The sequence below is a fragment of the Meriones unguiculatus genome, chromosome 16 (genome assembly GCF_030254825.1).
Source record: "Meriones unguiculatus strain TT.TT164.6M chromosome 16, Bangor_MerUng_6.1, whole genome shotgun sequence".
Lineage (NCBI taxonomy): Eukaryota > Metazoa > Chordata > Mammalia > Rodentia > Muridae > Meriones > Meriones unguiculatus.
Genome location: NC_083363.1, coordinates 932981 through 1201499, shown reverse-complemented (window position 1 = coordinate 1201499; position 268519 = coordinate 932981). Strand labels below are relative to the sequence as shown.

The 268519-nt window shown below is 53.0% G+C and overlaps 21 protein-coding genes and 4 long non-coding RNA genes across 57 annotated transcripts in view; 11 read left to right on the top strand and 14 right to left on the bottom strand.

The window, feature by feature from the left end:
• Positions 1 to 9061: 9061 nt before the first annotated feature.
• Positions 9062 to 10263, top strand: Ier3 (immediate early response 3). Its single transcript, XM_021651350.2, has 2 exons — positions 9062 to 9307; positions 9424 to 10263. The coding sequence occupies exons 1-2, from the start codon at positions 9104 to 9106 to the stop codon at positions 9685 to 9687; spliced, it is 468 nt and encodes a 155-aa protein (XP_021507025.1). The 5' UTR covers positions 9062 to 9103; the 3' UTR covers positions 9688 to 10263.
• Positions 10264 to 10583: 320 nt separating this feature from the next.
• On the top strand, positions 10584 to 17899 carry Flot1 (flotillin 1). 3 transcript variants are annotated; one of them, XM_021651347.2, is made up of 13 exons: positions 10584 to 10760; positions 11049 to 11105; positions 11364 to 11439; positions 11528 to 11618; positions 11757 to 11900; positions 12013 to 12132; positions 12448 to 12543; positions 12707 to 12859; positions 15713 to 15894; positions 15982 to 16027; positions 16277 to 16414; positions 16547 to 16711; positions 17646 to 17899. In XM_021651347.2, the coding sequence occupies exons 2-13, from the start codon at positions 11063 to 11065 to the stop codon at positions 17676 to 17678; spliced, it is 1287 nt and encodes a 428-aa protein (XP_021507022.1). In that variant the 5' UTR covers positions 10584 to 10760; positions 11049 to 11062; the 3' UTR covers positions 17679 to 17899. The 3 variants fall into 3 exon arrangements, with proteins under 3 accessions (XP_021507022.1, XP_060224972.1, XP_060224973.1); XM_060368989.1 differs by lacking the exon at positions 11049 to 11105; XM_060368990.1 differs by lacking the exon at positions 10584 to 10760 and having other exon boundaries at positions 11085 to 11105; positions 11364 to 11443.
• Positions 17900 to 19505: 1606 nt separating this feature from the next.
• On the bottom strand, positions 19506 to 22806 carry Tubb (tubulin beta class I). The gene is made up of 4 exons (XM_060368988.1): positions 22495 to 22806; positions 21282 to 21390; positions 20859 to 20969; positions 19506 to 20740 (listed from the first exon to the last, which is right to left on the bottom strand). Exons 1-4 carry the CDS (start codon positions 22549 to 22551, stop codon positions 19683 to 19685), a joined length of 1335 nt encoding a protein of 444 aa, XP_060224971.1. The 5' UTR covers positions 22552 to 22806; the 3' UTR covers positions 19506 to 19682.
• A 2382-nt stretch (positions 22807 to 25188) lies between these two features.
• Mdc1 (mediator of DNA damage checkpoint 1) lies at positions 25189 to 40193 on the top strand. Of its 4 annotated transcripts, none has more exons than XM_021651323.2 (15): positions 25189 to 25290; positions 27421 to 27562; positions 28844 to 29224; positions 29307 to 29382; positions 29873 to 31176; positions 31304 to 31369; positions 31517 to 31609; positions 32876 to 33073; positions 33683 to 33726; positions 34525 to 36087; positions 36164 to 36286; positions 36364 to 36546; positions 36685 to 36810; positions 36905 to 37015; positions 38327 to 40193. In XM_021651323.2, exons 2-15 carry the CDS (start codon positions 27424 to 27426, stop codon positions 38492 to 38494), a joined length of 4575 nt encoding a protein of 1524 aa, XP_021506998.1. In that variant the 5' UTR covers positions 25189 to 25290; positions 27421 to 27423; the 3' UTR covers positions 38495 to 40193. The 4 variants fall into 4 exon arrangements, with proteins under 4 accessions (XP_021506998.1, XP_060224969.1, XP_021506997.1 ...); XM_060368986.1 differs by having other exon boundaries at positions 25225 to 25375; positions 36905 to 36980; XM_021651322.2 differs by having other exon boundaries at positions 25226 to 25375.
• A 1193-nt stretch (positions 40194 to 41386) lies between these two features.
• Nrm (nurim) lies at positions 41387 to 44942 on the top strand. Of its 2 annotated transcripts, XM_021651345.2 has the most exons (4): positions 41617 to 41809; positions 43005 to 43201; positions 43689 to 43865; positions 44148 to 44942. In XM_021651345.2, exons 1-4 carry the CDS (start codon positions 41677 to 41679, stop codon positions 44427 to 44429), a joined length of 789 nt encoding a protein of 262 aa, XP_021507020.1. In that variant the 5' UTR covers positions 41617 to 41676; the 3' UTR covers positions 44430 to 44942. The 2 variants fall into 2 exon arrangements, with proteins under 2 accessions (XP_021507021.1, XP_021507020.1); XM_021651346.2 differs by lacking the exons at positions 43005 to 43201; positions 43689 to 43865 and having other exon boundaries at positions 41387 to 41809; positions 44148 to 44344.
• A 604-nt stretch (positions 44943 to 45546) lies between these two features.
• Positions 45547 to 53998, top strand: Ppp1r18 (protein phosphatase 1 regulatory subunit 18). 3 transcript variants are annotated; one of them, XM_021651360.2, is made up of 4 exons: positions 45547 to 45678; positions 46575 to 48166; positions 52240 to 52456; positions 53251 to 53998. In XM_021651360.2, the coding sequence occupies exons 2-4, from the start codon at positions 46580 to 46582 to the stop codon at positions 53268 to 53270; spliced, it is 1824 nt and encodes a 607-aa protein (XP_021507035.1). In that variant the 5' UTR covers positions 45547 to 45678; positions 46575 to 46579; the 3' UTR covers positions 53271 to 53998. The 3 variants fall into 3 exon arrangements, with proteins under 3 accessions (XP_021507035.1, XP_021507034.1, XP_021507033.1); XM_021651359.2 differs by having other exon boundaries at positions 52192 to 52456; XM_021651358.2 differs by having other exon boundaries at positions 45551 to 45678; positions 46553 to 48166; positions 52192 to 52456.
• A 2646-nt stretch (positions 53999 to 56644) lies between these two features.
• Positions 56645 to 68612, top strand: Dhx16 (DEAH-box helicase 16). Of its 2 annotated transcripts, XM_021651288.2 has the most exons (20): positions 56648 to 56973; positions 58274 to 58521; positions 58620 to 58785; positions 59016 to 59072; positions 59435 to 59689; positions 59797 to 60000; positions 60123 to 60314; positions 60775 to 60885; positions 60971 to 61086; positions 61797 to 62007; positions 62140 to 62238; positions 62317 to 62469; positions 64304 to 64444; positions 64552 to 64714; positions 64798 to 64916; positions 65034 to 65101; positions 65783 to 65945; positions 66022 to 66183; positions 67210 to 67383; positions 68396 to 68612. In XM_021651288.2, exons 1-20 carry the CDS (start codon positions 56767 to 56769, stop codon positions 68522 to 68524), a joined length of 3138 nt encoding a protein of 1045 aa, XP_021506963.1. In that variant the 5' UTR covers positions 56648 to 56766; the 3' UTR covers positions 68525 to 68612. The 2 variants fall into 2 exon arrangements, with proteins under 2 accessions (XP_060224959.1, XP_021506963.1); XM_060368976.1 differs by lacking the exon at positions 68396 to 68612 and having other exon boundaries at positions 56645 to 56973; positions 66994 to 67239.
• A 53-nt stretch (positions 68613 to 68665) lies between these two features.
• C16H6orf136 (chromosome 16 C6orf136 homolog) lies at positions 68666 to 72682 on the bottom strand. Of its 4 annotated transcripts, none has more exons than XM_021651290.2 (6): positions 72498 to 72682; positions 71024 to 71428; positions 70588 to 70676; positions 70220 to 70420; positions 69042 to 69111; positions 68666 to 68988 (listed from the first exon to the last, which is right to left on the bottom strand). In XM_021651290.2, exons 1-6 carry the CDS (start codon positions 72567 to 72569, stop codon positions 68962 to 68964), a joined length of 864 nt encoding a protein of 287 aa, XP_021506965.1. In that variant the 5' UTR covers positions 72570 to 72682; the 3' UTR covers positions 68666 to 68961. The 4 variants fall into 4 exon arrangements, with proteins under 4 accessions (XP_021506965.1, XP_021506964.1, XP_060224967.1 ...); XM_021651289.2 differs by having other exon boundaries at positions 68666 to 68965; positions 72498 to 72677; XM_060368984.1 differs by having other exon boundaries at positions 68666 to 68965; positions 71024 to 71079; positions 72498 to 72624.
• Positions 72683 to 72861: 179 nt separating this feature from the next.
• Positions 72862 to 85482, bottom strand: Atat1 (alpha tubulin acetyltransferase 1). 13 transcript variants are annotated; one of them, XM_021651311.2, is made up of 13 exons: positions 85325 to 85482; positions 84867 to 84927; positions 84699 to 84790; positions 84524 to 84584; positions 84285 to 84398; positions 83995 to 84096; positions 78777 to 78822; positions 78595 to 78663; positions 76464 to 76535; positions 76055 to 76298; positions 73637 to 73716; positions 73508 to 73550; positions 72862 to 73199 (listed from the first exon to the last, which is right to left on the bottom strand). In XM_021651311.2, exons 1-13 carry the CDS (start codon positions 85429 to 85431, stop codon positions 73040 to 73042), a joined length of 1251 nt encoding a protein of 416 aa, XP_021506986.1. In that variant the 5' UTR covers positions 85432 to 85482; the 3' UTR covers positions 72862 to 73039. The 13 variants fall into 13 exon arrangements, with proteins under 13 accessions (XP_021506986.1, XP_060224961.1, XP_021506985.1 ...); XM_060368978.1 differs by lacking the exon at positions 85325 to 85482 and adding an exon at positions 85158 to 85318; XM_021651310.2 differs by having other exon boundaries at positions 73508 to 73716.
• Positions 85483 to 85744: 262 nt separating this feature from the next.
• Mrps18b (mitochondrial ribosomal protein S18B) lies at positions 85745 to 91564 on the bottom strand. The gene is made up of 7 exons (XM_021651356.2): positions 91435 to 91564; positions 90161 to 90269; positions 89972 to 90069; positions 89810 to 89878; positions 87753 to 87819; positions 86673 to 86732; positions 85745 to 86279 (listed from the first exon to the last, which is right to left on the bottom strand). Exons 1-7 carry the CDS (start codon positions 91504 to 91506, stop codon positions 85990 to 85992), a joined length of 765 nt encoding a protein of 254 aa, XP_021507031.1. The 5' UTR covers positions 91507 to 91564; the 3' UTR covers positions 85745 to 85989.
• Positions 91565 to 91700: 136 nt separating this feature from the next.
• Positions 91701 to 107626, top strand: Ppp1r10 (protein phosphatase 1 regulatory subunit 10). 2 transcript variants are annotated; one of them, XM_021651353.2, is made up of 20 exons: positions 91701 to 91836; positions 92335 to 92860; positions 98398 to 98515; positions 99175 to 99261; positions 99384 to 99519; positions 100224 to 100275; positions 102061 to 102138; positions 102236 to 102409; positions 102596 to 102701; positions 102807 to 102919; positions 103361 to 103461; positions 103641 to 103788; positions 103889 to 104047; positions 104142 to 104388; positions 104657 to 104720; positions 104826 to 105020; positions 105258 to 105333; positions 105574 to 105687; positions 105777 to 106376; positions 106614 to 107626. In XM_021651353.2, exons 3-20 carry the CDS (start codon positions 98409 to 98411, stop codon positions 106721 to 106723), a joined length of 2667 nt encoding a protein of 888 aa, XP_021507028.1. In that variant the 5' UTR covers positions 91701 to 91836; positions 92335 to 92860; positions 98398 to 98408; the 3' UTR covers positions 106724 to 107626. The 2 variants fall into 2 exon arrangements, with proteins under 2 accessions (XP_021507028.1, XP_021507026.1); XM_021651351.2 differs by lacking the exon at positions 91701 to 91836 and adding an exon at positions 91932 to 92139.
• A 5758-nt stretch (positions 107627 to 113384) lies between these two features.
• Abcf1 (ATP binding cassette subfamily F member 1) lies at positions 113385 to 126741 on the bottom strand. Of its 2 annotated transcripts, none has more exons than XM_060368977.1 (25): positions 126585 to 126741; positions 120984 to 121030; positions 120263 to 120364; positions 120045 to 120177; positions 119868 to 119905; positions 119682 to 119789; positions 119201 to 119272; positions 119007 to 119123; positions 118148 to 118246; positions 117871 to 117993; positions 117470 to 117570; positions 117307 to 117392; positions 117094 to 117233; positions 116865 to 117013; positions 116558 to 116641; positions 116302 to 116426; positions 116087 to 116199; positions 115826 to 115997; positions 115643 to 115717; positions 115496 to 115566; positions 114743 to 114775; positions 114489 to 114657; positions 114285 to 114349; positions 114123 to 114195; positions 113385 to 114038 (listed from the first exon to the last, which is right to left on the bottom strand). In XM_060368977.1, exons 1-25 carry the CDS (start codon positions 126739 to 126741, stop codon positions 113872 to 113874), a joined length of 2619 nt encoding a protein of 872 aa, XP_060224960.1. In that variant the 3' UTR covers positions 113385 to 113871. The 2 variants fall into 2 exon arrangements, with proteins under 2 accessions (XP_060224960.1, XP_021507024.2); XM_021651349.2 differs by having other exon boundaries at positions 120045 to 120174.
• A 2136-nt stretch (positions 126742 to 128877) lies between these two features.
• On the bottom strand, positions 128878 to 133600 carry Prr3 (proline rich 3). 3 transcript variants are annotated; one of them, XM_021651363.2, is made up of 4 exons: positions 133191 to 133600; positions 132539 to 132601; positions 130505 to 130795; positions 128878 to 130062 (listed from the first exon to the last, which is right to left on the bottom strand). In XM_021651363.2, the coding sequence occupies exons 1-4, from the start codon at positions 133447 to 133449 to the stop codon at positions 129956 to 129958; spliced, it is 720 nt and encodes a 239-aa protein (XP_021507038.1). In that variant the 5' UTR covers positions 133450 to 133600; the 3' UTR covers positions 128878 to 129955. The 3 variants fall into 3 exon arrangements, with proteins under 3 accessions (XP_021507038.1, XP_060225008.1, XP_021507037.1); XM_060369025.1 differs by lacking the exon at positions 133191 to 133600 and adding an exon at positions 132871 to 133021; XM_021651362.2 differs by lacking the exon at positions 132539 to 132601.
• A 186-nt stretch (positions 133601 to 133786) lies between these two features.
• On the top strand, positions 133787 to 142993 carry Gnl1 (G protein nucleolar 1 (putative)). Its single transcript, XM_021651321.2, has 12 exons — positions 133787 to 134255; positions 134605 to 134770; positions 135019 to 135155; positions 135297 to 135448; positions 135542 to 135613; positions 136659 to 136866; positions 136983 to 137078; positions 137347 to 137541; positions 141690 to 141868; positions 141944 to 142106; positions 142269 to 142409; positions 142640 to 142993. Exons 1-12 carry the CDS (start codon positions 134183 to 134185, stop codon positions 142876 to 142878), a joined length of 1821 nt encoding a protein of 606 aa, XP_021506996.1. The 5' UTR covers positions 133787 to 134182; the 3' UTR covers positions 142879 to 142993.
• Positions 142994 to 148055: 5062 nt separating this feature from the next.
• On the top strand, positions 148056 to 167876 carry LOC132648280 (uncharacterized). The gene is made up of 2 exons (XR_009586647.1): positions 148056 to 148129; positions 163203 to 167876. It is a non-coding gene; the product is annotated as an uncharacterized LOC132648280 (long non-coding RNA).
• On the bottom strand, positions 151041 to 161911 carry LOC110544743 (H-2 class I histocompatibility antigen, alpha chain-like). 2 transcript variants are annotated; one of them, XM_060369023.1, is made up of 6 exons: positions 161458 to 161905; positions 158140 to 158436; positions 155978 to 156253; positions 155402 to 155677; positions 155162 to 155278; positions 151041 to 154611 (listed from the first exon to the last, which is right to left on the bottom strand). In XM_060369023.1, exons 1-6 carry the CDS (start codon positions 161507 to 161509, stop codon positions 154499 to 154501), a joined length of 1131 nt encoding a protein of 376 aa, XP_060225006.1. In that variant the 5' UTR covers positions 161510 to 161905; the 3' UTR covers positions 151041 to 154498. The 2 variants fall into 2 exon arrangements, with proteins under 2 accessions (XP_060225006.1, XP_060225007.1); XM_060369024.1 differs by lacking the exon at positions 151041 to 154611 and adding an exon at positions 154682 to 155045 and having other exon boundaries at positions 161458 to 161911.
• Positions 167877 to 168384: 508 nt separating the features above from the next.
• Positions 168385 to 171844, bottom strand: LOC110557144 (H-2 class I histocompatibility antigen, D-37 alpha chain-like). The gene is made up of 7 exons (XM_021651330.2): positions 171692 to 171844; positions 171229 to 171498; positions 170792 to 171067; positions 170022 to 170297; positions 169790 to 169906; positions 169298 to 169330; positions 168385 to 169165 (listed from the first exon to the last, which is right to left on the bottom strand). Exons 1-7 carry the CDS (start codon positions 171765 to 171767, stop codon positions 169122 to 169124), a joined length of 1092 nt encoding a protein of 363 aa, XP_021507005.1. The 5' UTR covers positions 171768 to 171844; the 3' UTR covers positions 168385 to 169121.
• On the top strand, positions 171777 to 172710 carry LOC132648281 (uncharacterized). The gene is made up of 2 exons (XR_009586648.1): positions 171777 to 171918; positions 172116 to 172710. It is a non-coding gene; the product is annotated as an uncharacterized LOC132648281 (long non-coding RNA).
• Positions 172711 to 180626: 7916 nt separating this feature from the next.
• On the bottom strand, positions 180627 to 182589 carry LOC132648282 (uncharacterized). The gene is made up of 4 exons (XR_009586649.1): positions 182518 to 182589; positions 181964 to 181994; positions 181800 to 181841; positions 180627 to 181663 (listed from the first exon to the last, which is right to left on the bottom strand). It is a non-coding gene; the product is annotated as an uncharacterized LOC132648282 (long non-coding RNA).
• Positions 182590 to 182873: 284 nt separating this feature from the next.
• Positions 182874 to 189552, bottom strand: LOC110557149 (H-2 class I histocompatibility antigen, D-D alpha chain-like). Its single transcript, XM_060369979.1, has 2 exons — positions 189546 to 189552; positions 182874 to 184374 (listed from the first exon to the last, which is right to left on the bottom strand). Exons 1-2 carry the CDS (start codon positions 189550 to 189552, stop codon positions 183812 to 183814), a joined length of 570 nt encoding a protein of 189 aa, XP_060225962.1. The 3' UTR covers positions 182874 to 183811.
• A 911-nt stretch (positions 189553 to 190463) lies between these two features.
• On the bottom strand, positions 190464 to 195055 carry LOC110557146 (RT1 class I histocompatibility antigen, AA alpha chain-like). 2 transcript variants are annotated; one of them, XM_060369017.1, is made up of 8 exons: positions 194901 to 195055; positions 194437 to 194706; positions 193958 to 194233; positions 191572 to 191847; positions 191330 to 191446; positions 191124 to 191156; positions 190917 to 190964; positions 190464 to 190777 (listed from the first exon to the last, which is right to left on the bottom strand). In XM_060369017.1, exons 1-8 carry the CDS (start codon positions 194971 to 194973, stop codon positions 190773 to 190775), a joined length of 1098 nt encoding a protein of 365 aa, XP_060225000.1. In that variant the 5' UTR covers positions 194974 to 195055; the 3' UTR covers positions 190464 to 190772. The 2 variants fall into 2 exon arrangements, with proteins under 2 accessions (XP_060225000.1, XP_060225001.1); XM_060369018.1 differs by having other exon boundaries at positions 190926 to 190964.
• Positions 195056 to 195174: 119 nt separating this feature from the next.
• Positions 195175 to 198736, top strand: LOC132648279 (uncharacterized). The gene is made up of 2 exons (XR_009586646.1): positions 195175 to 195555; positions 198288 to 198736. It is a non-coding gene; the product is annotated as an uncharacterized LOC132648279 (long non-coding RNA).
• On the bottom strand, positions 198142 to 208420 carry LOC110557147 (H-2 class I histocompatibility antigen, Q10 alpha chain-like). The gene is made up of 3 exons (XM_060369022.1): positions 208288 to 208420; positions 207797 to 208072; positions 198142 to 198445 (listed from the first exon to the last, which is right to left on the bottom strand). Exons 1-3 carry the CDS (start codon positions 208403 to 208405, stop codon positions 198279 to 198281), a joined length of 561 nt encoding a protein of 186 aa, XP_060225005.1. The 5' UTR covers positions 208406 to 208420; the 3' UTR covers positions 198142 to 198278.
• Positions 208421 to 230126: 21706 nt separating this feature from the next.
• LOC110557143 (E3 ubiquitin-protein ligase TRIM39) lies at positions 230127 to 246826 on the bottom strand. Of its 3 annotated transcripts, XM_021651329.2 has the most exons (11): positions 246340 to 246493; positions 243737 to 244196; positions 242184 to 242279; positions 237563 to 237793; positions 236118 to 236140; positions 235486 to 235601; positions 234777 to 234961; positions 231813 to 231913; positions 231621 to 231703; positions 230392 to 230517; positions 230127 to 230252 (listed from the first exon to the last, which is right to left on the bottom strand). In XM_021651329.2, exons 2-11 carry the CDS (start codon positions 244187 to 244189, stop codon positions 230179 to 230181), a joined length of 1488 nt encoding a protein of 495 aa, XP_021507004.2. In that variant the 5' UTR covers positions 244190 to 244196; positions 246340 to 246493; the 3' UTR covers positions 230127 to 230178. The 3 variants fall into 3 exon arrangements, with proteins under 3 accessions (XP_021507004.2, XP_021507018.1, XP_060225003.1); XM_060369020.1 differs by lacking the exons at positions 230127 to 230252; positions 230392 to 230517; positions 231621 to 231703; positions 231813 to 231913 and having other exon boundaries at positions 234819 to 234987; positions 246340 to 246826; XM_021651343.2 differs by lacking the exons at positions 234777 to 234961; positions 235486 to 235601; positions 236118 to 236140; ... (2 more) ...; positions 243737 to 244196; positions 246340 to 246493 and adding an exon at positions 231999 to 232145.
• Positions 246827 to 267362: 20536 nt separating this feature from the next.
• The window catches only part of LOC132648276 (patr class I histocompatibility antigen, A-2 alpha chain-like), a 2126-nt gene continuing 969 nt past the window's right edge, over positions 267363 to 268519 (bottom strand). The window contains exons 3-5 of the mRNA XM_060368975.1: positions 268401 to 268519; positions 267574 to 267849; positions 267363 to 267466 (exon numbers count right to left, since the gene is read on the bottom strand). The exon at positions 268401 to 268519 is cut by the window's right edge and continues 154 nt beyond it. Coding sequence (XP_060224958.1) covers positions 267363 to 267466; positions 267574 to 267849; positions 268401 to 268519 — 499 coding nt within the window. The remainder of the gene's footprint in view (positions 267467 to 267573; positions 267850 to 268400) is intronic.

Sequence of the window (268519 nt, the reverse complement as noted above, 5' to 3'; positions counted from 1 at the left end):
ACGTCACCGCCTGGGCCAGCCCCAGCGTGGCTGGCAGAACTGAAGCCACCGGTCCGCACGGGTATCTTCCGGCGTCCCCTGCTGCCTGTCCTTCCCGCCTGGCATCAGTACCACATCTTTCTGTGAGGGCGGGAACGTTGAGTCTCTGCCCTTTCCTGTCTGGTCACCAGGAGCCACATAAGCCTCCTGACCTTCACTGGCTCTGATCTTTCTGTCTTTAGACTAATTGGTTTGTTTGTTTGCTTGTTTGTTTTTAAGGCGGGGTTTTCTGTAGCCCAGGGTGGCCTCGAACCCTTGGTCCTTCTGCCTTCACCTTTCCTGAGTGATACCCTCACATCTGACTGCAAATAACGGTTCTCTGAGATGACCCCAAGACCTCCAAGGGCCTCTCATGCTCAGCTCTGGAGAAAAGCCGCTGGAGCAGAGACTTTAGGGCCAGCCCACATACTGCCCGCCTCACCTCCTGCCAGGACCCGGAGCCGGGGGAGCTGGCCTCTTCCCCAGGGCTGCAATGTCCAGCCAGGTAACTGCAGCCCAGGGGGTTAAACTCAACCTTTGGAGTTTCAGCCTTCAGAGTAGCATAAACCACCAAACCCAAGACTGAGGCCGCGAGCCCGTGCTGCAGACACCGAGCTCGGAGAGGCGGGAAAGCATAAGCCTCGTGAGCGTCCTTCCTGAAGCCAAACAGCTCGCCTCAGCCCGGCTAGGCGGAGCCTCCAGGCCCTTTCCCAACCAGCCTCACCTTCTCAGAGGCTCACTGGAAGAGTAAGTGGGTGAAAAGGAGGAAGGAGAATGGATTCCTGTAAAGCTGTCCTCCCTCCCCTGCCCCTCCCTCTCCTTCCCTCTCCCTCTCTCCCTCCCTCTCCTTCCCTCTCCCTCTCTCATGCACATTAAATAATAAATAAATACAACCCGCACAGGGGAAGGAGAGAACTGACTCCCGAAAGTTGAATCACTAGACCTTTTCTTTTTTCCTTTTCTCTTTCGTGCTGTTTTTGTCTTAAAAACTTCTTAACCTTTTTATTGATTCTATGTTTTTGCGTCTGTTTTGCCAGGTACGCATACACGGGTGCCTGGTGCCCACAGAGGTCAAAAGGGTGCGTCAGATCCTCTGGAGTCATAGATAGTTGTGGGCCACCATGAGGGTGCCTGGTTCTCCCGAAGACCAGCAGGACCTCTTAATTGCTGAGCCATCTCTCCAGTCCTTTTTTTTTTTCTTTTAGATTTATTTTTTCTGTGTGTGAAATGTGTTGCCTACAGGCGTGATCCATAGGCCTCACACATACATGCCCATGTGTGCTAGAAGAGGGTGTTGAGCTCCTGGAACTGGAGCTCCGGATGGTTAGGAACCACCGCGTGGCTGCTGGGGATTGCATTTGGGTCCTCTGCAAGAGCAGCCAGAGCTCCCAACCACGGAGCGGTCTGTCCAGTCCCTATTCTGTTATTATTTACTTTTGTCTTCTGTGTACACCTGAGCGTCTGCATGTATGCGCCCCGAGCGCCTGTCACAGAGTTCAGAAGAGAGCATTAGATTCCGCGGAAGGAAGAAACCGGCGGCTGTGAGCAGAGCTGCGGGTGCTGGGAGCCCAAGTCCGGTTCCCCCACAGGGGCAGCAAGAGCCCTTAACCTCCGACCCTCTCTGCAGCCCCTCTGTTTATCCTTCCGTTTGTTTTGGTGCTGGTGTGGGATGCAGAACCTCATGCTTGCCATGGAGGACCGATGGAGGCTCCAACCCAGCACATTGGGTGTGTTTCTAACTCCAGAAGAATTGCCAACTCTTTTTCCAGCATGGTTTGGTTCTTGACAGGAGCCTTGCTCTGTGCGGAATGGACCCTGCTGCAGCGTTATAGGCCCTGCTGCAGCGTTAGCCTGATGACAGGCGAGGCTGCAGTTGCCATGCCTACCTAGCTTCGAAAGACTGGAGGAGCTGGCGGGGAAATGTCCCTATGGTAAAGTCTGGCTTCAAGTCTACAGTCAAAGCACTTTCTTTGTCAAGGAACAGGTTCCCACCGGGTTACCTCAGCGGACAGCTGTGGGCTGGCCCATGGCCAGATGTTTCTTCAGACCTGCACATCCAGAGAGGCCACGGTGGCATCGGCACCAGGCCCCAGCCTCTCCCCACGGGAGTCCTTGTCTCCCAGGTGGGCTCTCCAAACCCTTGATTATCCTAGGCAGGATGAAGTCATAGCGGGCCAGAGCTGTTCAGGAGCCAGGATGACATGACAGCAGCCTCAGGCCCAGACACTCCAGGGAACCTGTGAGACAGTCAGAGAAAACCTGAGGGAAAGCAGAGCCCCAGTCTGCCAGGCCCAGCTTCCTCCTTCGTGAGGTCATGGTCGAAGCCACACTGGGGCGGCTGGGTGCCAGGGATCGACTGAGGCTGTTTTTTCCCTAACTTGGTTCTGAGTCACATGGCATCCACTCTTCCCAGAATACCACGGCCGGGCTCACCCTTGGCAGAGGATCAAGCTGCTCTGTCCTCACACGCGATACTGAGTGGCACCTGGCCAGCTGTCTATTGGGCCCAGAGGCCTGGGAGGGGGCATTCCTGCCAAGCCTTTAGAGAAAAGGGCCGGTGGCAGCTGCTGCGGACGGGGCGGAAGGCACGCCTGGCTTTCACGGTCCTGTGAGACATGCTGCTGAATCACGGGGCTTTGGAAGTGGAAGTCCAGTGGAGGGCCTTTAATCTAAGGCCTTGGCTTCGAGGAGCAGGCATCTGAAAATACAGGGTACCAGAAAAGGCAGCACAAAGACAGCTTCATCCGGCGTGCCTTCCCCCTGTGGTTATGTTTTGATCTTGTGTGTGGGGGGTGTCAGTTGGAAGAGGGCTTGCCTAGAATACACGAGGCCCTGGGTTCGCTCTTACTCTCCAGTTGCTGGCCCTGAAGTAATGAGCGGAGCTGCAGGCCGACTCCCATGTGATCCAGTCTGTACCAACACAAAGAACCCGAGTCTCTACCCTCTCCAGTTGGCCTCTCTTTATGGAGACACAGTGAGGGAGTATCACCGAACTGGAAGTCAGCCTGAGCTACAGAGCGAGAGCTGTGTCAGAAGGTGTACGGGGCTTTGTAGCTCAGTTGGTAGAGTGCCTAGCATGCACAGGCCCTGAGTTCAAAGCCCAGCACTGGGCACCGGGGTGCATACCTGCAGTCCCAGCACTCAAAAGAAGGAGGTAGTTCAAAGTCATCCTCAGCTACATAGAGGGTTCAAGGCCAACCTGGGCTACGTGAGCCCCTGTCCTTTTGCTTGTTTTTGTTTCTCTCTCTCTCTCTCTCTGTGTGTGTGTGTGTGTGTGTGTGTGTGTGTGTGTGTGTGTGTGTGTGCAGGCATTAGTGCCATGGTGTGTGAGTGAAGATCAGAGGACAAGCTGTGGGGCTGCTCCTCTCCTTTCATCTTCTGCCCGGGGCAGAACTGAGGTCATCAGGCTGTTTAAGCTGGATGGCAGGTGCTTTTGCCGCGTGAGCCATCTCATCGCAGAAATGTCACCTGGCGAGAAGGAAGGCTCAAAGCGGCTCTGACTGCTGGGTCCTGAGAGCTGGGGAAGAAGGCCAGCACTGGGGAAATGGGAGCACGCGCCCTCCCCAGCTCCCGGTCTCTGCAGACTCCAGCTCACCTCTGGGGCAGCTGGTCAGAGCTGGGCTGGGCCAGCCTGGGCCGCCTCAGAGGGCAGGTGACCCCTGGCACTTCTGCAACTTGCCTGGGTGCTCCAGGCACATTTTGCCTCGCTCCTGCGTCATAGGGAATTGTCAGGGCCTGATCGGAGCTAAACAGTAACTTCAGGGTCATTTATTAACTGCCCGAGACATGACCACTACCCTCTGCAGCCATGAGTGGATGCCACTGACCAGAACTGTTCTGGCTAAACAATGTGCGTGGGCCCGCCAAGGGCAAGGGTGCTGGGTGAGATCACTTGCAGTGGCTGAGCCTCAGGAGGAACGCAGAAGTCTCTCCTTTCCCTGTGAGAAGCAAAGAACCACAAGTGACGGGCAAGGGGATGGAGAAAGAACTCTGCTTCCCTGCAATCCCATAAAAAAAAAAAAAAAAAAAAAAAAAAAGGAACTCCTGCCCCCAGGCTCACAGCAGTGGCTGCTACCCAGGTAGCAGGGACTGCCCGCCGGGAACCTGCCTTATAAATGTTATTTGTATATTTATTATTTTGGCTCCTCTTTTGGAGGGTGGGGGTAAGGATGGGGGTCGTGATCCTTCCTCCTCTGTTCTTTTTGTTTTATTTTACTGTTTTGCTTTTGGAGTCAGGGATCTCTCCGTGAAGCCTCAGCTGTGCAGAACTTTGCTCTGTCAACCGGGCTGGTTCCGGCTCCTCTGTGACCCCAGCGCTGGCATTAAAGGCATGTGTCGCCGCAGTCTGTCTGTTTTTTCTACGGTTTAGTTTATTTTCAGCTGTGTGTCTGCATTGTGGGGATGGGGGTGTGGTGCACATAGGTGTAGGTGCCCTCCAAGGCCGGGAGAGGCCACTGAGTCCCTGGCGCTGGCGCGCTGGTGAGGTACCCGTATGTGGGTGCTAGAGTCCTCTGGGGGCCGAGCAAGTGCTGGAGGAGCCAGCCCCTCAGTCATTTGTAAGTTGGTGTGCATTTGTTGTATAAATGGAGGGGTTGGCTTTACTAATAGCGTGGTCTGTGTCGCTGCCTCGCTAAGGTTCGCTCTCCTCCCACCAGCTGTCTCTCTCTCACCGCCTTTGCATGTTTGTGAGCCAGATTGCATATGTGAGGGAAGCATGCGGTGAGTCCTGGAACTGTGACGCCTGTGTACTTAGTCTTTGCATAACCCACAGGCCGGTCTGCCCGAGGGACCCAGCACTCTCTTCAGGCCTCGGCAGCACGCAACACGCAGGCAAAACACTCGTGCACACAAAACAAGTTGACGATGTTTTTTAAAGCTAAAACTTTGTTTTAAACCCCAGCCAGGCCCCTGGCCACCTTCTGAGGAGGCCACGCAGGGGTAGAGGTCCGGTGGAGCGAGCCTGCACACCTGAGTCCGATGAGACCCAGCCTCGGGTGTAGTTCAGGCACATGGGAAGCATTCAGGAGCACTGAGAAATTATTTAGAAGGTAAACAAATACATAGAACGATGGTTTTCCAGCGTCTACGAAGTCAGCAAACAAGAGGCTGAGAAAGAGGGAGGCAAGACGCCAGGTCGAGGGGGGGAAGTGAAAGGGGGGTTGAGCAGCCTGGGCTGGCCTGCGTCTCTGTGAAGTGGGGGTTTGAGCAGCCTGGGCTGGCCTGCTTCTCTGGGGTGAGAACTGGCACTGACCCAGCTGATGGCCTCAGCCCCTGCTACTTCCTGCTTTGTCTCATCCCGGCCCACTCCCACACCCCCTCTCGGGCTAAATGATTCACTCTCCATCTCTCCCCGGCTTCCTGGGTGGCAGATCCCGGAGCCCCGGGAGACAGCGGGAAGCGGGACGGGGCTGGTGAGAGAGAATGGCAACAAGCTGGGTTCTCCGCTGAGTTCTCTGGCCCCGGGATGAGGGGAGAGCGAGGCTAAGTGGACCCAGCTGGAGCCCAGGACTCCAGATGTAGGAGTTAAGAGTTGAAACCCGAACCTGAGGCCTCCTTTCTCCCTCCTTGACCCCAGCCCTGAGGAAATTTTCCAACACAAACAAGTGTGTGTTCCTAACCGCGGGGGCCTCCTCCCGTCCCCTTCATGAAGTTTCCCTTCATCCTCAGCCTCTCCCTCCCAACCCTCACCTCATGTCTGCACATGAGTGTGGGTGCACAGGCAGGAGCGGCTGTGTTTCCCGTCGGTCACCGTGTGGTGTGTGAGAGGCCTTGGAAGGAGTGTGAGCAGGTGTAGAAAAGCTCACAGGCAAACATGAGAATGCTGGCGAGTGTGCAAGGCAGATGTGAGAAAGGATATTTGTGCCTACAGAAAGAAGTGTGCGTATGTGAGGAGCAGGCTGTCTCCGTGTCTCTCCACGTGGGGATCATCAGCCCAGGAAGCGGTCTTACCCACAGCAGTGAAACACCTAAGCCCAGGTGTGAGGCTCACTTGCTTTCCTAACATCCTTCACTGAAAAAAAAAAATGCCCTTCAAGCCAGTGTGGGGGCACAGGTCCGTAATCCCAGCACCCAGGAGGCAGAGGCAGGCGGACCTCTGTGATTTCGAGGCCAGCCTGGTCTACAAAGAGAGTGGAGGGCAGCCAGGGCTACACAGAGAGATCCTGTCTCAAAAACAAACAGTAAATAAATAAATTTCAGGTTGAGTATGGCTCAGTGGTGAGAGCAATAGCCCAGCACACAGGTTTCTATTTTCAGTTCCCAGTTTAAACATAATTTAAAAGGCCAAGCTTTTTCTTGATTTCTGGTTGAATTTGTTCATTTAATTTCATGTGTGCGCATTTTGCCTGCGCGCACGTCTGTGTACACACGTGTGTATCTGGCTCCAGAGGTAACGAGGAGGAGCCGTTAGATCCACAACTGGAGTTGGGGCGATTGTGAGCTGCCATGGGGATACCAGGCGTCAAAGCCAGGTCCTCTGCAAGAGCAGAGGCTCTCAGCCTGTGAGCCACCTCAGCTCCCAGCCCTTCTTAGCACGCTCTTCTGGGAAGCTGAGAGGAAGGCGTTCCCAGTCCAGAACCACGGGGGCCGCAGCCGGTGCGAGAATCCGTGTGCACTCAGCTCTGTATGCCTTCTCCCGATGAGAGTTCTGAGGGGCTAGAGAGGCGTTTGGGGGTGAGCGCACTTGCTGCTCTTGCAGACCATCCTGTTCTTAGCACCCAAACCATAGGCTTATAACCGCCTACAGCTCCAGTTCTAGGGGTTTTGGTGCCACCTTCCGGCTCCTGTGGCCCTTGCATGGGTGTCCTCTATACAGCCAGGCACACACGCATGCACACACACGCATGTGCAAACACACACACACATTTTTAAGGATTAGTGAGCAAGTACTGCCTGCAAAGTGCTGGTCTGGGTTCTGGGAAGGACGAGGTGTGTGGACCGACCATAGCTTTGGGCTGAATGGTGAGAGGCACCACATATACTCACCGGGCTCAGGTAAAGCTTAGCCAGGTTCACCTCAGACCCCTGGAGCAAGTTACAGCCTAAGGCCCCCAGAGCATCCTTTCGCCAGGGATACCTGACCTATTCCCTAACCTGGCCATCTCGCGCTAGGAATGCCTCTTCCCGGCTATTTCTAGGTGGCTGTCGCTTTCCGCCTAAGCCTCTTCCGGAGCTCAGGACCGTCCTATTCTCCTGTCTGGGAGCTTAGACTGCTCTTATTCCTGGACTGTGCCCCACGACCTGGGGTCAGAGCCTGGTCTCTGCCTGGTGAGCGCTCCTGTCTGCCCAGCTCCTCATTCCCGGCACTTCCCAGGCCTCCACAGGAAACTTACCCAACACTGCTTTCCTTGGGGCCCCCAGAGGAATCCTGTACTTTTCCAGGCTGAGCTGGGTGGTGAGTCTGTCCCTTTGCTTCACATATGCGTGTGTCATAGCCCACACAACGGGTCGCCTCAAATGTCACTTGTGACTGAAGCCTCCCCGAGGCTTAGTCAGATGTGAGGACTAGCTCCCAGGGTCCCCTCTGATAGACTTCTTAGGACCATCAGAAGAGACCGGTCCCTCCGGAGCCCAGGGGAGGAAATCTTCCAGGCCAAAGTGGCAGCTCTGTCTGGCCGGCTTTCCGCCCGTGGACCTGACCTGAGCGCTCCCAGCAGCACGCCTGTATTCGCACAGGACTTGACTGCTTCCTTGGGCGTGTGAATGTCTGGGCATGTGTAGACCACCCAGAGGGTGACTTTCTAAGAATCAGGTCTCCTCCTCTATCCCGTGGGCCCAGGAATCGGACTCGGTCCTAGGCTTTCCCTGGGCCACCTCACCTGGATTCGTCTGTGTTGTGTTAAGCTGTATTGCATTTTAACCTATGCATATGAGTATCCTGTCTGCATTACGTATGTGCAGCACTGTGTGCCTGCCGCCTGCAGAGAGCAGAAAGGGCTGTTCCGGGTTGGTTGTGAGCAGACGTCTGTGTTCTGGAAGCCCAGATCCTCTGGTCCCAGGTCCTCTGCAAAAGCAGCAAGGGCCCCACAGCGGAGCCAGCCCTCCTCTTCGGATCTTGCTGTGTTCCCCAGACTGGCCCCAAACTCAAGATATCCTCCTGCCTCAGCTTCGCAGGCGGTGGGGGAGAGGGCTGCAGCTTCACGCTGGGCTGGGCGCTTCCAAAACACTTTTTACTCAGATTGTGCACAAAGAATGTTGACTTTCCTCTCCCGAAAGAGCGGTCTCCAGAGCAGTGGAGGGACCCGGAGGGACCGGGAGGGATCTGGACGGTGCTGCGGGCAGCGGCCGGCTCAGTGCCTCAGCGGTTCAGAAAGTTCCTCACGCTACACCTTACCATGTGACCCATCCAACAGGGGCAAAGGCAGGGGCTACTGGCTTCCGGTCTCTGCCTGTCCCGCTTTGAATGGCTTCCGTGTGTGTGTGTGTGTGTGTGTGTGTGTGTGTTCCTGGTAGTCACCGCACCTTTGTTTTGGGTGTGTATTTTGGGGGAGGGAGTTTAAGTTTTTGGTTTTTCGACACAGGGTTTCTCTTCTGTGTAGCCTTGGCTCTGTCGATGTGTAGACCAGGTTAGCCCCGAACTCCCAGAGATCCGCCTGCCTCTGCCTCCCGAGTGCTGGGACTACAGCCTAGGCCACCGTGCCCGGCCGTGCGTGTGCTTTTGAGGCGCAAGTGATGCGCGGGTTGCGTTTTCCTGCGTGCTGAGCGGGCAGACTGGGTCTGTGGGTTCTAGCGTGTCAGTGGAAGTTTGCAGCGACTTCCCCTGGGGCGTTTTCCGCGCCCTTCCAAGGATTCGGGTGTTTTCTGTGGCCCCGGGTCTTCCTGGGCCTCTCGGAGGACGGTGGCCGGGCCGGCCCCTCTCCAGCGGCCACATGTGGGGACATGTGCTCGTCCCCACCCGCGCGCACCGCTCTCGGGCAGGAACGTGCGCCGGGGCACCTGGACGGCGGCCGCCGGGCTCCGCCTCCGCGCGGCTTCCTCCTCGGAATTTCCAGCGCTCGGGCCCCCGGGCCCGCCCCGGCCCGCCCCCTCCCGCCGCTATAACCGGCGCCGGCGCGCGGGGCCGCCACACTCCGCCGGAGCGCGCAGGATGTGCCACGCGCGCAGCCATCTCCACGCCATGACCGGCCCCGGGGCCCCCGCTCCCTCCACCGGCTCCGGCCTCCGGCGGGCCTCCGGCCCCGAGATCTTCACCTTCGAGCCCCTGCCGGAGCCGGCGGGAGCGTCCCCCGCGCGCCTCGGCCCTTCCCGCGCCCACCGAAAGCGCAGCCGCAGGGTGCTCTATCCTCGAGTGGTGAGTGTCGCCGAGGGGCGGCGGGGGCGGCGGGGGTCGCGGAAGCCGGTCGCCGCGGGGCAGCGCGGCGCGCGGACCCGGACCCCGACCTGACTTCTTTCTCCCTGTCTCCGCAGGTCCGGCGCCAGCGGCCGAGCGAGGAGCCCAGCGTCGCCAAGAGGGCCCTCTTCCTCCTGCTCGCCGTGGTCTTCTGCCAGATCCTGATGGCCGAAGAGGGCGTGTCGCAGCCCCTGGCCCCGGAGGACGCCCCGGGCGCCGCCTCCCCCGAGCCCACCTCCGCGCCCCCGGCCCTCGCGCCCCTGAACCTGACCTCGGAGTCCTCCTCGGACTACGCTCTGGACCTTAAAGCCTTCCTTCAGCAACACCCAGCGGCCTTCTGAGGGCCACGGGTCGCAGCCCGAAACCAGAACCGAGAGGCACCAGGCGTACGGGTGCGCGAGTATCCCACACTGGGACTTCAAGGCAGCGCAGACTCCACACTACCCAGACTCTGGGGCCGGCGGGTGGCCCGGCCCGGCGGGAGGACAGGCTTCCCGGGCCCTGACCCTTATTTATGTATTTATGTGTGTCCTCCCAGGCGAAGGAGGGCCGTGTGTAATATTTATTTTAACTTATGCGGGGGTGCGTGCTATGCCCCTTGCCGTCCTTGGGATTATTTATTAGGATTTCTGGGGTCGGGAGACAGCGGTGGGGGCGGGCCTGGACCGGCGCTAGGACCCCCAGCGTGCGGACCGCTCTTGGTGGTGGGGCGCCGGCTTGGGGGGACGCTGTCTGCCAGCTCCTCGACTCTGTAGCCTGTGGCAAGGCTTCGGCGGGCCCCTGGGAATCCGGCCCGAGGGCCCGGTTCCGCTCAGGGGCGGCCGCGGGAGCCTGGGTCCATGGATTGCCGGAGGGCGGCTCTCGGGGGCCGCCAGTATGTTCTGTGAACACGAATAAACTTGATTGCCTTGTCATTACGACCAGCAGTTCTCGAGGCGTTTTTTTCCAAGCGGCAAAAATAAATAAAAATAAAGGGATGGCGGCGCGGGAGGTCGCCTGTCCCCGCACCCCGTGGGTCCCGAACTTCTTTCCCGGAGTTGCGGACCTACATCCGGTCACCGGAAGCTGTCATCCTGGCCGGGTCTGCGGTTTCCCCAGTTAGCCGCTGCCGTGCCGACCTGCTTACTCACGGCGGGCGGCGGGGAGCCGGCCCGGGGGAGGGCGGGGCTCGGCGGAGCGCGGCGGCGCGCGGCAGCGCGCGGCGGGCTGGGAGGCGGCGGCCCGAGCGGGGCCTGCCGGGAAGGGGCGGGCCGAGCGTCGGGCGGGGCGGGGTCGCGCTGCCGCAGCAACAGGGCGCGGCCGGGCCGGGGGCCGGAGCGCAGCTTCGGGGACGGGGTGCTGGGGCGCCCCGCTCAGGTCTCTACGCGTGCCCGCGCTTCCCGGCACCAGTGGGGTTGCCTCCGGGCTCCGGAAGGTGAGTGGGGCGGGGTTCGGAGCCTCGGGCGACCCGGAGCCGCGAGGGGGCGGAACTGTAGCGGATCCTGGGCGCGGGAGAGCTTTGTGCGATGGGGGGCCTGGGGGGCGGGAAAGGAAGACCCTGAGGATCAGCCTGCGCACAGGAACGAGGCCCCAGGGACCTTAGACTGTCGCGGGGCGCCCGAGGGACTGGGCGGTGGCAGGGGCAGGCGCTCCCGACCGGAGGGGGAGGCGGTGGCCCAGGGCCCCTTCCCCTCTGCCAAGGCTTCCTCTCCGTCCCCTCCAGCTGCAGCCTCAACCATGTTTTTCACTTGTGGCCCGAATGAGGCCATGGTGGTCTCCGGTGAGTCTCGTCCCAGGCGCGAACACCCACCCTCCAACCCCCCCCACGCCCCTCCCCTGCTTCTTTAAACCTCCGCCCCTCTCCCCGCAGCAGCCTCCCAGCCCCAACCTTCTGCCCACGATGGCCACAAGACACCTGTGATTCCCGGCCTTAGTTTCCAAGGCCTGGAAGGCTCGCCCTCAGCTCCCAGGTCCCCGTGAGCGCTCCACCCTGTACCCCATAGTCTCTGGTCTGGCACATTATGTCCGCCCCTTCCAGGGTTCTGCAGGAGCCCCCCAGTCATGGTGGCCGGAGGCCGCGTTTTTGTCCTGCCCTGCATCCAACAAATTCAGAGGTAGGCAGCAGCAGGCCCCCCCGGGGGGGTGTTGGGGGGCCTTGTCCCCTCTGCCCCTTCCCTTACTGTCTGCTCCTTCTCGCCCTAGGATCTCTCTCAACACACTGACGCTCAATGTCAAGAGTGAGAAGGTTTATACCCGCCACGGCGTCCCCATCTCAGTGACGGGCATTGCCCAGGTGGGGCCCAGAGCCTCCTCCCAAAGCCCGCTCCCACCCTTTTTCCCTGGCCCCTGGCGCTCTGGCCGTGGCCTTCTCAGCTCTGTCTCTCTGCCGGCCTCCCCCATCACACCCGCCCTGTCTCCCCTGTGGCTGCAGGTGAAGATCCAGGGCCAGAACAAGGAGATGCTGGCAGCCGCCTGCCAGATGTTCCTGGGGAAGACGGAGGCGGAGATTGCCCACATTGCCCTGGAGACTCTGGAGGGCCACCAGAGGGCTATCATGGCCCACATGACAGTGGAGGTGGGCCTGGGAGGGGAGATGTGGGTGGGACGGCAGGATGTGGCACCCGGGGCCCAGCTCACCGGGACAGGGGACGACTCCCGCTTCTCTCGCTGCTGTTCTGTCTGTCCAGGAGATCTACAAGGACAGACAAAAGTTCTCAGAGCAGGTTTTCAAAGTGGCCTCCTCAGACCTGGTCAACATGGGCATCAGTGTGGTCAGCTACACTTTGAAGGACATCCACGATGACCAGGTAAAAACAGGTAGCTGAGGCAGGCTCGGTGGCTGGGTCCCATCACTGGGGCCTGGTGGGGGCAGGGCCTGCCTAAAGCAGGAGGGATCCTATCCATAGGTCATGCAGGCTACATAGTGAGTTCCGGGCCAGCCCCGGCTACAGAGTGAGAGTCTGTCTCAAACAAAGAACAAGGTTAGCGGCAGAGCACTGACCTAGCCTAGTGTGCCGGGGCCCTGGTTGCACCATGCAGCACAGAAAGCGAAGGTGGTTGGTCCTTCCGCTTCCTGCTCCCTCGGGTGGGGCCCTCCTGAGCCTGGCCTCTCTCTCCCGCAGGACTACTTGCACTCTTTGGGGAAGGCTCGCACGGCGCAAGTCCAGAAGGATGCTCGCATCGGGGAAGCAGAGGCCAAGCGAGACGCCGGGATTCGGGTGAGGGCGACGGGGCTGCTGGCTTGCTAGACGCCCAGCGGCTGAGGGCACAGGGGTGTCCGGCTGAGTGTGGTGGGCTGAGCTGGGTCAGCAGGGGCGACGAGAGAGGAGCCTGGCACAGGGCGGGCCCTTACCCTCTGGCCTTCCTTGCTGACCTGAGCAGGAGGCTAAGGCCAAGCAGGAGAAGGTGTCCGCACAGTGCCTGAGCGAGATAGAGATGGCCAAGGCACAGAGGGACTATGAGCTGAAGAAGGCGACCTACGACATCGAGGTGAACACGCGCCGTGCGCAGGCGGACCTGGCCTACCAGCTGCAGGTGAGAACAGCCATGCCGGGCCGGCCGCCCTTCCTCTCCCTCACCCGGGCCGCCCGGCCGCCCTTTCCCGAGTCCCGCTTTTGACCCGTCTCCTCCAGACAATAAAAGACATACACGTCTCGGGCAGGGACCGGAGAGATAGCTCAGCTGATAAAGCGCTCAGTGGCACACGCTCTTGTAGCCCCCAAACTGGGGAGGCAGAGCCGGTGCCTCTTGGGGGATCCTGGCCAGCCGGGCTGGCCTAGTCATTGCCCGAGGGGACACCACTAAGCCACTCTCTACCCCCACAAAAGCACGCACCCACCCCTGTACACGCCTGTGTGTCTGCACACGGATGCAGACTGGAGCGCTCAGCTGAAGACCGGGAGAGAGCAAGGCCACGAATGTGGCCAATGACGAGGTAGGCCTGTCGGGTCAGGGCACCTGCAGACTGAGCGTTCAGCTGAAGACAGAGAGAGAGAGAGAGAGAGAAAGGCCATGAAAGTGGCCGATGACGAGGTAGGCCTGTCTGGGTCAGGGCACCTGCAGATTGGAGCGTTCAGCTGAAGACAGAGAGAGAGAGAGAGAGAGAGAGAGAGAGAGAGAAAGAGAGAGAGAGAGAGAGGCCACGAATGTGGCCAATGTAGAGGTAGGCCTATCTGGGTCAGGGCACCAGCTTGCAGGCGGGAACCGGAGTGGAAGGCTTCCCTGCTGAGTTCCGGGTGTGGCTCTGCACCTGCTCAGAAGAGAAGCCTCTTCTCACTTGCATAGGGTACCCTGAAACCTTGGTGATCAAAAGAGAGGGTGAGGAAGGAAACGGACATGGGCCTTGGGCGGTGGAACGTGATCTATGGCAGCCGCTTCCATCACGAGAAGGGTGCGCGGCCCCTGCCATTCGTGGCTTGCACATCTGAGTCCGCCTGCTCACCGGGGTGTACGGGAACCCCAGGGCAGGGCTTGCAGCCTTTGTGCTGCGTGTGAAGCACGGGCGTAGAATGCCGAGAAATTCCAGTTGCCCGCTGCAGGCTCCAGATGAGCGCAGCTAAGGAAATGCCGCCGGGTTCCGGCGCCCAGGCTGCAGAGTTTACCACATTGCCACCATCATTTCTTCACTTTTGTGGAGTTTTGTTAGTGATTTCGCTGTTTAAAATGATTGTCAGGACTGAGGGTGTAACACACACACACACACATTCAGTAAAATGAATGGAGAAACGGGGCACAGTGGAGCACGCCTGTAACCCCAGCCCTGAGACAGGGTCTCGCACTGTAGCCCAGGCTGGCCTCAAACATGCAGCAGTCCTCCTGTTTCAGCCTCTTTCCTGCTGGGATTGCACACGCGCACTACCACGCCTAGCTTAGAGGGTACCTCAGCAAAAACAGGTCAACAAAACGATGCACTCATCGGCTGGTAAAGAGGTGGACCAGGTTGCGCCTTGAGCTCAGAGACCCTCCTGCCTCTGCCCCCAGCGCTGGGGTCGAGGGCGGTCACCGTGGCAATGCATACCTTTAATCCTAGGCAGATCTCTGTGAGCTCAGGCCAGCCTGGTCTGCAGAACAAGTCCGGGACAGCCAGGGCTACAAAGAGAAACCCTGTCCTGAAAAAAATCTGTATTTTACATGTTTATTTCATGTGACGAGTCTTGTGCCTGCGTGTCTGTGTGTGCAGCTGGTGCGTGTGTTCTTGCTTGGTGACTGAGGAGCCAGAAGAGGGCGTCAGACCCCTGCAGCTGCGGCTGCAAGATGGTAGCAGGGCTGGTGGCGAGCACAGGTCCTGCAAGAGCAGCCGGAGCCCTCCGGAGCCCTCAGCTGCTGAGCTGTCTCTCCAGCCCCCATTATCTTTAATCACACTCACATGGCTCCCCCAGGATCACACCCAGGTCCTCAGGCATAGAGGCAGACGCCTTTACGCCCCAGGCCAACTTGCTAGGCCAAGGTCACACCAACCAGCTTGGACCTTTAAGATAGCCTGGATTGCAGAGTGACCACACCCCTACCTTAAAAAAAAGGGCTGGAGAGATCGCTCGGTGGTTAAGGGTGCTGCTGCTCTTCCAGAGGTCATGAGTTCGATTCCCAGAACCCACGTGGTGGCTCACATACCTGCAGTCCCATGAGATCCAGTGTCCTCTTCTAGAATGCAGATGTAGAGGCAGACAGGACATTCAGGTCCGTAAAATACATACGTATTTAGAGATAGGTGGGGGACACATGCCTTCAATCTCAGCACTACAGAGGCAGTTGGCCCCTGCGTTTGAGGCCAACCTGACCTACAGATCGAGTTCCGGGACAGTCAGGGCTACACAGAGAGACCCTGTCTTGAAAAATAAGGACAAAAGAAATTTGAGCACTCGAAGACACCTCTGGAAGCTGGTTGTAGCAGCTGCTCCTAGGGAGGGAGCCGCGCATTTGGAGGCCAGAGGTGGGAGGGCGCTGCTTTCTCCGTGTCCACTTTTTTTTTTTTTCCAATTTATTTTGTATGCACAAGGTAAAAATTTAAAAGCCAAAGATGTGCGCTGGCAGGGTGGGAAAGGCAGGTTCCGTCCGTTGAGCTGCCGGGGCTGGAGTCTGGTGGCAGGAAAAGGAAATGGAGACATGAACAGGATTGCAGAGATCATCCGGGACTCAGCCCTGAGGGCCCGCGCACTAGAGAGCGTTCCCCAAGTGGAGAGCCCTGTGGGAGGGGCGCTGTGCCCCACCCGAGGATCCCCACCAGCTCTAGGGGATCTTACATTAGGGGAGCCGACCACAAGGCTGCTCCGAGAGCTCGTGAGGTGGCCGCCCCCAGGCCCGGCTGAGCGGGAAGCGCGCTCGCGGGGCTCCCGTGCCCCGAGGGGGCGTCTGGCTCCGCTCCCTGACCTGGGCCGCCCTGCTCCCCAGGTGGCCAAGACCAAGCAGCAGATCGAGGAGCAGCGGGTGCAGGTGCAGGTGGTGGAGCGCGCCCAGCAGGTGGCGCTGCAGGAGCAGGAGATCGCCCGGCGGGAGCACGAGCTGGAGGCCCGCGTGCGCAGGCCCGCCGAGGCCGAGCGCTACCGGCTGGAGCGCCTGGCGGAGGCAGAGAAGTAGCGCCCCCTCCCCGCGCCCCCTCCTGCCCGCGGGACGCCCGGAAGGGCGCCCGGGCCGCGAACCCGCTTCCCTTTCGTCCCCAGGGCCCAGCTGATCATGCAGGCAGAGGCCGAAGCCGAGTCTGTGCGGGTGAGTCGGGGCGTGCGCGGCTCCCAATCGGCACAGGAAGGGCTTCTTTTTTTGCACTTTTTCGCACTGCGTCACCCTGGCTGACCTGGAACTCACCACGTAAGACAGGCTGGCCTCGAACTCACAGAGATCCGTCGGCCCCTTCCTCCCCGAGCAAGCGCGGGGACTGCAGTCGTGCGCCCCGGTGCCCGCCGAATCCTGCATCCTTAACGGGTGCCGTCGGTTCTAACGCCCTGCCTCCCTCCACAGATGCGCGGCGAAGCGGAGGCCTTTGCCATCGGGGCCCGAGCTCGTGCTGAGGCCGAGCAGATGGCTAAGAAGGCGGAAGCCTTCCAGATGTACCAGGAGGCCGCCCAGCTGGACATGCTGCTGGAGAAACTGCCCCAGGTCTGGGGGCTGCTGGGGCCCTGGGAGAGGGCGCGCCGGGATCGTAAATTAGGGGGCCGGCTGCCGAGTGAGGGACGCCGGGCAGGTGTGGGGTGAGTTTAATGGGTGGTCAGCGCGATCTTCACCGAGCAGGTGGCGGAGGAGATCAGCCGCCCGCTGACCTCGGCCAACAAGATCACGCTGGTGTCCAGCGGAGGCGGAACCATGGGGGCAGCCAAAGTGACCGGGGAGGTACTGGACATCCTAGGCCGCCTGCCGGAGAGCGTGGAGCGGCTCACAGGCGTCAGCATCTCCCAGGTGAGCGTGGCTGTGTGTGTGTGGGGGGGGGTCCCTAACTCACGTGATGTGGAAGGCCGGGTGCTTGGTAAGCGTCCAGAAGCCCAGGAAGTCACGTGACCTTCCTGGTGCCCCAGCCACCTTGCTGAGGAACCCACGTCGGGCCCCTTGGCCACTTCCGGGCCAGTGAGCACAGTAACGGCAGCTGGAGCTACCCTTCGCCTTTCACACTCGCGTGCACACGCAAGAGCCACCTCCTACGTGTTAAATGACGTAGCCACCATGGCTAAGCCGCCGCCAGGGTGGCCAAGAATTAGCTGCCATCTGCTGGTAGTTAGTTCCTACCGTGGCTTGCTGCCTTCCTGGAGTTTCCTCACCTGTGGGTTATGGCAAAGGCCAGGATGGCATAAAGCGCAGCCCCCTTGTCGCTGAGCTGACACCTTCGGCGGGTTGCCAGCCCATGCCTGTTTTCTTCTTGCCTTAAAACTGGCTCCTGAGCCGGTTGCGGCTGCGCTCACCTTCGGTCCCGGAGCTCGGGAGGCAGAGGCAGGCAGTTCTCCTTGAGTTTGAGGCCAGCCTGGTAAACAGCAGGTTCCAGGACAGCCAGGGCTACGCAGAAAGATCCTCCCTGCCGACTGCCATTCCTGCTGGGCACTGGGAGTGTTTACAGGTGCAGTGGTGAAAGCCTTCAATCTCAGCACTCAGGTGGTCGCAGGCTGATCTCTGCAGCTGAGGCCAGCCGAGCAGCATAGCGAGACCCTGACTTTTGGGGGTTGTTTTGAGACAGGGTTTCTTTGTGTAGACCAGGCTGGCCTCAAACTCTGCAGAGAGCTGCCTGCCTCTGCCATCTCGCCCAGCCCGGAAGACCGTTGGCCTCTCAGTGTCTTCCTGACCCACCCTTCCAATAGAGCAGGCAGATGTCTGGTTCCCCTCATCACTTCTTTTTCTTCTGTAGGTGAATCACAACAAGCCTCTGAGGACAGCCTGAGCTCCCCGGAACCTGGACATGGGGCTAGCATGCATGCAGCCCACCCCGAGCATGGGCCCTGAGAGGGGGGCTTACCGTATCTCCTTGCCAAATAGTCTGTGCCTTGCCTTGGAGGGGTTTGCGTCCCTTCTCAGCCCGCTGCCAGTGTCCTGCACCTCTGGTGATCCTCCTTCAGCCCATCCCAACTATTTAACTTCCTGAATAAACTAGACTGCTTGTGAGCCTGTCATCTAGACCTTTTCCTCACCAAGACCAAGAGGGCCCTCCAGATCTTGCAAAATAGATCAGGTAGTTAAAAAACCATTTTGCAGCATCCTGGAAGCAGAATTAGAAGTTGCAGGCCAGCCTGGACTACCCGGCAAGAACCTGAGACCCAATTTTGCCCCCAGAATTTGGCTGTGGTCTGAAAAGCACAGTAGGGAATGCGAAGGCATGAAATCCTGCGGCCAGGTTGGCGCTGAATACGCCCTCCCTAGGCTTACGGTAACTGGCTAGAAGCCAGCCTGGCTGCAAAACTCCCTTACGGGAAAGGTTCATGTGACCTTCAAATACCCTAATACCTGATGCCAGCCACTGACGGCAGCTTCAGTTCCTGCTGAAGAGCAGCTCACGATCTGGTCTCAAAAGACCGCTGATACTTTGAACAACCTTTGACTACAGTAAGACACTGTTCTAGACGGGTCTGGGATGGGCTAGAAGTTTGAAAATGGGGTGAGGGGCTGTTTTCAGGATGGGCATTATGTAGCATTAAAACCAAAACGCTCCACTGAACACGCATTAAATAGAGGTCCGATTAGACCTTTTTACTGATTTTTTCCCCCTGGAGAGCTCGGGGTCACTTGGTTTCCCAGCACTAAAAAAGAAAACTGCTAGACACGCCAGAGTGAGGTCTCAGATCCTGGAGAGGCAGGCGCAGGACAAACCCAGTTAGGCTGAGCAAACAACTGCAAAGACCTGGGGGCAGAGGACAGTGCTCAAACCCCAGCCATACAGAGCAGATTTGCCCGGCACTGGGAGGATGGAGCAGCTTGCTTGCCAGAGTACAGGAGGATTAAGTTTGTGACATCTCGTGAGCTTCGGAACACCAGCAGCTCTCCCTACCCTGAAAGAGCACAGCCTCACGCCTTTTTTAGAATTCCCATTTATTTTTTTGGCTCTTGGGGCAATGTCATCTTTTCAATATGAAAAACGCAGCAAGTTCAACACAAAATAGAAAGGTAGAAAGAAAGGCATGACCAAACCAAGGGCAGGAGGAAGACGGCAGAGGCAAAGATGTCACCTCCCCTCTGGGGAGTCTCCCGAACACCAGGGGGCAGCACCTTCCCAGTTGGAGATTAAGTGGACAGGGCAGTTTCTGGACATTCAGAGACCAAGGCTCTGCCCACCACCACCCACTTGGTGAGATTTCCTGGAGAAGCAACAATGGGAGGAAGACAGCCCCAAAGGCAGCTTTGGCTCAGGACAGCTGGAAGGCTATAAATGGAGATAATACTGTTAAGTCCTCTCCTGAGGCTGAGAGATGAAGCAAAAAAAAAAAAAAAAAAAAAAAAAGCTCAGTGACTCTCTTGTCTAAATGGCCTTGACTGGAAAACCCCACCCCTCTCTCCCCAGTGACCTCTATTAACCCTCCCCCCTCCTTTCCCTATCCCCTACCTAGCTTTTTATGGTGTCAGCTTCGTGCTGGAACAGAACTCAGGTTCTTAAGAGACTATGTTGAAAGAGTGCCCAACTGGACAGTTATGAAAAACGGGTACCAGGAGGAAATACGGGGCAAAGCCCAGAATGGCAGAAATCTAGGTTTGTCAGAGTGGAAAGAGAAAGGAGACATTCCACAAACAAATATTTATTGAGCGCCTACTATGAGCCAGGCACTATTAAACCCCCAATGAAAAAAACAAAAACAAAACAGGACAGAGGCGGAAGAGAGAAACTGAAGGAGGAAAACGGGCAGGGGGAGGAGGCGGAGGGAACGGAGCAGCCTGAGGTGACATGGGGCTATCTGCCTTAGGCCTCTTCTTCTGCTTCCTCCCCGAAATCTTCCTCCTCCTCCGCGGTGGCATCCTGGTACTGCTGATACTCGGAGACCAGGTCGTTCATGTTGCTCTCGGCTTCGGTGAACTCCATCTCGTCCATGCCCTCGCCCGTGTACCAGTGGAGGAAAGCCTTGCGCCGGAACATGGCGGTGAACTGCTCGGAGATGCGCTTGAACAGCTCCTGGATGGCCGTGCTGTTGCCGATGAAGGTGACCGCCATCTTGAGGCCGCGCGGCGGGATGTCACAGACGGCTGTCTTGACGTTGTTGGGGATCCACTCCACGAAGTAGCTGCTGTTCTTGTTCTGCACATTGAGCATCTGCTCGTCCACCTCCTTCATGGACATCCGTCCCCGGAAGACGGCGGCCACGGTGAGGTAGCGGCCGTGGCGCGGGTCGCAGGCGGCCATCATGTTCTTGGCGTCGAAGACCTGCTGGGTGAGTTCAGGCACGGTGAGGGCCCGGTACTGCTGGCTGCCGCGGCTGGTGAGGGGCGCGAAGCCGGGCATGAAGAAGTGCAGGCGGGGGAAGGGCACCATGTTGACGGCCAGCTTGCGCAGGTCGGCGTTGAGCTGGCCCGGGAAGCGCAGGCAGGTGGTGACGCCGCTCATGGTGGCGGACACCAGGTGGTTGAGGTCCCCGTAGGTGGGCGTGGTCAGCTTGAGCGTGCGGAAGCAGATGTCGTACAGGGCCTCGTTGTCGATGCAGTAGGTCTCGTCCGTGTTCTCCACCAGCTGGTGCACGGAGAGGGTGGCGTTGTAGGGCTCCACCACCGTGTCCGAGACCTTGGGCGACGGCACCACGCTGAACGTGTTCATGATGCGGTCGGGGTACTCCTCCCGGATCTTGCTGATGAGCAGCGTGCCCATGCCTGAGCCCGTGCCGCCGCCCAGCGAGTGCGTCAGCTGGAAGCCCTGCAGGCAGTCGCAGCTCTCCGCCTCCTTCCGCACCACGTCCAGCACCGAGTCCACCAGCTCGGCGCCCTCGGTGTAGTGGCCCTTGGCCCAGTTGTTGCCTGCCCCAGACTGGCCTGGAATGCGAGAGGGAGAAACAAAGCTTTCTCAGGAGCCTGGTCACGAAGGCAGGAGACGCGGTCTTCCCAGCCTTTCAACCTCTGGGCGCGTGGGAACTCGGTTCATGCAACTCACCAAAGACAAAGTTGTCCGGTCTGAAGATCTGGCCGAAAGGACCTGACCGAACGGAGTCCATGGTCCCGGGTTCTAGATCCACCAAGATAGCTCGAGGGACATACTTGCCACCTACAGGGAGTTGAAGGAGACGTTTGAGAGCAGTGAACTAGCTCAAACTCGCGGGCCACCAGCGCACAGCACTCAGCCTGTCGTTCCGGGCCCCGCCACCAGGTGGCAGCAGAGACAGCGCCCGGCCCCTTATGGTGGGCGTCTGAAGGGGAAGGTCCACGCAAAGGGGAACAGGTATTTAAAAGGGGACACAGGGCGTGGTGATGCCGCCTGTAAGCGCAGCATTTGCGTCCCGTGGCGGCCAGAGCCGCACCGTCTCCACAGAGGGGCAGTGTTCTTAAGACCAGAGCAGAACCGGGACTTCACCCTCACCTGTGGCTTCATTGTAGTACACGGAGATCCGGTCCAGCTGCAGGTCGCTGTCCCCGTGGTAGGTTCCGGTGGGGTCGATGCCATGCTCATCGCTGATGACCTCCCAGAACTGCAAGGGAACAGCAGTGAGCCCTCACCCGCCCAGGCCCTCGGGGAAGGCTCCGGGCCGCACTTCCATCCTAGACATGCCCAACCGAGGCCGAGACGCTGCGATTCCGCTATCTGCCCGCTGGGCCTCCCCGGAGGGCCAGGGCCGCCCTGGCGCGACGCATGGCCGCGGGCGCCCAGGCCGGGCCCCGCCCTCCCGGCCGGCACAAAAGCGGGCCGGGGGAGCAAGGTGCGGCCACTGCAGCCGCCCACCCCCGCTCCCACGTGACTGCGGCGGCGGGCCGCTCCTCCGGGAGCCACAAAGGCGGGCGCAGCGGGGGCGGGGCCAGCGCGAGGGCGGGGCCGGGCCCCTGGCGCGCAGGGACAATGCGGCCGGGCCTGCGGGGCGCCGGCCCCGCCCCCGAGGGTCCCACCCTCCGGCGGCGAGGTAGCGGCCACACTTCCTCCGCGCCCCTCCCCCGCTACAGCGTAACTGCGCGCAGGGGAGGTAAAAAAGAGAAACTGGGGCCGCCGAGCTCTCCTCCCTCCCAGCTTCCCCCGGGTCGCCCCCGACGGCGCCTCTGGACTGCTAAACCTGGCACTCCCCGCCAGCTCGCACCCCACGACCTCGAGGGCCCCTTCCCTGAGCCGTCACCCGCCCGAGCCGGCGGGCCCAGCCTTTGTTGGGAGGGAGCGCCTCTGCAGCGGCCCGCCAAACCTCGCTCGCCCCTTCCGCCTCCGGGCCTGCTCCACTCGGCCGTCCGGGCGGGTGGGGGCGCCGCAAGGGGAAACCCTCGCCCCGGCTTTGTCTCGGTCCTTCCCGCGTGAGTCCTCTCCCAGGGCTCGAACCGTTAGCAGAGCCCTCCTTAAACGAGCTCCCTGCAGTCCCCCAGCGCCTACGGCCCCTAAACCCAAAAGGCTCCCTTAATAGCTTTCCGAAAATGTGCCGAGAAAACCCTCTCCCCGTTTCTCGAGATCAGAACGCTGGCTACAAATGTGGGTTTTCCTACGTGCAGAACTTGGAGGAAGCTGACGGATGCAGGATGCAGACGCCCGTTAACACTGCTCCTGACTGGACTGGGCTTTCCACACGCACATGCCCCAGCCAAAATCTTTACATCCTTACCTTAGCACCGATCTGGTTGCCACACTGTCCGGCCTGGATGTGCACGATTTCCCTCATGGCTACGGTTTACTGTAATAAATGTTTGCTGGTTCCCAGGTAGAGACCGAGCAAGACAAGGTAACTAACGTTTGGGTTTTTGCTTTTTTCTTCCTCCCGGGCTGGTCTCAGACCGACGGGATGGAACGTGGCCCTGGAGGCTGCCGCAGGAAGATGCGAGCACGACCGCAGGAAGGTTCTAAGAGGCAGAAGAGGCAGGCGAGCGCAGGAGAGAAGGCGCGCAGGGCGGGGCGCGCGTTCGCGCGGCCGGGGGCGGGAGATGGGCGGGCGCCCGCGGGCGCAGACAAAGCCTCTCCAGCCTGGCGCTCATTCGACCCGCCGATCACGTGCCCGGCCTCCATTGGTCTCTGAGCCAGCGGCGAGCGCAGTGCTTTCTGGGAGCTGTAGTTCTCTATTGTTGTCCACGCTGCAAAATGAAGTTAGTAATGGGTGGGTACTATGGGAGGATCAGGGGCTATATTGTGTGTGTGATTTTGTCTTTCTTTTTTTTTTTTTTTTTCATGGAAAATGACCCCACAAGAGATTCCTATCCTCTATTCCTGAGGAAGGTTTTTGTACTAACTAAAAGAGGTTTGGGGAAATACAGTAATTAGGAAGTCTGAGGTGCCCTGCGTTGGGCGGTGGGATAGGCACGCCCAGCAGGCTCCCCTCTGCAGTATCTCTGGTCAGCTCAGACTGCAGAGCTCAGCGGAAAGTCCGGGCAACTGTGGCCTCCTACCGTGATACATAGTATCTAGTTCTTTGTGATTTCAAGACAGGAGTATCAGTGAGACGCTGCTCCCTCACTTCTTCCCACAAGAAAGGCTTGCCCTCCTGTTTCCGAGGGAGTTGTCTCAAGGATGTTTCCAAAGAGAAACAAAAACTGCAAGGACTTTTCAAAATAGAAACATTGCGTGGAGCAGATGTCCCAAAAGAGTGAAGGCGTCCTTCTCTGCGGGGATTTGGGGCTTTGGGACTACGCTGAAGACATTGGGGGGACGGGGCCGCCTAAGAGAACGTCAGCGTCTTTCAGCGTCTCTCAGACACATGGGTGAAGCAAATGGTTTTTTTGTTTCAGTTGGTTGATTTTATTAACTAGGTGACTGTGGCCCAGTCCTGTACCGGAAAGAGGGAAGATGGAAATAGAATGTGCTCAAGGCAGAGAGCCCTTCAGCTTCTCTTCCCAGGATTTCATAGATACTAAGTATCCTCAGAAGTGTAAAGGAGTAACAAATGGTTAACTAGAAACAAAGCAGGGCTGGTTCACATTGTTAATCCCCGAATTCTGACTCAAAGGCAGGAGGCCCTCAGAAGTTCAAGGTCAACCTGGGTTACTTAGAGGCTACCTGGACAGCCTGAAGTGCGACTTTAAGCCAGTCTCTAAATAAATAAATAGGAAAGATTAGATTGTGCCCAACCTCCCAAGCAGTAGGGAGTTTGAGGCGGGAGGCTCCGTGCACGTTGAAGGCTAACCTGGTCTACAAAATGAGAGCCTGTCTTGGAAAGAAAACATTTTTGTTGTTGTTATGTTGGAGAGAGATTTTTTTTTTTTATGGTATGCTGGAGAGATGGCTCAGCAATTAATACATTTGTTTTTCTGGAAAGACCAGGTTCAAGTCCCATCACCCACATTAGAGGCTTTCACCTTTCCGTAACTCCGGTTCCAGGGACCCAACACCCTCCCCTGTACTCTGCAGGCTTGTGGCACACAAGTAGTACATCCAGGAAAAGCACTAATACTTATAAGTAAATAAATACCTCTTTAAAAAAGAGAAAAAGCAAAGGGAAGGGTGTGGTAGGCAGTATCCGGGATATGATCATCCAGGCCAGGTGTGTGGCCCAGACAGCGGAAGGAGGATCCCTGTGAGCTCTAGGCTAGCCTGGTCAATTAACTCGGTTCCCGTGAACCTACGGAGACAACCACCGGGAAAGAACCCTAAATTATGCAAGCCAATTTCTTACTATACTTTCATGCTTTATTATAAGGAAACAAATTGTTTTTGTCATATCTTTCTCCTCTTTTGAAAGACGAGGGAGTTGTCTCAAGGTTTTAGCAAAACAGTTTGCCTACCCACGTTTGCTTTATTTAGGATCTTATATTTAGGAAGTGACCTCAAAATGTCCGTCATCTTATCCACACACACGCATATATAGAAGAAAGGACAAGACCTCCACTAAGCAGTCCAGATCAAAAGGAGAAGAAACTCCCCTGCCATGGGGAGTGCTAAGGCGCCCCGCCTACGGGCTGTTTTCCAATCCGCAGCTTCCAGCCACGACTGCAGCCTGCAAGCCCTCATTTCTCGTGAGTCAGCTAGCGCCATTTCTGGGATGACCGAGACGGGCGCTCTGGCCTTGGAACCACTTCTATGGTGGGGCCCTTCTAGCCGCCGGCGGCAGCTGGCGCCAGACTCTGTGGTAAGGCCTTCGGAAATCTGCGCGGGAAGCGTTCGGAAGACGACGTCAGGGCGGTGGGTTGGCCCAGGGCGTCGACCAATGGCGACGCGGAATTTTCCGGGCCCCGCCCTCTGCTGTCATCCGCGTTTCCTTCGGCTGGTTTCCCGCCCGCGGCCACGCGTTTGAGCTGTGAGGGGGCGGGGCGGGGGCGGGGCTTCCGTATGAGGACGTGAGCCAATCGTCACGCTTCGAGTGGTAAGAGACAGCCGCGGGAGTCAATCGGAGGCTCGGCGGGCTTCCGGGCTTCGCACTCCCGCCACCCAGGTCGCGGCCGTTACTGGCGGCGCGCGCGCGCGGGTTTCGTAGGTGAGTTCGGCCGCCCGCGCTCTCCCCGGCCTCCTGACTCCTCCTGAGGGCCGGAGGGGCGTGCCTGCGTAGTCACTGGGCGGAGGTAATTTGGGTTGCGGCTTTGGGTTTTTATGCTAATGCTTGCCCGGCGCGCGGGCCGGGCGGTGGGTGTGTTGACACGGAAATGTTAGGCCCGGAGGGAACAAACTCATGTGTCATAGATGGTTGCCCTCGCGTGGGAGCGGAGGGCCGCGGGCAGGGCTGGCAGGACGGAGTTTGCTACAAGGGCACCCTGCTTTCCCTGTGTGCGGCATCTTCCTAGGTAAAACCCGCCCGCGCGATTTCCAAGCTCTGCCTTTAATTCGCTCCTCGAGCAGCAACCCCGGGTGTAGCCGCCATGAGGGCAGGCTTCATTTTGTTTGGTTGGGGATGTATTCCAAATACCTGAGGGGTACCGGGTGCTCCTAATTACCTAGGGGCAATCACACGGACCCCGGGGCTGGGGCGGTGTGTGGGTACGGTCCCGCCGGTTCCGGTAGGGAGAGACTGTGGACGACGTGAGGTTCGGGCCACGAAGGGTCTTGCCAAGGACTTTATTTAATTCTTCGAACTTAGCAGCCACGAGAAGTCGTCAGGAGTGGTTTGGGCACGTTCCTTAACCTGTATGTATTGTTTTCTCATTTGAAAAAAAAAAAAAAAAAGAATATTAGACGTAGCCTAAAGGGTTCTTTAGACGAATAAATGAGCCAGTCAACGTGAAGTACTAAAACAGCGCTTAACAGAGAAAAGTCTCAGCTTCTTTGGTTCTTTGCATTTGAAGCTGAGGTATGCTGGTGAGAGTGTATGAAATATGGACTTGGTGACTCATTTGTCTCTACATGCTGTTATTCTGAGCAAATAAATTTTTGGAGGCATTGCTTTCCTGTCTCATTTGGCTATTGTTCCTGATAGAACTCAGTAGTGGATGGTGAAATCAGATAGAGAATGGTAAATGGGCATGGGAAGGCTAGAGCGGGTACAAGACCCTGAGTTTGATCCTCAGTAGTTCTGTGTGTGTATGTGTCCGTCTGTTGGTCTGTTAAGAGATTAGAAAAAAAAAATGATAGAAAACAGTATATTCACGAAGCATTATTTCTCCAAACCCACACTACCACGTAGGTGAGTGCCTGGTTCCAAGGAGGATGGCAGTCAAATACCCTGGAATTTGAGTTATGAACTGTTATGAGCTGCTATGTGGGTCCTGAGAACTGAACCCAGGTCCTCTGGAAGAACATGCAGTGTTTCGGTGTGTGAGGGCCTCGCTTCCATCTCCAGTACCTAAAAACAAACATCCCATTCTAGATAATGGTATACTTTGTGTCATGGCCAAAAGTATAAATATCTACATATAATTTGTTTTATTTTGGAGGGCAAGGTCTCACTATAGTCAAGGCTGGTCTCCATACATTTTTTTATTTTTTTAGCCAGACTGACCTTTAACTCACAAGAGATCTTCCTTCCCACATGCTGTAATCAAAGGCATGCCTGGCCAGGTCTCCGGGTCTTAATTTTCCTGCCTTGGGTGCAGGGATTACAGATATATATCAACATGTTTGTTTGTTTGTGTTGGTTGGTTGGGTTTTTGAGACAGGGTTTCTCTGGGTAGCCCGAGCTGTTCTAGACTTCCTTTATAGACCAGACTGGCTTCAAACTCAGAGATCCACTTACGTTTGCCTCCTGCATGCTGGGATCAAGGTGTGCACCACCATAAAGTGATGTTTTTCTATCAGTCTTTCTGAAACATCTGAAAATTTTGGGGGTGGGAGAATGTTTGGCTAGCCTGTGTTGAGGCCATGTGCTCAACACTTAGAACTATCAATGGGTGGGGGAAAAAAAAACCTTTGTGATCCAAACATGTTAACAGCTGGGCAATAGTGGTGCGCGCCTTTAATCCCAGCAGAGGCAGACAGATCTCTGAGTTCGAGGCTAACCTGGTCTAAAAAGTGAGTTCCAGGACAGCTGGGGCTATAGAGAAAAATCCTGTCTCAGGAAAAACAAAGAAAGGAAAGTATTGCCTCCACATTTACCCAGGTATATCTCCAGTTGCTTTTTTCTCTGCAAGTGTGTACAAACCAATGGCAGGAGCAATGATGATGTGTTTCCTTACAGATCATGGAGAGCACCCAGGTGATTGACTGGGATGCTGAAGAGGAGGAGGAGGAGACAGAAATAGCCAGTGGATCCTTGGGGTATAGCGTGGAGCCTGTAGGGCGGCTACGTCTCTTCAGTGGTACTCACGGACCAGAAAGAGGTCAGGGCATATTGGAAGTATGGATGTGGGTCTTTTCTTCTCCTTAGAGGTAGTCGGAGGGTTGGTAGAACCTTGTGTATGTTTCAAAGGGGATATTGAATAATTGTGCAGGGGATGGCAAAGAGGCCACCTAGGGTGATTGTTCCAGGCTGGTACCATGTATTTTCTAGGACTGATTTTTCTTTTGTTAGGAGAAAATGAAGAACTTCAGATAAAAATGCAGTGTTGGGCTGCAGAGATGGCTCAGTGATTAAGAGTGCTTCCTGCTCTTGCAGAGGGCCTGGTGTAGGTTCTCAACTCACAACTACCTATAGCTGTAGTTTCAGGGGACCTGCACACATGTGGTGGACCTGACCTCACGCAGGCGCACACATACACATGAATAATAAGTACAAACCTAAAGTTAAAACACTTTGTGCCTGGAAATGGTGCTGCTGATTGTGGAGAAGCATGGGCGCGTACACAAGTGAACAGTGTGCTCACGATGATTGCAATGGTTGGATTTGTAGTGTGTGTTTTCTTTTTGTTTTTCCTGTGAGACAGGGTCTCTCTGTAAAGCCCTTGCTGTCCTGGAACTCCCTGTGGTGACCAAGCCTCACACTTAACTGAGGTCCGCCTGCCTCAGTCTCCCAAGTGCTGGAATTAGAGGTGTGAGCCACCACAGCCAGCCTGTATTGTGTGTATTTATTATGCCCGTTGGACATGGTGGTGCATGTCTGTGGCTTGAGTTTGAGAGTGACCACAGTAAATATGAAAATAATCTGGGCTAAGTAGTCAGACCATGACTCCAAAACAAAGAGTTGGGGTGGGTGGAGAGATGGCTCAGAGGTTAAGAGCACTGGCTGCTCTTCCAGAGCTCCTGAGTTCAATTCCCAGCACCCACGTGGTGGCTCACAACCATCTATAGTGAGATCTGGTGCCCTCTTCTGGTGTGCAGGCACACATGCAGGTGGAACACTGTATACATAATAAAAACAAATAAGTCTTTAAAAAAAAAAGAAGAAGAAGCAAGAGCTGTAGGTCAGGGAGAGCGTGCTTAGCTAGTGTGCATGAAGCTCTGTTTTCAACTTTGAGCAATAGGGGGAAAAGATCCAGTGTGAGAATTGTAGGTGAGTAATGTATTATAAATGCTCTCCATGCTGGCATATCCTCAGGGTTTTGAGGTTGGTTGTTTTTAATCCCTGTAAGAGCTTTGAGTGAACAACAGTAGGATACCTAATTAGAACATCTTGAGGCCTGGACCCTGGCCTCATTCTCTTCTCTCTCTTCTCTGACCCTTAGATTTCCCACTCTACATTGGCAAGAATGTAGTTGGCCGAAGCCCTGACTGCTCTGTGGCCCTGCCTTTTCCATCCATCTCCAAACAGCATGCAGTGATTGAAATCTCAGCTTTGAACAAAGCCCCCGTACTCCAGGATTGTGGGAGCCTCAATGGCACTCAAATCGTAAAGCCTCCTAGGGCCCTGAGCCCTGGGGTGAGCCATCGTCTGAGGCACCAGGAATTGATTCTGTTTGCAGACTTCCCCTGCCAGTACCTTCACCTGGATGTCCCACCCCCCTTGGTCCCTCGGAGACTGCTGACTGTAGAGAAGACCCCAGGAATACAGGGAGGGTCCCAAACATCCAGAGCTTTGTTGGCTGAGGATTCAGAGGAGGAAGCAGGTAAGTTTGTGCCTTGGGTGTGTGTAGAGAGACAGGGACTGTGGGTGTAAACTGTCTGTTTATTCTTTCCTGATCTTGCCAGATTTTCCCTCTAGAAGGTGTGTGGCGAATGGATTTAGGAATACAACATCCCCTTCGGCAACAGTAGTTCCAGAAAGGTGAGTATCAAAATACCAGATGCCTGAATCTTTCTGGTTTTTTTTTTCAGTCTCTGTAGCCCAGGCTGGTCTCAAACTCATGAAAATGCCCTGCGTTCAGTCTCTGTGTATTGGGATTACAGGCTTGAACCACCATGCCTGGTTTAGACACCTGAGCCTTTGAGCAAAGAGTTAAAGTGTCGATTTGAAGAGATGACTGGGTTTCTCTTTGTAGTTCTGGCTGTTCTGAAATTGGGCTCAAACTCAGATCCGCCTGCCTCTGCCTCTTGAGTGCTGGGAATAAAGGCGTGCGCCACCACTGCCCAGCGATGGTTGTCCTGAGAGGTGGAGCTGGGGCCTGTGCACCGTCTGTACATAATCCTCCAGCTGAATGAGGTCGTGATGGGCACTTCTGATATTCTCAGTGGAGTGGGGCCTGCTTCCAAGGCACTCATAGCTGGGTGGGTGTCCTTATCCAGGAAACACATTTTTTGGATTCTTCTCTTTGCAGTGATGACGAGGACTCTTTTCCAGCCCCAAGTGTCCCTGAGCACTCTTTGCCCTTTGAATTGGGCAGTGATACGGACGAAGAACAGCAGCCAGCGGTGGGGGAGTCCTCTTTAGCTCCCAGGAATGGTGCTGCTGGGGAGGCTGAGCAGCCTGACGCTAATGGAGTGCCAGCTGGCATCCAGCTGGTGCAGGCTCAGCCTACTGAGCAACAGTTCAAGGACACAAAAGTCAAGAGTAAGGCAGGCAGTGGCGTGGTTCTGGCTGGGTCGATTTTAGAGAGAAGCCCCACTCTTGGGGAGGACAGTGACACAGACGTGGATGAAGAACATCAGCCGTCTGGCTTTGTGGACAATGCTGCAGGTGTGGAAGAAGATACCCCACCTGTACTTCCTTGGAAGCAGCAGCAAGTCCTTGGAGTTGTTACAAGGGACCCTGGAGCACCTGGTGTGGCACATCTGCAGGACACACCAGCTGGTGGTGACACAGGTGTGGAGCAGGGCAAGCCTGCACTGGCTACCTCTTCAGAGGGAGGCCACACCTCCATGGTGATCAACAGTGACACAGATGAGGAGGGGGATGTTGCAGCATCACTCGCCTTGGCCCATCTGAAAGAAAGAGGGGTGGATTTGTGGAGCAGAAACCCAGGTGTGGAGGAGGTCAAGTCCCAACCACAGGTCCTTGTAGAACGAAGCCAGAGTGCCTCTGGGAGAGATAGCGACACAGACATGGAGGATGGGCTCTCCGGGGAAAACAGAGGGTTTGTCCCTGACAGCCCCATGGACATAGATGAGGCTCTTGTTGTCACACATCCAGAGAGCCAGCCCTCCCAGAGGCCCAGTGATGTCGGTGAGGCTGTGAGTATGAGCTCCCCTGGCAGCCATCTAGAGGGAAATCAGGCCTCATCGGCCACTGTGGACAAGAAAGGAGCAAAAGTGGAAGAGGAAGTCCCCCCGGGGCCCTCTGTTACCCTAGAGGAGAAGCGTCAGGTGCCTGTAGAGGAAGCCCAGGCTCCTGACGAGGCCTGGGAAACAGCTGTGGAGGAAGGCTCGTCTTCAGCAGTGGCAGATGTAAGAAAGATCCCAGGTGCTGGGACAGAGCAGGCTGCAGCTTTGTCTGAGCAGGAAAGCTCTCTTGAGGTGGGGGCCCCCAGCAGGTCACCTGCCACACCCGTGGAGCAGGCAGTAGTGTGCACAGATACTTCAGGGGACCCTGCCCTGCCACAGAGGGAAGGAGCCCTCACTGCCACAGGAAGCGGGAGAGAAGCACGTGTTGGCGGGACCCAGAATGCTAAAGACTGCTGTGATGGTAAGTGTTGCCCGCTGCTTTGCCCTCGACCCTAGAAATAACTGGCTGTTAGGGTTAGGAGAGAACTGTAGAGGTCTTTATGATAAGAGTTGATTTTTTAATCTGTCTCATATCTCTTCCCTCTTAGAGCCTGAAGATCTATGCCTTCCAGCTACCCAGTGCTTTGTGGAGAGTGAGAGCCAGAATCCAGAAGGTGAGGCCCTTGTGTTGTTTGGATCTGAGTGCCAGTAAGAGCTGGGGGATTAGACTAGTGGTTCTCGAAAGGTGGTGTAGCCAAGATGGGGCATGGGACCCTGGAATTCTGGGACAAGATGTGTTCTGTCCATCTTTTCTTCTGCAGCTGTCCAGAGTTTGGAAGATGAGCCTACCCAAGTCTTCACATGTACTCTTCCCCAGGAGCCTGGGCCTTCCCATCTCAGCCTTCAGACTCCAGGTACAAGAGAGTCTCTCTGAGCCCAACTCTCTGTCTTCTACATCTTTCACATTCTGACTCAATGTTAGATTTATCTATCTTGTGTCTGTGAGTGTTTTGCCTGTGTATAAATGTTCACCGTGTGCACGCCTGGGGCCCACAGAGGTCAGAGGAGGGTGTCTTATGCCCTGGAACTGGAATGAGGGACTGTTGTGAGCTGCCATGTGGGTTCTCAGAACTGAACCCAGATCCTCTGGTAGAGCAACCTGCGCTGTTAACTGTTGGGGCTGACCTTGACCTTCTGGTCATCCAAATGCTGGGATTACAGGTGTGTGCCCTCCAGCTAGCAAACCGGGGCTTCATGAGTGCTAGCTGTGCTCTCTGCCACGTGAGCTGTATCCCCAGGCCCACCTTTCTATAGTCTTTTACTATTTTATTGATGTTCTCCATTTCCTCAGGAAAAGAAATCTGTACCAGACATGGAGAGACACACTTGTAATCTCAGAACTGGGGAGGCAGAGGCAGAGGCAGGAGCTCAGGGACATATATAGAAAGTTTGAGACCTGGACTACATTTGTCTCAGAAAAACCAAAATGGGTGGAAGAGAGGGCGTGTGGTTAAGAGTGGCAGCTGCTCTTCTAGAGGACCAGGGCTCCGTTCCAGCACCCATGTCGGGCAACCGGGAGACCCAAGACTCTGGTACCCTGGGTACCCACAAACACAGTGTACACACGTACATATGAATAAAGTTTTAAAAAATACATCTTAAAAAAAAACAAAACAGAAAACAATGGGCTGGAGAGATGGCTCAGAGGTTAAGAGCACTGGTTGTTCTTCCAGAGGTCCTGAGTTTATTTCCCAGCAACCACTGGTGGCTCACAACCATCTATAGTGAGATCTGGTGCTCTCTCTGGCATGCAGGCAGAACACTATCTGTAATAAATAATGTTCAAAAAATAATAAAACAGCAAATAAAAAGCAAATCGTTGGGCCTTACTCAGATTCTAGTTCAGGAGACTGAGAATTGGCTCTGAAACTCAAATGGGTTTTTCTCTGAAGAGTGAACCCAGGGCCTTGTGTCTCCCAGGGGAGTGCTCTTCTGAGCTACATCCCCAGTCCTTGTTTGTCAGATGAGGGCCTTGAGGGGGCCGTGTGTGAGATTATCATCTTCTGGATAGCACTCAGTGTTACAGCCACACTCTCGTTCCCATCTTCCCTTTTGTAACCCAGTTAGCCATTTCAGAGTCTGGCCTAGCTCTTAGCCTTACAGCCTTGTTTGCCCTCTAGGTCCAGGCGCCTTGGACGCGCCCTGGGAAGTCTTGGCTACACAACCGTTCTGTCTGGGAGAGCAGACAGAGGCCTCTGAGCCCCAGCTCACTGCCACCCACCTGGAAGCTGGGGGATCTCATCCATCTCTACCTAGGGCCCCACCAGGACACCAGCATGTTGAAGGCAGAGAAATACAGACTGTGGAGAAAGCCATGGGTATACCAATGGAACCAGCAGTCAGGGTGGCCCCTGAGGGTGCACCATTGGAGAGGAAGACCAGGGGAAGAACCCCAAACAGTGAGAGAGAAGATGTGATGAGGAAGAACTAACTCAGGGGAGAGAGGAGAGTGGCAAAAAAAGTGGTAGCTGGACACAGGCAGAGACAAGAGTCCAAGAAAGTGAAGGGTGGGAATCCTGAGGGGACTAGGGAGAGTTCGAAGGAAGGAATAGAGACACCCAAAAACTCGCAGAAGAAAGAGGAAGAAGTAGAAAAACCAGAACCAGAGAGAGCATGGGAGCCAGCTGGTTTAGAAGTAGCCCTAGCTAGAGGGGGACAGAGGAAGGGAACCAGGGTCAGAAAGCGCAGGTTGCCAGTCTAACGCTGAAGCCTAGAGCTTGCTTGAGGGACCTTGAGGGAAGTGCACCAGCCCTAGCACTGTCTGGGAGCCAGGGAGTTGGAGGAAGGAGGGCCCCTTTGAGTCCCGGGAGGCATCAGAGGTGAGTAAGGCAGAGGGAGCCAAGGTGGCATGCAGTCCTCGTAGCAGTTAGTCCCCCAGCTATAGTCTGCGCAGCACTCAGCCATTCTTATTTCATTCTCTCTTCTAGGCCTCTTGAGTTGCCAGGTGACACCTGCTGGGAAGGCTTCCGGGGTGAGCTGCTTTCTTATCCTGCCCCTGCTTCACAGGTCACTCCATCCCTGGCGACCCCTTTGCCTAGCTGTAATTTATTTCTTTGTATTTCCTGTTTTTTTTCACTGCGTGTACATTTGTGCATGTTTGGGAGAGGTGCTTGAGGAAGCCAAGTGACAACCTAGTGTGTTCTTCAGGAAGCACCCCACGTTTTGGAAGGATAGGGTCAGGATCAAGCTGCCATAGAAGTTGCTACAGTAGACAAGGCCGCCCCTGCTCGAGCGCTGGGATCATAAGCTTGCACCACTGGACCTGGCCTCTCTGCATGGCTTCCGTAGACCACATTCAGGTCCTGGCACTTGACTTCGGAGCTGTCTCCCTAACCCTTGTTCCAGGGTTCTCCTTCATTTCTCAGTAGTTGGCCTCTGTTCCTGTGTCCTGTCTCCCATTGTTCCCGTCGGTGGTTCCCTTGGGAACTGACTGAGACGTCTCCTTGTGCTTCTCCCTCTTTGCCCAGCCGTGTGTTAGTTACCAGACCCACCTGTGCACACAGAGATCCCTTATGGTGTCCAAAAGATTACTTCCTCCCCCAGGAGTGCCTAGTGTAAAGAGCAGTGCCAGTGAGCATGCTGTGACCATAAACAGATCAAAGCCAGACATGCTAATACTTAGCCTTTTGTCCCAGCATTGGAAGCGAAGGTAGAATCCGTGCGAACACAGCAATCACTTGAGGCCCTTCTTCAGAGACACTGGAAAAGTCAAGATTTGTGCCAGCCTCTTCCTTACTGCCTTTTGTCAGTTGCCTCTCCTCCTCCTCAGGGTGACCCAGAGCCTCCGTCCCATCGCCTGTCCTCTCCAGTGCCTCCTCCTCAGGGTGACCCAGAGCCTCCGTCCCATCGCCTGTCCTCTCCAGTGCCCGGATCTTCAGCTCCACCTCAGAGTCTTCTCACCTCGAAGAGACAAAAGCATTCTACACCTCAGCCTCCATTTTCAACTTCTTCCCCTTCTGTCGGGCCACGGAGGTCCTCCAGGATGACCCCTTCCTCACATTCCTCTGCTGCCTCAGGACCAACATCTCAGGCTGTTCGGGGCAGGGCAAATAAGTCCTCCACCATGACCCCAGAACTGATTGTTCCTACAGACCCTGAGCTCCAGCCTCCCACCTCCACAGAACAGCCTGTTACCCCAAACCCCACACCTCGGGCCACGCGGGGCAGGCTAAGTAGGTCTTCCAAGACCCCAGAACCACTTATCTCTACTGTCCCTGACCTTCAACCTTCCATCTCCACAGAACAACCTGTCATACCTAAACCCACATCTCGGGGCAGGTCACGTAAGTCTTCTCTCAGGACCCCTGAAGCAGTTGTCCCTGCCTGTCCTGAACTCCAACCTCTCACCTCCGTAGAACAGCCTGTTATCCCTAAAACCAGAGCCACTCGGGGCAGGCCGAGTAAGTCTTCTCTCAGGACCCCAGAACCAGGTGTCCCCACAGGCCCTGAACTCCAGCCCCTCACCTCCACAGAACAGCCTGCTGCCCTTAATCTCACATCTCGGACCTCTAGGGGCAGGTCCAGTAAGTCTGTCAGGACCCTGGAACCAGGTGTTCCCACTGGCCCTGAACTCCAGCCCCTCACCTCCACAGAGCAGCCTGCTGCTCCTGAGCCCTCTTCTCAGGGCAGGACACTTAGGTCTTCTGTCAGGACTCCTGAAGCCAGTATCCCCATAACCCCTAAGAGCCAGCCTTCTGCTGGTCCAGACCAGCCTGTCCCTAAGGCCCCAGCTCTGGGCACTCGGCGAAGGGCATGTAAGTCCTCCACTGATGGCCCTGAATCAGCTGGACTAGCAGCCCCAGATTTTGAGCCTCTCACCTCTACAGAACGTCTTGTCATCCCTGGGGTGACAGGTGAGAGGGTGAGACGACAGTCTTCACCCCTAAGCGCGTCCTCAATTCCCAGTGCCCCTGAACTCCAGCCACCTGTCCCCACAGCCCAATCTGTTCCGCTGGAGCCCATTCCTCAAGCCAGTCAGCAAAGGAGGCGGAGGGCTGCGAGGAGGCAGGCCTCCCACACAGTTGCTGTGGGCCACAAGCCTAACTCTGCATCTGAACCTGAGCCCCAGTCTTCTGTCAGCCAAAGCTCAGGGCCGTCAGAAGCATCTGAGTCGGATACAGCCACTCCAGAGCCTGCTATGGCCCTCATCCAGAGTGAAGCAGCTAGAGGATCAGGTCTCATTCCCAAGCCTGAGCCTGGGGTTCCTCAAGTCTGCAGGAAGCCTTCCACTACCACAGGCTCACCCCTTCAGAAACGTCCCCGAAGGCAGGTACCGCAGAAAACTGTAGTCATCAAGGAAGAGGATCCTGCAGAAGCACCAGTGAGGGAAGAGGTGAGAGGGCAGCTGGGGGCTCCCTTGCTAGGAACAAGAGCTGCAGGGTCAGGGTGCTCACCGAGATGTTTTTCAGCCTCAGGAGAGAGCAGTTCCCACACCAGGTAAGAGAAAGAGGAACCGTGCAGAGAATGAGACCCAGGGTAACCCAAATCGAAGCCAGCGAACTAAACCTAACCAAGAAGCAACAGCCCCCAAGGTAGAGAACGGGGCTGGGGATTGAGAGGTGGGTAGGTGGTGCCGGCAGGTTGTGACCATCCTCGCCCCGCTCCCTAGGTGCTGTTCACGGGAGTCGTGGATTCTCGTGGAGAGCGTGCAGTGCTGGCTCTGGGAGGCAGTCTGGCCAGCTCAGTGAATGAGGCCTCCCACTTGGTCACTGATCGTATCCGAAGGACCGTCAAGTTCTTGTGTGCCCTGGGGAAGGGGATTCCCATCCTCTCCCTGAACTGGCTGTATCAGGTGAGAAGCCAGGAAGTGATGGGTGCCTGGAGGACTGCTCACCAGCCTCCCAAGGAGCAGTGGGAGGAATGGAGATGGAGACCCGAGGGTTACTGAGGCAGAGGGGTACTATGATGCACTCTGCTGCTCTTCCCCTAGTCCCGAAAAGCTGGCTGCTTTTTGCCTCCTGATGACTACTTGGTGACTGACCCTGAGCAAGAGAAGAATTTTAGCTTCAGTCTTCGGGATTCACTGAGGCGGGCTCAGGGACGAAGACTGCTGGAGGTGAGAGGCTGCCTTCTGCACCCTGCTTCAGTCCCGTCCCTGTGACCCACAAGAGGGTTCCCAGTGCAGACCTGTCTCTACACTCCCTTCTTAGGGCTATGAGATTCATGTGACCCCTGCAGTGCAGCCGCCCCCATCTCAGATGGGCGAGATCATCAGCTGCTGCGGAGGTACCGTCCTGCCTCGCATGCCCCATTCCTATAAGGTATGATGAGTGTGGCCGAGCCTGAGGAGGGAGCAGCTGGGAAGGTAGTGGGAGTGAGGAAGGTTGGAGGAATGAAGGAGGGGAAAGGGAAGAACAAGGGAGAAGAGGTGCTGGCACCAAATAGACTTAGTTTTGTTTTGAGGTTTAAATATTTTGAAATAGTCAGATGTGGGGCCACATGTTGGCAGTACAGCACTTGGGACGTGGAGCAGGAGGAGCAGAAGTTCCAGGTTTATATTCACCTAAAATAGGAAGCTCTAAGTCAGCCTGACTGCCTGTGACTCCTCCCACCCCATCCACTCAAGAGGCACCGGCTGGCGGCCCACGCCTTTAATCCCAGCACTCAGGAGGCTGGACAGGTGGATCTCTGCGAGTTCGAGGCCAGCCTGGTCTACAAAGCCGAATCCAGGACAGCCAAAGCTACACAGAAAAACCCTGTCTTTAAAAAAGAAAAGAAGAAGAAAAGTGAAGCAAGAGGGTCACTTGAACCTAAGAGTTCAAAGTCAGACTGAGTAACAGTGAGAACCCCCATTTCTTTTTTTCTTTTCTTTTTTTTTTTTTTTCAAGACAGGATTTCTCTGAGCAGCCCTGGCTGTCCTGGAACTCCCTTTTAGACCAAACTGACCTGGAACTAAGATCCACCTGCCTGTGCCTCCTACAGTCGTGTGCCTCTGCTGCACAGCAAGAAACTCCACTTCCTAACAACAAAAAGCTAAAGTTCCTGTAAAGCCATGTGCTTGTTGTATTTCCCGATCCTCTTACTGTGTCGGGCCCCGTAGCCTTGGTAGGGACTGATTTCCCACAGTGGTGAGGCCAGCTGTCCTTGAGGGTGCTGCCAGTCGGGGCCTTCCCTTGTTTGTATCGTTTTTATCTTCTCCCACTATCTTCTGTGTGTCATGCCAATTATAACTGTAAGCTGCAGTGGGACTGGGAATGGAGTTCAGATGGCAGCCTGCTTGCCCAGCGTGTACAAACCTCCTGGTTTGATACTTAACACACGATACACACCTGTAATTCCAGCACTCCAGAGATGGAGGCAAGAGGATCAGAAATTCAAGATTATCTTTAACTACGTAGCAAATTTCAGGCCAGCGAGTTATATGAAACCCCTTTTCAAAAAAGAAAGGGGAGGGTGGGCTGAGCTTTTGAGTTCATCTTTCTGGCAGGAGCACTTGACAGTGTGCATGTGTGCGTGATTATGTACTGTTACTATTGTATATAAATATATATAGTATTGGTTCTGAGACTGCGAAGTGGGTCCTGCTGTTTAGGGTTCCCCCCTCGTCACTGTCTTTGCTGTCCCCTCCGCAGCCTCAGCGAGTTGTCATAACCTGCACTGAAGACCTCCCTCTCTGCACTGTCCCATCTCATCTGGGGCTGCCCCTGCTCTCTCCTGAGTTCCTCCTGACTGGAGTGCTGAAGCAGGAAGTCACCCCAGAGGCCTTTGTCCTCTCCAAACTGGAAACGTCATCTACCTGAAAGAAATCTGCCTCTGCCCTCCCAGACCAGCAGACAGTCCTAGAAACCAAAGAGGAACCCTCACAGCCGCATTTAACCAGGCAAGGTGGCCCACACCTGTAACATCAGCACTTGGGAAGCCTGCATAATGAGGCCCATCTCACCAAACCAAACCTCAGGGTCTAACAAAGGCCTGCAGTATATCGTGTTGACAGGACTGCTTTGGGTATGTGGAGAAGACCAAAGGGGTTTGGGGAAAAAGAGAAAAGGAAGCTTTTTCCTCAGTTCCAGTGTTTAGTTGGTCCACCCAAGCTGGGATGCAGTTCTGTGGCAGAGCACTTGCCAGGTCGGCGGTCAAGGCTGTGTGCAGCTGCACGGCCGACGCCACTGCTGCAGACAGCCAGCTCACAGGGATGCCTGGCTGAGAAGCTGAGGGTGGCTCACAGGGTGGGTTTTCTGACTCTGACCCACCGCTTAGGGCTTTTGGTTTTGCTACACTTGTTGGCCAGCTTTTCAGTGTTTGCAGTTAGCTCTGGTCATCCTTAGCTCTGGTCATCCCTGTGATAGGTCAGTGCCCACTCTGCTTGCCTGATGGCGAGTATCTGTTGTGGAGACACAGATGGTTTTGAACTTGCACTTTATCGTTAGAGTGAATTGGATACTTTTCCAGGATGTGGGGAAAGTAGAACTCTTGGATATGGCTGGTGTTTGGTTTTACCTCTGCAATAAACAATTTAAAGTTAAGTGCAGTGCTAGGCATGGGTCATTCTCTGGAGTCCCAGTACTTAGGAGGCTGGAGCAGGGAGGTCACGAGCTCCAGTTCAGCCTGGGCTACAAACCCTGTCTTGAAAAGAAAGTCCAGCGTGGTGGCACACAACTTTAATCCCAGCACTCAGAGGTAGGCGGGTCTCTGAGAGTTTGAGGACAGCCAGGGCTGTTCACAGAGTAAACCCTGTCTCAAGAAAAAAAAGTAAAATAAGGTTTTTTGTTTTTTTTTTTTTTTTTTTTTGTAATTTTTGTTTTTTGTTGTTAGTTCTGGTCATCTCTATGGTCAGTACTGATTACCACATGACCCAGCCATACTGCTCTGCCTCCTGGCAGGAAGTTCCCTATGCAAAGAAAACAGGCATGCACTTGTTCTCTAACCCCAGCGTTCCAGGGAGGGGCACATGGGATCAGAAGTTCAAGGTTAGCTTTGGCTACATAGCAAATTGGAGGCCAGTCCAAACTACAAGAGACTCAAAAATGAGAAGCAAGCACTTGGTCAGTGTCCATGTCTTTTGAGAGCTGAGGATTGCCTTATGCAGTCTAGGCAAGCTCTGCCACTAAGCCTGACCTCAGCACTTCAGAAGAGCCAAATAGAAAGACTGTAGAGGCTCCAGAGTGAGTGTGCAAATACGCTGTGCACACAGAGGAATGTTCAGACATTGAAAACTGTAATCGAGGAGGAGTTTTGTCATGAGCCAGACACAAAGGACACATTTGGTCCCACCTCGTAACACACCCAGGATGGTAACACACTCGTAACACACTCAGACTGATGCTTGCCAGACTGAGTACAGGGAGCTGTGCAAGGGGGTCTCGAGTGTCACTGTGCGGAGGTGAGTGTCTGGGAGCCAGAGAGAGGTGATTGTACACAATGCAGAATATCAGATACTATATTGAAGGGCTTTTTGCATTGTGAATTTCACATCAATAAAAGCTCGTTGCTTCCTTTGTATGCTCTCCTGTGGTGTGTTGTGAACTTAGAAAACTGCTTCCGTGTATGTAGAGCCTGCTTCCTGTCTAGGTTGTGGGCATCACACTAGGCCCTGCTCACAGCAGGCGACTGCTTCACAGCACACGCACCCCCCGGCTATATGCTTGATCTTTATGGGTTTTGTTTGGAGGTGCTGGGGTCTGAATCTGAGGCTCCCTGAATGCTACCCAAATGCTTCACCACTGAACAGGGGCCCCAGCCCTTCGTTAATCTGGGGCCTGTGGAGGCCAGAGGCCAGCCCTGGGTTGTCCGTCATTCCTCAGGCCACTTTGTTTTTCTTTGAGACAAGCTGCTCCCTGATTAGCCTAGGCTGGATGGCCAGTGAGCCCTAGGCATCTGCCTCCCTAGGGCTTGGATTATGGCTGTGCCTGAGGATGACGCAGGTTAGAAAGGCCAAGTTTAGTGCAGGTCCTTGTTTCCCACCCGCAGGCCCTAGCTCCTAACAGATGAGTGGGGCCAGGCTGCCTGCTGGGCTGCAATCCCAGCACTTGGAGGCTCAGAATTGCACTTGAAGACTGTTCTCAGCTACATAATAGCAAATTCAAAGCCAGCTTGGGCTACATGGAGATTCTACCACTGAAAAAAAGTAGAGAGAACAGTGGAGAGAGAGCTTCTTGAGAAACAGGTCTTCACCACCACGGCCCACTCCTACAAATTCCCCAAGCAAAGAAGCCTGGGGAGGAAAGGTGCTGTACAGCACGTGACAGCTTGGTCCAGAGGTGGTGGGAGCAGCCAGCCAGGGTTCTGCCGGTTTAGTCCCGCACGCTTCAGCACGCAGGACTTCGCCTTGGATATTTTTATCTCCCTGACCTTGCTCATAGACGGAGGGAGTTTATGTCTTCTGAGGACCCTGCATGGGATAGCTACAGTGCTGACTGAGCCTTTTGCTCCGCAATCTTTTCTTGTTTTGAGAAACAGGATTTCTCTTGTAGCCTTGGCTGGCCTAGAACTCACTCTGTAGACCACGCTGGCCTTGAACTCAAGAGATCCACCTGCCCCGCCTCGCAGGTGCCAGGACTACCTGGCCTTTTTTTTTTTTTTTTCCTCCCATTTTTGATGGCTCTTTCAGACCTGGTCTCCACAGGCAGCCCAAGGTAACTTCAGATCCTGCCTCCTGCCTCCAGAGCGAGCACTGGAGCTACAGGCATGAGCCACCACGCCCAGCTCCTAATGACCACTAGATAAAAGTCCACGCTGGGCGTGGCGGCACCGCAAGTAACGCAGCACGCCGGGGTCGGAGGCTGGACAGCGGGGATGGCTGTCCTCAAGAGCGCTCCCCGCGGAGGCTCTGCCCGGCCTCGCAGGCTCCCGCCCGCCGCCGCCCTGACGACGCCCGGGTTCCAGGCTCGGCGCTGTGACGCGCCCGCCCCGGGGCGGGGCCTGGGCGGGGCCGGCAGCCGCGGGAAGCCCGAGCCCGCCTCCCCGGCCAGCGCCGCCGCTCGCCATGGCCCCCGCGCTGCTGCTGGTCCCCGCGGCCCTCGCTTCCTTCGTCCTGGCCTTCGGCACCGGAGTGGAGTTCGTGCGCTTCACCTCCCTGCGGCCGCTGCTCGGAGGCGTCCCGGAGCCCGGCGGTCCCGGTGAGCCGCGGGGAGCCAGAGCAGAAGCCGAGAGGAGCGGCCGGCCGGCCGGCGTGTGGAGGGCGGGGCGCCGCTGGGAGGGGAACCAGCGGTCAGCCTGGGCGGGAGGCTGGGGAGTGAGAGGAGTGCGGGCTGGCCGGGCTTTGTGGGGAGAACTAAAGGGGAAACACTAGAAAACCCCCGCGTGAGCCGAGCTAGCCCAAACTTTTTGCAATCTGTTATTCGAGAGGCAGAGGCAAGTGCATCTTTGAGTTCAGGGTTTCTTGCTGGACTACCACTGGTTGCAAGGCCTGGTCCACTGCGTGAGGGCCGAGTATGTAGAGATCCTTGCGTGTGTGTGTGTGTGTGTGTGTGTGTGTGTGTGTGATGTATGCTTGTGCTTCTGTGTGGCCAGGTGCAGCTGACAACAACCTTGAGTGTCTTCTTCTCAGGAGCCACTCCCCCCTCCCACCCCATTCCCCCGTCAGGGTTTCTCTGTATAGCCCTGGCTGTCGTAAACTCACTTTGTAGACCAGGCTGGCCTCGAACTCACAGAGATCCACCTGCCTGTCTCCCTGAATGCTGGGATTAAAGCCATTTGCTGTGAGGCCCCGGCGCTAGCCACCTGTTTTGGGGCAGGGTCTTATTATGTATTCCCAGATGGCTTGAAACTCAGAGGGCCACCTGCCTCTGCCTCTGCCGAATTCTGGGAACAGAGCTTCTCACTGGGGCCTACCAGCTGGGTTAGGCAGACCCCCTCGACCGGGTCGTAGTAGATGGGCATGAGCTGCCATGTGGACACAGAACCAAGCCGGGTCCTCTGGAAGAGCAGCAAGTGTGCCTAATGGCCACGCCGGGCACCAGCCCCCCCGGGGGCTCTCTGTCTCTGCCTCCCAAGCACTGGGGTTGCACACACACAGCACACACCGCCGTGCTGCGGTGCTGGGCATGGAATTCAGACCCTTGTGGGCCGTGCCATCTCCCCAGCCCTCCAGCCTGGTCTTAACCCTGACCCTACCTGCATTCTTCCAAGGCCCTTCTTCCCCACAGGGAGGCGTGGGCAGATGGAAGGAACAGGAAAGTGAACTGGGTATGGTCTTGACGAGCTCTCAGAAGCGTCCGGGACGGGCATGGAGCCCCAGAAGATGAGGGCATGCGTGGGGAACGTTCTGGCCGTCTTAACTGAGCTCTTGCCCCTCTCTTCCGGCTCCCTCAGAGGCCCGCCAGGGGTGGCTGGCTGCCCTGCAGGACAGAAGCGTTCTTGCCCCCCTGGCTTGGGACCTGGCTCTCCTGCTTCTGTTTGTGGTGCAGCACAGCCTCATGGCCACCGAGACGGTGAAGGCGTGGGCATCCCGCCACTTCGGAGTCCTTCAGAGGTCACTGTATGTGGCATGCACCGCCCTGGCCTTGCAGGTATGAAGCTTGGCCAAGGCAGGCAGGGCACATGGGTGTGCTTCCACTGGAGGGACAAGACAAGTGTGAACACGAGGTGCCGATCTCAGCCTGTTACTCTGGGCAAATGCTCTGCTCTATCAGCAGAGGTGACTGTCTGACCTCCCCAGCACAGCCTGAGCCCTCACCCTTGCAACTTAGTTACCTTGTCCTGCTTCATTTCTCCTTAATCCCTCCCGGGCTCTTGTCTCACCAGCCACCTCCCTGGGTCTCAAGGGAGGACCGGCCTTCCAAGTTAGAGTTCTCACTGGGTGTGTGGCATAGGCCAGTGCGGTGGGTCCCCACCAGCCCCCGCCCTACCCACTCTGCAAATCCCGTGTAGAAATGGGTCGTCTCCGCGTTCTCTGTACCCAGACCTACCCATCCACACGGTAACTTAATTCCTCTTTACCCCTGGGGCTGGGGGCAAAGGAGGCCACTGGGCTGCCCGACCCTCATCTTTCCCCAGCTGGTGATGCGGTACTGGGAGGCGGTCCCCAGAGGCCCGGTGCTGTGGGAGGCCCGGGCGGAGCCGTGGGCCACCTGGGTGCCCCTCCTCTGCTTCATGCTCCACGTGGTCTCCTGGCTGCTCATCTTCAGCATCCTGCTGGTCTTTGACTATGCTGAGCTCATGGGCCTCAAACAGGTGAGCACCCCCAGCCGGCACGGGGCCTGTGGCTGCCCTTCTCGCCCTCCCGTGCCCTTCCGGCCTCGCTGGGCTTTCTAACCCCCGGCCTCCTTTCCTGATGGCTTTCTTTCAGCTTGCCTTCAAGGGACAGGCATTAACTGACGGTCCCCTGGGCTTGAGGACGATGCCTGGGTCAGAGACTTGGGTTGGGGTGGACTCTCAGAAGGGTGTCAGGAAGAACACAGGGGTAGCTGAGAGGCGGGGCTCGCCTCGACTTCCCTTCTGTGCTCCCTCTCCTAGGTCTATTACCATGTGCTGGGGCTGGGCGAGCCCCTGGCTCTGAAGTCTCCTCGGGCCCTGAGGCTCTTCTCCCACCTTCGGCACCCGGTGTGCGTGGAGCTGCTGACGGTGCTGTGGGTGGTGCCCACGCTGGGCGCCGACCGCCTCCTCCTGGCGCTTCTCCTCACCCTCTACCTCGGCTTGGCGCACGGGCTTGACCAGCAGGATCTCCGATACCTCCGGTCCCAACTACAAAGAAAACTGCAGCTCCTCTCCAGACCCCAGGATGGGGAAGCAGAGTGAGGAGTAGCTCCGGCCCTCAGCCCTACACTTCCACCTCAAAGCCAACCCCCTCGGCATCCAGGCCCGGCTCGCCGCACACAGGCTGGAAGCAATGCTCTGGGGGCGGGGGAGACGACTGCCCCTTCCCCTGCACCGGACCTCGGGTCCCGGTCCAGACTCTAGATTCAGAGTTCCGGCCACCTGCGTCCAGGGTCCGATTCTCAGCCATCAAGGATGGGTACAGAGCTGCTTTTCTCTGAGCGCGTGACCTCGGTACCCACAGGGCCTGCCTCGGGCGCTCACTCCCCTGGCCCCGGTACACTGCCGGGAGCTGTGTCAGGGCCTGTCTGCAGGTGGCGCTGTCCGTGCCCCCACCCCTGCCTTATTCTCTCCACCTCCCCAGGTCCCACCCTACTGCCCCGAGGTGCGTCTCCTACAGCGGTGTCTCTCGGTTTTAACTGGGGTTGACTCGGGGCTCCCTGCTCTCCCCGAGGATATGCGCTGCAGGAAAATTAAAATGTTCTACACATGGTTTCCAGTTGTCTGTTCTTGCCTCTCTCTAGCCGCAGGCAGGACCAAGGGTGGGGAGGAAGATGAGACCGAGTTGTCGGGGCGGCAGCCGAGCATCGCTGTGGCCACACCCCGCGGGCCCGCCCAGTCCTGCCCCCTCCAAATACGGCCGTTCCTCCAGCTGTGGACCAGGGAGCCCGCGGGAGACAGGGGCGCCAACTCCCAAAGCCACCTGCCCCGCACCCCGGGGCCTGGCAGCCGCTTCCCCGCCACAGTAACAAAGGCGTGGGGAGGAGCGGCCGGGGATGGGAAGGGCGGGCCCGACCCCGAGCAGCTGCCGCTTCCTCCCCGTGTCCCTCAGGGGGCCTGAGTCACGGGCTGCCGCCCCGGCGCGCCCGGCTGGAACCGTGGGTCCCGGCGCCCCGCTTCTCGGGGCGGCCGGGCAGGAAGCGGGCGCGGGTCCCCGGGGGACACACGGCCGGGGGCTGCCGCGGCGGGAGAGCGCTCCCCGCACGGCCCCACGCGGGAAGGAGGGCCGCGAGGCCCCGCCCCGCCCGGCTCCGCCCCGCGCCCCCTTCCCTCGCCCCATTGTCCGCAGACAAAGCGGCCGCCGCCCCCGCCTGGCCCCCCGGCCGCGCCGCGGCCCTCCTCCCGGCTCCCTCCTCCCGCCCTCCGGATCTCCCTGCGCCTCTCTCCTCCTCTTCCTCTCTCCGGACTCCCGGCTCCGCCGCACCTCCTCCTCCCGGGGACCCCAAGGCGTGTGAGTTGACTGTGGGGCTCCCACTTTGGGGGAAGTGCCTCCTGGCCCGGGTCGCCCTGGACCGCCTCTCCTTTGTGCAGGGACCGGCCGTCCGCGCAGCGTCCCTGGGCGCACGGCCCTCGGGGACAGGGTCCGCGGTCGGGGGCCATCGCGGGCTTGATGCGGCTCTTCGCCGGCCGTGCCCCGGGCCTCCGCTGGTGGGGAGGCCGGGCCTGGGCGCGGCCGGACGCCAGGCTGCCGGGACGCGCGGCCAGCACGCCCGCTCGGGTACCGAAAGTCCCCGAGGAGGGTATTTCCCCTGCGCGCCGGGGGCGGGACGCGCGCTGGGGTGGGGGCCGGGCCGAGGGGCGGGGCCGAGCGGCGGGAGGCGGCCGGACCGGCGGGCCCGCGCCCCGGTCTCCCCTTCGCCCTCGGCCCGCAGCCCTCTCCATCCCCTCCGACCGCGCCGGCCGGCCCCCTGGACTTCCTTCGCACTCTTCTCCCCTGGGTGCCCGGGAGCCAGCCCCGACTGAGCCGCTCCCCTCTCGGCCCCAGCGCCCCAGTCTCTTCTGCTCTCTCCTGCTTTTCCTTCTCTCCCTTCTCGTGTCTTAGGCACTGTCTGGTGCGCACAAACCCCAGCCTGCCTCTGCCCGGAATCTCAACTCTTCCTCTCCCATTATCCCCACCCCCAACTTGGCACCCAGCTTCTCTCTTCACGTCTTCAGTTCCTGCCTCTCGCCCTCCCTCCTCTCCCGGTTTCCCTGCATCTTCTCCCTTAGTTCCGCCGTCCTCCGTCCCTTCTGAGTCCCTTCGCGAACCCTTTCCTTCTTCCCCACCCCCGTTCTCAGTCCCCGGGCCCCTCTGAGCCTGCTCTTCCTGTTCCTGTCCCCCCCAGTTAGCTCTCCCTCCGCTTCCAGTGACCATGACCGCTATCCCGGACTGGAAGCTACAGTTGCTCGCCCGGAGGCGGCAGGAGGAGGCAGCGGTTCGCGGCCGGGAGAAGGCAGAGCGCGACCGCCTGTCCCAGATGCCGGCCTGGAAGCGGGGAATCCTGGAGCGCCGCAGAGCCAAGCTGGGCCTGCCTCCTGGAGAGGCGAGCCCTGTGCCTGGGAATGCAGAGGCCGGACCTCCCGACCCAGATGAATCTGCTGTCCTCCTTGAGGCCATAGGACCCGTACATCAGAACAGATTCATCCAACAGGAGCGGCAGCGGCAGCAGCAGCAGCGAACTGAGGCGCTTGGTGACAGGAAGCCTGGGCCTCTGGAGGCTCTAGAACGGAGATCCAGTCCCGGTAATTTAAGAGATGAGAGCCCCAAGGGGAGAGAGTCAAGAGAAGAGAGACTGAGCCCCAGAGAGCCCAGAGACAGGAGGCTGGTGATAGGGGGAGCCCAAGAGTCAAGTTCTAGGACTTTGGAGACTCGAGACTGGAGGCAGAGCCCAGCAGAGGCCAGAGACCCGAGTTCAAGACCAGGAGAAGCTCAGAAATGGAGGCTGAGCCCCGGAGACGCTCCAGAGGAGAGCCTCAGATCAGCGAGTCCTGGAGACCACAGTCCCAAGAGGACAGAGGTACTGGAAAGCAGGCTGAGCCCTGGGGAGGCTGGCGACCTGAAGGTCAGCCTGACGGAGGCCCACAGATGGAGTCTTGACTCGAGAGACCCCCGGAAGCAGAGTGAGATACAGCTGGAGGCCACAGCGTGGAGGCTGAACTCAGGAGAGGAGCGGAGCGGCTGCTCGGAGGAGTGCGGGAGGCGGGAAGAGAGCCCGACTTCGGGGAGTGCCTGGGACCAGTCTCCGGCGACAGAGGCGGTTCAGGGCACCACCGCTGGAGAGGTGGAGAGCGCCGAGCAGAGGCCCAGCCCTGAGGCGGGTGGAGACAGGATCTCGAAGCCCGCTGAAGGCTGGAAATGGACCCTGAACTCTGGGAAGGCTCGAGAACGGATACCTTGGGACTTAGAGACGCAAACTCAGAAGCCAGGGCCTCCGGCGTCTTCAGAGACGCACCCGGGGCCTTCTGGTGCGGAGGCTGGAGGGGAGGCTGAGGAGGAGAAGGCGGGGGCTCAGAGCAGGCCTCTGAGAGCCCAGCACAACCTCGGCGCTGGGCCCTCCCTCCTCCCACCAGAGCACTCTAGGGCGGAAGGCTCCAGACAGCAGGAAGAGGAAGGCGCGGAACCCCGGCCCCCAACGCCAGCCCCTCTGTCTCCCCCACCCCCAGCCGCCCCCCAGCCCGCTGGGGATCCCCTCATGAGCCGACTGTTCTATGGGGTGAAGGCAGGACCGGGGGTGGGGGCGCCCCGCCGCAGCGGACACACCTTCACTGTCACCCCGCGGAGGTGCGCGCCCCCGGCCAGCGCGGCCCCTCCGGTCCCCCCCGCCCCGGCCGATGCTGCGGGGCCTGGGGCCGGGAAGAAGCGGTACCCGACTGCTGAGGAGATCCTGGTACTGGGAGGCTACCTCCGCCTCAGCCGCAGCTGCCTTGTCAAGGGGTCCCCCGAGAGACATCACAAACAGGTAAGAGCTGCGGCGCCCGGCTGGGTGCAAGTCCCGCTCTGGTTCTGCCCTTGTGGCTTTTTTATGTCTTCCACTCCTTTTACCCCTGCCTCCTCCCTTCCTCCCGCTGCACGCACACCCTCGGGTAGCCTTCCTCTGCCATTCATTTGGGAGCCCTGAGGATTTTGCTCAGCTGTGTCGGGGTGTGTCTTTCTCAGGGTGTGTCCAGTCTCCTTCCTTCTCTTTCCCTCCTGCTCTCAGTCCCCTCTCCTCTCCTTTTTTTTTTTTTTTGCTCTTTCTCCCTTTGAGTTTTTGACCCAGCCTAGCCCTTCTGGTAGGAGAGAAGAGATAAGCGCCCTGCGGCCATGAAAACACCCGGGAGGGCAGAGAATGTGGAGGCAAGAAGTTCAGGGAAGTTGGAATAAAGGTCTCAGCCCCAAGACAGAGGGGACAGAGCTAGATGAGGACATGCCAGGACCGAGGGCTGGGTGAGAAGGAACAGAGCTGGCTGAAAAGCAGAGAAGGCTTTTGGACCCCAAGTCGCCCCCCCCCCAGGAGAGAGACACAGAGGCCATTTGAAGTGGGTGACCTCGGGGTTGCCTCGCTCCCCTCACCCCCCAGGCTGAGCAAATGTTAGACAGTGCTTCCTTCTCTCTGGGGACAAGAAAAGCCTTCTCTCTTCCAAAATATCCCAGTCCCTTCCCCCATCTTTCCTCCCTGGGCCCCACCCCCCAAAACTGGCTCAGCCTCTGTTCCTGCTACCCTGGCCTCTCCCTCCCCTTGGGGTAGAGAAAGAGAGAAGTTCATTTGCAGTGAACTGAGCAGACTGGCCCAGGCGCTTGTGGGAGCTGGGGCAGGGGTGGGGCCCGTGGAGGGTCAGAGGTTAGCCTGGAATGCAGACAAGCAAGGAAGCACTGGACAGGATAACTGTCCCCTCCGGCCCTGGCCCTGGGCCTTCCTCGTGTGCACCAATAGACAGGGTTTCTCAGTGTAAGCCCAGGCTGGCCTGGAACTTATTCCATAGACCAACAGAGATCTGCCTGCCTCTGCCTCCCCGGTGCTGGCATTAAGGTCATACGCCACCAGGCCCGGCTGACCCCAGTAGTCTTCCTGAGAAATCTGTGTGGAGAGACACACTCAGGTGCCTCGGAGCAGAAGGTCCTCCACGCCACACTCGTCTTCCCAGGGCCAGGGAAGGCTGGCCCACCCTGGTCCTCACGTGTTTGTGTGTGCGCCCAGTGCCAGTAGGAGACCATCAGGACCAGAGATTAGGACTAAGCCTAGGCATCACTGGAGTCCTCCCAACTCCTCGTTTTCGCTGTTTTTAACTCCTGTACAGAGCATTCGTTTTCATGGTAGTGTGTCTGAACATGACTTCTGTCCTCCCACCTCTGCCCCAGCTAGTGTTGATCCTCTCTTCTTAGGCCTGGGTTAGATAGAAAGGGCTGAGGACAGGAAATTCTCCCTGGGTGAGGTGTTCGGAAAAGCCACTTCCTAAGGAGGCTGCCTGCGAGTGAGCAGAGGAGGGGCTTCGGGCCCGGCCTAGGAACCATCTGGGGGAAGCCGAGGAGCCCAGCGCAGAGCCGGGCCTGTGAGGGTGACCATACGTAGGCCATCAAGTGGGAGGGGCGGAAGCAGACCTTCCGAACAGGAAGCCTGGGGTGGGGGCGGAAGGCTGGTGGCACGGAGCGGGAACACGGCCTGAGAGACCTGTGCTCAGGATGTGGTGAGAGAATCAGGAAGCAGCTACACTGGGGTGGGGGTGGGGAGGAGGCCGCACGGTTCCCCAACCTGACCATTTACCTCCCCCACCACACACACACACACACCGCTGCCTCTGTGCAGCCTCAGCGGGGATTACCGGTCTCACCATCCCTCACCGGCTCTAAACTGTTCCTTCTCCAACTATTTCCGTCAAGCTGCTCCCTGCCGTCCTGAGAGGCAGCCTGCCCGAGTCGCGGGTGCAGCGGCTCTGGCTGCAGACCCGCCCCTCCTTCCAGGGCCCCCTTGTGACCTTATATAGCTGATGAGAGAGGATTCAGTGAATCACTTGCCCCCCCTTCGGGTTGTGCATTCCTGAGCAGCCCAGTCAGAAGCTGTGGGGAAGGGAAGCAAGGGAGGGACGCTGAAGGAGATGGAGTGAATGAAATGAATCCATTACAGAACTGATGATGCAGTGTAGGGAGGGGAGCTGAGGACGCAGAGGACGGGCTTCTGGGAACTGGGTACCGCTGTCCACAACAGAATCAGTGTGGGTCCCCTTTCCAGACTCGGGTCTGGGCCACCTGGTAGCTGGCCCTGTCTTCCGCCTGGACTTGGTCCTCTGACGGGACCTTACCTGATGCCTTAGACACCCAAGGAAGCGCAGCAGCTTCCAAACTCCTTCCATGGCAGCTGTGTGTATAAAGTAGTCTGTACACCCAGCCTTCTGCACCAGGGATTTACCCACGATTTCAACCAAGCACAGACAAAAAAGAAAATTCAACCCTTCAGCTAGTGGCTCAGATTTGTAATTCCATCTGTGGGTGTCAGGTGAGGGCCATCCTGGGCTACTGAGTGAGCTCCAGTCTCAGAACTAAAAACGGAATGGAGAGGTAGAGCAGCCGTTAAGAGCACCTGCTGCTCTGCTGGGGTATCTGGGCTCAGTTCCTAGCACCGTGCCTGTAACCTCCCCTCCCCCCCCAGATCTGGGGGATCTGGCGCGCTCTTCTGACCTAGTGGGGCACTGAGTCACACCCTGCACTTAATGCAGGCGAAACACCAAAGAGTTTCCATCTGGAGAGATGGGTCCGCAGTTAAGAGCCCTGTCTGACCTTCCAGGGGTCCTGAGTTCAATTCCCAGCAACCATATACTATATCCTACCTATAGTGGGATCTGATGCCCTCTTCTGGCGGACAGGTGTACATGCAGATAGAGCACTCATACACGTTCAATCAATAAATCCTAAAAAAACAAAACCATTGCAGGGGGCGGGGTGGGGGTGGCGCAGGCCATTAATCCCAGTAGGCAGAGCTAGCCTGGTCTACTGAGTCCAGGAAGCCAGGGCTACACAAGAAACCCTGTCCTGGAAAACAAACCGAAGAAGCCCTTGCAGGGTGTGGACCAGGGAGTGACACGGTCTTGGGTGCCCTGCTTTCCTTGGGGACCCTGCAGCCGCACTCTAGGTCACACGGAAGCTCTGGGATCCTGGGCCGCAGATGCCCTGCACAGGTCACCTGGAACCCCTCCTGCTTGTCTCCCTAAGCCCTCTGGCTGGCGGAGTTAATCCCATTGTGTGTCGCAGATCTCCTTAGGAGGGCAAAGGGGAAGGACAGAGGGACGCTGCCACAGCCAGTTCTGGGCATCCTTCTGGCCTCTGTTTCTGTGGGTACCCTCTGGCCCACTCTCCATCCTTGTCAGCTCACTAGTTACAGGTTCCAGGCGCTCTTCTGTACGTTCAGCGTCATCTAGACCTCTGTGTGGTCCTATCCGTTCCCCAGCCTGGACCCATTGTCAGGGGAGAGGTTGGGGGGTTCTCTGGAGCCTGGTTCCTCCAGGGAACATGAAAGGCTGAGGCTATGGAAAGTAGGGCCCTTCAGGGACTCCTCTCTAACCAGCCTGCCTTCCTGCCTGGGCAGCTTAGACCCCAGCTCCCCCACTCTGTAGACCAGGCTGGCCTGGAAACTCATATTCACCTGCCTCTGCCTCCCAGGTGTGCACCAGCTGACTTTTTGGTTTCCGTGGAAGGTTGGCCTGGGCCTTGCTGTAATCCTCCTGGCTGTTTGGCTTGTTTGCTTGTTCTTTTGATCGTTTGTTTCTAGTCTTGTTTGACTGTTGGGTTGTTTTTTTGGTTTGGTTTTTTGCATTAATCTGGGGGGAGACACACCGACCGAATCCAGGTCCTCTGCGAGAGCAGGGAGTCCTCATAACCACTGAGCCATCTTTCCAGCCTCCAAAGTATTTTGAACGCTGACATTTGAAGGGAGAATCAGGATGCAAAAAAAAAAAAAAAAAAAAAAAAAAAAAGCCAAATCCCCACGTGTGTGTGTGTGGGGGGGCTTTTCAGGGTGCCCAAGGCCAGGCCCAGCGTGTGCATCTGCCCTCTTGCCTGCAGCTGAAGATCACCTTCAGTGAGACGGCCCTGGAAACCACCTACCAGTACCCTTCCGAGAGCTCGGTACTGGAGGATCTGGGCCCGGAGCCTGAGGTCCCCAGCGCTGCCCACCCCTCCGCGACCCAGCCGGACGAGGACGAGGACGACGAGGAGGAGGAGGAGCTGCTGCTGCCCCAGGGGCTCCGGAGCGGGCTGCGCACCAAGGCCCTGATAGTGGGTAAGCGGCTGGTGCAGGGCGCCCCCTGGTGCCCATGGCGCGGTGGCGCTTTGAAGGGCCCAACTCGCTCACCCGCCAAGCCTTCCTTTATATCAGTATTTATTTGTTTGTTTGCTTTTTTTTTCAGGACAGAGTTTCTCTCTGTAGCCCTGGCTGTCCTGGACTCGCTCTGTAGACCAGGCTGGCCTCGAACTCACAGCGATCCACCAGCCTGCGCCTCCACCGCCCGGCTTTAACGTTCTTAAAAATATAGTTAACTACTGGGCTGCGGAGAGCAGTAGCTCAGTGATAAGATTGATCGCACCTGTAATTCCCCCATCCCGAGTACAGGAACAGCCTGGTCTACACTGTGATTTCCGGGGCAGCCTGGTCTACAAAGCAAACAAACAAACACTGATAAGATGGAGGCTGGGGGTCAAGGCCTGAAGTAAACAGACGAGGTTGTGCTTTAACCCCAGCACCACACAAAGAGCGTAGTGACCACCCTGTGCAGTTGGAAGAACTGAGGGTGTCCTGGGAAGCACCTAGGCGGGACACAGCTAGTTTAGCTTAACAAGGGGCCTAGCATGGAACCCAGCTGGTTGTGGCAGCTGGCGTTCCTGGTGACCTCTACACCAGCCCTCTTCAATCCTGGGACTCGTGGGAGGTGGGGGCCTTGCTCAGGTCCCTGTCTCCATCACCTCTTCCCCTGCTGGGGGTGGGGCCTTGCTCAGGTCCCTGTATCGATCACCTCTTCCCCTGCTGGGGGTGGGGCCTTGCTCACGTCCCTGTCTCCATCACCTCTTCCCCTGCAGATGAGTCCTGCCGGCGGTGACCATCTTCCAATCTGGGCACGTACCTCCCTCTACCCGTCCCTGCAGATTCTGGATGATTCAGAGCCGACAGACCCTGGCAGTGAGCCTGGTAGGGGAGGGCAATGGGCATATCCTGTTTGTGGGCAGAGCCAGGAGCCTAAATTTACCCCTACCCCGAGGTCCCCCTGGGGCAAGCATCAAGCCCCGGGGTGAGACGCAGGCTCTGCCTGGACCTCCAGCGCCGTGGCAGGGCACACCGCCCACAGCCTTGCCTGGCTCCCCGCCACCCCTGGGGTCCCACCCCATCCGCAAGCACCCTGGTTTCTAGGTCACTGCCCCTTGGTTTACAGCTTCCTTCGCCTCTCTCGCTCACGGCCTGGTTTACATGCCCACCAGTTCCCAGCCCCACCTGCCAAAGTCCCAGGTTTACAATGGCGTCTCCCCAGAGCCCCTGAGTCCTCCGCCTTCCATGTGTTTCCTTGACAGTGACCTGGGGAGGTGTGTGGCTTTCTTCAACTTTGCTCAGTATTACTGTGCCTCAGTTTCCCCCAGGAGGGAAGGCTGGGGGTCCTAACCTTGAACCCCATCAAAGTTATTTAATTCTGTTCTTCCACCTTGGTTCGGGTGGAATTGAGTCGCAGTGGGGGAGCACTAAGGAGGCGCTTGGCCTCTTTCCCATCGCTCCTGTGTCAGCTGCCTGACTTGTTTCCTTTTGTAACTTTCTGTAATAAAATGGAGCTCTTTTCAACTCTGTTGCTGCCTCTCTGTTTCTTTGTAAGTTTTCATTGTTCCTGTATTGTCTTTTTATTGTGTTTTGCCTGGATGGATGTCTGTGTGTCACCTGGTGACTGGAGTTTCAGAGAGCTGTGAGTTACCAGCTGGGTGCTGGGAATCAAACTTGGGTCCTCTAGATGAACAACCAGTGCTCTTAACTGCTGAGCCTCCATCTATCCAGCCCCTTCTCTAATTGTTTTCCTTGCCTCCAGCTCCCCATCACCCACCACCTTTTTTTTTTTTTTTTTTTTTAAGCATAGGTCTTAATGTGTGGCTCTGGCTCACTTGGAACTTACTGTGTGGAACAGAATGTCCTGGAAATCACAGTGATCTTTCTACCTCTACTGTTGGAATTCAAGGTTTACTACCACTACACCTGGCTTTATGGGGGGAAAAGTCTTTTTAAAAAGACAGGACAGGGGCTGGAGAGACCGCTCAGCAGTTAAGAGCACTTGTTCTCACTGAGGCTCGGATTTCCTTCCCAGCACCCACATGGTGGCTTACAACCATCTGTAACTCCTGTTCCTGGGAAACAAAGATCTTTTGGACCTCCGTGAGCACCCGGCACACATATGATGCATAGACATGTGAACAAAACATCATTAACAAATCATTTTGATCCCAGTACCAAGGAAGCAGAGACAGGCTGAGCACTGAGTTAATGGCCAGCCTGGTCTCTAGAGTGAGTTCCAGGACAGCCAGGGCTACACAGAGGAATATTATATATATAATATATATATATTATATTTATATATATTTGCTAATATAAAATATATTCTATATTATTATATTAGCAAAACAAGCTAATACTGCCGAAAACAACAGCAAAGACAGAGCTTTCCTCATGTTCTTTGAGAAATTGTCTGGCCTCGATTCCCCAAACAGGAACAGCAAGCATGCACCGTCCTGTTCACTTGGGTTCCTGGACCTGACCCAGCGTACCTTGTGCTGTCAGCAATGGAAACGCCAATAGACTGCTCAAGTTGTGGTATTCAGGGAGCCTGCATCTGACGAGGCGTCGACAGGCAGAAACAGATGAACAAACAAAGGCCGCCTCCCATCCCCTCTCCAGCCACAGCCTCTGTAGGAACTGGAAAAGGAAGCAAAGACCCTCAGTTATTCCAAAATTCAACTCCTGTCCCTGGTCAGGTGGTCAGCCAGGTGTCTGAGACCTGTGGCGTCTGGGCTCTCTGGGACATTTCCTGAAACTCATCCACAGTAGCTAAGTGCTAAGGTGTCCATATCCGCGTGGATCGCTTTTTACAACATGGAATACTTGGACCTTATCCACTCTTCCTGCCGCCTATCGATTTGAGATAGAATCTACTTAAATTGCCTTTCATTCCTTTGTAGAGCATTTATATACAACTATCTTATTTGTAAATAAATGACACATTTTAGCCAAATGTGCTGGCACATGTCTATAATCCCAGCACTGAAGAAGAGAAGGGACAAGACTTCAAGGTCATCTTTAGCTTCACAGTCCAACAAGGCCAGCGAATGCTACAGACCCTGTGTTCAAAGCAAAACGGTGGCTGCCGAGATGGCCCCCAGTTAAGAGTGCTGGCTGCTCTCGCAGAGGATTTGGTTTCAGCTGCTAGCATTCGCACGGAGGCTCAGACATCCGTAACTCCAGAGTCAGGAGCTCCAAGGCCCTCTTCCAGATCCAGAGTGATACGTGCTTGCATATGTATGTAAACACGAGTAGGAAGGGGCTGGCGACGCGTGCAAGAGCACTCGCTGCTCTCTCAGGGCTTGAGTTTGGTTCCCAGCACTCCATCAGTGACCCCAACCGCCTGGAGCTGCCTCCATCAACCCCCAACCGCCTGGAGCTGCCTCCATCAACCCCCAACCGCCTGGAGCTGCACACAGACACAGTATCTCTGACCTTAAAAGGGCTTTTGCATACACTCGGTGCCAACGAACTCAACCAGGCAAACACACGTGCACATAAAATAAATAGATCATTTTAAAATCTAAAGATACCCAAACTCTCAGCCAACCTACGTATCTTTATTATATACCTTCAATTTTTTTATTTGTAAAAATTTTTTTAAATATATATATTTTTTTAAATTTCACGTGTGTGCATTGCTGTTTTGCCCGTGTCTGCATGAGGGTTTTAGAAATGGAACTTCCTAAAACTGGAGTTAGGGACAGTTGTGAGCTGTCATGTGGGTGCTGGACTCGAACCCAGGTCCTCTGGAAGAGCAGCCAGTTCTTTTACCCCGAGCCATCTCTCCAGCCGCTAGATTTTTTCAATATTTTAAATGATGTGTATGTGAGTATGTGCAGGTGTGCAAAGAGGCCAGAGGTGGTGGATCTCCCTGGACCTGGAGTCACAAGTGGTTAGCAATGAGGAGTGCGGGTGCTGGGACTCGCTGAGCCAAAATCCAGCCCTTCAGTGTGTATTTTGTTTACCTAAACCCGATTTGTGCTCCTCTTATCCCAAGCTATTTGGAAACCCTTCTAGTCTAGCACCGGCTGAGCGCAGCAGCCGCGCACAGACCGTTAGGGGGCGGCAGAGAGCTTGGGCAAGGCCGAGCGATTTGAACCCGCCCAGCCACCGTCGAGCTCTAGCCGGAAGAACGCGACTCCTTCCGGGTTTCGCGCTCCCGGAAGACAGTTTAGAGCCGTCGGGCCCCGCGGTTTGGACGCTGAGTGTGGCCGGTGGCCGGTGCGAGGCGGTGGCGCCGCGAGCCGCCCCTGGCCCCGCCGCGGTGCTGGCCGGGACGCGCCGCCATGGCGACGCCGGCGGGGCTGGAGCGCTGGGTGCAGGAGGAGCTGCACTCGGTGCTGGGGCTGAGCGAGCGGCACGTCGCGCAGTTCCTCATCGGCACGGCGCAGCGCTGCGCCTCCGCCGAGGAGTTCGTGCAGCGCCTGCGCGACACCGACACGCTGGACCTCGGCGGCCCGGCGCGGGACTTCGCACTGAGGCTCTGGAGCAAGGTGTGTGCCCAGGGCGGCCCGCTCGCAGCCGCATCGGCCCAGGGCATCCCTGTGTTGTAGGGTAGCCTGGGACTTTCAGTATAGGACGCAGGCTGGCTTCGAACTTGCGGCGAGCATCCTCGGTACGGGGATAACGGACCTACCGCTCCTGGCTCGGCCAAACGTTTGATTTTGCCCTCTGTTATCTAGGTACTGTGCTAGATGCTGGGCGTACAGCTGTGTGCAGAAGACTCAGGAGACAGGGGTCTGCGCACGTTTTTAAAGCTCACATTCCAGGGCTGAGGATGTGGCTCAGCTGGTAAAGAGCTTAGTGTAGCGCAGTGAGCGGGATCATCAGCGCTGGGGAAAAGAACAGAGCTACGGGAAGGAGCAGTTAGAAATAGGATAGAAGCTGGCACGGGGGCGCGCGTCTGTTATCCCAGCGTTCGGGAGGCAGAGGCATGAGGATCGCTGTGAGTTCGAAGCCAGTGTGTTCCACAGAGTGAGTCCAGGACAGCCAAGGGCTACACACAGAAACTCTGCTTCAAAAAACACAAAAGTAAAAAAAAAGAAAGAGAAAAAAAAAAGCATGATAGGCCCAAGAGAGATGGCTCAGCAGTTAGGAACCCCAGTGGCTCATCCGGAGGCTTGAGTTCGTTTCCTAGCAACCAGGTGTCATTGCGGGCAGCCACTTGTAATTGCAGGGGATGGGGTGGCTTTGCCAGGAACCCATATCTAAATAAATATGTAATAAATCTTTTAAAAAAATGTAAGTTGGGTTGTAGAATGTAAACTACTTGAGTTCAGGGCTGATTCTTAAAAAACAAACAAACAAAACAAAACAACAAAAAAAAAAACTCTTGTGGGGCTGGAGAAACGACTCAGGAATTAAGATCCCTGGCTGCTCTTCCAGAGACCTTGGTTCAATTTCCAGTGAACACAGCTTGCAACTCTTGGAACTCCCATTTCCAGGGTTAAACAGCAAGCTTACACAGCACACACTGCAGGCAAAATACCAATGCGCATAGAGATAAAAGGGAATCATTGAAACTCAAAAAGTGCTGTGGTGTGATGGTCCGCCCACGTGTGGCTGTCGGGACAGCCTGTGGGGGCTGGCTCTCTCCTCTACCACAGGGTAGTTTTCAGTAATCGTTTGCTAACTCCATTTCTGGAAGTTCAGAAGCCTTGAGCTGCAAACATGGAACGAAACCAGGCAGAAAAGAAAGATGAAGACTGTCTTAAGATAAAGTAATTCTTCGGTAAGCAGGTGAGACTGCTTGGGTCACTGCTTGGCTCATAGCGGCCTGTTTTCCACTGACAGGTGCCCCGGAAAGCCGTGGTGGAAAAGCCAGCTCGGTCAGCCGAGCGGGAGGCCCGAGCCCTGCTAGAGAAGAACCGTTCCTACAAGTTGCTAGAAGACAGCGAGAGTGGTGAGGAGGCAGCAGACAAGGACAGGAGCAGCCTCCAGAAGAAGCGGAAAAGACGGAAACACCTCCGGAAGAAACACCAGGAGGAGGAGGAGGAGGAGGAAGAAGAAGAGGCTTCTGAGGCAAGAAAGAGAAGGGCAGGGTAAGTCGAAAGGAAGGAGGGAGGATTTGAGTTGCTGGCTGGCTGTGGGGTGCTAAGCTTCCGAGGTAGCCCCTTGGCTGAACCTGGTCTGGATCCAGGGGGAGTAAGTCACCCACGGAGGAGAAACCAGCCTCGGAGGATGAGTGGGAGAGGACGGAGCGAGAGCGTCTGCAGGACTTGGAGGAGCGCGATGCCTTTGCAGAGCGCGTGCGGCGGCGGGACAAGGACCGGACACGGAATGTGCTGGAGCGCTCAGATAAGAAGGTGAGTTGAAGACTGTGGGTAGCTCTGGGTTTGTTGCTGGCTGTCTCCGGGAAGACAGGGTTGTCACTGGAGTTCCCGGGGGCTTTCTGGCTAAGGCTCTCGCTGCCGGGTTGAGATTGACAGAGGTTCTTCCCTAAGCAGGGGCAGGGAGGGGCATCTGTCACCCTGAGGGGAGTGGTCATAGGTGGTGGCATCGTTGGCCTCATATCCCTCTACATGGTCTCGTCTAGGCTTATGAGGAGGCTCAGAAGCGCCTCAAGATGGCTGAGGAAGACCGGAAAGCCATGGTGAGACCCTGGGGTTCAAGAAACCGGATCTGTAGACAAAGAGGAAGACTGATGGAGTGGTTGGCCATAGCGGGCGGGGGGGGGGCTGCGGAGCGAGTGTGGTGGAGTGTGGGTGAGTGCTCAGAGTCTGGAGGGGCCTGCCTGACGGGAACCAGGAAAGACGGGATTTGGGCTGTAGAAGGAAGTTACAAACCCTCTTGACTGTAGGATCCAGCCATGGAGTGTGTGAGCAAATCGTGGCTCTCCCTGTCCAGAGACGGGATGAAAACACAGCAGCCAGCCTCCAATGGTCTCACACTGTCGTCTTCCGAGTTCTCACACTCGCCTGTGGGTGAGGATTTGACTGACCCTTCCTGATGCAGGTGCCTGAGCTCCGGAAGAAGTCCCGGCGCGAGTACCTGGCGAAGCGGGAGCGGGAGAAGCTGGAGGACCTGGAGGCCGAGCTGGCCGACGAGGAGGTGCTGTTCGGGGACGTGGAGCTGAGCCGCCACGAGCGCAGGGAGCTCAGGTACAAGCGGCGGGTGCGCGACCTGGCTCGGGAGTACCGGGCGGCCGGCGAGCAGGAGAAGCTGGAGGCCACCAACCGCTACCACATGCCCAAGGAGACTCGTGGACAGGTGAGGGCAGTCCTCCCGCCGTGGGCGAGGCCGAGTGATGACACCCAGCAGGAGAGGAGGAGCCGGACAGCGGGCCCCTTCCTCAGGTTGTCGCTGCTCTCCCGTAGCCAGCCAGGGCTGTGGACGTGGTGGAGGAGGAGTCGGGAGCCCCGGGCGAGGAGCAGCGGCGCTGGGAGGAGGCCCGGCTAGGTGCTGCGTCACTCAGGTTTGGGGCCCGAGACGCCGCCTCACAGGAGCCCAATTACCAGCTGGTGCTGGAGGAGGACGAGACCATCGAGTTTGTCCGTGCCACCCAGCTCCAGGGTGACGAGGTGAGAGGGGAGTTGGGGATGTGAGGGATAAAGGTGGAGCTGTCAGGAGAATGTGAGCATGGGGGAGGGGGATGTGAGGGATGTGCAGGTGGAGGGCCCCAGCTTCTCGTCCCCTTCCTCAGGAGCCGTCCTCAGGGCCACCTCCGTCAGCTCGGGCCCAGCAGGAGTCCATCCAGGCCGTCCGCCGCAGCCTTCCGGTGTTCCCCTTCCGGGAGGAGCTCCTGGCTGCCATCGCCAATCACCAGGTCCTCATCATCGAGGGTGAGACAGGCTCCGGGAAGACCACCCAGATCCCACAGTACCTCTTTGAGGAGGTGAGTCATCGCGGTCCCTTGGCGCCCGGGCTTGTGTTGGTCCTACAGACCTCTTTGCTGGTTGAAGGAGGCCTTTCTGCCAAGTCCCAGGGTTCTTGAGATGACAGCCTGTGTGCCGTGTTCTCACTGCCACCGCGTCCACACCCAGTGTGAGTTAACAGCAAAGAGGCCTCCCGGCAAGTGGCGGGAGATGACTGTCATGAACTTGAACCCCGTGGATGTCTACCCTGCATGTCCTCGGCCCTTCTTTCCCTTTCGGGGCCAGAGAACTGAGAGAAAAAGCCTTGTTCTGCTCTTTGACCTGGGTCTGACCCTGTCACTTCAAGTCGAGCAGAGCCCTGAGCATGACCAGAAGGCTGTGGGGGCTGTTGGCTTTCCTCTTTGTCTGTCCTCCCTGGCCTCGCATGGCTCATGACAGTGCGTCGGGCAGAGGAGCAGCCGTCCTCTTCTCTCCTCGTAGGGGTACACACGGAAGGGGATGAAGATTGCTTGCACCCAGCCCCGGAGAGTGGCAGCCATGAGTGTGGCTGCCCGAGTGGCCCGGGAGATGGGTGTGAAGCTTGGGAACGAGGTGAGTCCTTGAGATCATGAAGGGGAGGCCTCTCCCACCTCACATCTGGACCCTGATCGCTTGTGTCTCCAACTGTCTCTGACAGGTTGGCTACAGCATCCGTTTTGAGGACTGCACGTCAGAGCGGACTGTCCTCCGCTACATGACAGACGGAATGCTGCTCCGGGAGTTCCTCTCTGAGCCCGACCTCGCAAGTTACAGGTACACGGGCCCTCTGGGCCCACCACCTCGCTGCCCGAGCCCCTCAGAGGTACTTCCTCAGTCTTTTTCCCTACGGGCCAGTTGTCTGACCCACCAGTTCCTGTTCGTGTTTGAGACCGGGTTTCACTCTGTAGCACAGGCTGGCCTGGAATACACCATGCAGCCTGAGCTGGCCTCAATCTGTGGGTCTCAGTACTGAGACTTCAAGCAAGAGCCTTCGTGCCAGGCCCTGTTTACGCGAAGGCACGTTCTTCCTTCCAGTTCTTCAGTGAGAGCAGCTGTGCTGACTCCTGACCGATGCAGAGACCTCTGCCCTGTTCTAGTCCTGGCTCCTAGACTGTGCGTGCGTGTGTGTGTGTTCGTGTTTTTGTGTGTGTGTGTGCACATGTATATGTGTATGTTCATGTTGTGTGTGTACCATGGCGCACATGTAAGGGATCAGAGGACAGCTTGCAGGAGTCGATTCTATCCTTTCATGGTGTTGGTCCCAGGGATCAGGCTCGCTCAGGTCACTTCACTGCTGAGACAGTTTACCAACCTCATCTTGACGGCTTTTCTTGGCCAGGGCCGGATGGGCTACAGATCACAGAACCCTGGCCCCTGCCCCATCTGTCCGGGTTCTCCTCAGCTCCCTCCTTTCCTCTGGACAGCTGCTGGACAGCCCTGACTGCACAGACTCTTCTCCCTCACAGTCTCCATTTCCTCCCCAGTGTGGTGATGGTAGATGAGGCGCATGAGCGGACCCTGCACACAGACATCCTCTTTGGGTTAATCAAGGATGTGGCCAGGTTCCGACCTGAGCTCAAGGTCCTGGTAGCGTCAGCCACGCTGGACACTGCCCGGTTTTCCACCTTCTTTGATGATGCCCCTGTCTTCCGGATCCCTGGACGCAGATTCCCAGTTGACATCTTCTATACCAAGGTGCCGGGGTGGGCAGCAGTGCAGGCGGGGGAGCGGGGGTGCTTCAGGGACCTGTCCCAAGAGACAGTGTGGTGATGGTGTGTCTGCTGAGCAGGCGTCCTCTGAGCCTGGGGCTCCCCTCCTCCCCACCAGGCCCCAGAGGCTGACTACCTGGAAGCCTGTGTGGTGTCCGTGCTGCAGATCCACGTGACCCAGCCCCCTGGGGACATCCTGGTGTTCCTGACAGGACAGGTGTGTGCTGTGGAGGGGGGGCGGGGCTGTGTGTGGGTCCTGTGACTGACTGGAGGACTGCCGTCCTGCCACACTCAGGAGGAGATCGAGGCTGCCTGTGAGATGCTCCAGGACCGCTGCCGCCGACTGGGTTCCAAAATCCGGGAGCTCCTGGTGCTGCCCATTTACGCCAACCTGCCCTCAGACATGCAGGCTCGCATCTTCCAGCCCACGCCTCCTGGGGCCCGGAAGGTCAGTGGAAGAAGCCTTTATTCACTCTCTCCCCAGGCGGCACACACAAGTGTTGAAGGAGGCATGTGCCGGCCCCTGCATGTGTTTTGCCTGGCTGGACACAGCTGAGGAGCAGCCAGGCCTGCCCTCACCCTTCCCTGGAGAGAGACAGACTCAGGATTAGTGGACGGTGGAAGCCTTTGTATGCCAGGACATGGGATTTGATGGCCCTTTGAGAAATATGCCTGCAGAAATCCGAGAAGAAAGCTGAGGAGTGTTTGAAGTCTGAGAGCACTGGGTTTGGGAGTTCAAGTGTGCAAGTGTGTTGCTTTCATAGCATTCATGTTGTAGATAGACAAACAAATGCAACCAAAGGATTTTAAGCAGAGCCATGACTCTGTTTTAAATATCGTCTTCTAGGCTTACTGCCTCAGTCTGCTAACCTCGGCCTAGTCCTGGAAGCATCCATCCTCCTTGCAATCTAACCTAGCCTAGAATGTTTTCAGCCTCTGAGACTTCCTGCTGAATAAGCTCACCCTTGTTCTTTCTGAGCTCATAGCTGGCTGATTCAGCTCAGCTGTTCTGGCTCAGACTCCTCCCAGCCGACTGGTTTAATCTGGCTGCTCTTAGTTTCTCACTGAATTGCTCTGCTTGGCCTCAAACTAACACTAGCAATCTGTTTTAATCTCCTGGCTCCTTCTCATTCTCTGGCTCATTCTGTCTTTACCTGTGTCTAGCTTCTCTCCAACCTGTCTCTGTAAAACTCTCTCTAAATTCCACAAACTGAACTGCCACAGACTCCGCTCCACTGCACTGCCTCTCAGCTCACTCACTCAGCAGTGACTAGCGCCGAGATCTGCATGGCTCTGTCTCCTGGGATTAAGGCTGTGTCTATGTTCCAGCCGGCTCACGCAGACCTAGAGGGTCTTGGATATGATCTCTTGTCAGAGCAGCCATATTCTGAATTAAAATTCCTCCGAATGACTCATTGAATACATGTTTATTGAGGGTCTGGAGATGTGGCTCAGGTCGTAAAGAGCTTGGCCAGCATGTGCAAAGCTCCAGCATTGAGGCCCAGTACGCACTGCATGGGGAGGTGGGCAGCGCTGCCCTGCTATGTGCAGGTGAGGTACACTGACGGGCAAAGCAGAACTCAGTCAGAGGAGACGACAGCGGGAAAGTGAAGCTGCGTCAGCAGCGCTGAGCTCGCCGAGAGGTTCAGGGCAGCGTGCGCAGGTGGGTTCGGGGCCGAGGTGAGGAAGAGCACAGAGGGTTTTTCTGGTGCAAGGGAGGGTGCTCTGTAAAGGCCAGGGCAGAGCAGAGGGAAGCAGAAGGAGACCCAGACTGCTGTCTGGCGGGGCTGCTCTGCTGAGGGGGGCTGGTGCAGAGCATCTCTCGGAAAGGTGTGCTCGGAGGAGTCACTGAGATGAGAGTGCTTGGAGGGCAGGACCCATCACACCGTGAAGGAGGTGAGAGGCGAGATCAGAGAAGCAGCCATAGGTGAAACAGTCCAGGCTCGGAGGGACTTAGGTTGAGTTCTGTAGTTGGATCTGGTGTGAGTTGAAGGTTAGATGTTTCAAAAGGACCATTCTGAATACTGAGACAGAAGCAGGAGCTGGGTGAGTAGGCTGTTACCACAAGTGGTGTGTGTGAAGACGGACGGAATGCTGAGGGAAGGTGAGGGAGGAACGTGGGCACCCCACCTTCCAACTGAAGAACCCTAAGTCCAGTTTCATTCTTCACTACACTCCTGCAGACCGCCAGGCCCCCTCCCGGCTCCCTTTGCCCTAACCCTCTGTGCAGCGCGCCTTCTGAGGGTGCCCGGCCACACCAGGGTGACTGTCCTCTCGCTTAGGTGGTTGTGGCAACAAACATTGCAGAGACGTCGCTCACCATCGAGGGTATCATTTACGTGCTGGACCCAGGGTTCTGCAAGCAGAAGAGCTACAACCCTCGCACAGGCATGGAGTCGCTCACGGTCACACCCTGCAGCAAGGTCAGCCTGTGGGAGAGGGAGAACCCTGTCCCCAGAGGAAGCTGACTCACGAGGAGGGGTCATCGGACAGCACCGCCCTGACGTGTGTGCCCATCCTGTCTTCGCAGGCCTCAGCCAATCAGCGGGCTGGCCGCGCAGGGCGGGTAGCTGCAGGGAAGTGCTTCCGCCTGTATACCGCCTGGGCCTATCAGCATGAGCTGGAGGAGACCACGGTCCCCGAGATCCAGAGGACCAGCCTGGGCAACGTCGTGCTGCTGCTGAAGAGCCTAGGTGAGTCGGCCACCGGGCTCTTGGCTGGACACAGGCATTGCTGGGGCCTGTGCAGCACTCCCTGTTCCTCCCTCCCTCCCCAGGGATCCATGACCTGATGCACTTTGACTTCCTGGACCCTCCGCCGTACGAGACGCTGCTGCTGGCTTTGGAACAGCTGTATGCACTTGGGGCCCTCAACCACCTTGGAGAACTCACCACGGTGAGGGGCAGAGTGGCTGGGGCAGGGTGGGGGGAGGCTGGCACCAGGGACCCCTTGGGTGGCCGGGGGAGGAATCTGAGGGAGGACCGACCTCGCCTTCCCCTTCTCTCTCTTCAGTCTGGTCGGAAGATGGCAGAACTGCCTGTGGACCCCATGCTGTCTAAAATGATCTTGGCCTCTGAGAAGTAAGTCCTTACCCACCCGGCTCCTGTCACAGGCTGGACTCACTTCCTTAACCCCAAAAGTCCCCTCTCGCTTTCTCTTGATCATGTTTTTGTGGTGTTGCCACGTTTGGTTGTCTTTTAAGTTAATACTATTTAAGAAGTCTTTCCACCCATTTTAAGGCCCATGAGGATCTTGTCCTTGATTGTGACGGTTGCTAGGCACGACTGGTTAGTATAGGCACAGCCCCGGGACCAGCAGTTGTAGCACTAACTAATGAAATAAAATCCCCAACTGTGGGTGGAAGTGGAGGACCTGATGGGTGCTGGAGTGGGCTGCTTTTGGACCCTCCCTCTTCCCAGGGCTTAGAATAGGTCGTTCAGACAGGGCTGTGGGGGAGCACCTCTCTAGATGTCTGGGCTGGGAGATGGCCCAGGGCTTAGAAACACACCTGCTCTCGTTGTGGACCTGATCCACCTCCCGGCACTCAAATGGTGGCTCTCGGCCACTTGTAACTCCAGCTCTTCTGACCTCAGGGGCCTGAGGCATGCACGCAGGGAGAACGTTTATACACGTGCATAAATCTTGAGGGGAAGGAAGGGGGGAAGAAGCTGTTCCTGTGCTGGTTGAGGTCAGGCATCCCTGTGCCTGCCCGGGATTGTTCTCCACTGTCTTGCTTTGACCTCGTGCCCTTCCTGCCCAAGGTACGGCTGTTCGGAAGAGATCCTGACAGTGGCCGCTATGCTCTCTGTCAACAACTCCATCTTCTACCGGCCCAAGGACAAGGTCGTGCACGCCGACAATGCCCGTGTCAACTTCTTCCTCCCTGGCGGGGACCACCTGGTTCTGCTCAACGTGTACACACAGGTCACTGGGAAGTGGGGGTTTCGTGAAGCGCGGGTCCTAGGTCCTGCTGTGCACTGAAGGCCCTCCATCTTGACAGTGGGCCGAGAGCGGCTACTCTTCCCAGTGGTGCTATGAGAACTTCGTGCAGTTCAGGTCCATGCGCCGAGCCCGGGATGTGCGGGAGCAGCTGGAGGGGCTTCTGGAGCGCGTGGAGGTCGGCTCAACTTCCTGCCAGGGAGACTACGTCCGTGTGCGCAAGGTCGGTGCTTTGGATGTCGGCTTTTTCCTGTTGTCTCTTTCAAAACAGGGTTTCTCTGTGTAGCCCTGGCTGTCCTGGAACTCACTGTGTAAACCAGGCTGGCCTTGACCTCAGAGATCTGCCTCTGCCTCCTGAGTGCCAGGATTAAAGGTGCGCGCCAACAGTGCCCAAAGTCCTATTGGTAAATCACTGGACAACCTACAGGAGTCACTTTCTTATATGACGGACACACACACGTCTCTCGCCCCAGACAGAGAGCCCACACAGACCAAGTACAGATACCACCAAAGCCTAACTTGTGAACCAGTGAGCAGAGATGACTCAGTGACAGTGTCACTGAAGTCCACCCCAGCGTGGGTGACAGCTCACAAAAGCTGGGAACCTAGAACAGCTTCAGGCAGCTCAACAGGTTGGAAAGTGTCATTTAGACTTGGCTGGTTGGTCTAAACTCCTTGTAGGTAGCTCCATTGGTCTGTTTCTTCCAGACAGTGGTCAGACCTCAGCCATCTTCGCAGCTTGCCTGTCTGAAGAGGACTCGACATTTATTGTTATTCTGGCAGGAGGGGGCCTAGTGAATCTGCTCAGTTTCAGGGACTTCCTGAAGCTGTTTTCCTTCTTGTTTAAAGAGTTTTCCTGAGCTGGCAGTGGTGATAACACACGCCTTCAATACCAGCATGGGGCGGGTGGAAACAGGTGGGTCTCTTATGAGTTTGAGGCCAGCCTGGTCTATAGAGCAAGTTCCAGGGCCTCCGAGGCTAGAGAAACCCTGTGTCAAAAAAATAAAGAAATAAATGAGCTTCTTTTCTTCAGTTCCGTCACCATACCTGTAGGTCAGTGTTTGCTGATGCCACTGCCGAGGGCACACAGCAGTCTCCCCGCCTGGGCTGGTGTTTTGTGGGGCCCCGTCTGCCTAGTCAGAGGGTTCTCCACGGATGCCTCACCTTAGTTCTCCAGAAACCTGAGTTCAAAGGGTAAGCAGAAGGCCTCTGAGTGGTCCCCAATCTGATTCTCTTGCCTGCTCCTTAGGCCATCACTTCGGGTTATTTTTACCACACAGCAAGGCTCACCCGGAGCGGCTACCGCACAGTGAAGCAGCAGCAGACAGTGTTTATCCATCCCAACTCCTCTCTGTTTGAACAGCAGCCACGCTGGCTGCTCTACCACGAGCTTGTCTTGACCACAAAGGAATTCATGAGACAGGTAAGGGACTATCGTTCACTTAGATGGGTGGAGACTGGGAGACGGTATGCTGGCATCTCAAGTTCCATTCAATTTCTGCGATTGGAATCGAAACAAGAAGGCCCCTTAGTTTAATGTAGGATCAGATAAATCAAATTTAATATATGCTTGGGGTGTATCTCGGTACAGTCCTCGGCATCATTACAAATAAATACACAACATCGGTTCTGGCAACTGTCTTCCCTGATCTGAGAACTGTAATTCATTCAGTATTGGAAGCTGAGCTCAGGAAGGTGAGGTAGGGCCCCCCACATTCTCTTGAGCAGCACAGTGAGACCGTCTCTCAAAATAAAACTGGGGCTGGCGAGACGGCTCAGTGGTTTGCAGAGGACACAAGGTAGGCAGCTTACAACTGCCTGTGCTCCTGCTTAGGTCCTCCATCACCCTCTCCTGGCCTCTGCATGCACTGTACCCGTGCACACACCAACACACAGATGTGAAAACAAAGACCCCAGAACCAGTGAGACAGCGAAGCGGTCAGGGGTACTGCCTGCCGCGGTCTCGAAGGACCCAGGCTCAATTCCCAGCATCCACATGGTGGCTCACAGCTGCCTAGAACTCCAGTTCCAGGGATCTGACGTGTGGTACACAGACATAGGTGCAGGCCCAACACCCATAAACGTCTTCTTAATGTGGACAAGAGGGAGGGCTGAGGGTGTCTCAGATCCTCAGGGATAGTGTTCTGTAGCAAGCAGGAGGCCCTTGGTTCAGAGCCAGAAGAGTGTGCGCCACCTGCTGGGGCCATACAGGCAAAGAAAGCAGATGAAGCCTGTCCTGAGCCTGGCGACTTCCTGGGCTCGCTCACCTGGCATCTGAAGCACATGTCAGGGCATGTCTGCCCTGTTAACACGAAACATAGCCGGGTGCCTTTTCCTTGCCCTCCGTCAATGGGGAGAGAATCATTTTTGACCATGCAATTAAGATTCTAGTTTGAAAGTAAAGGGACCCTGTGGCTTTCTGCTCCCTCTCCCAGGTATTGGAGATTGAAAGCAGCTGGCTTTTGGAAGTGGCTCCCCACTACTATAAGGCCAAGGAGCTGGAAGATCCCCACGCTAAGAAAATGCCCAGAAAAGTGGGCAAGACACGAGAAGAGCTGGGCTAGACAACGACAAATGGACTGAACAACAGTTTTCTCTTCTTCCTTACGTTCTTTATTTAATATCTAGTAAATAAAATTATTTTTGGAATGACGTGTGTGAGAACTTTAGGACCCATAGAAAGGGATGTGAAAACACACCTTGAGTCATTGTTTAAACTTTATTATTTACAAATTAAATTACACAGCAGCTTTACACAGCATGAGACGGGCAGAGGGGAGGAGGGGAGAGTGAGGGCGGCTGGCTCTGGACAGTCTTGTCCGCCTTCACCTCCTTTTGTGCGTAGCAAAGTTGTCAGTGCTGCCTTCACTCCAGTGAAGGCCTCCAGTGGATCAGGCCTTGGAACACAGGTGTAAGCTGGGCTCTGGTTCTGACAACCCTAGGGCCACCAGAGCTCCCACTAGCAGCTTTTTCACAGGCGTTGATGGCGAGTGTGAAGGCATCAGCTGCAGAGACAGAATAGTGGAGGCTGGAGCACAGACATCTACCCTTTTCCCCTCCCCACCCAGTCCTGACACTCACCTTGTCTAGGTGATGGCGATAGATGAGGCCACTGGAGTTCAAGTAGAAGGTAGAATAGGCGTCAAAGGTCCTGGGGAAGACAGGCTTTTTGAGGGAGGTAGGCTGTGCTAAGGCCTAGTTCAGGCACGTGCTAAGACAAACTCCTAGGGTCTGCCACGTGACAGGTCACCTGGTGAACTTTTCATCTGAGACAGGCTCTCAGCCTGAACACTGGGACAACATGGTCACAGCACTGCCCAGCCACCTGGCAACCTGGAATCCCTAATGCTCCGGCTGATCCCCAGCACTAAAATCAGAACTCCACTTGGACGGCAGATTCAGGTATTGGACCAAGAGGCGGAGCTGCTGAACAGGGGCTTGTGTTCCGGTGTGGGGGTAGGGCCTGGTGGGCGGGTGCATGTACCATGGCAGAAGACGGGGTCGGTCCTCCCCCTTCGTGTGGGTCCCAGGCTCAGCAAGGCTTGGACCGAAGCCTGGAAGCCTGGACGCCTCACCGGCACAGAAAGCACTCATTCAGATGCTTAAGTGCAGGTTACAGGCTGAGCGGAAGAATGGGGGGGGGGGATGTAGCACCAGACACTGGTCTTTAACTTGAACCTCCAGGAAGCAGGAGTTACTTGCTCAGTTACTATGTACTGAGCACTTGTCAGGTCCAACTAGCAGGAAGAAACTGAAAGTCGGGCATTTCTTAACAGACACAAAAGCCCATTAATTTTGTTTTTGTTAACAGTAGACTGGGTCGCCGAAACGGCTGAGTTCAGGGACTTGGGGGCAAGTCCAAGGACCTGAGTTCAGTTTCCTGGATCTGCATGGTGGCGGGAGAGGTCCGACTCTCACAAGTTTTCTGGACCTTGACTTACATGCTATCACGTGCACCACCACATGTATACAAACAGAGACCTTAAAAACCAGACCAAAAATCCCTACAGCCACACCGGGACACGCCAAGGCCTGCTGAAGACCAGATCACCAAGTCCCCAGATGCTCCCTCTTTCCCAGAGGAAGAAGCACACACAGTGACTTGAGGGCCTAGGCCTGAGGAGGCGTGCAGGAAACTAGGGAAGAGGGTGGGTGGGAGAGATGAGAGAAGACGAAACGGTGGAGAAGTGGAGTGGGCCCAGCGGGGCAGGAATGGTAGTCTCAGGAGAAAGCTGGTCCCGGAGCCCCAAGCCCCTTACCGGTACAGCTCCTCTTTATCACGCCTGTAGAAACGCAGGAAGAGCATGTGTATAGGCAGACCTACTAGACGCCAGCGGGCTTGCAGGGTCCAGTTCTCAGGGTGGCGCGTCAGCTGTAGGATCTCCAACCGAAACTGTGCAAAGTAGTTCCACGCCAGGAAGCGACAAAGGGTCAGGGATAAAATGTACCATGTCCGCCCCCTGTGAGAATCAAAGGGAGAGGTGTCAGGACTGCAAAACTAGAACAACAAACTGGCTTCTGTTGCCGAGTGGAGAATAGTCTCAAGAAGCAGCTAGGACCTTCCCTGGGAAGGGCGCAGGTATTTATTGAGCACTGGCTCCTCTTTCCCTCCCTCACCACCGCTTACTTGGTTCGAATGTTCAGGATCTCGTTGATGAACTCCACATCCATGGAGTACAGAGTGTAGTCGTGGGAGTGAAGGAAGAGGGTGGGAAGCTGGGAGAGAAGACGGCATCAGCTCAGTGGGAAAGAGAAATCCCATTTCAGGGTGTATGTAGTTAACTTATTTTTGAGATGGGGTATGTATATGGCCTTGAACGTGGAATCCTCCCGAGTGACTGTATTTACAGGCCTGTCTCAGTGCTTTGGCCCATTTCTCAGTTATTTATGTTTAGGGTCTCCGACTTCCGCTCCTACCCTACCCCCAAGTGAAAGGTCATCTCCAATTTAACTGTTCTCGGTTCAAACAGAGGGACACCCTTGTCCCCAGGAAAGGTGCCTGCCACGAACTGAGCTGACTAGCTTGTCGCTATATTCTTTCCCACTGCTCGTGAGAGGCTCACCTCTTGTCTCAGCTTCTCGTACATGACAGCCAGGTGCTCCTCCATACTCTGGTCTCCTGATGGGGAGGCAGGGGAAGGTTGGGAAGCTCCAGGGGCTTGGAAAGGCATCAAAGACCCGGGATAGGGGCAAGGAGGTCCTTCAAAAAGGCTCCTAAGCCCATCCAGACAACCACTGTGCAGTTCCGGTCCTGGTCCCTCCTCCCTCCTTCCCAGAGGAAGACCCACACCACACGATGAGTTGAGGGCCTGGACCTGAGACAGAGGTGGTGCAGGAGCCTGGGGAAGAGGGTGGGTGGGAGGTTGTGGGGGCGGGAGTGACCAGAGAAGAGGAAAAGATGAAGAAGCAGGTGGAGTACAGTGGGGCCAGAGGGCTGGGAATGGTAGGGTCCGCGGAGAAAGCTGCTCCTAGGGGAGAGAGAACAGAAAGAAACAAAGTCAGATGTCTAAGCTAGGCATGGCAGGATTGGGGCCGAGGCAGAGCTGCCCATAAGTTTCAGACCAGCCAGGGCTGCACAGATCTCGTCTCAAAATCCGAAAAAAAAAAAAAAAAATCTGCTAACTAATGCTCCTTTCAGCCAAGCTGGGCAGAAGAGAATATACCAGAGGAAAGAGGGAACTCATCAGTGTGGGAGGACAGCAGCCCGACTGCCGCCTTCCCCAGCTTTAGAAAAAGCACCTTCACATTACGAGCCCGTCTTTTTGGGGCCAGTCTTGCACCTGTGACAACACCAGTTAGGAGACTAGTTATGAACGAAGGAGCGGCTTATTGCACCATGGGTGAAATGTGATCTATAACGTGCATCCACGACTCCGAAACAGAGTTGTTCAGGGTAAGGAATACTGAGATTACGGTATGAATTTTGAATTCCGACTCTATGGAAATCTCCAGGACTCTTTCCCTAAGCCTGTTTCCTGTAAATGGAGGACAGTGGGCCTCAGTGACTTACGAGGGCTACCCCGCATGATGGATGCAAATTAAACTTCGTCCCCCATAAAGCAGTACATAAACGGGAGTTGTTATTTTAGGCCCCGTTAGACCTGCTTAAGGCCGAACTTTCCGGTCGCTAGCCGTGTCACTAGGATGGCAGGTCATCCCAGGTCAAGCCCGATTCCAAGTCCCTGGGCTCCGAAAGCACCCGGGGCAGGGGGCCTCCAGGGGCTGCCCTGCCGGGGGCGTGGCCGCGCCCGAGCCGCTCCGGGCCGAGCGGGCCGCGGAGGGAGCCGCGGGCCCGGCGCGCGCTCGGCAGGTTCCGGCCTCTCCGCCCTGCCCTTCAAATCACCTCCAGGCACAGGTAACGGCGGGGCCGGGGGCGGACGAGCTGCTCCTCCCCGCGGCCCCGCGGCCCGCGCCCCTCGCGCGGCAGCGTCCGGGTGGGCAGGGGCGGCGGGGCCACCGCGCCTGCGCGCCCGCCCGGCGCCCCGCCCCTGCCCGGCGCTCGGGGGTCTCCGCCCGCCCCGGCGGCCGCCGCCTCACCTGGGGTCGCGCCTGGTAGGCGCGGAGGCAGGGCCCGAGGCGCCGGGCGGCCCCCCGACTCGGGCGGTACATGGCGTCTCCTCGCGGGGCGACGCGCCCCGGAGCCGGCTCCGTGAAGGGGACAGGAGGGAGGGGGTCGGGGCCGAGGGAGGGAAACGGAGACGCCGTGCGCCTGCGCACTGGGGGCCCGCCGCCACCGCCGCGGGGGTGCGCCTGCGCACTGGGGGCCCGCCGCCGCCGCGGGGTGCGCCTGCGCAGCCCTTGGTCAGGCCTGGCAAACTCCGAGGGAGGGTGGGGTTGAACGCCGTCTGAGGAGGAGGCTGGGTGGGTGAGCGTTAGTGACAAGCCACTTGTTCTCAATAGCTACCGTGACAAAAAATAAATACTTTTATTGCTCTGGTTGGAAATAAGATACAGACGGTCGGGAGCAGACCGGCCTGTTGAATGAATGAATGAATGCATCGGTATGAGGGCCGAGCCTGGGCGGTGCTCCGCAGCGAGGGACTTGGCGAGCGAGCGTGCGAGCGTGCGAGGGGCTGCCATCACCACGGCCTGGTGCTACGGCCTTCGTGCAGGTTTCGGATGAACCTCGCGTCCATCATGTGGCCACCCATAGTCCAGGACTGGGCTGCCGGAGCCTGGGCCCCTGGAGCAGCTGAAGCAGGTTCCTCCCCAGGTCGATCCGGATCCTCACTGGCCAACCTGGGGGCAGCGAGTTGAAAGCACATTAGAGCTGCAAATGGCAATCTCTATTAGAGGGTCTTGAAGGTCGCAGGTGCCAAATTTTCAATGTGGATACCACCTGTTGGGTTAGAACACTGCAAACTTCGGCAGTCAGAGCACAGCAGAGGGGAGCACCAGAGTTCAACCCACAAGGAAGAAGGCTTATCGATGTTAGGAGGAAAGGCGTGTGGGAGAAACTGGTATCCAGCTCAGACTGAGGCGGAAGCGGCTGAGAGGAGTGTTAGGCAGGATCAGAAGGTGCTGTTAGTGGGAGGTGTAGACCTCACCTATCCTCTGCTTCCTGCTCCCCCTGCTTCCGTTCTCGGTTGCCTGCGGAAATACCAGGCATCTGGGGAGACTGTGGCAGTGTGTGTGTGACCTACTTCGCCGGAGAATAAGAAAGAGTGGTGACTTACCTGTGCCCAGGGATAAGGTATTGACTGCCCCATGGCGGCTGTAGCGGCAGCTCTGGGCTACCAGCCCCGGGGGACCTCCCCTGTAGAAGAAATGGGAGATGATAGGGAAGAGGCTCAGGGTGAAAGGTGGTTTGGAGGGGTCAGGGGAGAGAGGGATAGCATGGGGACAAGGACAAAGGGCAGCTGCCACCCCAAAGGGTTCTTGCCTGTTTTTCCTAGCAAATGGAGGGGAGGGCTTATTTTATACCTCAACGTTTTCTCTCATATCCTGATGTGTGCATATTCTAATTGGGGTGGTGTGTTCTGTGATCCAGTTATGTCACAAAAACAGTCTTGCACACAAAAAAGGCACTTTCTGGACCATGTGCCCTGATGTTTAAAAGATATGGTTCCCTTACAGATAAGAAATCTCAGGCCAGAGTAGCAAGGCCAAATTTAGGAGGAGAAGGCAGTCTTTCGAGTAGGATGACAGACTGGGGACAGGGTTTCACTGTGTAGCCTTGGCTAGACTGGGAGCTTGCTACATAGCCCAGGACGGCTTCAAACACATATTGGGATCTGTCTGCCTCTGCCTCCCAAGGAATGGCATTAGGGCCTGTGCCACCATGCCCAGCACCCTCTGGGGATTCTTCATAGTAGGTAGGACTTGTCTTGAGAGAGCGCTGTGGGATGTGGTGCAGACACGAGGAAGTCAGAGAGTAGGAAAGGAATCCAGAAACATTTCTGAGGTCAGTGACTTGCAAGGTCCCAGCAAATCTTAACGCCTTACCCAGGGCTGGCCAGAGGAAGGAAGTCACTGCGGGACTAAGGCTCCCAAGTGAATACTGCGGTCTACACAAAGTTACTGCAACTCCAGGGCAGAAATAGCAACAGAGAAGGGGAAGGGTGGATGCTCGGAAAGGGGTCTGGTGGATCTGAGCTCTGCCGGTATCTCAGAGCTGAAGGTGAGGGGGACAGAGAGGGCCTGAGACCCCGGAAGGAAGTGCGAAGCACTGAAGAAGCTGTTTTTCGTTGAGATTTAGAAAACACGGAAGAATCCACACTTTATTGAGACAACACTGAGAGGGAGTCAGGAAGGACCAGGCGGGCAGAGGGAGGCCCTGCTCCCGGGACTTGAGGGAACATGGTGGGCGGGCACCTGGTCTTGCACATTCCAAGGGCAGCGGGAATGGAGGGGCCTTTCTACACCTGGGCATGGAAGCAGGGAAGGAGGCTCTGGCTATGAGGAGAAAGGAGGGGCAGCAGGAGGAGGATTCCATCTCAGCACAAGACAACCCATAGGTCTCTGTACTGGGGAGGCAGGGAGGTCAGAGGGGACTCCAGGACCTAATGGACCAGGCTTCTCTTCAAAGACACAGCTAAGTGGTCCTGGCGTGTTTGCTGGGACCTACTGCCAAAAGTCAGATCAGGCTATCTGAGGAGAGCAGTGGCGTGTGTCTCCTGAAGAGACCCCAGGGCCACGTTAGCTTGCGGCATCTACACGACACTTGGAAAGGAAGAGTTTGGCGACACTGGGAAGACCCGCCGGGCAGCCAGGAGGGCTGACAGGCCGGCATCGGCACACTGAGAGGGCAGGTTGGTTTGGCAGCAGGATGGAGGATGAGGACTCCCATTGGGCACGGTGGAGGGAAAGTAACCCATTGACAGGACACTCCTTAAAGGTCTCCCTGGACCGCTGGTGGTCTGGAGTCTCACCATGAGCAGAAAGTGTGCTTCTCTGGGGAGCTGGTAGCAGCCACTTAGCCCGAGAGATCCTGAACAGAACGGCCTGTGTGTGGGTTCAGAGCACAGGCTGGGCAGTATTGGGGTGTCTTCAGTGGTAAGAAAAGCTACAAAGTATTAGGCTACTTAGAACCCTGGCAACCCAGCTGTTCAAGAGCGGGGAAGAACAACTCTTGGCGGAGGAGTGGGTCGCGGGCTCTGGGAGAGGGTATCTGCCCTCCCAGGCTTCCTGTCAGTACCGACTGTCCTCGGATCGGGGAAGGGAGCTGCAGAGGGATGTTATGGGCAGGAGGAGGGGAGAGGGAAGGCAGGGGAGAGAGAAAAACAGAAGTCAGAGGTGAAGAGGAGCCAAGGAGAAGTAAAGGAGACACTCACGCCCTGCCTGCCTGGAAGGGCTCTTGGCATACAGGCCTTGGAACCCACTGGTTCCCAATCTGTGAGACACATGCCTAGCCCCAGAAAATGTTAAACCAAGCCCCCGCCCCCAATCTCTAAGTCTTCCTATTCATTGAATGACCCTCAGAATGTAGTGGGTCCATGCTCCACATGAGGCCCCAACCCCTGACTCGTTCTCCACCAGCGCTGCAGAAATTGTGTTCTGGTCAAGATTTCACTGTTTCACACTTCTGGGAGAATCACCTCGCCCTTCACCATCTCTAGCCATCCCAAGGCTCCCAAACTTGCAGGCACTGTTACCTGGTGCGTCTGCGCTGGGCTGGGCTGCCCCCAGGGTCGGTGGCCAGCAGGAGGCGGGCAGTAGGGTGCGGGGGGCAGAGACGCAGAGAGCGAAGCAGCTCCTGCTCTGGCACAAAGGGCCGGAGGGGACCCCGATCCGGAGAGTTTCCCAGGCTGCTAGAGCGAGGAGGTGGGTGGGCTGGGGGTGTGGCTCGGCGAGGGGCCCTGTTCAGGGGCCAAGGGGGCTCCACAGCCACCTTTAGGACTAGGGAGGGGTGGGGGAGGGAGAGAGAGAAAGAGAGAGAGAGAGAGAGAGAGAGAGAGAGAGAGAGAAAGAGACTGTAGCCTGTTGTTACTGTCCCCTGGCTCCCCTCCCTTATCCAGCCTCCCCCTGAGCATCCTCACCCCGCCCCCTCCACAAGCCCCTTACATTCTCTGTCACTGGAGGAGTATGGCTTAATGTCGCCCTCTGGCCTTTTTGGCGGCAGCTTCCGTGCTGGGGCTGGTGGTAGCAGGGACACATGGGAATGTTAGGAGATGCACTTTCCATCCCTCCTCCCTGCCACATCCCCACAATCCCAAACTCCTGTTCCCTGACACCAACGGCTCCTCCTGGGAATGCCAGTACAGAAGCTGTGCTCTGGCAAAGCCAGCACACCGAAGGGGGTTTGGAGGGAAATGCTGGAGCACTTTTGGGGAGAGCCAGAAGGAGTAGGCCAAACACAGAGTTTCAGGAGAAAGATCCAGGGGAGACTGGGGCCTGGGAGATGCAGGAAAGGATGGCCAGGGGGAGGTGAGCTCTTACTGTCCATGGGTGTTGTCAGGCCCCCCTGGGGTTCTGGGGCAGTGGAATAGTCCCAGCTGGGCCAGTGAGGACCCTGGGTCCCTCTAGATGAGATGGACAAAGCCCTTGGTTAATTGGGAATTGCTCAGGGGAGAGGAGAGGAGTGGCAGGGCCTCTCCTTCCTATGCAAACAACATGATATGGAAAAACTGTGGTTTCATTAGGCTTTAAAACAGTAACGGGATGAGGACGTTCAAAGTGGTGGCACATGCCTTTCGTCTCTGCACTGGGAAAGGAGTGACAGGCCTGATCAACCTAGCGAGTTCCAGGACAGCCAAAGTTACACAGTGAGAGACCCTGCATCAAAAGAACAAGGGCCAGGCATAGTAGCTCAGCACTTGAGAAGAGGAAGCAGGCTGACCCGTGTGAGTTCAAGGCCACCCTGGTCTCCTTATTGAGTTCCAGGACACTCAGAGCTACGCAGAAAGATCCTTCTCCACTCCTTCCTCCCCAAACAGAAGAGGGGGAACAAATACAGGCCTCTGCAAATGGAGGGAGTTACTGCACGGCAAGGGTAGGTTTCCTCCCTTCCTCTCGGGCTTGTCCTCCCAGACACTTGCCCTCCCAGACACGGGGGGGGGGCAGCCAGCCCTGTGTGCATCTGCACCAATCCCGATGGTGGCCTGAGCTCACTGCGCCTCAGAGCTGTGGTAAGCACAGGTCTCCTGATGGGCCTCTGGGAGCCTAGGCTGATGCCAATAAGAAGCCACCGTTAAGGAATGTGGCTAGCCCAGGAGGGAGACCGTTCTGCACCAGCCAGCACCGCAGAGCTGGTGAAGGCTGTGCCATGCATGAACTTGTGCACACTGTGCGTGGAATCCACAGAGCAGGTCATGGACGTCCTGGGAGGAGCAGAGAAGGCAGCAGGCAGCCTGTGAGGTTTTTTTCCTTGTTTTGGTTTTTCCAGACAGGGTTTCTGTGTAGCCCAGCTGTCCTGGAACTTACTCTGTAAACCAGGGTGGCTCAAACTCGAGGACCCACCTGCCCCTACCTCCCAAGAGCACCACCACAACGGGCCAGCCTGTGAGTTTTAATCCAAATAGGTTTAAATCATTTTGAAAAAAAAATTCTTTAAAGGCAAGATCTCATATGTAGCCTTGGCTGGCCTAGAGATCGTTATGTAGACCGGGCTGGCTTCAAACGCACAGAGCTACGCCAGCCTTGGCTTCCTGGGCGATTTGATCAAAGGCTCGGGGCACCAAGACAGGAAGAAATGTTATAGACTTTAAGCATTCTCTTCTAAAGCAAACATCTAGACGTCAGACTGTTCATACCACTACCCATGAACAGAAATGAAAGGACTACAGGGCTCACTGGCCTGCTCCTCCCTGGCTGACAGAGCCCGAGGAATTTACAGAGATTTGATTGGGGCCCGGCTGGGGGGGAGGGGGCTGACCTCGTGAAGAGGCTCTGAGGACAGCATGGTCAGCCAAGCACCAAGGCTTGCTTAGTGAGGCCCCTGCTGAGGGCAGGGCTGGGCTGGGCCATGGCGGTAGAGCGCGCAGTGAGAGCACAGGATGAATTCGGCACCAGCAGGATATGAGTTCTTCCTAATCATAAACGCACTAGCTCCTGGCAGGGTAGGGCAGACAGGACTGCCAGGGACGTGGCTTTCGGGTATTCTGAACTGCCAGCAGACAGCACCGCACAGGGCGGGGCCGCCTGAGGAGCTAGGCCTCACTGCCCTTCAACTCCACCCGGTCCTCGAAGGCTTTACCAGCGGGCGTGGGTTCAACCACAGCAGCACGAGAGTGTCGAGTTGCCCTCAGAGAGAGAGTGGGGGCCCCTGCGAGGAAGGAAGAGGTGGCGGCCCTCAGTGGGGGCCAGGCGAACCAAGAGCCCACCTCTTTCCTTTGCCTTTCCCCAGCTACTAGGCCAACACAAGGTAGGGGAACTTACGATGCTGATGGGCAAAGAAGCCTTCGAAGATCACGAAGTTGTTCACCTGGAAGATGAAGCGAACAGAGCAGCTAGTCCCCTCAGGCTCAGCACACAGGACACAGCTGTGCCCGAGACCACGGGTGGGCTTTGGCGGGGCTGAGCTCACGCAGACTGCCCAGCATGCCCAAGCCGTGTGTCCTAATGCCACACACTGGGTACAGCGGCACACACCTGAAATCCTAACACTTGGAGGGCAAAGGTCAGCTACACAGAGAGCTGTAGGCCAGCCTGGGCTACATGAGACCCTGCCCCAAGAAACAAAACAGGAGGCTGCAGAGACGGCTCAGTGGTTAAGAGCCCTCGCTGCTCTTGCAGAGGTCCCTGGTTCAGCTCCCAGCACCCACAGGCAGCTCACAAACACTTGTGACTCCAGTCCCAGGGGATCCAACACTGTCTTCGGACCTGCTCCATGGATACCATGCACACCCATAACGCACATAAAATATTCACACACATAAAATAAGATAAATCTAGCCAGGTGGTGGTGTCTCTCACATGTAATATATATTTCTTGGTTTGTTTAGATCTTTTTGTTTCGGTTTTGGTTTTGGTTTTTTAAGACTGCCGGGATTAAAGGCGTACGCCACCCAGCCTGGCTCGTTTCTGTTGTTGTTTTTAACTCTTATCTATCCTTGCGGTGCTGTGACTGAACTCAGGAACTCCTGGACCATTCCTTCAGCTCCTCGTTCTTGTTTCTTTGAGGTTGGGTTTCTCTGTGTAGCTCTGGCTGTAAACCAGGCTGGCCTCGAACTCCTAGAGATCCACATGCCTCTGCCCCCTCCACCCCCCGAGTGCTGAGAATAAAGGGAGCGTGTCACCACCTAGCAAAAAGAAAATCTTCAAAAGCCCCGATCATGAAATTGTAAAAACTACGAATAAGGCCTGTGGTGACTCATGCCTTTACTGTCAGCACTTAGGAGGCAGAGGAGGTCCCTGGTCTACAGTTTCCAGGTACCCAGGGCTACACAGTGAGACACTTCTACACAAACCAAACAAGCAGACAAGAGCACAAAGCCGAAGACTAACACTTCCTGTTTTCAGAACTTAACTACTGAGCCACAAGATGGAAGGACCCGAGTGTTAAAACCACGCAGATACACAGGACAGACGTCAGTCAAGAGAACAGAGTCAAAGGTGCAGAGATAAACTCAAGTGACCGTGGTCAACTGATTTTCAACAAAGGGAATGAACAAACATGTCTTCCACAAACAGTGCTCAGAGAAAATGGATATCCAGGAGCACAGTTATGATCAAAGCACAGATGCCAAGCGCATCAAGGGGCCACGGAGATTCTGCTCCGTGGAATTCTACTCCGTATTCCAGGGGATCCACTGCCCTTTCCCCGCCTCTGCAGACGCCGCACACACACAGTGCACACACAGACGTGCAGGTGCACACGAAGAAATACATATAAATCCTAACAAGCTCAGAGGAACCTGCCAATATTAACACGTCGCAAGACGTCTGCTGGTGCTCACTCGGCCGTGGAAACAGCCCAACATGCCCACTCCCAGCTATCTGCCTGACTCAGCTGCGGGGAGCTGGACCCCGATCCTGCCTTCTTACTTTTGTATTTTGACTTAATTCCAGGCGGTCGAGGCTGGCCCCATACGCCTGACCACCTCAGAAATCAACTCCAACACCGGCATGGTGAGTCATTCCTATAATCGTAGCATTTAAGAGACTGAGGTCGGAGGATTTCTGTAAGTTCCGAGCCAGCTTGGAACTCAGTAAGATCCCAGCCAGTCAAAACAAGACTCCTAATGTTTCCCTAGAGCCAACCTACCTACTCCGTGCAGCTTTACCCTTCCCATTGCTTTGGGTTCAATCTTAACTTTATTTTTCCTACATCTAATCTGTAAGCAAATGTTTTTCTTGCCCTTAGAACACATAAAGATGGCACCGCTTCCTACCTCTTCTGCTGCCCCTGGGTCTAGCAAGGGCTCCTTTTCTCTCTTTTAAAGATTTATTTATTTATTATGTATACAATATTCTGTGTGCATGTACGGCTTCGCACCAGAAGAGGACACCAGATCTCACTCTAGACGGTTGTGAGCCACCACGTGGTTGCTGGGAATTAACTCAGGAGCTCTGGAGGAGCAGTCAGAGCCCTTAACTCCAAGCCATCTCTCCAGCCCACAAGGCTCCTTTTCAGCAGGCATGTCTGCTTTCCTATCTTTCTAACCTCCAACCTGGCTCATCTAGAGCCTATTTTTGGCACAGCAGGCAAAGCAAAGGAGACAGATTACAACCAAAGTGATTCTGCTCTTCACTCAGTGACTCAGTCTCTGCAGTGACCAGGGCAGCCCGAGCATGCTTGCCTCCCTTCGCCTCAGCCTGCACCTGCTACAGCCCTTGTCACACTGCTGTGGGCACATCCTCATGCACAGCCTTCGTACTAGCCCTGCGCCTCTCTGGGACGCGTGCCTCCACACAGCTTCTTCATGTTGTCGCACAGGTGAACTAACTCCTCAGCGAGCGCTCCCTCCGCTATCGCTGGTGTCTGTGGGCCCTTCCACCAGCATGGCTGCCATTTTCTCACAACACTTACCCACAGTGTAGAATACTTTTTGTGGCAAGGTCTCTCTGGGAAGTTCCTAGGTGTCCTGGGACATGATACCCAGCAGGCTGGCCATGAAGGCAGAGATCTGCTTGCTTCTGCCTCCCCAGGGGTGGCCCACCTTGCACAGCCACAGAACACAATGTTTGTCTGGTCCCACATTTAGAACGCAGTTTCTTTTGTTTGGCTGAGTAAGGTATTTTTGGTGCCCACGGCAGTGTCAGACATGCAGGAAGCATTTGTTGGATGCCTTGGTAATGTGCTAGTGGGCTCTCATGACCACTCTCCCATGGTAAAGCACGCTCCCTGAGGCCTGGGCATCTGTTCTGGATCCTCCACCAGTGTTGACTGACCGTGGCCTGGGCGGGAGCAAGGTGGAAACGGGCTGCTCGTGTCTGCAGATGAGACGGGTGTAGCATGCCACCCATGCCCAGGTGCGCTGGTGAACTCTGCAGGGAGAGGCAGAGCAGGGAGGTCTGTGCCTCCAGGCCAGCCCGGCCCACAAAGCTGGCTCTAGGGCAGTCGAAGCTGCTACCCAGAGATGGAACCTGTCTCAAAACCACCACCACCACTGTGCATGCGCGCGCACGCACACACACGCACACACACGCACACACACGCACACACACACACACACACACACACACACACGAAAGAAAAGAACCACCTTTGCTAAAGGACAACAGGCTGTGAGGGCCTAGGTCTGGTTCTGCTCACCTCCGGCCGGCCTCAATGTTATGTCCTTACTGCACACGTACACTAGGGCACACACTCACGCTCATACACACAAAGAATCTTTTTTTTAAAACTAAGAGCTGGGCATGGTAATCCTAGCACTTTGGAGTCTGAGGCAGGAGGATTACTGTGGATTGCTGAGTTCAAGGCCAGACAGCATTACACAATGACACTTTCTCAAAAATAAAGGTCTCTCAAAATAACAAAAAAAAAGCAAAACAAACCAGAAGAGCTGTGTATAGTGGCGCACGCCTTTAGTCCCGGCTCTCTGAGCAGAGGCAGGCTGATCTCGTGAGTCTGAAGCCAGTCTCATCTACACAGTGAGTTCCAGGACAGCCAGAGCTACAGGGTGAGACCCTGTCTCAAAAACTAAATGAACAAAACCCAAGAAAAGGCAGGACGAATGTTTCTAGAATGTGTGACGGCGTAGGAGGAAAAGATTCAGCTGTGAGAATCCACCAGGGTGGGTATTGCGACATTACCCTATTGGGAGGCGGAGGCAGGAGGAGCATCAGTTTGAGGAGGGTGGGGTTAGGGGCTTATGTAAGAAAGTCTCTTTCAAAATCGGAACAGCTGGGCCTGAAGGCATACCTGTCACCCTATTACTTAGAGAGTCACCATGAGTTCAAGGCCAGCCTGAGCTATACAGTGAGACCCTGTTCTAAAAAACCAACGTGGAGCCCTGGAAACAGTTACCTAGCAACGAAGCTAGAGGGACTCAGCAGGTTACATGTATACATCTGTGCATACACATCTACGTACATACACATGTAGCAATTATAAAGAGAATGATTTGAAGGAGGGGACACAGGAGGGGTTGGAGAGGGAGGGGCAGGAGTACTATCAATACAGCACTCGGGTGAAGTTAAAAAAATATAATGATAATAATTAGCGGAGCTGAAGAGACGGCTCAGAGGTTAGGAGCACTGTCTGCTCGTCCAGAGGTTCTGAGTTCAATTCCCAGCAACCACACGGTGGCTCACAGCCATCTATAGTGAGATCTGGTGCCCTCTTCTGGTGTGCAGGTGTACATGCAGATAAAGCACCATAAAAGAAATAAAATCTTCAAAAAGGAGAGGTGGTGATACATCCCTAATCCCACACTCTGGAGGAAGAAGGAGGTAGATCTGTGTGTTCAAGGCAGCCTGGTGTGCAGAGTGAATTCCAGCCAAGGTGACCCAGTGGGACCTCATTTGAAAATAAAATCAGAGGCTGGAGATGGCTCAGTAGTTTACAGCATTTTAGTTAGTTTAGTGCTCCTGCTGGGCACTGAGGGCCAATCCACAGCTCCCACACTGTGGCTCAGCCTCCCCGGAAAGCGCCCACACTGTGACTCAGCCTCCCCGAACTCCCTCTCACCTCTGTGTGTACAGGCACGGAAACGGTGCGTTTTCATACACACGAAAGCAATCTAAAACCACTCAAGGCAGGACTGGCCAGGTGTGCTGACCCTTCCTTCAATTTCCAGAACCCACCTGGAAGGAGACCAAACTGACTCTCACATGGTTTTCGCCTGCACACAGGAGCTGGCATGCACACGGCAAGCGAGCGAGTGTCCGTTTTTTAAAGAGGGGGTTAGCGTGTGCAGAGAACACCTGGGCCACGCCTGAGGGCCTAACTCTGGTTGGCATGAGGAGACTGCTCCGGGGGACAAAGCGCCTCTAACCTGTGGGACTGTGGACTCCAGGCTGGAGGGCCTGTCCACTGACCTGTGGGACTGTGGACTCCAGGCTGGAGGGCCTGTCCTCTAACCTGTGGGACTGTGGACTCCAGGCTGGAGGGCCTGTCCTCTGACCTGTGGGACTGTGGACTCCAGGCTGGAGGGCCTGTCCTCTGACCTGTGGGACTGTGGACTCCAGGCTGGAGGGCCTGTCCACTGACCTGTGGGACTGTGGACTCCAGGTTGTAGTGCTTGTTCAAGAACCTCAGCAGCTTTGGGGACGGTCGGTCGATGGCCAGCTGGTGTGGTTCCACTCGCTCTTTCTGTGGGGGACAGGAAACACGGGGGGTGGGGAGGGAGAGGTGGTAGGAGGCGCATGCTAGCTGGGAGCCTGGCAAGGGAACGTGAGAAACGGGGACCGACCCCGGGGCACGCAGCGGGGCCTCTGAGAGCCTCTGGGTGAAGACCCCTTTAGACCCATGGGGACTAACTGGTGAGGACTGGCTGGTACCTCTAACATATACTGGAAGAGCTCCCGCCCATGGCCGTGCCGCTGTGCTGACTCGTGGATGTAAAAGTCCAGAATACAGAGCGGCTCTACCTCGTTGTGGGCCTCACGGTCATCCTGCAAGAGCATCACCCATGTTATCAGGAGCCAGGAATCTGGGTTGCCCCACCTCCACCCCGTCCTCCTCACACTTCTTCTCTGGCACCAAAGCTTTCAAACGCCTAGCCTGCAGTAACACTCACCAGCACAAAGAGCTTCTTGTATCCGACTTTGAGGAAACCAATAATGGCTCCTTTCCCTGCCCTGTGGGATGGGGAAAATGTTGAGCCAGGCAGAGCAACTGTCTGGGAGAGATGGCAAAAGACAGGACAGCTAAGGACAAGAGCGTGAACCACATGGAAGAACAATAGAACTCACGGGCGGGCGGAGGTGTCCTTTAGCACGTAGATAACGTGGCGGTTACTCTGCATCCTGGACGCACTGGTGATGGGCGCAGGAAGATGCTGGGCCTGCGGAGGCGAGGACACTGTGCACGGGCTCCCTACCTGCCACCCGTTTCCCTTTCCTCCTGGAGGGGCCCCGTACCTTGGCAGAGGCCTTGCCCAGCTCATCGACGATAGTCATGATTTGCTGCTGCAGATCCACACTGGAGAGAGAGGGGCCGGTCAGACATTGGGCTCACGGCGTCCCGCTTGACCGCCACCCAGGCTCCTCTAGCTCTCGCCTGGAACTCCCTTCCACCTCCCACCTCGCCCCTCCAGGTCCCAAACTTCGGTTTCACAGATCCCACGTTAAGGTTACTGTGTTGCCGGAGGGAGGGAGGGTCAACCGGAGCCTCCAGCTGAGGCCACCCTGGGGCAAAGAGTGAAAGGTTACAGATGGAGGCCGATTAACCCCTCTAGGTCCAGGGGCAAAAGGGAGCCAAAACCAGGCTGTGGCCGCAGAAGGAATGGCCAGAAGTCAGCGAGAAGGGGGCGTGGCTCCTGGACGGGTTTGGAGAGGAACCAGGACAGAAGGGCCATGGGGCGGGTTTGAAATGTCACCGGGCCGGCGTTGTGGTTCCGGGTCGGCGGGCCGGAGGCCGCAGGTGCTGGTCCAGCACGGTGATCCGCTCCGGGAACAGCGCATCCACATCGAACGGGAACTCCATGGCCCATTGTGCGGGACCGGACACGCCCCATGCAACGTCACTTCCGCTAGCGGGGCCGGTGAGTCTTTTATTTCCAGGACCCAGCCCCCACAGCAGAGGCCAGCAGCCTGGGAGTCATTCGGTAGGTCTGTGCCCACGGTGCCATGGCAACCAAGCACCCCGCCCTCACAGAACGGCAGAGGGGACCCTCAGAAGGGCCAGCCACACACCCTTTCCTTGCTGGAGCTGCAAGTTAGCAAGAGGACCAACCCCCACCCCACCTCATAGAAGTCACCACCATGTTCTCCAGCCAGCCCCAAGGAAGCCAGGGACAGAGGGGTGACAGAGCTTTATTGTGGAGAAGCTGGGCCACAGGTTTTTAGAAGGGACATAGCATCAGGGGACACAGGAGTCAAGCGAGCCTGCTCAGTGTCTCATATACACCTGGACTGCTCTCAGCCTCTTCAACGGCAGTCACTTCCTCTTAGGGTCTGCCCTGTCACCAAACAGACACGGTGCTGCCCGTAACCATAGTCACTGCTCCCCTAACCTCTTGACCTCTTCCCCAGGTCACAAGTTCTAAGCACTAAGGGAGCCGGTCTGCTCCTCGGAGTCTTCTGCTGCTGGTGTAGCAGGCACCTCAGGCATTGACTCAGGCGGAGGTCCACTTTCTTCTCGGAGATTTCCCTGATAAAGGCGGCGAAGGCGAGACAGCTCTCTCTCTGGGGGCTGCTGCCACCTGTACCAGGGGTACCATGGCTCCCCTGACAGCAGCGTGGGGGCTGGCGGGGTGACACTGACAGCGCCATGTGCGGTGCAGAAGTCGGCATCTCGGGGCTCTACTTGGGGAACGTAGCACCTGAGCAGACCTACGGGGTTAAAGAAAACAATGGCGGGTGAGGAAGGATGGAGGAGCCCCGAGAACCACCAGGCATGTTTCAGGGCACACAACAGCACGCGACAAAGAACAGGGAGGATGCTGCCTGGGCTCTCCCCTGAGAAACAGCTCACTCACTGCACACACTGCCGAGGGCAGCCTTCCTTCGTGTGTGAAAGGTGCCGTGAGCCAGGTCAGGAGCTTACACTCCACAGACAAACAAGACTCAGGACTCAGGAGAAGAGTAGAGGGAGGAGAGGAACGGTCCTTCCCCTGTGTGTGACTCCGGGCCCCAGCAGCACCGCCGATTCTGGAGTGCATCCTGGCAGCCACGCTTGCAGACGCGGGAGTGCCGAGGAAAGCCCTGCCCCTCGCCCTCACTTACCACACTCCCTGGCTTTCTGGATGGCCTCGGTCAGCCTCTTGTGCTGCTTCATACAGACCCCTGCGAAGAGAAAACTAACTTGGAGACTTCCCACAAAGCAGTTAGTCAAAGCCTTGTATTCAGAGGAGCTAAATGTGGAGAAGCTGGCTTTATCTCAGGACCCACACCCTGACCTCATCTCTACCTGAAAGCCTGATGAGGACCTTGGATGTCAGTGACTGTAAAGAAGCCACTGAATGATGCAGCCTCAGATGGGCCCCAGGCTGATTCAATGGGCACACAAGGTCAAAAGTTGACTCGGAAAATCCAGAGAAATAGCCCATAAAAGAAGAAGTGATTTCAAATTAGGGACTGTGACAAAGCAGCAAGTTATCCCATCTCCACTCTAGAGGCTGATAGTAAAGGCTCCCTGACAGAAGGGCGCTTGCATAAACAGTGAGTTCAGATCACTCTTGCTCTGCAGATCCTTCCTTGCGTCTATGACATGTGACACTCGGCTCCACTATTGCTGCCTGAAGCAGTTGTAGAACACATGAAAAACTGGACATGGCCACAGGCCACGGAGGGTAAGAAACAGACAATCCTGAATTGTTAAAGAGTAGTTTTAGATTGGGAAACCAAATTAAAGCACCAGTGGCATAAGAAAATTTACAATAGTTGGGAAAACCTCACAGAGAAGAAGCAATCTGTTTCCCTTTTCCTTTTTTTTTAAATGGAGACCGTCTATGTAGCTTTAGCTGTCTTGGAACTCAGTATGTAGACTGGCCTATCTCAAACAGAGATTAGCCTGCCTCCGCCTCCACCTCCCCAGTGCTGCCATTAAAGGCATGGTTTATCCTTGAAAGCACATTTAGACCGTCGTTTCACAGAGGGGCTCCCCTTAGTCTCTTGTCTACCTTAACTGCTTTAGTGTAACAAGCATCCTCATTAAACAAAACCCCAGAAGCGGCAACCATACTTCCGAGTGCTCATTATAGGAGCAAAAACCAGCCAAACAAACAAAACCATCTGCCACTCACCACCATCACTCAGGAATGCCCCAGGGAAAACTAGAGGCAGCAACAGGACTGCCACACTAACCTGTGTATGGAGCGTGGAAGATGATGCCTGAGTGGGCACAAACAAACTGTTCCAGGAGTTTCACATTCTGCAGGGAAAGAGAAACGTGTGAGGGGCTGCCAAGACCTCTGCAGGCTGAGAGCACACACCTCACAGACACAGTGTCGTGGCACACCGCAGTAGAGCTTGATGAAAAGGCAAACACAGAAGGATGAGGAGTTTCCTGTAAGGCTAGCCGGTGCTCCAAAATGAGTCCCTGCCCCCATAAAAACGCAACAACAAACAGGAGCTAGGCAATGGTAGTGCACACGGTTAATACCAGTACTTGGGAGGCAGAGGCAAGTGGATCCATGATTCTAAGTGGAGCGGATTCCAGGACAGCCATTCCTGGCTGACAGCCAGGACAGCTACAGAAGGTCTCTTTAAGACAGAGACCTTGTCATGAAAAAACAAACAAACAAAACAAAACAAACCGTAGCCTCATAGCTGCCCTGCATTGATCTTTTTCTCACTTCATTTTACATATACCTTATGTTGGTCATCAAGGTCCTTACTGAGGCTGTAAGGAGCCAGCGATGGCAGAGGCTCGCTGGGCACAGTGCACAGCTAGCAGTTCCAGTCACACAACTCAACTACGGACACCAGCCACGGGGCAACCACGTCTGCAGAGCCCCAGAGCTGCTTCCTGTTTCTTCACCCACCTGTACCGTGCCCAGCCCAGTCATTGCTTCTTTCTGTAACTTGGCACATAGACCAAGAAGACATCAAGGTCTCCTGTACAGAATAGGCGAGGGTGCTGGCCTGGTGCTTGCCCTCACCAGCAGACGAACATTCGGGAACCCCAGCTTCACAGCTCTGGCTCCTAGCCCACTTTTCTGACCTTTAACAATCTCTGAGAAGCAAGCCTCATCATTTTGAAGACCTTTTTTGGGGAAGAAAAAAAATCTCCTACACTCTTCAATTCCATTCATAGCTCTGTCCCCTAGCCCCAGGTCCCAGCATCTCACTGGACATGGGGAGGACAAGAAAATAAAGACAACTAAGCACGGTGGTACACCTCTGTAATCCAGAACTCAGCCTGCTGGAGGACAGCAAGTTGAGGTCAGTGTGGGCTGTATAAACAGACCCTTTCTCAAAAGGGAAAAATGGAGGAAAGCTCCTGGCCCCTCCCCAAACAGGACTATTTATTTGTTAGTTGTAATAGACAAATAAGATGCCTTCCTGTGAACCCCTCCTATCCTTGGAAGGTTTTCCTTACTAAATCTACTCCTTCATCTTAAAAACAAACATTTGAGCTAGGTGTGGTGTCATACCCCTGTAGCCCACAGCCCTGAGGATGGAGGATCAGAAGTCCAGCTGCAGAGCAAGTCTGAGGCCACTTGGGCTATTTAGACAGTGTCTCATCCTACCCTCCCAATTACCCTCTGGGCATCATCCAGTAGAAATGAGCTTTCTTCCCTTCCTCTGTGTAACATGTGGTGTAGGGTGACCAATGGGCCTGGAACTTGGAACACACACTTGGTTTAGCCTGCCAGCACTGGCATTGCAGATATACGCCAACCAAGTCCACTTTCAAATATGTGTCTTCTTTGATTTTCCAGACAGGTTTCTCTGTGCAGTCCTGGCTGTCCTGGAACTTGCTCTGTAGATCAGGCTGGCCTCAGAAATCTGCCCATCCGGGACTAAAGGTGTGCATCAGAACATCCAGCTCAAATGTGTTTTTCTTACTTGGAATTTAGACTATAAACTTCAAGAGAATGAACTAAATCTTTGCAATAAAATCCAGAGGGAGGGAGTGAAACCCTGGAAAGGGTTTTCATATTGACAGTCATTGAAAATAGGATTGTTAGCTGGGCATGGTGGCACATGCTTGTAATCCCAGCACTTGAGGAGGCTGAGGCAGGCGATCTCTGTGAGTTTGAGGACAGCCAGGGCTACACAGAGAAACCCTTTCTCGAAAAACCAAAAAAAAGAAGAAAAATATGACTGTTCCTGTAGGAGAAGACTGTGAGACACCTCTGATATTTCTTCAGCACTTCGAGGCTCCAAATCCTAACTGGATAAAAGATTCTCCTTACCCTAAAGTCAACATGCAATTTGTGGTCCCGGCAGATGGGGCAAGGATTCCCAGCAATTTTATCTTTACGCTGTAGGAAAAAAAAAAAATAAGTAAATAAGGATTTACCTTCCCCATTGCCCCCTCTTCACATTCCACCAAGATAAGAACCTTAAAAACTTACAATACACGTCTTTCGGGTCCGTTGTGGTGGCACCCCACCTTTGTGGTTGCGGCGGTAATCAGCCCAAACAGGGCGAGAACCATAGCGGTTCTGGTATTCTGAAATAAAGATGAGTTTATTTCTGCATGTGGGTGGCAGGGATCTCTAGCCACTTACTTCAGGCCCCGCCTTCCCTCTAATTCCAGGTACCTTCTGACTCCAGGTATTTCCAAGGTTCGTTCTCATAAGGGGAAATAGGAAGTGAGGATGGAGAATCTTCTTCAGGAGGACCTTTGGTGCAAAGAGTCTGGAGGGGAACCTATAAAGGGAGTAAAATGAATGGATAAGTTCCAAGAAAAGGTTGTAACTATTTGGTTTTTCATACTTTGGGGAGAGAAGTGGAACCTGGGTGTAAAATATCAATATAATTTAGCAGGAAGAGATAAGAGCAATGTAACAATTTAAAAAAAACATGACAAAAAGATCTGTGCTTGTGGAGCATTAGCTGGAAGAAAAAAATATGTCTAACCTTTTGGAAATAAGATTTTCATGAAGAGCAGGGGATGAATCAGAAAAGTCCAAAGTCACTGAGTTGACCAGTTTATAAAACGCTGCAGGTCAAAAAAAAAAAAAAAAAAGACAGGAAAGAAAATGATGGGCACAACACAATAATCCCAGCATTCTGGGAGGCTGAGGCAGGCAGAGCCGGATGGCTTATCTACAAAGTGAGTCCAGGCCAGCCAAGGCTACACAGAGAAACTCTTGTCTTGAAAAACAAAACAAAACGCTGCAGGTCCACATTCCACAGGGCAAAACAAATTTGAGCACTAACGCTAGCTTTAAAGCTACTAAGCCTGTCATTACTTCAGTTGTGACCTCTGTCACCACTCTTTAGTCCCACTTTAGGGAGTGGCGTCGGGACAAGCCTCCCTATTCCTCCCTGCCCTCAGAACCTCCAGGGTGGTGAGTACCTTATATTAGAGGGCAGCCTCAATCCAGAGAACAGAATTCAACAATCGAGCATGCTGATAAGAAACTGATGCGTTCAGACGTGGAGTAAGGATTGGTGTATCATGCTTGTCCTACCGTAACGCGGGTGGAGGTAGAAAGATAGGGAGTTCGAGGTCACCCACGAGCTCAACCTTAGCCTGTGTGAGACTGTCTCTGGAACACCGGGAAAAATGATTAATTTAAATTAGGGTCCTTTGATAAAAGGGCACGGGACCACTTCAGGTACGAACGACCCAGCGAAGAATTAGTTGCGCGTGTCTAGAGGGGTAACCCCACAACCTAGTTCTTTTGCTTGGTGGGCCTTGGGGGAAGACGAGGACCCGAAGGCTGTTATTAAAAAAACGCCCCGTTGGGGACAGAGGATGGTGCAAGGCTAAGACGTGAACACACGGGAAGACCCGTGGCCCCTTTGACGCCTCGCGGCGGAGAGAAGGCCGAGAGCACAGACACCTCGGGGAGGCAGAACTGTTTACCTGAACTCCACAGTAACCTCGTAAGAGCGTAGGATACAGCCTAAGCAGCGTGTGTCGCAAGGAGGCAGCCATCTTGACGCACGGCCGCGCGCGGCCGGCCGGAAAGGCGAGTGCGCACGCTCGAGGCGCCGGGCGGGGCGGGGCCAAGGCCAAGTGTCGCAGTGCGGAAGTCGGCGGCCCGCGTGCGTAGGAAGAGAGCGTCAAGGGGCGGGGTCCGCGTGGGGAGAAGCGAATTTAGACTGCGTCACAATCGAACCGACCGTCAAAATTGCTTCTTCGCCGGACCGGTCACGGCCACTCGCAGATTCCGCGACGAGCGTCTAACGCCAGAGCAGTTTTGGATGCGGTTTTTCCCGGCGTGCCCCCAGTGCGCATGCGCCGGGCCGTCCCGACCAACCGAGGGTGAGAGCCGGCCGCCGGGGCGGAAGTGGTGGAGGCGGAGGAAAGGGAGGCGCCGGGCGCGGCGGTCACGCGCTCTGGCGGAGGGGCTCGAAGGACGCGGAGGAGGGAAGGCGCCCCGAAAGTGGAGGAGGGACGTCCAATCCGCGGCCAGCCCAGCCTCCACGGCGGCCAATCGGCCCCCGCCTCGCGCCCCGCGTCTCGCGTCGAGGGCGTTTCTCCATCACGTTAGGGTGCGTTGGGCGGTGGCCGGGTATAAAGGACTCCGCCCGAGCGGGCGGCCGCCATTCTTGGGTTCGTTTAGAGGTAAGTTTGGGTGTCCCGTCGCTTGCAGGGTAACGATTTTTGCCGAGAGCGGTTGGCCCGGGAAGCGGGGAGGACAGGAATTTGCTGGACGGCCCGCTCTTTGCCTGGCGAGGCTGTGTTGTGGGGCGTTTGGGAGTGTCTTATGGCGACCCGCACTGATCACATCTTTCTCCTTCTGTGTTCCTCTCATCCCAGGTTGAATTTTCTCGGAGAAAGACAGGCCGGCCATCAGGAAAACAAACAAGCCTCAGCAACACCTAAACCCTTGAAAGGATCCTGAGAGAGGGGGGAAAGGGAAAACAGCGGCCACCAGCCCAACCACTTGTGTCTTCTGCCCCTTCCCACCTATCTTGCCCACCCCACCAGCCCATGCTGCTTGGGACTTGAAATCTGTGGCCGAAGGACCGTCACCACATAACTTGAAAAATAATCAACCACCCTCCTTGCCCAAACCCACCCAATCGCACTCATCCAGCATTGCCTTTTTGGAATCCACTCAGAATTTTTTTTCAACGACCCCCCCTCCCTAAATGGAGTTGGGTGGGGGGATTATGAATACTGAGTTGGTCGTTACTTTTTTAAGAGACTTTTTGATCCAATGAGGCCCCCCAAGTAACTTGAGTTTGGGTCCTGGTTGGTTGTTTTATTTTTTTTTCCTCCATAATTTTACCCATCCCCCCCCCCTGAGCCCGAGGTGCTGACGTCGCAAAAAAATTGGATAGTAAGTGTCGAATTTTCAAAAACCAGCCTTGCAACAAGAAATCAACGTTTCCCGTTGTGAAACCAAAAATAATGAGAGGAAGAAATGAGACCATAGAACAAATATAGAATACTGGAGAAAGACCAATCGGGTCTTTTAAATCTCCATTAAAAAAGGTCCTGTGGGTCTAAACAGTCTTTGTTCTCTCTCCCCTACCACCTGCCTCTTCCCTGCTGTGGAGCAGGCAAGGAGAGGGTGAAGGGGCGGCCAGCAAGTGAGGATTTTGACGGTTAACCCTTGATAATCCAGCAAATTTCCAGACTGCCAAAGCATATGCCTTTGCTATTATAAGGAGGAATGATTACCTTCCTCTGGTTAGCAGTCTTCAAAAGGGTTAATGAGCTCACATACAAAAGATGGTGGATCTTGTGGCCCAGAAGTCCCACTTCTTTGTGTGTGAGACAAGCAGAGCGCCTTTCAATTTGCCAGATTAATAAGCAATCTGTACATAAAGATTGCAGGGTAAGGAGATGGGCAGAGAGAAATATTAAGCTCGCTATGTCTTTAAAGTGTTAAATCCTCTCAATTTTAATGTAATTTGGTTGGGGTATATTGTATGGTTAAAATAGGTGGCAATCTAGAAATAAAGATTGCCAGACACTTAAATTTAGGCCAAAAATATAATCTTAGTAACAAGTACATACAATATAACATTTGGGGAGGTGAATGTCTTGTAATTTGTTTCAGGTTGCATAGGTTATTTAAAGGCGAAGTGATTAACATTTTAACTTGATACTTTTTAGTGGGTGGTGGATACAGTTAAGAGGGTGGAAAGGTTGGGAAATGTCGAACTCAGGAGTTTAATTTTAAAAGCCATTAGTGCAATTGAATGCTATCTAGAAGATTTGTGTCGTTAAAAGAATTTTTTTCTTCCCTGCTTCAAATATGGCGACTTTTCCTTGTCCTTTTGTCTTCCAAGCGGTGTTGCAGGTTGTGTCTTGACCCATTTTTCTCCTGTCCTCCCACCTCAACCCTATTTGTTGAGGGGTCCAAGTCCTCCCCCTTTCCTGGTACAGGGAGAATTGGGGTGGTCGGCGGTAGTAGCAAATTGAATTTCAGTTGTAAATTCAAATTCTTAACCTGCAGAAAATTGTATATTGATTTTATTTTCAGTAGGTTCTTAGTCTGAATTAAAGTAGGTTAGATTAAGAATGGTGGGCAGAGCGATGACTTGTGTTTTTTTGTTTTGTTTTGTCTAGTGCCTTATAGTATAAGTAAAGCTAGCGGCAGATCGGAATGGCTTTTTACATTTTGAATCCTCTCCATAACAAAATGGCGTCCCTCTCCTTTGTTTTTCTCTTTTGCCAGTCAGCTTAGGGCTGCCCTAGAAACTTGGTCGAGGGGGGAGGAGCCACTATAAAAGGTGATGTAATCGGCTTGCTTCCTCTTTGAAAACTCCACCCCCAAGCAGATGCTTCCCTCCCTGCACAGATTGCTGCTGGGGAGAACGTTTTTGTTTTGTTGGTTTTTTCTTTTTTTTTTTTTTTTTCTTTTTTTTTTTAATCTTTTATGAAGTAGCTTACAGGGATAAAAGGAATGGAGGCCGTCCTTGTGTAGTTCTGGTTTTTCTGGTTAACAGCCCATTGCTTTTATTTTCACCTTTCACTCATCGTGACTGCTTGAACATGTACCCTGCTTCAGTTGCCAGGGGTGAAAAGCGGTTTAAACCCCAAGTGCTTTAAGTGAGAGATGGGGCAAGACACAGGGCTTGTAGCTTGAGGAGACAATTGGGCCTAATGAAGCTGAAATATGTCACTGCTCAGGATGGGGCCTTGTACTTCCTGAATATGGTTGCTTTGTAACAGTCTGTGAAAGGGTGGGGACTTATAGGACTCTTGTAAATCATCCTTATTCTCACCTCTCAGTTTGGGGCTAAGCTCTTTGCCCAGTGCCATCACCCGCTTTGTTTAGTTCCTGTATGTTGGCACTAGGATGAGAAGTGACTCTTTAGGAAAGGAGGCAGCAGTTGTAAGCTCGAGGCAGGGGGAGTCCAGCTACGGCTTCTGGTAAGCAAACGTTTCTTTTTTCCAAAGAGCCACCTTTTTGAATTTCTTTTTCCTTTCTTCCTAAAAAGAAATTCCTGTAAAGCATTGAGAAAAAGAATGTCCTCTTCATTTCTGCCTGTTCAGCGCTGGGGCAGATGGTGCATGTGGAGAGCCACGCCCTTGAGGGCAGTATTGGGCGTCTGGTTCTATTTCTTCCCAACTTTTCAAAGTCACGTCTTTGACAGTTTCTTCATATACTTTTCATTTTTATTTAACGTCCTGTGTTGAAATGTGAAGTCTCTAGGCAGAGTGTGTAAGCCTTTTAACCTGCGGTCTTGGGTGCAACAGGTTCTCATTATTGCTTGGACTTCTGGTGGATGGGAGGGCCTCTTCTACATGTCTATTTACCACACGTATTATTATTTTTTTTTTTTTTTGAATTTTTTTAAGCAGTTTGCCAGGTGCCTCTGCAGTGTACCTACCTTGGGAGCTGAGCACTCCCCCACTGAGTTCCTGGCCTCTAGGGTACAGGGAGTTAGTAAAGAAAGCCTTATGTGGGAGATGAAAAGCAAGGCTTTCTAGGGAACCTTGGACATCCTGATTCTTACAGAGAGGCCAGAGTCCTGGGTTCAGGGTGGTGGGTATAATTTTGTATCTTTATTGAAAGCCGATAGTCTTCCTGAGACATGTAACATTTTCAAAATGATGAAGGAGGAATAGGCCTTACAGAAAGGTACAGAGCCTTGTGAGCCACCTGAGACAGTCCATTCCACTACTGGGACTTGGCAGGAAGAGAGCCCAGGTCCCAGCAAAGAAGAGCTGGAACTTATTTTCCCTTTGGTCAGATGACCTTTTTCAAGCAACCTGGCTTACATGGACCTTGTTTGCTGAGCTGATTCAGGATTCAGTGGTGGTAGATGTTTAGCAAATAGTCAGGACGGATGCTTTTCCACCATTTAAAAAGAATTAACCCCCAAGTCAAACACATTTTGATATCAGGAATTTGGTCTCTAATAAGATTGTAGAACATCCCCTGTGCTTAGGTGGAGGCAAACACAGGCTGCTTCCCTGTCCCCTTTTGTCTGTGGCCTTCACGGAGATTAGCAGGCGGTTAACGAAAAGAAGAAAGCATGATCTGAGGTCTTTATGGTTGCAGAAAGTTTCCTCGACTTCAAACTGCAGAACAGGAGTGAGAAATGCTTGGGCGCTGCCCCTGCCCACCCTGGTCAGCGCAGCTTCTGGCCTTCTCCACAGACCTGCTCCAAGCATGATGCATTCTTCCTTTGTTCCCCCTGGAAGACCTTAGGGCTTGCCTGTGAAAATGGGGACCTACGTTGTAAGGCGCTAGAGTCCCTAATAAAGAGTAAATAGTAGCAGAGAAAAGGCCCTGAGAAAGTGCCATTTTACCATGAGGAGAGAAGTTCAGTCACCCAAATATGTGAGACGGTGGGAAATGAGTAACCACTCCTGTCCTGTCACCCAGCCACCTAGATTAATGTGCCTTTTTAATGTTTATACAAATGGGAATGTTAAAGTAGCTAGGTCCCTTTTCCAGCAGAAGGCACTAGACATGGCTCAGGTTTTGTACTTGTCTAGTTTCTCTAAAGTTGGCTATCCTCTGTCTTGTCTGAAGAAACTTTGGAATTAGGCCTATTTATAAGTAGACCAAGGAGATAAGTTTAGCTCTGGGTTTTAGTCAGTGAGCTGTGTTCAGAGGGACTGGAATGAATTATGTTTAATTCAGAACTTGTAAGAGTGCATACATTTTTTTTAATTTGGGGATCTAATAGATCTATTTGTATATAAAAGATCTTAAAATTTCCTACTCTAGATTGCTCATATGTGTTATTACTTTGGGCCCATTCCTTTCCTAGTCTAACAGATGGGAAATCTGCTAGCTTCCACAAAGCACCGTCTGCTGTCTTGAGGACACAGGAGCTTTCCCCTCTGTGTACAGATGGCCACACATCAGTGGGTTTTTCCCCTTAACTTGTAAACATTTCCAGTGTCTTGAATGGCTTTCTCCTTTGACCTCAGGTCCAGGGTAGTGGCTTCAGCTGTTAACAAGTATTGCTCAATGCTTCGCATTTCTTGCCTGCATCTCTCCTGTGTTCAGCCCTTAGGCTTTGGCCTCCAGAGCAAAGACTACTGCCCTACCTCCTCTGCCCTCCTTCCTGCTGCTGTTGCTGCCCTGGATCACTAGGAAGTCCACATTTAAAGCTGATTGTTTTCATTTACACCCTAAATTTTATCTTTTGTCTGGAGAATCGCTCTTGTCTTTGACAGCATCTTTGCTCAGATTAAGCCTGTCTGGGCCAGAAAAACAGTCAACACCCTTTACACATCTTTCTCCTGGTTTGTCTGAGAAAAAAAACAATTGATTTATGTTGGAAGAATCTCATTTTCTCTAGAAAATGCAATGATTTTGTTTGTTAAAGATTGTTTCACCGTTGGGGCTACATTTGCTGTTTCTGTCATGTGCAAGATGCAGGCAGCAGGTGGCCCTCACCTTTTTTCGGGCATTCTGGCCTGACCACCTCTGCTCCTGAGGAGGCTTCCTGTGTTTTTCTTTCTCAGAAGTTAGTGCTAATGGAAATGTGGCTAAACAACCACTCAGAAACGTACGACCCCTAATCATGGACTATGTCTCTGGAGATGGCTTGGTGTTCATGGAAGGAGTGTCCATCCCCAGCCTGACTGCTAGTGGGGCCACACTTCAGCTTCACCCTCATCACTTGTTTTGGTTCCTGGTTTCTGGTTCTCAGCTTTGGGATTTTGGGGGGGAGTCTTGGATAGTGATGAATTTTGAGTACAGGAGGAGGTTAGGTTTACATCTTTGCTTCTAAAACCACAAGCCAAGTTTCTCTTGAACTTTGGAACAATAAAAGCTTGCTTGGGGTTTGGCCTCTGAGTAACATTATTATTCAGCGCTGATAGAGCCATCTTTTCAGTCACTCCTGTTTCTTAGAGCTGCTCTCTGCTCCCTGGGGAAGCTCTGCTCAGGGCTTTGTGGTTTTCTCCAACAACCACTTCAGCTGACACATTCTTCCACTTGTGATTATGACTCTTAAACAGCCAAGATAGAGGGAATTGACTTTTGGAGAAAGGATTGATTGTTGAAATTTTTTTATCCAGATACCTAGGATTGTCCCAGTGGAAAGCCAGAGCTCCCCCTCCCATCATCAAAATTAACAGCTAACTGGGAACAGGACCTTAAAAACATGAAGAAGCAAGCATCATGTCATGAGTCTTAAGCACTGATAGGCTGAAGTGCAGCTGTCCTGGGAATGAGAAGTGGGCTGCCATGTACTCAGTTTAACCTCAAGCTCAAGTTGGCAAGGCTATTTTGTGAGCACAGATTGATTTTGCTGATCTAGACAACAGAACAGTTGAACATAGATTAGTTACTGTGTCTTAAATGTGCAATGGGACTTGTTAGAGGAATAAATCAGTGGAGATGTCTTTGCTGCCCATTTGTCCTTTGGTTTATTTATTTGTTCTCTTTTATCTCAGAAACCATCATCATGGGTTCGGGTCCCATAGACCCCAAAGAACTTCTCAAGGGTCTGGATAGCTTCCTTACTCGGGATGGAGAAGTGAAGAGTGTGGATGGGATTTCCAAAATCTTCAGGTAAGTCTGCTCTTTTGGGGTTCCTTCTCAGTAGAGGAGACTACGCTTGAGTTGAACTGAATGAGGAAGGGAAGAGCCCACGTGCAGTGAGGTTGTGATAAAAGAGTAATAATCTCTTGGCTCGTGGCCATGATGGAAGCTGGGGATTTGAGCCAGAACCCCAAGAGTCAGGATAGGATGAGAGCAGGGGAGCATATGACAGAATTCTTGCTTCTGTTTTGTGTCATGTGCCTACCCACAATGTCATTTTCCTTCAGAGATTGTCAGGTTTTCCAGAAAAAAGCAAACGGCTAAGCCAGTGTTAGGTTACGAGGGGAATGTGTGACACCTGCCTCCAACCGTTGCTTCTGTGTTGGAAGAGGGAGGGGGAGCTCCCAGTTCCGTCCTCCCTTGGTTCTAATGTGACTCCACATTCATTCCATAGTCACAGAGTCTGGGGACTGCCTCCTGGAACAGAGAATGTCCTCAGGGCCCTACTCCAGGATCAGAGTCCTGTACTGTAGGAGAGTAGCTGGCATGGTGTTGCTCAAGCCTGTCATCCCACCACTCAGGACGGGAGGCTAGCCTGGCCTACTAAGACCTCGGTTCTGAAATTTCAGTACTGACGGTACTGAGGGCAAGTGCTTTGTCCCATGTCTGACTTGACAACTCTCTTCCAGTCTGATGAAGGAAGCACGAAAGATGGTGAGTCGGTGTACGTACCTGAACATCATCCTGCAGACCCGCGCCCCAGAAGTGCTGGTCAAGTAAGTGGGGCAGAGGCAGCTGCCCTGGGAAAAGGGAGGCGTGGGCCTCTCTGGGCATGGGATGTGCTTGTTGGCCCTAAACGCCAGGAAGGGCTTACCAGACTGCTCTCGGCTGCCTGCAGGTTCATTGATGTTGGCGGCTACAAGCTCCTGAACAACTGGTTAACATACTCAAAGACGACCAACAACGTTCCTCTCCTGCAGCAGCTCCTGCTGACCCTGCAGCACCTCCCGCTCACCGTGGACCATCTCAAGCAGGTACCTCCAGCACTGCCCACCTGTCCTTTCCGGGCCAGCCTACCTGATGAAAAGCCCGCTTCAGTACCAATGGGCAGCACTCTGAGATCTGTGAGGCAGAATGGCAGAGGGACGTGGAGGTTTGGAAGTGGAAACTGGGCGTGGGCTTACTTTATCAGGCAGACAAATGAGCTGAAGTTTGTCATCTGCAAAGTGGGAAGAAGGTGGCCTGCCCACCTGGGTCCGGTCTAGCACTCCAGCTCAGTTGTGAGCTGTGTTTTAGCTATTCTAACTGGGTCTTTCTAGGAGTAAGAGTATCTCTATAGTTGGGCATGGTGGCTCCTGCCTTTACTCCCAACAGTTGGGAGGCAGAGGAAAGTGGGTCTCTGTGAGTTCAAGGCCTGCTTTATCTACAGAGTGAGTTCCAGACCAGCCAGGGTTTTGTTTGTTTGGTGGTTTGGTTTGGTTTTTTGAGACAGGGTTTCTCTGTGTAGCCCTGGCTGTCCTGGCATTTATTCTGTAGACCAGGCTGGCCTCGAACTCAGAGATCCACCGGCCTCTGTTTCCCAAGCGCTGGGATTAAAGGGTGTGTGCCACCATGCCTACCTGAGAGACCCTTTGTTAAAAAACAGAAGTATCTGTAGTGCTGCCACGAGGTGGGATAGGTGTGTTGACTGAGGTGTTGTTTCTTGCACTCACCTTTCTGCCATTCCCTTCTCTCACAGAACAACACTGCAAAACTAGTGAAGCAGCTGAGCAAGTCAAGCGAGGATGAAGGTGCGTGCCCACGCCCTGCTTGGACCTGGCTGTGCGCAGCCACCTCTGTGTTAGGGCCTTCATTCTTGTGCCCTTTCTGGATTCTCTTCCTTTCCATCCCTCCTTCCCTCCCTCTATTTTCCTTTCTTTTTGGGCAATGGGATTTCTATATGACCCCGGCTGTCCTGGAACTCAATATGCAAATCCCTCTGCCTCAAACTCAGAGAGATCCACCTGCCTCTCTTCAGTGCTGGAATGGAAGGTGTGCCCAACCATGCCGGACTCTTGGTGATCCAGGCTGTCTCAAGCATGTGTACTCCTCCTGTCTCAGACCCCTGACTGCTCCGGACTCTTTGTGATCCAGGCTGTCTCAAGCATGTGTACTCCTCCTGTCTCAGACCCCTGACTGCTTTGTCCATGGAGGTCTGCGCATTGCATTCGGCTTTCCTTGCTCCTTCTCCTAGACCCGTTTTTCTCTGTTGAAGACTTAAGTCCTCTAGTCCCATCCCTCTTCACCTCGATTCCAGATGAAACTTACTCATTTTCCAACATCGGGATGCCTACCAGGAAACATTTCTGTAGGAGTGTGCTGTTATTGCTTATTTGAGACAGGGTCTCTTTGGACAGTTCTGGCTGACCTGGAACTCACTTTGTAGACCAGGCTTGCTTCAAACTTACAGAGGCTGGCCTGGCCTCGAACCCATGGCAGTCCTGCTGAGTCCTGGGATTAGAGGCGTGAGCCGTGATAACCAGATTCATAACAGGACTTGAGTATTCTGATAAAAATACAGATTTTTCTTTGTTTAATGAGATGTCAGGGGAGCTCATGATCCTATCTGAGTTCTTCACTGTGAAGAACTGTTCCCGAAGGCGAGGGGCCCGCGTTGCTTTAACTCACAGTACTGGGCTATAGGAGTGTTTGTTGATATGTCTCTGGGGAGTGAACCCCAGAGTTCCCTGCAAGCTGGGTAGAGCAGCATTAAGTGGAAACCACTCTCCAGCTTTTCACCCTTTATTTTTTTTTTTTTCCTCATAGGTTGAAAGTTATCCCTTAGATTCTCAGCCATCTTTTTTTTCTCTATATACTGCTTCTTGACACATAAAGTGGGCCTGTTGCTCTTCTGTCACCTTCCCAATGTTGATTTAAGTCATTGCCCCAACAGCAGTCAAGGAAAAAGAAAGGCTGCTTCCGAGGCTTTTTATTTTTTATTTTAAGCATGCCATTGTAGCTCGTCTTTGCTACTTTGTGGGTTCTTCTTTTTCCCGCCCGTTATCCCCAGGTTTCACCCCAACACTAGGTAGAGAAGGATAGAAGGGGAGAGGGAGGGAAGAGATCCCAACTGTTCCCCCAGTTTCTAGCCCAGCCCCTTCAGATGTTTCTCCCCACTGTTCTTCAGGTCCCCAACAGTCTGCTTAAACAGCCTCTTTTCCCATTGCTGTAGCCTCTCTGCTCAGCTTCTGGCTTGGTTGTCTCATCTGCAGCAACTGCCTTCTCTCACCCTGCTATCCCCACACCCCAGCTTCAGGTGGTTCTTATATCCTCTCCTGTTCCCAGAAACCCAGGAGTCAACCCACACTGAAGGTCATAGGGTCATGCAATTCTAACAGCTAAAAACTCTTAAAGGCCAGACTAGCAACTGGGGATGCTATAAAGGGCCAGGGCCACAAGGTAAAATCACATTCTTAAAACTTTGAGTTATTTTTTTCCATTGAACAGATAACAGTATTTTTTTTTTCAAACATCCTATTTTTCTATTCTAGAAAACACTAATATCACTGAGTAATTTTCCTCTTTTTCACCTGCAGAGCTCCGGAAGTTGGCGTCAGTCCTTGTCAGTGACTGGATGGCTGTCATCCGTTCCCAGAGTAGCGCACAGCCTGCGGGTGAGGTCCTGGGCCCTTTTGTGTCCATAGGCTGATATATCACTGACAGTTCTGTTATCTCTATGAGATTCTTACCTGCTTTGTTTTTCCATGACAGAGAAAGATAAGAAAAAAAGAAAAGAAGAGGGGAAAAGTCGAACCCTGCTTCCTGAGCGACCTTTGACGGAAGTCAAGGCTGAGACCCGGGCTGAGGATGCCCCTGAGAAGAGGAAGGAGAAGCCCAAGTCACTTCGAACCACCGCACCCAGTCATGCCAAGTTCCGTTCCACTGGTAAGGCTGCCAGCTGGCTTTGCGGGACCAGAACCCATCGCCAGTCCCTGGGGCTAGTCCTCTGATTGTGACATCACAGTCTGGGGAAGGCAGAGGGCTGAAGGAGGAGCTGGGCTTCTCCTTCACCATGAGGTGGCGCCAGGAGGAGGCGTGGGCCACTGAGCTGCCATCACCATCTTGCCGCAGGGTTAGAGCTCGACACACCATCCCTGGTGCCTGTTCGGAAGAGCCCCAGCACTGTGGCAGTGTCGGACAAGTACAACCTGAAGCCCCTTCCCCTCAAGCGCCAGAGGTAGGTCACCACATGGGCTCTTCAGGGCACCGGGTGGGCACCGGGCGGGCTTTCAGGGCTCAGCGCCTTGCACAGGGGAGACTGCTGACTGCTGCTCTTGTGCAGTGCCACCACTGCTCCAGGCGACACCGCCCCACCTGCAGAGAAGAAGTACAAGCCCCTCAACACGACCCCCAATGCCACCAAAGAGATCAAAGTGAAGATCATCCCCCCTCAGCGTGAGTAGGCCTGCAGTGTCCTCAGCATGGCATGGGGAGGCTCTTCTGCTGAGCGAGGTGATGACACTTTCCTTTGCTAGGCCTTCGACATCTTGTCATCCTAGAAATTTTATACCTCTGGGTTCCTCTCATGTAAGGAGTCGGGTTAAATATTGGGCAGGAAGCTGTGCCCTCTCAAGTGATAGCCTTCTCCACTGTCTGCTCATGGCTGGACCCTCTGTGGTGTTTGCAGCGCCTCAATGAATTGAGCATTCTGTAATAACTGTGATCAAAATCCTGCCAGAAGAAAGCCAGAATAATGGCAAATTCCTGTGTGAGCCTTCCTTTTGCACTCCATGGGCAGGGACCCCACTGGCCCACTGTTGTTTTCTGCTTGGACTCTGCAGGAGGAGGATTGTGAGGGAGGTCTGAGTTCATTCACTCTTGTTTTTCCTTCTGTAGCTATGGAGGGCCTGGGTTTTCTGGATGCTCTCAATTCAGCCCCCGTCCCAGGCATCAAAATTAAGAAGAAGAAGAAGGTTCTGTCCCCTACGGCTGCCAAGGTATGAGCCTTAGAAGTGAGCCTCAGTGGCAGGACGCATGAGGCCAGGTCAGGAGCTGTCGTACATGATGGCCAGGAATGCTTTCTGTGAGCTGCTGTGGCACCACTGGGCATTTAGGAGCCAGGATTTGTTTCCTTGGGGTCCTCTCAGCTCATGGGCTGCTTTCTCTTTGATGACAGCCCAGCCCTTTTGAAGGGAAAACAAGCACTGAGCCCAGTGCGGCCAAACCCTCCTCCCCAGAGCCAGCGCCGCCTGCTGAGCCCATGGACACGGACCGCCCTGGCACCCCAGTGCCACCTGTCGAGGTTCCGGAGCTAATGGATGCAGGTGACCTCCTGGGTCTGGGCTTGGCGCTTTCCGGAAAGGCTGGTCTCTGGGGTGGAACCTGTGTGCCTACTGCCCCTTCTGAAAAGTGTCTTGTCGGCAGCCTCTTCAGAACCAGGAGCTCTGGATACCAAGCCTGTGGAGAGCCCAGGAGATCCCAGCCAGCTGACTCGGAAGGGCAGAAAGAGGAAAACTGTGACATGGCCTGAGGAGGGCAAGCTGAGGGAGTATTTCTACTTTGAACTGGATGAAACTGAGCGAGGTGTGATGCCAGCTCCCTGTGTGTGGGCATCTGGGAGCTCGGACACTGGCAGGCTTGCTCACTTGTGCTCTCGGCCTCTCTGCCTCCCCTGCAGTGAACGTGAACAAGATCAAGGACTTTGGTGAGGCGGCTAAGCGTGAGATACTGTCAGACCGACATGCTTTTGAGACAGCCCGACGATTAAGCCATGACAACATGGAAGAGAAAGTGCCTTGGGTGTGTCCCCGGCCTCTGGTTCTGCCCTCACCTCTTGTCATCCCTGGAAGTAATAGCCAGGAGCGCTACATCCAGGCTGAGCGGGAAAAAGGCATCCTTCAGGAGCTCTTCCTGAACAAGGAGAGGTGAGTTAGAGGTGTTGATGCCGGAGATGTGGACGCTGGTGTGGGGAATCAGGGAGGCGCTACAGAGAGCTTCAGGGAGGGCCAGGCACTCAGGAGGCAGAGGCAAGCGAATCTGTGTGTTCAAGGCCAGCCTGGTCCTCGGTTCAGGACAGGCAGGACTGTTAACAGAGAAACTCTTGTCTCAACAAAACAAAAAAGACCTTCAGGGCAGTGGCTTCATTAGTGTGATTGTGGTTCTCTTTTCCTCCCTCGGCGGTGCTCCTCACAGTCCTCATGAGCCTGACCCTGAGCCGTATGAGCCCATACCCCCCAAGCTCATCCCCTTGGATGAGGTGAGTCACTCACCTGGTGTGGGTGGGACAGCAGGTGTGGGCATTGGTGAGGCTGCCTCTGCCGTCTGTCTGCCTCAGCACTGATGGGTTTCCTTCTGTCCTCAGGAGTGCTCCATGGATGAGGCACCGTATGTTGAGAGCCTGGAGCCTGGAGGGTCTGGTGGTTCACCTGACGGAGCAGGTGGCTCCAAGCTGCCTCCAGTTCTGGCCAATCTTATGGGAAGCATGGGGGCTGGGAAGAGCCCCCAGGGCCCTGGAGGAGGAGGAATCAACGTCCAGGAGATCCTCACCTCCATCATGGTATGTGAGCGCTCTTCCTCACGGCGGCCTCCCGCTCCTCATCCCGCTTTTAGTTTTGGGTGAATTTGGATTTTTCCATTTAGGGTGTTGTTGGATTTCAGTTTTTCGAAAAGGTCTCACTGTATAGACTGGCAAGGGATGGCCTGCTCGCTGTGCCTGGTTTATCGCAGGTTCTGTCTTCTGTTTACGTGAGGTTCTTGCTGTCACTCTCTTGACTGCCATTTTTCTTGCTCACAGGGCAGTCCAAACAGCCACCCTTCAGAGGAACTGCTGAAGCAGCCAGACTACTCAGACAAACTCAAGCAGATGCTGGGTAATCCTCGGAGCATCCACCGGGGTCTGGGGGAGGGCACCAGCAGGCGGGGAAGAAGGCACTCCCAGATTCTGAAGAGCGTGGCACTGTGGCCGTTGGGCGAGCGATGGGAGGGGGAAGTGCACAGAAAGCATGGCCCTGCCAGGTTGGTCTGCAGTCGGCAGGATATGCACGCGGGTGGGGAGCGGCGCTGTTCTTCTGGAATTCTCCTGACTGCTTCACTCCTGTGTTCATTTACAGTGCCCCATGGACTCCTGGGTCCTGGTCCTGTAGCCAATGGCTTCCCGCCAGGAGGCCCCGGGGGTCCCAAGGGTATGCAGCATTTCCCCCCAGGTCCTGGAGGGCCCATGCCAGGTCAGTGAGGGATTCATTTCAGTCTGGTGACAGCCAGGGATCAGGTTAGGAGAGAGTCATGATGTCTGACTTTTCTTCTTCTCTAACAGGTCCCCATGGAGGCCCTGGTGGACCAGTGGGTCCACGTCTCCTGGGTCCCCCACCCCCTCGGGGAGGTGATCCCTTCTGGGATGGCCCAGGTGACCCCATGCGAGGTGGCCCAATGCGTGGGGGTCCAGGACCAGGCCCTGGACCATACCATAGAGGCCGAGGAGGTCGTGGAGGAAATGAGCCACCACCGCCCCCTCCATTCCGAGGAGCCAGAGGAGGTCGTTCTGGAGGAGGACCCCCAAATGGCCGAGGGGGTCCTGGTGGAGGAGGCATGGTTGGAGGAGGTGGACACCGCCCCCATGATGGTCCTGGTGGGAGCATGGGCAGCAGCGGTGGGCACCGCCCGCATGACGGCCCTGGAGGAGGAATGGGCACTGGACATCGCTCCCATGATGGCCCTGGTGGGAGCATGGGTGGAAGTGGTGGACATCGTCCCCATGACGGCCCTGGACACGGGGGACCCCATGGCCACCGGTCACATGATGTTCCTAGTCATCGAGGCCACGACCATCGAGGGCCACCTCATGAGCACCGTGGCCATGATGGCCATGGGGGAGGCGGCCACCGAGGGCACGATGGAGGCCACAGTCATGGAGGAGGTGAGGGCCCACGCATAAACTTTAGTCTCCCTCACCACGTTTGGGGGCGGGAGGAGAGGTGGAAAGAACGTGAGGTTCCTTCTCCTTGCCATCTCTGTGCACAGGGAAGGCAGTCGCTACCCTCTGTCTTCACACACACACACGCACACGCACCCCCAATATGGCGCTGCTCTGGGTGGACTGGGGGCTGATGGTGGTCTTAGTGCTTTACTAATCGTCCTGCCTTCATTCCCGCAGACATGTCAAACCGCCCTGTGTGCAGACATTTCATGATGAAGGGCAACTGCCGCTATGAGAACAACTGTGCCTTCTACCATCCGGGGGTCAATGGGCCCCCGCTGCCCTAGGCCCGCTGCCCTCCCTTCACCCACTCGGTTATGGCTTCTGTGAGGCCCACTTCCCTTTTCCCCAGCTGATGAGGAGCCGGCCCCCTCAGTTCCCACCCGCTTGGGTTCCTGGGGGTCTCTGATTACTGGTGCACATTGATGTACATATCCCCTCCAGTCTGGAGAGGAGAGAGACTGGACTCTTGCTGGACTGCCGAGACGGCTGGCTTCACTCTGTGAGGAGATTGCCCTGTGCCCCAGACCCTTCCAGTATTAGCCCCGATGCCTGAGAACCCAAAGCTGGTCCCCCGGAGACCGGACTGAGCTGGTGAGCTGCTCTTAGGAAACCATCCCAGCCAAGCTCCCTGCTCCCCAGGGCGAGGGGCGGGGACGGGTAAGGCAGCCTGCTGCACTGATGGCTCAGCTGGCTGGAGCTGAGTTGTGGACACCACCCCCGCTTGTGCCCACGATGGCCAGTCACTGTCCTTTCCCAGTCAGCTGCTGGGCTCAGTGATGGTCCGTTCTTATCTGTAGCCAGGGAGCGTTGTAGCTGACGGGGGCGGCCTGCAGAGCTGGGCTGCTCTTACCTGCAGCCATCTTAGAGACTCCGTGAGACCAGCTTTCGTCAACCTCGGGCCAGGCACGCCGGGCCTGACGCACTATATGCACTGCCTTTGGGAGTGCGCTTGCCCTATGCCCACACGGACCCCGTGCGCGCGAGGCTTCTGGGTAGATTGAGCAGGGGCGGCCCGGTCCCAGTCCTCCTTCCCCTGTCTTGGCATCAGTTGTTTTCTGTGAAAACAGTGGGTTGGTTTTGTGCAGGGTCTTGGGTTAGAACCACAATGGATTTGAGGAGTTTTTCTTTTGATTTTGTATATTTTGTACATTAATAATAAACAGTGGAAAGAGAAGCAGCTCATTTAACCCCGGGTGTGTTTTGACTTGCTTCCTTTAGTAAGAAAAGCTGGGACTGTAGAGCTGCAGTGGCATAGAGCACTCGGAGAAGGGCTGGGGAAATGTATAGAGAGTCAGGCCAGACAGGAAGAAACCTCAACTGAGAGGATGCAGACCTTTCCTTTTTAAACCAGAAGAGGGCATCAGACCCCAGTATATAGTCTGGCTGTGGGCTATCATGTGGTTGCTGGGAATTGAACTCACGACCTCTGGAACTGAGCCATCTCTCCAGCCCAGAACATTTTGCTTAATTAGTAATTAACCGCCCATTGTGGGTGGTGGTTTTGGGTTCTTCAAGAAGGCAGGCTGAGCAAGCCAGTCAACACCGCTCTGTGGCCTTTGGGTCAGCTCCTACCCCAGGTTCCTAACCCTGTTTGGGCTCGTGTCCTGACTTCCTTCACTTGATGGACGAGGTGTGAGTGGAAGACAAACCCTCCCTCCTCTAGCTCCTCTTAGTCCTGGTGTTTTCACCACAGCAATAGAAACACTAAATAGAACAACCTGACCCTTTTCTGACCTCCACAGGCACCAGGCATTTGTTTGGTGCACATAAAAGCAGGCCAGTCACAGACATAACATCTAAAAAGGAAGAAGCTGGCTTTTTTTTTCCATATGGGAAAAGGCAGAGTGACCCCACAATTGTCCTGACCTTCGGACACTTGCTGTGGCACACATATGGAATAAAAACAATAAAAACGTATGCGTCAGGATTTACATATCTTTAATTTCAGCATGCAGGAGGCAGAAGAGTTCTCCAGGATGACTAGCTGATAGAGCAGACTTTGGGGCATCCAGACTTGGGGAAGGAAGAGAAGCGGGGCGTAAGCAGCAGCATATGATGTTCTTCAGAACCATCCAAGGCAGGATGAAAGCCACACAGGGCTGGTGGGAGGTTCTACAGCTGCATTCCTACCACGTTGCAGGTGTCTTGCTATTCCTAGCACTGGCTACAGGGAGGGCAGTGACCCTTTAGCCCTCACAAACCCTGACCAAAAGGTACCCTCCTACCCGAGGGGAACAGCCAGCCTGTGATCACAGCTTACCCTGGACCTCTTCAGGGCTCCACTGTGTCATTTCCTGTCTCCTACAAGCCCCAGATCCTTTAAAGAAAGCTCAATGTTTTACCCACATTTTGACTTTAGGGTCAAGGGGCACGATGGCTCAGAGGCTGGGTGCCTGCTTCTGTTCCACAGGACCAGTTTCTGTTCTCAGCACCCATAGTCAGGTGGCGCACAACTGCCTGGGATTCCGGCTCCAGAGAAGCCCTCTTCTAACTTTGTTTCTTTCCCTCCCCCCACATACTCTCAGATACATAAAAACTAGGAATTCAAACTAAAGAAGCTGGGTGTGGCCACACATATAACTGTAACTCCAGAAATGTGGGGCTAGACGTGGGTGCACACACGAGTATGAGGTTTGTTTGTTTGTTTCTTTTTACCCCTCACAAGGACACAAGGACAGGCGGAGCACATCTAGGTTGCCGTACCCTTTGGCTGTCCTGGAACTTGCTCTGTAGACCAGGCATCTCCACCACAGGCCTGTGTGCTTCTTCACCAATCCTGAGGCCATCTTTGTTGTGCCTGTTTGCTTCACTCACACACGAGGCCCCAGGCCTTGTGACATACTGTTTTGACATTTGATGCGTCCTGTCAACCTGACAGAAGTTAGGATCACCTGGGAGATTATCTTGATTTAACTGAGGTGGGAAGACAGCTGACCCCTGGCCTAGCATTTCCTGAGCAGATCCAGCTGAGCACCAAGCAGGCCCTCGGTCCTTGTTTGTCCTGTGGACCGGTGACACAGGACAGGTGACAAGGTGCCAGGATCTGCACCATGACTGTAATTGCAAATGTGATCTGAATAAGCCTTTTCTCCTTGAACTTTTTCCCAGCAACAGAAACCAAGACACCACATCCTGCTCTGCTGGAAACTGTACCCAAGTGCTCCAGGCCCTCTTCAGCTCTGAATCTTCATCATTCTATCTATGCCTTTCCTTCCTGCTCCTAGCCAGATGAGCCAAGGTTAAAAAAAAAAAAAAAAAAAAAAGGACAAAAATGAGGGGATTTGGATGCAGCTCTTCCAGAGGGCCTGGGTGTGAGTACCTTGCACTCACAACTGTGGCTCACAACTGTCTGTAACTGCAGATCCAGAGAATCCACCCTCTTCTTGCCTCCAAGAGAACCCCACTGTAGGCAGCTGAAATACATCAGCTGTACACATAAGAAAAATTAAAAAAAAAAAAATTGGTTGTTTCTGTTATTTTGTTTGTTTGTTTTTCGGAGACAGGGTTTGTCTGTGTAGTAGAGCAGAGCCCTGGCTATCCTGGACTAGCTTTTTTGACCCGGCTGGCCTCGAACTCACAGAGATTCTCCTGCTTCTGCCTTCCTACTGCTGGGATTAAAGGTATAGGCCACTATACAAAGCCTAAACCAAAATTTAAAAAGCATAAAAGCATTACTGCCAGGTGGTAGTAGCACACACCTTTAATCCCAGCACTCCAGGAGGCAGAGGCAGGAGGATCTCTGTAAGTTTGAGGTCAGCCTGGTCTATAAGGAGAGTCCAGGACAGCCAAAGTTCTACAAAGAAACCCTGTCAAAAAAGAAAAAAAAAGCAAGTCTTACCAAGTCCTGTCATGTCTGCCCAGTCTTACCAAGTCCTGGTATGTCTGCCCAGTGCAGCTGTCTGACACCGAAGCTTGGTGGACTTCTGAGTTTCAAAGCCAAGAGGTGGTGCTGCACACCTTTAATCCTCCACAGAGGCAGAGTTCGAGGCCAGGCTGGTCTACAGAGTGAGTTCCAGGACAGCCAGGGCCACACAGAGAGACCTGTCTCAAAACCCCCCACAAAATAAAAGATGAAGTCTTTTCAAGTATCCAGGTTCTCAAGGGACAGCAAATCCCACCCAGTGTGCCCTCCATCTCCACCTGCCCGTTCCACTCCAGGGTGAGGCTGTGCTGGCTTCCTCCGAGGAAGACCTTCCTGGCATCTGTCCCAGCTCTACCCCACCCCTCACCCAGCTCCCACAATTACAAAGCCAGGGCCACTGAGAGGGCTCAGAGGGAGGGGCCTGCAGCCAAAGCTGGCAACCTGAGACTGATCAACGTGGTGGGAGGAGACGTGAGGGGCATGCCCTCATCCAATAAACATGTAAAATACATTAAAAAAACACAGAGCAGATAACTGAGGTCCTCCCAGCCAGGCCCAGCACAAGCTTCCTCCCTGACAGGCCACATTCTGGTTCCTTCTCTGGATGTTCTAACACGTGGTTGGTTGTTTACACTTTTAAACCTACTCAGTGTTCTGAGGCTCCTTGTAGAGAAATTCTAATCCAGAACCAGGGCCGCTGTGGCAATAGGTCGCATCCAAAACCTAGGTAGAAGGAAGCAACGACCTTTCCAAGTGATGTCTAATTGAGGGGCAGACAAAGTGACAAATCAGAAAGACTTGACAGGATGAGCCAGACACAGGAGATGCCCAACTCTCACCAGAAGAGTCAGGAAAATGAGGACTGGGGAGAGAGAGCAGCAGAGGGAGAAAGGGGAACAGAGACAGGAGAGCCTCTGAGTTCAAGGCCAGTCTGGTCTACAGAGTGAGTTCCATGACAGCCAGGGCTACACAGAGAATCCCTGTCTTAACCCCCCCACCAAAAAAAAAAAAAAAACAAACCAGCCAGGTGCAGCGGTGCACGCCGATAACCCTAAACCCCAGCACTCCGGGAGGCAGAGGCTCCCAGAGTGGATCGCCTTTGAGTTCTGGGCCTGGGCAGTCAATGCTACACAGACAAATCCTGTCTCAAAACAAATGAAACAGAACAAAATTCAGCTTGAAAGGCTGGACATGGTGGTGCACTGTGGGTAAAGGCAGACAGATCTCTGTGAGTTCAAGACCAGCCTGATCTACATAGCCAGTTCTGGGACAGCCAGACTCACATAAGACCCTGTCTCAAATACAACATTAAATAAAACTCAGGTCATAAAAAAAATTACCCTATTAATAACATTATGCCTTTTCTTCAGACTTTTGGTGGCCCATACTCTTTTCCCGTGTTCCATTCTTGCTTTTCTTTTTGAGGGACAAATCCCCTCCTGCACTTAAGTGAACCCATTAACTCCACATACAGTCTGTTCAGAGAGAAACTGAGGCAGGGTGTCTCGGATGAGCTGTACGGAACACAATCTGTGGGCCAGACTGTGAGCTCAGAGACCTGCCTGCCTCTGCCTGGGATTAACCTACACCAGGCCCCACGCGCTTCTTCTCCTCCACCTCTGCACTGTCTTAGCAGAGAGCAGATTCCAAGCGTGCACGGCTCCCACTCACGCAGCGCAGCCGCAGTGCTGCGTTTCCGGGCACCGTCTTGCACGCCAGCCAGAACGCAGCTTCAGTGTACAGATGGGTACCAGGATAGGGAGACCTTGCTCAAGGTCAGAGCATTGTCACCTGGGGAGTCCGCCTCAGCGGTTGCCTGTCACATCCCTTCAGAGGATCACACTCCCAGCCTGTTTCTGATAGGATCTTGTCCTTCAAGAGTCTGTATTATTTAACTTGGCTGGAAAATAACTTTTCCAAACTGGCTTCTCCTTTCTGCTCCAGTATTTCATATGTATCTGCCTTTGCCATTTTGCCCTTCTCTCCTTTCACCTCGAGACCTCAGGGAAAGCACAGGGCCCAGCTTGGAGTCTGTAGAGCCCCCAGAGCCCCCCACTCCAGGACTCCTCACAGTAACCAGGGCTGTGGGTGGCACCCTCTGCGACAGAAACCTTTCCTCTGTCCCATCCTCATGCTCTGCTTTTTGGGGGGTGTCCACACACTTGAGCAGGTAAGGAGACCCTGCAGCTGTGTGCCTGATCCGCAACAAGTTCCTCTGGAACACTCCATGTGTAAAAGTGCATGCCACCTCGCCCAGCCTTCCTGATCCAGACCCATGTCTGGAGAACGAACGGCCCCTTAGAACCCATTGCGGATCCTAAAATACTAGGTATGTGGCTGTGGTGAGAACTTCAGAATCTTGGTGTCTTTAAAATCACAGAAGTGTTAGTGGGAATGCTCTCATTTTAAGCCCAGGTGTGGGGCTGGGGGCTGCTTGACTGTCTGCAGCAGCTCACTGTGGCCTGCCTCGTGCTCTGGCAGAGGCGTGGCTTTGCCAGCTGCAGGGAGTTTATGTTTGGAATCCTGGGAACCTTTCAGAGGATACATAAATGCTAGGGCCTCAAGAGGCAGGGTTGCTGTTTGGTAAGTAACTGTGCTCAAAGAAATAATAAATCTTGACAGCCAAGATCAAACTTGCCCCAAGGAAGTCGACAGCCCTAACCAGCAGTCGTCTAAGGATAACTTCAGCCCCTCCCCCTCCCCCTGCTCTCCAGCTACTGAGGGGTTAGTGAGGAGACGAAGGAACTGACAAAGCAGCTGCGGCGACCACCCTCGGCAGCGGGTCCACTGCCAGTGTCCACGCCTTAGTTCCACCCGCTCATGGCCGCAGAGCTTCCTTCCTGCCCAGTCCTCCACAGCCCATTTAGTCCTCACAGGCTTGCCTCAGGCGCACGATGTGGCCACCAAAGACCTGGGAGCTGGAACTACAGGTGGACACTCTCCCAGCATGTTTCTGAGCTCAGGGCAGAGCACCACTGCACTCCTGGGATTGGCTTGGTCACGCTCCCTCCTTGAGGGTTCGGGGAGGGCACCCACCGGTGTGGAGGAGGGCACAGCAAAAGCCGAGTTAACTGCACACAGGCTAGACTGGGAACCAGCACCCACTCCTTTATTCCTCCCCTTGGAGGGGATTTCAGTTCAGCTCTCCTTCCTGCACACAAGTCCCCCTACACAAGTGGCCACAGGCACCAGCTCAGGTTGGTAACAGCACGGGCCTCCAGGCCAGCGATCCCCGGACGTGTCAGTGAGTTAGTATCCTTCTGAGAGGAGAGAGCAGGTCAGTTCTGGGCAGCAAACGTCTTGAGACAAGAGGCCACCTTAACTGCTGGAGGGGAACCCACCACAGCAAAGGTCACCTCTGTGTGAGGAGACAGGGTGGGTAAGACAGCTCAGCTACCTGAAGGGAGGCAGCCCTTCAGCAGGAAGGATCCTGTCACACACATCAAGGCAACACTCCACCTTCGAGCTCCGTGCGGCTGCAGCTGGCAGCAGACACAGGCTTCTGGTAGATAGAGGGCAGTGGCAGAGATCCCAGCCACAGGCGCCATCTCCGCAGGCCTCCGGGAGAGCTCAGTCCCGAGGCCGGCTGACCATGACTTCACCCAGGGCCTCCAGCACCTCGCGCTTGTAGTCCTCGAAGTCTCCATCAATCTGACTGACGCTCTGCTCCTCCACCACCCACAGCTGGCAGTTGGTCTCTGTGATGAGCCGTGCGTCATGGCTCACAACGATCACGGCTTTGGAGAGAGGTCAGAACAGGTCAGAGGCGCAGCAGGGAGGAGGGCCCAGCCCGCTCTGGCCGCCTCTGACTGAGTACTCACCCCCCTGGTACTCATTGATGGCCTCCCCCAGCGCGTCGATGGACTCGATGTCCAGGTTGTTGGTCGGTTCATCCTGTGGGGAAGACATCCATAGCAGAGAGCCGCAGCACCTACACGTGCAGCTCTTACCCACAAACCCTTCTCCCACACCCGCCAACTCACCAAGATGAGGACATCAGGCTCCCGACAGGCCAGCTCCGCGAACACAACCCGGGCTTTCTGCCCACCTGCCACACAAGGAGAGGGAGCAGGCTCCTGTCACGCCTGCAGCTGTGCTGAGCACGAGGGGCTCCTGTCTGTGGCCCCCCTCCAGTGTCCCGGGAGAGCCGATGAGGTCACCTCCTTAGGCACCCCAGAGCGTAGTACCGGACAGTTTGCAGATCTGGATGGTGTGGGCGTGGCTCTCCAGGCCAAAGCGGCCCAAGCACTTCCGGGCATCCTGGTAGGGCAGGTTGAAGCTCCGCTGCAGGTATTCAGTGGGTGTCTCCTCCATGTGCAGCTGCTCTGCATACTGCTGGTTAAAGAAGCCAATTTTCTGCCCAGGAGGAGAGGGAGGTCAGTCAAGAGTCCTGCTTCCTGCCTGACTTCCCCGCCTCAGCTCCCAAGGAAGGCCAGCTTACCAGCCGGTGGTTCTTTCTCATTTCCCCGTTGGTCTGAAAGGAAAAATCAAGTGTAAGGGCAGGGGCGGGGAAAGGCAGTGACACCACAGCCCAGGTTTTTCTCTTTTGATATGGTCTCACTCTGCAGCCCAGGCTGGCCTTGAATTCAGAGCAATCCTGTCTCCGCCTCCACAGTGCTGAGTTTATGAGTTTTCTGAGACAGGGCTTCTCTGCGTAGCCTTGGCTGTCCTGGACTTACTCGGTAGACCAGGCTGGCCTTGAACTCACAGATCCACCTGCCTCTGCCTCCCTGAATGCTGGGGTTAAAGGCGTGTGCAAAATACCAGAAATGGGCTATGGATAAATGGGTGCAAGGGGGTGAGGACACTACAGGAGACAGCCAGCTTCCCTGACTGTGACGGGAGGGAAGCCGGGCCGGGGGTGCTGGCCTGTAGCTCAGCTACTTAAGATGGTTAGAAAGGAGGGAGGACAGCAAGTCTGAGGCCACTCTGGAAATTCAGCAAGGCCCTGTCTTCGACAAGTAAAACAAGACGGAGGATAGAGCATGTTAAACGCTCAATCCCAGGATTACAAACCACAGAAACAAGGGTACGCCATGCTGAGCATGCAGCCTCAACGGATGCTGGGAACAGCAACAGACAAATGAGAAAGTTCTGGGATTTTGCCTTTGCAGGCCCTGTCCAATTATGCATTCTAACCAGTCTGAAAGACGCATCGTCCCCTGGCCCTCTCCCTTCTGCCCTGAGGACTCACTGGCGTCAGCTTGCCGGTCAGCAGAAGTAACAGTGTGCTCTTCCCCACACCATTGGGGCCCACGATGCAGACTGGAAGGAGACAGCTGGTCAGACACAGCCCGAGTCCTGAGACCCCCGCCCCCGCGTCCGCATCCAACTAACTCACTCCGGGAATCCATGTCGATGCCAAAGTCCAGGTTCTTAAAGAGTGGCTTCTGCCCCTCATAGCCAAATGTCACACCTAGGAAAAGGGGCCACTTACAATCTCCCCAGTCCCCCCGGATGCCCGGCCACAGCCTCGGCAGTTTGGGCGCGCGGCCCTGCTGTCCCTGGCAGCACGCTCAGTTACCGTGCAGCCCCAGCACAGGCGGGCTGAGGGGTGGCGGGTCCGGGAAGGTGAAGCGCACGGTGTACTCCCGGGGGCGCTTCAGCAGCTCCGGGGGCTCCTGAGACTCTTCATCCTGGTTTTTCCGCCGGCACTTCTGCTGCTTTCGAGTCAGAACTTCCTTAGTTTGCTTTTCCTGAACAGAGGAAGAAGGAAGCACACATGAGTGCGTGCCCAGCCCCACAGGGCCCCACCCCGCCCTCCACCTCAAGCCCGGGCACCCACCGCCTGCTTGGTGGACTTGCCCCCGGCCTTCAGCTCTTTGAGCTTCTTCTCCTGTTTCTCGTACTGCTTCAGCAGCTCCTTCTGCTTCTGCTGGTACATCTTCTTGAAAGTCACTGGGGTGGACGAGCAGGCAGAGAGACAGCAGGGACAGGTGAAGGGGGAGAGAAGCCACGGACAGAGGGCCTGCCGTCCCCGCCCACAGAAGCCATGCTTACTGTAATTGCCCCGGTAGTAATGGAGCCGCTGGGTGTCGAGGTGGATGATGTCAGTGCAGACGTCGTCCAGAAAGCCCTGGTCATGGGAGACGATCAGCAGTGTCTTCCTCCAGCCTTGAAGGTAGCTGCAGTTTGGAGAGGGCACAGGAAGGAGAGTGAGGAGGTAAGTGGGGTGGGGGACGGACGACGACGACACAACAACGACAGGCTAGGACAGGCCGGGACCAGTGACCAGGGCTGAGGACGGGCAGCGTACTTATTGAGCCAGATGACGGCATTGAGGTCCAGGTGGTTGGTGGGCTCATCCAGCATCAGCAGTGTGGGCTCCATGAACAGCGCCCTGAAGAGGAGGGGGGCAGGGTTATGAGAGACGCCTGCTCAGCAAACCCCTAGCTTCCGGGTGCCAGAGCCCAGTGAGCACACTGTCAGCTGGGGTCAAATGGAGAGTGACCCACGGTCTCCCACCGTGCAGTGCAGGAGGCAACAGCTGGCCTCACAGGAGGCCTTGAAGAGAGGAGAGGAAGGGAAGGGACGAAGTCAGCAGTGGGTGAGCAGAGGCCCACCTGGCCAGGGAGACGCGCATCCGCCACCCCCCGGAGAACTTGTGCGTAGGCCGATTCTGCATCTCGGGGTCGAAGCCCAGGCCAGCCAGGATACGCCGGGCCTTGGCCTCTGCGGCCGCCGCACCGGTAGCCCGCAGTTCTTCGTACACCTGTAAGGAGAGAGAAAAGGACACATGTCTCCGGGCCCCAGGCCCTGGCCGGCCACTGTGTCCCCAGTGCCACCCCCTACCTTCTCCAGCCTCTCAGCAGCAGCATCATCGCCCTTCTCCAGCTGCCCCTGGAGCCGTCTCTCCTCCTCTAGCAACTGGAGCCTCTTGGTGTCTGCACGGAGAACAGCTTGCACCGCTGGGGTCTCGTCCGCCACAACCTCTGCAGGAAGGGGAAGGTCAGCGGTGGGCCCCGCCCACCCGACCTGCAGCACACCCTCCTCCTTCAGCCTCACCCTGCTCGCACAGTAGCACGTCGATGTTAGGGGGGATGCTGAGGGCGCGGTTGGCAATGTGCTTCAGGAGTGTGGTCTTGCCTTTGCTGGAGAACAGAAACCATGAGACCCGCTGCCCCGAGCAACCCCTTCCTGCCCCCCACAACCCGTCCTGTCCTCTCACCCGTTGGGTCCCACCAGCCCGTAGCGGCGACCGGCTACGATGTACAGGTCAGCATTGACAAACAGCTCCTTGCCATGGGCGGAAATGCTGAACTTCTCCAACTGCAGCCGAAAGGATGGAGGAATCCAGGACAGACACAAAGACGTGGCCATGAGACGCCTGCCTTCCCTCCTTCCCTCCTTCCCTCCTTCCCTCCTTCCCTCCTTCCCTCCCTCCCTCCCTCCCTCCAAGCACCGGTCTTCTTACTTCCCCTGGCTCTTCTGTCGCCTTCCTCAAGCTGGCAAAACCCCCTTTTCTCTTTAATTTCACCCCTCACATGCCTTCTCGGGTGGAACAGCCGCAGCAGAGTGAGGACAGGCCTCTATCTACTGCAGAGGATGGGCAAGGGCCACGGGGCTGACCTTGATGTCCGAGGCATTCTCTAACATCGCCTGGCGGGAAGACACCTCTGCCTGGGACACGGAGAAGTCGCTTTCCGCAGCAGTAGCTGCCTTTATCGACTCCACCTGGCGCTCATAGTCCATCTGAGGAGGAAAAGTGTGTCTGACGTCACAACACAGCAGCCTCACACTGTCCTGAAGGACGCAATCCTTCCTTCTGTCCGCTGCTCTGCCTCAAGCAGCCCCCAGAGCCTTCCTCACGCCCTGGACTCACAACCCACAGAAACGACAGGCTGACCTGCTTCTTCAGCTTCTTCTTTTCCTTCTTGCTGAGGTGGGCGTAAGGGTCGTTTGCCTTCGACTCTCCCTCTTTCTCTTCTTTCTCTTCCTCTGAACCCTGTAAGAACCAAGCGGTAATAAGCAAACAAAAGCAGCAGCCAAAACAAGGACCAAGGACTTCTTACCCAAGGTCTACAGAGTTATTAGTTCCAGAGTTTCTCTGTGTAGCCCTGGTTTGCCTTGTAGACCAGGCTGGCCTCCAACTCAGAGACCCACCTGCCCCTGCCTCCCAAGTGCTAAGATGAGAAATCCTGTCTTGAAGAACGAACCACCCAACCAACCAAACACAGGCCATGTTACTGCCATCCTCGCCCTAGGGCAGGAGCCGGCCTTCCCACCCCGTCTGGAGACAGTCTGCACGTAGCCTTTAGCAGACTCTGCCAACAGGAAACGCTGGTGTGGAACATGGGGTAACTAGGGAAAAGACTAACTCAGATTTAACTTCACTACAGTGTGACTGAGGGCGGAGCAAGAGTTTCTGCTGGCGGCCTGCGGAAAGCAGATGGTGTAGTGCGCAAGGAAGCCAGAGGACCTAAGACTAGATACGCTTGAGGCACAGACCCACAGCAAACAGCGGCCGCCGAGACCAGGAACACGGTAGGACGTGTTCTAGACCACCGTGAATGGCACGGACACAACCAAGGTCGTCAGGGTGACCTCCAGGCTGGCTTCAAACTCATAGCTCTTCACCTGTCTCCCAGCTGCTAGGATTAAAGATGTACCAATACACTGAGCAACAGCGCCTCCCTTGACAAAGTCCTGCTCTGGTCGGGATGAGCATCACCCTCCACACCCCTAGCAACACAAACCACACCCACCTGCTCGGTCTTCTTGGCTTTCTCTCTGTCCTTCCCTTCCTTGGGAGGCTCCTTTTCTTTAGTTGTTTCTTCATCTCCTTCCCCATCACTGTCCGAAGCCGCGAGCTTATTTTGAGGCTGACAATGAAGAGACAGGCCTGATGACTTGCTCCGCTGACAAGAGCTGTCAGCCCGACCCGCAGCGACTCTCTCACCTTGGCCTTCCCTCTTGACTTTTCCTCCTTTCCCTTTTTGCTTTTGAGCCCAGGCAGCTCCTCAGATACAGCCTGTAGGAGAAACACACAGACAGCGTTGTTATTCTGCCACTTAAAATCATTTCTAGAGAGCCTGCCATGGTCCAAAAGGGCTGCCAGGGAGACACGAGACCTGGAAAGGCCTACTGTAGTTTGGACTCAGCCAGACAAGAGGACAGGGCAGTGGAGCAGGGTGAGAAGGCCAGGGACAAGGGACAGCAGAGTGGGCAACAAAGGCCTCAGCAAGGATGCGATCACACTGGATGCTAAGATGTCCCCAGGGGAACAGTCAAGCCGAGGGCCTTTGTTTAAATCTCTGAGGACAGCCGGGTGACAGGTGACTCCGGGGATGGGCTCCGGTGGCGTGGGCATGACAGACTTAGGAGGTGGTCTCCAAGGATATTGGACACCTGTAAGGAGGCTCAGTGAGGCCACCACTCACCTTATTGATGCGGTTCTTTTCTGGCTTGGCAGGCTTGGGGGCATGCTTTTCTTCTTCCTCCTCCTCTTCACTCTCATCCTGAATCAAGGCTTCAAAAACATTTCTACCCTACAGGAAGAGTGCACAGAGGTCAGTGGGGTGGCTGTGGCTGCCCCGGGGGTCTTTGCTCATCTACTGGTAGCTCACCTTGGACTTCTTCCCTCCTCGGGGTACCGGGGCGGGTACTGAAATGACAAGGGGGAGGGAAAGCAGTCAATTCAATGTGTGGCTCCTCAATGACCAACTCAAAGGCCCTGCCAGGTCTGAGGACTGACTGCCCACCATCCTTGGACTGCAGACAGCCCTGCCCCCCAGTTCTCTTACCCTCATCCTCCTCATCGCTGACTGGCACCGACAGCTGCTTGAGCCGCTCCATGAGCTCTTTCTCCTCACCATCATCGTCCACATCCTTCTTCCGACGGCCTTTTCGGGTGTCTCGCTTTTTCTTTTGTTGCTGAAACAATAGCATAAGTGTGAAGCTAAGGTATGAGCTGAGGACCTGCCGGGGCCATGTCCTGGGATCTGAGGCCCATCACGGTTACCTGCTGCTGCTGCTGCTGCTGCTGCTGCTGCTGCTGCTGCTCCTTCTGCAGTTTTTCCTCTTCCCCAGCCTGTTTACCTTCCACTGCCAGCTCCTCAAAGAACTGGAGGGGATGAAACAGGGGTGAGTGGGAAAGCCTGCCAGCCGGCCATCTGCACGCAGCCCTGCTCACCTTCCCTCTCTTGAACCTCAGTGGTCGTCTGTTTTCTACCTTACTTTACCATTCCTGGCTCTCACTCACGTTTGTCCCCATGAACTAATTTCCACTTTCATACAAAGGTGACACAGGCATGCCCAGCCCAGCGGAAGCTCTCAACCTCCACAACAGTAAGAAAACAGTACTTGCTCTTTTCCATTTGTTTTTAGTTTTTGATTTTTTTGAGACAGCTTCTCTGTGTCACCCTGGCTGACACAGAACTCACTCTGAAGACCAGACTGAGGCTGGCCTTGAACTCAGAGTTCTTCACTTCCTGACTGAGTACTGGCATAAAAGATGCCCACCACCGCTTGGCTCACTGGATTTTTAAAAATTCTTGATTAATTGTTTGAGGACTTTATACAAGCCCATGGCCCCCTGCTGAGTGACAGAACTCGCCACCCACCCACCACACCCAGAGTCCCTTCTGGTCACAAGGCCTTTCTCCTCAGACCTCGCCTGTCCATTTACATTCTGCCTGAGAACACCTACGGACACTTCTTTTCTGGGACCCTCATTTTCTCACCGTCTTTTTGGTCTTCTTGTCCTTTTTGCCTTTCTTCACCACTTTGTCTGGAGGTTAAAGAGACATCACCACATTAGCTATCTCGTGTCCAGCAGCCCGAGCTTCTTGCAGGCTGGCCCCACAAGGAAGATTACTCTTAATCACTGCTCCCTGCTTTTTCAGAGAGAATCACTTCTACTTCATCCAGCCAAACACTTTTTCCTCGAGACAGGGTCTCTCTGTGTAGCCCTGGCTGCCCTGGACTTGCTCTTCCCAACTGCAGGTGCACCCCCACTGGCTTACTGAAAACGTTTAGACTGATTCACCCTGAGGGCGCCTTGCCGCTAGGTTTGTGTGTGTGCGGCGTGCCTGCCGTCCTGCCTCCTGCTTCCTGCCTCCTGCTTCCTGCAGTGTGAACGCTCATGAGCCGTCAAGGGGTTTGCTCACTTGAACTTGGGTCCTCTGCAAGAGCCACAGTGCTCTGATCACTGGGCTACCCCTCTGGCCCCACAGACAGTGGGCATCAGCAAATGCTTGCATGGAGGATACAAAACAGATAACGACATAACTGGTTTCCTCTGGTTCTAGTAGGAAGAGAGGTCTTTACACAGCAAGGGCCTTGAACTTGCCCAAAGGGAGGAAGAGGCAGATCTGGCAGGGCAGGGAGAGGCTGGCCATGCATGGTCCCTGTGGAGGGAGTCAAGGCTGTGTAGAGAGCAGCTGTGAGAAGAAAGTGTGGCCACAGCTGGGACAGGGCGGGACAAGGCCCAGCTGTAGGCAAAGCTGTGGGGAGCCGGGCAAGGAACAGTTCCTTTATTGCTATGATCTGTTCTACCTTCAAGTCTTGGGTCCACTTTAGAGTGGAGAGATGGAAGGGAACAAGAACTGGAAGGTCTGACAGATCTACAGAGTTTTCATGGGGCTCTACCCTGGTGACCACAAGGAAGGACAACACAGACTCCACAGGGCGGAGCAGGGGAGTACTGGGGGAAAAACAGAGGAGGAGACAATGTAACTTCCCACCATCATGCCTTCTGCAGGGAAGGAAGCGAAGCTGAAGAATGCAGGGCTGGACAGATGGCCCAGTGGATAAGAGCACTGGCTGCTCTTCCAGAGGACTGGGGTTCACGCCCAGCACCCACAAGGCGGCTTACAACTGTCTGTAACTCCTGTTCCAGGGGATCTGACACCCTCACACAAACACACATGCAATCAAAACAGCAATGTACATAAAAAAATAATTAAAAAAAAAAAGAGAGAATGCAGTTAGGGTGTGTTATCTGTGAAGGCTGCAGGTCACAGTGACTGTGATGAACACCTGGGCAGAGGCTGCAGGCCACAGTGACTCTGTGATGAACACCTGGGCCTACACCCCCTTCGGGAAACCTGACTATAAAGACAGCTGGTCATTTCTCCTGTGTACTCCTGTGTTGCCAGGGAGCAAGGGAGGTCAATAACAGCTGCTCAGACTGACCCCACCCCTCACTTCTGCCCATCTGTATCCCTCAAGGTAGCGAGGTCTCACTTAACCCTTCTACTCTCCCATTCCCAGAGGCAGAACTCAGAGATGACTTCCCTTCCTGGCCAGGCCTTCCACTGTGTCTTCTGAACTACCACTCACTCAAAGCAGTCCAACAACCAGCTAACTGCGGAGCACATGGAGCCTTCTGCTTCCTGCCCTTCCCTTCCTTCCTTCCTTCTGTATTTTATGTACACAAGCGCTCTATGTGCATGTACACACGCATGACAGAAGAGGGCATCAGATCCCATTACAAATAGTTGCAAACCACCACGTGGTTGCTGGGAATTGAACTCTGGACCTCTGGAAGAGCAGCCAGTGAACCACTGAGCCATCTCTCTAGCCCCCATGATACTTTTTAAAATAGTCATAATAATAACAGCGTGTATGTTGTTTTATCTGCAGGCATTCTTTTTTAAATACATTTTAAAAATATTTATTTATTATTTATACAGTATTCTGATGGCATGCAGACCTACACATCAGAAGAGGACACCATATCTCACTATAGATGGTTGTGAGCCACCATGTGGGTGCTGGGAATTGAACTCAGGACCTTTGAAGAACAGCCAGTGCTCTTAACCTCTGAGCCATCTCTCCAGCCCCAGCATGTGTCCTTCTTACCACACGTGTGTCTGCTGCCCCAGATGCCAGGAGAGGGCATCAGACCCTTTGGGATCGTTATACCTAGCTGCAAGCTCCAACAGCTAGGAGAACTAACCCGCGCCCACAGAAAGCAGTCTTAGATCAGAGCTCCTTGTGTTCCACAGTCTTTATTTACTTAGAAAAGTCTTACTAAATATCTACGTTGCCAAAACAAACAAAAACCCTGGAGCTAATAAAAGACAATCTCTTTACTCTACAGTCACAGAGCCCTTACCCAGCTTTCCTGCTTTGTGCCCCAAGCTAGGCTGTGGGCCCTGCTCCTCCCCGGTCTCTGCTTCATCTGTCCTCCCCAGAACACTGGGTGACAGGTCATGAGGCTGTGCAAGGCTAATACTGAAAAGCTTTTCAAGCCGGTCAGGCCATGGAGCCCAATCCTCCAGACAGGAGGACCCACCAAAGAGCACAAGACAACCAGTTCACCTAAAACACATCACTGCACACGGGAATTAATATAATACAATCAGCACAACCACCACACACGTCCCCCTCCTCTGTGCATGCTGCATCTGGAACCTCACACACACTAGCTGCTCACAACTGAACGACCTCCTCAGCCCTCCTATTCTGAGGCAGTCTCATTACCCAGGACAGCGCTAAACTTGTGACCCCTCCTGTTTTAGCGTCACGTATTTGGAACAACAGGCCTGACTCATATTCATGACAGGGCTTCTCTGTGTGGCCCCGGCTGTCCCGGAGCTCAGGCTATACACTGGACTGGCTTTAAACTCACCGGATTCATCTGCCTCTGCCTCTTGAAGGCTAGAATTAAAGGTGTGGGCCAACCTGAGTGACTTCACACCGCCATTCTTTAAATTTCTCTTGTCGGACTCTGCTGATCTACCTGACCCTGAGACGAGAAGTGTGTGCGCAGGGCAGCTGTGAGACAGCACTATCACAGTGGTCAGCAGGACCAGAGCTATGCTGCCCTGGACGGAAGAACTGCCGAAGCTGTCCTGAACTTCCAGGCAAAAGGAAACACTTTAACTCTACCACTTCTGGCCTGTTCTGTAATCTGGATAACAGGGAGGCAGAAGGAGGAGTGAGTCTGAACCCTGCCTGAGCAGCTCAGTGAAACCTCGTCCCAGAGGATGAGCCTATAATGACCAACTCGTGGCCATTCTCCTGTCTACAGCTGGGCACATGACTCCAGCCCGCAGTGCCAACACCTCACAGCTCAGGCTGGAAGAGTACGTGTTCAAGGCCATCCCTGACTAGACATGAGTTCAGAGCCAGCCTTGCCTACATTAGACCTCATATTAAAATGAAATTCTCTAAGCTGTGTACAAGGTGTGCATGATGTAAAAGTGAATTTACATTTAGACGCCTCCTAGACAGTGTATTATGTACACGCAAACCCTAAACACTCATGCCCAGGAAGCTGCTGTGAATGTCATCTCCTTCCTTTTTTTTGGGGGGGGCACCATGCCCAACCCTAGATATCTCTTAACACTTTTCCCCCTGCAGAGATAGGGTTTCTGTGTGTAGCCTTGGATGTCCTGGACTCTCTGTAGACCAGGGTGGCCTTGAACTCACACGCTCCACCTGCCTGTGCCTCCTCAGCATTGGGGTTACAGGCCTCCGTCACCACGCCTGGCTAGACTCTTAAAACAACACAAACCCCTCAGTCTGCACTCTAGAGGTTCATCTGTGTCTTCACTTCACGTCTTCTCTCTCACTGCAGACACTTAACACCGTGCCCTGGCGATCTCCTCTTAGAAAGCTCCAGCTTGGCTTCCGAAGGGCCTGGCGCTTGATTCCTGGGCTCACATGGCGCTCAGAACCATCTGCAACTCCAGTTTCAGGGGACAGATGCCCTCCTCTGACAAGGCATGTACACATGCACACACAGGCCAAACATTTAGACACATAAAAAGCCAGTATCACTCTGCATTATTTCTACCTTACAGTCTAACACTATCCCCTCCCCCCCAATTCTTGTTAAAATTTTTATTTTCAGGGCTGGAGAGATGGCTCAGTAGTTAAGAGGACCTGGGTTCAGTTCTCAGCTCACAACCCTCTGTAACTCCATTTCATGGAGACTCAGTGTCCTCTTCTGTCCTCTGAAGGCATTGCAGGCATGCAGAAAAAGGCAAAGTAACCCATACACATAAATTAAAATATTAATTTTTTTCTCTTAAGCAGATACCTGAAGTGGTGCACATCTGTAACACCAGTATTCAACTGGCAGAGGCAGGGGGATCTCTATGAGTTCCAGATCAGTCAGGCTACATAGTGAGATCCTGCCTCAAACAACAAACAAATAACTTTTAATAAAAATATTTCTTCACGTAGCACTATTAAGCATCCCCTTTAACTGCATTTTGACTAGTAAGAGTGGAATTCTTTAATCTTTACCCTTTATCTAGTCAGTCTCCAGTTCTGGTCCAGACATCTGGCAGATACTTCATTCTCACCACCTTAGTATTTTTGGGGGTGGGGGAGCGCAAGGTTCGAGACAGGGTTTCTGTGTCCTTAGCTGTCCTGGAACTCACAGAGATCGGCCTGCCTCTGCTTCCCCTAACTCTGAGTGCCAGGATTAAAGGCATGCGCCTCAGCCGTCTGGCAGGGCCTTACCATTTTTCTTGCCACCTTTTCCACAAAAAACTGCCAGAGCAGATGTTCCTGAGTTTATCTCGACCGAGGCCATTCTCCACTTCCACTCTTACATTAATAAGCTGATCTTAGGGGAGGAGGGAGGGGCTTATGGGGGGGATGCAGAATGAATAAAGTGTAATTGATGAAAAATTAAAAAAAAAAAAAAAGCTGATCTTAAGAGATTCAGACCAGCTTTGGCGATTTAAAATTTGGTCTCAACTAAGCTGGGTGTGGTGGCAAACGCCTTTAACCCCAGCGCTTGGGAGGCAGATGCAGGCGGATTTCTCTGTCTTTAAAGAACAGCAACTCTTCTACAGAGTGAGTTCCAGGACAACTAGGGCTACGTAGAGAGACTTGTCTCTATTTTGTTTTTTTGGGGTTGGGTTTCTCTGTGTAACAGCCCCGGCTGCCCTGGAACTCGATCTGTAGACCCGGCTGGCCTCGAACTCTGGGTTCCAGCGCTGGGATTAAAGGCGTGAGCCACCCCCGCCCGGCTGGGAGACCCTGTCTTAAAAAAAAAAAAAAGTTGTCTAAGCTAAATCAAATGCTCGTGAGATTGCTGTGGTCGATCTACTCTACCTCCCCGCCGAAGTGACCTCACGCCTCGAGTTCTCGGTCCCACGAGTCCACGCCCGCAGCGCAGCGCACAAGAAGACGCTAACTAGCCCAGCTCCGGTCCTCCCGCCCCTCCCTCGCTACCCCACGCTCTTCGCGTCTCCCATCGGCCTCCCGGGACCCCAGGACGGCACCGGCACGCGGCCTCCGGCCCGGCGCACATGCGCGGAACGTACGCGCCGTGGCGGCCGCGGCCGGCCCGCCGCTCCCGCCGCCTTCCCGCTCACCTGCGGGGCTCGAGCCCTCGCCGTCTCCGATCCACTCGGGCTCGGGCGGCTGCTGCTTGGGACCCTTCGGCATCGCGGCGGCAGTTACGAGTCCCCCGGCGCCCGGCGCTGTTTCCGCTTCCGGCGGCTTGGGGCCGCCAATGGGCGGGCTCGCCATTAGATACCCGCCCGGCCCGCCCGGCCCGGCCCGCCCCGCGGCCCTGGTGCGCAGGCGCCCTGGCTAGGGGGCGGGGCGGGGCCGCAGCCTTGGGGGTGTGGCCTGAGGCGGCACGCCCCCTCCCGGAGTGAGCAGCGCGTCCCGAAGGTTCCCACGCTTGAGCAGCTGACGCGGCGACGCTCTGGGAACAGCCGATACAGGCTGACCTCCAGCCTCCGGCTCCGCAGTGCTGACGTTAAAGCCGCGAGCCGCCACACCCTGTTCTGAATCTTTGCTGTTGAGCCGGGGTCTCACTACGGCGGGCCTGGAACTCTAGAGTTCCTCCCGCCTCTGCCTGGGGGAGAGCTGGGCTCACAAGTCGGCACTGTTAGGTCTGACTGGCCACTTTATGAAAGCAGTGCGCTTCTTCAGCCACTCCCGCCACCTTCGAGCCCTCCTCTTTTTAACACTACATTTTGCACACTACCTAGCCACCACGGCCTGTCAATTTAGGAACCTTACTGGTCCTTGGCTGACATGTCACCAAATTCCCAGGCATGCAGATAAAAACAAGAACTCCACCCCAACAGCCAGAAACTACTGTACAGTAGAACCTAGAGGTTTTTTTAGGTGTAGGTGTGTGATAGTTTTGCTGTTAATTGGCCTACTGTAATTGCATGTAAAGTGACAGTGAGCAGCTGGTAAGTTTCGACACCCATATGCCTTTTTTGGGAAGGGGAGGTATTTTGAGACAGGGGTTCTGTAGCCCTGGCTGTCCTGGAACTCACTGTAGGCCAGGCTGGCCTTGAACTCAGAGATCTGCCTGTCTTTGCGTCCGGAGAAGCATATATCTTTCAAATCACAAGATACGGCTTTCTTTTAACTAATGAATGACAGACATAGGACCTTGAACGAGGCATTCCCACAACTGGGTCAGCTCCATCTTTAGCCAGGTGTTTTTTTCCTTATGTAGCATAGGCTTGCCTCAAGTCTACTGAGTGGCCACGGATGACACCAAATTCTCCATTTTCTTATCTCTACCTCCCTTCTGAGTTTTGAGATCACATCCTTGTGTTAATGTGCCTGGCTTAGTTCTGTGGTCTAAGAATTGAACCTAAGGCAGCTTCATGCACACTCCACAAACTGAGCTACATCCCCATCTCCCCACTGTGCTTCTGTCCCAACTCACTTCCCCAAACCCACAGATGAGAAGCCAGTGCTCCATGGTACTCTCCTAGCACACCTGATGTAGTAGGGCACTTTCCCTTTCTCCAGATACTTTCTTCCTAGAGGTCTGGCCCCTCCCTCCTTTGCCCTGCCTCTTGGGTTCTGATGTTCATGCACCGCAATCACTTTCACGTGTTTTGCATGCTTACGAGCAGTGGGTATGTTTTTGGTACCCTCAGAGCCAAAAGAGGGAGCCAACTGCCCTAGAACTGGAGTTCCAGGCAGTTGTAAACAGATGTGGGTCCTGGGTACTACATCAGCTTCTCTTCAAGAGCAAATGCTTTTAACAGCAAAATCTGTCTCTCCGGCCCCAAATGCTTTCATTCTGGCTGTTTCTAAACATTCACTTTCCTCCAGCATCACACTCACACCTATGGCACCGCCGAAGCTTACCTGTGTCATTCTGGGGGCAGGAGACATGACTCAGTGGTTAGGAGCAACTATTTGTCTCGTAGAGGACCCATGTTCAACTCCCAGCACCCACATGGTGGCTCACAACTATCTGTATCCCTAGTCCCAGGGATTCTATGTCCTGTTCTGACCTCCATGGGCAGCAGGCACACATGGTGCAGACATACAGGGAGACAAATACTCCTAAGTAAGTCTGACACCATCACTGACATAGTTCATGTGAACTTTGATTTGATTCAAGGGAAAAATACCACAGAATAAATCTTAAGTGAGCAACTCTTCTGATTTTGCTTTCAAACCAAAAAGATCCTAACACACCTAAGACCTCCCATTGCTGAGACTCCCCCTGCCCACTCTTCCTGCGCAGCCTGCAACTCTTTGCCACTACCTGCTCTGCTCCGCCTGCCCCCACCCTTTACAGAAACTTTGCTGCTAGCTCTGCTGAACCAAGAGAATGAACAGACTCCCTAGCAGCGCCAGCGGCACCGGCAGACATGACTGAACACAGAAACGAGAAAATACGCTTTCCACCGTGTTTATTACTAATATAAAAAAAGTTACAAAGAAAAAGAATCATTCTCAGCACTCCATCAGCTCTCCTCTTGCCCATACACCTCTGACCCACTTCTTCAGGTCCTGTTCAAAACCCAACATGTGCACTGTCGTTTTCACAGAAAACAACCCGTGCCAGGATGTAAGGAAGAGGGTCCAAGAGATGACAGTACTTTTCAGGTTCTACCCAGACAGGCAAAGGCCATCGAAGTCACAGAATTCAAATCAAAGGGCTGGTGGCCTCACAATGACAGGGCAGGCGGGAGCTGGGGGACCTGCCTGAGGCCTCACAAGACACCACTGGGTGAGACTCACAATAACTGACACCAGGAGGGAGGGTGTAACAGGGAGGCCGTCTCACATCCTCCCGAGCTGGGAGGCAGGTGAAGTCCAGAGGGCACCAAGAGCCTCGCATGATTCAACAGAAAAATTTACTCTAGTGCTGGGAAGTCACAGAAATGCCACAGACTCCGAGAAAGGCTACACATGGAGGCACACTTTCACAAAGCACAGTGACCACAGCCTTAGCGCTGGGGCTCATGCTACCGACAGACACTAGGGCGCCAGAAGCAGGGGGAGGCTGTTGAGGGAGCAAGTCTGTACCAGTCACTCAGATGTGACCCGGAGGCCAGATGACAGCCTGGTGCATTTCCTGGCGGCTGCAAACACTGGGGTTTCATATGGAAGGACTTAAAATCGGCAGCTGGAGGACAGGCGTCTGTGCCAGGGTTCTCAGGCGCACTCGGGCACAGATGGACAGACGCACAACAGCACCAAAGGTTTCCTGTTCAGCGGCCGTTTGGCAGAGGGGAAGATTCAGGAGGCAGTGGGAGCAGGACGGGGTCCGAGGTCTACAGCCTGGACCACAGGACGGCGGGCAGCTCACCAGCGGAGATCACATTCTGGACCCAGATGGGGGAGGTGATGAATGGGGTGTCACTGAAGGTGATGAAGGGCCTTCAAGTAGGTATGATGGGGCCACAGAGAGCGCACGGCCACTAGGTCGGAGGGCTCCTTCCAGCCTGGGGGGTGGGGAGGCACAGTCTCACAGAGGGGGCCCATTGACACCCGGATGGTAGAAGGCACAATGATCTTCATAGCGACAGTGGCCTTTTTTAGAAAAGTGTCGGCAGACAGGGCGGTCGGACTTGTCTGTGAATAAGTGAAAACACCAGCTTAAAATCTAGTAAGAGCTGGGCACGGTGGCTCACGTCTGTGACCCTAGCATTAAGAAGGCTGAGAGAAGACTGCCACAGTTTGAGGTCAACTTGTCCACCCGCCCCAATCAAAAACAACTCTTCCTCCCCTAATCCCCCAAGAAGATCCTAAGAAAGAAAACGTAATGGAATGCAAAAAAAGCTAAGGTTACAAGTACTTTGGAAAGAGTCTTTGTGAGGGAAAAAGAGTGTTCAGGGCTTCTCGTACCTCCTAAGGCAGCTAAGAGGCTGAGCTAAGAGGCTGTGGCTGAGTGGTAGAGGACCCTTAACCCGGGTAAGACTCTGCACAACTCTCAGTGTTCAGACAGAACCCAAAGGAGAAGACTCCAGGCATGCTGGCACAAAGGCCACAGCAAAGGATGACACGGTGGCCTTACCTTCCATCACCTGGGGGCCGTCCTTAGGTGGACAGGTGTTCTTGACAAGAGACCAGCTCTTGGGCCTTCGTGGATTTCTTGGCTCTTTGTGAAAGCTTTCCCTAAAGGGACCCCCATGGCCTGGCCCAGGAAAAGGAGGTTCAGTATTGAGACCCCACCAAGCACGACCATATGGGCTAGACCTAGGACCAAGGCCTCCCCGCATGCGGCCTCTGCCTTGGGGAGGAGGCGGGAGACTGAGCAGTGGTGGAATCATTGGTCCCCTTGCTCCTGGAGGACCCCTGTGAAAAGCTGGAGAGAAAGACAAAGGGTGACCGCTGAGCAGCTTCACCGAGACAAAAGCCCTCTAATTACTGCGGCAAAGCATTCCGACACACTACACTGCACAAATCAACTGCCTCATCCTCAGCTGTGTTCCCTTCACCCAGGCAGAGACAAGCTTTCATAGTGGTTGTAAGCCCCTTGCTGGGAATTGAACCTAGGGCCTGTGTATGCCAGGCAACTACCCTTATCACTGAGCTAAATCCCCAGCCCCCCAAAGCCATCCATCTATGTATCTTTCTTCTCCCAGAAGGGAGCCACTATCCTGACTTAAAAAAAAAAAAAAAAAAAAAAGACTATGTATACAATGTTCTGCCTGCATGTGTGCCTGCACAACAGAAGTGGGTACCAGACCCCATTAGAGATGACTGTAAGCCACCTTGTGTGTTCTGGGAATTGAACTCAGGACCTCAGAGGAGCAGCCAGTGCTTCTAACCTCTGAGCCATCTCTCCGGCCCCACTGTGCTGACTTGTAACATGGCAGATTGTGAATCTCTGCCTGGTTTTGAATTCTGCTTCTTTCATTAATTGTGAGACTCTTCAGGTCGTCTGGACCGGAAGCTAAGTGACATGTGTGCTCCGATGACAGCATGTGGACATTCACTGTGTGGCTACAATAAAAATGCTATCAACATTTCTACATGTATGACAAACTCTGTTCAGGTGGCATGTGGCCGAGGAATTGCTCAGGAAGTACAGTACACTCAAGTTTGACCTTATTGACGTTTCAAAGTGGTGTATCGATTAGTCACCTCAACAGTGGTTCTACACCTTTGGAACACTGGAAGGGCCAGCTTTTCTCACTTGGTTGTTTTGTTGTGTGTGAGAAACAAACTTTTAAAAGAAGACTCGCTTCACATGTGATTGCCTACATGTATGCTCGTGTGCCACATGTGAGTCTGGTGTCCCCGTGGAACTAGACTTGTGTGCATAGTGTACGTGACAGCAGCCACAGCGCTCTTAACCACTTGCCATTCTCGTTAGCTCCAAGAAACACATTTTAAAGAACACTGCATCTTCTTTGTGCTTGTGTTGGCCGCATATGTGACAGAGGACAATCTGTGGAATTGGATCTTCTACTACTCGGGGCCCAAGGATTAAAGTCAGATTGTCTCTTCCTGAAAAGCACCAAGAGTTATCTTGTCAGCCCGACTCACCTCAACGATTTCTAAGCATATGGTTCAATACTATAAGCTCACATGCTGTGAAACAGACTCCTAGTCTGTTTACTCTACTGTAAACTAAGACCAAACAGAATCCTTTGAACAAGCCCTTTCCTTAATTTCCAACAGTCAGTGTGTGTGCTTCTGTCTCCCCCTCTCTATGTTACGTGAATGTTGACAGGGTCTCACTGAACTCACTGATTCAGCTGCACGTGCTATCCAGCAAACCCTAGAGCCCTCCTACCTCTGCCTCATCATCTCCGTGCTGTGCCCAAGTTTTTTACACGGTTGCTAAGATACAAAATCAGCTCCTCGTGCTTTTGAAGCAAGTACTTTTATCAACTGGACCACCTCCCCAGCATCCCTCCTCCTCCTTTTTAATTTTATTTTTTAGAGACAGTGTTTGCTGTGGCCAGGTTGACACTGAACTCCTAGCTTTCCTGCTAACCTTACGCCTGGTCTGTGTGTTGTCTACAGACTCTTAGCTACGCTAAGACCTTGAAACAAACTTACTTTTTACAAGAACGTTTATTTTGCAGTTTCTCCTCACCTGACTTGGGATCACCAGGCCTTCCATTAGCCATGGGGGGTGGGCCCAGAAGGCTGGGTGGTCCTAAGAGCAGACGTGAAAATACGGTCATCATAACGGTGCAATGAACAGACTACCTCCTTGTCTCGCGTGGTGTTTAACTCTCACTTTTCAACCAGTAAAGTCAGATCTATCCACTCAGCAGTGCCGCAAGCGCTCACCCCGTCCATCTGCCCGTCCCTCTGCAGAGTTGTTTCAGAGTCCATCAGACGGTAACAGAGGGCTCTAACAGCTCTTTCCTCAGTGCTGCATCCACCACATGCCCAGCGATTCCACGAACCCCAATCCCTCACCTTAACTGTTGGCCCATCATAGAAGCTGCAATATCGCTGCTGCCCCTCTCTCCCGCCATTCTGCCGCAGCGAAAGCCAGATGTTCAGCCGCCACCTCCCCCGCCTTCTCCAAGAAAGGGTTAGGAGCCAGACTGAGGCCAAGGGTTCAAGCAAGTGAACCCCCCACCCAAGCTTGCAGCAGCAGGCCCCCTCCCACCACCACGTCCCACCCCACCTCCACGCGTGCGCCCTTTCTCCTTCCGTCGGAGCCTCCTCCCCCGCACTTCGCCCTCGCCTGGCCCCTGGCCCGCTGACAGGCGTGTGCGCGCCCTGCCCCTCACCAACGGGCCTCTCGTCCTCCTCGTCTCCGGGCTCGCTCCGCTCTGACAGTGCGGGATGCCGTGGCGGATACTGCTGCTGCTGCTGCTGCTGCTGCTGCTGCTGCTGCTGCTGCTGCTGCTGACTCGGCTTCCTTCGCTTCGGCATCGCGGCTGCGGCAATGGCAGCAGTAGGATTTGGAGGGCAGTGAGGAAGGGGCACGCTGGCCTTGCTTCCGCTTCCGGGTGGGCCGCGGGCCCAGCGACCGAGGCCTCTCGCCATGCCACTTCCGGGAGGCTGTGGCTCCGCGCCTCCCCGTGCCGCGCGTGGCGGGACGCTGCTCCCCCCGTGCTTGCGCAGGGCTCTTCCCCACGCGGCGAAGCACCACCGCGTTACCGCGAGGCGCTGTGGGGCTCCGCGCCTCGGGCCGCCCGCGAGAGGCCCGTCGCGTCCTGAGGTCGCCACATCCGGTCCGCCCCGTTACCGTGGCAACAGCCGCAGCCACAACTCGGCGCTCTCTTGACCTCTCTCCAAAAGTCCTTGTCCCGCTCCCGTCGCGTCCTCGCCCGCGCGGCCTGTGGGCCCCCGTCTCAGCATCCGCCCCGCCGGCCCGGGGCGCCGCCGCGCGGCCCAGGCTCCCTCGCTGGGCGCCATCCCCCGGGGCGGCCGCCGCGCGGCGAGGCGGGTCCTCGGCCCGTCGCCCGCCCCCGTCGGGTGAGTGGCAGCGCCCGGGGGCGCCGGGCGGCGACGGCCCGCGTCCCCCCTCCCGCGAGCGCCGCTTGGTAGCGCCCGTGACGGAGTCCGCCCGGGCCTCCCACGCGCGCCCGCCGCGCCTCCCGCAGCCGCGGGCGCTCACGTGCGGCTCGCGGCCCGGCCGCCGCGCTCCCCGCCGCCCGCCGCTGACGTCACCGCGGCCCCGCCTCCCCAGGGCCCCGGGCCGCCGGCGGGGGCCGCCCGGGGGAGTCAGTTGCGGCGGCGGGGAGCGCGGCGGAGGGCTGGCCGGGGCGCCGGGGCCATGCCGAGGAAGAAGCCCTTCAGCGTGAAGCAGAAGAAGAAGCAGCTGCAGGACAAGCGGGAGCGGAAGCGAGGTCAGGGAGGGGGCGGGGCCGCCGCGCCGCTCCGGGGCCGGGCTGAGGGCCGCCGCACCGCGGGCCGGCGGGGGCGGGGGGCTCTCGCGGTCCCGCGTGGGCCGCCACGGTGGGGGTTCCCCGCAGCGGCGGGGCGGGCGGAGGCTGGGGGAGGGGAGAGCCTGCTGCTCCCACCCGGGCGCCGTGACGACCCCCGGGCCCACCCGGGAGGGAGCTGGGGCGCGCGGTTGGGAGGATGCAGCCCCTGGAGAAGTTGGGGCGGCCGAAGAGCAGCTTGTCCTACCGGCTCGGGGGCCTTAGGTGCCCCCGAGAACCGGCCTGCACCGGCGTCACCGGCCCCTCCCCTCAGGGCTTCAAGATGGGATTCGCTCCAGTTCCAACAGCCGCAGCGGGAGCCGGGAGCGGCGGGAGGAGCAGACGGACACCTCGGATGGGGAATCCGCGACCCATCACATCCGCAGGCTCAACCAGCAACCTTCCCAGGGGCTGGGGCCCAGAGGCTACGACCCCAACCGGTGAGCAGAGGAGAAGGGCAAGGACGCCGGCCGCGGGGAGAGCTTCCGATGGAGGCTTGCGAGTGCTCTTAGTGAGGCCGGCAGCCACGTTGTTGCTCTGGGGGATGGGCCGAAGCCCTGCCCTCCGGAGGGGCTGTCAAGAGTTTGTTTAGAGGAGACCCGAGCAGCCTCCGGAGAGAGGAGGCTCTGCTGAGCTGCCTGCTCGGGACAGAGTGTGGTCGCTAGACGTGTGGTCCCTCTTCCCACAGATACCGGCTGCATTTTGAACGGGACAGTCGGGAGGAGGTAGAGAGGAGAAAGAGAGCGGCCAGGGAGCAAGTCCTGCAGCCGGTCAGTGCTGAAGTGCTGGAACTGGATATCCGGGAAGTCTATCAGCCTGGCTCGGGTGAGTGAGAGCAGCCTGGTATTTACCAGCAGCTTGGGGAAGGAGCTGGATGAGAGGAGAGGAAGGGTCCAACAAAAAAACAAAAACAAAACAAAAAAAACAGTCTTTATTGCTCGTGGGGACTTTTTTCTCATTGCCCAGTCCTGGACTTTCCCCGCCGGCCGCCTTGGAGCTATGAGATGTCTAAGGAACAGCTGATGAGCCAGGAGGAGCGGAGCTTCCAGGAGTACCTCGGGAAGATACATGGGGCCTACGCTTCGGAGAAACTCAGCTACTTCGAGCACAATCTGGAGGTGACAGTGGAGGTGGCAACATTGTGGGACTGGAAGGGGTCCCAGCTCAGGCAGGAGGAGGACTCTAAGGTGGTTTCTCTCTGATCTTTTCAGACGTGGAGGCAGCTGTGGCGGGTGCTAGAGATGGCTGACATCGTCTTGCTGGTTACTGACATCCGACATCCGGTGAGCGCTGCAAAGGCTCCACAGGTCGGGGAGGATCTGGTGGGGCCGTCCAAGGGCAGGGATTGGACGACGGGGATCTTCTTAAGGGTGTGCGTGAAATGCGGTGTGTTTGCCGTGCTTGCCATTCTAGAGTGTGTGCTTGGAATTGTCCCGAGGTCAACCTTGGATGCACTCCTCAGGCCAAGCCACTGTGTTTGTGGGATAGGATCTCTTACGAGCCCCACAAAGCTCCAGGGATCCTCTTGTTCTCCTTCCCTGGTGCTGGGGTGTGGCGGCTTCTTTCCTGTCTTCCTTCCTAAAGTCTTCAGTCAGAAACTTCTTTTCTTTTGTTTTGCTCTGCTGAGAGTGAACCCTGGGCCTCGCATGTGCTAGGCCTGAGCTTTCACTGACCTGCACCCCCAGCCTGAGGAACTCAGTCTTGTATTCATCTTTTGTCACAGCCTGCCACTCCCTTGTTGGCCAGCTCTGTTTCCCAGAGCTAGACCAGAGGAGAGCCCCGGGGTAGAGCTCCAGGCGGTCCCAGCCGGAATGCCAGAGGAGTGGGCAAGGCTGTGGACCCCGATCTCCTGACTGCCACCCCACTTGCCTCCCACTGCAGAAAGGGAGGTCTGTGGGGACACTGAGGTGACAGAGCCTGCATGAATGCAGACATTACAGTTACAGGGTGCGTGTGTGTCCGTGTGCTCCGTTACACGCACATACGACGCTCACAGTCATCCACCTTTAGCACACGTGTACGCATGTCACGTGCACGTACTTTCAGTTATGGGCAACCCCTGCCCCTCATCACCTCCGTGTGCTAGCGGTGGTCATATTTTCCGTTCATTTCTTCCTCCTCGCGACCTGCAGGGGCTCCCTGAGGCCTGCCCAGGTTGCCACTAACCCCCGATTAGCCCTCCTCGTTCGGTGTTGCTGGTGTTACTGTGTTCACCCCAGAGGCCCCTTCAACCAGGGCCTTACGTGTTTTCACTGCCTGGTGGTGGAGCTGGGGCCAGCGGACTCAGGGCTCACATTTCATCCTGTGCTCTGACCAATTGTGTCCCAGGTTGTGAACTTCCCCCCAGCACTTTACGAGTATGTGACTGGAGAGCTCGGGCTGGCGCTGGTGCTGGTGCTGAACAAGGTGGACCTGGCCCCGCCCCCGCTCGTGGTGGCCTGGAAGCATTACTTTCAGCACCAGTACCCTGAGCTGCACATTGTCCTCTTCACTTCTTTTCCTCGGGACACCCGAGCTCCACAGGAGCCTGCCAGTGGTGAGTGGGCTGTATGGAGGCAGTGGTGGGCGAGAAGAGGGCACAGGCCAGAGGGCAGAGGCACCTGCTGGCCTGAGGGTGAGAGATAAGGCGCATTTTTCTTCCTCTCACCTTAGTCTTGAAGAAGAATCGAAGACGGGGCAGAGGATGGACTCGGGCCCTGGGGCCGGAGCAGCTGCTGAGAGCCTGCGAAGCCATCACTGTGGGGAAAGGTGCGTCGCCCTGGGAGGGGCTTGCATGTACTGTCCCTCTGTTGGGCTCCCTTGGGGAAGGTATAGAATAAGGATCAACCTTGTGGTGGAAGGAGAGAGGCAGGAGTGGGTAGGGCCTCTGTGGCTTGATGTCCTGGAACTTATCCGTGACTCCAGAGTGGGGTTCAGTGAAGGCTGGGGTACACATTGGCATGCTGATGGCAACTGCAGTGTGTTATCCACAGTGGCCTGTGGGTGAGGGAAGCCCTATTCTTTTTCTTCTTCACAGTGGACTTGAGCAGCTGGCGGGAGAAGATTGCTAGGGATGTGGCCGGGGCCTCCTGGGGTAATGGCTCTGCTGAGGAGGAAGAAGAGGAGGATGGGCCAGCAGTCCTGGTAGAGCAGCAGACTGACTCGGCTATGGAGCCCACAGGCCCCTCTAGGGAGCGCTACAAGGATGGGGTGGTGACCATCGGCTGTGTAGGTGAGCTTAGTGGCCTGCCACACTGGCCCTTATGGGGGAGCAGAGAAGGGCGCCTCCTGCAGTGCAGCCAAGTCTGTCTTCTCAGCTGTGTCTACACAAGCACGTCCTTAAGCTGTGGCAGTGAGGGTGTGGGTGAGGGTGAGGGGGTGAGGTAAGGGTAAGGTGAGGTGTGGGTGAGGGTAAGGGGGTAGAGGTGAGGGTATAGGGGTGAGGGTGTGGGGGTGAGGTGAGGGTGTGGGGGTGAGGTGAGGGAGTGGGGGTGAGGTGAGGGTGTGGGGGTGAGGATGTGGGTGAGGGTATAGGGATGAGGGTGGGAGGTGAGGGGGTGGGGGGGTGATAAGGGTGTGGAGGTGAGGGGTGAGGTGTAGGGGTGAGGGTGTGAGGTGAGGATGTGGGGATGGGGGTGTGAGGGTGTGGTGGGGGTGGGGTGGAGGTGTGGTGAGGGGTGCCTGTGGAGAGCCTCACAGTTCCTGGCTTGGCAGTGCCTGGCAGTGCTCACACACTGCTCTGAGTGACCGGTAGATACTCGATATTTCAGTTGTGGATGATGGCTCCTAATACAGGGATTCTTGAGTCGCAGCAAGGATCCGCTTCCTCTAGGGGGGGAGCGCGTTTCAGTGTGGTCATGGAGTGTGTGCTTGAGCACTGATACTAGCTGGACGTGGTGGCGACACCTTTAGTCCCAGCACATGGAGGCAGAGGCTGCTGATGGATCTCTGAGTTCAAGGCCAGAATGGTCCACATAGTCCCAGCCAGGAAGGAATCACAGTGAGACTCAGAAAGGAAGAACTTTGTTCAGCCCTCATAGCGGCAGCTTCCAGCCTGTGGGTCATCACCCTTAAGTGGAGCGACCCTTTCATAGGGTCACACATCAGACAGCATTACAGTTCATAACAGCAGCAGAATTAGGAGTAAGAGTAGCAATGAAGATAATTCTGTGGCCGGGTTGCCGCATTGTGAGCTGAGAACCCCTGCAGGAAGGGGCAAAGGGTGTGTGATGAAGGCCCAAGCTTCTTGCTGTGGGAAGAGACCTTGGTAGTTTAATGTCTTAGATATTTGTGGGGTTTCATTTTGTTGTATGTTGGTGTTTTGCCTGCATGTGTGTCCGGGCACCACTTGTGTGCCTGATGCCTGCAGGGGCCAGAAGAGGGCACTGGAGCCCCGAGGTGAGGGCTGCAGACTGTTGCAGGCTGCTGCATGGTGCTGGGAATAGAGGGGCAGTGAGTTCTCCACCCCGAGACTTCCCTGCAGCCCTGCAGTTTGGATTTTAGCTTTAGTTTCATTAGAAGCTGGGAGGGAATGTCAGGGTCTGGTTCACTTTGAACCTTGTTCTTCCTACTGGGTGGAGTCGGTGGTGGGCGAGGGCCACAAAGGGAAGACAGAGCCCCTGAGGGTGAGCGGGAGCTGCTGGGAGGAGCCAGGGTGCTGCTTGGCTGTCTCTCCAGAATTTGGGAGAAGGCAGGAGCATTAGGAGAGTTTGAGGCCAGCCTGGACTGTGTGTGAATTTCAGGCCAGCTTGGGCTGCAAGCAGTCTGTAAAGAGAAAACCAACCCCCATCCCCACCCTGAGAGTTGATTAGAGGGAGGAGATAGAGGTGTGGAGGTTGTGAGACTGCCATGACGTGAAGATGGGAGAAAATGACAGAGACAGCAGGAGATGGAGAGCTTTTTGTTTAAAACCTGATCAGCCGGGACTCCTGAGCTGGAGAAACTGGGAGAGGAGCGGGATTGGAGGGCTGGAGAGTGGAGAGGAATGAGAACTAAAGGCTGGCATTAGCTTTCCAAGTGGAGAGGCTGAGTAGCTGTGGGTTAGGGGGTTGGAGCTGTGTAGTGGGGATTTCAGCATCCAGAGCCACTGAGAAGCATACAGAGTGTTAGTGCCGTGGGGTGGGAGGACAGAGGTGAAGAGAAAGCTGAGGACTGAGGCAGAGCAAAGGAGAGCAGAGAAATGGCCAAGGAAGGGTGTACAAATCTCATGTCTGTGAAGCAGGCTGGCCACTGCTGGGAGCCGGAGGAAGAGAGGGCTCACCCCAGAGCCAAGAGAAAGTGCGTCCTGTGCTTTGCTTCAGCTGGATGGAGTGCAGGGCCTGCAGGGCAGGAGGGACAGCTCACCTCCGTGGGTGAGGCTCTGTGTGAGCAGGCGGCCAGATGCAGGAGAGGAGGGTGCTGTACTCAGGTGTACTGGGGTCGCCAGCACTGGGGTGTGTTTTCGTTTGTGTCCAAATGTCCAGTCGAAAGGTGAACTTAGGAACTGGTGACAGACAGAGTTGAGTGTTGAGGGTTGTGGTTGTGTTGTTGTGTGTGGAGGTTTTTATTGTTCTTTAAATAGGGGTCTCACTGTGCAGTTTAGGCAGGCCTCCGACTCTCAGCTATCCTGCCTCTGGCTCTGAAGCGCTGGGATTACAGCTGGGTGCCATCACAATGGGCTAGGATTGTACTCTGAGGGGGGCAAAGAGGTATGCTAGTCAGAGGGGAGCTGCCTGTGTCCCCTCTGCCCGCTGGTGCATCTTCTCCAGGGGCGGTGTGGGCACACTTGCATGCCACTGGGCTGGGCTTTTGTAGGTGACAGATGTGGGAAGCCAGGACAGGACTTGGAGGTTGGTGTCCAGGACTTGCCAGTGGGCTGGATGCTGGACATTGAGGTGGACGGGAAGAAAAGCAGGACGTATTGATTGTCGCGCAGAGTCAAGCTTACTCTTCTGCTGCTGGAGAGGCAGCAGGACCGAGGCGGCCTGTTCGAGGAAAATGTTTATAGTTTCAGACAGTGAATCGATCGTAGGGCCCAGGAGCGTGGCAGCAGGCAGGCGTGGCACTGGGCAGCAGCCGACAGCCGACAGGGGTAGCGAGGGGTGGGAAAGATGATGGGCAGACACCCAGACATGAGAGACAGACACACACTGGCTCTAGTGTGGGATTTTGAATCTTCAAAGTCCATCCCAGTAACATACCTCCTCCAACAAGACCATACCTTCCAGTGCTCTTAACTTGTGGGTCGTGACCCCTTTGGGGGTTGCGTGTCCTGTATCCCGCATGTCAGAATCTAATGATTCACAGCACTAGCAAAATTACAGTTAGGAAGCAGCGAAAATACAGTTTTATGGTTAGAGTCACCACAACATGAGGCACTGTATGAAAGGGCCGCAGTGTGGGGAAGGCTGAGAAGCCCTAGTCCTTTCCAGACAGCTCAGCTGGCGAGGGGCAGGCATTCCAGCAGGGGAGCCTGTGGGGAAGGCTGAGAAGCCCTAGTCCTTTCCAGACAGCTCAGCTGGCGAGGGGCAGGCATTCCAGCAGGGGAGCCTGTGGGGAAGGCTGAGAAGCCCTAGTCCTTTCCAGACAGCTCAGCTGGCGAGGGGCAGGCATTCCAGCAGGGGAGCCTGTGGGGAAGGCTGAGAAGCCCTAGTCCTTTCCAGACAGCTCAGCTGGCGAGGGGCAGGCATTCCAGCAGGGGAGCCTGTGGGGAAGGCTGAGAAGCCCTAGTCCTTTCCAGACAGCTCAGCTGGCGAGGGGCAGGCATTCCAGCAGGGGAGCCTGTGGGGAAGGCTGAGAAGCCCTAGTCCTTTCCAGACAGCTCAGCTGGCGAGGGGCAGGCATTCCAGCAGGGGAGCCTGTGGGGAAGGCTGAGAAGCCCTAGTCCTTTCCAGACAGCTCAGCTGGCGAGGGGCAGGCATTCCAGCAGGGGATCAGCCCCACAGTGTTAGGTGCTGGCGTCCGGTGACTGGAATGAAGAGCTAAGGGAGGCTGAAGGACGGACGCGGGTCAGGCCAGGTGCAGATGTGAGGCAGAAAGAAGTCTGCTCTGCCTGCATATAGGCTTGGGCAGCTGATACAGAGAAGAATGAATGTGGTTCAGTATCTGAGGGCCAGAGGGGGAAGAGGAGGCCTGATGATCCTGCACTCAGGCGGAAAAGGAGGTATGACCATGGAGGGGTATGAGGCAGCAGGTGTCACTGTCGCTAACTCCTGTCCTGTGAGGGCGGGAGGCCCTGTCCTGTAAAGTGAGGGACAGAGGCCAAGGACTGGCCTGGGCTGTGGCTGGGGGCCAGAGCTCGCCTGGTTTGTTGGCTGTGGCACATCTTTACTTGCGCTGTCCTTCTCGGCCCCTCTGGCCCCAGGGAGCGCTTTCCCACAGCCCCTTGCCTTGCCTTCCTAGGTTTCCCCAACGTGGGGAAGTCCTCGCTGATCAACGGGCTGGTGGGCCGGAAGGTGGTGAGCGTCTCCAGGACGCCAGGCCATACCCGGTACTTTCAGACCTACTTTCTCACTCCCTCTGTGAAGCTCTGTGACTGTCCGGGCCTTATCTTCCCCTCTCTGCTGCCCAGGCAGCTGCAGGTATGTGGTGGAGGGCCGGAGCGCGGGGCAGGAGAGCGGGTGGACTGAGGAAGGTGCTGAGTGCTGTTTCCACAGGTTCTGGCTGGAATCTACCCCATCGCCCAGATCCAGGAGCCCTACACTTCCGTGGGCTACCTGGCCTCCCGAATCCCCGTGCAGGCCCTGCTGCACCTGCGCCACCCGGAGGCCGTGGACCCTTCAGCCGAGCACCCCTGGTGTGCCTGGGACATCTGCGAAGGTGGGCTTCCCGGCGGCGCGGCTGCTGACTCCTCCCTTCTCTGCTTTGCCAAGGCAGACTCGGGCTGGACCTTGGGGAGCGCCGGGAGGGCTGTGGGTGTGGGGCTGGCAGGGCTGCGACCTGGTTCATGGCCTCCCTTACTGTTACTGTTTCTCCCTTTAGCTTGGGCAGAAAAACGTGGCTACAAGACAGCCAAGGCAGCTCGAAACGACGTGTACAGAGCGGCCAACAGCCTCCTTCGCCTGGCAGTGGATGGCCGCCTCAGCCTGTGTTTCCACCCGCCAGGTTACAGCGAACAGAGAGGTGAGAGCCCACACGTTCTCTTCAGCCCCACTGTGGTCAAGCCTAAGGGGTGGACCTCAAGGCCAGCAGAGTCACTCTGGGCAGTTGTGCAAGTCTGGGTGGGTCTTCAGCAAGGTGGCTGTGCGGCTCTGCAGTGGCCGGTGGAGTGAGGCTGCATGCCAGCGCTTGAGGGGCATCTCTGTCTGTCCCTGTGTCTGGCTCCTTTGCTCACTCACTTCCTTGTCCCTCAGGCACCTGGGAGTCTCATGCGGAGACCACAGAGCTGGTGGTGTTGCAGGGAAGGGTGGGGCCAGCAGGTGATGAGGATGATGAAGAGGAAGAGCTGAGCAGCTCCTGTGAGGAGGAAGGGGAGGAGGACCGGGATGCTGATGAGGAGGGAGAAGGAGAGGAGGACACTCCAACGTCAGGCCCTGGGTCCTGCCTGGCTGCCCGGAACCCATATGCCCTGCTGGGCGAGGACGAATGCTGAGCCCCCGCCGAGCCCCGCCCGGCGCCATCCTCCCTTTGTCGCTTTGCTTTTGGACTGAGCTGGACGTGTCTTCCCTCTGCCGCCCTGATTGTGAATAAAGATTGTCTGCTTTGTAGCCCCTTCCCCAGGTGGCCTGCGGTGAGAGCGGCTGACAGCCTCGGGAGGCTGTTGCCTTTCCTCGCCATTCTTTTTGGGAAGCAGAGCTCAGGCCTGGTGCCCGCTCTGCACAGGATCCCCATGGGCAGAGGACGTGTAAGACGGCCTCCCCTGGAACTAGCCCCCCTCTGCTGCATTTGAGCAGTGTCCAGCGTCCCCTGTTGCCTGGCCTTGGTTATTCCTGGGCTTTCTGGGTGCTGGAGCCACAAGAGGTGTCGCCACGGGAGGTTTTTATAGGAATTTTCCAAGTTCAGCAAACGATTATCAAGTCTGCGTCCAGGCCTGTGCTAAGTACAAAACCAACCCTTTCTGTGAAGCAGGAGCCAGGACCGGCTGTGACCAGACCTCACGGAGCGCTGACTTTTGGCTTAAGATGGGTGTGTGAGGCTCCAGGTCCTGGAGACTCAACGCAGTATTATTCTGGAATTTGTTGATACTGAAATGTAGCAATGACAAAGCTTGTGAAGAATTAGTGACGTGTGTGCGGGTGGAGACCTAATCAGCTGCCAGCAGACCACGTTCAGTGTCGGCTTACATGAAGAGCCTGGGGGCTCACTGTGCCAGTCCACCAGAACCAGCTTCAGCCCATTGGCTCTGGTTTGGGGGTGGAGCTCCGGTGTTCAGGGCCTGAGCCAGCAGCTCTCTGGGGGCTGCGGCCATCATCACGAGTTGCCTGTATGTGTTGAGCTGAGACCCGAGGCTGAATTCTTGGCTAAAAAGGAAGGGGAGGCCATGGTGTCTGGGTGGAGTGGTAGCATGGCCCACAGGGCTAGGTTCCTCTGTAGAGGTCAGCCGCTCCTCCAGCGCCAGCGCTGGCCTGACGACCAAGGAGAAAGTAACCTCATGGAGAGCCTGAGGCCTCTGGCCAAGCATTCCTAGAAACTTCACTGTGTATGGCTGCCGCCAGACCCTGAGCCCTGGAGCCTGCACTGCTACACAGAGAACTACAGCCTGTGACTCACAGGAAGGTCACCCAGAATGTACTGGAAAGGAGGAAAAGCGCCAGACCAGAAAGGCAGTCACGACAGTCAGGATTGGCCTGGGCCTGCCCCTTGCTGCTTCTGTTCACTCATGGCGCAGTAGACATCTGACATCGGGAGCTGGAGGGATGGAGCTGGAGGCCCTACAGGAGCCAGGATATTTTGTAAAGACTGGATCTCACCGTGTGGTCCTGGACTTGCTGTGTAGACCAGGCTGTCTTTGAACTCGCGTTGGTCTGGAGGGAACTCAAAGGCAATGCAGTCCCAGACTGGTGTGGGATATACGTCCGCAGTCACTGTCAGTGGCTTGCTCAAATTACAGGAAAATAAGACCAGGCAAAGAGCCACCCTAGCGACAAGCAGGTCAGAGGGGAGGGAAGTCATGCCCTAGTCAGTGCTTGAGGCGGGAGAAGCTGAGAGGAGGGACATGGCAAATCTGTTCATTTCCCTCCCGTGCGCAGACTCCCCGAACCCTCCTCACTGTATCTTGCTTGCCTGTCCATGGTGGGTCCCTGGCTGTGGTGGCCTGGGGCTCTGGCGTGCAGCCAGCCAGCCCAGCAGAGTCTCTTCGTGCAAGGGCTTTGTTTAGACAGCTCTGGTTCTGAAGCAGGGAGCTGTGGGAGGTGAGGAGTCCGGAGGTCAGTACCCAGCCTCAGCCAGGGTGCAGTGGACAATAGCTGACACTGACCCGCCAGAGGTGGTGGGACAGGTGATATTTTCAGTCAAGTGTCTAACTGGAGTGGACACAGGGCAGCGGCGGCTGCAAACAACATGGCTGTCCACCTGTATTGTTCAGCTGTGGCCACCAGGCTGAGCAGTGGACCCCAGGGAGGAATTTACCCACTGAACATTGGTGGGGTACTTAGTGCCTGTCAGTCTAACTGGTGAGAAGGCTGAGGACAGCCCCGTAGGCGCTCATGGTTTATTGAGCGATGGAAGCAATAAAGCGGATAGTTTCTACAAGTGTGGGAAGAGCTGGGAGGAGAGTGGTGGACCCCGTGGGCTCCCAAGCAGGACGTGTGGGGCTCGACCGGAGGCTGGCTGTGTGGGGCAGGATAAACCTCTGGCTGGTTAAGATGGCTGGCCAGTGAACCCCAGGAATCTTGCTGTCTCTGAGGTGCGTGCTGCTGCCCCGGCTGGCTTTCTGAGTGCTGGTGGCTGGACTCAGTTCCTAGGGCTTGAGAGCCTAGGCTGTGGCTCTGGGAGCCGCATCCTGGTCCTGGAAGGCCGCCTCAGGGGCTGTGGGGCTACAGAACGCCAACAGGGCAGCCAGGCTCCACAAGTCACTCTAACCAGCCTGGAGGGTCAGAGAGAGGGTCACCCTGAGGCTGAACTGAGCACTGGGAAGAGGGCATCAGGAAGTGTGTTCTAGCGGAGGGGCCATGAAGAAAGTGGGAACTTACAGAAGACAAGGTGGTGGGGGGGGGAGACAGGAAAAGCCAGCCTGTGCCTCGGTGCTGAAGGTCAAGGTCCTGACAAGGTTGGAAGCTTACCACCTGTCAGGCTGGGTGCTGAGTGCGAGGGTGGCCCGGAAGGTAGGGGAGGTCTCCAGCCACTTTGAAGACTCTTTACTCTGTGGAGCCAGGTGAGGTAGGGTACACCTCTAGTCCCAGCGCTCAGGAGGCAGAAACAGGTCATCCTGTGAGTTCCAGGACAGCCGTGGCTACACAGAGAGACCCTGTCTGGAAAACAAAGCAAGAACTAAGACATGGAGCCAGGCACAGTGGGGGACACCCTTAATTCCAGCATTTGGAAGGCAGAGGCAGTTCCAGTCCAGCTGGAGCCTTCAGTGAGAGGCCAACACCAAAACAGACCAAAACAACCCTGTGAATAGATGGCTGAGGAGTAGTTGCCTGTAGACTGCTGAGGTGGCAGTTTGGACACTGATTTGGAAGGGAAGAGAGCCGAGGGTTCTGTAGCCATCCTGGGGCGCCACTGAACCGGAACCAGTGGAAAGAAGGCATTTGTGAGTGTACTTGGGAGACGATGCACAGGCTGTTGGCTCATTCGGCTGTGTCTGTGTGGGGTGGGTGTTCGGCTGTGTGTGTGTGTTTTCTGCTGTGTGTGCCTGTGTTCGACTGTGTCTGTGCAGGTTTGTTGGGTTGGGGGTGGGGTGGAGAGTAACTGAAGACACGGGGTGTTCAGAGTGCAGCTCGGGGAAGATGTGCCAGGGACGCTGGGCGCCATCAGCACAGGGGTGGGAGGACAGGAGCAGGTCACCCACAGCAGTGCAAGCCAGGAACCCGGCTAGGAGAGCGTGGAGACCTGCAGATGCTTTGTGTTCGGTCTTGGGGAAAGGAGCCAGTGAGAGACGACCGGGAACGCTGAGGGGAGGAAGGAGAGAGCCCTGAGGAAGGCGCAGAAGGGAGTGCGCTTGTGGGCGGGGAGGGGCCGGTTGGTCTCTGCGGCGCTCTGGCTCCACGGAGAGGTGAGCTCGGACGCCCAATAGCAGAACGTGAGTTATGACGGGGTGGACGGAGGTGCGGGCACTGGGGAAGCCGTCCTGTGGGTGGGGAGAAGGCTCAGCAATTCCTCTTGCTCCTCTCCCAGGCTCCCGGCACTCACGTCTGGAGCCCGTGGTGCCGTGCAGGCGGCTGGAAGGGTCCGCCTCAGCCGTGGGTTGAGGCAGTTGCGCGTCAGGAGGTAGTGACGAGTGATGCAGCAGCAGGGAAAACGGCGAGGTCTGAGCGAGCGTGGAGCTCAAGGCTCGGTGAAGGGTCCCCCGCCGCGCCCGCGCCTCCGCAGCGCCACCTGCCGGCCGTGGCCGCGCGGAGGTCAGAGCGGGCTGCGTGCGCGCCTTGGATGCCAGCGCCTCAGGCCGGGGGCATCGCTGGGAAGTGTCCCTTGATGCCAGCGCCTCAGGCTGGGGGCATCGCTGTGAATTCCTGGGCTGTCCTGGGCTAGATAACGAGGCCTTGTCTCCCAAAACACATAAAGATTGTTTTGTGCTATTGCGTTGCTGCTGTTTAACTTCATTCTACATTTAACTTTAAGCCATTTAACTTCATTCTACATTCATAGCAGACTTAAAGGTCTTTTAACTATTAAAGCGGAACTTGAAGGATGACACAACAAAATTTGGAAAAAAAATATTTTCTGAGACAGGGTTCACAGAGTGTGAACCGTTGTCTGTCTGAATCTCGCTCTGTAATCCAGGATGGACTCCGGGGTGCCGGGGTAAAGGTGTGGGCCACCAATGCTGGCCACAAACGTAAACCATCGAAGTATACCTAATATGATGGGCTGTGGTGACTTAGCCTGTAATCCCAGCACTCAGGAGGCAGACACAGGCAGATCTCTGAGTTCAAGGCCAGCCTGGTCTACAAAGTGAGTCCAGGACAGCCAAGGATTCACTAAAACAGAATTATACATACATAGTACATACTACATACATACATATGATTATACATACGTATATAGGTATATAGTTATACGTACATATAATACTGAGAAGAAAATGACAATAATACCTCAAGCAGGCAGCACAGACCTAACCAGCCCGGTGCTCTGCTCTGCCCTACTGATTTGTGCGTTGTCATACACGTCTATTTGTGTAACATTTGTTCACCCCAAGAGCCCAAATGCTGTGGCCAGTGTTCCAACACTTTTCCTCTCCTCAACAATTGTCAAGCCAGCGGCAGACACATTCATCTCTGAAGGCTTCACACACACTTCTTAGATGACCACGGTAGAACTGTCATATTTAACGGGGTAATTTCTTCTTGCTTCCTTCCTCTCCATCTCTTTCTTTCCTTTCGTTTTTCGAGACAGGGTTTCTCTGTGTAGCCCTGGCTGTCCTGGAACTCACTCTGTAGACCAGGCTGGCCTGGAACTCAGAGATCTGCCTCTGCCTCAGGAGTGCGGGGATGACAGGCGCGCCACCTCGGCGGGCTTGAGTTTAACATCTAACAGTGCCACCCTCTGAGTGGAATGGTCCCTCCTAGGTCCAGCTGTCTGGTCCCCAGCGGCTGGCTGTTCTGCCGTACCTTTAAGGGGTGGAGCCTTGCTGACGGAAGTCCGCCCTTGGGTTGTTTTTTTTTTTTTTTTTTTTTGCCGGGTTTTTGGGTCCTGCTGTTTTTCCGCGAGCCATGAATGACTGAGCTTCATCCCAAACGGTAAGCCTAAAATCGCCTTTAAAGTTGCTTCTTGTCCGAAATGTTGGTTATCAAAACAAGAACGGGTTACCATCCTCAAGCCTTTCCGGCTTGGAGCGCCTCCTGTGGTGTTTCTGATTTTTATTTTCTCTGATTCATTTATTTATTTATTTATTCGGAACAGGTTATTCTGGCCCTGGCTGTCCTGGAGGTCGCTCCGTCGACCAGGCTGGCCTCGCGGAGTGCTGGGATTAGAGGCGTACGCGCTTTTTAGATTTTAATTTTCCCAGCTCAGGGCGGCGGAGATTGCTCAGTCAGGACCTCTGAGGTTGAGCCATAGAAATCACGTAACAAATCCGAGCGTGGCGGCTTGTGGTGTGAAAAGCCGGCGTGAGGAAGAGACAGAGATCCCCGGGACGACTTGGCGAGCCAGCCTAGCCTAGTTAGTGAGCTCCAGGACAGGGAGAAAGCTTGTCCCCGAGAAAGATGGTCGTGCGTCAGGAAGGCGCAGGTGTCTTCTGGGCCCCGCGCCACGCGTGGAGGAGTTTACTCCGTGCCTGGCTGTAAGGACGTTCTCGCGTTAGGCCCACGCCAGGGAACAGTGCTCAGGGAAAGCCTAGCCTTGGGTGCCGGTGGGTATTGGAACACGCCCAGATCAGGTTTTCTCCTCGATTGAGCTTCGGTGCTGGAAACTCAGAGCACAGTTCTCCGCAGGGAAACCGCGCGGCTCGTGGGGGTGCTGCCCGGAGCAGGACTGCTCGGACACGGGCTGAGCCCAGTGTTAGCTGCCCGGTGGCCACACTGGGCGTTTGGGGTCCCAGCATAGCCCGCGCCTCTCTCGGGGTGAGCGTTTAAGCAGCGAGACCTTGTTCTGGGCCGGCACGCTTCGGCTCACAAGAACGAAGCCAGAGCAGAACTGCCGGCGCCCCGGTGTTGGGGTTACACGGGGCCGGCGTGCGCACGAACAGCTGGCTCCGAGGCTTTTCCTCTCGTCTCCGTCGGTGGCAGCGGGTGGGGGTCACGGAGCACTTCCGTGTTTGCCCGCGTCTGCGCGGTGTGGGCCTTGCCGCGGACGCTGCCGGGCCCTGGGGCGGGTGTCAGGGCTGAGCCGTGGCCTTTCCCTTTGCACCGCTGGGGGGCGCCAGCAGGCCGCGTCCGCAGTGCGGGAGGACAAGGCCAGGCTGTTGTCTGGCGCCCCCTAGCGGCGGCGGCTGTGCAAGCGTCCTGTCCTTGACCCGGGGAGGGGGAGCCCCAGTGAGTCTGGGGTGCAGGCGAGGCCCTTGCCGCCGTGCCGGGGTGTCCGCGTCATCTGTAGTCGGAATAACTAGAGTCCGGGAAGCATGCGTAGGGTATGGAGGACAGCACAGACCTGGCCAAGCTGACTCTCCACAGTGCGCCTTCCCGCCAGCTGAGCCGAAAACCAGTGTCTCACTGTGACAGGCAGACAGTCTGGTAAAATGCTCTGAGGCTGGTGAAGGGAATCTCCCCAGCGGGACAGAACTCCGGCAGGGCCCCCTTCAAACGGAATGCCGAGCTGGACCGATTCACCCACAGCTACTGTGTGGTCAGGGTGGTTAAGGGACTTGGAGGGATTATAAGATCAGCGACAGGTTCGAAGAAGGAGCGTGCAAGAAGATTTACCCAAATGGCCAGCAGAGGGCAGCGTCTGACAGGAGGTTGAGTGTCAGCGGGAAGGTCAGGGTCACTGGCTGAGGCCAGGCATGGCTAAGGGGGGCGGCTGTCACTGCTCAGGCCCCGCCTGCTAAGGATGGATCTGCAGGGGTTCTGGGGAGGAGCAACCGGTCGCTCCCAGCTGATTAAGGCTGGTCCGTTCTTGCTTCGCATTTATCTTTTCAGGATTAATGCATACTTTGCCTCACTACTATCTGAAAAGGCTATTTCTGCCAGAATTACCACTAACTCAGCTTGCGCCCGGGGTGCCCTGGGAAACACCATCTTTACAGGAATGCACCTCACACCCGCCTGCCTTCCAGTTGTGACTAGATGGGGAACACCCAAAGCTGTCCTGGCTGTCCGACCACTTCGCTCCTCTCCCTGCTGGGGTGCTCTGTCTTTGTCGTCTCTCTCTAAGGCGTGTTCAGCGATGTCACTACTTATTTTTAGTGTTTCAAGATAAGCCCTGGCTGTCCTGGACCTCGCTGGGTAGACCGGGCTGGCCTCCAACTTAGAGATTCTGCCAGCTGCCTCTGTCGGCAGAGCGCCACCGCCGCCTGCCACACTCGGCAGTAAAGATGATTGCTCTCTGTACAAGGGTAAGGGTCTGGATTCAAATTCCCGTGTGGAAAACACAGCCTGGTGGCAGCAGGTGATCCCGGCAGTAGGGAGGCAGAGGTTTGAGGATATCTGGGCTGCAGGCTGGCCGGCCTTGCTGAGCTGGCCAGCTCCTGTGGGCTGCAGGCCGAGTTAGAAGGGAAAAGCTGGCCGGAGTACTCCTCACTGAGCTTCCTGATTGAGGGTGTGGTCCCCTGCCGTGGTGGGCTGTATCTTCTCTCAGGTGAGCCTATTGTCTCAGCACCGAGAGACGTAATGAATACATCGGATAGACATTTCCTGACTAATTTACTCATTGAACGTCATGACTCAGTGTGGTGGTTTGAGTAAGAATGGCTCCATCAGCTCATCTAATAGGATGCTTGTTTCCCAGTTGGTGGACTGTGGGGAAGGATTGGGGGATGGGGGTGGCCTTCTTGAAGGAGGGGTGGCCCTAGGTTTTGAGGTTCCCAGGGTTCATGCCAGGCCCTGTCACTGTCTGTCTCTCTTCTGTCTGTCTGTCTCCTGTCTGTCTGTCTGCCTGCTGCCTGTGGATCATAAAGCTGTCCTCCCCTTTTGTGTCACCATGTCTGCTTTCCTGCAGGCATGCTTCCTTTTAGGGTGGTCATGGACTGATGATCTGAAACCGGAAACGCCCCCGTTCAGTTCAGTGCTTTCTTTATTTATAAGAGCTGCCTTGACCACAGTGTCTCTTCACAGTAACAGAGCAGTGAGGAAGACCTCAGGGATCTCTGACCTCACCTCAGAAGTCCCCTGAATATTCCTTCACGTCATGCTGTTGGCCAGCAGAGAGGGGAGAGACAGAGACTGGGAGATGGGAGAGACAGACTGGGGTTTTACAGGATCCCCAGCTGTGGTCGATGTGAGAGGCTGGCGGGGCAGAGGTGGTCTGGCGGCACCAGGACACTGAGACCTTGTGAGCCGCAGCGGGAGGGGGCTGAACACCTGTGGGGAGCAGCTCCATCGCTGCTGCTTTTTCTTTCTCTTGTTCCAGACCTGATTAGACTCTCTATCTGATACAGTCACACTGTTACTTTATGCCCCGCATAGCCCCGGCCTGCTGTACCTTGACGCTTACGCTTGCTTCAATGGGAATTGGGGAAACAGGTTTCTCACTCACTGGGAAACTGGGCCGGGCAGAAGGAGGTGAAGGAGGTGTCACCACGCTTGATGACATGTTCACGCTCTTGGACCCACGTTAATGGTGAGAACCCACGCCTACAAGCGCTCATCTGGCTTTCACTGGTGCGCCTTAGCACCCGTGGGCCAAATTCCTAAAAGATGTAACAAAATTTTATTTTAATACTGATAAAATATCCATCTTTAGAGACTTCACGTATGTATGTGTCTGCTCGTTTCAACTGTACAAGCTGAAACTGCGGGAGTCAGCGTGGCTGGTTAGCGCTTTAAACGGTAAACCTAACTGTCCGCCTCAGCTACTTCCTGCGCACGTCAGCTCTGGGTGTGGCCACGCCTACCACCTGTCCCCAGACCTTCTTCACCGTGTAAACTGAAACTGTGGTGTCTAACCGAAGCCTGGCTTGCCCTTCCGCCAGCACCTGGCAGCCGGCCTCTGGGAACCCGGGCAGGTGTGCGCCCTCACACCCAGCTGTGTGCTAAGGCTGAGACTCACCCTCACACCGTGTGCTCCTCTAGCGTTTAAACTCCTAACTTTCGTGTCTGCCCCTCGGCTCTGCACCGCCTGTGAGCACCTGGGGAGAAGACAGTGTGATCCCAGGGAGAGATAAATAGTTTTTTTTTTTTTGTTGTTGGCTAGATATTTATTTAAAGTATATCTCTGTTTACCTTTTACTTTTATGGTGGGGTGTAGTGGCACACACCTTTAGTCCCAGCACTTTAGTCCCACACAGAGGCAGACAGGCGGGTCTCTGTGAGTTCAAGGCCAGTCTGGTCTACAAAGTGAGTCCAGGACAGCCAAGACTACACAGAGAGACCCTGTCTCAAAAACAAAACAAAAACGGGCAAACAAACAAACAGAACCCCTCCTTCCCAAAACCTTTTACTCTTATTGTGTGTGCCTGGTGCCCTAGGAGGCCCTGGAGCTGAACGATAGAGCTTTATAATCTGCCGTGTGGCTGCTGGGAGTTGAGCCCAGGCTCCCTGTAAGAATAGTCAGTGTTCTTAACTGCTGAGCCATCTCTCCAGCCCCTTATTTGGGTTTTTGGAACAGGGACTCTCGAGGTAGCCCTGGCTACTTGCTAGGTAAACCAGGCCGTCTTTGAAGTCACAGAGATCCTCCTGCTTGTGTCTCCTGAGTGCTGGGATTAAAGGTGTGCACCACCATGCCTGGCTGATTACAGGTTTTAAGCTGTCATTTCACCACACCTTGGTGCCGTTAACTTTGTGAATATGAACTGGAGTAGACAAAATTTGAACTCCATGGCAGACTATGGAAGATGGAAGGAGAGACGGCTCAGTGGTTAGGAGCACTGGCTGCTCTTCCAGAGGACCTGGGTTCTAACCCAGCACTGACATGGCGGCTCACAGCTGTCTGTAACAGGTCCAGGCACGAGATGCACCTGTGTGCACAGACATTCATGCAGGCAAATCACCCATACACACAAAATACCGAAAGAGTACAAATGGAAAAAAGATAAGCATTAAAAGTCTTCCCACCCTCCGCCATAATCCCAGCACTCAGGGAGGCAGAGGCAGTTGGATCTCTGTGAGTTTGAGGCCAGCCTGGTCTACAAAGTGTGTTCCAGGACAGCCAGAGCTACACAGAGAAACTCTAGTCTCTAAAAAAACAAAAACAAAAAAAAATTTTTTTTTTGAGATCCCTGAGGGAGGGCTCAGTGAGTAAAGGATCCACTGCCAAGTCTGGGGACTTAAGCTTGATTCCCACGTGGCTGAAGGAGAGAACTGATCCCACAAGCTGCCACATACGTGCATATATACACACATGGCTACACACCATACATACATACACAAACACACCATACATACATACATCCACACGCACACACCATGCACACGCACACACCATGCATACATCCACACGCACACACCATGCATACATCCACACGCACACACCATGCACACGCACACACCATGCATACACACGATCTGTAAGTGCACGTATAATAATTCAAGGGCTCTATCCCCTGGCCTGTATCTTTCCATGTACACGTAAGAGCTCACCTCCTACCATCACCCTATCAAGTGTCACTTGTAATTTCTTCCTGTGCCCTTGTCCCCGCTGCTCAAATTCGGAATTCCACCCCAGGGCTTTCTCAGACCAGTTCCTCTCCCAGCCTCAGTAAAGGTTTTGGCATAGTTTCTTTTCTTTTTCTCCTTTTCAAAAGATGTTTTTATGGACTCTGGAAATTTTACCTCACGACCTCTGATCACCCTCACTTCCCAGTCCTCCCACACACCCCAATGTGTGACTCCCCCCCCAAAAAAAAAAGTAAAAGTAAAAATTAGAAAAAAAAAAAGAAAAAGTCCAGGTTGCTTTATCTGTTTTCTCCTGGAGCATAGCCAAACTCTGGTGCCTGCTCTTCCAGGCCCCGCCAGAGCCAGCCCTCGAGGAGGGCCAAACTCCGGCTCCTCCACACTGCAGCATCTCCTCCACACTGCTCTTCGGTGGCTTTCTGTCTGGCCTGTTACTGTTTGGGGGGAGGGGTTGTCACAGAGGCCTCGGTGTCCCTCCCTCTCATAGTTAGCATAGTTTAGCCTAGTTTCTGGGTGTGTCAGTTCTCACAGCTGCTGCGTGCCCCAGTGTGATAAGCCTGGTTCTCATCACAGAGAATGCTGGTTGTTCCCCACCACAGACTAAGAGCTTCTGCGACGTCGAGGTGGCATGTGCTCGGCTCATGGGCGTGGTCTCCCTTGGGTCTCCTTACCCTCTTGGCTGAGCTGTTCCTTGGGGAGCTGTGGAGGTGTGATGGCTCCTGTGTTTCCTGAAGGCTTGGTCTGGGTTGGTGGGATTGCTGGGAAGGGCTTGGAGGTGTGGCCCTGAGGGGTGGGCTCTGGGATGTCAGAGCAGCAGGTGCGGAACCATGGTCTTTGCAGTTGAAAAACATCCTGTCTGGACTGTTGGAGAGTATAAATGTCATCGCTCCGCTTCCAGACGCTCTAGAGAGAATCAGGCGGCTGCTGCAGCTGCTTTTGCTGAATTGCTGGCTTGCTGTTTAATGGATCTCTTCTAGAGGTCCTGAGTTCATTCCCAGTACCCACATAGTGCTTTACTGTAATGGAAACAGAACATAGTTAATAAATACTGTAATGGAAACAGAACATAGTTAATAAATACGCAAGTCAATCTTTATTGATTTATTTATAATATGTTAATTTTTCATTTATTTATTAATCTTTTTGGAAAATCAAAGCCTACACTGGAGAAGGGACCCAGCCCTTTGGAGGAGGACAGGAGACCCTGAGTGGACCCAGACCGGACGTTGTGAGGTTCACACGGCTGGAGTCTGGCTTTTGCTTTGGTTTGATTGTGACTGTGTCCTGGTTCTTCCGTCTTGAAGTCAGAAAGTGTTTTACAGGAAACCACAGTTGAGAGACTTTGAATTTTAAGACTTTGGATTTTAAAAGAGATTGATGGGCTGGAGAGACGGCTCAGAGGTTAAGAGCACTGGCTGGTCTTCCAGAGGTCCTGAGTTCAATTCCAGAACTGACAGCAGACCCAGTTAGAGACAGTAGCAATGAGGGTGTGGATGTGTTTCCATTAGTGAGCAGAGCACACTTCTAAAAGTGCTGAGAGAAAATCCAGACCCTACCCTCTCCTACCTGTGTTTCTCCTCCTCTTCCTCACAACAGGCACCACAGCTCCAATGATGACCACAGCTCCAAGGACAATCAGAACAGCAATGACTGCCATGATGGGGAAAGTGGGCTGAGGAGGCTCTGGGAAGAGAAGGGCAGGAAGGGAAGGTGAGGCTCATGAACCACTCTCAGCCCTGACCTGCTCAGGGTCTGCACAAGGCTCCAGCTCTCCTGACCCCAGCTCTGCACCCACAGCCTCCTTACCCCATCTCAGGGTGAGGGGCTCAGGCAGACCCTCATGCTGCACATGGCACGTGTAATGCTGCTCCTTCCCAGGAGGCACCACCACAGCTGCCCACTTCTGGAAGGTTCCATCCCCTGAAGGCCTGGTCTCCCCCAGCTCCATATCCTTGGTCAGGTCCTCCCCATCCAACTGCCAGGTCAGGGAGATGTCAGCAGGGTAGAAGCCCAGGGCCCAGCACCTCAGGCTGGCGCCCCCTTGAGGTCTGGGGTGGTGGGTCACTCTTGTCTGGGGAGTGTCTGCAGGAGACAGACAGATAGATGCTGGTCAGCACAGCTTCGTGTTTCCAGTGGAAAAGGCAGGGGTGGGAGACCTTCCAAGGACCTTGGGACACATTCAGAGTCCTCAGAGAGAGCTAGGTGACCACGGTCCAGGAGTTCTGCTGGTGGGAAGCCACCCCGGCCCACGGGACCACCCAGATAGCCTTGCTCCTGTGCTAGAGTGGCCAAGGGAGCTCCGCCAACTACAGGGCGAGATCACGTGGCCAGCTACAGCCTGGCCACGAGGAGGAGGGCTGGGCTTGGAGCGGAGGTCATTACCAGTCCGGAGAATGGTCTTTCCTCCTAGGATCAAGTATCTCTGCAGCCACAATACGCATTCCTTCTCCAAGTAGCTCTTCTCTCTCTCCAGCCAGTACTCGCTGTTTTCCCACTTCCGCTTGGTGTAGCCAGCAATGAACGTGGCTGCCGTGTACTGCATAGAGTCCAAATCCAAGGCCAGGTAGTCCCTGCCATCGTAGCCGTACTGCCAGTGCCCCGTGCCGCTTGTGCCGTCCCGCATCTCACAGCCGTACGTGAACTGGAGGGTGTGAGGACCTAGACGCCCCGGGACAGGCGTGTCAGTGACCACAGATGCACTGCCCAGACCTCTCCTGCAGCCCCTGCCGCCCTGCCCGGCACACCCGAGGCTGTCCTGGCAGGATGGGTGTTCACACTCCGGCCTGGGAAAGCCTTGAGGGCAGCTGAGCTCAGCTGCCCTGTGCCGTGATGTCACGGGGCTGCTCGTCCGACTCTAGCTCTGACCCCTTGTGCACACAGAAGCCCAGGGCCAGACCCCATGCTGCTGTGCGGGCGATCCCAGGGGCCGAGAGTTCTCTCCCAGTTCAGGAGCACAGCCCACGAGCGTGGTGGTGAAGGGTGGACACAGCGTGCTCAATAAGAACCAAGCCCGGGCAGGCGCAGGCTGGAGGCCATCCTCAGCCACAGGGAGTTAGAGGACGCCCCGGGCGCCATGCGTCAAAACAAGCACAAAAGAAAACAAGCCTCAGGATGCGAGGCTAAGCACTGCACTCAGGGTCAGCCGCTTTGGACCCAGAGGAGAGCATGTCTGATTGCATGCGGGTTGATGCCCCAGGTCCCGCCTCTGAGAAAAAGGTATCGGACGGGTCTGATGCTCTTTGGGTGGATGACACCTAAATGAACATCTGTACAAAGTCCCAATTTATTTCTAATATCAGAGATCAGACCTCTACTCTTGCCTGATGCGTCCAAAACAAAAAGGGGGAACTGTAGAGAGCTGCGGAATGCTATGCCTTAAAGATGGAGCTGGTTTCCGCCTTCCACCTTCCCGATGGTGAGTGCTCTCTGTCACGAACAACTCCACATTTGGCTAAGGCCGAGGATCTGGCTTGCTTCCATGTATGTGGACCTATCTGCATTGCCCCCATGGCACGCCTGGGTTGGCTACCCAGAGGCTATTTAAGCTGTGGGCTGGCTTTCCCCAGGGTCCGAGGATTGTTCAATGTTCCTGAATAAACTGCATTGAAAAAAAAAAAAAAAAAAGAAAACAAGCAAACCCAGACTGAGCCAGACCACCCACTGCCCACCTAGGCAGCAAGCTTCATGCTGAGGAATTCTCTAATGGACGTCAAAGTCAGGTGTGGCTGAGGTGGCCTGCTTGGGTCCATCATGCCCCTGTCCCAGTTTTCGGGCCCAAGCTCCTCAGCCTGAACTTACTACCTCAAATGTGCCTGTACGTGTGTCTTGTTCCACACAGTGAGCTTCTGAAGGTTTGCCCACATGGCCAACTCGTGGAGTCTGGGACAGCCTCCCCCAGCAGCTGTCACGGGCTCCTCCCTGGCTCACAGGCTCCTCACAGACTTGTCAGTAGTGCTGAGCAGGGGCGAGTCTGTGCTAGAATTGTCCTCTAAAAATCCACTTTCCGAGCTCCTTCTCCCGACCTATCCTGCACGTGCTGCAGCGTGACTGCTGGTTGTGTGAAAAGTCTCTTTTTACTCTCTTTCTGGGACAAGATATTGTGCGTTAGCCCAGACACTGGAGTTCACTCCATGTAGCCCAGGCTGGCCTTGACCTTGAGGCAGTCAGTCTTCCTGCCTCAGCCTCTTAGAGTGGGTGGGTGACCAGCGTGAGTCTATGCCTGTCTTCTGTGTTCTCCACAGACCCATTCTGTGCCCATTCCTCAGGGTTTAGAGTTTCATCTCATTCTTGAGACACTCTGACCGCTGGAGTGTCCCCTGCTTACTTCAGTCAGTGATGGCGAATGGCGCTGCTTCTCACTGGGGCTTTAAGGAGGGACTGGCCTCTGAGGACATGCTGTGTGCACACCTGTACTCATATCAGCAGGTTTTGAACAGATGCGTGTCGGACAGACCCTGAGCTCTGGGAGCGGACATGTCCAGCCTGTTCTCCGGGGATAGCCTGTGGGACACTCGGGTGAGGTAGGCGGGCGTCCTGGTGCGTACCTGCTTGCTGGCGGGAGCCGCCGGCTCTCCTACTCTGGGCTCCAGAGCTATTGTAGTAGCCCTGTATGTTCCTCAGGCTCAGCTGGAAAATCCTCTTCCTGTTGTTGAAGGCCTGGGTCTCATCCTCAAAGTAAGCCGAGTCTTCCTTCAGCCAGCCCACAGCAGGCTCCGCCCTCTCCATCCTGCTGTTATAGCGGATGAAGGGCTGGTTATCTATGAAGCCGCTGGCAGAAAATGCAGGGACTGGCAGGTCAGGCTCTGACATGGCCGAGTAGGAATAGTGCAGAGAATGTGACCCTGCAAAGGGAATCGGGGTTAGTGTGAGCAGGACCCAGCTCTGGAGTGGACGGCGCACAAATGAGGACATTTCATGACCCTGTGCACTAGGGTAATTGAGAGAACTGACAGCGACGTGTGAGTGTGAGGGGCTGGAGAGGTGGCTCACCGGTCAAGAGCATTGGTCGCTCCTGTAGAGGACCAGGGTTCAAGTCCCAGCTCCACCTGGTGACTAAAGATTGTGTGTAACTCCAGTTCCAGGGACCTGACGCCTCTGGCCTCCAGGGCTCTGCTGTGGGTTTGAGGTCAGCATCCCACCCCTGTCAGAGCCCACCCCAAGAGCGGGTCTCTGTCCGCAGCCCTGGCTGTCCTGGACTCCCTCTCTAGACCAGGCTGGCCTTGAACTTGTGATCCTTCTGCCTCCACCTTCCAAATGCTGGATTACAGGTGCACGCTGTCACGCCCAACACACAGGAGTGATTTTAAGCTCAGGTTCCAGAGAAAAAATGTGTGTTTGTCTTTCTGAGGCCGGCCTCTTAGTGAGCTGATTGCAGCTTTGGCAATCTCTCACAATGCCATTGCTTCATTTCCTTAGGACCTGAAATACCTTTTTAAAAATCTATTTATTATTAATTAGTTTATTCACTTTGTATCCCAGCTGTAGCCCCTCCCTCATCCCCTCCCAATCTCACCCTCCATCCCTCTTCTCCACCCATGCCTCTGCCCCAGTCCACTGATAGGGGAGGTCCTCCTCCCCTTCCATCTGACCCTAGTCTATCAGGTCTCATCAGCACTGGCTGCATTGTCTTCCTCTGGGGCCTGGTAAGACTGCTCTTCCCTCAGGGAGAGGATGGTCAAAGAGCCAGCCCCTGCTCCCATTATTAGGGAGCCCTGTGAAATTCCTTTATGACTGATTTCATTGTGTTGTGTTAGCTCCCACTGTATACTTGAGCTGAGTTCTCTACCCAGTCGTCTGTTTACGCACACCCAGAGCAGGATTTCCTGCTCCTGCTTGTGAGGGTGTGTAGGCTGTCCGCATCCTGAGGTACAGACAAGTTATTTTCCTGGGGCAGGGGCAGAGTCTTACTCTGCAGCCCAGGGTAGCCTAGGACTCACTGCAATCCTCCTGCCTCAGTCCTCCAGAGCTGGGACTCCAGGATCACTGGCGTGAGGTAGTGTGCCCAGCTCCGTCTCCCCTCTTAGAAGGAAGCTGACCGACCAGAGATGAGCAGACGGAGGTGGTGCAGCCGGAGCCACAGCCCAGAGCCCTTTTGTCCAGCTCTTTCTTTTTCTTGTGGTGGAGGGGCCAGCCCAGAACCAGGACAGGCACTGTCCCGACTGGCCGCAGCCTGAGCCCTGCTTCCTCAACTTTGTTTCCTGGAACTTGTGGTCTTTACAGCTCCACCTGGCACCCTTGCTCCTCCCCCTCTGGTGTCTGCATCCTAAGGAGGCCTCCCCTCACTGTCGCCCTTCTGCCCGTGCTGTGTGCCTCCAGGGCAAAGGCAACCACAAGTCCCGATCCACACGTGCTGTCTGAGAAGGCAGGCCATCCAGACATACGCACATAAACATCTGCATACATGTGAGCTGAGGCAGGAGGATCATGAATTTGAGGGCCATGTAGCACAATCCCATCCCAAATAATTGATGATGGTGGAACGATGGTGAGGATGGTGAGGACGGTGAAGATGCCGAAGCCAGGGATCACTGCTGGGCCAGTGAAGGCACCTGCTACCACCCACGTGGTGGAAGGAGAGAGTTGACCTGAACAGGTCCTCTGACCACCACATCTGGGCTGTGGCATGTGTTGCACGGTACACGTATGAACACACACACACACTCACACGCACACACTCATACACACACACACACACACACACACATTCACACACACTCACACACACTCACACACACACACTCACACACACACACTCACACACACACACACTCACACACACACACACTCACACACACACTCACACACTCACACACACACACACACATACTCACACACACACACACTCACACACACGGATAAATGTAAACTATCATGTGCACAATGTATGTGCGCTTCATAAATTAACGTGCAGGAAGGTCGGGAGGCTGCTGCGGAGAGAGCAGCTGTTCAGGGCTCCTGCTCTCCAGAGGACTGCGCTGTGGCTCTCAGCACCACAGGAGGGTCTGTGACCACTCCCGAAGGTCCCGTGCCCTCTTCTGGCCCCTGGTACCTGTGCACCCGTGCGACACTCAAAGCCATCTTAGAGTGTAAGGCAGGGGCTGTGTAATGAGCCTGTAAGACAGCAGAGCTGCCAAGGACAGAGAAGAGGATATTCCTAGTGACGGTAACTAAGACCGCCCTTAAGGCAGCTGAGTGTGTGTGAGAGTGATAAGGTAAAGCTCTGCCCTGAAAAATGTATAAAAGCTGGAGCGCGAGCCCACGCGGGCGCGGCAGGCCAGACTCTGGTGAGTGCGCCGAGAGACCGCCACTACCCAGCCAACTCCCGAACGGCTGCTTGAAAAGCCCAGACAAACCCAGAACCTTAACAAACCGGTTCTGAAAAAGCCACCTTATCAGACCGGCCCTGGAAGGCGGCTCCGGAGAAGCTCCGAGGCCTGTCAAGTCCTCAGGAGACTCGTCTGAGGTCCGGCTGGAGGCAAAGGTGTCCGCGCGGTCCCTGTGGCCAGGTTGCATTCCACAGGATGTATAATGTGCTGTTATACATTCTTAGATGTCGCAGGTGTCTATGTAATTAGTGTGGCTAAAGCAGCATTCAAAATCATTCTGGCGTTGGCTCTTATCAGCACCTCGCCGCCCTTTGCGGCGTCTCGGTTAAAGTCCTCCGGCATAATTAAGCGCTCCTGACAGGCTGGTTTGGTGCCGCATGCCTCTAAGCCCCACTCGCTGAGCTTCCATTTTCTGACAGCGCCTCATCGGGACTCTAGGTGTCTGCTACCTTGAACTCCGGTCCTCTGGTTGGGGTCTTTCCCACCTTGAACCTGCCCAGAGCGTGGCCCACAGCCCCCCTCCCCCACCCCACTCACGGGCTTCGATGTCAGGGAGGCGGCTCAGGAGCCAGACGACCAGAGCCCACATGCTGCCGAGACCAGTCCGAGCCTGCCCCGTCCGGAGAAACTGGATTTCAGAGAAGCCGCAACAGCCTGGAGGAGTGAGGGCAGCAGGAATGGAACCAGTCAGCGCGGGGAAACCTTCAACCTTTGGGTTGTTAACCGAAGTAGGGCGGAGGGGATGGAGGGGCGGGTCCGAGGAGGCGGTCCTCAGGGGCGGGCCTTTTCCCGGCTCCCTGTGGGGAGGAGGGATGAGGCTTGGGCTCTGAGCCGCAGCCTGGTGGCCCTCTGAGGTCTGAGCCCTCCGTGTGGGCTTGCTGTGGGTCGGGGACCTTCCCAGCTGCTCCAGCTTGTTTATGGAGCTCAGTGGCCTCCTGGCTGTCGCTGTCACTCACTCAGCCTGGGCAGGCTCTCCCCACAGCTGGGACCCGGATAGAGTTTGTATTAAATAAACCCTCATGTGTTTTGCAGTGGACTCGACTTCTGCTGATCTTTTGGGGTCTCGGGGTCTGGGTATGACAGGTGCAGGCGACCTTGCCTCAGGAGAGGGTGGTGGGCCTGGCAGGGCGGTGCAGCTGTTAGGAGGTGCAGAGCACTGGACTTTGGTCCCCACATCCAGCGACCCCTAGGGTCCTCATCTGGATTCCTCAGTCACCCCAGGGACACACAGGGACATATGTGCAAACACATGCAGTGGGGTACAACATTACTCCCGCCCTTGGGTGGCAGAGGACAGCCTGGTCTACAGAGTGAGTCCAGGACAGCCTGGTCCACAGAGTGAGTCCAGGACAGCCTGGTCCACAGAGTGAGTTCAGGACAGCCAGGGCTACACTGAGAAACCCTGTCTTGAAAAACCTAACTAACTGACTAACTGACTGACTAAATATCTTTGAAAGTAATAAAGCTACAAAATGAAGAAAAATTGGTCAAAGGATCTGAACAGACATTCTGTACAAAACAAGCATATGAAGAACAGCCAAGGTTCACTATCAGGGAAATGCACCCAAAACCACAGTGTCTCAGCAGCTCACTGATTAGCAACAGCAGTGAAGGAACCCCCACCCTCACCCTGTGAGGGTGTAGGGAGGAATGTAGATTGCTATACTCATTATGGAAGCAGGATGGGAGTTCCCAGACCCCCGTACAGCAGCCACAGGGTGTTATCAAAGGGAAGGGGCCGAGGACATGGCTCCCAGAGTGGCAAGGTGGGCGCACAGCTAGACACATGGGGCCCTCGGGAGCTGGCTGGCTAGCCAGAGCAGCAGAACTGATGAGCTGCAGGATCAGTGCAGGATCTTAGCCCACGTCACACCCACACTCGCGCGCGCACACACACGCACACACGCACTCCCCATGCACACACACACACACTACCGTCTGCCCTGAGAAAGAATGGACTCTCAGCTTGTGACCACACGGACGGAGCTGCAGGACTGTTAGTGAAATAATTCAGGCACAGAGAGACAAATGCCACATGTTCTCTTAACGCGGTGCTTGAACGGTTGGTCGCACGGTTAGAGTGCTGTGAGAGTCTGCCCGTCAGCTCTTTGTTCTGATTAAACACTAGACACATGCTTCATCTAAAGAAAACAAGGTTCGTCTGAGCGCAGCTTGGGAGCTTAGGAGCGCAGCGCTGGTGCTAGCTCAGAGCTGATGGAGAGCTTGTATGCTGGACTTTGTCCCTCGTCAACAAGCGTGTTTTCTTTCTTCTGTGACTGCAGGCCTTTGTGTCGAGTGCTCAGGCCTGCTGACCTCAACCTCAACTTGATCCCCAGAACGACATGTGGAAGGTGAGAACCAACTCCCTAAAATTGTCCTCTGGTCTCTAGAACATTCTGTGTCGGGCATGCATCTACACAAATGTGCACACAAAATAAAAAAAGCCAGGTGTGGTGGTGCATGGCTGTACCCCAGCATGAGCAGGTACAGCGCCTGCTGACAAAGAGCCCCACTTTACCTCTCCACACTCACGGACAAACCCACACACAATGAAAGAAAGGATTGCCCCTGCGGGCCCAGCGGCCAGTGCGGCACGGGACACCTGTGAGCAGCTCTAGGTCAACAGGAGAATCTCTGCCTGACAAAGAACCCCACTTTAACTTCTTCAACCACATGACCTTAGCAGAGGAAAGTCCAGTTCACGTGAGGGACACGCCTGGTGTGTCACTTACGTGTGTCCATCCAGATCTAATGAAGAGTCTAGGTGACATCAACAGTGACTCTACCAGGGCCGACGAGGATGAAGAAAGCATCGTGGAAGCTGTGAGCGATGACTGTTGGGATGGCTGCTGTGAGCCTGACCAGCGGGAGCTGTACGTGATTCTCCATAAAAAGATCAGGTTTGTACCTGATCGAAGTTAAGGAAGAGGCGAAGAAACTGCCCCACACAGTTCAGTAAAGTCTTATTGGATTGACTACAATGGCTCACTGAAACGTTAAAGATTTATTTACTTTTTTATTATGTATACAGTGTTCTGTCTGCATGTACACCTGCAGGCCAGAAGGGGGCAGCAGATCTCATTATAAACCAGGTTAGTGGTTGCTGGGAATTGAACTCAGGACCTTTGGAAGAGCAGCCAGTGCTCTTAACCTCTGAGCCTTCTCTCCAGCCCTCAAAGAAACACTTTTAAACCCTCAACAAACTTTATTTACCATGACAGCTTCCTGGTCATGGTAGTGACTGGATTAGTGACTGCAGCAGTACCTGCTTTGAAAAAATCAAGTTCCTACTTGACTATGATTCCCTGAGGTTTTTAGGTGTTAAACATTTATGTGGAGTTAATTGAAGATAGTCAGCTGAATAGCATTCCATTATTCTACCATGATGTGAATATTTTACTGGGAAATAAGACCAATAAATTGTTAAAGTTTAAAAGAAGAAGCAGAAGCAGCTGATCCGAAACCTAAGCTGACCATGACGAGGCGATTGTGGGGAAAAAGAAACTAGAGCAGGAACATGAAAGTGAAAGTGAAGCAGACAGGGTGGGGGTGGGGCAGCCCAGCTCTCCAGCTCTTTCATAACAGCACCCTGTCTCCCAAACCTGCTGGGAGTGGCAGGCCGAGGGTGACCCTGAGGGCAGGAGCCTGTGTTAGACTCTGTGAGGGCAGGAGCCTGTGAGGGAGGGGCCTGGCCCAGAGCTTTCCAAGGAAAGCAGCAGTTTGGAAGGCAGAGCAAGCCTCTCCTGAAGCTGTCTTCGGCCCCCCAGGCTAGCGAATCCCTAACCCCACGCCCCCTCTTCCTTTCTTCTTTGCCGTGTGTGTTGAAGGTGAATTTTCTTGGTGGGGGAGGGGCAGACAAGTGCTTTTGTCACTCGTGTGCAGGGGAGGACTCCACACGCTTACTGCCATCTACCCGAGGAGCCAGGACACTTGCACTTGATTTTTAACCCAGATCCAGCTCACACGTCAACCTTCCATGCAGCTGTCTAGAAAAATGCCCACTTGGGGGGGCACACGGGGTGGCGGGCTCCCCAAACCCCTATTATATAATAGCTTCCCGCGTGAGCCCCCAAGGCCCAGCTGTGCCTGGTCACGTGAAGGGGATGGAGAAGAACAGCGTGATTATTGTGCAGTCATGTTAAGAGGTGAGAGTGAGGGGCTGGAGAGGTGGCTCCGAGGTGAAGGACACCAGCTGCTCTTCCACAGGACCTGAGTTCAATCCCCAGCACTGCATGGAAGCCGCGACCATCTGTCTCTCTTCTGCTCTCCGAGGGTGCCAGGTGTGTAAGTGATGTACAGGCCCACATGTAAACACGCGTAAAATTTAAAGATGGTTGTAAGAATTGGCTGTGGGAGGATGAACATGTCCTCTGAGCTGAGCCTGACCACTGCCAATTTGGGACAGGAGCCTTAGGAAGCTGTGGCTTGTCCCCTGAGGTGGGTAGTGAGGTGAGCTGCCCAAGCTGCTGTCCGAGGAGGAGGAACTCTAATGGAGAGAAGAGGACTCATGGGCAGCATGACCGCTGTGTGGGGAGATAAGGAGCAACAGGTAAAAAGGAGAGGAAATGGAATGAAATGTCTCGCAGGTTCTACAGCTGGTGGGGTTCAAGTTCAAGTCTACGCATGGCCAGACCACAGGGCTCCCTTAGGAAGAAAGGGTGGGGTCAGGGCTGGGAGGGCGGGTGACTTAGTTAAAAGAGGAAAAGTGTCTCCTAGCTGAATGCTGAGTCCAGCGTCACAGGGGACTCACAGCGGCCCGTCCAGGGAAATCCTCAGCCCGAGGATCCCCTTGTGCTCTGTGACACGGTCGTGGGGAAACTTGGAGCCAGGCTCGTGGGAAAGCCCGCTGGCGTGTCTGCAGGCCGAGGGTGGTATGAGGGCCAGCGCGGAGGAGGATCTAACACCCACAGCCCTCGCTGTGCCCTGGTGAACTCTACATGCCAGCGGACACAACCCGGAATCGCTGGAGAAGAAAATCTCAGCCTCGGATTGGCCAGGGCCGTGGCTCGCGGCATTTTCTTGATAACTGGTGTAGGCAGCAGGCCCCCACGCAGGAGGTCCTGGGCCGTGTAAGAGGCTGGTGAGCGCGGAGAGCCTCGCCCGCACCCGGCAGCCAGCAGCCGGCCACGGCAGCTTTCGCGGTCCCCACCAAACTTCTCTGGCGGGGAGGTGAGTCCCTCTGTCAGCGTGTGGGACAGAAGCAGGCCTCTGTCCTCGGTCCTTTCTCTCGGCTCCTGTCTGTGCATGTGACGTGAGCATCATCCCTGGCGCCGAGACCTCCCTCAGCGTGGACCGTTAGCCACGTGAGCCTTCCTGTCCCTACTCTGTTCCTGGCTGAAGAGTTTTTCCTCAGCAATAGAAAGGAAAAGAGACACACTGCGGGCTGATTCGCAGCTCGAGCAGTCAGCCACGCGAGACTCTTCAGTAGTGGGTCCCGGCTCTGCAGAACCGCGTCGTGAGCGATGGTGAACGACCGAGTGCACGGGGAGCAAAGGTTAATCGGAATCAAAGCGCACAGTTCAGGTGCTCCCAGCAGCGCAGCTCTGGCCTTGTCACACTTCGCCGCGCAGCACCGGGCTTCTTGGTGCTGCCTGTGGCGACCCCACCCTACGCGCCAAGGAACGATGCCCGAAACGCCTCAGCTTGGGTTCCGGGCTACTGTTTGTTAGGAACTGCAGTGTTTATGGTACATGAAGTTTTGTGCTCTCACAGAGGCATGGTTTAATACTCTGTCTCCTGCCTGTGGCTCCAGCTGTGAGCCTGACTGAGCCCAGCACCGAGCCTGACCGTTCCTGAATGACCTCCAGCCCCATGCCTGACTGTGCCTGACCGTGCTCCCTCCGTGATGGCCTCGGACTCTAAGCCCTAATAGGCTCTTTCTTCTATAAGTTGCCTTGGTCATGGTGTTTACCACAGCAGCAGAACAGTAACCACGACAGATGGTGACCACCAAACAACAGGAACTTCCAGGGGCTGTGGAGAATTCACGGCTACCATCATTTCCAAAGACAAAACCATTTGCCCGGCCCACAGCCCTTTTAAAAAGATTTACTTTTTTATGTGCATTGGCATTGTGTCTGCATTCATGTTTGGGTGTCGGACCCCCTGGAACTGTGGTTACAGACAGTGACATGCCAAGAGGATGCTGGGAATATAACTGAGTCCTCTGGAAAAACAGCAGACTGGGCTTTTATGGGGACAGAGCTTCTCTGTGTAGCCCTGGCTGTCCTGAAACTCACTCTGTAGACCAGGCTGGCCTCGAACCATGAGAATCACCTGCCTCTGCATCCCAAGTTCTGGGAGTAAAGGCGTGAGCCAGCAGCACCCAGTGGGCAGCGAACACTCCTCACGGCTGAGCCATCTCCAGCCACCGTCCACCCCAGCCCTGTTAATGGCCTTGCACGGCCACCAAGGACGCTAGATAGCCAAGGGCAGACAAGTAGAGTTGGAGGGTGCTGTGCCCTGTTCACGCCCTCCCTCAGCCTCTTTTGGATCTGTAAGAGGGATGGTGGGCTGACAGTGTGCTCTGCCTGCGACAGCAGAGCAAGGTCCCACGCTCAGCACAGGCATCTGTGCACTGCCACTGCCTCTGCAGAACTCTGTGGTGTGACCTCGCTGGGAACTGAATTCCATTTGGTGAAGATAAGAACAACAGGAAACGCCCAGCCCAGAATCCCATTCTTAGGTGCAGTGTGGGAATCAAAACTCCAGTGTGTCAATCAGGGCAGCATGGAAGCAGCAAGATGGAGATGTCAACTCCTGCCTGTTGTTGGCTGGAGAGACGGCTCAGGGGTCAAGAGCACTGGCTGCTCTTGCAGAGGTCCTGAGTTCAATTTCCAGCACCCACAAGGTAGCTCACAACCACCTATAGTGAGATCTGGTGTCCTCTTCTGTTGGGCAGGCACACATGCAGGCAGAACAGTGTATACATAATAAATAAAACTATTGTATAATGACGTTTAGTGTTTAGCATTATCAGAGCAGTGGTGTCTAACCCGCTGTCACCTGATAGATTATAGAATAGACTTACTTGGGACAAGGCGACACTTACATCTCAAACCCCCATCCCACGCCATCTGCTCTAATAATTTCTCTCCAGGCTGCTTCTCATCCATAATGTCACACTTGCCAGTGTTCTTCCTCTGGGCCGCCTTCCTCCACCCACACCTATCTGGCCATGTGCCCCTCGCCACCTCACCCATGGCGGCTCTGCTCCTTTTTCTTCTGGCACGTGTCTCTCCTTCCCAAGATCCCTGTCCCCACAGCCCTCGCCCCTTACCCATGCCCGCCTCATTTCTGCCCTTCCCCGGTGCAGGCCGTTGAATCAGCCAATCAGGGATAATTAGGGAACATCCCTCTCAGCACAGGGGACCGGAGAGAGCTCAACATTAATAACAATGCCCATGGCAGGGCGGTAACCAGGTCTTAAGGCACTGAAATCAGTGTTTGAAAACACAGTTGGACTTTGGTGAAAGATTACTAATATTTAATGTTGATTTATATTTTGGTAAAGCAGGTTATTCCTTAACCAGCTGTATACCCAAATCACCACACAACGACTAGGATTTATTTAATTAGCCTAGAGCACAATGCTGGACAATAATTACTCCATCCTAGACCTCCAAGCCAGGATAGCTTCCTCCGGTTCTTAGGTCCAGTTCATCTTTCCTAATGATTCCTCCTCGCTCGGATCTCCCCCCACCACACACACACACACATACTCATCTCTTTCCTCCCCTCACCAGACCATCCTATTCTCTCCATTGCTCAGCATTAGCTGGTTGTTTTACTGAAAATACAGAGAATAAATGCTGGCGTGTTTACACAAGCTTGAGACAGGTGATGCTTACAATAAACATCACACTGCAATGTCCGGTTTGAAACCAGATAGTGGGGTAGAGAAAGCAGCACTGGAATGCACAGGGACTGCACGTGTCCACAAGAAGGGATGTCAACAGATGTCCAGGATCTTGGACCTTCCTCCAAGACCTGCGTGTGCTGGGGATAGAAAGGTAGGTTCTGGACGGGGCTGTGTTCCACAAGGCAGCTGTCTGAAGCTGTGGAACGAGGGTCATGAACAGTCAGTACAAAGATCTCACAGGCCCACTGTGACTCAAATGTCTAAACTCTGAGAAGCCCTGGGACCCAGCCCTGTCTCCTTTGCCTCAACCCCAATCCCAGGCCCCGAGGGTGTCAACTTTTCAAGCCTTCTGAGAGAAGTCAGAGCCCTCGGAACTGTGACTGCCTGTGGTAGAAGAAATAACAAGCCATTTAGGAGACTGAGAGGATGTGGCAGGAGAAGGAATTATGGCTGAGCTCCCCACCAGCTTCAGCTCCATCCCAAGGGCTCAGGGACAAGCCTGCCCACACTACTTACCCACAACATGAACATAGCCCCCTCCTTTTCCACCTGTGAGAAGAAAGGCCATGAGAGACCAGGGAAGATCCCAGCCCTAGGAAGTTTCCAGAACTGACAGCAGACCCAGTTAGAGACAGTAGCAATGAGGGTGTGGATGTGTTTCCATTAGTGAGCAGAGCACACTTCTAATGAGAGGAACAGGCCAGACTCCCCCCCCCAAAAAAAGAAAAGTCATCAGTACCAGGAAATATGCCACAGGTCACCAATTCCAGGAACAAGACCATAAAATCCCCTAACCAAGACATAGCCTGGAGATAACCCACAAAAATGTTTGGGGCTCTAGGCTTGAACCGCTGTGTTGGAGTCAGTGTGGGCCCGAGCTCAAGCTTGAAATAAAGACCCTACTGCGTTTGCATCAGAGTCGACTCCTTGGTGGGCTTTGGGGTCTGAGAGACTTGGGCATAACACTGAAAGGGACTGAGAGAAAACCCAGACCCTGCCCTCTCCTACCTGTGTTTCTCCTCCTCTTCCTCACAACAGCCACCACAGCTCCACTGATGACCACAGCTCCAAGGACAACCAGAACAGCAATGACTGCCATGATGGGGACAGTGGGCTGAGGAGGCTCTGGGAAGAAAAGGGCAGGAAGGGAAGGTGAGGGTCATGACCCCAGCTCTCAGCCCTGACCTGCTCAGGGTCTGCATAAGGCTCCAGGTCTCCTCTGCACCCACAGCCTCCTTACCCCATCTCAGGGTGAGGGGCTCAGGCAGACCCTCATGCTGCACATGGCACGTGTAATGCTGCTCCTTCCCAGGAGGCACCACCACAGCTGCCCACTTCTGGAAGGTTCCATCCCCTGAAGGCCTGGTCTCCACCAGCTCCATGTCCTGGGTCAGGTCCTCCCCATCCAACTGCCAGGTCAGGGAGATGTCAGCAGGGTAGAAGCCCAGGGCCCAGCACCTCAGGGTGATGTCACCTTGAGGTCTGGGGTGGTGGCTCACATGTGCCTTTGGGGGATCTGGGGGAGAGTTGGAAAGATGATGGGTCTTGCTTTCTTCTGGAGACTCAGCAGGGTTCCTGTGACCTTCCTGGGAGTGGACAGGAGACCTGGAGTGGGATTTGGGGTGTCCATAACCTAGACCCTAGCTAGAACACTTACACCTGGAATGACCTGGTTTTTTTTGGGATGCCCTAGGCTGTGAGGGTGACAATAGGGAGGCTTCAGGTCTCTGCAGCCTGACTCTGAGCTGGGCGAGGGCAGGACACTCAGAAAAGCTGGAGTCACACTCCAGAGATACTGAAGAGTAGGCACAGAAGGAGGCCTGAGGTGCTCCCCGCGGGTTCAGGCCCATTGCTGTTTGCCAAAGGATGTTAAAGGACCCTTCAGGGGAGAGGCAGCGCGATCTCTCGCCTTCCTCTTCAGCGCAGCGCCTGCTGGACAGCGCTCTCTCTGTGGTACCCTCAGGCCGTCCCCTACCCCTGAGGAAAGCTGAGGAGGGGTCTCCCGGGCACCTGAGCGCAGCAGGGTCTCCTTTCCCAACTGCAGGTATCTGTGGAGCCACTCCACGCAGGGCCCCTGCAGGTAGGCCCTTTGATGGTGGGCCTCCCCGACGTCCTCCGATTTGCGCTTGGAGATCTGTGCGGCCGGGTCGAGCGCCGTCCAGGAGCGCAGGTCCTCGTTCAGGGCGATGTAATCGCGGCCGTCGTAGGCCTCCTGGCAGTACCCGCGCAGCAGGCGGCCGTCGGGCCCCGCCTCGCAGCCGTACATCCACTGCAGCGTGTGCGGCTCTGCCGGGGAAGGCGCGGTCAGCGGCCCCTGGCGGCCACCCCGGCGCGCTCAGAAACCAAAGCGTAACCGAACCCTCGGCCGGTGCCCGGCGGCCCCGGGCAGGTGTTCGCGGGAGACTTCCGCCCAGTGGGTCACGAGGACCCGGCCCGGGGTCTCTCACCGTCCTCACTGCTGTTGTAGTAGCCGAGCAGGGTCCTCAGGTTCACTCTGAAGTTCCTCCCGGTGTCCCTGGCGACCCGCGTCTCCCTCTCCCAGTACTCCGGCCCCTCCCGCTCCACCCACGCCGCGCGCGGCTCGGCTCTCGGCGTCTCCGCGTCGCTGTCGAAGCGCACGAACTCCGTGTCGTCCACGTAGCCGACGGCGATGAACCGGGGCTCCCCGAGGCCGGGCCGGGACACGGCGGTGTAGAAATACCGCAGCGAGTGTGAGCCTGGGGGCGGCGCGCGGTGAGACCCCGACCTCCTCCCGGGACCCCGGGCGGGTGCGCGGGCCGGGAGGGGAGCGGCGCGGGGCTCGGGACGCGCGTGGGGACGGCGGAGGGTCCGGGGGTCACGGACACGCGGCTTCCCCGGGGCCGCCCCGCCCTCCCCGCAGAGCCCGTTTCCCTCCGACCCCGCACTCACCCGCGCGGGTCTGGGCCGTCGGGGCCAGGGCGGCCGCCAGCAGCAGGAGCAGCGTGCGCGGCGCCATCGCCCCCATCCTGATCCCGGACTTCTGAGCCCCGCGGACTTCCTGGATTTCTTGACCGGTGACTGCGGCGACGCTGATTGGCTCCCCAGGATGTCGCCACCCAATGGGGGAGAGGAGCGCCTGCGCGTCATCAGTGTCTGGACGGAAAGACCTGACACAGGTTAGGAGCAGAAGTGAAACTGGGACATGGGGAGTCCCTACCCTGGGCTTCCCCAGCCCAGAACCCTGTGTGCGGGACAGAGCGCTGGGTGTCATGGTGACTCCGCGTTCTCCCCCAGAAGCTGTCTGGACACCAGGACAGAAACACAGGCCAAACTCATCATCATTCTCCACCCTTCCTCTGCCTCTTCTCTTCAGAAGTCGACCCTGGAGTCTTCTAGAAGAAAAGCCACTTCCGGGCATACAGTGGCAACAATAAGCAGTTGGGGACAAGCAGTTGGCTCCATTTGTATATGGAGAGAAGCTGTCCTTAAGCAGGGGCGCTGGCCTGCGAGCCCCTCACAGACCCCACAGAGACCAGGCTCTGTCCATCTGCAGACCAAGCAGCTCCAGAATCTGCTAAAAATGACGGAGACTCAGCAACTACCCGGACAATCTCCCAGGTTCCTCTGTGGTAATCTCGATGTCCTTGGGAGCAGAGGGTCCAGGGCAGCATCAGTCTTCGCTGCCAGGCTCAGAGGGCCCAACAGACTTTCCTGTAGGCTAGGACTTGGGGGACTGGCCTGCTCAGTCTCAGAAAAACAGGGCAGTCAACTCCCCAGTGTCCTGCTTGTCCACAGTTTGGACAGGGTCCTGGCGACGGGCAAGGGTAAGGGAAAGATTTTGAGGACCTTTATCTGGTAAGAGTATTTAAACTAAACAAGCTTTGCCTGTTTCTAGTGACTTGTTTTAGGCTTCACTTTGAGAACATATACAGTAGGCTAAATAAAGCTGATTTCTGTAATTAATTACATCAGGACTTAGCGTGACAGCAGGGAGAGCTCTGCACACATTTATATGGTGACTATTAACCAGCATGTTTTACTTGTCTTCAAGTTTACAATAAGTCAGTAGCTTTCATAAGATTAGGGCTTTATATAGTTAAGTTGAGCCTTAAAAATAAGAGTTAAAGATCCCTTAGCATCAAAAGAAACCATCAAGGCAGTAAACTTTAGTCTTTAGGAAACTGGTATCTTGAGCTGGATGTGGTGGCACACACCTGTAGTTCCAGCCCTCTGGGAGGCAGAGGCAGGCAGATCACTGGGAGCTCAAGGCCAGCCTGGTCTAGGCAGTGAGTCCAGGACAGCCAAGGCTACACAGAGGAACCCTGTCTCAAAAGAAAAAGTTAAAAAAGACTGGTATTTTTTACAGTGTGCCATTATAGAATATCATAGTTTTTTTATGACTCAGTTTATCCAAACAACTAAAGCTTAAGAAGCTGGGCAAAGACAAAGAAGCTAGACAAATATTACTGTCTTGTCTGGGGTGCAGCTGTCAGCTCTCAGGTGAGGAACAAGGGACCCCGAGATCAAGGTTCTGTTTCTGTCAGGAGAGACTGGAGTGCTTGAGGGAGAGGACTGCGGGCTGGGCAGGGCTCCTGGTCTCACTGGGGGAGGAGGAAGTGGGTTTCCCACCACGTATTAAGCTCAGCTCTGTTAAAGGAGATGGTCGGTTTCAGATGATACTGAAGTGTTACAGCTCTTTGACTATGTCGCTGTATTAAGCTGTATTAACAGCAGGAGTGTTGGAGAAAGCTCATTGCTGCTCAGCTGGCAGGCTCAGGCCCTGAGGCCCAGAAGGCAGGTCCAGGTGTGGATGTTTCACCTGAAGTCAACACTGAGCTCAATTGGGTCAGGCAGGCTTGACCGAGGCAGCTGTGGCTGGCCTGGAGTCCAGCAGCAAATCTCCAGGGAGGAGGGAAGCCCTCTTTTCACCATAGTTAATGACAAATCTCAGGCAGCCATCATGGAAAGCTGATGGTGTCACGAAGCACCTTTATTTCCTGTGAAATCAGGGATGTATAATGGGCAATGGGAGGGGTTTGGAGGGTGAATGCTTTTGATTCCCTGGGCTGGAGGTGCTAGGGATACTTGATTTACATGTACTGGTTCAGCACCTCATTTACATGGAGTAGCATGGTCCTATCGCAAGAAGAACACAGGACTTAGTTATCCTTTAGCTGGAAAACTCTCCAGGTAAGTTGAAGGTCATTTGCTTAAAGCTTAGATCTCCTTAGCACAGGGTGGGTATTTCCAGGAATCCCCAGGTGCTTACTGAGCTGGTTTCTTCTCAGGAAAGAAAGGGCCTGTAATCTCCCCTGAGGGCTATGTGACCCTGCTTAAGGTTTTAGGGTTCAGGTAGAGAGGGCACCCTACAGAGAAAGGGAGTCACTGAGAAAGGTATAGACTGAGCTCAGAGGCCACCTGGAAATGTCAGACTTTGACCTTGTCTAGAGTCCCACATTGTACTGGCAGAGACCTTAGAAATTTATAAACCTTATTCCTCAAACATACCTGGGCTGGAAAGACATCCCAGAGGTTAAAAGCAGTGGCTGCTCTTCCTGAGGACCTGGGTTCAATTCCCAGTACCCACATGGCAGCTCACAACTGTCTGTAACCATAGTTCCAGGGGATCTGACAGCCTCACATGACATGAATGTAGACAAAACACCAATACACATTGAATGAAATTTTAGAAAAAATAAATTCTTTATTAATTAACACCTGTTGTTACTTATCTTCATTGATCACCTTGGTCTTGAACAGGTAGCAAAGACATAATAAGTAGTTAGACATACATCTTAGATCAGCTTTTGCTAATCCAAGTAGACCTTTATAACCTTCCCTGTGGGAAGGTACTCTGCCAGCTACCAAAACACCAGGAAACACCCACCCAGACACAACACCTACTATCTGTCCTGCCTGAAAAACATGCCAGCGCCAAGTGACAGGAAGCCTTGGGAGGAGCCGGTCCATGTCTGACTGAAGGCTCACTCCAGGGGGTGGTACCCATGCCCGGCACTCTAAGATGACCAAGAATCAGAGACCAGTTAGTCCAGAGACCTAAGGTAAAGCTTACACTACCAGTCAAAATAACTGAAGAAAATGGTCCCTAACGCTATTCCGCTAAATGAGTTCCTTGTTCTGACATCAGAGAAGCTTCCTTCTGCAGAGAGGAGAGAGAAGAGGGATCAGAGCACACAGCTCCGGATAAAATGTCTCCATCAAACCCTTCCCCCGAGCTCTGGGAACCACACAGAAGAGGCAGCAGAAGGGGACGACGGAGGACAGCAGGAGAACCAGTCCCTCCACATCAGCTAGCAAAGCGAGGGCATGGGGCGCGGGGGTGTGCGCTGTCCTGGGCTTACAGCTTTCCCTTTAGCATTTCTGAGACTCCTGAGTGTGAACAGGCAGGTCTTTGGCCATTGTGCCTTCTCACAAGGCTCTTTTTCTTCTGTTGGTTTGCCTTGTCCAACTTTGATGCGATGGTTTTTTATTTTTTTAATTTCATTATATTTTATTTTGTTGTTAAAAAAAGGTTAGGAAAAAAAAAACCTGAAAAAAAAGAGGGGAAAGGAGAAGTTGGTGTGAGTGGAGAGGTCGGGAGCTTCTGGTCGGAGCTGAGGGAGGGGAAGCCATGTTTAGAATACATCCTATAAAAAACGTGTTTTCAGTAAAAAAGAAACATGAAAAGAAATGACAGAAGTGAACTGACAACAAAACAAACCAGAAAGCTCACCGGGGCTGGGGCTGCGTGTGGGTGAAACGCTCCTGTACTGAATAAACAAACAGACAAACAGGGAGAGAGATCCCATTTGAGAGCAAACACGAGGGAGGCTAGCTTGCCATTAGGTATATGGGCTGTAGGGACGGATCACTTAGGAGGTTTAGTGCATCTAATTAACTAATGATTAATTAATTAATACTTAGATGGCCCCTGCAATGTGGCCCGTGATGGTCTCAAATCGGTGATCCTCCTGGGTGGAAGGAGAAAACCCTGCGGTCTAGGCCTAGAGAAGGAGTGGGGGAGAGTCGGGGAGAAGGGCCCAGGACACATCTGCAGTCCGTGAGGGCGCGTCCGGGTTAGGCTAGCTGAGGGGGGAAGGCTCTCATCAATACCTGAGACAGCCCCAGCGCAGTGGTCATAGGGAAGTCAGAGGAGCAGGAGAGTGAGCTGGGCAAGGCCGTCACCTCCGGGAGCTTCCTGAAGGGGCGCAGTGTGCCAGCAGCGCCCCCTGCCGGTCACCCTGCTTCCCTCCCCGCTGGCCCGTCTCCAGGCCTGGCCAAAACCTTTCCTCCCTTAGCTGCTTCTTGTTGCAACATCAAGGAGAAAACCAACAAATGAAGAAACTGACCCCGGGAGTGGGCTCCGTGCGGCGACATGCCTGTCCTTGAGGTCTCAGGCCTCAAGACTCGCTGAAGGAGAACGTGGAAGAATTTGGAACTTTGGACTAGGAAGGTCCTAGGATGCTGCAGGCAGAGCTCAGAGGGGTGTTGCTGAGGGAACTTGGAAGAGCAGCACTTTAAGCCAGGCAGACAGAGGAAGCACTTTACCCATTAACCATCTCTCCAGCGCCGCCCCCTGCGCCGGGGTGGGGGTGGGGGAGGGAGAACATGGTGATAGGTTTCAAAAATACTCCAGTGTTTCCAAGAAAGGTTAACTTTTCAGAAAGGATTGTTCACCTATGAGCAAATGCTGCTGGGCTGGCAGGGGCTCAGGAGCTCAGAGCATTTGCTGCTCTGTCAGAGGCCCTGGGGTTGGTTCCCAGCGCCCACTGGAGGCCCACACCATCACTTCAGTTTCAAGGTATCTGACACCCTCCTTAAAAAAAATGTCAATTACAGTTTATTCACTTTGTATTCCAACTGTAGCCTCTCCCTTGTCTCCTCCCAATCCCACCCTCCCTCCCTCTTCTTCACCCTGCCCCTCCCCCAGTCCACTGATAGGGAGGTCCTCCTCCCCTCCCTCTGATCCCAGTCTGTCAGGTCTCATCAGGACCGGCTGCATTCTGACGCCCTCTTTTAGCGTCCACAGGCACTGTGCACACACAATGCACGCACATAAGTGCAGGCAAAGCCGTTACACACATAAAACAAAAATACACCTTAAAATAGCTTTGCCGTGATAAGGTCTTGCTCAGTGTTGGGAAGGTGTTTGCTAAATATACAGGCCCATATCCAAGGAGGCTTGTATGTCATTTATGCTTCTTTTTCTAGCTGGGAATAAACCCATGACCTCACAAATGATGGGCAAGTGCTGTACCCCTGGGGTTCACCACAGCCTATCTCTGCCATTAATTCTTTATGTAAATACGGCGTTTCAAACCAGCTGTTTCCCTCCGACAGCGGTGGTGCTTTGAGTGGGGCGTGAGTGCTTTCTGTGGACTTGCCTTCCACGCCTCTTGGGTGTCACCGCTGAGAATACTCCACCCTGCGGAACTGCAGAGGGCGGGTGACCGATGGGGTCGGGCTGGGGAAGTCAGCACTGACACCCAGCTCTGTGGTCCGGACTGGACTGTGTTCGTGGGAGCTGAGCAGAAGCTTGACCCAGCAAGGGCCCCAGGGACTGCCGGAGCCCCGGCTGCACTGCTGAGGGCATCGGTGCTCAGGACTCAGAGCTGACAGGGGAAGCAGGGACCTGACTTAGAGCTCTGAGGGAGGTGCCTCAGTCAGGGGAGCCAGGGAACACGTGACCAGATACCCGCTGAGCAACAGGGCCCCGAGAAAGCTGAAAACAACAAACCCTTAGCGGTGGTAAGTTTATGAGGGGTCTAAGGCCCTTAAAGAGAGGGAGGAAGGCAGGAAGTGAGGCCCCGGGGACAGCGAGGATGAGGAAGATAGGAGGAATGTTATCTTCTGGACTATGAAGACTCGCTTATGCTCCATATTGGGGAGTCTGCACGGGCACGGTAGGAGCACTTAGCAGGTAAACACAGCTCATCACTTGTTTGGTCGGCATCATCCACCGGGGGCCACAGGGTTCCGGCGCAGTACACGGCAGACACCCAGACTCTACCTGGACCCACCTGAGCGGCGGCGGGCAAAGCTCTGGAATGGCTGGCAGCTTTGCTCCCTGCTTGCTCTCCTCCTGAGAAAGCCTGGGTGGTGGAGGTGAACCGGAAGGCTGCTTTTAGGGCGCCTGTTTGTTGCCTTCTCAGACGTGATTGCGAGAATTACAATCTGCAGAGATCAGGAAGTGGAGAGAGAACCCACACAAAGTGGTTGAGGCCTAGAGCGCCCCAGAAGGGACTGCCAAGGACAGGGTGATCTGTTTGGAAGTTTGTGTAACCTATCAGCACCTTGAAGCCCTGTCAGCCAGGAGCAAATCTGGTGCCATCTGGTGGCCACACTGAGGAACAGTTGCCGCGTCCTGCTGGGCTGGTGTGCTGGCACGTGCTGGTTCTCTGTTTACAGTTCACGACTGTGGCATGAACTGCTGTTATTCTGCTTTACTTTATTAAGAAACATTCATTTCATTTACTATTGTTTTTTAGAGCAGGGTCTCTCTTTGTAGCCCTGGCTGTCCTGGAACTTGCTTCGTAGACCAGGCTGGCCTTGAACTCACCTGCCTCTGCTTTTGGAGTGCTGGGATCAAAGGCGTGGGCCACCAACATCCATCAACAAGCATTAATTTTATAGACAAGACATATTTTAAGTCGTGAATGGACTTGCTCCTGGGCTGAGCAACCCATCATCTTGTAACAAATCTCATCGTCTAGCGGCCACAGTGCAAGACAGACACAGAGTTACCTCAGCTGCTCTCCCCACCGTAGCTGAGGTTTCCAGCCGATTCTTAATTGGACTGATGGATCTCGGACACAGCCATGTGCTCAGGGGACCAATCCGGAGTCAGCTGCCTTCACAGGTAACGATGTGTTCTCAGGGTCAGACTTCTCGAGGACTTTGTGGAAGCTTCTTTTCTGGCCTTAATCAGTATGTCAGTGTAGGGTTTTCTTGTACAGAGATCAAAGCAGAGATGTGGTGCTGAGCTGTAATAATGGGTCTTATAAACAAATGCAACAGTTACAGCTTGAAAATAACCCAAGATGGGATCTAAAATACAACACTCCAAGAGTTAAGGCAGCAAAGAGATTCAGGAGGAAGATTTGTAAGACTTACAACTTACCATGTAACATTGTACATGATGATTTATAGAGTTTCCACTTAGGCATTTATCTGTAATCTGTCAAGACCTGATTTTCTATTGCTTTAAAAAATGCTGGAATTTGGGGGTGGAGAGGTGGCTCCGTGGTTAAGAGCACTGGCTGCTCTTACAGAGGACCTGTGTTTGACTCCACATGAAGATGGCAGCTCACAACTGTAACTCCAGTTTCAGGGGATCTGATGCCCTCTCCCGACCTCCACAGGCACCAAGTGACCATGTAGTGTACAGTCCAGGAACTCACTCAGTAGACCAGGCTGGCTTCAAACTCAGAGATCCTCCTGCTTCTGCCTCCTGAGTGTCAGCATTAAAGGTGTGAGCCTCCACCACCCTGCTTCTCTTTCTTCCTTAGCATTTATCTTTCTTTTTTCTTGGCACCTCTCTTGATCCTCCTGCTTAAAGTCTACATTACAATGCTTTTACTGGCTCCTTTTCAGGCCCCTCCTGTGTGGCTGCCTGCATCAAGATGAAGCTGAGTATCCCCTTCGCATTCGCCAGCTGCCAGAAGCTCACGGAGGCGGATGATGAGCACAAGCTGTGTACTTGGCATGAAAAGGGAATGGTCACAGAAGCAGCCGGTGATGCTCTGCTGAGTAGCAGAAGGGCTGCATGGTCCGAATCAGGGCTGGGAACTACAACCAAGGCTTTCCCTCAAGGCAAGATGTCTGCGTCCTCGGCAAAGTGCTCCTGCTGCTGTGTGAGGGACTTTCTTGTCATAGACCAAGGACAACTGGGTGGACGATGCCAGCCTGGGTGCTCTCTACTTGGTGACTGTAAGCAGAGGGGAGAAGGAGATTCCTGGATTAATGCCACTGTGCCACAGTGGTGGGGCCCCAAAGAGCTAGCAGAATCTGAAAACTCTTCTGTCTTTCTAAGGAAGCTGATGCTATAGGACAATATGTTGTCAGAAAGCAAACAAAGAAGGTAAGAAGCCCAGGACCAAAGCACCCAGGAGCCAGCATCTTGTTACTCTGTGCCTCCTGCTACGCAAACACTGTTCTGGAGCAACAACACAGGGAAGGAGGATGAGGCTGCAGAGCTTCCTGAGCTCTGGGCCAAGAGGATGAAAGAAGCTGAAGGAAAAAAAATGGCCAGGAACAGACTGCCGAGAGACGTGGGCTGTCTTTACTGAGAGCTCCCACTTGCAAGTCTGTCCAGTAGAAACGAGTCTTTCAGAGTAACAAACAAGAGATCTGACCAGCAGAAGATCCTCTTCTTGGGAAAGGCACTTGCCTCCAAGTCTGATGGCCAGAGCCCACCCCCGCACCCCGCACTCCTTCTCCTCTCCCTCTCCTCTCCCTCTCCTCTCCCTCTCCTCTCCTCTCTCCTACATGGTGGGAGAAGGGAAGGGACTCCAGCAAGGTGTCCTCCGGCTCCCCCACATGTGCTGTGGCTGCCACGTGTACATACACAATAAAAAAGATCTATACACATGAAGCCACATGTACATACACAATCAAAAAGATCTATACACATGAAGCCACATGTACATACACAATCAAAAAGATCTATACACATGAAGCCACATGTACATACACAATCAAAAAGGAGATCTATACACATGAAGCCACATGTACATACACAATCAAAAAGATCTATACACATGAAACCACATGTACATACACAATCAAAAAGATCTATACACATGAAGCCACATGTACATACACAATAAAAAAGATCTATACACATGAAATACAAAAATAGAAAATGTTTATTGAAGCCCGGCTGTAGGAGCCCACAGTTCTTTTCTTCACCAAAGCTTGGTTGGTGTCCCTCAAAGATTAGGGGTCGCACTCAGTTCTGTGGAGGGAGGATGGTGCCTCGTCTCTAACGCTGTGTCCCTGGACTCTGTGACAAAACACCTCATGAGAACCCACTTAGGGAAGAGACAGGCGGTCAGACCTTCGAGACAGAAAGGGGGGACCTGTCTCTGTGGGCGTGGTGGCGAGGGATGGCCCGCTGGTGTCGTGGTCAGGAAAGGGCGGCGACCCGAGGGCTGCTTTCTCCTGAGACTCCAGCCGAGGAGTGGAGCCACCTGTCTTAACCTTCCCTTCTTGGTAAACCTGGCTGGAAGCACCCCACAGACACCAAAGGGCCGTCTCCTAGGGGATTCTAAATCCGGTCAAGTTGACAACAAAGAGTAGCCCTCTGAGGGGACACAAGACGGAGGGTTCCATTCTGCAGAAGCATGTTCTAGGAGATTCCACCCGGGGTAGGGGTGTATTCATTTGTTGTCGCGACCGCCTCGACCAGCAAGGAAGACGCAACCACCAGCTCTTCCTCAAGCAGTTTATTCAGGCCTTTGCAAGCTTCTTCTCCCCCCCATACCCCGGGCACTTCCCAATTATATAGGCAACCACATCAGCCAATCACAGCCAACCACGCTCACTCATCAGACCTGCAGCAGGCAGCCAATGGGCCAGTGCCACGCTCGCCTTGACCAAACATGGACTTGTTTATCAGCAGTCAGTACATCCGGCAGGCGCCATCTTTTAGGCGCGGCAAATTAATAGCCTAATAGCCACGGCTTGCCACAATTTGTGTGTGTGTGCGCATGGGTTCGTGCCTGTGTGGGTGGGTGTGTCCATGTCCCCGAGCGAGGAGACTAAACAAAGATATCTGAGGGCCGCAGGGAGACAACACCAGCCCAACGGTGGAGGACAAACAGATACATTTTGGGGGTTGAGCAGTCAATCCTGGAGCTGCAAAGGAGTGTCCTAGAGGAGCCTTGTCCTGCTCAGTCTTCAAAACGGAGTCACCATCTCCTACAAGAGTCAGAGCAAGTTCAGGGCCATCCATGCACAGTGGTGATGTTGCGAATCGCTCACTCGTCACTGCAAACGGCCACATCCGAGACTGTACAGCCCCGTCCCGTGTCCCATGTCCTACCCCAGCTCTCACCTCAGCATCCCCAACAACCGGAGTCCTGGTGACTGGCTCTGCCTGGGAAGGAAGGAAACAGGACCAGGTCAGACTTCAGAAGTTCTGGAGGCCGAGGGGGTGTGTGTGCACGTGAGCTCCCACGGGCTCCAAGACTCTCAGAGACCGTCTCTCACCACACTTACATGCTTCCTGGGTGCTGCTCCTCCCTGTGACCTGAGGAAAGAAAGCCCGGTGTGGGTGGCTCAGGAGCAGGCAGTCATGAGGACCTAGACCAGCGGTTCTCAACCTCCCTAATGCTGCGACCCTCATGTTGTGGTGACCCCCAACCATAAAGTTCTTCAGAACTGTGATTTTGAACTTTCATGGACCATAAGTATCTGATCTTCAGGACATCTGTTAACCCACCCCAAAGGGGTCGTGACCCAAGGTTGAGACGCACTGGCTGGAGGTTCCCTTGGTCCTGAGCCTAAGGAAGTTTCCAGAACTGAGGAGATGTAGTATCTCCCTGGAGCCTTGTGCTCGGGGAGACTTTTGCCTGTGGCATCTGGGCACGAGACCAGACCATCCCCAAGCAGGATCTGCCCTTCAGTCCCCTTCGCTTTACAAGGTTACACAGAAAGGCTTCAGGCTAGGTAGGCACAGAGCTGTGTGGTGGATCCCAGCCCCTAGCAGGGCACCTCTGCCCGGGGCTCGGAACCCTCAGGGGGACAAGGAAGCCGGAGCACACTCTTCCTACCTGCCTTTTCAGACAGAAACAGAAGGCCACAGCTCCCACGAGGATGAGAACAACAGAGCCCAGGGCACCAGTTAGCTCGGGAAGGTTTGACAAAGCTCTGGAAAAGGAAGGGACCGTGAGGACCAGTCGACTCTCAGCCCTGACCTGCTCAGGGTCTGCACAAGGCTCCAGCTCTCCTGACCCCAGCTCTGCACCCACAGCCTCCTTACCCCATCTCAGGGTGAGGGGCTCAGGCAGACCCTCATGCTGCACATGGCACGTGTAATGCTGCTCCTTCCCAGGAGGCACCACCACAGCTGCCCACTTCTGGAAGGTTCCATCCCCTGAAGGCCTGGTCTCCACCAGCTCCATGTCAGGTCCTCCCCATCCAACTGCCAGGTCAGGGAGATGTCAGCAGGGTAGAAGCACAGGGCCCAGCACCTCAGGTTGATGTCATCTTAAGGTCTGGGGTGATGGGTCACATGTGCCTTTGGGGGAACTGGGGAAGAGTTGGAAGGATGATGGGTCTTGCTTTCTTCTGGCGACTCAGCAGTGTTCCTGTGATCTTCCTGGGAATGGATAGGAGACCTGAGGTGGGATTGGGGTGTCCATAACCTAGACCCCAGCCAGAGCACAGGCCTGGGATGACCTGTTCTTTGGGATGCCCTAGGCTGTGAGGGTGACAATATGGAGGCTTCAGGTCTCTGCAGCCTGACTCTGAGCTGGGCGAGGGCAGGACACTCAGAAAAGCTGGAGTCACACTCCAGAGATCTTGAAGAGTAGGCACAGAAGGAGGCCTGAGTGAAAAAGCTCCCTAAGTGTCCAGGGCCATTGCTCAAGTAAAGAAGTAGTTGCTCAGTTACTAAAATCTTGGTCTCCTGTGGGAGAAAGGGAATTTCTTAGCTGTCAGAAAGAGAAGGGCTGGAGCACAGGGGGACTGAGGCCCTTCAGGGCTCTGGGAGGAGTGAGTTAACTGTCAAGGATCTAAGCCAGCAGTGCTCAACCCGGAGCCATGCCCCAGGTCCTCTGTCCCCACGCTGCACCCCAGTTCCCCAACCCCGGGCCAGCAGCTTCGGCAGGGTTTGGCTCCCGGGCACCTGAGCGCAGCAGCCTCTCCTTCCCTGTTTCTTCAGCAGCGCTGGCAGCTGCCCCTCGGGTGGGCTCCTGATTTGCCTGCAGAGCTGAGCTGCCCCGCTGCTTGTCGCTGTCCAGAACGCAGGTTCTGACTCAGGTTGAGGAATTCCTCGCGGTCACAGGCGAACTGCGGGTCCCAGCGGGGCAGGCGCGCCTCGGGCCCCACGTCGCAGCCGCCCAATCACTGCTGCGTGTGACGGTCCAGCTCAGCACCACCGAACTCCTGACCAAGCCACGCAAACCCCTGCGGTCTCCTTCCTGTTGAGGAGCTGGGCAGTTCTGGTAAAGCTCCAGGCCAATGAATGTGACCAACGTCACCGCCCTCGCTCTGGTTGTAGTAGCCGAGCGCGGTCCTCAGGTTCACTCGGTAAATCTGCTCGTTGCTCTTGGCTCCCCGCGTCTCCCTCTCCCAGTACTCCGGCCCCTCCCGATCCATCCACGGCGCGCGCGGCTCCATCCTCGGCGTCTCCGCGTCGCTGTCAAAGCGCACGAACTCCGTGTCGTCCACGTAGCCGACAATGATGAACCGGGGCTCCCTGAGGCCGGGCCAGGTCACGTTGGTGGAGAAATACCGCAGCGAGTGTGAGCCTGGGGGCGGCGCGCGGTGAGACCCCGACCTCCTCCCGGGACCCCTGGCGGGTGCGCGGACCGGGAGGAGAGCAGCGCGCGGGGTTCGGGACGCGTGTGGAGAAGACGGAGGGTCTGGGGGTTGCGGACACGAGGCTTCCCCGGGGCCGCCTGGCCCTTTCCGCAGATTTCATTTCCTGTTAGACTGAGAAGACAAGTCTCATTTTAAATTGGTATTGGTCTTGCATATTGGATTGTTTGCATTGGTAAATTTTAAAGTCTAGTTTAGACTTTTAAAATTATAAATATGCTTTATGATTGCATTCCTAAAGAGGATGCTTTGTTCTAATAGTGCAAAAACAGGTTTTGGAAAATATTTAAATGTTTAAGGCTATAAAACATTTTTGGAATTTATCGGGCATGTTAAAGTAATAACCCTTGGGCAGTCTAACAAAGAACTTAGAACAATTTCTCAACCCTTTGGGGGAAGTAAAAAACCTTGGTATTTATTTTGTTAATTTATTTGCCAAATAAACCAAGCCATGCTGTTGGGCCAGTTAAGAAAACTGCGGTTCTTACAATGTACCGTGTCAGGACGGTAAAGACCTGTGAATGAGGTAGCATATTCCAGACCACGGAAAGAAACCACAAGAAGGACTTGAAGGGAAGTTGTTATGTTGTCTGAAAAGCAAGAGAGAAGGCAAAGACTGGACTAGCAAAGCAAAGGAGAGTTTGTCTAAAAGAAAAATGTCTGGTTAGACCAGAAGAACGAAGCTAGGAACCTGAGGGTATATAGAATGTTACGGGTCAGTGTATGTATGGAAAGCCAGAGGGCATATCTGATTTTTAAAAAACTGTAAAATATGTTGTTCTTCATTTAAAAGGCTGGTGATTCTTCAATGCAAAGTGTTTGCTTATGCTCTTTAAAGGAGTAAAAGAACTGCAGCTCCATGTTAGCCCAGGGTTATGCAGGGTTATATTCAGATCATCGTTAACCATTACATAAAATACATGCCTGGCTGCCAGCGCCTACATAAATGATTCATTACTGTTTCTTTCTGGTCTATAGATTTGGTATGGCCAGAATAGTCCATCTTTTGAGGGCTATAAGCTAAGTTTAGTTCTCTGATTAGTGCTAAATGAAACTTTTCTCCATTAATCTTTTTGTTGTTAAGTCTTTATGCAATATGGTAGGATTAATAAGATTTGCTAGCCCCTTCATTAATTGATTGTGTCTGACTGAAAGTTTTCCTTTGATTGTAGTTCAGAAAAAGCAGATTTAAAGTCACACTAAGGACTGCAGTTGAGTACAAGATTGAGCTTTACCTAGCCTCTATGTTTTTTTGTTTTTTGTTTTTTGTTTTTTGTTTTTTTTTTTGGTTAAGCCTAGGATAGATAACTATTAAGTTTGCCTATATAGATCTACTTGAAATTTGTTTCTAAACCATGCATCTAAGGAATATGCCAGAATTCGAGATTATAGCAGCCTGTTTTATAGGATGCAGTTTAGAGCAGAGGATAAAGATAGACAAGGTGTAACTCAGATATGGTGGCCCTCAAGCTTGTCAGAGATCTGATGAACATGGCATTTTTTAAAAAATTTGTTTGGCATACAAACACACACACACACACACACACACACATCTGTGAGAAAGTTGAATGGATCCAGCAGTTAGAGACAGTTGTGAGCTGCCATGCGGGTGCTGAGAATTGAACCTGGGTCTTCAGGAAGGGCAGCCAGTGCTCTTAACCACTGAGCTGTCCCTCCAGCCCCTGAACATGGCATTTTAACATTTGTAAGCTTATTATGACAGAGTCCCCAAATCCTGGCAGTAGCTGCCCAAGCTCTACGAGAACATTTGTACCAACAACAGATGACGGCAACTCTGGATTGTGGTATGCTAACCACTGGGCAAGACTGACCCAACTGGCCCACTGCCAGGGCCCAGCCTACACTGGACAAAACTGTGGACACCTGGAGAGTCATTGTTTCACATTGTCTGAGTCGAGGTGAGGTCAATCTCTCATGTTCCTCTTTCCACAGAAGCAGTCTCTCATCTTCTGTGCCTGATGGCTGGACCACCTCTGCTCAGGATGCAATGAGACCACAGGAGCCAGGGACACTGCCTAGGTGATGGACTAACTAGTCATCTCTGACATTTTGATTGGTACATGGATTTAGTTTATATTTTATCCTTCTCAGGTCTCTGATCACTTTGACGTCTAGGCTAAGCTTACGGTAACTTTGCAGTTAGGGAGCAGACCGTTAGATCCACTGTTAGCTCATTGGTCATTTCATTAGCTAGTTAATGAGATTTTTTATTTAGAAAGGCAAACAGGTTTGCCTTACTCATAGGCTTCATGTTAGTTGCCTGTGTCTTAAGGTAAATAGGTGGATAAAAAAATATAAAATTTATATAAGATCTGATAATATAAAAATTTAAATTAAAAGGATCTAGAACATGTTATTTGACAATCTTGAAAAATGTTTCAGAATTATAAATGCTAGAAAGATTGGAGGATTTAAATTGATTTTTTAAGATATATGAATACAAGTTATAATCATATAAACATAATTTAAGACATAATAAAAGTAAAAGATATTTCAGATTTCTCCCCCCTCTCTACTATTGTTATGTTTATGTGGTTATAAGATTTCAGAAGTTCAGGATTTTGACCTCAATCGAGTTCTGATACATGGATGAAATACTGACTACTTATTATCCGGTCACACGCTTGAGATTTTTATTGCCCTTTTGGTTGTCTTCTGAAAATAGACTTAAAGGTACTTCCTATTATGGTAAAAACATCTGTTTAATATATATGTCTGACCCAAAAGCCATAGCCTTCACGGTGGTTTTCTTAATATCTGCCATTTCTGAGGTAGACTTTGACACAGGAATATCTTGAACCTATTCTTCCTAGTTGCTTTGTTAAGGAAAGTCCAAACATCCAAGCAATAAAGCCAGTAATGTATTTCTGTCTAAGTTTCCAATATGACATGGAGGCTAAAATTAGATGCCGAATGTACAAATAAAAATGGCCGAGCTCCTTTCATGGCTGATTACCAACAACAGGGCCCACAGTTAAAATGTTAGAGTTTCAAACCATGGACACACTTAAGTTGTTTATAAAGGTTACAAAACAAACAGCTAAGAAAAACTGATGCTCATTCCTTTGGATATAGTTTTACCTGTTACTCATAGAATATTGTTTATATTAGATTTGCTCATATGTCACTTTTCTGAGTTTTTTAAATAAAAATTTCCTTTTATGTACTAAAAATTCATATTAGTTCCAAAAATCCAAAAAGTCACAAGACCTGGATCTGTCATAGTTCAAACAGATCCCTGATAAGTTTTTTTCCCTTGGTCTTGGGATTCCTCATTTTCCCCAATTACCAGACATATTTTAACTTCTGTCTCTAGTCTGAATTTGTCTCAGCAGATTTTCACCTAGTTAACTCTATTCTGGGATCAGCTATGGACTGCAAGATGAAATCTGGACTTGCTAGAAGCTGGCATGATTGCTCCCTGTATCTTCAATCAGCTCAACTCACCAGATGCTTCTGAGGACTACCCCATTGCCCAGCCTTTGACTGGCATTTCAGCCTTCCTAACCTCCGATGCCAACGTTCCTACCATCAACACTGGAGCAGTTTCAGAAGATGAGATCTACATCCCAAAATCCTACCTGACAGGCTGAAATGTTAAGCAAAAAGGAGCTCCCTGACATTAGCTATTATCTTGGAGATTTGCTTAGCTGGAATAAAAACTAGTATTGCAGCAACTGGACTAAAAGCCTAAAGAGATCCTAGAGAAAAAATATTCCAGAGGATGAGTTAAATCCTGATTTAACAGTTCTCCTAGGTTTACAATACAGTAATGGTACTCAGATCCCATTGTGGAAAAGTAAATCTGTAGGACTCCAGGGGTCATATCTGTCAGACCCAAGATTGGGTCTTCAAATGATCATGGGAAGGGGGAAGGAAGGGCTCTAGCTTGAGAACAAGCAAGAAAAGTGGAAAACTGGGAACTTTCCACTAACTGCCAAGTGCAGAGTACACCCTCTTCTCTCCGCTCCCCTCCCCCGGGACTCAAATCTCATGGACAGTTGCTGGAAAAGCCCCCAAGGACACAGGTGGGGCCAGGCAGTCCTTGGAGAAACTGCAAAGCAGGCGGCTTGACCCTGAACACTCTGGCCAGGGCCCCTACTGGAATGTCTCAAGCACATAGCCAGACCCCAAAATGTCCACCAATGAAAAACTGCCCTGTTGCTATTTGTAAAGTTGCCTATAAAAACCCAAAGCTTTTGTTTCTCCGGGTTGCCTCTCCTTATGGTGCAGGAGACCCCAACATGTTGGTTTCAATAAACCTCTTGCTGTTTGCATTGATCCCAGTCTCCATGACTCACTCAAAGGTCTTCTCTGGTAATGTAGGACTCCCAGGAGTCTTACAGTGTAATGGGTGAATCTGAATGCCGTGAAACTATGCGGGCTTGGAGGTTTAGGATGGAGTAACTATTGCCCAGCATTGTGTTCTAGGTTAACTAAATAAATCCTAGTCTCTCTGTGGTGTTTGGTTATACAGCTGTTTAGGATTAATGGCAGCTTTACTAAAAGATGTATCAATAGTAAATACTAACCACCAAATACAACATTCCAGCAATGTTCTTGTTGTTTGGTTGTTGTTGCTGTTCTGAGAAAGGGTCTCACTGAGTAGTCCTTGGCTGGCCTGGAACTCACTGTGTAGACCAGAATGACCTCAGACTCATAGAGATCCACCTGCCTCTGTGTCCTCAGTGCTAGGACTAAAGCTGTGCGCCCCCATGCTCCAGCACAACCCCAGTGCTCAGGATTGCTCTACTGTCTAGGGTCTTTCTGCTGCATTTGGATTTTAATTTTTCCCTTGCATCCGTGAAAAGCAGCACTGAAATTATGATTGGTTGCTTTAGATCTGCAGATTGCTTTCCGTGGCCCCGACATTCCTAATGTTAATCCTCTCAGTCTGTGAGTGAGCATGGCAGGTCTTCCCATTCTCTAGTGTCTTCCTCAGCTGCTTGCTTCAGTGTGTTAAAGTTCTCTTAGCAGAATTTCCACATTGTGCATAAATAAATTTGAAGGGGACAGGGGTGTCTCTCCTGTCTATCCTCTGTCTATAAAAGAGAGAGACCTCTTAGATTTTATTTAATAAGCTTTGAAGCACCAGAGCTGGGCAGATATTAACTGTCTGTGCCACTTTGCCATTTCCAAGCCATGTGCCCAATGTGACTTGCCAATTAGTCCTGCCACAGCTGTTTCTGCTGTGGCTGTCTGTCCTCAGGGGGAATTCTCTTGGTCATGTGCTAACGGTCCATCCGGCTCCATGGAGACCCCTCTCCCCACTAACCTTCTCTCTCCTACCTAGGGTTGGGGGGTTGGTGGAAAGAAGGGAGAGGCTTAAATACCCCAAATACAGTAAGGTTTTAAATGAATGCTACAGCACCTAGATTCCCAGAGTCAGGGAAGGAGAGGGAGCGTCAGGCAGAACACAGATCCAACAGGACTAGAACTGAGCTGAGACCCTGTGGATCCCTCCTCCTTGTGGATCCTACAATCTGGGGTTAGATGCTGAGAGATGGGAAAGATGGAGAGAAACTCCAGGGAGGTGCCTCAAAGGAGGCAGGAGCTCAGGAGACTGAAGTTCATCTCCTCAGCCCAGTCTCCTGTGAAAAGGGCCCTTGTACTGTCTGGTGTGTACAAGAAAAAACAAAACAAAACAACAAAAAACACCTACTACTGATGTCACATTTGAGTATCCAAAGGACAATGAGAGAGGCACCACTCAAAGGAACAAGGACAGGCCTAGTCCTCCATACAAACTAACACACAGAAATAAACAAAAAAGACAACATGAAGAGCCCCAGCCAGGACCATAGCCCTGGGGTTCATAATCCTGGGACAGAACAAGGCTCTGACCATCCCTGTGTCCTGTGATCACAGATCTCAGCACGTGGTTCACAGGGATGAAGGGAACAGAGCCAGGAGGTGACAGAGCTGAGGAGTGACCAGGTCACAGATGACAATGGACTGAGCTCCACCTGGACACAGCCCTGTTCACACTCAGCTCCCACAGCCTCATCCTGTCCCACCAGGTACAACAGCACAATGACACAGACTCTGGAAGGTTCTCCATCTGCCATGTATTTCTTCTATGAAACTCTAATATTCTCAATTCTTTTATTTTCCTGCCAATCAACCTGTCAGATCAAGGACTTAAACAATTAGGTTCACATTTGCATTTTTATTTTCAGTGGGGAAGTGAGAGCTGCAGCTCAGGGCAGCATGGAGCTGACAGGATGGAGATGTCCCCTCCTGCCTGGATGGACCAGGAAGGTTGGCTGTGGAAGGGAAGACAGGGCAGAGCAGGGAGAGGGGGTGGTGTGCAGGGGTGGGCTGGGCTGTCCAATTCTTCACACTGAGCCCACAGAATCACAGGGAACTTAAGATGCCATTGACTAAAGGGAACTGAGGACTCTGGATGTCACAGGAGGGACCTGAAAACATCGTTTGCCACTGTCCACTCAGGCAGCTGTCTTCATGCTAGAGAAGGAGAGTCATGAACAGTCACTATGAAAATAACATCCAATAAACAACTCCTCAGTCAAAGGAGATTCCAGGAGTCCCTGAATCTCAGTCATGTCCACTTTGCCCCTCCCCAAGTCAGATCCCAGAGTGTCACCTTTACAACCTGAGAGAGACACATCAGAGCTCTGGGTGCTATCCTTCTCTAGGGAAAAAAGAAAGAAGGAAAACAAAGAAAGATTTCATTACAAGGTACAAATACAGCACCAAGATTTTCCTAAAGGGGCTATTATGATCTGTCTGAGCTCCCATCATCTCCAGCTTGACCCCAAGGGCCTCAGGGACAGTCCTGCCCCACACTTACCTGGAGCTGGAGCATAGTCCCCTCCTTTTCCACCTGTGAGAAGAAAGGCCGTGAAAGACTAGGGAAGACCCCAGCCCTATGAAGTTTCCAGAACTGAGAGCAGACCCAGTTAGAGACACAATGAGGGTGTGGATGTGTTTCCATTAGTGAGGTAGAGCACACTTCTAAAAGTGCTGAGAGAAAACCCAGACCCTGCCCTCTCCTACCTGTGTTTCTCCTCATCATCCTCACAACAGCCACCACAGCTCCAATGATGACCACAGCTCCAAGGACAGCCAGAGCAGCAATGACTGCCATGTTGGGGCCAGTGGGCTGAGGAGGCTCTGGGAAGAGAAGGGCAGGAAGGGAAGGTGAGGCTCATGAACCCAGCTCTCAGCCTTGACCTGCTCAGGGTCTGCACAAGGCTCCAGCTCTCCTGACCCCAGCTCTGCACCCACAGCCTCCTTACCCCATCTCAGGGTGAGGGGCTCAGGCAGACCCTCATGCTGCACATGGCACGTGTAATGCTGCTCCTTCCCAGGAGGCACCACCACAGCTGCCCACTTCTGGAAGGTTCCATCCCCTGAAGGCCTGGTCTCCACCAGCTCCATGTCCTGGGTCAGGTCCTCCCCATCCCTTTGCCAGATCAGGCTGATGTCAGCAGGATAGAAGCCCAGGGCCCAGCACCTCAGGGTGATGTCACCTTGAGGTCTGGGGTGATGGGTCACATGTGCCTTTGGCAGATCTGTGCAGAAGATTTAAAAATATCCATAATTAAGGGGCTGGAGAGATGGCTCAGAGGTTAAGAGCTCTGTCTGCTTTACCAGAGGTCCTGAGTTCAATTCCCAGCAAATACACTGTGGCTCACAATCATCTACTCTGGGATCTGGTGCCCTCTTCTGGCATGAAGGTGAACATGCCGATAGAGCACTCATTCATAAAATAATGTGGTTTTTTAATCCACAATTTACAAGATAAAGTGAAATCTGTAAAGACAAAGGTAAACCAATGACAGTGAAGTATGTGTGTGTTTCAACACTTTGACTGTCATCACACTAGGGACCTGCATGTAGAGCTGGCCCCCTCAGCACAGAACTGCACATTTCCTGGGGGGACTTAGAAGCTAAGAACAATCCTCATGGTCTTCCTTATGAGATGTTCTCGAGTAAAGGACAGGTAATAAAAGAACGGAAGGAGCAGAAAATAATTAACACAGTATCTGCTTAACTTCATATCACAGTAAGCAATTAGGGGCAGGGCTACAGGAAGGGTGCCACCAACTAGTGCTGCCACCATTGAGGCACAGCCTGTGGTCATCTTGCTGACCAGCATTAAACTGGCACTTGTGAGCAGCCATCACAAAGTGTGTAGCAGAAATGTGGTCAAGCTCTGACCCTCAGGTACAGAAAATGGCTCCCAGCCCCTGCCTCTGGGGGACAAGATACAAGGTGTGTCACACAGGATCCCTGAGTGTGCTGTGGACCCCAGTGCAGCACTCACTGGAGCACAATGGGTCACAGGGTGAGGGGTCCTTCCCTGTCACTCCAGTCCTCCACTGCAGAAGACCCTGTCTCTGAGAAAGGTCAATCTCTGATTCCCTAGGGGAGCACTGTAGCTTGTTGGGGCAGAGGAGGAGCAGGAAGAGCTGGAGGCTGAATTCTGCAGGAAACAATGTTACCTTAAATGAGAAAGGCTTCTGAGAGCTGAGACTGAGTTAACTTGTCTAATTATCCAGTTTATCAGTTCCCTCCCCTACACCCGTGGAGATTGGTACAAATGATATCACCCCAGTGAGGAGGAAAAACTTACTAAGAGCAAAATACCTTGAAAAGACAAAAATACAAAAAGCAAAAAGAAAGAAAGGAAGGAAAAGGAAAGGAAAAGAAAGAAAGAAAGAGAAAGAGAGAGAAAGAAGGAAGGAAGGAAGGAAAGAAAGAAAGGAAGGAAGGAAGGAAGGAAGGAAGGAAAGGAAGGAAGGAAGGAAGAAAAAAGAAAGAAAGGAAGAAAGAAAGAAGGAAAGAAATAATGAAGGAAAAAGAAGGAAAGAAAGGAAGGAAGAAAGGAAAAGAAGAAAGAGGAAGAAAGAAAGAAAGAAAGGAAGAAGGAAGGAAGAAATGAAGAAAGGAAGAAAGAAAGAGAGAAAGAAAAGAAAGGAAGAAAGAAGGAAATAAAGAAGGAAGAAAGAAAGAGAGAGAGAAAGAAGGAAGGAAGAAATGAAGAAAGGAAAGAAGAAAGAAAGAAGAAAAAAGAAAGAAGGAAGGAAAGAAAGAAAGGAAGGAAGGAAGGAAAAAAGAAAGAAAAAAAGAAAGATTTTTTATTTATCGTCTGTCAACCTGTAAGTGCTCATATGATCATTCTAGGGACAGATAGAATTGGGGTGTGGAAGGGACTCAACCCCTCCCCCTCACACACAGGCATCTGGGAGAAGGTACTGTTTGGAAAGAACTAGAAACTGGGGGAGCCGGCCTAGGGTAGGGGAGTCCATGTCTCCCACCAGGTAAAGCAGACTTCCGGTCCTGAAGTGTAAGGCTGACACACTCAGCAGGACAGGAGTCAGTTCCACAAACAGTGGGTGTGGGCAGAGACCCCGGCCTGGGAGAGGCCATGGCTGACAGCGGGCTGCAGGCTGAAGGGGCCCCTGTTGTCATGTGGGGACCCTCTCTCCTTCCCTGGAGACAGACTGGGAACTGTCAGGGAGAGGGTGAGCCCTGGAGTCAGTGCAGTCACCGCGATGGGGGATCAGGAGACCCAGGACCCGGTTCCCTCAGAGACAGGGGCGTGACCCAGCGGAGGGTTCTCCTTCCCCAGGACTGAGCCCAGCCCGAGGGAGAGGAGGAGATGCCCGCGGCCTGCACCTGTGCGCAGCAGCGTGTCCTTCCCGAGCTCCAGGTATCTGCGGAGCGACTCCACGCACGTGCCCTCCAGGTAAGCCCTGCGTCTCTCTGCATCACCAGCCTCTTCCCACTTGCGCTTGGTGATCAGCGCCGCCGTGTCCGCCGCCGTCCACGACGTCAAGTCCTCGTTCAGGGCGATGTAATCTTTGCCGTCATAGGCGTCCTGACGGTACCCGCGGAGGAGGCGCCCGTCGGGTCCCACGTGACAGCCGTACATCTTCTGGATGGTGTGAGAGCCTGCGAGACCCCGCGGTCAGCCCCGCCCACCTTCCCCACGTGACCACCCGCGGCCCCGCCCACCCGCGGACTTTTCCGAACCGAAAGGGAAACCGGTCCCGGGTCTCGCGTCTCCTCCCGAACCTCGGACTTGGGACCCGGGACGTCTCCGGCCCCGTGTCGGGACGTGCAGGGGTCGTGACCTGTGACCCGGGGTCACTCACCGCCCTCGCTCTGGTTGTAGTAGCCGAGCAGGGTCCTCAGGTTCACTCGGTCAATCTGCTCGTTGCTCTTGGCGATCCGTGTGTTCGTCTCCCAGTACTCCGGCCCCTCCCGCTCCATCCACGCCGCGCGCGGCTCGTATCTCGGCGTCTCCGCGTCGCTGTCGAAGCGCACGAACTCCGTGTCGTCCACGTAGCCGACGGCGATGAACCGGGGCTCCCCGAGGCCGGGCCGGGACACGGCGGTGTGGAAATACCGCAGCGAGTGTGAGCCTGCGGGCGGCGCGCGGTGAGACCCCGACCTCCTCCCGGGACCCCGGCGGGTGCGCGGGCCGGGAGGGGAGCAGCGCGCGGGGCTCGGGACGCGCGTGGGGACGGCGGAGGGTCCGGGGGTCGCGGACACGCGGCTTCCCCGGGGCCGCCCCGCCCTCCCCGCAGAGCCCGTTTCCCTCCGACCCCGCACTCACCCGCGCGGGTCTGGGTCGGGGCCAGGGCGGCCGCCAGCAGCAGGAGCAGCGCGCGCGGCGCCATCGCCCCCATCTGGATCCCGGACTTCTGAGCCCCGCGGGCTGCGTGGACTTTATAACCGCTGCCCGCGGCGACGCTGATTGGCTCCCCAGGATGTCGCCACCCAATGGGGGAGAGGAGCGCCTGCGCGTCATCAGTGTCCGGGCAGAAGGACCTGACACAGGTTAGGAGCAGAAGTGAAACTGGGACATGGGGAGTCCCCACCCTGGGCTTCCCCAGCCCAGAACCCTGTGTGCGGGACAGAGCGCTGGGTGTCATGGTGTCTCCGCGTTCTCCCCCAGAAGCTGTCTGGACACCAGGACAGAAACACAGGCCAAACTCATCATCATTCTCCACCCTTCCTCTGCCTCTTCTCTTCAGAAGTCGACCCTGGAGTCTTCCAGAAGAAAAGCCTCTTCCGGGCATACAGTGGCAACAACAAGCAGTTGGGGACAGAGAGAGAAGCTGTCCTTAAGTAGAGGCGCTGGCCTGCGAGCCCCTCCCAGACCCCACAGAGACCAGGCTCTGTCCACCTGCAGACCAAGCAGCTCCGGAACCTGCTAAAAATGACGGAGACTCAGCAGCTACCCGGACAAGCTCCCGGGTTCCTCTATGGTAATCTCGATGTCCTTGGGAGCAGAGGGCCCAGGGCATCGTCAGTCTTCTCTGCCAGGCTCAGAGTGTCCAACAGACTTTCCTGTGGGCTAGGACTTGGGGGACCGGCCTGCTCTGTCTCAGCAAAGCAGGACAGTCAACTCCCCAGTGTCCTGCTTGTCCACAGTTTGGACAGGGTCCTGGCGACGGGCAAGGGAAAGGGGAGTTTTTCATCCAGTGGCTGACTGTGCCACATTCCCAGCAAGCTCCAAGTGGAGTTCTTCCACCACATCATCAGCTGTGGTGACCTTGGGGTCACTGCTAGAACCTGGGGGTCTTTGTCATCGTAAGCCTTTTCCATTAAACATTTTAAATGCCATAGTCAACAGATCTGGAAAGGTTTTGAGGACCTTTATCTAGTAAGTGTATTTAAACTAAACAAGCTTTGCTTGTTTCTAGTTACTTGTTTTAGGCTTCACTTTGAGAACATATACAGGAGGTAAATAAAGCTTATTCCTGTAATTAATTACATCAGGACTTAGCATGACAGCAGGGAGAGCTCTGCACACATTAAAGCATTTGATCATGAATACAGTGACTATTAACCAACATGTCTTAATTGTCTTCAACAGTTTACAATAAATCAGTAGCTTTCATAATATTTTATAGCTTTATCCCTGTTAAGTTCGATCCTTAAAATCTGAGTTAAAGACCTAAAGACCCTTTAGCAACAAAAGAAACCATTAATGCAGTAAACTTTAGTCTTTAGGAAACTGGTATCTTGAGCTGGGTGTGGTAGCACACACCTGTAGTCCCAGTGCTCTGGGAGGCAGAGGCAGGCAGATCACTGGGAGTTCAAGGCCAGCCTGGTCTAGGCAGTGAGTCTAGGACAGCCAAGGCTACAAAGAAGAACCCTGTCTCAAAAGAAAAAAAAAGTTAAAGAAGACTGGTATATATATATTTTTTTACAATGACTCAGTTTATCCAAATAACTAAAGCTTAGCTAGTTGGGCAAAGACAAAGAAGCTAGACAAATATTACTGTCCTGTGTGGGGCACAGCTGTCAGCTCTCAGAGGAAGAACGGAACCTGATATAGACATACATGTAGTCAAACAGCATTGTACATGAAATAAAAATACATTTTAAATGGTATATCAGGGAAGGGATTACCTATTCTGGGTACAGGGTCTCTATAGGTGAGCAGTGTCGGGCTGGAACAGGCAGGAACAGGCAGCCTCTGGTGGTAATCTTCGCACACATGGATCAATACTTCATAACCTCTCACACTTGGACTCCCAAGGAAAGCTTTACCACCCTTCATGAGCCAGGCCTACATGGATAATGGCTTTGCTGACGTACCAGGGGCCCCTTGTTCTTGGTGTCCTAAACCTGTCAAGCCCAAGTCAAAATACACTTTCAGTCAGGAACTCACTCCCTCAGGGCTGCCTCTGCTACCTACAAATCAGCAGTCAAGAAAATGCCCCAGAGGAGCCAACACTTATAAATGTCCCCAAGCAGGACCTGAAGCCAAAATTCCAGGAGGGTGAGTGAGTGCTGTGCTTTCCCGGGCCTCTTCTTAAGGAAGCAAAGTGTGTACAGGTTGACATAAAAGACAAACAAGTGAAATCCTTTATCCATTACTGTGTCTGGAATAAAAAAAAAAAAGTGCCGTGAGGCCCGGTTGTTCTGAAAAACCTTTGAAGACCCGTGAGGGTAGTGCAGCCCTTTTCCTCTTCCTGAAGAGCTCCCTCGGCACAGCACCCTCCTGACCTCTAGTCGGGATGGGTGGGTTCCAGAAAGCAGAGTACTCAGACAGGTGCACACCAGTTTCCAGAAGCAGCGAGAACTCCAAAAGGCCAATGAGGAACAATGTGCAGAGAGCGAGAGGAGAGGGCTGCTCCAGGAAAGAAGACTCTGGTCTGCAACAGAAAAATGTTGAAGTGAAAACAAAAGAGAAAAGAACAGGCAGAAAAGGCCTGGAAATGGAGATGGTGGCAGTACCAGTGACACCGCAGCCTCCTAGGAAGAGAAGAGCCCGGCCAGATCCTACCCTTGGAAATGGAGAAACAGTCCTGAGCAGAGGGGAAGTCAAAGGACAGATTCCTGAAGAGCTGAAAGCATGGCTTGTGGATGACAGGGACTTGATCCCCAGACAAGAGCAGCTTTTTATCTTCCTGCCCAGAAGATGGACTCCATTTTGGAGGATTATGCAAATTGTAAGAGATCTCCAGGAAATACAGATAGTGAGGAGCAGGCTGCTCACGAGGCTGTGGCAGGATAACAGAGTGCTTCAGCGGGATGTTGGGCACTCAGCTGCTCTACAAAGGTGAGTCACAGCATCTGAAATTCTCACCATCACCCCTACACACCCATGTCCCAGGTTCATAAAGCGCCACATTTCCTGAGGTTCCTTGTGAGAACTGGACCAACTTTGGCCTGGACACCTCCTGATGAGAAAGGCCTTGCTCTGTGACTGAGCCGTCTACATGGTTTTCTCACGAACCTGGCAAAGACTTCTCAACTCTGCTCAGTGCCGTGATTGTGAAGCAGCTCCTCCCCAGGACCACAGGAAAGCCGTGGGAGGCCTGTGCTCTCACTCAGGCTTGGAGCTCTGTAAGCAGTTTGGTTCCTAGTCCTCCTCTTGTACAAATGATGGACTCTGAAGACCGTTAGTGTGTGACAGTTGATGTTTTCCTGTTTGATTTTAGACAGAGAAAATAACAGAAGTCACTGCTCCTTTTTTTCATTTCAGTTTCTCCCCGTGTGTTCCGTGATGGACACTGGAGACATGCTGCAGAGTGTCGTGTTGCCTAGTTGACGGAGCTGCTTGTGGATGCCGGCGGCTCTGTCCTTCCACACTGCGCACTTTCATTATGTGTGTTAATGCTCCGTGACAAAATGCTCTGGTTCCTAGTGACAAAGGATCAGTGTGTGTAAGTGAACACTCATCCAGCTGTGCTCTCTCTCTTTTTTTTTTCCAGTGGTGCTGAGAGAGCCCATCTTGTGCAAATCATCCATGCTGTTCCTTAAGCATTTTATCTTTGCTCAGTTGTTAAGAACGGTGGCTCGCGTTCATGGTTTTTGTGTTTGCGTCTAACTCATGTTTTAACAGGGTAGACAATGCATGGAGTAGCTATAGTTTTATGGAAAAGTTAATCTCGAACTTGTTTTACAGATCTTCAATAAATCTTTTTCTTTAAATTTAAGAAAGGAAAGAAAGGAAGAAAGAAAGAAAGAAAGAAAGAAAGAAGAAAGAAAAAAGAAAGAAAAGGAAATAGAAAAAGAAAGAAAACCCCCAGATACACTCTCAGGCCAATCTGATGAAGACAGTCTCTCAGAGGAGGGCCTCTGGCCTCTCTTCCCAGGTTAGCATGCTGACAAAGTTAGGCCCCACAGGAAGCAAGCCAGTGCCTGTGGCTTGTCATAGGCTCTCAGCAATGTGAAGACACTTCTGGATCTTTCTTTTAAGACTTCTGATTTTATTCTATGAATATTTTGTCTGTGTGTCTGTGCACAGTGTGTGTGCAGTGCCCATGGTGGCCAGAAGAGGGCAACAGATCCCCTGAACTGGAATTCTAGATGGTTGTGAGCTGCTGGGTGGGTGCAGTGCCCATGGTGGCCAGAAGAGGGCAACAGATCCCCTGAACTGGAATTCTAGATGGTTGTGAGCTGCTGGGTGGGTGCAGTGCCCATGGTGGCCAGAAGAGGGCAACAGATCCCCTGAACTGGAATTACAGACGGTTGTGAGCTGCTGGGTGGGTGCTGGGAACTGAACTCAGGTCCTCTGCAGGAGCAGCACCTCTCTGAGCCATTGGGCCACCCTCAGCCACCTCTCTGGTTGGTTTGGGGTGGACCTGGGCTCATTAATCCTACTGCAGCCACGACCTGCATGACTGTCTCTAGAGCTGGTTGGAAGAGGCGGCAGCTGTGCTGGGGTTTGGGGAGGGCTGAGGGGTTGCAGCGGTTATAGGATTGGAATCTAGGGATCTCCTGGTCCACATCTTCCTCACGCATAGGGGCTTATGGAGACTCCACTGGGAGATAACTAGACTTAGTGACTGTCTTAGTTAGCGTTTCTATTGCTGTGGAGAAACGCCAGGACCAAAGAAACTTGGGGGAAAAGATTTTACTCAGCTTACAGTTCCACAGCACTGCTCACTACCGAAGGAAGTCAGGACAGGAAGTCAAACAGGAGAGGAACCAGGAGGCAGGAGCTCATGCAGGGGCCATGGAGGGTGCTGCTTCCTGCCTTTCTCATCCTGTTTCCACCTCCCCAATAATTTTTCCAGACAGGACTGGGTTTTATTATCTGACAGTTCTGGAACTCACTCTGTAGACCAGGTGGCTTTGAACTCACAGAGACCTGCCTGCCTCTGCCTCCCCACTGCTGGAATTACAGGCCTGCGTCACTACTTCCAGCGACCAGCCTGCTTTCTTACAGAACCCAGGACCACCAGCCCAGGGACGGCTCCATCCACAGTGGGCTGAGCCCTCCCCATCCACCACTGAGTAAGAAAACGCCCTGCAGGCTTATCTACAGCCCAGTCTTCTGGAGGCATTTTCTTGAGGTTTCCTCCTCTCAGAGGACTCTAGCTTGTATAAGGGTGACATGGAACTACCCAGCACACATGTGATTGGGCAGGAAAGGCCCCTAGTGCTAACTGACTGAGTGGGAGGCCTAGCAGGCTGGTGTAGTCTTCTGGTTTTCTCTGGGAACATCCTCCCTACCAGGATGTGGCCAGATCTGAGGATCTCAGGCAGGGGAGATGGCTGAGTGGGGAGAGCCCCTGCTGCTCTTGCAGAGGGCCCAGGATGGATGCTAGCACTCATGTCAGGTGGCTCACAGCCATCTGTAACTCCTTCCACAGGACCCTGCGCTCTCTTCTGGCCTCCATGAGATACAAGCTGTCAAAACACTTAGACACAATAAAAGTGTGAAATAGAAACAAAGAACCTAATCCACTGAGGCTTTTGGCCTTTTCTAAAGACACTTCAGCCTCAGAGAGCGTGACAGAGGGAAAGCCTCCCAAGTCCTGGACTGCTCCTCTGTGCAGACACCATCTTGTTCCTTGCCAAGCAGAGGCATGGAGAGGTGCAGGGAGGGGTGCCGAAGGTGTGGGGCTGTGCAGCAGCTGCTCCCCGGGATCCTGTGTTCTGGGCCATGGTTTTCTGTAGACATCCATTTCCCCAGATCAAGAGCAAAACCATCTGCCCTTCAGAGCCACACCTGCCCTCAGGGCCTCCCAGTCCCAAGACAAACAGCCCTTTCCAGAGGCTCAGTGTGGACAGGACTATTGTTCAGGTGTGGGGTAGTCAGCAGCTCAGAATGGCCTGACACTCCCACAAGCGTCTTGACAAGGTTATGAGGGGACACAGCTGCCCAGGCCTCCTTGAGAAGGAAATCCCTTAGATAATTAAATGCAGCATGGGAAATGGTCATTCTGGGAGCCATTGATTCAGAAAGCAGAAATCAGTATTTGAGGTAGGTCATATGAAAGCAAGGTCTGTAGAGCTGGTTCCAGGGGCCACACAGCTCATTCGGCTGCCATGGTGCACACTGTGACCTGTGAAACCACTTGGGGCTGTGACTTTCACCTCACACCTCCTGCTCCTGCCCTCCAGGGATCCCAGTGATGCTGCCAAGAACCCCAAGATAAGTGGGGAACACACCTACTCTACAGATGCAGATCCATGTGAGCTAGGAAGCTAGCTGGGCTTCACATGTGACCTTCTGAACTTCAGGTCAAAAAGGAGTGGCCTGCCCCGAAATCCGGCTCCCCCGAATTACACCAGAGCCTGGAATGGAAACCTGTTGTTCTGCCAGACCAGTTGATCTGAGGTCTCGGCTCCTCAGGCCTGCCACCGCCATGATGAAAGTGCACTTGGTGGTGCTGCTAGCTGGCTTGGAGTGGTCCTGACAATTTTATTCCTGGCCCCATCCTGGAATCCCCGCCTACTGGGGAGGGGCATTCGGGGAGGGGCATTCCCTTGTGGGTAGAGGGGTCTGGAGGAACTGGGATGTGTTAGAGGAAGTCTGTCCCATAGTGTCTGTCACAGTCCAATACACAAAAGACCCATGAATACAAGAAACAAAATAGAGAGACATGAACAAAGTAGCTGCTCCATGTCTGATAACAAAAATGAAACCAAGTGCTTTACTGCCGTTTGTCGCAGGGAAGGTGGAAAAGGCATGAGAAAGTGAGGAGCCGAGAGGTCTTGTTTCCTCTATTGAAAATTCCTCCAGAACAGAATCAGGATCCCCCTCTGGGGGAGGCACGGCATCCACCCCAAAATAGTTTCTTATAAACACAAAGAACAAACAGTAAGACAAGAGCCAACAAAGTGGTCATGTAGCCATTTTGCAGTTTAAGCCCAGACCCACGAACCTTCAGATTGCAGCTCTGGTTTCCCTGCCACGGAAGCCAAAAGCACAGAGAGGAGAGTAGACGTTGAGATTCCATGTCCACCAAAACTCTCCAATTGGCAGGTGGGCTCTCCATCAACCACCCCAGGGTCAGGGCCATCTCCCAGACTCCAACAGCTGTGACCCCCAAGTACGTCCACCTCTAGCCACATGTTGCCATTCTTACAGACATCTCAAAGCTTTCCAGAACAAATTTTCAGAATAGAAAGCAGAAGCAAACACAGACACTACACAGAGACGCTGAGACAAAGAACACTCCTGGCTGATACTGGACCCCCTAGACTGAAGTCCTGGGGTCTTGGAAAGTCTCAATCTCAGTGGAACCCCCAAATGTAGTGCAAGACTCCCAAAACACCACCAGGAGTTGAGTCTGTTGCAGAACACATAAGGGTTTATTCAATACAAGCTTGAGCCTGGGTTCCAAGCTCCCTGTGGAGACAGAGAGATGCATCCCAGAGGTCTGGGGGAACAGAGATTTTGAAGGGCAAAAGTGCAAGTGGGGAGTTTCCAAGCCTTGATGTCACATGATTGGATAGGGGGTCTATAGGGAAGTTGACCTTTAAAGTGATTGGTCCATTTTAGGCACCAAGGCCATGACAGTCCTGGCCCGGCCATCTTCAGGGTATCTGCTTGTGAGCAAAGCCTAGAATGTCCTGTTACATGCTGGTTAGGCTACTGAAAGGGAGGGGGAGTGATTAGCAAGTCTTGTGGTTTTTCTTAGTAGCAAGGCTATGTGTCCTTGGTCACTGGCTAGGGGCCATCTGGGTGGGTTTCCAGGCAATGGTATCTCCCGAGCACTCAAAGAGGAATGTGCCAAGCCTGATTTCTTTCTACAGCAGGGCGAAACTGTCTCAACCTGCCCGCTCCTTTGTCTAAACTTGTACTCAGAATCACCAGTTATGTTGCCCCTAGATTCAAACTTCAAATTTTGGACCTCTCAGCCTCACTATGTAGCTCTGGCTCTCCTAGAACCCCTCTTATAGACCAGGCTGGATCTCTTTGGAATCCACCTGCCTCTGCCTCCCAAGTGCTGAGATTTCAAGGCGTGTCTCACCACACCCAGAACAATTGAAGTTTTTAATCATTAATAAAAGCGACCAGGGGCCTGGAGAGATGGCCCAGGGGTTAAGAGCACTGGCTGCTCTTCCTGAGGACCCAGATTCAGTTCCCAGCACCCACATGGAGCTCCCAACTGTCTGCAACTCCAGTTCCAGGGCACCCGGCACCCTCACAGGCATACATGCAAGCACAACACCAATGCACAAAAACTAATAAGTAAATAAATCTGTAATAAAAAAGAACCAGAATGAGAGAAACAGTCTGGGAATATTAGCATGCCTCAAGGGAAGATGCCTCCTACCACCTTGATAGGGGTTTTTCCTGATTTCCCCCTTTCTCTTTACATGTGTGTTAAAAAGCACCATAAAGATGAACTCGGAGACTCACCCCAATAATCTCAGCACTTGGGATGCTGAAGTGGGAGGATAACCTTTGGTCTGAGATTAGCCTGGACCACATAGTGAACAGGGCCAGCCTGGGGTACAGGTGAGATCCTTTTTCAGAACTCCTTCCCCAGTAAAATTAAAGAAAGCACAGGGCTGGAGAGATGCTCAGTGGTTGAAAGCACTTGCTGCTCTCCCAGGGGACTTTGGTTTGAGTCTCAGCACCAGGAAGCCGGTTCACTCCAGTTCCAGGATCCCATTCTGGCTTCCCAGGGACACCAGACACATACAGAACGCAAAACATCCATATGAAGTAATAGAATAAATTAAAAAAGAAAGCCTAAGATGATTGTCGTGATATATAAACTCAGTTTAGCAAAGGACCATGTAACCAGCCTTCAGGAGAGCCCCACCTGGAAGGGTTCTGGGTGGCTGGGGCAGGAGTGCGGGTTCCGGGGGCTCAGCGCGCCCTCTCGTGCCCCCTCGGCTCCCGCACACCAAAGGTGAGCAGTCAGCACACCTGGACCTGCCTGAAGCCAGTTGCCACATTTTCAGAGCCACTGTGTCACCTTGTGTCAACCCTGCAGTTTGCTCGTACCCCTCAAACCATGCCACTAGGTCTGAGGGTGAGAGGAGGCCCAGAGCCCCTCTCCTCACATCGTAGCCCTGAGAGCAGCCACAGTACAGGGTCAACCAGGAGGCCCGCTAGCCCGGTACAGCGCCTGCGCACTGTGGGGCCTGTGCAGTGTGGAGCCTCTGGTTCAACTCTGACCCCATGCCTGCTTCCTCCCCAAGTGCCTGTCAGTGCTGGGGAGCAGGATGGACAGGGTGTGGCCTGCCTCAATGACCTCTGTCTCTTTATTTCTCTCTGCCTTCTGACTTGAGGACCCAGCCAGGCCAGCTTGGGACAGAGGCTCTCACAGTGTGGCCTCAGGACAGCTAGCAGGGGCATCAACAGCGCTTGTTAGAAACGCAGTGTTCACCGTGATGAGATGGCCAAGCCCTGAGCTCTTGGCTCGTGTCCTGGATGGCCTGGAACTTGTTCTGTAGACCAGGCTGGTCTCAAACTCACAGAGATCCTCCTGCCTCTGCCTCCCGACTGCTGGGATTAAAGGTGTGAGCCTTTAATCCTACCGCAAACTGGTATGATTTTTGGTTAATTTGTTTTGTTATTTTTATGTGTATGTGTGTTTTGCTTGCATGTATGTGTGTACGTGTATGGGCCCTCAGAGGGCATTGGATCCCTTGGAGCTGGAGTTACAGATGGTTGTGGGCCTCCATGTGGGTCCTGGGAACTGAGCCTGGTCCTGTGGAAGAGCAGCCAGCACTCTCCCTGACCACTGACCTCTCTAACAGCCTTGTAGAAATGCAATTTCTTTTTCTAAAAGGATATTGCCATGCCTTTCTTGTTTTGTTTTGTGGTCTAGCGGGTTTAATTGGGGGTTCTCACAGGAGTGCAAGCTCCTTACCAGTGTGTTGGTATTGTGTTCTTGTGGAATGGGAGGAAACTGTGGGCTTGGAGGTTTAGGATGGAGTAACCATTGCCCAGCACTGTGCTCTAGGTTAACTAAGTACATCCAGGTCTCTGTGTGGTCATTTGGGTATACAGCTGGTTTAGGAATAACCACTGTTTAACTAAAAGATAAATCAATAATAAATATTAATAACCCACAACACTAGTGGCTACAACCAGTACTATCTGACTAGCCGTCCTCGGGGAGGGAGACTTTCCTCCTCATCTGGCATCTTGGCAGGCCAGTGTGAAGCTGGTCTCCTGAGTTCCATGCTGCAGTGGCCATAGTGTATCCAGAGACAGTTTCACAGACCTCCATCCCTCCTTCTGTCCTGTCTGCTGCAGTGTCCTGGGTCTTGAAGGGTGTGGTCCTGGGGGTACTGCAGCACGCACACACACACACACACACACACACACACACACATACACGGGACCACAGCGGAGGGAGACTGCTGATGATGCTTCTCCCCTGGTTCCCACAGCACCTGCTAGCCCTATGAACTCAGCAGGGACACAGGTCCAGCCCATTTCCAGCTTGGTTTCTCAGCGTCCTGTGTTATTGTATAGTAATATTTATTATTGATTTATCTTTTAGTTAATCAGTGGTTATTCATAATCCAGCTGTATATCCAAATCATCACACAGAGATGAGGATGGATGTATTTAGTTATCCTAGAGCACAATGCTGGGCAATGATTACTCCATCCTAAACCTCCAAACCCACATAGCTTCCTACCATTCAGATTTCACCCATTATACTTGCTTTTAGTCATATCTTAGGTCCAGTTCATCTCTCCACATGGTTCCAAGACCTCTCCTGTGGATTCTCTCTGTTCCTCCACACCCCTCGAATCTTCTCTCTCCCCTCCAGACCAGGATGTCCCACCCTATCCTCTCCATTGCTCAGCATTAGGGCTGGTTGTTTAATTGACAATAAAGAGAACAAATGGTGGCATGTTTACACAAACCTGAGACAGATGATGTTTAGATGCTTAGATGTCCAGATTGAAACCAGATAGTGGGATAGAGAAATCAGCATTTGAATGAAAAAGGGTAAATTGTATACATTCCACAAGAACATTATACCATACCAACATTTCCCCATTTAAACCCAATAAAAGGCTCCTTTTCTTTTAATAAATATGAAAGTTATGAAAACTGTTAGGTAAGATTTACATGTGCAATGTCCAGTCCATGTGCATTTGGCAACTTAGGAGAAAGTAGTTGATTATCTATCCTATCTTGTCAAGTTTAGAGTTCTATACCTAAATTAACTTTTATCCTTATTGGCATTACCTATATGAAAATATTTTCTTAAATTCTAAACAACTTAAGCTTAATTGTGGAACTATAACTATTTGGTCTTTAACCCCACCAGAGACTTGAGAAGGAATAAAATTAGTTACTGGAATAAATAGGAAGTGCATGTTGGCAGCTTCCAAAAGATAAAAAAATTGACAGAGAGAGTTTGCTGCCTGAACAGTCTATAACTCTTCATATCACAGTAAGGAATTAGGGGCAGGGCTACAGGAAGGGTGCCACCAACTAGTGCTGCCACCATTGAGGCACAGCCCTGTGGTCATCTTGCTGACCAGCATTAACTGGCACTTGTGAGCAGCCATCACAAAGTGTGTAGCAGAAATGTGGTCAACCTCTGACCCTCAGCTAGAGAAAATTGCTCCCAGCCCCTGCCTCTGGGGGACAAGATACAAGGTGTGTCACACAGGATCCCTGAATGTGCTGTGGACCCCAGTGCAGCACTCACTGGAGCACAAAGGCTCACAGGGTGAGGGGACCTTCCCTGTCACTCCAGTCCTCCACTGCAGAAGACCCTGTCTCTGAGAAAGGTCAATCCCTGATTCCCTAGGGGAGCACTGTAGCTTGTTGGGGCAGAGGAGGAGCAGGAAGAGGTGGAGGGTGAATTCTGGCAGGAAACAGTGTTACCTTAAAGGAGAAAGGCTTCTGAGAGCTGAGACTGAGTTAACTTGTCCAATTATCCAGTTTATCAGTTCCCTCCCCCACACCTGTGGAGATTGCTACAAATGATAACACAAGGGTGGAGAAACAGTATCACCCCAGTGAGGAGGAAAAATTGACTAAGAGCAAAATACCTGAAAAGACAAACACACAAAAAGCAAAAAGAAAGAGAGGAAGGAAAAGGAAAAGGAAAACAAAGAAATTCTACTATTCAGAATTTGTCAAGGTCTACCTAAAAGTGCTCCTGTGACCATTCTAGGAACAGATAGAATTGGGGTGTGGAAGGGATGAAAAACCCAAAAACCGGGATGTGCAAGAATATGTGCAAACCGGGCTGAAGAGACAGCTCAGTGCTTAAGAGCACTGTCTGCTCTTCCAAAGGATCTGGGTTCAATTCTCAGCACACACATGACAGCTCACAACTGTCTGTAACGCCAATTCCAAGGGATCTGGTACTTTCACACTAATGCATAAAATAAAGTTACTTGAAAAATTCCAGAAATTGGGGGAACTGGCCTAGGGTAGGGGAGTCCATGTCTCCCACCAGGTAAAGCAGACTTCCGGTCCTGAAGTGTAAGGCTGACACACTCAGCAGGACAGGAGTCAGTTCCACAGACAGTGGGTGTGGACAGAGAACCCGGCCTGGGAGAGGTCATGGCTGACAGCGGGCTGCAGGCTGAAGGGGCCCCTGTTGTCATGTGGGGACCCTCTCTCCTCCCCTGGAGACAGACTGGGAACTGTCAGGGAGAGGGTGAGCCCTGGAGTCAGCGCAGTCACCGCGATGGGGATCAGGAGACCCAGGGACCCGGTTCCCTCAGAGAGAGGGGCGTGACCCAGCGGAGGGTTCTCCTTCCTCAGGACTGAGCCCAGCCCGAGGGAGAGGAGGAGATGCCCGCGGCCTGCACCTGTGCGCAGCAGCGTGTCCTTCCCGAGCTCCAGGTATCTGCGGAGCGACTCCACGCACTCGCCCTCCAGGTAAGCCCTGTGTCCCTCTGCTTCACCAGCCTCTTCCCACTTGCGCTTGGTGATCAGCGCCGCCGTGTCCGCCGCCGTCCACGACGTCAAGTCCTCGTTCAGGGCGATGTAATCTTTGCCGTCATAGGCGACCTGAAGGTACCCGCGGAGGAGGCGCCCGTCGGGTCCCACGTGACAGCCGAGCATCCTCTGGATGGTGTGAGAGCCTGCGGGACCCCGCGGTCAGCCCCGCCCACCTTCCCCACGTGATCACCATGTGGCTCCGCCCACCCGCGGACTCCTTCAAACCGAAAGGGAAACCGGTCCCAGGTAGCAGGTCTCCTCCCAAGCCTCGGACTTGGGACCCGGGATGTCTCCGCCCCCCTTCCCCCCCCGTGTCCGGACGTGCAGGGGTCGTGACCTCTGACCCGGGGTCACTCACCACCCTCGCTCTGGTTGTAGTAGCCGAGCAGGGTCCTCAGGCTCCCTCGGTAAATCTCCTGGTTGCCCTTGTCTCTCCGTGTCTGCCTCTCGCAATACTCCGGCCCCTCCCCCTCCATCCACAGCAAGCTCTGCTGATGGCCTGAGTCATCTCGTAAACTCCCTTAGTTTTCCTTTCTCTACATTTTGACATTTGCAGGGAGTTCACAACCCCAGTGAGTGTCAGTTTGTAGCTTTCTAAAATCAACTGTTCCGCATGTGTCTGTCTCAGTTTCTTTCTCCATGACAAGAAAGTATCTTGTCTCCATGACAAGATACTCTGACAAAAGCAGCACCAGAGAGAAAGTGTGTAGCTGGCTCACAGCTCCTGGGTTGGCCAGGGAGTCAGGAAGCAGCAGCAGCAGCTCACCCACCCTTCGTCCACCAGCAAGCAGAAAGCTCCAGAGGCCAGGCTTGACTAACACTCTCCCCTCTATGCTGCACGGGACAGCAGCCCATAGTTACTAAATGGCAAAAAGGGTCTTCCAGACTCATCGCCATCAAGAAGATGCCTCCCAGGCTTGCCAGGAAGCAACTTCATCATAAACTTCCCTGGGGTGAGCCTGCGTGCACTCTCCTAATAGAGTCTGGATTCTGTCACTTTGGAGATCAACACTGACAATCTCATTGAACCCTGACATGACACAACTATTTCTTTCATCCTTGAAACTCCTGCTAGGTTTTCTGAAGGTCAATTTCTGCTTTCCCTGCTGCCTAGGCACCTTGTCCCTTGCTGGGCCTGTTTCACTATCACCTCCCCTCCTACCTCTACCCGCTTTCCTGGTGAGCCTGTTAACCCACACAGGTGATAGCCAACATCCCCACAGTTCCCAATCCTAGGTCTTCTTCTTCTTCTTTTTTCTTTCTTTCTTGCTTTTTTCTTTCTTTCTTTCTTGGTCTATTCACATGTTTGTAGAAAACATCTTTCAACTGGTGAAAACAGACAAAGATAACCATGGTAGAAGCAGGTGATGCCCATGCTTTGCAATAGTGGAATTTTTCCTCATTTACAGGGAAGAACTAGGAGCCAGAGATCACCTGGTAAGCAGGAACCCCTGAGCCTCCAGGAGGAGGATCCATGCCAAGGGCACAGCAGCCCTCACAATGACCAGGGAGACTAAATCACCCCACAGGGCACACAGCACGAAGGGACAACAGCACCAGAGGCTGCAGACTGCTGGGGCCACCGCAACCCTGCAGTGGGTGGTCAGACAGGGTGAGGCCACTTGAAGTAAGACTCTTAGGGATCAGAGGCCCCAGTTTCCAACCCCAGGCCATATGTGGATCCACCTGCCTCTGCCTCCCAAGGGCCCGGATTTGAACTCCCAAGGGTGGCTCCAGAGAAGCTCCGAGGCCTGTCAAGTCATCAGAAGACTCGTCTGAGGTCCGGCTGGAACTGCGAAGGTCCGGGACCTAGAAGACCCGAAGCCAGAGGCAAAAGTGTCCGAGCCTGTACCTGTAGCCAGGTTGCATTCCCCATAGGATGTATAATGTGCTATGCAATTCTTAGATATCTATGTAATTAGTGTGGCTAAAGCAGCATTCAAAAATCATTCTGGCGTTGGCTTTTATCAATACCTTGCCGCCCTTTGTGGCGTCTCGTTTAAAGTCCTCCGGCATAATTAAGCACTCATGACAGACTTTTTTAAAATTTATTTATTTATTATGTATCCAATATTCTGGATGTATGTGTGCCTGCACACCAGAAGAGGGCGCCAGATCTCATTGTAAATGGTTATGAGATACCATGTGGTTGCTGGGAATTGAACTCAGGACCTCTGGAAGAGCAGTGTTCTTAACCTCTGAGCCATCTCTCCAGCCCGTGACAGACATCTTAAGCAGCTGGCAGTTCTGCTCTTTGGGAGGTGAACTGTCTGAGGAGGTAAAAGGCTGGAGGGGAGGTGATGGGCAGCGGAGTGGAGGGGAGGAGGGAGAGACAGAAGAGAACTGAGGAAAGTGGTTGCGGGGGGCTGACATATCAGCGGTGGCCATAGTGCTGTGACTGTTCTGGAGCACGCCCAGCGAACAGACCCCAAGTCAGGAAGCCGGGATGGCTCAGTGGGGAAAGGCTCCTGGCACTAAGCCTGACCACGTGAGTCCCATCGCTGAGATCCACACGGTGGAAGGGGGAGCTGATCCCCACAGCTGAGGAGCTTACATGACCCATGGCACCCCTCCATGCCAACAAATCAGCAGACATAAAATGGAAGTCTTATGTGAACTTTGCTGCTCTGTGCAGCCTTCCCTGTTTCCCCGAGGGGAGACGGGTCAGCATCAGGTCTACTGCACCAGCACCAACAAAGGAGGACAGCTGGTGTGGCCCAGGGCGCACACCAGGCTGCGGGTTCTGTATCCCCAGGTTGGGGGTCAAGACACTTTGTCACCAGCTGTGTTTCTCAGTGTTCAGAGCTGTGGAGGGCTAAGATGTGAGAGCCCAGGAAACATCTGTCTCATAGCAGCTGTGGTGGTGTAATGAGCTTGTAAGACAGCAGTGCCCTCCAGGTGAGATTAGAAAACATTCTTAGTGACAGTAACTAAGTAGCTCCCTTAAGGCATTAGGTAGTGAAATTAGGTGATGACAGCTGATTAGCAGCTGGTGCATGTAAAAGAATGATAACCTGAGCCACGCCCTGAAATAAAGTATAAAAACCACAGACTGAGGCCACGAGGTTGCGACATGCCACACTTAAAAAAGGCAAAAAGATCACCGCTAACCAGCCGATTCCCGAAAGGCTGATCAATCCCAAACCACTTTGACAAACTGGCCCTGGAAGGCGGCACCCGCAACCGCAGCTTCCTACAGTCTGAGGCCTGGCTGGACCTGGGACACTCCGGGGTCCTCCAAGACACCGAAACACTGGCAGCGGCAAGGTATCCGAGTCCATACCTGCGGTCAGGTTGTACCCCCCATGAGATGTATAACGTGCTATGCCATTTTTAGATATCTGTGTGGTTTGTGTGATTAAAGCAGCATTCAAACTCAGTCTGGCCTTGGCTTTTCTCAATACCTTGACGCCCTCTAGTGGCACCTCGGTTAAAGTCCTCTGGCATAATTAGGCGCTCGAGACAGCCAGGTGACAAGTGTGCAGGCTGACTGAGCATGACAGGCACCGCCCTGCGATGAACCGATTTTTGCCACACCTCTCCATTCAAACAGAACTAACACCAATTAAAGAAAGAGGACTTTTCCATAAAAATTAAAATAAAGTAAGACTGCTTCACTGCTGTATGCCCACTGACCCCCAACACCTCAATTCCCCACACCCCCGATGCTGGGTTTCTCTGTGTAGCCTTGGCTCTCCTGGACTTGTAGCGGAGGCTGGCCTTGAGATCACAGCCGCTCCCCTGCCTCTGCCTCCCAGAGTTGCTGGGATTAAAGACATTTGCCACCATACTTGGCTACACTTCAGTGTCTTTACTAGGAGAAATCACTTCATTAGGGAAATGTTCAGTTGGGGAAAAGCCTGCCTAGGAACTCTCAGTTGAGGCTGCAGACTGAGACAGACAAACAGAAACAAGTTAGAAGCAGGGTGGCCCCCACACATTCAAGGGGCAGCCCTGTGTTAGGGTTCTCTAGAGGAACAGAACTTATAGAATGAATCTATATATAGATATGGACAGGCAGACAGACAGATAGAAAGGTGATTTATTACAATGACTTACAGACTGTGGTCCAGCTGATCCAACAATGGCTGCCTACCAAGGGAAGGTCCAAGAATCCAAGGGTTGTTCAGCCCGAGAGGCTGATGTCTCAGTTGGTCTTCAGCACACGTCAGTCCTGAAGAAGCAGGTTCTAGTGCCAGTGAAGGAATGGACTTGCTGGAGTCAGAACATGCAGGAGAAGAGAGAGCCAGCTTCCTCCTCCACCCCCGCTGCTGGTGATCAGGGCCGGGTCTGCGCTCCTCCAGGGGATGCGCGGTTTCTCTTGTTGACACAAACCCAGTTGTTTTGTGTCTCTGTTTGTGCCCGCAGGTGTGCACACACACAGCTTTTCAAATATGAGAGAGGTTTTGGTGAGCCACTTAGTGGAGGCAGGGGATGGGGATTACCCTTCTCTTCTAACCTTCTGTTCTGGTCAGAAAGGTGAGAGAGTGAGCCAGTCAGAGCTCTAGTCTGTTCCAGGCGCCCAAGCCACAAATGTCCTGTGCTGAGCTGGCAGCCGCCAAGGAGCTCACTCAGAAAACCAAACAAAACACAGTTTCAGCATCAAGATACTGAGTCTCAAGTTTAAAGCTCACCTAGTATTGATTCAGCCTAAGAACGTCTTGATCTGGTTCATTGTCTCTGCCAGTTAAAGACCTTGAAGGCAGGAAAACCCTCAAGAGCAACAGCTAGCAGCCCAGGAGTCCCAGATCCCAGCACTTGCAGCCTGTCTACAAAGAGAGATCCAGGACAACCAGGGCTAATATGCTAGAGAAACTGAAATGATGATGCACACAACATCATTATATAACAAAGGTTTATTGGATGGAGATGGAGAGAGATGATGATGATGGGGGAGGGGAGAGGCAACCCCAACAGAGAAAAGGCAGAGAGGATGAGAGCAAGAGAGCAAGGTAGCTCAAGACAGACAGGTAAGAGGCTCCTGTGCAGCTATTTGTAGCTATTTATAGCTCCTGAGTCTACCGCGGTGGGGACACTTGATGACAGCATAGATACTTAGCAACCCAGAATCAGGCTACCTAAATACTAACAGAACCCTTGTCATGGAAAAAGAAGAAGAGGAGGAGAAAAAGAGGAGGAGGAGAAGAAGAAGGAAGGAGAAGAGAAAAGAAAAAGTGAGACAGAACAAAACAGAAAGGTTAACACAAGTCAACCCAAGGTTAACTGGACGTTAACGCCAGGTTAAATGCAGACTTAGGACTCTCTGGCCCATGTACCTCGGTCCTGTGCAGGATGAGGCTCCCGTAATTAGCTGTTGGTTCACACCAGGCTCCTGGGTGAGGAACCGGGAAGCTCTGAAGCCGCCAACTATTTGACAATTTAAATAGAAATAGAGGAAGACGCTCCCCTCTGCCCCGCCGGCGGCCTTGCCAACTCGGTCACCCCAACATCTACTCCATCTGTGAGTTGCTGGCTCAGGCGGAGGAGCCGGTGCTGCACAGCCAGAACCAGGACAGGCTGTGGCTACCGGGGATGAAGCCTGATCATCCGAGAGACCCGATTCCCCGAGAGACCCGGGAAGCTCCTGGGGGAGAGGAGTCGGCGGGGCAGGGAGGGGCAGGGCCATGGGAAGATGCTCTTAAAAAGCGTCCTCAGGAAGTCGAAAGGGAAGAGGGGAACAGAGCCAGGAGAATGGTGACACCAAGGATGGCGACGCGTGGTCCAGGCTGTAGCCGGAAACCAGGTCTGAAGCGCTGTGCCCCTCTCCGCACACAGGCACAGGACAGCGAGCCTCTCTGTCCCTTTGCTTCTTCTGTTAACGTTTCCTTCTCGAACAGCGTCTGCACTTGGTTCTCCAAGCGGCTCCACCAGCTCCTTGGTGACCGCCTTGTCGTCCCTGGCAGCGAGAGGACCCCGGCGGACCACCTAAGCCTGCGGGCAGATGCGGACCATGACCTCCCGGAGTCCCCACCCCGCCGCCCTGTCTCCCGGCCCACACGTGGCCCAGGGCTCCGGCTCAGAGCGCCACCGGGTCCGGGAGGCTTCTCCGGGACGCTCTGGTTGGGCTCTCAAGCGCGTTCTCTTCCCTCCCCTACACTAAAGAATTTGATCATTGATAAGGTCACCAACAATTACTTGTATATCTTGAGTACAGTTTACAATAAATTAGTACCTTGATAAAGAGTAGGATTTCACGATTTTTTTTCTGTTATCCCTGTTAAGTTTGAACTTTACAAAGTATGTATTTTACTTACAGTTTTTAAAACAACTTTCAGTTGTTCACTTTACATCTCAATCTTTCCCTCACTCTCCTCTCCTCCGGTTCCCACCCTCCCTCCCCATGCCCTCAAAGTATAAGTTTTGAATTGAAGGTTCTTTGTTACCAGAATAAACTTTTTTTTCTTTTCTTTTTTTTTTTTTTTTTGAGAGATCCACTTGCCTTTACCTCTGCTGGGATTAAAGGCGCTCACCACCACGTGTGGCTTAAAAGACACCTTAAACCATAAATAGAGTCGACAGAGAGCCGGGGAACCTCATTTTCCCTGATCCTTGCATAGTGTACTTTATGAAACACCACAGTTTATTATTATTTCTTCCAATAGATAGAAATTAGCAATTTTGCTTAATTGCTTAATGAAATTAGCAAGGTGGTTAGATACACATCTTTAAGACAGTTTCTGCTAGTGTGCACAAAGCATTATAACGTTAGGAATTTATAATCCTAATCATTAAATACACATTAATCCTAAATCCTATTTTCCATGAGCCTTGATGATGGTTTTGTCTTCATCTGGTATTTTTCACTCTTTGTACAAAATCATCATCAAAACCAAAAAACAAAACAACAAGAATAACAAAGCCTCATCCCTATCCAAACTGTCTTGGAGGCCTGGTATTGTCTAATAAGAGAGAGAGAGAGAGAGAGAGTCTCTGTGTAGCTCTGGCTGTTCTGGCACTCATGCTGTACCCCAGGCAGGCCTTGAACTCTGCCTGCCTCTGCCCTTGGAGTGCTGGATTAAAGGTCTGTGCCACCACGCCTTCGACCTTATGTTGCTTTAAATGGAGGTTTCTCGGTACTTTTGTAAACCTGTGTGCTCCTTTATTTCATTCTTTTCTTTTTGATAGCAGGTCTTACTCTGTCGTCCAGGCTGGCCTTGAGCTCACAAGGCTCCACCTGCCTCGCCTTCTGAGTGCTGGGATGAAAGGCTTGGAATAGCACTGCCTTTATTTCGTTCTTTAGTAAGACAGCAGGGACCTGTGAGCACCTGCCCGGACACAAATCACTGTTTCCTACTCTACTGATTCTCCAAGAAGTGCAGCCACACCTCGGTGAGGTGTTGTTCTGAACTTCCCCAACTGCCGAGGATGTGTGGGTCTTTTATCTCTGCGGCTCTTGGGTTTGCAATGACCGTCTACTGCTTAGCGGAACTGGAGTGAGCGGTGCATTCCAGCGCATGCCTGGAATCTAATTCAGGTGGCCAGGCTCGGCGGCCAGCACCTTCAGCCGCTCAGCTGTCTCTCTGGCATGCTCTATCGTTCTTTAAGCTAATGAGGGCTGATTACTTTTCTTATTTTTTAAAAAAAGAAATCAAAATAAGGGCTGGTGAGACGTCTCAGTGATTGACAGCACTGGCTGCTCTTCAGAGGTCCTGAGTTCAGTTCCCAGCACCCACAAAGCAGCTCAGGGCCGTCGATACAGGGATCTGACGATCAGCTCTCCCGGCGAGCAGCTGAAAATGCAGGCAGAGCGCTCATTAAGTCCAAATTGGATAGTTCTTCGTTTTACATGACACAAGTCTAGGGTATTTATTGCGTTTCCACACCGTGCCAGAGCGACTCATTTCCTCTTTTTGGAGCAGATCCGAATGAAGCTGACTTTGCTCTGGAGCAGCAACTGCTGTATTGCTCTGCCTGCATTCGCTGCAGAGGCCCGGGTCTCAGCCCCCAGGTTTGCAGAGCGCAGAGCGGGAAAGCGGTCTCTGCAGACCGCAGTCTTCTGGGAAGGCCCTGTCTCCTCCAGCAGATTGGAGTCAGCGCAGAGTCTATTCCCGAGTGAAGCCTCCTCTGGACTCTTCTCCAGGGAAAGCAGAGATTTCCGGGCAGGTGACTCAGGGCTCAGGTCAACCCCGCCACCCTGGCTAACCTGCCAGAGACGCAGCGGGGCTCCCGGCGGTTCCAAACGCGTCTCCTCGGGTTTCCTCGGGCCTCGTTGCCGTGTGCATTCCTTTTTAAAGTCACTCAGCGTGTTCTGGACCCTCAAACCCACAGTTCAGGAAGGCACGTGTCTCCCTCTCAGGGCGGTCGTGGGTTCTCATCTGGCCTCGTCATATCTTTAGTGCAACACTTTGCTGTGGTGGTAGCTGCGGAACCCTACCTCTCAGGCTCAAAGAACGCCCACACCCTCGGTGGGCGGAGCCCTGCACCCTGTGGGCGTGGCCCTGTGCCTGGTGGGCGGAGCCCTGTATCTACTGGGCGTGGCCCTGTGCCTGGTGGGCGGGACCCTGTATATTCCAGGCGGTTCCCCAAAGCAGTCACTTCAACCACGGGACAAGGGCGCTGAGGTTCGCTGAGGTCACCAGGCCTGGCATTCAGCAGGCCGGAGCCCTCCCCACCCCGCCCCTCCCTGTCTCCGAGGGATGCTCAGGGTAGGAGACAGGAGCCCGCTAGGCACCAAGGTTCTATTTCTCCAGGCGAGCGCCCAGATTTCTTTGCCCTCTGCTTTCGGTTTCACTGCAAGCTGGACGGAGCTGGGTTGTCCCTGAGAACCATCTGCAGGAGCAGCCACCGGTAGGTCCCCTCACTTCTGTGCTGCACAGAGTACCAGGGAGCACAGAGAAAAGGTCCCCAGCACAGCCTACGTTCAGCTAATTGCAGAACAAACCAGTGCAGGCCGCAGCCAAATAGCTCAATTCCACCTCCAATCCCCATTCTATGGGGGTGGGGGAGAAAAACAAACAAAGAAACAAACAAACCTCTCTAGGGAACTCAAGAGCATCTTTTGCATGTGAAGCCGGAAGCTCACATCTTCAGTCAGCCACAACAGGAAGGACAGAGCAAACCGGAAGTGGTCAAGGCTATGAACTCTGAAAGCTTTCCCGCAGCGCTTACTTCCTCCAGGAAGGCTGCGATCTAAAACTTCTGTGACGCCCCAAACAGTACTACCAACGAGGGACCAAACGTTCCAGTGCTTGGGCCTAGGGGAGGCATTCCTCATTCGAACCACCACGCTCCCCAAACCATCTTGCCACAGTTGTATCGTGGGCATATCTTGTCTGGCAGGTCAGCATGGCAGCATGCAGGGTCTACAGCTGGGAAAGACCGTGGACGAATTCCTTCCTGCCACTCCCCAACTCCCAGTAATGACGTCATATGATGAATCAGTCCGTCAAGGGATTAACGACAGTTGGGTCACAGACTTCATGACCCAATCCTGAAGTATCAGGAGGAAGCCTTTGGCTTGGTGTTTTCATGTCTTCTGTTCAAAGTGTGTGGTGTCTTCAGAATAGAGTTTTAGCATCTATGTATGGTGGGCAACCAAGAGCACTGGTCTGTACTGTCTTTAAGGCTTGGGGTGGGGGTTGGGTTCCCTGCAAACAAGTCATAGGGAGATATCCCACAAGTCTGAGGAAGACATCTCACACACAGAACTGGGATTTTGGACTAAATCTGAGAACAGCATTGTCTACTCATGTTCAAGCTCTTTTTAATTTATTTTTTACATTATTCATTTTATTTTACACACATGAGTGTTTTGCTTGCTTGTAAATATGTGTATGATGGTGTTATGCCAGGTTCACGGGACCCTCAGAGACCACCAGGAGATGACTCGATGCAATTGCAAGAGAGCTTTATTACGAGAGCGATCGAACTCGGGACCCAAGTCTCACTGGCGCAGCAGTAGAGAAGTGGGACCCCGAGCTCTGAGTGAACAGGATTTTTAAAGGGAAAGTCTGTGAGCAGGAGGTTTCCATGGCAGCAAGCAGGGGGGCACAAGCCTTGGCGTTACAGAATTGGGTGAAGTTTAGCAGGGCGGGGTGACCTTTTCTGAGGCACATAATCACAATGGCTAAGGCATATAATCACAATGGCTATTTTTCTAAACCATATCTGAAATATTGGGGAGAATTTTCCCACCCGATTTTTAACCGATTCCCATTGATTATTGCCAGGGAGTTTGTCTCTATTTTCTATGAAGCATTTATTCTGTTATATTTCCTGCAGGCTGTTGCTAGGAGAGTTAACTTTGTTTTCTGCCAGGTGTACATTCTGTGATATTTCCTGGTACCTGAATTCAGTTCCCAGTCAAGATCTTTATTTCAAAATGGAGTTATATTTAGGCTATCTTAAGCTCTTCAGGAGCGTGGTGGTTCGAATGAGGAATGCCTCCCCTAGGCCCAAGCACTGGAACGTTTGGTCCCTCGTTGGTAGTACTGTTTGGGGCGTCACAGAAGTTTTAGATCGCAGCCTTCCTGGAGGAAGTAAGCGCTGCGGGAAAGCTTTCAGAGTTCATAGCCTTGACCACTTCCGGTTTGCTCTGTCCTTCCTGTTGTGGCTGACTGAAGATGTGAGCTTCCGGCTTCACATGCAAAAGATGCTCTTGAGTTCCCTAGAGAGGTTTGTTTGTTTCTTTGTTTGTTTTTCTCCCCCACCCCCATAGAATGGGGATTGGAGGTGGAATTGAGCTATTTGGCTGCGGCCTGCACTGGTTTGTTCTGCAATTAGCTGAACGTAGGCTGATGGGTGTGTCTGGAGCCCAAGAGCCAGAGGAGAGAGCACCATATCCCCTGGAACTGGAGCTCCAGATGGTTGTGAGCCACCATGTGGGTGCTGGCAATTGAGTCTGAGTCCTCTGCAAGAGCAATAAAGTGATTTTAATCACTCTTAATGAAGCCGTCTCTCCAGCTTTAGGTTCCTTTTAAAAAATTGTCTGTTTAGTACACTATAAAGTAGTAGGTTTCTATGCATTTAGCTTTTGGCCCACACCTCTTTTTATTTGTTTGAGACAGTGTTTTGCTCTGTAGTGCAGGCTGCTCTCGAGCTGGCAGTCCTGTCTCAGCCTCCCGAGTACTTGGGTTACAGACATTCCCCACCACACCCACCTTGACAACCCAAGTCTTTTGATGAGATTGATCAAATAGTGCCACGACTTCTTACCATATTTTCAGTCGCCCAAAGGAGGGAAGGCATGGTGGTACATGCCTGTAATCCCAGCATGCAACTCAGGGAGGCAGAGGCAGGTGGATCTCTGTAAGTTCGAGGCCAGCCTGGTCTACAAAGTGAGCCCAGGATAGCCAGGGCTACACAAAGAAACCCTAGAGAGATGGCTAAGTGGTTGAGAATACTTGCTGCTCTTCCAGAGAACCTGAGTTGGGTTCCCAGCACCCACCTTGGGTGTTTTATACCTGCCTGCCTGTAACTCCAGCTCCAGTGAGGTGGACATCCTTTTCTGGCTTCTGTGGAGTACCCACACACTTGTGGCAGGCACACAGTACACATCAATAAAAGCATAAAATAAAATCTAAAATAAATACAGAAAGAATGCGTCTTTTGTCAACAGGAAAACTCAGTGTCTTTAACACACACATACTTACAACATAAGCAATGCACTAACCTGAATTAAAATTCCTCTACAAGCCACCTGTCAGGGATCCACCTATCTCTTCCTTCCCTGTACTCAGATTACAACACACCACGAAGCCTGCCTGCCCTCCTCAGGGGTTCTCTGTGCAGCCCTGGCTGTCCTGGACTCTCTCTGTAGACCAGGCTGGCCTCAAACTCACAGAGATCTATCTGGCTCTGCCTCCTGAGTGCTGGGATTAAAAGCACATGCCACCATGCCCGGCCATACCTGTTTGTTTGTTTGTTTTACATAAGTTCTGGGGACCAAATTCTGGTCCTTGTGATTACAAGTCAAGTGCTTTACTGACTGAGCTTTTTCCCTAGTCTGCCGGAACCAGCTGTAGGTAATTCAGGACAGAGAGGGTGGGGATTAAGAAATTACAGGCTAAAAGAGACAGAAAACTCAGGATAGTTTTGGGAGGGTGTTCAGTCAATATGAAGCCCTGAGTTTATTTAAAGCTCCTTTTCATTGGCAAAGCAAAACAAATCACATCAGTACAAGGACGAGGTTCATGGAACTGTTAAACTTGTTTTCTTAAACCAATTCCCTGTACAGCAGATGTGGTCCAAGGTCACACAGACAAGTTAAAGGAACTTGGCAAAACCTCCTGCTTATTTCTGTTTCAGGGCAAAGGCCAGGGTGAAAACATGTTTTTCCCTGAATACTCAATAACAAAGCAGCCAGCCAAGCAAGCAGCTCTCCTCCCACAGGGCTTGAGAGTGAGCTGTGGCTTCGCACACCAGTCTTTGTTTTGCATGTTTGTTATTTGAAGTTTTTTTTTTTTAATATTTATTTATTTTATTTACTATGTATACAGTGTTCTGCCTGCAGACCAGAAGAGGGCACCAGATCTCATTTTAGGTAGTGGTGAGCCACCATGTGGTTGCTAGGGATTGAACTCAGGACCTCTGGAAGAACCAGTTCTGAGCCATCTCTTCAGCCCTGTTATTTGCATTTTAACTTACAGTAAAGGGCCAGGGAAGTAACTTGAGAATAAGAGAGCAATCAAATGCATCACTTAAAAACACCACTTTATTGCTGGACATGGTGGCATACACCTGTAATCAGGTGTGGATCTGTATAGGTTTGAGGCCGGCCTGGTCTACAAAGTGAGTCCAGGATAGCCCAGGCTACACAGAGAAACCCTGTCTCAAAAAACAAGGACAAACAAAACAAAAAGAATACCACTTTATTAGTTCTAGGCGTGTGGCTACAGATGTGCTGACTGATTGTGGAAACATTAGTTCAGGTTACCCCGTACACAGGCCTTGTCTTTTTTGCCCTTATATTTCTTCTTTTCAATTTTTAAAAATTTAGTTAAAATATAATCACATGAATTTCCCCCTTCTCTTTCCTCCCTTCAAGCCCTCCCATGTCCTTCAACTCCTCCTATGTCCCCTTAATCCCTCCCAAATAGATGGTCTCTTTTCCATTATCATAAAATTATTTATTATGATGATGATTATTGTTGCACACATATTTAAAGACATAAATATATAAGACAACCTATGGAGTGGAGTCCTGGGCTCACCATTTTGTACTGAATAAACATTATTGAGCTCGTCTCTGGGGAGAGACTAGTTGTCCCTTTCTCAACAGTTCTTATTAGCCTACAGTTCTTTCCTAGGTACAGAGCTCTGAGTTCACTTTCCACATCAGCACGTCTATTGGTTTTGTCGCTGCATTTGGTCTTATTTAGGCCGTCATATTGTTGACCCATCTTGCGGTAGTTTTCCTGTAATTTTTGTTTCTTTGTTGAGACGGCTTCTCTGTGTAGCCCTGGCTGTCCTGGAAATTGATCCACAGGCCAGGCTGGCCTGAAACCTCAAACTCACAGAGCTCTGCCTGCTCTGCCTCCCGAGCTCCAGGATTAAAGGTGTGTGTTATCACCGCCCAGCCTCCCTGTAATTTCTAAGACCACATCTCACAGACTCCCTGGTCCTCCGTCCCTTCTTCTTCTGATATTCCTTGAGCCTTAAGGGCAGGAGTGCCCTGTGGTGTGTCCCAAGGTTGGCTGCTCTCTGCATTTTGACCAGTTGTAGTTTTTAGGACCTCTCTCTGCTGCCAAGAGAAGCAAAGCTGGTTCATGAGCCAGGTCTTGTCTTTTCTAATGTCTCTTGCTGTCGTTACTCCCAAAGCATTATAATTGCTGCTGATTAAATATCTTAGATCCAGCAGGATTATAGGATCAACCTAAAATCTCAGCACTTGACAGGCTGCCTGGCAGGAGGTTGCCATGAGTTCAAGGCCTCCCTGGGCAAATACTGAGTTCAGATCAACTGGGGCTACAGGGTGAAATCCTATCTCAAAAACCATGTTCCCCCCAATTATTTCCTTTGTTGAGGATCCAGTTTTCTGAATTCTGAGTAAGATAACATTTGACTCTTCTCTACTACTCCTGACATGTACTGACGCTCATTTTCACCATCTGTCTCCCTCTTCCCTCCTCTCTCTCCACATCCCCTTCAGTGCTGGGGACTTAACCCTTTTTTTTTTTCTTCAAGATTTATTTATTATATATACAGTGCTCTGTCTGCATATACACCTACATATCAGAAGAGGGCACCAGATCTCACTATAGATGGTTGTGAGCCACCATGTGGTTACTGGGAATTGAACTCAGGACCTCTGGAAGAGCAACCAGTGCTCATAACCTCTGAGCCATCTCTCCAGCCCCAGTCTTGGTTTTCTTTCCTCCTCCTCTGCTTTCTCCTTCTCCCTCTAGCCTTGGCTGTCCTGGAACTCACTACATAGACCAGGATGGCCTCAGAGATCTGCTGCCTCTGCTTCCCCAGTGCTTGGATTAAAGGTGTGTACTACAGCACTGGCTTTTTAAAACCAGTTTTCAAGCCTGGTGTGATGGCGCATGCTTGTGACCCCCGCACTCTAGGAGCCTGAGGAAGGTGGATCTCTGTGAGTTCGAGGCCAGCCTGGTCTTCAGAATGAGTTGAGGACAACCAAGGCTACACAGAGAAACCCTGCCTCAAATGAATGGCAGCACCCCCCCACAAAAAAAAAGAAAACAAACAGTTTCAAAGTGAATAAATTTAAGGTTTAGACAATGATTAATTTTGTATAAATACTAAGTGAAAGTGTTCTTCTTTGCTTGATTTACTTAAAGTGGACGAATCTTGTTATTGTTCCTTTTGGTTTTGAAAGGGCACATATCTGAAATTATTGAGGCTGTCAGAGGCAATTGAGAAAGGGATCATATGGCAGGAACTTGTTTTCATGTCGGGTGCAGGAAAGCCACGTTCACACACTCTAACCTGTATCCTCTGGAGAGTTAGGACTCTTCTGAGCTAAGGTCTTGCCGTGGTCAAGGCTAGTCTCAGACTCCCAAGCTCAGCCTTTTGAACAGCTGGGACTACAGTGCAGATCACGGTGCCAGGCTGAAGCAAAGGTTTATTGCCTGTATCTGAAGTCTCTTCGGTAACAACATGGCCTGAGAGTCTCTGCTGCAGCCCTAGGAATATGCATGCAACCGTAACTGGTTCCTAGAGAAACCAGGGCACATGAACAAACCACAAAGATGCGAGGGAACTGTGTTTGTGTGTATGTATGTGAGCACGTTGTGTGCACCATGCGTGTGCAGGAGCCCAAAGAGGTCAGAAGAGGTCAGACCCCCAGAACTGAAGTCAGGGCAATTGTGAGCTGCTATCTGGAAGCTGGGACCCAGACCCTGGTCCTCCGCAAAAGCAGCAAGTGCTCCTAACTATGAAGCCCTGTCTTCTGCTCTCCAGATTCTGTGTTTTCCACCTGGAACATGATCCTAATTAATGGTCTCCTGCACAAGAGGATCTCTTGACTGGACCATGAAGTCAAAACTCAAGTGTTCCTGCTCCTGTGCTGGGGAAGCAGCTCAGCTGACAAGAATGCTTACTCAGCTTGCACGTGGTCCTGGGTTCAATCCCCAGCATAAAGACCAAGTGTTTTTGGTAAATGTCTGTACTCCAGAACTGGAGGCAGGAGGATCAGAAGTTCAAAGTCCTCAGTGCCTACATAGGAAGTACTGCTTAGTACTTTTTTCTTTTCTGTTTTGGCTTTTTAGTCAGGGTTTCTCTGTGGAACAGAGCCCTCCCTGGCTGTCCCAGAATTGCTTTGTAGACCAGGCTGGCCTCGAACTTAAGAGATCTGCCTTTGCCTTCTGAGTGCTGGGATTAAAGGCATGTGCCACCATGACCAGGTCAGGACTTTTAGTACAAACAATTTACTGATTTGTGGAGTCAGCAGAAAGGCTGAATTCTGGTCAAAGACAAAACAAGGGTACAGTAGACTGGTGCTGTCATGGCCCAGAGGAAACTGAGAAACCCAAAGATCAAGGAGTCTGGCCTTGGGACATTATGTTACTAAGCCTTCTGGAGCAGTCAGGGAACTGACTCCTTCATGATCCCAAACCCAGAACCACTGTTGCTTAAGGCACATTATAAAGAGATCTTCTTATGTATTAACAGGTAAGTGCAACAGGGTTAAAAGAAAAAGGGAAGAAGCTTCACTCCCAGAATGGTGAATTTTGGTTCTGTATTTCTAACATGATCATCTGCAGCCAGCAAAGAAGTCAGTTTACAAATTTTGCCCTGAGTAGGCTCTCTACAGGTATGCGAGTTTACCTAGGAGCATACTTAAGCAAACCTGCCAGTGTTTAGCACCTTTTACTTGGTTCAGGCCTGACCATTTCCCCTATGTGTTGTGGGTTATTAATATTTACTATTGATTTGTCTTTTAGTTAAGCAGTGGTTATTCCTAAGCCAGCTGTAAACCCAAATCACCACACAGAGCCTAGGAATTACCTAATTAACCTAGAGCACAAGGCTGGGCAATAGTTACTCCATCCTAAACCTCCAAGCCCACATAGTTTCCTCCCATTCAGAGTTTACCCATTGTTCTTGCTTTTTGTCATATCTTAGGTCCAGTTCATCGTCCCTCCAGGTCCCAAATCCTGTCCTGCCAATCTCTCTTTCCTCCTCCTACTTGCTTCGTTCCCCTCCCCTCCAGACCTGGATGTCCCACCCTATTCTCTCCATTGCACAGCATTGGCTGGTTGTTTTATTGAAAATACAGAGAACAAATGGTGGCATGTTACACAAACTTGAGAATAACCATCACAATGCAATGTCCAGACTGAAACCAGATAGTGGGGTAGAGAAATCAGCATTTGAATGAACGAGGGTAAATTGTATACATTCCACAAGAAAATTATACCAACATTTCCCCCTTTAAATCCAATAAAAGGCTCCTTTTCTTTCAATACAATAATAATTATAAAGTTTATGAAAACTATTAGGTAAGATTTACATGTGCAATGGCCAGTCCATGTGCATTTGGCAACTTAGGAGAAAGTAGTTGATTATCTATCCTATCTTGTCAAGTTTAGAGTTCTATACCTAAATTAACTTTTATCCTTATTGGTATTACCTATATGAAAACATTTTCTTAAATTCTAAACAACTTAAGCTTAATTGTGGAACTGTAATTATTTGGTCTTTAACCCCACCAGAGACTTGAGAAGGAATAAAATTAGTTACTGGAATAAATAGGAAGTGCATGTTAGCAGCTTCCAAAAAATAAAAAAATTGACAGAGACAGTTTGCTGCCTGAACAGTCATCCATAACTCTCTTCAGCCTTTTGGCTCAGAATATTTGACAGACAGATACGTGAAGCAGGAACTATTTAGGACTTGCTTACCCTGTCTTGACAGAGTTTGGCAGTTGACTTGTCCTGCATTTAAGCTTGCCCATTTTTGGCAGAATTTGTCTGTTGTGATGCAAGGGTATTTTCTTTACTGAGTGGAGTGGCTTGTTTGCCACATTTGAAGCCATCTCCATATGGAGGTTCTTCAAAGCTCATCACCTTCTTTGAGGTAGGAGGGGTGCTGCCAGGAGATGACCTTTGTCATTGTCAAAGAATTAATAAAGACATTTATTATATTTAAAATAATAAAGATATTTTTAAATGTCATATTTTGTAGGTCTCTGAAGTTTCTGAAGACTTACCTATCTTTATATAATCGTTCTGTCTATAACATTATATCTATTTGTTAAACCTAGGATGCATACTCCTGTGATAAATTAGACTAGTGTCTGACATGACTATGAGTTGATTAACTAGCAGTTAACTTGCATTACCTAATATCCTAAACAGTTTTTAATAGCAGTTTAAAAGTACTGGAAGCAACCTTTAATTTGTATCAATATACTAAAATTTGTCAATGTATTAAAAATACTTATTTTTGCATCAATATACAAAAATCCTACACGAGTTAAAAATAACCTTATTTGAGAATAACAAATAAAGCCTTAAGCTGAGTAGATTCAATAAGCTACCTTTTGTCTTATTATTCCTATAAGCTATTCCTGTATTCCCCTTTCTTTCTTTTTAACCCCTTTTCTCCTTATCTAAGAAAGAAAAATAAGGAAAAGAAAAAGGAAGAGAGAAATCCCTGAGTCTAACCTTGTTTTTTCTCTGAATAAGATAAGACCATTAATAATCTATAACCATCTCCCAATGACAATAAACATTCATAGCCATAGAAAACAACCAGAAACCTACCAACCCCCCTTAAAAGAAATTGGACATCATTCTCATGGATTTCTTCTAGCTGACATTTTGGAAATGCAGAAATCCTGTTAAGGGGGCCTAAAGGAAATAGGGGAAAATGGTTAATTAAGCAAGCATTAACATTTGTGGTCCAGTCTTCGAATGTTGAGAAATTTGAAGCTTACTAGAAGTCCTGTTTGGAATAGTGTAAAATGCTGGACCAATTGAGATTAGTAGTTTTCTTCAAAGCTCTCTTGGGAGCAGGTTTTGATGAGAAACAGCAATTGAAGCAGTTGAGGCAGGAACTTGCATGCTGGAACATGCAAGATGCTGGAACAGATGTGTCAATGCCTCAGCCTGCTGGAAGGGTGAATTCTGTCAGTTTTGATCCAGCGTCTCTGGTGTCTAGTCCTTTTGTTCTGCAAACATATAATTTCTCACAAGCATTATACAGTCCTAAAATTATAAATGTATGAGATGTGCAGGATGAAACTAAACGGTGAACCAATTTTATATATGCCAATTAAGAGAATGACATAAATTTTGAGGATATTGTAGCCAAGGATTTATTAGCATGTATTGTTGAACTTCTGGCTGGAGACATTTTTATGTCTCAGTCAGTGTCAGAGTTGTTCCCATGTGAAGGGATCAGCAATTTTGTCACCTGTTTTGTTTGATCTTCTTGATTTCTCTCTTGTGTGTGGCCAAGATCTTCATTCAGGTGATCTTCCTCGGTCATATCTGATTATTATTAGTTTTGATGGAACCCATAATTTCTCTCCTTCTGTATGAACATATGCAAACCCTCTTCTCCAGCATAGCACATTCCCCGTTCTCCATTTTGGAATTAGGACCTTCATATGCTACTCTAATTCAGCAGTCCGTTCTAAATTCCACTATGTCTTAGCAGATGTGCTACTTATCTCATTTAAACATTTTAAAATTGATAAATCTTTTTGTTTTAGTATTCTTTTTTTAATTTTAATTTTTATTAATTACAATTTATTCACCTTGTATCCCCCCTGTAGCTCCCTTCTTCTTCCCCTCCCAATCTCACCCTCCCTCCCACTTTTCTACCCCTCCCCCTCCCAAAATCCGCTGATAGGGGAGGTCTTCCTCCCCTTCCTTCTTATCCTAGTCTATCAGGTCTCATAAGGACTGGCTGTATGGTCTTCCTCTGTGTCCTGGTAAGGCTGCTCCCCCCTCAGGGGATGATAAATCTTTATTTAATCTATTTTGGGGAAATACTACATTTCTGTTTATGACCATCTTTTAAAAATTACTGTTAGTTTCATAACTGTTTGAACTGTAGGATTATATCTATAAAAGGTTTCATGTCATAATGTCTAAAATATTGTTGAATTCCAATGGATATACATGCTGAAACACCATCAGCCCCAATTTGCAAGGGCATCTCCAAAACATTCACCATCTCTAACAAACGTGTTACCTTAGGATCATGCTCTCCAGAATTTAAGGGAAAAGCCCACTGGAATTCTGAATATTGTAAGACCTGGGGGTCTCACAGCTCAGGAGTTCAAGATTGCGCCCTTCCCAGAAACCCCCACAGACCATGACTCGTTGCAAAAGCAAGAGGTTTATTAACCATTGCACAATGGGGTCACCCCTGCCGGTCAGCAAAGAGTGTCACTGGGAGACAAAGGCCTTAGGTTTTTAGAAGAAAAAATGCGGGAACTTTGAAGTTGCAGTTTTGGCAATTTAGGATTGGATGAGGAAGCTATAAAGTAAGATAATTGGTTAGTCTTAGGTGTTCAAGCTTGGCCAGTCCTGCCAAGTGTGGATGCAGCTGCAATTGAAGGTGGGGGTGGTTAGCTCATCCTTGAAGATTAGGGCTGCGGACTCTTGGCTGGAGGTCAGGAGCTACTTAGAAGAAGTCTGGGTTGGTTGCTAAGAAACACTATCTCGAAGATAAGGGTCTGGTCCTTCTTTTTGCTGAGTGAAGGTCATTGCTTGCTCCCTTTTTTTTTTTTTTCTATCTGTCCTCACAGATAGGGTCACATTTCTCCGTTTTCTGGAAAGGTACTAAGAGGCTTTAGCTTAACCTGAACCTAAAACTCAAAACTATAGGCTTTAGAAGACATACAGGTTACAAAGTTAGTCTAACCCTTTCAATATGAATCGATGGCCATGGGGCATATGTTTTAGTTCGCTGAACTCTGTAAAATGGAGCACACCAGCCACTGTAGGAGCTTGTTCTAAGACAACAGTAGACAGGATCTGCATTTCTACTGTAGCATATAGACTTTCATCCAGTAATTGAACCTTAACAACACACACACAATATCCAGTCTGACCAAGCTGGCTTAGAGCTGAAGACTTTCTCTCCAGCATCTCAGTGGGCGGCCATTCTGCAGTATCTTCAGGCCTCTGTGGACTTTTCTCATGGGAACAACCTCTTCTGGTGTTACTGTAAGCACCAGATAGGATTGGTCTGCAGGCTATTTTGATTCAAAGATTCCCCCAACCTCTGTTCTATAGCCTTAAGTTTAGCATCTATTTTCTCAGTCTCTTCCTTCTCCAAGTAAGTCTTATCCTGATCTCTCCCAAAGAGGATATGCAAACCTGAAATCATCAGTGAAAAAATTTTGTGTATGCAAACAGAAACAAACTCAAATGGTACCCAGAAGCATCGTGTCATCCTCCATTTTCAACATAGAAAATTACCTTTTTTAATCTCAAATCTTTCAGGAAGGACTTTACCTTCTTAAACCCAGCTTCCCTTCCAGACCCTACCGGTTCAGATGCCCGAGGCTTCTCAGTCTGGTACCAGTTTCCAGGGACAGGTATTTCTTCTGTCTCCCACACTGTATCCTGACCCCTTCCTCACTATGGGAAGTTACTGGGTCCACAAGTGTTTGCTGCTCAGACCGGCAAGAACCCCTTCTCAAAGGGATTTTGCTGTCTGTCTTGGCTAGTAAAGTCTTGGCTTTGAGAAGCTTCCTTGTTAAAGAGCCACTTTTCTCTTCCTAAAGAAACTGCCGCTCTGGGGTTTGTATGTGTAAAATTTTGTTTTTTTGCAGCCTGCTGGAGGCCCTGCATGGGGTCTGTGTAACCAGGAATCTGTGAGTTCCTAGTTTAGGAACTTCCTTTGCTGTGTTTTTAAGGACAGAACTAAAAAACTGCTCTTTAGTTTTACTTTCTGTGTAAATTACCTGCTAGATTACTGTAAATTCTGCCACACATCGGTACACCATTTGTTGTGGGTTATTAATATTTTTATTGATTTATCTTTCAGTTAAGCAGCAGTTATTCCTAAACCAGCTGTATACCCAAATCACCACACAGAAATTAGGATTTAATTAACCTAGAGCACAGTGCTGGGCAATAGTTACTGCATCCTAAACCTCCAAGCCCACATAGCTTCCTACCAATTGCACCTGCTTTCAGTCATATCTTAGGTCCTGTCCTGCCAATCTCTCCTCCTCCCACTCCCTTCCCTCCCCTCCAGACCAGGATGTCCCACCCTAATTCTCTATTGCACAGCACTGGCTGGCTGTTTTATTGAAAATACAGGGAACAAAGGCTGGTGTGTTTACACACACTTGAGACAGGTGATGTTTACAATAAGCATCACAATGCAACGCCCAGATTGAAACCAGATAGTGGAGTAGAGAAATCAGCATTGGAATGGACAAGGGTAAATTGCATATATTCCATGGGAACAGTATACCAACACCTAAGATTTTATAGAAGACAACTGTGAGGGGGGAAATGGCCAAGTCTGAGTAGGCCCAGGTATACGCAGTATCTGCCTCCCCTTCTCAGTAGCCAGCACCACCTCAATATGGAGACACACCAGCCTGCAGGAAATGCTGAGGCTTGCTTTCCAAACACAGCGGTGTACTGAGGGCACAGCGGTGACAAGGCAGTGGGGCCCTAAGCAAGGGCTGCTTAATGGGACAAATGGTGTACGGAAACCGGGAATTCCCTGAACGGTGGAGTGAGGTTACACGGACCCAAACAAAACAAAAACCAGAGGACAATGACATTACCGGTTGGAATACCACAGAACACGAAGTCAAACAGAATTTCACTTTATTTATCTGGGAATAAATCCGTCACTGGTGTTTCTAGTCTGAGGCTATGCACTCATTCTCCTTAGGCAGGTGGGCTATGTTTGGCGGGGGCTCTGATGGTCTGAAATCTGGACAGTGAAGGAGAATCAGAGAATTACTTTCCTAAGACCGTGGCACCCCCTATATTAATCAGGCTCACTTACCTTCCTTTTCAGCTCTCCACTGTCCCACCCCTTGGAGCCCCCAGCCTTCCCTGCGGGCGCTCACCTGCTTGATTTTGCAGCTGGGCTTCGGGGCGGTCCCCCCAGAGCAGATGCTTGGGGTCATTGAGGAACCGCTGGCTGCGCTGGCATGTCAGGCAGGTCTGCACTGTCCAGCGCTGTCCCTTTCGGCCTGGGGTTTGGGGGCGGGGGGGTGGGGGGAGAAGAGTACTCGGGCTTCTGAGAAAAAGGTTGTTTTTGTTTGCAGTTCTCCTTCCACTATCAGTAGGAATTCCATCTCATTTTACTTGGAATGCAAATCTGATACGTGTGTGGGAGGCCCCGTACACAGCAATGGAGCTCTTCCCATGAAGTTCAAACTCTTCAACAAACATGGGTGGCTTCCCTTTCCAGCCTCGCCTTTCTCCGTGCTGCCTACCTCCAACTCCGGCCTCCTGAACGCTCTCTCCTTTTGCAACTCTGTATTTATAGTCATCATTTATATGGAATACATACATATGTGTTAGTGTTTTAGGTGTGAGTGTGCACACGTGTGCGCACAGGAGCACTCACCTAGAGGTAGGTGTGGCGGACAGCAGGCTAGTTTGGGTGTCTCCCCTACCACATGCCACCACATCTTTTTCAGTCTCTCACTGAACTCGGGGCTACATGTTCTCAGGCCGGCCAGAGAGCCGCAGGATCTGCACGTCTGCACCTGCTCCCCAGGCCGGGGGTTACAGCCTGTGCTGACCACCACCCTGCCCCTTGACCAGTGTCTGGGGCGCCGGTCTGCCTGTTCATCCCACACTTCCCTGCCGGCGGCGGAAGTGAGTCGGCACGCTGCTCTCTTCCAGTCAAAGCAATTAAAACCACTGCTCCAGTAGCTGGGTGTGCAGGCTCTCGCTTGCAGTCCTGGTCCTAGGAATGCTGGGGCCATCCATTTCAGTGAGTGGGAGGCCAGCCCGGGCTACAGTGACGCTTACGTCAAAAAGAGCCAAAACCAGAGTGGTTATGTGTTTTTGTTTGGACAGGATCTCATTATGCAGCCACGGCTGGTCTGGATTATGCAGATCAGAATGGCCTTGAACTCCTGGAGATCCACTGGGATTAAAGGCGTGGTACTTAATGCATTTTAGGGATTAATAAGTAAACGGGGATAATTTATTATTATTTTTTTAAGCTACAGGGTGCCATGTGGTCAAGCTGGTCAATTCCGCCGCAGAAAGCCTCTCCCTCTAGGAGGCAGGACCTGCTGGGCGCCGCCCCGCCCTCCAGTGCCCCTGACACAGCACTCACGTCTCTGGCGCCGCGTGCAGGTGAGGCCCGGGACCAGGAGAGAGAAGCAGCTGCGACACAGCGTCCTCTTCACGGAGGGGTCCCTGGGCGGGAAGAGGCGGTCGGCCCGCGCCCCCGGCTCGCCCGCCAGCCCGCGCCCCCGGCTCGCCCGCCAGCCCGCGCCCCCGGCTCGCCCGCCAGCCCGCGCCTTACTGCCGCAGGACCAGCCGCTTCGCGATGGTCTTCTCTGTGTGGCAGTAAAACCTCGCCAGCGCCTGGTTCTCGGGGTTCTGCGAGAGGACGCAGTGTGCGGCCTGGGGACAAGGGCGGCCGCCCGGGTCAGTCCGCGGCCCCGGCGCCGCAGGGCCGGCCTGCAGCCCGCCCGCAGCCCCGGCTCACCTGGTACAGGAAGCTGAGTCTCTGGAAGGCCTCCCGGTCCTTCACCGGGCCCGCCATGAGTGTCTGCCCCTCCTCGCGGATGCCCCGCCCGGACGCGCGCGGCCTGCTGGGAACTGTAGTGCGGCGCCCACGGCCCCACAGCCACTCGTCCAATCCCACCCGCCCCGCGCACCCTTTCCAAGGCAGGCGACCTAGTTTGGTATTCCTCATTTATTTATTAGGTAGGGTCCAGCGTGGCTAGTACAACAGGTAAAGGACTGTAAAACGTCCTGACAGTCCCAGAAGGCTGGTCTCTTCCTTTACGGAGGTGGGGAAGAATGTTTGTGGTGGGTAACGGGCTAGGCTTTGTCTTAGTCTCCGGAAGTCAAAGGCAGAAAGACTCCTGGATCACCTACAGACTGAGGTAACACAACAAAACAGGCAATACCCAGCTTGGTGTTATCTCAGCACCTGGGACGTTGAGGTAGGACCACCATGAATTTCAGCCCAGAACGGGCTATATTGCCAGACCCTGACTCAAACCCAAAAAGTATTGGTGCCTGAGGGGCTTAAAGTGAGAAACAGGAGAAAACATCCCTGAGGAAAGACGTTCTAGCCCTCAGAAATCGCGGCTTTCCCCCACTTTTCCACATAGGAAAGAAGACACTTGCTGTTACAGGGCTGGTCATGTGAACAGTTTCTACAGCACACAAACCTGTCGACCTCTGCTGGCCATTAGTAGCTACACACTCCTTTCTCTGACCTGTCTTCTCATTTATTAAACCTGCTTGGTGCTTACTTCTAACTCTCCCATTACTGGGTGAGAAGCAAGGTCAAAAGCAGAGGGACACAGGCAGAATACCAAGCTGAGGATGTCGGTACCAGTCAGGAGGCAGAGATCTCCATCGCAGGGCTCCTGCCGGGATGGATACAGAACCAGGCTTCCAGTCAGAGTAAGGCGACAAGCTGACACTTCACCTGCATGTGTTTTATGGGCCTTCAGACCCAGATGAGTGTGTTAACATGTAGCCTAGGCCCACCCAAACCTGTTAAGGACAGTGAGACCCAACATAGTTTTCGTACCTAGCCATTCTCCTGTAAGGCCACTGCCAAATTACCACACAACTCAGAGAGCACATCAGTGGATCCTTTGTTCCATATTTTGACCAGCCAAATTATCTTGCCACAAAGACCCACAGTCAAGGCACAAAGGTAAGAGGAGAGTGGACAAAATCCTGCTGAGGTGGTAGGAGGGTCTGAGACACCCTCAGTGCAGCACCCCATCCCAGTCTTCCGGGAAGATTACCCAGGCAGATAATCCAAGCTGTTTGGTTTGGCATGCATCGTGTTACCTTTTGTGACAACATATGTACCCTATAGGTTATTTTGGCCTAATGTTAAAATGGTTTACATTCTCTGAAAAGGGGAATGTCAAAGGGTGATGAATGCTAATAGAAGCTAAGCTGTCTATCTGGCCCTTTGCTACACAAACCATCCTCTTCTACCCTGTGCTCATGGGGTGAGAAAGACTCCGTTACTTTCTTCCTTTCTGGCTTGAACATCTGCGCCAGGGGACACGTGGGCAGCCTGGGAAGAACTACTTAGGAACATTCGTTAAGGCCAGGGCTGTGGGTACCTTTCCCTTTCCTCTAATACCTGACTCCTCCTGAAGGGCCTTGGGAAAGGAGTGGAAGGGCAGGTTTGTATCTTGCAGGTTTTCTTCTGCCTCACTTCTAAGGGGAGCCTACTTCTGGGAGAGAACCAGCTTTATGACCTAGTTCTCCTTTCTTACCACTCTTTCCTTCTCCCCAAGTTTGAACCTGTGGCTAACTGTATGGGTAATGGTAGCATTACCCTAACAACAGAAGACCAAAGAAGTACCCCTTCTCTTCATTCATTTCTAGAAATGTTCCTTTAGCCTCTTCCCTGATCCTCCTAACTTTACGGCCCAGTCACAGCCCTCAGAAAAGTCCCTCAACTTCTAGCCTCCTGACAGCAGCTGCTGCTCATCTTTCCAACACAGAAGTATACAGATCCCTATGCACTACCACAAGGAACAGGGCTATTCTGAGTCACAGAAGCCTTTTAAAGGTTTCTGCTTCCTGCATTTTAAGCAAGTTAAGACCCTGTCAATACAGATGTTTTGTTTCTAGAAAGGCCTTTTCTCCCCCGACCTGTCCTTGTGCAATAGGAAACCTGCTGGGCACCAGATTCCAAGCCCCTGGGCACCCAACTCTCCCCCACAGTGAGGAGGGCACTGTCTGTGCTCTGTCGTGCAGCCCAGTCCTATCTTTACTCCTTCACACAAACGAGACCAGGTGGTTTCTCAAGATGGCTCAGGACTGGAACCACACAGACACCAAGACATCCAGCAGGCCAGTTAAGAAGGCCCATCGCTCCTGACCCTGCCTCACCCCAATGAAGCTGCATCTGCTGTCACTCCCAATCTGTTGGGGGCCTGATGGTAAGTGGTGCAGCATTCTTCCGACCAGCCCGGATCCCTGGGTAGAAGAGGGGCCAAAGTTTCTCAGTAAAGGTGTCAGTGAAGGTGTAGATGTGTGAGCGGTCTGTGACGTTGTAAAAAGACAGCGTGCCAGCCTCATAGTCTAGGAATATGCCCACGCGCTTAGGCTTCACCTTGATGTGCAAAGGGGTGAAAGGTGTGGTGGTGGCTGCGTACTTGTCCCCGTTCCACAGCCGCACACGCCAGTAGCCAGTCTCGGGGAGCGGCGTCAGCTCGCCCTTTCTGCTCACAGAGTCCCGGCACACGCCCACTGCCCAGTGGGTCTTGTCGCCCACCTCCACCTCCCAGTAGTGTCGACCTGAGGTGAAGCCTTCAGTAGCCAAGACACAGGGGTAGAAAGTGAAACGCTGTGGTGTGTCAGGGAGGTCTCGGAGTCTTGTCTCCACAAACTTGACACTTTTCCGATCCTCTGATAGGACGAGGTTAGGATGAGCTGTCTCGGGGTCCAGAGTCACATCCGCTGGCGGGAGAAGCCATAGTGGGGAGCTGGATGAGGATGGGAATAGCTAAACACCCCTGCCTTGCTTTCCCAGCCTGTACAAAGCCTGGCTCCTGAGAGGTCCCCAGCACACCACGGGTTGGGTCCTTTCCCCAATCATGCTAGCTTTTGCTGTACATGCTGAGGGAGGGCCATAAACAGAGACCCAGATCAAGCGGGCTAAGGGCTGGGGAGAGGGCAGACATAGCCTGCACCCTCAACAGCCCCTGCTTTTCTCTGTTAGTGATGTCTCCTCTCACTGTCCCGGCTAAGATGGCAAATGCTGTGCTCACTCCACCCGAGGAGTCAGGAATCCTGTAAGACTTCTAGGTCCCTGATGAGAGCAGACGCTCCCCACGGCTTCTTCTCTGAACTCTGTGATTCGAGGTGAGGCCGAATGCTGCTGAGGGGTGGGTGGGGGCATAAGAAAAGCGCAGGTCCTGGAAGGATCCTGACCTTCCACTCCTTTCATGCCCTCTGCCAGTTTCCTTTTGGGAACAACTCACCAATTAGATGCTTAAGAATTTTCCTTAGGGCAAAGTACTGGCGGGGGAAATTGCTGAAGTTCTTCTCCAGCTCTATAGAAACTGAAGTCACCTCCATGGTCTTCACCTTCTCACATCTAGGAAGGACAGGAGATAAAGAAAGCCAGAACAGGGTCAGGAGCTCCTGCCAAGTGAGTATGTGAATGATGTCATCTTTACTGAGAACTAGACCTCTCCCACTCTCCTTCCCCCTGAAGGCAGCAGCTCCTTTTAGCAGATCCCTGGAGAGCTATATGCCCCCTTGACAGATCTATATCTTAGGAATGAGCCTCAGGACTTCCTTGGAGTGTTCTTACATTTCATGCAAATGGACAGTCTCCCTCTACTCCTTGTACTCCTGTCTTTCCAACCTCTTCTGCCATCTTGATTGAACACAGTTCTACCCACAGCTCAAGCAGAATCTGGCTGTTATCACCGTTCTGACCAGGAGTGGCCTGATGTCAGAAGGGAGGTGAAGGCTCATCACTCTTGTTCGTCCTTCTCCACATTTCACTCAGACACTGCATGCCCTTCCCTCCCTTACTTCCTCCAAGTCATTACTAAGCCCAGAGCCTCTAAGCCAAGACCTAACTCAGCAAGACAGAGTCACTTACTTTTCCAGGGTACTTTTCACATCCTAGAGGAAAAGAGAAAAGAAAGTAAGATTGGTCCTAGAATTCACGGCTCATGGTGGCAAAAAGGTTCTCCCTCTTCCCTGAGGTTTGCACCAGGTAAACCAAGGGTGCCAGTGCAAGGGGCAAGCTTCAAAGGGACCTATGGGCAATCTCTGAGAAATACCCAACTTCAACTGCTGGTCGCAACAAAGCTTGATAATTACTATCACTCCTAAATGGTTTCCTGTACATTTGTCTTTGTTCCTTAAAGACACTGGAGGCTCCTTGCAAGAGACAGAGGTTGTATCTGCTCTTTTCTTTGTCCCCCACATCCAGCCACACACCTCAGCATCACTAAGGATCAGAACAGACAATTCCAGACTGGGGGTACAAGACATTTCACGCTGTGGTCTGGACCCTCCTGTCTATCACTGGTTAGTAAGCATTACTTCATATCAATCCTGATTTGAGGCCACTTGAGATCCAGATGACAAACACAATGAACCTTACCCTGCAGAACTCAGTTTAATGCGGTTAGCAGAGCACACACAAATGCAGACACAGGGTAAATACCAAGCAAGATGTAAGGTGCATGTAGGTGTGCAGTGACGCGTCACTGACTCAAAGACCAGAGACCGTATCCGAGAGGAGAAATGCTCCCTGCAGCCTCGCAGCCGCCATGCGTGTGCTGCAAATAGTGACCATTTCCAATGTCTGAGGGCAGCGATGTGCTACGAGTGAAGCTTACTGTGAGTAGCCTTTCACTTATGCTTCTGCCCTCGACCTCCCTCCCTCATTGGGCACCAGGTAAATCAAGTTCTAGGACTGGCAAGTAATGGTAACTTCATTTATAAAATTTTGAATGCATAGTTTATCAGTAAGTAGAACAGACTTCTATCTTCTGAACAGAATTATCTTTTTTTGGTTACTAATTATAAACACTAAAAATAGAGACTTCAGAGCAGGCAGATCTCTGTGAGTTTGAGACCAGCCTGGTCTATGAAGTGAGTCCAGGTGAGCCAAGGCTATACAGAGAAAACCTGTTCTGAAAAACAAAACAACAACAAAGAGTTATTTTATCTGTATGAGAGTTTTGCTTGCATGTATGTATGTGCACTATGTGCAAGCAATGCCTGAAGAGGGCTTTGGAGTCCTGGAGCTGCCATGTGGGCACTGAGAACTAAACCTGGTCCTCTCAAGAGAAGCAAGAGCTCTTAACCACTGAGCCACCTCTCTAGCTCCAAGCACAGATTTGCTGAAAAGACATAAAAGACTCTTTGGAAGAGACGGTGGAGAGAGGAGATGCTGTACTGCAGAAACCCCTGGAAGAGAGGGCTGGGCTTAGGGTAGCAGGGTGAGTGACGGCGCAGCCCATGCTGACAGGAGGCCTGCACAAAGCCGCACTGCATCTGGCCTGAGGAAGAGCGCAGGAGCGAAGGCCGAACCTTAAGCATCTCGAAGCCTGACTGTAAGCACTTGCCCTCCACCTCAGCAGCTAAGTGGGCAAGGTCGCGACGCTTGTCCCCAAGGTGAGCAGCATTTTCTCGAAGTCTCTGTAGAATGTCCTGCTCTTCTTCTTCCAGCCGTGAGAGGAGCGTCTGCTGCTCTTCATCCAGTCGCCTGTGGAGCTCTTCAAACTCCTTTAAGATTTGCTGTCGGCGGCTCTCCACGAGTCTCTGAGGACAAGGGAGAATGCTGTTAGGACCAGCAAGTGTGAGAAATCTCTCCCAGGCCCACCAGGCTCAGTTAGGAGCACAGGTGCTTCTCCTGTGAGGGACACTGTCACCCGCACACCCCCAATAGACGATTTACTAGTGCGAATCACTGGGAAGATGGCAAAACAATCAGTACTTGACTTTTTTCCTAAAAAAATTTGTATTTTAACAAAGCACATTCAAGGTTTAAGAACTGAATGATGTTATGAAAACCACTGTTTCAGACATCAGAGCTAATTTTGCTATTCTCTACCATGATGTTTGGCTTATAAAATCTGCTAAAGAAATAGCAAATAAAGCGGGAGTGGTGTCACACGCCTTTAATCCCAGTACTCAGAGGCAGAGGCAGGGTGATCTCTGTGAGTTCAAGGCCAGCCTGGTCTACAAAGCTCAGCCAAGGCTGCACAGCAAAACCCTGTCTCAAAAAGCTCCCCCTTCCCACCACAAAGAGAGAGAGAGAGAGAGAGAGAGAGAGAGAGAGAGAGAGAGAGAGAGAAAGCACAAATACTAGAAAGCTAAAGAGCTGCGTCATTAGTAACTGTAGGGCAGGGACCTGATAAAAACCAGAGAACAGAGAGAACAGATGAGAAACTTTCAGAATCAGCCACAGTTTAAGGAGTTGATACAAAGTATATATTTAGACTTCAGGGCTGACCTTGATTTGTTTGCTAGAGCAGACCTTGTCATACAGCACAAGCTGGCCTTGAACTTGGGATCCTCCTGTCTCAGTCTCCAGAGCTATGTGCAGCATGCCCCCTTGTAACAAGTCACACACAATTTACACCATTTCTATGTGACTGAGAATTCCTGGAAGGAAGCTGCAAAGGCTGACTGACCGGAACTATAGTGGTGTGGAGGCTGGACTGCTGCAGGCCCAGAGCTACTTATATTCTGCCCTGGGCTATATTCACTCTCTAAATAGCCTTTTCCATGCCTGCCTTCGTGCCGGCCCTAACATTCTGTGATTAACAGATGAAAGACTAGAGTGGACTAGGTCTCATTAAAGCTGAGATCACTCTGGTTTGGGTGGTCTGAGGTACTCTGATGTCACTGCCTTCCTGTTTACTGTTCTACAAAAGTGCCTTGCTTTATGGCTTTCTTTGTTCTGGTACTATAAAAATTTCATGAAACTGTTTCCAAGTTGAAATACAGAATTTGGGTAACCCAAACCAGCGTCTGAAGGCCATGATCTCTCACTCTGGGCTTCAGAATAAATGCTTATCTTCTTTGAGGTAGCTGAGAGTTGTTCTTTGTGCTCACAGATGTTTTCAGTAAAGTAGCTGCTTACAATAACATACTTTTATGTCTAACAAATCCCCTGAAGTACCAGAGTACAGGACTGAAGCAGAAGCCATATCACTTTCTGAGGGTTAGCAGCGCATCCTCCCTCTCTGCCTTCCTGCCACTGACCTTGCTCTGTGAAGGAGCCTTACTTAAGTCCTGTGGCTGACAGGGAGGGATCAGCTCAAAAGACCTTCTAGAGATGGGAAAGACAGTGCACGGGAACGAAAAGTCAGGGCTCAGGCTCAAGAATGGTGGGGCACAGACACAAGCCTGTGGGCCTCAGGTGTGGCAGCCCTGGATCTGAAGCTACGCCTAGCAGACAACAAAGGAGCTTTCATTGCAGGGTCACTTGCTGCTTTGGCAGGCGGCAGCAGGGTGCATTCTCACCTTTGTAAGGAACACAGCTTCAGTGTGAGCAATTATCCTCATTAGGACTATCAGGGGCCAGAGAGACGACTCAGTGGTTAAGAATGCTTCTAGGGTTGGGCATGTTGGACAGGCCTTTAATCCCAGCACTCAGGGAGGCAGAGGCAGGTGGATCTCTGTGAGTTCAATGCCATTCTGTTTTACAAAGCCAAGTCCAGGACAGCCAGGGTTCTGTTACTCGAAGAAACCCTGTCTTGAAAAGCAAAACAAAACAAAACAGGAATGCTGGCTTCTCTTCCAGAGGACCTGAGCTTGGTTCCCAACCTCACACTGGGTAGCTAACCGGGTGTGACTTGTTCTGGTCTCTGGAAAATGTGTTCATAGGTATGTAGGTGCATGTCCACACACACACTCACACACACACATTAAAAAAAAAATCTTGAACACTGGCTGGGTGGTGACAGTGTGCACCTTTAATCCAGCACTTGGGAGGCAGAGGCTGGTGGACCTATGAGTTCCAGGCCAGCCTGGTGTATAAAGTGAGATCCAGTCAAGGCTACACAGAGAAACCCTGTCTCCACACCCCCCCCATTACTGTATTTGGCTTTTCTTAGACTTCACCATATCAGTAAGAGCAAAGCTACTTGTGGTGTCTGACTCACATCTATGTCAGGATGAACCCATATTTACATCAGGATAGTGTGACACACAGGTGCAAGCATATGCCCACACGCTAGTGTCTTCCAGGGCAGTTAGGGTCAAACACTCACTTATCAGAGCTTAGTAGAGATTACTTTTAGCTGGGAGTGGTATGCATGCCTTTAGTCTCAGCAGTCAGGAGGCCGAGGCAGACAGATCTCTGAGTCCCAGGCCAGCCATACCCACATAGTGAAGCTCTATCGCAAAAAAAGGAAAAACTTACTCTCTGATGTTACTGCATATGAGGGCTGCTTTAAAGTTACCTACGTAGGCTATTATTATTATTATTATTTTTGAGACAGGGTTTTTCTGTAGCATTCAAGACTGGCCTTAAACTCATACAGATCCACCTGTAGGTGGGCGATCTTATCGGACTCCCGAGATACAATCTTACTATAAAGCACAGGCTGGCCTGTGCTGCTCTGAGGTAGTAATCAGGACTTCGGGGATCCCTGCCCCAGCCGCATGTGTGATTACAGCTGTGCACCAGCACGCCCAGGTCAGAAACTTGTACTTTTTGTCCACTGTGTTGGGAAACTGATACCATACCTGTCAGCGCCTACACACTAAAAAAAATTATTTTTTGAGACTGTAGTCTTGGCTTTCCTCACTTACAAACCCTTGCCTTAGTCCCGTTAATATCGGGACACGCCCTGCTCCTACAAACTGTTTTAAAGGGTTAAAGAGTCCAATTCTGGAGGTTGGGGTGAGAGGAAGCAAAGGAGTAAAAAGGGGAGGAAGATGAATTCAAACAGTCATAAAACAAATGTTTTTACTTGCAGTTTCAAAGACCACTGGATAAAAACAGTAAAGACAACTCTAATTTGGTTCAGACACCAAGGTTTAAGGAGACATACCCTCCACAGGGCCACGCCCTTGAGCACGAGGTCCCCAGGTGGGGGCCTTGGCCCTCGGGGAAGGTGAGAGGTGGAGCTTTGCTGGAGGAAGCAGTCCCTGGGGGGTTTAGGGATTATTGTCTTACCTACTTCCTGTGTATGGAGGACAGTGATGCGCCAGCTTCCTGTTCCTGCTGCTACCCCTGCCTTCCCTGCACTGTAGACTAATTCTCTCTGGAACTGTAAGCTAAAGCAAACCTTTTCTTCTTGAGTTACTTTTGGTCATGGTAGTGTACCAAGAACTCCACAGGTGAAGGCTGCGGAGGGAAAGACATTCTGGCAACAAATCAACATTACCTTCGCTTACTTAATTCTAAGGATGTGGTTCTAAGCCACGTGACATGGTGCATGTCTGCAGCACCAGCACTTGGCAGGCAGAGGCAGGGGCATCTTTTCGAGTCTGAAGCCAAGCTGGTCTAAATAGTGAGTTCCCGGCCAGCCAAGGCTACATAGTGAAACTCCATATCAAATAAACAAGTAAGCAAACAGAATGTGGTTCCGTGAAGCTGCAGAGTTTAAGAGCATTAGGTATTTGCTTTTCCAGAGGACCCGAGTTCAGATCCCCATCACCCACGTGGCACCATTGGTAACTCTAGTTCTAGCCTCCCTGGCCACCAGGCAGGCATGTGGTGTGTAGGCATACACACAGGCAAAATATCCAGCTACATAAAAAAATAATAATTAAAAACAAAGAAAATGTTACTGAACAAAAGTTCTGAAAGCTTTTGCTCAGCTTCTCCTACCTCCCCTGTGAACTTCCCAAATTCTTTCTTCCAGCCCCGCTAAGTTCCCATCCCTGCATCCTTAGGAGACCCTCTTTCCTTGCTTGGGGTGGGAGGAGAATACTAGACTTAGCAGAGGTAAATGTTTTGTCTGTTTAGTTGAAAGCACTCATTACCGGGTGTGCTGTGTGCATACACACAGTGAGTAGGCGAGCATGTGGAAGTGGGCTGGCAACTCTGGGTTCGTGGCTCTCTTCCTACCTTGAGAGCAAGCACCTTCATCCAGCGAGCCATCTCACAGCCCCTTTCCTTCACGTCTTACATCATTCTCCTCACTACTTAACTCCTGATAAGGAATTTATAGGCAAATAGCCAGCCCTTTACCTTGAGCTCCCCTGGTTTCTTTTCTTCAGAGGCTTTGCAGCAGGTGATCTCCTGCAGCTTCTGCTCCAGGGGCTCCAGGCACTTCTGCAGTTTCTCCTGAGTGTTGGGAGAAAGGTGGAGAGGTGACATCTGGAGTTAGTTGGTACATCCATTACTCAAGAGCAATAACCTACTTATTTCTTTTGTTGTTAAGATTTATTTTTAGTCACGTGAATGCGTAAGGGTCTGCTTGAGTGTATGTGCCTATGTGTGTGCTAGCGCCCATGGAAGGTAGAAGGCATCAGATCCCCTGGAACTGAGGTTATAGGCACTGGTGAACTGCTGCGTGTGAACCAAACTCAGAGCCACAAGCATGCTGGGCAAATGCTCTACCATTAAGGTACACTCTCCACTCCTAAATCTGCCCTCTCATCATCACTTTTTTTTTTATTTCTCTGTGTAGCCTTGGCTGTCCTGGACTTTGTAGACTAGGCTGGCCTTGAGCTCACAGAGATGCTTTTGCTGCTTCCTCCTGAGTGCTGCACACAGCTCCCTCATCACTTCTTCATCAACTCCCCTCCTTGCCTGGCACTGGAGATGTCATGGGGACTTTTCCCGCCATCAGTCTGTCGCCATCACGTTTGCTGCTCACCCCACTCTCCTCCCCTGAACTAGGAGTCAAGGTGCCATCAATGTGTCCTTTCCCACTCTGCTTTATGGACAACTGCCTATCACATTTGACCTTAACTGTGTTTTCGTTTGTTTTTCTGGGGTACTGGGGAGCCTTGCAGGGTGTGTAGAACAGTATTACTAGGATATACCCTCCTTCTGCCAGAAGTTACTTTTGTACCTCAATATCCTTTATTATTTATGGTTGTTGTTTTACAATAATATCTCCAGCAGGCCAGGCTGGCGGATGACCTTCAACTCCCGACCCTCTTGCCCCCACCCTCTGAGTGCTGGGATTACAAGCCTGCCTCAATGTCCTCGTCAACATGTGCTTCCATTCAAATCTAGCCACTTATAAAAATAAAGCTTGACTGCACATACCTAAAATATTTTTTAAGATTTTGTTATTTAAGCAGAATGAATAAAAATCCTAGGCAGTACCATTTTTGATTTTTATTACTAAAATATTTGCCCTGTGCCCTCACCAGCAATTAAATGTTAAATTTTGTTACCCTTTATATGGGAAGATGCAGAGTGATTCAGCTCACTCTGCTGCATATCAGTGTAAAGTGATGTTAGCCATTTCCAACAGGGAAAAGAAGAACATCCTAAGTAAACAGGCATAAATGAAGAAATCAGAACATTTTCGGATTTTCGTGTGGTTTCCCTCATTTCAAGACCATACATACCAAACTCTGAAGACTCAATAGGATTGCAATAAGTGACGGAAATTCTGGGGTGCTTCTCACTGTTCTTGTGGAGGACAACTGACCAGAGCTACTGAGCACCCATGTACATAGCTCTGAGGGGAATTTGGAGGAGCAGACAGCCTTGCCTCAGGAGAGTATGCTTTCTCTGCTGCTTCCCTCTGTGCCCACACTGGCGTCATGTGTCTGGTTGCCCACCTTGTACTCCTGTGTAGCATCGTCCAGTGGCACGACGGTGTGGGCCCGGTGGGTATGGGAAATTGCACATATCAAACAGACAGCCTCCTGGTCTTCATAGCAGAAGAGGCTGAGGGCTTCATGGTGCTGGGAGCAGAGGCTCTCATCTCTGATCTTCCGCTTGACCGTCTGCAGCTGCTTGGCAATTTCTACCATACTGCCTAGTTGTCGATTCGGCCGGAGACTCCGGTATCGGGATGTCTTCCGACAGACAGGGCAAGGGAAGTCCCGCTCTAGGTCCTCCCACCAGCGGGTAATGCACGCTTTGCAGAAGTTGTGCCCGCATTCGATGATGACCGGCTCCTTCAGATACTCCAGGCACACAGAACAGCTTGCCTCCACCTGCAGGTTCTCCAGAGCAGCAGCTGTGGAGGCTGCCGAGGCTCCAACCTCTAACAGACTTGTCTCTGCCATTATTTAACTTGGAGGTAGGAGAGAGAGAAAGAAAAATATCAGTTGGAGGGTTACTTTATTTTCGCACTACTATCTTGACATTAGCTCTCATCAAGCGTTAGTCTAGATTCAGTCCCATCGTGGTGATTTCCCATCTCTTCCAGTATCACCTGTTGCTCTATTCAGTGTTTGTGACTTCTAGCCATCCCTGCACTCCCCAGACCCCTGATTCAGCGCACACCAATAGTCCCTAGCATCTCCTTTACCTCTGCTACCTCACTATGAACAGAAGCCCCCTTAACTATAACCCGACATGTTTTTCTAATAGACGAAAAGGAGCCTGGTGTGGTGGCTTAACCCCACCATAAGGAGCCTGGTGTGGGCCATAACCCCAGCATTTCTGAGGTCAAGGCAGGGTGACTGCCATCAGTTGAGGGCCAGCCTGAACTACAGAGACCCTATCTCCAGAGGGAGGGAACCACAGGAAGTGCCAAAGAATAAGAGTTTAGCTGGGCATGGTGGCTCCCTGTGAGGCAGGAGGATCCATACACGGATGAGGTAGCCTGGGCAGGAGAAGAAGATCTTGTTTGAAAATACTATTTTTAGCCGGGTATTGTGGCACATGCCTATAATCCCAGAATCAGGGAGGCAGAGGCAGGCAGACCTTTGTGAGTTTGAGGCTAGCCTGGTCTACAAAAGTGAGTCCAGGATAGCCAAGGCTACACAGAGAAACCCTGTCTCAAAAAACAACAACCCCCCCCCAGTATTTTAAAACATTTTTCAAGTTTTTTTTTTTAAATGGGGCTTGGCTATTGGTCCTAGAATTCATCATTATTATTATTATTAAAGAACTTCATACGTGAGCACTGCATCTACATTTAAAAAACCATAAATACTTCTTATAGTATTACATCACATAAGTTTTATTATTGTTATTAGAGCCTAACCCTGTCTGCGACCCTCTTTTTCAAAAAAGGGTGATACCCTGAATGAGCTATACTACAGTAACGTCTTCCCAGGTCATTTCCCTTTCCCTGGACTGGCCGTTTGAGAACACGTTTCTCTCATCTCATCTCCACTGGTGTGCAGAATGGCTGCAAAGTAGCAAACACATATCACCTCTAAGGGAACACTACTGAGTGGAGGGCAAGAGAGCGCTGCAAGTCCATTCTAAACACCCAGCGGCAACTTTAGTCTTTTAAAGCTGGCACTGATAACCAATTCCTTGGATACTCAGTGAAGTGATTAGGAATTAAAAGCAGGAAATTAGTCAGGTATGGTGGCACATGCTTATTATCCCTCCACTGCGGAGGTGAAGGCAGGGACATCAGGAGTTCAAGGCCAGCCTCAGTTACAAAACTTATATCCTGATAATAGAGGGAAGAAATTGATCCAGATAAGTTCGGTTGGATGATCTTTTTTTTTTCTCTCTCCCCATTAGAATCCGGTTTTGACTACCGGCTCAGCCTCCTCCTCTTACGGGCCTTAAGGGACACCCTCACCTAAAACTGAATTATATTCACACTTAAAGAGACCAGGGTGCATCTAAAAAACAAACTGATGGTGTGATGGAGGGGGTTTGGAGCTGGGAGGAGGGGTCGTAGCGGTGATGATGCAGAGGGCAGCCAGAACACGGCCTCGAGCGCTTCTGGCTCGGGTCCTTCCTCTCTCCGCATCACTCCGTCCCAGCAGAAGTCATAACTTCCGAGACGTGCTCGTCTCGTCTTTTACCGCTGCTGGGTACCAGCTCAGGAGCCTCTCTCAAGCCCGGGCCACCACCCCGTCCCACCCCTTCTCCATCTTCTCCTGCCACCTCGGGAGCGTGGGGACCGGGGCGAGGGGGGCACACGTCGTGGCTGGCGGGGAGGAAGGGGTGCGTGTCCCAGCGAGGGAGAGGCGTGCCGCCCGCTGCTGTGCCGCAGCCCCGAGCCGCGGCGACTGCGTCGGGTTCACCCGGGGAAGCGCAGAGGCGGCGGGACAGGGGGACTCGGCGGGGTAGCCAAGCAACGCCGGACGCGCTGACGTCGCCGGGGCGGCCAGCGTCCTCCGGGCCCGGTGCGGGCGGAGGCAGCCGTGGCCGCGCGCCGGGCGGCTGACGCGCTCGCCGGGCGCGGGCGGCGGCGCGAGGAGCCGGGTCACGCGGTGCGCCGCGGCGGCGGCGCAGCACCTACCTTCCCGCTCCGGTCCCGGAGTGCGGGGCGCGGGGCCGCCGGAGCACTGCCTCCCTCCTTCCTCCTCCCCTCACCCCCGCCCCGCCGCGCGACGCACAATACTCGCCGGAAGCGGAAGTCGCGGCCGAGGGGAGACGGCGGCGCGCCGGGGCCTAGCAGGCTCTGCGGCTGGCGGCGGCGAGCCCGAGGCTGGGCCGGCGCGGCGAGCCCCGGGCGAGAGGGCGCACGGGCCGCGGCGGCCGGCGGAGCTGCTGCGCCCGGGTGGCCCGAGCGCGCCTCAGGAGACGGAGGGCCGCGCATGCGCGCGGCGGGGCGCCGAAGGCCGTGGCCGGCGGCGCGCAGCCCTGGCGGCTTGCGGGCGGGGGTTCATGGTGGCGCCCGGGGGGCTGGGAGCAGCAGAGGCGCGGGCGGCCACCGGCTACGCTTTCCCGGACTCCGGGCTAGTTCGGGGGTCGGGTCGGAGTGTAAGGCGGCGGCGGCGGATTGCGTGTCTGACCTGAGATGCTTTGCTGGCACGTCACTTCCGACTGGCTGGGTGTTAGCATTTTAATGGTCAAGGACTAGGTGAGTTTTCTTGGCTGCAGACCGAGCTGTGCCTTATGTCTCCCCTGGTTGGCTGACAGTCACGACACGAAATGCTTTCCCTGGCTGGAGCAGGGGCGTGGAAAACTGGTCTTGTCCAGTGCTTTGCTGCTCACGCATCTGTCACCGGCGTCTGTACGGCAGACGGAATGCAGTGTTTAGTAGGCCCCGGGTGAGAACCGAAGCCTGTTTTGCTCTCTTTGAGGCCCTTGGCGTAAGTTTCCCCGGGAGAGTAGATAGACTTGCGGGTGGACGCCAGGCTTGCTCAATAGCCTCTCTGTTTTTTGGAAGTGTCACGAATCTGTGATGATGAAGATTTTGTGGAAGGGGGGGAGTTGATGTGGGGGAACATGTGATGGTGCAGATATAATGGATGCAGGGCGAGTTAGTGCCACGATCCATAATCACACTACCAGTAGCATAGGTAAGGTAGCTTGTCCCTCTGTTGTGAGACAGTCCTTTTTTGAGGAGGTAAGAGCATGCTTGCTCACCTCGGGGAACTGACACAGACCAAAGAATGGGTACCAGTGAACTCCGATTTGTGAGGCATGAGTTTTACTGGGGTCCTTCAGAGTGGGTGAGAGGTAACTTACAGGAGCAGAAATGGCCCAAAGACACTGGCTCAGCAAAGTCCACCCTAGCGTAATTGACAGCCCACAAACCTACAAACCTGGAGCTCACTGCACAGCACGGTAGGGTAGGGCATCTTCCATGCATTCTGTGCTTCTGCTGGGCTTGTCTGAGAGTGGCTTTCAACGGTCCTTACTGTTTAAGATACTTTTGAGGAAGGAATTTGCGGAGTCTGGTCAGCTTCAGGGACTTCTGAGCTTATTATGAGCTGTTTACTTTGTGTCTTAAGGTGCTTCCTGTAGTACCTCACTTCTCAGAAGATTATTGTTTTACATCTCTGTAAATCTCCTGTCTTAGGACGCTTTCCTCCGTGGTGCAAGGTTTTAACCGCAGAGTAAACTGCTACATAACAGCCTCCCTGCTTCTTGCAACAGTTGGCATACATTGTTTTTGAGTGGATTGTAATGTGTGCCCTCCTTTCAGAAAAAATGGCTACTCTGTGTTTTGAGTTTTGTTTTCTGCAAACACCAAAAGTGTTCTGGCTCCTTTGAAGATAGCATTTTGTGTAGTCCAGGCTAAACCTGAGCTCACTAGGTAGCTGAGGATTGCTTTAAACTTGATCCTTCCGCTTCATCACAGAGTGCTAGAATTACAGGTGTCCACAACTAACATGCACATTTAACCCCTCACACTTGGAGTCCAAAACCACTTTAGTGTCAGAAGACAGGTGTGTCCGAGGTTAAAGATTCGGGACCACAAATGGCGAAAACAGCAAAACTGCTTTAAGAAGTTAACTTTTTTGTTTTGTCGATGTTGTTTTTTGCTTCCCTTTTAGTCAATGGTTTTAAGAGCACATTTGATAATTACTCATTTTCTTCCACTTCATTGCTATCATATTTGGCAGTTAAGGATCATAAACTACAGCAGTTGTTATGGTTACCTAAACACCTTATTTCTGACATAAGGTAGTTTGAAAGCTGTTAATGAGCCTTCTGCCGTTGTCTGTCCCTTAAAGTATCCCACTGTGCCCTCACTGTGGTACCCTTTCTGTTAGGAGGACTTGACCCCTCCCCTTTTCATCTTGTATCTTGAGAATTTTCTCTGGTCACCTGCCCTGTCCCTGTCTTCGTTTTACGTGCCTTTGAGGTGTGTAGAGAAAAAGGCAAATAGGAATGAGTTACCGATGTGTCTGTGGTTCCCAGAAGTTCTGTCCTTACTGCAGCGGCTCAGAAGCAGCCGCAGTCCCCAACCCAGTCATGCGGTGTCCAGCTTTCCGTTGTGCCTTGGGGCTGTCTATGAGTTGGTGCTCACATCTGGTCTCTGGAGCTCTTTCTGCTGTAGGAAGCTGAGTGCTGGGATTTCAGTCTACTTGGGTAGCTTTCTGAAAGGTTAAAAAAGTTAGGACTCTCAGTTATTTGGTTTTTCTTGTCATCAGGATAGCAACAGTTTTTTCAAGCTTTTTGCATTGCCAGGGAAACTCTTAAAATAAATAACAAAACCATAGTGTGTCATACTATACAAAGTTGTTAGGCTTTCCAGTGAAGGGCTTCATTTCATAAAAATGTTTTTCTTCCTGAGTTTAAAAGTGTCTTTCATCTTACTTTAAAGCGCTGCCAGTCTTGACTGATTCAAGGCTGTGTGTTGTGGGTTATTAATATTTATTATTGATTTATCTTTTAGTTAAACTGCGGTTATTCCTAAACCAGCTGTATACCCAATCGCCACACAGAGACTAGGGTTTATTTAATTAACCTAGAGCACAAGGCTGGGCAATAGTTACTCCACCCTAAACCTCCAATCCCGCATAGTTTCCTACCATTCAGATTTCACCCAGTATACTTGTTTTAAGTCATATCTTAGGTCCGCCTCATCCCTCCTCATGGTTCCAAGCACTGTCCTGCCTGCCAACCTCTTCTCTCTCCTCCCACTGGCTTCCTTCTCCCTTCAGATCAGGATGTCCCACCCTATTTTTTCCATTCCACAGCACTGGCTGGTTGTTTAATTGACAATTACAGAGAACAAATGGTGGCACATTTACACAAACTTGAGACAGGTGATGCTTTAAGCATCACAATGCAATGTCTGTATTGAAACTGGATAGTAGGGTAGAGAAATCAGCATTTGAATGGACAAGGGTACATTCCACAGGAATATAGCAACAGCTGTGTCCTTGCTTTGTCCTTGATAATGTGTCCTCAAGTTTCACTTTCCTGAGTTGGACATTGCCTTTCTTTCAAGATTCCTTGCAAGGTTTATGTTGTTAAAAACGGCTCTCTTCCTCCGTCTCTGACTAGACAAGCCTTTACTTCTGAGCCAGTTCCATGGTGGAATTTGAACTAGATATCCTCCAAATGAAGGGGTTCTTCAGTTTTTCCTAAACCTTGGGTAGGGATGTGCGCATTGGTAATATATACCATAATGATCTCATTCTTAGCTTTGCTTCCATGCCCTCAAGTAGGTGAAGCAGGTCACAGGTCCACGCTGGTCTCTTCTCCAGCCACAGCGGTGTCTCACAGTTGGATCCCTGAGGTTTTGTTTCTGGAGCCCTGAAATGGGATGTCATGTTTAGGGTACAGGGTCTTTGATCTCAGCAAGTATATGGTAGGATGGAGTAGCATTCTGTATTTCAGCTCCTCCGAGAGAAGAGGCAAAGCCATGTGAGGTCTGGGACAGGAGCCAGTGAAATGGCTGTGGGGGGAAGTGGAGACAGACAGACATCAGGTGTCAGGCTCTCACAATTGATCCCTGGATGTTCCTTTCCCGCAAGTCATACAAGGGCCTGTGCTTAGCCCAGTCTCTGTGGTCCTTTAGACAACACATGTTAATTCATCCTTGACCATGTGCTCTGTTTGTTCAAGGAAGTGCTTAAGGGTGTAGGGAGCTACCCTGCCCTGTTTATCAGTATCTTGCTTCTCGTATCCTAACCGACTGCCCAGCTGTTAATCCATCTGAAGAAAATACATGTAATGTAAAAACATAAGCATGTAAATTTCTGCTTAGCAGCCTTTAGTGACTGCTTTATCCAAACATGTCCAAATACAGGCTCTTTCATTAGGTTAAAGAACTGCCGTGGTGAAAAAAAGCAGGTGCAGCTTTAAAGCAGGTGCAGCTTTAGAGTTTTCTACTACACTCAGTTATTGATCTCACTGGACCCTCATGTCCCATGTGTCTTGAGTACCAGGAGGGTTTGTGCGCTGCTGGAAGGACACAGGCTTCTCCCTAAATCCAGTCTCAAGTGTTAGGTGCTTGAGCTCCGGAATCCCTGTTGAACAGTCTTTAGAGGAGACTGTCAGGGCCTGGGAATCCTTGATCCTATAGAGATGACCAGACCAGCGGGTTATGGTGACAGCCTGGGATTGCTGTGTACAGGAGAGCTGTGACGTCTGCTTTTTGTGCCTTCTAGATGTGGCACCACCATAAAATATCTGCTCTGGGTGTGTGCTCTGCTCCCTCTGCTTACCCAGAGCACAGGGCTCAATCCTACTTGTGTCTAGCCAGCACTCCCTTATCACTTCTCAAGGCCTGATACCTTACTTTCATGTGTGTCCTACCCAGATCCATTTCTCTAATGCAGACATTTCTCTAAATGTCCCACTGATGACCTCCACCTCACGAAATACCAGTGACATTTCATCTCAGGGTCTCCTGCGCTGTCTGCAATGTCTCAGCTCAGATGCGCCATCGGAAGGCTTCCTCCTTTGCTGCTGGTGTGTGCAGTTTTCCTGGCCCGTTTGCATCCCTGTAGTTTCACTTTCTCAGGTCCTGATTGTTGTTGCTCATTTGTTTCTCTGGCCTCAAACGCACAGAGATCCACCTGCCCCTTCCTTCTGAGTGCTGGCATTAAAGGTGCTGCCACCAAATCTGACTGCCCGGATGTAGTCTGTAGGAAGAACTCTAGGTCCTGTGTAGTTTGTAGGAAGAACTCTAGGTCCTGCTACAGACCAGATCCATATTCCTGTTACTTCCTACATTTTTTGCTGCAGGATATTTGATCTTTTTTGTGAACCCTGAGATGGAGAACTGGAAAAACTTACTTGTTGTTGAGTGGCTCATCTCTAACACACCTTTAACCCTAGAGCTTTCTGTTTACTGTAAACAAGTATTTGTGTGGCTCTGCTCTAGCTCACACCTTTAATCCAAGAGCTAAATAAAGTCAACCATACAACCAGGGAGTGAACAGAAGTAAACAGAAAGGAGGGACATTGAGTTGAGGGTATTTAAGACTGTGGAGAAGGAGAAGGGCTTTTTCATTCTGCGACACGAGTGGAGGAGGGAGGTCAGCTGGGTGCTTTCCCTGCCTCTCTGAGCTGGCAGCTTTTCACCTCCGCAACTGGCTCCTCAGTCGTCATTGGTAAAATGGGATGATGGCGATTTTCTTTCTTTGTAACCACATCTCTAGTGCTCTTGCTGGGAGGAGAGACTGACGTTCCTTCCTAGTGGAGCTCCCTGCAGTCTCAGTGTCTTCTTAGGACCAGCACGGTCCTTTCAGAGGAAAGTTGTTCTGTTTTTGCTGTGCTCAAAACTGCCTCCCTCAGAGTGACAAGTCTAGTAACTCCCAATCTGTAAGTCCTGTGCATTCCCTGGCCTCAGTAAGTCCTGTGCATTCTCTGGCCTCAGTAACTGCCCTCTTCTAGATGAACTGAGTTACGAGACTTTTCTGGTTCTTCTTGTTAGAGTGTGTGTGCTTCACAGGTTGGACAGTTGTTGCTAAAATCCTAATCAGCAGAGCCTTTAGTGAGTTGTAATTTTGTGTGTGTGTGTGTGTTGGTAGTTACTGACCAAAGTGGTGGCTGCTTAAAGTTGGGGTAGCTGTGGCCTTTGCGACCGGGTCTCATTTTGTAGCCCAGGCTAGCCTCAAGCTCAGGAGTCTCCTTTTAGATTTTCCAAGAGCTGGGGTTATACTCCTTTGACAAGCAAGGTGATTAAAAGAAAACAAGACAGAATGTTGCTGCACCAACTAAGTCTTCCTTTTACAGAACGAAGCAAAGCCAGGCGCGGCGGTGCAGACCTATAATCCTAGCAGTCAAGACGCTGAGGCAGGAGGATTGCTGAGAAGCTAGTTTGGGCTACCTAACGAGGCTCTCTGCCTGCCAAAAAAACAAAAGAACAAAACTTTGAGAATTGGGGCCAGTCCTCTGAAAACCTGCTGCTTCATCAGCTGCTTGTGTAGTCGTCTAAGCACTTGGTTTACTTTGAACAATGTCTACAGCATGTTTCTCAACTGGTGGGCCGCAACTCCTTTTGGGGGGTCAGATGGCCCTTTCACAGGGGCCACATGTCAGGTATCCTGCACATCCAGTATCTACATTACAGTTGATAACAGAGGTAGCAAGGAGATGATTTTATGGCTGGGAGGTGGCCACATCGTGAGGAACTGCATTTTAAAGGGTAGTAGTAGCATTAGGAAGTTGAGAGCCGCTGGTCTGCAGCCTGCTCTGAGATTTCATGTTCAGAAACTCATACTTTGTGAGAAGGTCTGACTGTGTAGACCCAGGCTGTCCTCAAACTGTAGTCTTCCCACTGCCTCCTGAGTGCTGGTAGTTGGTGTCACAACCTCACTGGCCAAGAAATCTCTTTGCCCATCACCTGGAGGAAGAAACCCTGTTCTGCCGTGTGATTTCAGCAGGTCAGCCATCTCTTCCCGCTGCCCCTCTGCTGCTCCTCCGCCGAGTCTGGACCCCCAGAGCAGCACCTCTCAGCCTTCCTGGTGCTGCCCCCCGTAACGCGGCTCCTCAGGCCGTGACCCCAGCCATAAGCTATTTCTGTTACTGCTTCATAACTGTAATTTTGCACCTGTTGAGAAGCACTTGTGAAAGGACTTTTATTCGCCTGTTTCATTTGTTGTCTGCTTACCTAGGCCTAGTCCTGGGAGCTTCTAGCCTCCATACCATCTAACCTAGGCCTAAGGACATTTTTAGCCTGTGAGACTTACTGTTGAATAAACTCACCTTCAGTTCTCTCCAAGCTTAGGGCTGGCTGGTTCAGCTCAGCTGTTCTGGTTCTAGCTCCTCTCCTTTCTGGCTTTTCTCTCAGCCTCTGACTTGCTTTGCTTAGCCTCAAAACTGCCTTCTCTCTCCCGCCCCCCCCACCCCGTTGCCCCTTAAATAGTTTCCCTTCCCCCTCTCTTCTCATGAGAGTTGGGCGTATGTTTTTCAGTCAAAATTTCTGATTCGTCCCTATGTATTAGGCATCACTTTCAAACATGGATGCATCCTTCTACAAACTAACTGTACCTTCATTGTTTGGGATTAAATTTGTGATCTAAACTTTTCTTTACCTGAAACTTGTTTTATACCAGGCTGGCCTTAAACTCACATCTGCTTGCCTCTGTCTCCTGGGATTAAAGGTCTGTATTCCAGCCGGATCACACAGACTAGAAGAAATTGGATGTGATCTCTTACCAGAGCAGCCTCCTCACCCCCCCTTTTTTTTTTCTCATTTGACAAGTGGGATTACAATGAGGCTATAGAGGCGCCTCAGTTGGAATTACAGTCTGATAAAATAAAACTGGATGCCACTAAAGTTGCTGAAGGGTTTTTCTGTACATTCCCTTTACCTGTAGAATGTTGTTTCTGGTGAGAGTCAGAGAACATTGTAAGTTTATAGCCCACAAGAGAGGAAGACAGATCTTAATTGTGGTGGGATTCTTGGGTTTTATTTGGGGTGGGGTGTTATTATTGTTTGTTGTTTTTATCTTGTTTTCCCCAGGGAGAGGCGGTAGCCAGATTCCTGTGTGTCATAGTTAGCTTCAGCTGTAAAGGTGACACTGACAGAGTTACCTGGACCCAGGGATGACTGTGAGATGTTTTCTCTTTACTGCTATTTGATGTAGGAGGGTCCAACCTACTACAGGTGCTGCTGGCCCTGTGCAGGTGGCTGCTTAAGAATGCGGACAGAAAACAAGGCACAAAGTCTCCCTCCACAGCCCCCACTGTAAGGAGGGAGCCAGAGGGAGCAAGCCAGTAGGAAGCTGCTCTCCATGGATTCTGCTTCAGATTCTGCCTGATCTCCTGTCCTGGCCTGTCTTGGTGATGCAGGTAATCAAGAGCCAGATACACCCTTTCCTCCCCTGCTGCTGTCAGTCATGGTGTTCATCACAGCCACAGAGAGCAAAGTAGGACACCCAGGAAGGAACTTCCTTCCCTCCTCATGTCTCCGTAGTTTTCCCTGTCTTCTCACTCAGTGTTCTGAGAGAGGAAAAGGGATGAGACGGTGTCTACTGGATGTTCTAACCATGGTGTCGGGGATCTGCAGATGCGCTCATTCTGGAAAGTCTTGGAGGACAACACCCCTGCTCTGTCACAGCCATACCTAGCTATTAACCAGACAGAAACCAGCCTGATCTACACAGAGAGTCCAGGACAGCCAGGGCTACACAGAGAAACCCTATCTCAAAAAAAAAAAAAGACTGGCAAGTCCAGATGACCTCCCCAGGCTACAGGGTGGGTGCTGAGCCAGCAGGAAGCAGCGCCAATCGTCTATCTCTGAGGACCCTGGAGGGACAAAGAACATTGACACTAATATTTTCACCTGTATTTTCTAAGCAGTAGGTCTCAACAGGGGACTTAAAATACTCAGAAACCATATTTTAAAAATACATGTTGTTGGGCTGGAGAGATGGCTCAGTGGTTAAGAGCACTGGCTGCTCTTCCAAAGGTGTTGAGTTCAATTCCCAGTAAGCACAGGGTGGCTGGGATCTGTAGATCTAGTGCCCTCTTCTGGTGTGTGGGTGTACATGCAGGTAGGACACTGTCTACAAAATAAATAGAGAGCTTTAGCGTAATTCTTAATGATCCTAGGATTTGAGCACTGTTTTATTTTAATATTTTTTTTATTTTTAAATACTTTTATACATTCACTTGTATCTCAGCTGTAGCCCTCTCCCTCTTTCCCTCCCAATCCTCTCCTCCCTGCCCGCTTCCGAGTCCACTGAGAGGGGGTGTCCTCCTCTCCTACCATCTTAACAGGGTGGTTGCAATGTCCTTATCTGTGGCCAAGAAAGGCTGCTCCTCCCTCAGGGGGGAGGGGAAGCTCATGAGTTCATGTCAGAAACAATCCCTGTCCCCCTTACTAGGGAACCCACTTGGATACTGAGCTACCATGGGCTATTTCTGAGCAGGGGTTGTAGGTTATATCCATGTATCGTCCTTGGTTGGATAAACAGTCTCATAGAAGACCCCTGTGCTCAGATATATTTGGACCTTGTGGGGCTCCCTGTTCCCTCTAGGATATACTAATTCTTCCTTCATATGATTACCCACACTCTGCCGAAGGCTTGGTTATGGGTCTCAGCATCTGCTTTGATACTTGAGCACTGTTTTCAAGTGAAAGTCCTTAGTTGTATTTGCCTCTTACAGAGTTGACTTGTCTTCTAAACCTTTGAAGCCAGGCATTAGTCCCCTCTCTCTGTGACAGTGGAATCTGGAGCCATCCTCTCCTGTTGCATGGCACAGCTGTCTTCATTCATTCTTTTGTGTCTTCTGGGGAACTTGGAATTTCCACATGAGCATGAGTGTCCTCCCTTAAACCTTGGGAACAAATCTTGGGAACCAATCTCTGCTATTGTCAAAATTCTCTCAGCCTTCAGAATTGTAGTTAGGGTCTTGTTCTGCACTAGGCTTCTGCTTCCGGGAATGCTGTGGTTGATTTAATCTTCTACCCACGCCATAAAGCTTTCCCACATCAGCAAGACAGCTGTTTCATTTTCTTACCATTCATGGGTACAGTGAAGTAGCTATTTTTCATTCTTCAGGAACTTTACATTCACAACTTGGCTAACCAGAGAGGCCTAACAGTTTACCTGTCTCAGCTTTCAGCATATCTTTCTCATACAGACAGCTTCATCATGTAGCTTGTGGTTTAAAATGAGAGCTGGGACTATTTCACCTCAGCACTTGGAGGCCATAGTAGGCTTGGGTGGTAATTTCAGTATTACGTTGCTGGGAATAGGAAAAGCCAAAGGAACGTGAGATGGGGAATGGCTAGACAGGAGCATATTAACAGCAAAGATCACAGATTACAGGTTGCCATAACTTAGTAATAATAAAATGAAAGTTTTAAATGGTGCCCAAATTACCAGAATGTGACCCTGAGGTGAGCATGTTTGCTGTTGGGAAAGTGGCTGATGCAGGATTTGTAATAATAAAAGGTTATCTGTAGCATGCCGTAGGGCAGAAGCACAACCAGAGGCTTGTGCTGTTCGGTGATTGTGCCCACACCCTGTTGAGCAGCCTCAGGGCAAGGTTGTGCTATGGCAGCTGCAGCACGAGGAGGCGCTCATGAGTTCTGAGTTTGGGCCAGCCTGGTCTACAAAGTGAGTTTCAGGACAGCTAAGGCTACACAGAGAAACCCTGTCTTAACCTCCATCCCCCCAAAAAGAATGCCCACAGGAAATGGGGCTAAAGGGGGGAATTAGGGGCTCCTGTCTGCACTACTTAAGGGTCTCAGGGACCAGCCTCTCCAAATTTACTGGAGGCCATATGGAGCTGCCGCTTGTAGAAAAACTTGTGAGAGGTGGTGAAGGCAGCAGCAAATCCTGAACTTCCTGCAGGCCATCAGGCTGGATAAGGGATTTGTGCAAGAGGGCCAACTGCCTGCTAGGAAATTAGTGTCTCTAGATCTCTGATCTGCAGGTGCTGAGAGCAGGCCCCAGGGCCATAATGATTTTGGTGATATAAACTTTGATTGTCTCATGATTTACAAAGTACTGTTAGCACACAGGAAAGTATGTTTCCTTCAGTGAGGATGCACAAACTTTTTGTTTGTTTTTCAAGACAGGGTTTCTCTGTGTAGCCTTGGCTGTCCTGGACTCACTTTGTAGATCAGGCTGGCCTGAACTATCAGAGACGCAACTGCCTCAGTCTCCCAGAGTTCTGGGATCACAGGTGTGCACCACCCAGCCCAGCTGCACAAACTTCTAATGGGCTTTTAATCACCTCAAGAACACAGATCTCATTTAAAAAATGGGGTATGGAGCTAAACAATTCTCTGTAGAGGAATATAGAATGGCAGAGAAACACTTAAAGAGATGCTCAACATGCTTAGCCATCAGAGAGATGCAAATCAAAATGACCCTGAGATTTCACCTTACACCCATCAGAATGACTAATATCAAAAAACTCAAGTGACAGCACATGCTGGAGAGGTTGTGGAGAAAGGAGTACCCTCCTCCATTGCTGGTGGGAATGTAAACCACTTTGGAAATCAATCTGGAGCTTTCTCAGACAATTAGGAATAGTGTTTCCTCAAGATCCAGCTATACCACTCCTAGACATATGCCCAAAATTTGCTCAAGTACACAAGGACATTTGCTCAACCATGTTTGTAGCAGCTTTATTTGTAATAGCCAGAAGCTGGAAACAACCCAGATGTCCATCAACGGAGGAATGGATATAGAAATTGTGTTTTTACACAATGGAATACTACTCAGCAATTAAAAACAAGGAAATCATGAACTTTGCAGGCAAATGGTGGGATCTAACAAAGATCATTCTGAGTGCGGTATCCCAGAAGGAGAAAGACACACATGGTGTATACTCACTTATATAGACCTATAAGATATGATCAACACAATGCAATCTGTACACCTAAAGAAGACAAGAAAGAGGACCTGGGGTAAGATGATCAATCCTCACTTAGAAAGACAAATGGGATGGGCATTGGATGTAGGAAAAAACAACAGGACAGGAGCCTACTGAAGAGGGCCCCTGAAAGACTCTACCTAGCAATGTATCAAAGCAGATGCTGAGACGCATAGCCAAACCATCGGCAGAGTGCAGGGAATCGTATGAAAGAAGGGGGAATTAGTAAGACCTAGAGAGGTAAGGAGCTCCACAAGGACGAAATCTGTCTGTGCACAGGGTCTTTTCTGAGACTGATACTCTAGCCAAGGACCATGTATGGGTATAACCTAGAACCCCCGGTCAGATATAGCCCATGGCAGCTCAGTATCCAAGTGGGTGTCCTAGTAAGGGGAACAAGGACTATTTCTGACATGAACTCAGTGGCTCTTTGACACCCCCCCCCCCAAGTGAGGAGCAGCCTTGCTAGACCACAGAGGAGGACTTTGCAGCAAGTCCTGAAGATACCTGTTAAACTAGGGTCAGATGAAAAGGGAGGAGGACCTCCCCTATTAGTGGACTTGGAAAGGGGCAGGGAGATGAAAGAGGGAGGGTGGGGATTGGGAGGGAGAGAGCGGGATACAGCTGGAATACAAAGTTAATTGACTAATATTAAAAAATAAATAAAGCATCTCAGATGGCTCTGTTGGTAAAGGTTGTGGTGAAGCCTGAGGACCTGGGTTTGCTCTCTAGAACCCACATGAGGGTGGAGAGAATTAACTACAGCTGTCATTTGACGAACACATGTATATCACGGCACACACGAGCACGCTGATACCCTGTACATTCACAGTGAAATCGGACCCTTTCCTCATCGGTAATTTCCTCCACCCCACAGCGGCGAGCACAGAGGAGAGGCCAGGAAGAGGCCAGGCTGGGAGAGAAGCAAAGTGAGGGGCCTCCGTTTCCCGGGCAGCACACGGCACGTGTAATGCTGCTCCTTCCCAGGAGGCACCGCCACAGCTGCCCACTTCTGGAAGGTCCCACTCCACCAGCCCCGTGTCCTGAGTCAGGTCCTCCCCATCCCTCTGCCAGGTCAGGGTGATGCTCCTTCAGGTCTGGGGTGGCGGGGCGCGTGTGTCTTCGCGGCACCTGAGCTTCCCGAGGACCAGAGACTGCTTTACCTTCACTGAAACGGCGGGCTCACGTGACCACCTTGAGAGTGGACGGGGCGCGAGGTGGGAGGGGCTTCTAGGATACACTCCACCTTGGGAAACCCTGGAATCTGGTTGAACTTGCCCCGAGTAACGGGCTCCAAGTTTCTGAAGGCGACTTTGGGTTCTGACCCGGGGGTGGTCGGAATGACTCGGAAAAGCTTGACCGAACCTCCAAACACTAGAGTGAGCAGAGAACAAAGTGAGTCTCTAACGTCCAAGGTGCTGCAGGGCTCAAGCAAATCGCTGATTTCCTGAAGGAACTGTCCTCCGCCCCGGAGAAGGAGAGGGCTCCTTTAGTCGCCGGGTGCATCTAGGCTAGACCAGATGGGAGCGGGGTCCTCGCGGGAGGCCTGCACGCCGATGGCTGCGGAGCCGCTCCACGTCAGCTGGGCCCTGTGCTGCCCTGGGTAATCAGCCACCTCGTTTGCGGCGGCCCGCGGCGAAGGGAGGACCACAGCGGTCTCCCCGACGATTTCTCCCCTCCGTGGGGTCTAGGAGATGCGGGCAGCAGCCCCGGGCTTGTGGGCTGGGAGGGCCATTCCGGGCAATCCAAGCCACCCAGGGCGAGGTGACCCGTCCAGGCGGCGCTCGCCTGCCTCGCTCTGGTGGTGGCGGTGCAGCAGGGTCCTCGTATTCTCACACAAGGTCTGCGCGTTGGCCGCGGAGGGTGGGGGGACGCGGACGCGCGTGGCGAAGGCGGAGGGTCCGGGGGTCGCGGACACGCGGCTTCCCCGGGGCCGCCCCGCCCTCCCCGCAGAGCCCGTTTCCCTCCGACCCCGCACTCACCCGCGCGGGTCTGGGCCGTCGGGGCCAGGGCGGCCGCCAGCAGCAGGAGCAGCGCGCGCGGCGCCATCGCCCCCATCTGGATCCCGGGAGTCTGAGCTTTAGAACCCGGAGCCTCGGAGTGGAAATTGCCGTCTCGTCCTAAGTGTGCAGGCTCGAGAACCTGACTCCGTGTAGGAGAGCAGGAGGGGAAACCTCCAGGCTGTGCTCCCCAGCCGTTCCTGATTGACCAGGGGCTTGCGGTTTATCCTGTCTTCCAGCACCGAGCTGTCCTCAGGTTGTTCAAGAGTTGTCTTGGTCAGTTGTTTCCAGACTTTCCGCTCTCAATACCTCCTTGCGCTCTTAGGATTTAATGAATTTCCCCAAGGAAAAGGTGTTTTTGTAAGTTACACGTGTAAATAATATTAGAAAATAAAACCTTTTAAAATGTATTCAGTTGACTTAGAATATTAACAAATTCATTGTGTTGATAAAATAAACCTTTCTGAGAAATAATCATTTCCAAAATGGACAGTCTGAAGGGTCTTTTTTGCCCTTAACAAATTTGCAAATCTTTTTCTTAATTTGTTTCAGTAGAAGAACCTGTTATTCCTGCTGAGGCATCTGAAACAAGCAGCCTGCCTTACCGAAATATGTAGGCGGAATATTTTAATGCTGTGAGCAATAACTGTAGATACTCATCTTTAATACCACAGTAAAAATAAAAACGTATTAATATTTATTTAGACAGAGTTCATGAATCCTGCCTTGGACTTGAAGAGGGGGTGTTCCTCCAGGACGCCCTCCAGAGATTCCTAATTGGTCAGGCTCCTGAGAACAAGTTATTTTTATTCTGGCATAGTGGCCCAGTGCTTAGCCACAAACAGAGCAGGGAAGGCGCGCGTCTATGACCCTCTGCCGAGGCTTGGAGGCAGCATCACGCGAGATGGGCAAAGAGGGTGAAAGCACCGGATGGAAGGAGAGTTTTGTGTAGGTACCGAACATTCCCCTCTGGAGAGAGGAAGAGCGGTATTTGGAAGGTCTTCAAACTGAAGATTTACAGAGACTTTCCCCAAGACTGCACAGTCGGGGTTGCTGGGGAGAAGAGCGTCTTTGACCAGCCACGCTTGTGTGGGAGCACTACGGACTCATCGCTCACGAGTCGTCCCTGTGCAGCTGGTTGCACCAAAACACTGAGCCGCCACTGCACCAACGGGTCATCTTTGCTCTATTACTGGTGCCCAGTCTAGAACGAACAGATGTTTGCTCCTGTTTTACCAAGACACACAACTTTGCTTCCATTCTCTTTCCATCTAATTCACTTCCAACCTTTTATTTAATTTTCTCTTTATTCCCCCTTTCTCATCTTTTTCTTTTCATCCCCCTTTCCATTCGACTACATTTTCTTTGCTTTCCTTTCTCTTCCCTATTTCCTTTCCTCACCAAAAGATGCTTGTTACATTTTTTTTGTGCAACTGCTAGTTGCTGTTTTCTGTTGTTGGCATGACACAAGGACTGTGCAGCCATCTCTGTGCCTCTGATCTATTAGATCACGTATTTTGGAGCTCAGAACTCAGCCAGTGCCTTTCTCTTCTGTAACCATCACTTTCTTTAGCCTTCATTAATTTAAATGTCTTTAAATGTCTTTAATTTGATATTACTCTCTGAATCTCTCTAACTCAGAATTTTCATCTAGAGGTCTTCAGTATTTGCCACTCATCAACATGACCACCTCACTTACTTATTTCTCTTTAATTAATTGTTCTTTCATTTATTAATTTTTAGTCTGAGTGTATAACCATGCCTGGACTTGAACTTCTGAAGCTCCAGCCTCTACTCCCCAGGTGTGTATGCCATTACATCTGTCTTTTTCTTTTCTTTCTTCTGGAGATGAGGTTTTGTTACGTAAAATGAGGTACGTTTCTGAGCTTAAGTGACCCTCCCGTAGGGTCACTTCCTCAGGAGACTTCCTCAGCAAGCAGCAGGATCCTGGACCTGTGCCATCACTCCAGACCCCGCATTTCACTTGCGCATCTAAGAGTAAACCTTTCTACACAGGCACCTGTCATTTCCCCTGCACACACCTGGCCCTTCCATGGCCCTTCCCTTCCCTGCTGAGGGAGATGGCGTCTCTTCAGTACTCCATTGCAGCAGTGTCCTCCTTTACGTCTGTGTTTGTACCTTAGAACGAGGCCCATCTTCCCACTGTGTGGGGAACTCGGCCTTTCCACCATTTTGGTGGAAGTGACTGCGTGTCCAGCCCGGAGTGGACTGCACCCTGCACTCCTCCTTACCACCTCACTCCACATGGCTTAAAGCAGGGATTCTTTCCTTATCTCCCTCACCTGCAAGACCTGGCTGTGTCTCCTCTCCTCTCCACGGCAGTACTGGACACACCCCTGGGGCCGCCTCTGCCCTAGAACACAGACAGGGTGCCCGGGGGTGGGTGCTTGGGGGTGCGAGCACCAAAGGTTCCTTCTGCTTATCAGCAACACAGCAACAACTTCCTGCTAACGCCTGGCAGATTCCTCCGTGTTTCCCAGGGGTAGGTGCTGTGCTGAGTACCCCAGCAGAACAATCACATTCCTTGTCCCACACTCACACTCTGGATCACCTCTCACCTTGATATGTCCTGTAGGAACCCTTACTATGCTCGAGTGTCTTCCTTTTCTCTTCCACCAGGACATTGCTAGCAATACTGGCCTGTGAATCCTTTGGTGTAGCCAACATATAAAAGTTGTTTGCCCTGCTGGGCTCTGTGGCACACGCCTGTAATCCCAGCACTTGGGAAGGCAGAGGTAGGTGGAGTTCTGTGAGTTCAAGGCCAGCATGGTCTACAAAGGGAATCCAGGACAGCCAGGGCTACACAGAGACCCTGTCTTGAAAAAACCAAAACCCAACACAAACCAAACCAAACCAAACCAAACCAAACAAAACAAAACCAACCAACCAACCAACCAACCAACCAATCAAAAGTAGCTACATGCTATTCTGCAGCAGGTAGGAAGAGACTGGTCCCAGCACAGGTGTTTGAAAAGGCAAAGCTCAGCCCCAGTGAAACACTTCCTCCAGCAAGGACACATCTCCTAATCCTTCCAGAGTCCCACGCCCTGGTGACTAAGCATTCAGACATGAACCTTGGCGGCTCGTTCTTCAGAGCACATGTCTGCTCTAATGAATGTGGCCTTGGGGTCTGAGAAGGCTACATAAAGAGGCTGGGGAGGACTCAAGGACTCTGTGGGGAAAGGAAGCCACCATCCCAGGAGGGGACGTACTGTTCAGTCTGCACATTAGATTTGCCCACGGTCATGTCAGCAACCTCTCACCCATGCTCTGTAAATAAAGTTATCAATTCCTCACAGAGAACCAGTCTTTGTCATTGAGACTGTATGAGAGTCGACATTGCTTAGTACTCCATAGTAGAAAAATTTCACAACAGATGCCCAGTTCACAGGAATAAATAAGATTGTGTTCACAGGAGACTTAAGAGGTGGAGGGAGCTGCAGAGATGGTTTAAAGGTTAAAAGCACTGGCTGATATTCCAGAGGTCCAGGGTTCGATTCACAGCATTCACAGGGTGGCTCACAACCGCCTGTACCAGGGACTCTAACAACCTGTTCTGGCCTCCGAGAATGCTAGGCATGCGTGAGTACTGAGGAGTATGTGCAGGGAAAACATCCACAGGTGTAAAATAAAAATACTGAGGCTTTGCCTCTGAGCGTGCCTTGCCACCTAGGAGCCCACGCCCAAGTTCTTGTGCATTTACCTTTATCCTCTTCTGGATCTTCATGCTTGGCATATGCATGAAGATCTGTCTCATGGCTAGTCCTTGTGGAGCTACTGTGGGGACGTTAGGATCTTCATGCTTGGCATCTACATGAAAATCTCATGGCCAGTCCCTGTGGAGCTACTGTGGGGACATTAGGATCTTCATGCTTGGCATCTGCATGAAGATCTGTCTCATGGCTAGTCCTTGTGGAGCTACTGTGGGGACGTTAGGATCTTCATGCTTGGCATCTGCATGAAAATCTCATGGCCAGTCCATGTGGAGCTACTGTGGTGACATTAGATCTGACCATCTTTCTGAGTCTGGGCTTGGTCTGCCTGGCACTGTGGCTAAGCAATAACTAGGTATATTTCTGTTCATTCTTAGGTTTTTTTTTTTTCTTTCTTTTTTCTAGCTTACTTCTGTATGTCTTTAACAGACTCCACACAGCAAAGATTCCATAGGTTGTCAACTTTTGCTTTCTCAAGTTTTAGTAACTTGTTTTGTTGTTTTGGAGGAGATGTGGAATCAAGATTTTAAAAGATGGTTCTGGAGAGATGGCTCAAGGGTTAAGAGCAGTGATTGCGACTGTTCTTCCAGAAGACCTGAGTTTGGTTCTCAGCACCCATATGAGGCAGTTCACAATTGTCTGTAATGTCAGCTCCAGAATGGGCACTGCACATATGTACACAAACACACGCACATTCTCTCCCTCCTTCCTTCTCTTACACAGAGGGAGAAACACACACATGAAAATTAAGGGGCCTGGAGAGACGACTCAGTGGTTAGGAGCACTTCTCACTCCTGCAGAAGATCTGAGTCTGATTCCCAGCACCACATGGTAGCTCACAGGAGACCTGATGCTCTCTTCTCACCTACGGGGGCACCAAGCACTCACACGATAAGCAGACATACATGCAGGAAAATCATTCATATATATTATATGATAAATCCTTAAAACTGAGAAAACGAATTGAGACCCTGGAGCATGTCAAGCACAGAATCAGCAATTCTGACTTCTTTAATTTCAACTGTATGGATATTTTACCTGCATCTATGTCTTTGCCCAAGGCGACATGAAGAGGTCATTGGATCCCCTGAGACTGGAGTTACACATGGTTCTAAGAGCATGTGGCTTCTGGAAACTGAACCCCGTCCTATAGAAGAACAGTCAGTGTTCTGAATCACTGAGACATCCCTTCAGTCCAAGAATCAGGGATTCTTACTGTACTTTGAATCCAGAGTGTTCTCCAGAATGTTCTAGCAAAGTTGTCTCCTCTGGGTGTCACGTCACAGTCAATTCACGCCAATTTGGTCTCAGGAAGGTCTTCTGAGGCAGAAGGAATGACTTTAGGACACCAGTGCATGTCTTCCTGGAAATCATCGCATTGTTCCTCCGGACCTGAGAATGGGGTGCGATGGCTCTAAGGGGATCTGTGGCACAGAATTCGTCATTAAACACTATGGGGGGGCTGTGCAGAAGACTCAGCAGCTAAGATCACTGTTATACAGAGGACCTGTGTTTGGTTCCTAATGTCCCCATGATAGTTCACAGCTGTCTGTGACCCCAGGTGCAGGGCACCCATGGGCACTGGGTGTGCCAGGGGTACACAGACAGGCATATGGAGATAAAATACCCATAAAATAAAATAAAGGAACCACTATGTGTCCTTTGGATAGTGAAAGAATGTAGGTAACATGCAAAACCAAAGAGCAGCTCAGTGGCAGTCACAGAAAATGGCCACCATGGCTTCGAAGCGTCCTCTTGGCCACAGGAATGATGGCAGTCACAGCTTCATGCAGGGTAGAGACATCGCCATGCTGAATGTGTGGCAGCCAAGGAGCTCTGTTCAGAAACTACCATCCAGATGGTAGAGGAACTACCATCCAGCAGCATGGCTGCTCTGGCAAGGATCACACCCAAAGACATGATCTGGCTGGAATGCAGACCTGTCCTTATTGCACGCCTGTAAGCCTAAGGGTAGTAGGCAAGGCAAGGTTACTTTGTAGAGGCAGCAGCCATGTTTGCAAGTGATGTTTAATTGAGGGGCAGACAAAGTGACAGATCAGAGAAAGATCTGACAGAATGAGTCAGGGACAAGGTTTGCCCAGCACACACAAGAACAGCAGAGCAGGAGAGCCTACTTAAGGGCAGTGACACAGAAATGTTAGGTGAGGTGTGGAGGGTGATGTGTGTGTGTCACAGTTTTACCAGGACAGTTTTACAGAGACAGGTTACAGACACAACAAGCTACACACAGGTGAAGACAGAACAAACCAGAGAATGAGGCAGTAAAAGCTTCATTTACAAGAAGCCTCTACTTAGGTGAAGACAAGATTCTTCACTAGAGAAAGTAAAACATTTAAAGATTACTTTATTAAGCACAGTTTAAGTTTATTAGAAAGAAAAATGAACAGATTTAAACTGAGGTTGAATGGAAAGACAGGAACCTAGAAAAGGAAAGAGAAGATTGAAAGATGGATTTCAACTTCTCAACTTGCTTTGGTTGGCTTTACCCACTAAGCAAACCATGGGAAGAATTTACCAAACAAAATTGCCAAAATATCCACATCCTTATATGTTAAGAAGGAAGAATAAGTTTGTAGCTCATTGGAAACTAAAGTCCGTCTCTGGTGGAGGTCGCCCAGGCCTGACTCTTCAGGTCAGCAGGAATGTCAGGGAAGACAGGTCCATGTGCAGAGGAGTCATGCTCAGGTCTAGGCTGGACTCACTTCCTTGTGTCACACTGACAGGAGACAGACACTTGGAACAGTTCCATGCCAGTCACTGAAAGAAAAGTCGGGAGCTTTTGAAGTCACACACGGTGGGTGTCTCACACTATAGAAGGAAATAATGAAGAACAAATTCTGATTGGTGACTGTTAAGCCATGAAACTGAACAGGCCTTCATGCTAAAAGCAGTCCCACTACAGAGAGCCAGCACAGCTCAGGAATGTGTTCTCTGAATACCTCCTATGCTACTGGCAGACATGCAGCAGACCTCTGGGAACTGTCTCTGCCTCTGGCAGAACAAACTAGACCTGTTAAGAGCCCACAGCAAGAGGGCCAAGAGCCCCCACAATGGGTGCCTGTCTACCCTATTGCCAGGGTCTCAGGAACCAACTCCCACACATCTACTAGGAGCCAAAGCATAGATGCCTCTGTCCACCCTGTGGGAAGCACACAGCCAGTGAGAGACAGGGAAGCAGTAAAGGCATGGGAGTGGGAGGATCTCCAGTCCAAAGCCCAGGGAAGTGTCTAGAACTGTGAGTGCAGCTCCAGGGAAGGAGCAAACAGGAGGGAGGTTTACATAGAGAGGACCAACTGGCCTCCTCAGGTCTGTTCTCAGTAGGGACCTTCTCTGTGGCATCTGTCTGTGGGGAATCAGAACCAGTGTGATGGGCCTGTCCATTATTTCCTTTATGCTCTACAATAGAGTTCATGTCAGCACACAGGCCCAGGGCCCAGGTGTGCATACTACCTTCCTCTGCTGAGGCAGGCACATTTAGAGCCTGGGTTTGAAATCTCTGGGGAGACAAGAACTCAGGTCACCTTCCTTCCTTACCTTTACTTCTTTGATAACAGAAAGATCACTACAGCTCCCACCACGAAAGCTCCAAGAACCAGGCCAATAAGAATGGCCATGAGGAAGAGGGTTGGCTGAGGAGGCTCTGAGGAGGGAAGGGAAGGAAGAGTGAGGACCCTGACCCTCGCTCTCCACCCTGATCCTGCTCATGTGTTTCCTGACAACAGGCTCTGTGCTCACACCTGCCCTTACCCCATCTCAGAGTGAGGGGCTCAGGTAATGCTTCATGGTTCACATGACATGTGTATCTCAGCTCCTCTCCAGAAGGAACCACCACAGCTGCCCACTTCTGGAAGGTTCCATCCCCTGCAGGCCTGGTGTCCACCAGCTCCATTTCCTGGGTGTGGTTGTTCCCATCCCTCTGCCAGGTCAGGGAGATGTCAGCAGGGTAGAAGCCCAGGGCCCAGCACCTCAGGGTCACATTCCCTCCAGGTCTGACTTGGTGGCTCACATGTGCTTGGGGAGCATCTGAGAGCAACAATTGGAACAGTCAGGCATTTGCATTCCTCCTGGGGTGTGAGCAGAGCTCATGTGACCATCCCTGGACAGGAGGGGAGGGCTGCCTCAGGGAGGGGAGCAGACTCCAGTCAGAAGCCTAAAGGCCTGGTCTGGATGGTCTAATCCTGACTTTCATAATCGCCATGGGGCAGCAGGGAGCAGGAGACTCGGGGTCTCCCTCTAGGCAGATAGACTTCTGGATCTGACTGGACAGGGGGTGAGGGACTCAGCAACCCTGCAGTCAGACTCAGTGTCGCTGTGCAAGGAGAGTGAACCGGCCTGAGAGAGGCCATGATTCTGAAATGGAAGGGAGCTGCTGCTTAATTGACACACTGAACTGTCCTGGGAGAGGGTGAATCCTCTGGAGAGTCCCTCTCTTTGAGTCAGGAAACCGAGGAACACTCTTTGCTTTTGATGCAAGACAGTGTAAGTATTCCAGCTGCTCCCTGCTTAGGAGGAGGCCTCAGGTGACAGGAGCTCCAATCCCAGAAACAGAAGGAGCTGGCAAGTGCCTCTCTTACCAGAGCGCAGCAATGTCTCCTTCCCAAGGTCCAGGCATGTCTGAAGCCTTTCCACACAACTCCCCTGCAGGTAAGCCCTCTGTTGTGCGAAACTTTTGTTCTCCCATTGTCTTCTTAGC

What these genes read in the sequence shown, in the direction of transcription:
- Ier3 (XM_021651350.2), top strand. Translation starts at nt 9,104, where the DNA reads ATGTGCCACGCGCGCAGCCATCTCCACGCCATGACCGGCCCCGGGGCC. An exon ending in GGGTGCTCTATCCTCGAGTG is followed by an intron (nt 9,308 to 9,423) that starts GTGAGTGTCGCC and finishes CTGTCTCCGCAG; the next exon opens with GTCCGGCGCCAGCGGCCGAG.
- Flot1 (XM_021651347.2), top strand. Translation starts at nt 11,063, where the DNA reads ATGTTTTTCACTTGTGGCCCGAATGAGGCCATGGTGGTCTCCG. An exon ending in AGGACATCCACGATGACCAG is followed by an intron (nt 12,133 to 12,447) that starts GTAAAAACAGGT and finishes TCTCTCCCGCAG; the next exon opens with GACTACTTGCACTCTTTGGG. An exon ending in TGCTGGAGAAACTGCCCCAG is followed by an intron (nt 16,415 to 16,546) that starts GTCTGGGGGCTG and finishes TTCACCGAGCAG; the next exon opens with GTGGCGGAGGAGATCAGCCG.
- Tubb (XM_060368988.1), bottom strand. Translation starts at nt 22,551, where the DNA reads ATGAGGGAAATCGTGCACATCCAGGCCGGACAGTGTGGCAACCAGATC. An exon ending in GCAACCAGATCGGTGCTAAG is followed by an intron (nt 21,391 to 22,494) that starts GTAAGGATGTAA and finishes GTTCCCTTGCAG; the next exon opens with TTCTGGGAGGTCATCAGCGA. An exon ending in GTACTACAATGAAGCCACAG is followed by an intron (nt 20,970 to 21,281) that starts GTGAGGGTGAAG and finishes AACTCCCTGTAG; the next exon opens with GTGGCAAGTATGTCCCTCGA.
- Mdc1 (XM_021651323.2), top strand. Translation starts at nt 27,424, where the DNA reads ATGGAGAGCACCCAGGTGATTGACTGGGATGCTGAAGAGGAGGAGGAG. An exon ending in AAGCACCAGTGAGGGAAGAG is followed by an intron (nt 36,088 to 36,163) that starts GTGAGAGGGCAG and finishes GATGTTTTTCAG; the next exon opens with CCTCAGGAGAGAGCAGTTCC. An exon ending in AAGAAGCAACAGCCCCCAAG is followed by an intron (nt 36,287 to 36,363) that starts GTAGAGAACGGG and finishes CCCGCTCCCTAG; the next exon opens with GTGCTGTTCACGGGAGTCGT.
- Nrm (XM_021651345.2), top strand. Translation starts at nt 41,677, where the DNA reads ATGGCCCCCGCGCTGCTGCTGGTCCCCGCGGCCCTCGCTTCCTTCGTC. An exon ending in CCCGGAGCCCGGCGGTCCCG is followed by an intron (nt 41,810 to 43,004) that starts GTGAGCCGCGGG and finishes CGGCTCCCTCAG; the next exon opens with AGGCCCGCCAGGGGTGGCTG. An exon ending in GCACCGCCCTGGCCTTGCAG is followed by an intron (nt 43,202 to 43,688) that starts GTATGAAGCTTG and finishes ATCTTTCCCCAG; the next exon opens with CTGGTGATGCGGTACTGGGA.
- Ppp1r18 (XM_021651359.2), top strand. Translation starts at nt 46,580, where the DNA reads ATGACCGCTATCCCGGACTGGAAGCTACAGTTGCTCGCCCGGAGGCGG. An exon ending in CCGAGAGACATCACAAACAG is followed by an intron (nt 48,167 to 52,191) that starts GTAAGAGCTGCG and finishes GGGGCTTTTCAG; the next exon opens with GGTGCCCAAGGCCAGGCCCA. An exon ending in CACCAAGGCCCTGATAGTGG is followed by an intron (nt 52,457 to 53,250) that starts GTAAGCGGCTGG and finishes CTTCCCCTGCAG; the next exon opens with ATGAGTCCTGCCGGCGGTGA.
- Dhx16 (XM_021651288.2), top strand. Translation starts at nt 56,767, where the DNA reads ATGGCGACGCCGGCGGGGCTGGAGCGCTGGGTGCAGGAGGAGCTGCAC. An exon ending in CCAAGGAGACTCGTGGACAG is followed by an intron (nt 59,690 to 59,796) that starts GTGAGGGCAGTC and finishes GCTCTCCCGTAG; the next exon opens with CCAGCCAGGGCTGTGGACGT. An exon ending in CGCCTCCTGGGGCCCGGAAG is followed by an intron (nt 62,470 to 64,303) that starts GTCAGTGGAAGA and finishes CCTCTCGCTTAG; the next exon opens with GTGGTTGTGGCAACAAACAT.
- C16H6orf136 (XM_060368983.1), bottom strand. Translation starts at nt 72,569, where the DNA reads ATGTACCGCCCGAGTCGGGGGGCCGCCCGGCGCCTCGGGCCCTGCCTC. An exon ending in CCTACCAGGCGCGACCCCAG is followed by an intron (nt 71,429 to 72,497) that starts GTGAGGCGGCGG and finishes TCTCTCCCCTAG; the next exon opens with GAGCAGCTTTCTCCGCGGAC. An exon ending in GATAAAGAGGAGCTGTACCG is followed by an intron (nt 69,112 to 70,219) that starts GTAAGGGGCTTG and finishes TGTCTTCCCCAG; the next exon opens with GACCTTTGACGCCTATTCTA.
- Atat1 (XM_060368978.1), bottom strand. Translation starts at nt 85,303, where the DNA reads ATGGCCCTTCTGTCCTGGTTCCTCTCCAAACCCGTCCAGGAGCCACGC. An exon ending in TCTTCCAGTATATGTTAGAG is followed by an intron (nt 84,097 to 84,284) that starts GTACCAGCCAGT and finishes TGTCCCCCACAG; the next exon opens with AAAGAGCGAGTGGAACCACA. An exon ending in TACCTTATCCCTGGGCACAG is followed by an intron (nt 73,551 to 73,636) that starts GTAAGTCACCAC and finishes GTATTTCCGCAG; the next exon opens with GCAACCGAGAACGGAAGCAG.
- Mrps18b (XM_021651356.2), bottom strand. Translation starts at nt 91,506, where the DNA reads ATGGCTGCCTCCTTGCGACACACGCTGCTTAGGCTGTATCCTACGCTC. An exon ending in GAAATACCTGGAGTCAGAAG is followed by an intron (nt 90,070 to 90,160) that starts GTACCTGGAATT and finishes TCTTTATTTCAG; the next exon opens with AATACCAGAACCGCTATGGT. An exon ending in CTTCCACGCTCCATACACAG is followed by an intron (nt 86,733 to 87,752) that starts GTTAGTGTGGCA and finishes TTCTCTTCGCAG; the next exon opens with GGGTCTGTATGAAGCAGCAC.
- Ppp1r10 (XM_021651353.2), top strand. Translation starts at nt 98,409, where the DNA reads ATGGGTTCGGGTCCCATAGACCCCAAAGAACTTCTCAAGGGTCTGGAT. An exon ending in CTTCCCCTCAAGCGCCAGAG is followed by an intron (nt 102,702 to 102,806) that starts GTAGGTCACCAC and finishes GCTCTTGTGCAG; the next exon opens with TGCCACCACTGCTCCAGGCG. An exon ending in CAAACTCAAGCAGATGCTGG is followed by an intron (nt 105,334 to 105,573) that starts GTAATCCTCGGA and finishes GTTCATTTACAG; the next exon opens with TGCCCCATGGACTCCTGGGT.
- Abcf1 (XM_060368977.1), bottom strand. Translation starts at nt 126,741, where the DNA reads ATGGCGAGCCCGCCCATTGGCGGCCCCAAGCCGCCGGAAGCGGAAACA. An exon ending in CGAGGGCTCGAGCCCCGCAG is followed by an intron (nt 121,031 to 126,584) that starts GTGAGCGGGAAG and finishes TTTAACCTCCAG; the next exon opens with ACAAAGTGGTGAAGAAAGGC. An exon ending in CTGCTGAGAGGCTGGAGAAG is followed by an intron (nt 117,014 to 117,093) that starts GTAGGGGGTGGC and finishes CTCTCCTTACAG; the next exon opens with GTGTACGAAGAACTGCGGGC.
- Prr3 (XM_021651363.2), bottom strand. Translation starts at nt 133,449, where the DNA reads ATGGCGAGAGGCCTCGGTCGCTGGGCCCGCGGCCCACCCGGAAGCGGA. An exon ending in GGAGGACGAGAGGCCCGTTG is followed by an intron (nt 132,602 to 133,190) that starts GTGAGGGGCAGG and finishes GTCTGCTCTTAG; the next exon opens with GACCACCCAGCCTTCTGGGC. An exon ending in GCCTGGTGATCCCAAGTCAG is followed by an intron (nt 130,796 to 132,538) that starts GTGAGGAGAAAC and finishes CTTTCTCTCCAG; the next exon opens with CTTTTCACAGGGGTCCTCCA.
- Gnl1 (XM_021651321.2), top strand. Translation starts at nt 134,183, where the DNA reads ATGCCGAGGAAGAAGCCCTTCAGCGTGAAGCAGAAGAAGAAGCAGCTG. An exon ending in TCCACAGGAGCCTGCCAGTG is followed by an intron (nt 136,867 to 136,982) that starts GTGAGTGGGCTG and finishes CTCTCACCTTAG; the next exon opens with TCTTGAAGAAGAATCGAAGA. An exon ending in AGCCATCACTGTGGGGAAAG is followed by an intron (nt 137,079 to 137,346) that starts GTGCGTCGCCCT and finishes TCTTCTTCACAG; the next exon opens with TGGACTTGAGCAGCTGGCGG.
- LOC110544743 (XM_060369023.1), bottom strand. Translation starts at nt 161,509, where the DNA reads ATGTGGGCTCTGGTCGTCTGGCTCCTGAGCCGCCTCCCTGACATCGAA. An exon ending in AAAGACCATTCTCCGGACTG is followed by an intron (nt 155,678 to 155,977) that starts GTAATGACCTCC and finishes TGTCTCCTGCAG; the next exon opens with ACACTCCCCAGACAAGAGTG. An exon ending in GAAGAGGAGGAGAAACACAG is followed by an intron (nt 154,612 to 155,161) that starts GTAGGAGAGGGT and finishes TTTCCATTACAG; the next exon opens with TAAAGCACTATGTGGGTACT.
- LOC110557144 (XM_021651330.2), bottom strand. Translation starts at nt 171,767, where the DNA reads ATGGGGGCGATGGCGCCGCGCACGCTGCTCCTGCTGCTGGCGGCCGCC. An exon ending in GCCCCTCACCCTGAGATGGG is followed by an intron (nt 169,907 to 170,021) that starts GTAAGGAGGCTG and finishes TTTTCTTCCCAG; the next exon opens with AGCCTCCTCAGCCCACTGTC. An exon ending in GAAGAGGAGGAGAAACACAG is followed by an intron (nt 169,331 to 169,789) that starts GTAGGAGAGGGC and finishes TTCTTCTCACAG; the next exon opens with GTGGAAAAGGAGGGGGCTAT.
- LOC110557146 (XM_060369017.1), bottom strand. Translation starts at nt 194,973, where the DNA reads ATGGGGGCGATGGCGCCGCGCGCGCTGCTCCTGCTGCTGGCGGCCGCC. An exon ending in CCCGACCCAGACCCGCGCGG is followed by an intron (nt 194,707 to 194,900) that starts GTGAGTGCGGGG and finishes CGCCGCCCGCAG; the next exon opens with GCTCACACTCGCTGCGGTAT. An exon ending in GCCCCTCACCCTGAGATGGG is followed by an intron (nt 191,447 to 191,571) that starts GTAAGGAGGCTG and finishes TTCTCTTCCCAG; the next exon opens with AGCCTCCTCAGCCCACTGGC.
- LOC110557147 (XM_060369022.1), bottom strand. Translation starts at nt 208,405, where the DNA reads ATGGAGGGGGAGGGGCCGGAGTATTGCGAGAGGCAGACACGGAGAGAC. An exon ending in CTACAACCAGAGCGAGGGTG is followed by an intron (nt 208,073 to 208,287) that starts GTGAGTGACCCC and finishes GGGGTCCCGCAG; the next exon opens with GCTCTCACACCATCCAGAGG. An exon ending in GGACACGCTGCTGCGCACAG is followed by an intron (nt 198,446 to 207,796) that starts GTGCAGGCCGCG and finishes CTTTGTCACTAG; the next exon opens with GAACCAGAGCATTTTGTCAC.
- LOC110557143 (XM_021651329.2), bottom strand. Translation starts at nt 244,189, where the DNA reads ATGGCAGAGACAAGTCTGTTAGAGGTTGGAGCCTCGGCAGCCTCCACA. An exon ending in GTGAAAAGTACCCTGGAAAA is followed by an intron (nt 235,602 to 236,117) that starts GTAAGTGACTCT and finishes TGTCCTTCCTAG; the next exon opens with ATGTGAGAAGGTGAAGACCA. An exon ending in CCAGCTGCAAAATCAAGCAG is followed by an intron (nt 230,253 to 230,391) that starts GTGAGCGCCCGC and finishes TTCACTGTCCAG; the next exon opens with ATTTCAGACCATCAGAGCCC.